At 43.0% G+C, this 288,358-nt stretch overlaps 3 protein-coding genes across 6 annotated transcripts; 2 read left to right on the forward strand and 1 right to left on the reverse strand.

Moving 5' to 3' along the window:
- Positions 1-877: 877 nt before the first annotated feature.
- Positions 878-50,564, forward strand: WNT3 (Wnt family member 3). The gene is made up of 5 exons (XM_007175850.2): positions 878-957; positions 39,780-40,021; positions 43,763-44,028; positions 44,626-45,113; positions 48,683-50,564. Exons 1-4 carry the CDS (start codon positions 878-880, stop codon positions 45,103-45,105), a joined length of 1,068 nt encoding a protein of 355 aa, XP_007175912.1. The 3' UTR covers positions 45,106-45,113; positions 48,683-50,564.
- A 3,700-nt stretch (positions 50,565-54,264) lies between these two features.
- NSF (N-ethylmaleimide sensitive factor, vesicle fusing ATPase) lies at positions 54,265-214,406 on the reverse strand. 2 transcript variants are annotated; one of them, XM_007175848.2, is made up of 21 exons: positions 214,314-214,406; positions 186,672-186,757; positions 184,681-184,780; positions 182,309-182,348; positions 167,834-168,000; positions 164,954-165,061; positions 164,082-164,157; positions 161,616-161,771; positions 126,452-126,651; positions 111,295-111,460; positions 110,147-110,221; positions 109,774-109,961; positions 102,637-102,732; positions 99,057-99,213; positions 95,847-95,980; positions 83,641-83,707; positions 81,323-81,402; positions 61,444-61,578; positions 60,230-60,343; positions 56,381-56,436; positions 54,265-55,927 (listed from the first exon to the last, which is right to left on the reverse strand). In XM_007175848.2, the coding sequence occupies exons 1-21, from the start codon at positions 214,323-214,325 to the stop codon at positions 55,882-55,884; spliced, it is 2,259 nt and encodes a 752-aa protein (XP_007175910.2). In that variant the 5' UTR covers positions 214,326-214,406; the 3' UTR covers positions 54,265-55,881. The 2 variants fall into 2 exon arrangements, with proteins under 2 accessions (XP_007175910.2, XP_007175911.2); XM_007175849.2 differs by having other exon boundaries at positions 56,377-56,436.
- Positions 214,407-223,986: 9,580 nt separating this feature from the next.
- On the forward strand, positions 223,987-238,571 carry LOC103014076 (ADP-ribosylation factor 2). 3 transcript variants are annotated; one of them, XM_007175846.2, is made up of 5 exons: positions 223,987-224,097; positions 226,515-226,681; positions 229,968-230,078; positions 234,774-234,898; positions 236,788-238,571. In XM_007175846.2, exons 2-5 carry the CDS (start codon positions 226,534-226,536, stop codon positions 236,947-236,949), a joined length of 546 nt encoding a protein of 181 aa, XP_007175908.1. In that variant the 5' UTR covers positions 223,987-224,097; positions 226,515-226,533; the 3' UTR covers positions 236,950-238,571. The 3 variants fall into 3 exon arrangements, with proteins under 3 accessions (XP_007175908.1, XP_057392435.1, XP_007175909.2); XM_057536452.1 differs by having other exon boundaries at positions 224,064-224,165; XM_007175847.3 differs by lacking the exon at positions 223,987-224,097 and adding an exon at positions 224,104-224,418.
- Positions 238,572-288,358: the final 49,787 nt, after the last annotated feature.

A 288,358-nucleotide genomic window follows, 5' to 3' on the forward strand; every position in this document is an offset into this window, starting at 1 on the left:
GACCCGGCTCCCCGCGCAGGAAATGCAACTGGCCGCTGGTGTCAGTTGCAGGAAATGCAAAGGCAGCAGGAGGTCCCGATACCGATCTGATCCCTGACAAAAGACTCAAATGACACTCGGCTCTGTCCCCCGGCGCCGCCCGCAGCCAGACCTTCGAGCCTCCGCGGACCCTTCTGCGCGCCTCTCGGATACCCGGGAAGCGACCTCCCGCGGCTGGGTCGAGTGGCCGGCCCGCTCGCGGGCTCGGGAGGCTGGGAGGGGTTGCATTTTCCAGCCCCCTCCGAGACCCTCGGATCCTGTCCTGCCCGAGCGAAGCTTCTGGAAACATCCCTGTGCTTTCTACTCTCGATTCCTCATAGGCCCAAGTCCCGAGAGGTCACGGTCTCCCGAGAGAAAAGGAGCCACCCATCAATACCCACGCCAACCTGGCACCACGTGAACGCCCCAGTCACAGCCCCGGCTCCCTAAACCTGGCTGGCGGGGGGCCGCGGCGGTCCCGCGCCAGCAGAGGGTCCGACGTGCCGTGTCGCCCCCAAGTTCCCACTGTGTCCGGGGCGCGGGCTTTGCCCAAGTTTGCTGGGCGATGCCCTTCCCGGAGCCCGACTCGTGGGCCGGGCGGGAGGGGCGCGTGATTGACAGGCTGAACTAGAGACTCATCTCTTACCTTAGGCCGCGGGCGCTGATTGGCTGCTCGCTGACATCCTCAAACCCGGCTGCTCCGCGCTGGGCTCGGGAGGGGGGCAGCTGCGGGTGGAGGTGCGCTTCTGACAAGCCCGAAAGTCATTTCCAATCTCAAGTGGACTTTGTTCCAACTATTGGGGGCGTCGCTCCCCCTCTTCATGGTCGCGGGCAAACTTCCTCCTCGGCGCCGCTTCTAATGGAGCCCCACCTGCTCGGGCTGCTCCTCGGCCTCCTGCTCTGTGGCACCAGGGTCCTCGCCGGCTACCCAATTTGGTGGTAAGACTCGCCTCTTATCTGCCCGCGGCCAGATTTCTCCTCGGAGCCCCAGGGAGGTGGGGGGCGCTAGCTGGGGGTGGGCTGCGGCAGGGCTGGGGCTCCTTTCTTCTTACCTCCCTCCAGCACCCCGACTCGCCCACCTCCCTGGATTTTCTGCTGGTGTCGCCTTCAGAATCCAACTCCTGGCTTCTCTGATAATCACCATTTTCCCTGCTACTCGCTGCAGAGGCTGGAGGACGTTCCCCGTCTCAGAAGGTCTCTTATTCTTAGATCCTAACCCTCCACCCGATCCACTCTGGGGGCCCCGAAGACCCTCCATTTGCTTGCAGTTGGCTTTCTGGAAATCCAGCGATGTCCCTGGGGCCCAGCCACTCCTCTTCTCCATTTTGGGGTCTTCATGGGCAAAATCATCCTGTTCCTTCATTGCCACCCTCACCTCCTTCGGCGCCTCCATCAGGAGATTTCCCCACAATAACCCCCCTGTGCCTTCATATTTTAGACCCCAATCGCTTCAGGGATCCCCCGGGGCAGGGTAGTGGGGGGTGGATTTCATCAGATTCTCCCCACTCTGCTCTAGATTAATCTGGAGCCTCAGAAGTGAATATGGTATTTGCTGATCCGAGATGCCATTGAATTCAGATTTAATTCATTTCTTGCTTGTCCATCCTGGCAAAAGCGGAGCTTCTTGAAAATGTAGTTGTTTGGGAGGGGGTGGGTTTGTTCTTTGACCAAAAACCCAATTCTCCATGTCAAATTCGTTCCTTTTGGAAAAACCCGAGGACCGAGGAGAAAGGGAGAGAGGGAGAGGAGGATCCCGTCCCCGAGAAATGCGGATACAAAAGACATTTTTAGTAAATAAGGCTGGGAAACCAGGCGCGGTGTTTTGGCGGGGGGCGGGTGGGGGGTTGTGCGTGTATGGGGGAACTGGCCGTGGAATAAACAGCCCTTTGGGAGCCCCAGTTCCAGGGAGTCCCCTTGTTTTCCAAGCGGCCTCATCGACACCCAGCAGGTCCCAGAGGCCAGAGGGGAAAGACACACTGAAACCAGTTCTCTAAATTACACCCCTCCTCTCCTCAGTCTCCAGCCCCCTGCATTCCGGAAAACTTTAATTAAAGAATCTTCCCCTCCTGGATGTAGGAGAGCCTCGGCCAGGGGGTGTGGGGGGTGGAAGGTGAGGAGGAAGAATTGGGGATCTGTGAGTTAGCAGAGGGACTGTGGCCCTGGAATGAAAGTCAGAGAGGAGTGCCACCTGCGTGTCCCCCTTTCCCTTAACCACCCTTTGCCCAGCTTGGGATAGGGGGAGCAGAGCAAGGAGATTTGGGGCCACACCCCGAGTCTGCCTGCAGCTGTTTGGGGGTGGCAGTATTTGTGTCTGGGTGTTTGGGGGGGTCAGGATGGGAGTAAGAGCAGGGCATGGCCAAGGGTCTCCATTTAGAGGGTACTGAGAGTTGCTCCCAGGACAGACATCCAAGGGGAAGTCTTTCTTCTGCCCACCCTTCCTTCCCGTGGCGATGGGCTAGCCTGAGGCCTCCTGTACATAAAGAAGTCCCCAGGGTGGCCGGGGCAGCCTGGGATGCCAGGTTGGGGGCTTTGGCAGTTGCGAGGAAGGCTGCTGCAGAAACCAATCCTGCCCCACTGGCCCTTCCCGACCCTCTTCCCATCCCCTGCCCAAGGCCATGCTGTTCTCTTCTTTCACAGGGACCTTGGGGGTGGGCGGGGAGGGTGGGAACAGAGGGCTTGGAGTCCCATAGGCTGCAGGAACCAAGGGGGGAAGACCAGCTTCCCCTATCCTATGAACGGGACAAGGGCACTTCCTGGGTCAATGCTGGTGGCTGGGGGGTCTGCTGTGTAATGGTGTATTGGGGAGCATCCCTATAGGGACCACCCAATAGGAAGATGCTGGAAAAACCTGGAAAGCCAGGACATTGGCCCTAACATAACGCTGGACACATGGCTTGTTTGGGGTTGGCGGGGACAGGGTTGCTGCTTTGTCTGAGCAGTGTGTGTGTGTGTGTGTGTGTGTGTGTGTGTGTGTGTGTGTTTATGTCTATGACCCTAAGGAGTGTCATCTGTACACTGGTGTGTCTCTGTGTGAAGCAGTGTCTGTGCCTGCAACTGGATGACTGTGAACATGAACTTGTGTGAGATGTGCCTGAGGGTTCCATGGCCCGTGACAGGGTGTGCTGTGTGTCTGCACACAAGTGTCAGCAAGTGGCTGATTCTATGTGAGTGTGTGTGTATGTGTGTGAGACACAGAAAGTCTAGAAGTATCTATGCCCATGTAAAGGTCAGCACCTGTGTCTACTTATGACACCGCATGACTATGTTCATGACCAGGCATGTGAGTGGTGTGTGTGTGCGTCTGCACGCACGCACGAGTGTGCATGCGTGCACGTGTCTTCATGATTGTATAAGGGGAAAGCTCCACAGATGTCTTTGTGCATGGATATCAGTGCTCATGGCCATGACCTGATTGTGAGTATGAGTGTGGTGAGGGCTATGTCTGAGTTTGCCTGTGACCCTGTCCTCAAGTGCTAGTGACCATGGCTGGGCCCATGGCTATGGATATGTTTGCAGACATGACCTGTAAGTGTGAATGACATCCCAAACTTGGGTGCTTGGTGGGCATCCATGGTCCCGGAGGGACAGTCCGGCAGACACAGACAAGGGTCTAATGAGGAAGCTGCAAGGGCCACAGTGACCTGGGATCTGGGGCTGGGCAGCATGGGGAAGGGGGGCGGCGCAGAGCCTTCTTTTTTTTTTTTTTTTTTTTTTTTAATTGAGGATCTTGAATCAGATGCGTATGTTTGATTGATTGATTGATTGATTGATTGATTTTGGCTGTGTTGGGTCTTCGTTTCTGTGCGAGGGCCTTCTCCAGTTGTGGCAAGCGGGGGCCACTCTTCATCGCGATGCGCGGGCCTCTCACCGTCGCGGCCTCTCTCGTTGCGGAGCACAGGCTCCAGACGCGCAGGCTCAGCAGTTGTGGCTCACGGGCCCAGCCGCTCTGCGGCATGTGGGATCCTCCCAGGCCAGGGCTCGAACCCGTGTCCCCTGCATTAGCAGGCAGACTCTCAACCACTGCGCCACATGGGAAGCCCCAGCAGAGCCTTCTTTGGCACAAGCTCATCCTGTCTGTCTGAGGACTATGGTCACCAGCCCTCCCCTCTTACACCGTCTGTCTTTGGTCTTGGAGCTAGGGTGGTGGGTGTCATGTTCTCAGGGCCCGGGGCAGGGGGCCAGGGCTGGGACAGGGACAGTAGAGTAGACGGGCCTCAGATTCCTATTCCTACTCTGCCCCCAGGGCAGCCAGATTCCAGTTCTTTAGCCCATCATGGCCTGCCCTCTTTGGCCCTCCCAGCTCACACATTCCCTAGGAGAGACTTTAGGGGGAAATAGTTCAGCTGGGATTTCTGCCCGTGTCACCCCTCAAGGAGGGCACCCCCATCCCAAGCGTTCTGTGCTGCTCAGGCCCCAGCCCTGAGAGAAGGTAGACCAGAAGCCTGAGCTACAAGGGGCCTCAGACAGAGGCTCACGGAAGGAAGAGACATGTTCCAGGGCCTCGCAGCCAGGTAGTGGCGGAGCTGGGAGCCGTGGCAGCAGCACTGATTTCTCTAATTCTTCTTGTCAGTCCCAGTTAGCGCCTGGTAGAGGAACTTGTCTTTCTTCTCCTTCCTGGGGGAAAAATGAACGATCTTATTAGGGCCCAGCCTAGTGCCTGCTGCATTCCAGAGGCAAAGGCCCTGATGGAAGGGGCCTGTGCTGGGGGTTGGGAGCCCACCTCCGTGGGACACATCCCTCTGGGCCTCTGTTTCCTTACTCAGGAATCACCAGCCTGCCCCTGCTTCACAGCTTGGGTGAAAGTGCTCCGCAGAAGTCAAGGGCAGTGAGCTGGGCAATAACAGCTGAGTTCTCTCTCCACCGTCCTGGGAGCCATTTCCCCACTCAAGCACTTGCCCTAAACCCTGCCTCGGTTTCCCCATCTGTCCGATGTCCCGCTGCCTCCCCCACCCACTCCCACCTCCACCCGCCTTTCAGAGGCTTGTGAACATGTTCAGTCAAACCCCGTGGGGGTCAGTGGGCTGGGCCCAGGGAGGCACCTGGAGACTGCGGGGGAGGAAGGCCCCAGGCCAGGTGTTAACACTTGTAACAGGCAGGAATTACAGCTGGCTGGGGCTGGGGCTGGCGAGGAGCTGAGCTGGCTGGAGGCTGTTGATCCCACAGACAGACAGACAGACAGATGGGCAGATACCAGATCGGATGGCCAGGCTTTAACCGGGTGGTCTCTCCCTTCCAGGGCAGGCCTTACCCTGGGGGGATGTGGTGGGGAAATTAATCCAGGTCTCTTGGAAGTGAGTTAACAGCCCTCCTGCCCACCCCACCCCTCCCATTGTGGGCGGGGCTTGCTGTCCAAAGGGAGCAAAATTGGTTGCTGATCTGTTTGTCTTCTTCTGATGGGACCACATTTTGCTTAAAAAACAAAAACAAAAACCAAACAAACAAACAGCAACAATGACAAAACACAGGTCAAATGTTATTATAATACCGGGAGCCTGGAGCTGAGTTATGTTCTTGGAAGAACCTGCTGTAATATGTGGGGGGAAGGTATGGGGGTGGGGGGGAAGGGGTAGCAGTCAGGGAAAATTCTCCCAGAATCTCAGAGCATTTTATCAACAGCTCTGTGGCCATGAGGTGAGGGATGGCTAGTATCTGGGCCCTGAGCATCTCCCTCACCCCAGGTGTCCTGAGGGCCTCTGGTCTGGGAAGGGCCTGGGACAGCTGCCTGGTGGGAAGAACTTTGGGGGGAGGTCAAAAGAGGCAGGAGCTGGGCTGCAGTGCCAAGTCCTTTAGTGGGCACGCTCCCCTCCCCTCCTTCAGCTTTCCCAGTGGCAAACCCGGCCAGGCCCTGCCAGCACCCACACTCTCTGGCATCCGGGTGCTTGCTCAATCACTGGTGCAGGTGGAGAAACTGAGGTGGACAGAGAGGGCCCTAGGTGGAAATCCCCAAAGAATAGACTCAGCCAAGCGGGTATCTCCCATCCTGCCCACTACAGAACTTAATGCTAATAAACCTGAATGGTACTCAGGCAGATGTAGGATGGAGAAGGTGTTACGGACACGAAGTGGGGGAAGAGAGCTATGAGCTTGGGGTTTTCTCTAGACTTTGAATAGGTCTCTCCTGGGTCTGGGCAGGAGACAAGGAGCTTGGGGTTGGGGCAGGAGAGGTGACTCTTCTCAGAGGAGGATGTAGCTATCGGACCCTTCCAGGGAGCGTGGGAAAAACGAAGACCTTTCTGGCTTCAGAATGTGGTCAGCCCGGGGGTTGAGGAAGACCTGGTCTTCTAGCCTTTTCTACCCACTCTGCCGTGAGCCACAGAATCCTTCTAAAGCCACCAAGGAGGGAAAGGACATTCTCTACCCCCTATCCCTAGTTGGGGGAGGAGGTTAGCCTAACCCCTTCCTCAAAGGTTAGTGCCATCCTGATGCTACATCTACACATTCATGTTACTTGTGTGCCAGGAAGTGGGTAGAGCTTGAGGGGAGAGACCTGTGTCTGGGTGTGGAGTTTACCAGTGACTGGCTGTGTGACCCAGGATGAGTCTCTTTCCTTTTCTGTGCTTTAAGCCCCGTCCTCCCTCTGGGCTTCATTTTTCTTGAGCAGCCTGAGGGATGCCTTCTGCCTCTTGGAGTCTATAGGGCTATGACAGGGAGCTGATTCACGGCTGTGAAGCAGGGAGCTCCAGGTGGCCCCAGTGCCACTACCCCGGGAGCCTATCTCCCCCAACCCTCCCTCGCTGTTCAGACAGTCAGAGTCTGCCTTAGGCAGCCCAGCCCTTTCGTTCTGCAGCCCCATCTGACCTACATCCCAAAGCTGGCTGCTCCGCTACTGCCAAGCCCGCCTGCGTGCACACCCAAACCTCATTTTCCCCAAACACTCACGTTCCTCTGGAGCCAGGCTGCCTACATTCACGTTCACACACTGGGAAACCTAGGGCAAGTTCACCTCTCCGAGCCTCAGTTTCCCCATCTGTAAAATGAGAACAGCGACTGTTTCTACCTCACAGGGTTGTTGTGAAGATTAAATGAGGGAGTACACGTAAAGCTCCCTAAATAATGCCTGGCATACCGGAAGTACTATATACATATTATTTTCACCCCCTTTGTGCAAGCTATTTTGACTCCTTTAAGTCCTGGATCTAAACTTGCCTCTTCCAAGAAGTCCTCCCAGGTTGGCCCCACCTGGCTCTGTTTTCTCCTTATCCTCAGAGCCAGCTTGCCCCGTTATACTTGGTACTGGTGACCATGAGCCTGTGGCTTTATACTTAACCTGAGGAAGTTAGGCTAGGCTAACCTAAGCTCAGCTGTTTGCCTGCCCAGGAAAGGGGGGAAGGTAGAGAGGGCACTGTAGTCTCCCCTAACCCTCCTCCCATCCTACAGTTTGCTGGACTCTTGCAGCCACTGCCATTTCCAGCTGAGCCACCTTGGGCTAGGCCAGGGAGCGGTAGGGGAGGCAGGTTCACGGCAGGGGGGTTGGGAGGGGGGAGTGGCACTGGGGCCGCCTGGAGCAGCCCGAGCAGAAGTTACTCCTCCAGGAGCTGAGAGATGATTCAGAAGGTGATTTATAGACGGAAGGCAGAAAGCTTGGCTCCTGGCAGAGGCCTGCTGCTTAATTACATTCTTTGGGGGGCGGAGGTATGAGTGGGGCAGCAGCAGGGGAGCGCCTTCTACCCCCTCCCCCTCCAGATCTTGTCCCTGTAGCTGCCCCAACTCCAAGCAGTGTCCCTTGATCTCATGTTGCTAGAGAGGGAATTCCCTGTTCTCAATGAGAGACTAGGCCGGGGAGCAGGAAGTGCTTCTGGGGGTCAAGGGGGTGGAGAAAAAGGGAAGAGGCCGGAGTCCCACCTCCTGGGACTCCTGCAGGGGAGCCTGGGATGCAGAGGGGGCTGGAAAACAGGACTGCCTCAGGAAGATCACTTGGTCTCCTCCCTGCTCCTGGGCAGGTGAATAGCTAACCCACCTGGGCAGAGGGTTTCTAGAATCTTCCTGAGGGTGCAACCCCATACTTTCCCCCCAGTGGCCTATCCTACAGCTGCTTCAGGGTTCTTCCTTCAAGTTGACTCCTTTTCTGTTGCATGGTTCTCAGTGGGCTGGGAGCTGGGCATCTGGCTCTGTGCTCAGAGATTGAAACCCAGTTCTTCGGCGTTAGGCAGCCTGTGGTACGTGGCACAGTGGCAGCCTAAGATCCAGAAGGTTCTCCAGGCAGGGTCAGCCTCACATCGGAGGGAGAGAAACTTTCCTATCCTCACATTAAACTAATGTCTCAGGGAGTCGCCACAATTCAACTGCTAAAGCTAAAATCACTTCTGTGCTGCTAAGAAGCAGTCCCCGTTCTGTCGGTTACTGACTGTGGTGATGTCTGGGTTCCCTCCGTGAACACTGACCCGTGCGGCGACCAGCCTGACATCTCTCCACTGTTTCTTAGTTCCCATGCAGCCTCCATCACAGCTTTGAAACCCCCAAACTCCGCCTCTAGTTCTTGAGGCCAGCAAGGTGTGTCGGGGGCAGGGGGTAGGGAAGCCCAGGCCGATGGAGTCTATTTAGCGTGCACAGCCGGGAGGAGTTGGCAGGGGTCAGGATGGGGACACTAGACAGCTCTCTGGTTCCCCCTGAGGCGAGCCTTCTCAAAATGGCCTCATTATGTGTGTGGAGTGAATTCCAGAAATGTCAGGCACACCCATACATCTAGGGGAAGTATGTTGGGAGACAAGAGGGGGCAGTGTGGGGTGGTGGGAGGTTTCTGGGCAGGGAGTTAGGAGACCTGAGACCCGGCTCTGCCACTGGTTGCAGTGTGACATTAGGCAAGTCCCTTCACTGTTCTTGACTCAGTAAATAGGGGAGTTGAACAAGCTGCTGGCCTTGGACTTCCAGCTATTTGGATTATCTGTGTCTGGTGCGTGGGTGGGGGGCAGTCACTGAGAGGTGACCTCAGGGCAGGGTGGGGAGTACTGAGCCCAAAACTTTATACTCAAACAGCTGTGAGATCATGAATGAGTCTCTAACCTCCCCAGGCCTCGGTTTTCTCATCTGCAAAATGGGCCATGATAAGGCTGTTAAGAGCTTCAGAAGGAATAATCTTTATGAAAGCCCTTGAGAAACATCAAGTTCTTTCCAGAGAAGCTCTCTATCATTGCTGGTCCTACCAGAAAAGAGGAGTAAGAGCCAGCTCCTAGTCAAAAGGTGCTAAGGATGGACTTGGCAGGACTCTCTGAGTCTTTGAGCTTGAGATTTGGTATTTCCAGCAGAGGAGGAAGGAATGGGAGCTGGACAGGGGAGTTCTCAGCTCCTTCCTGAGGGGGTCTTGAGGTTCAGTGGGGAACACCGAGGGGAGGGAGCAGAGGTCGGAGGTCAAGTGGCCACAGGGCATGCCCAGGTTCACCCGAACTAGTGCAGAGATCACAGACCTGACCTGGGCTTAGCCAGGTGTAGGATTTCTAAGCAGGGACACAGTGGTGGGAGATGTGAGTAGAGGTGAGGAGGAGTAAGGGTAAAGGGCCAGGAGCTGGAAGGGGCTCCTCTGAGGTCTGTGGCCATCAGGAAATCCTAATCACCTGGATGGGGACCAGCAAACGGGGAAACCATTCACTCAAGCTAGGCTGGAAAAACAGGAAGGAGAGTGTGTGTGTGTGTGTGTGTGTGTGTGTGTGTGTGTGTGTGTGTGTGTGTGTGTGTGTGTGTGTGTGTGTCTCTGGGGGGGTGGGGTGGCGAGGGGGATGGGAGCAACAGGACCAAGCGCCCTGCCCCTGGGCACAGAGTCCCACTTATCTGCCAGAGCCAGCTGGGCCAGCGAGGAAAACCGAGGAAAACCAATCTCTCCTCGCAGGGCCCATTAGGAATGCAAATAGGGGCTGTGGCAGCGGGAGTGAGCCAGCCTCCTACATGCCGTCCAGCTCCTCACCACGTATCTTCCTAACCTGGCTTTCTGAGGCTGTCTCTCCCCTGCTCTAAAACCTCCCATGGTTCCCCACTTCTTGTCTGGCACCGAGGCTCCCTAGGCTTGGCCTCTGCCCATATCAGCTGTACCTTTCATAATCCCCCATGAGCCTCCCAACATCCCTCTGTGCCTGTTCATGGAAATACTACGCCACCTCCTCTCTCCCCTCCCCACACTCAACTGCTGAAATTCCATTTTGCTTTCCAGACCCAGATCAAAGTCCTCTTCCTTTGGGAAGCCCTCCTAGATTCCCAAACCACTGCCCTGCAAGCAGGGAATATGTCATCACTCCCTTCCCTCCCCGCCTCCCCCCAGCCATGCCCTGTATTCCCGCCACCTTCTCCCACGGGCTGTGGGCATCTTCTGCTCCTCTACCAGACTACAGATACCTTTCAGCCGCCTCCCCCAATGCCGAGCATATGGTGGGGGTCAGTAAACAAAAACACAGCTCTGTGCTGCGTGTAATACACTCTGTAAAGGCAAGCGGGCAAAAGAGGTTCTGAAGAGTGCCAGTTGCACACGTGAATCTCGACAGTGTCGTGAGCAGACTGAAGGAGCAGAATGAATTAAAACCTCCTCCCTGGGTGTGGCTCGGGGTTCAGGGCTCGGAGCACAGTGCTTCCACTGACTTTGAAAGGCAGCTGAAACTGATTCCCATTGCTCAACTCAGGCCCCACGTGGCTAACAGCCCCTGGGTTCAGGGGGTACCCAGGAGGATGGCACCCCTGATCTGAGTAGGCTGCCGTCCCAGAAGCGGAGACGCACCTTGTCTCCGTGGGCTCAGTTCCCCTGGGATTATTTTTTCCATCCCAGCTCCATTTGCAAATGTGTCCTATCAGTGTCGTATTTCTCCCCCACAGCTCACACGACGCTTAGGTGTCTGAGTCTTTAGCTTAAAAATCCCACTCGGTGGGACTTGTTTCCCTATCCAGGCGTGGGTCAGTATGTTTGTTAATGGTGTGTATGTGCCGGTCCCTATACACACATCATGATTTAGAACGAAACCCTGACCATTTTACAGATGAGGACTCAGGTCACGAAGCCTGTGCTCTGAACCCAGGCTCTGTTGGGCCCAAAGCTTTTTCCTTCTACCACCATTCGGACTCAAAAGTGGACTTCTTGGGAATTCCCTGGCAGTCCAGTGGTTAGGACTCCATGCTTCCACTGCAGGGGCCCGGATTCGAGCCCTGGTTGGGGAATTAAGATCCTGCAAGCCGGCATGGCCAAAAAAAAAAAAAAAAAAGTGGACTTCTTACATGCGGCAGGAATTTACTTATTCATATTCTATGTTGGTCCTCAAAGGATGGCTTTGAGTCAAGATTACATTTGACCTTCAACTTGAAAGCTGCTGCTTTGTGTTTGTTGATACTATTTCTGAACCTCTGGGAGGTCTCTTATTTGGGGACATGTGCAAGTCACTGGCAAGCTTTCCACATCTACAAAACTGGCAGTAGTGGCCCTGTGACTGTTTTGTTGCCTGGGTGGGAGTGGAGGGAGGGTGGCCTTGGGCAAGTCACTACTTCCTGGGCCTTCGTTTTCTCACCTGTGAAATAGGAAGAAGGTAGAGTCATGACCTCTCACCCCTCACATTACTTCCAGCTGTAAGATTCCTCATTCTACTTAATCCCTTACGCTCCTTTGCATCCAGCCCCCATCACACATACCAGAAAACAATAGGACAGAATCCTCTTTCTTGCCCAAACCAATTCTTGTGTTATTATCTCTGATATAGATGATTTTTTACTTGACCTTTATACTTCAATATTCACCTTGATTTCTCCCTGAGGAGCTAGGATGATTCCTCCTTGCAGTTAAAGTATGTTTCCCTTTATGTCCTGACTGTGAGAAAACTAAGTCCAATGTGAGCTCAGTCCTTGCACCTGTATTGACCTTGACTTGGTGTATTTGTCCTCTTCTTCACCTTAATTCTGATTTTCTATTTTCATTTTGTTATTCAATCTCATGTGTTTTGTGTTATAAATTCCTTGAGGTCAGGCACTGTCTCCACACCGCTGTCTTCTCTGTGCCTGGCAAGTACATAGTAGTTGCTCAATAAACATTTGTTGCCTTTGGAATTTGTTGCCTCAGGCACTTCAAATCCTTCTGGAAAGAGGCAAGGCATACATAAATTTTTAAAAAATCTTGCTGTATCGGAGAGCTGGCCCTGACTGGATTGTTTTGGGTTGCAGGAATTCTGATCAGTTTCTTTCTTTTTCTTTATCATCAGCATGTCCCCCAAGTCTACAGAAGCTTTGTCTTTGGGGAAGTCACCATCTTTTCTTTTCTCCATGATCTTCTTCATTCTAAACTTGAAGCTGATCCATAATTTTCCTCTTGGGAAGCTTTCTTGTTTCTGGCCAATGATTGTGCTTTCCTCTTTCCCTGTCTCCCTTCACCCCTGGTTCCTCCCACCTTCCTCTGCCCTGGAAGGCAGCCAGTGCTATTGAGGCCATTCTGCAGGTGACAGGATGCCCTGGTAGCATTTACCCTGTCTCTCCAGCTGGGCTGCTCCCACCTCCCGCCCCCCAGCCATCATGAGAACTGCTGTCACTGTGGGCACAGGTGGGAAGGAAGAGGGAGGCCCGGCCGAACATCACACACCACGAGCACCAGGATCCCTCGCTGCCAGCCAGGCCCTTCCCATTAGCAAAACCCTAGCGGGGCACTGGCTTGACCTGGGAGGTGCTAAGCCCCCATCAGTGGGTGGAGCCTCAAGGAGGGACAGAGAATGGCTGGCGAAGGGGGGCCAGGCTGCCCTCACCCATCTGCCAGCAAGCAGCAAGCACTCTTAGCTTCTCACCTCCTCTCTGCTTCTGCACCTCTGAGACCACCCTCCTCAGCCCCTAGACTTCAGGAAGGAGAATGCCGAACCACAGGCCGGGTGGTCCTCCATCCTAACTGAAGCTTCTGCAGGAGAGACTCTGGAGCCTTCCTCAGCTATCAGTAAGGATGGAGTCTATGACCTTGGCACTGTCCTTGAAGCTAAAAGAGTCCCATGAGATTGGCATCTTCATCCCCATTTAATCTGTGAGAAAATGGAGACTCTCAGAGCCCAAGCAAGGAGCTGGGAAGCAAGTGGGGAGTCAGGATTTAACGTCCAGCTGATAATTCATTGTGTATGGTGTGTGCTGAGGGAACACAGCACACACTTGAACTCATCCTCCCAACAGCCTTGGGAGGCAGATACTCTTGTTATCCCCATTCTACAGATGAGGAAACTGAGGTCCTGAGGAATCCACTCCATTGTCCAAGGCTCCACAGCTGGCAAACCCCAGAGCTCCAACCACGACACAAACTGCCTGAAGCTGAGCTCGCCAGGCTTCACAGCCTATGACACCACATCTCGACAGTCAGGAAGTTCCTCCTTAGGTCTGACTGCAGTCTTTCTTGACTTAGTCCAAGCCCACATTCTCTCATTTGGTCTCCTGGGGTCATGAGCTTCATAGTAGATTTTCAGCTTGACTCAAGGACCAGGATGCATTGCTCACTGAGTCTTCCTTTTTTCCAGAACAATCCCTCCCAGATGACCCAGTCTCCTGCACACCTTTAACCATCTTGTTCTCCTTCTGATCTCTCTCCAGCTTCTCTACGTCCTTTTGCAAGTGCTGTGACTCATAGCACAGCTGTTAGAACAGGGCAAAGGGGTCCTGCCAGACCCTTCAATTTAGAGGGCTCCACTCTGGTGTCCTAAGGCTGCACCCCTCCCCACAGGGCAAGGAATCTGGGGCCCAAGGGGTCATACCCACAACACCTCACCCCCAGCCATGCTCTGGGTACTCAGAAGTATCTGCAAGGCACCCTGAAGAGCCTAGCTTCAGTGGCTGTGAGTCTACTTCTGGGCTGGGCGGACCTCTACCTGGGGTTCATCCTATCAGGTCAGGCCATGCTGCTGGTGTGTGTGCCCCTAGGGACGAGAGTGGTAAAGGAGAGGCCGTTTGCAGGGCCTGTGAACGGAGCCTGGAGGTTCAGTCGGGGTGACCAGTGTGGATGAAGCAGGGATGAGGGGGCTGCTGGCTGTGAGCTGGGGGCTGGCTTTCTCCATGTCACTTTCTAGCTCAGAACGCCGTGGAGAACCTAGCCTTCCAGGTGGTGAATAAGACGATAGAAATTTTTTTAGCTTATTATTGAAGAATACCTAAATAAAAGTACATGAATTATAAGTGTACAGCTCATCGAGTTGGATAGAATATATATAGATATTTTTATTGAAGTATAATTAACTTACAGTGTTGTGTTCTTTTCAAGTATACAGCAAAGTGATTCAGTTATACATATATATATATATTCTTTTCAGATTCTTTTCCATTATAGGTTATGAAAAGATATTGAGTATAATTCCCTGTGCTATACAGTAGGTCCCTGTTGTTTACCTATTTTATATATAGAAAAGATATTTTATTTAACAGTTTGTTAACCTGACATGAAATTTTTAAATATTGGGCGCCTGGTGGATGAGGCTTCATTTAGTACTCTCACCCCAGGCCCTGTAAGTGTTCCAGCCAGACCTGGGGACTTGGACAGGAAACAGGGTTCCCCGGGGTCTGACTACACAGAAGCTGGAAGAAGCCCTGCTTTCTCCATTTCTGTATCATCTTATCATCTTTCTCCATCTCTGCATCAACTTCCTACCTTAGTAGGCTGACTTCCTTCTACATCAACAACACTTCTAGCTCCCTTGCAGTCTGTGGTCACCTCTTAGCTTCAAGTCCCTTTTGGTAAACTGGGACCTTGTCTTACACAGTCTTGGCCTCAAAGGATTTTCCTTCATAGTTGGTCAGTTTTGTCTTCTTTCTTTCTGTATTTAATAAAGACATATAATCCAGGCTGGATTATATTCATTTTTTTCCTTTCTGATTTTTTAAAAAATATTTACTTATTTACTTTATTTATTTTCTTTCTTTCGTTTTTGTTTTTTTTTTTTTGGCCGTGTCGGGTCTTAGTTGCGGCATGTGGGATCTTTCACTGCGGAGTGGGCTTCTCTCTAGTTGTGGCACGTGTGCTCCAGAGCGTGTGGGCTCTGTAGTTTGCGGCACGTGGGCTCTCTACTTGAGACGTGCGGGCTCAGTAGTTGTGGCGCACGCAGCCTTAGTTGCCCCGTGGCATGTAGGATCTTAGTTCCCCGGCCAGGGATTGAACCTGCGTCCCCTGCATTGGAAGGCGGATTCTTTACCACTGGACCACCAGGGAAGTCCCAGTTTTGTCTTTTTTTTTTTTTTTTTAATTTATTTTGGCTGCATTGGGTCTTCGTTGCTGCGCACAGGCTTTTCTCTAGTTGTGGCGAGCAGGGGCTACTCTTCATTGAGATACGTGGGCTTCTCACTGCGGTGGCTTCCCTTGTTGCGGAGCATGGGCTCTAGGCATGTGGGCTTCAGTAGTTGTGGCACGTGGGCTCAGTAGTTGTGGCGCACGGGCTATGTTGCTCCGCAGCATGTGGGATTTTCCCAGACCAGGGCTCGAACCCGTGTCCCCTGCATTGTCAGGCAGATTCTTAACCACTGCGCCACCAGGGAAGCCCCCAGTTTTGTCATTTTTAAATGGCCCAACAGAAGAGCATTCAATCAGCAGGTCTGACTGTGATGTTCCACCCTCTTTTTTTTTTTCTTTTTTACATTAAAATTTTTTCTTTACTTCTTTTTTACAAAATTTTTATTGAAATATAGTTGATTGACAATGTTGTGTTAGTTTCAGGTGGTGTTCCACCCTCTTTAGCATGGCCTGTGAAACCCGGAATGATCTCGCCCCTTCCTGACTCTCCACCCTAACTCACCTCCCACCAGCACATCCTCACCCTATGACCTACTTTTACCTGCACAGGTGAGAGCCTGGACTTTGGGCGACAGCAGTCCTGGGCTCTAGATGGTTTTGCCTTTAATATCTTGGTGACCTGAACCTGTCTGAGCCTCAGCTTTCTCTCTGTAAAATGAGGAGTAGAGGATGAGGTAACACATGAGAGACAGTGTAGTGTCTGGTGTCCACCCTTTGCCATCAACGTTGCTTTATCATTTGGGTTGTTCTTACCCTACCTCACATCTCCAGGCCTTTGCGTTTGCCCCACCTTCTTTGGAATGACTTCTGTGAACTCCCCTTCGTTCTTCAAAGCACAGTTCAGGCACCACCTTCTCTGTGCTGCCTTCTTTCACACCCAGCCCCAGCTCAACCCCTTCCGGGTGTATCCGTTTCATTGGTTAGACTGTGAGCGCCCCGCAGGCAGGACCGGGTCTCCATCACCTTTGCGCCCACATCACAAGGATAGCGCAGGGCACACATTGCATCCTCTAAGACGGGTGGTAGGATGAAGGGACACCATTGAGAGTCACCTGCCAGTCGCAGGCTCAGCCTGCAGCCCCAGCTAGATTCCCATTGCCTCTGTGAGGCCCTCCTAGGAAGACCTGGGGCCCCTGTCACTAGTTACCTCTTCATGTGCATCTGGCTTGTCTTCCCAACTACAGGATCAGCCCCTTGAGGGCATGATTCTGCTTTGTATTTCTTCATATCCCAAGTGAGCCCCACACGTCATCCTGAATATTGCAGGAGCACAGCTGGTAATAGTATTGGTTGGTTGGCTAATGCTCCGGGCTCCTTCCCAGGCAAGCTTGAGTCCAGGCTCAGCTGGTTCCCACTCTCTGGGACAGTTTTCCCCTCACTCTGTGATTTCCCAGAGAGGCCAGCTCTGAGCTTCTAGCCTCTGTGCTGGAAGGCAGCATGGTGTTTCAGGAAGAGGAGTCAAACCGGCCTTGATGTGAATCTCAGAAGTGTTACTTAATAGCTCTGGAGCTTTGGGTTGTTAAAAAAAAAACGTGAACCTCAGTTTGTTCATCTGTAAAATGGGAGCAAAGATTCTGATCTCAGGGCAGTTGTGAGGAAGAAATGAAATAGTACTCAGGAACTAAGTTAAAGATGAAGAAATATTAAATGAATTAAGCATGTTCTGAAGTCATTCCAATGTATCAAGGGTCATAAGATATTCTATCCCAGACCAGGCTTCTTTGGAATAGGAAGATCTGAATTCCTTCCAAAACAGGAAAGGCCATACTCAGGGAAAGCTGTACACTTCGTGGCTGTTGGAGTTTTTCTTGGGGGGGGGGAGGTTGCTAGGACTGGTCTGTGTAGGTTTAATATGGCCCTAGTTAATGGCTAGACGCTGGCCATTTCAGCCCTGCTAAGCACAGTGAGGAAGTTTGATTGGGGTACCAGGCGGCCTGGGTGGGATGCAGGCAGACCCAGGGATGGCAGTCACTGTACACTTCCAACCTTTAGAGGAGAAGAGCCTGCTAGACCATAGGAAGGAAGGTGAGGAAACCGAGGCACAGAGAGGCCATGTAATGCTTTTTGTTCTTAAAAACATTTTTGATTACAGACTGATACAAAATGTTTTTTATAATGTGATGCTTGATGCACATGAGAAAGTAAACATACCATAAATACAGGATATAATAACAAGATAAAAACAACCTGGGCCTTACCACACCCCTGAAGAACCAGAATATGATCAAGGTCATTGCATCTATCTGTGGGCTCCTCCCCGTCCTATCCCCGTATCTCCCTCCAGGCATGATCACATTCTGAATTTTGTATATTTATTCCATCACTTTACTATTTAAAAATTATTTATTTATTTATGGCTGCGTTGGGTCTTCATTGCTGCATGTGGGCTTTCTTTAGTTGTGGCGAGCAGGGGCTACTCTTTGTTGTGGTGCACGGGCTTCTCACTGCGGTGGCTTCTCTTGTTGCGAAGCATGGGCTCTAGGCGCACGGGAGTCAGTAGTTGTGGAGCGCGGGCTTCAGTACTTTTGGCACGCGGGCTCAGTAGTTGTGGTTTGCGGGCTCCAGAGCACAGGCTCTGTAGTTGTGGCACACGGGCTCAGTGGCTCCGCAGCACATGGGATCTTCCCGGACCAGGGCTGGAACCGGTGTCCCCTGCATTGGCAGGCAGATTCTTAACCACTGTGCCACCAGGGAAGTCACTAGTCCATCATTTTAAAATAATAGTTTTCCCAGCTAGGAATGCCTAGACAATATATATTTTTTGTTTATTTTATTTTATTAAAAATTTTTTTATTGAAATATAGTTGATTTACAATGTTGTGTTAGTTTCAGGTGTACAGCAAAGTGATTCAGTTTTACATATATACGTATATATATTGGGTTGGCCAAAAAGTTCGTTAGGGGTTTTATCGTAAGATGTTTGTCTGTTCCATCTCCTGTCAGTGCGCGAGTGTCTTGAGGTGCACATGAGGGAGAGTAACTCTCGGGGAGGGGTACCTACCCAGGAGTGGAACTTTGGGGCTGCAGGACGTGTGAAAGTTCTACTTTGCAAGTTGATGCTAAACTGTTTTCCAAAGAAGTTGTGCCCATCTGCACTCTCATCTTTGCTCTACATTTTCACTGACACTTGAACTCGAGTGAGTTCACTCTTGTCAGTCTGGCAGCTGTAGAATGTGGTCTGTGGTCTTCATGGGCAGAGGTGGGACTGCTTTAAGGTCCCAGAGTTGGGAGAAGCAGAGGCAGGGCTGGGACCCTGGGGTTCATGTCAACACATAAAAATGTGCATTTGGGGGAATTCCTTGGTGGTCCAGTGGTTAGGACTCTAATGCTTTCACTGCCAGGGCCCGGGTTCAATCCCTGATCAGGGAACTAAGATCCCACAAGCCGCACGGTGCAGCCAAAAAAAAAAAAAAGTGCATTTGGAAGAACATATGGCCGTGTCTGGTGTGTCTGGTGGGCATCCCCCGACCTCCAGCTCCTCATGCTTTCTGCCCAAGGGCCAGAGGGTGCCCCTGGGCATTTGGTGGCAGGGGCAAAAGTAGCTAACGGAGCTCCAGCCTTCACTTCCCTGGCTCACCTCTTCACCCCACCATCTTCCCCTTCGTACCCTCACTGGGTATGAACGCCCTGCCCAATATTCAGAGATAAGGCCACTCCTCCCAGGAATCCCCATCCCATCAGCCCCACAAGAGCCAGGGCACATTTCCCTCCTGGCCCCCTCTCTGCCCTTCTGTCCCAATGGGCCACGCTGCCTGAGTTACAGCAATAATATCTCTCAGGTGCCGCTTTATGCCCTTTTTTTTTTTTTGGCTGTGCTGTGCAGCTTGCAGGATCTTAGTTCCAAGCGTGGAGTCCTAACTACTGGACTGCCAGGGAATTCCCTCAGGTGCCTCTTCAGGGAATACCAGAAGGTGACTTCTTCCCCCAAGCCTTCATCCAAGCGCTGGGACTCCCTCCTTCTGAAAGAAAAGCCATGAGCTCCTCAGTGCACATCAGAAACCAGATGCGGCTGCCATCACCTACTGGCATCTCTGTCCTCACTGCTTGGTCCTTACTCATCCTCCCTTCCTGCCCTGGAGCAAAGTGCTACTTCCTTGGGCCTCCATTATAAAGGTCTTAGGGCCTTTCCTGACCAAAAAATTCTTTTCCATCACTCCTCCACCTGGCCATGACCTTCCTGGAATTTTTCAAAATCCCGTTCAGAGCTGTCACCTTCTTGGGAATCTTCCCAGTCTAATTTCCACCCTCTCTCCCAGGTCTTCTGCACACCTTTTGGGTCAGAGCAGGAAGTTGCAAACTGTGTTTCTTGCACCAGTCCCACATAATCCTGCTGAGGAGGGCTTTTGGGGTCAAATAAGTTTGGGAGGTGCCACCTGCTACTTCCAGCCTCTTGCTGTTTACGGTGCTCATTAGCATATTAGCATCTTATATTAGCAACACAGAGAGGCCTGCAGGCATGATCCTTGTTTTCATTTGTTTAGTCTGTTTTCCAAAAATATTTACTCTCTCAAGTAACAACTTATTACCTGTTTGGAAAACGTGATCTAGGAGATTCTCCTGTCCCTTTACGTGTCAGTTTGTCCTTGTGGTCTTATTCATCTCAGCAATTGGGCTATGATTCCTCTGACTTTTAAAAATCATTCTATGTGAACTAGTTCAGTCCGGAGCACCCATCCCAGAGGGTCTTGAGTTGAATGAATGCATGAATGGATGAATGAAGCAATCAGCTAATCAACTGGTCAATTTAGCTGAATCCCCTTTCCTGTGAGGCTGGCAGAAACCAGGCCCAGCTGATCTTTGTACCCTGGGGACATGGGTCTCTCTGGCCAGTGTCAGACCCTTCCCACAGTATTTCTACAAAGCCTAACCCCATCACCCCGGTAGAATGCATCTCTTGCATTAGGTCTCCTATCGTTTTCGTTTTAGGCATCTGTCTCCCTATGAATCTGGGAGCCTCTGCAGGGCAAGGACCATGTCACACTCACCTCTCTGTATTCCCATGAGCGGGTGCTCGGTCCCCACCTTCTGAGTAATGAAGCTCTCCACCAACTTCTTCCAGAGAGCCGGTAGAGCACTGTGGTTAAGGCTGAAGGCTCTGGAGTCAGCTGGATGTGCTCCAAACTACCTGGGTAACCTCCGGCAAACTACGTAATCTCTGCAGTTCAATTTCCCTCCCTCAGTGAGGGTGATGATAACAGTACCTTCCTCACAGGGTCGTTGGGAGGATTAAATGAGTTAATACGTGTAAAGCACATGAGACAGTACCTGGCATGGAGATGGCATTGGTCTGTGTTAGCACTTATAACAATAGCAACTACCATCTATTGTGCCAGGGATTGTGATAAGGGCTTTACCTACATCCTTTCAATGACTCCTCCCTCCAGTCTCTTTGAAGCAGGTGATGTTTACATTTTTCCACCTCATGAACTGCTGGTAGCAAAGGGACCAGGACTCAGGTCAGCCAGATCGGCCCGTAGTAGGCGGTGCTGCTCACCACTCAGGGATTGGGCATCTCCTCTACCTCTTTTCACCTATAATTAACCCTAATGAGAACCTGATTTATCCTCTAGCCTTCGCAATAAGATGGAAATCCATCGCAGGGTTGGGTTTTACGTGTACGCATGCGCATAACAGAGAGCGCATGCGCATAACAGAGAGCACGTTAGGTGAGAACGAGAAAGGCTGGGGTTGTTGCCAGCACCTTCGTGGCTGACCCAGAAAGACCAAGATACTGAGGCAGGACTTTGAGAATACACAGCAGAAAATCACCCGTGAGTCAGCAATGCTGCCGAAAAGGCAGAGAGCTCCTGGAATTGCTCGGTATCACCGCCCCCAGCACCTCGCCGGGGGCCCCATGTGAGCCTGGGAAATGTTCGCAGGCAGGACGCCTGTGGTGGCGTTTACCCAGTTTGGTTATCCTGGTGAAAGATGGAAAGATTCCTGAGGGTTATAAAGGGGCACCCGGATTTGCGGGGGAGGGGGCGCGTCTCCCCGACTTCTAAAATGAGCAACCTGGAGTCCCCTTCCGCACGTGGCAGCCGGCCTTCTCAGACCCCGGAGGCGGACTCCATTCTTCCCCAGCGGTCACGGGGTTGACCGTCCTCCTCTTTCCGTACTGGCCAGGGCTTTATTCTAGCACCTTCCCCGGTCTGGCCGCACAACAGAAGTGAGAAGTGGGGGCCTTGGGAGAGGGGCTGAAGCTGGTGATGTGAACCAGGAGGTTTAAGATGCACATGCCAGAGGCTGTTTCTCTTGGAGCAGAGAGGGTTGGGGGACTTCATTCCGGGCAGGTGAGCGGCTGCTGCCTCAACACCTGAGCACAGGTCACGGGGCCCAAATGGCGGCCGGAGGGCTGGCGGTGCGGTGAGCGGGGAAGATCTCCTACCAGCTGTCGTGAGGCAAAGGCACCCCCGAATGGAAGCAGCCAGTGGATCTGGCAGAGGGAGTGAGAGAAAGGGGTGCTGAGATCTTCCTGGCCTGGAAAGAAGAGGGAATTCCCAGGACTCCCTCTACTGATTGGGTTAGCAAAAGCTTGAGTCTGGTAAGGTGTCAGCTTTTCGATTTTTATCCTCTCCACATGGTGCAGTGTGTTTGTTCTGTGAACAAAGGAGAATCTGAATTCCGTGAAGGCTTGGAAGCACCCCTTCCCCCAGTTGGCCGAGTTGCCCAGCCCCTCAGCTCCTGGGACCCCAAGTGAACTCCCCCATCGGGGCCATGTAGCCTCCTGGGGGCCTTTGTTTTGTGCCAGCTTCCCCCAGCGTTCCTTCCAGCTCTGAGGGACCCCTTTCCAGGGGGGCCGGCCCTGTGTAGGGCCTGGGCCTCTTTCAGGTCCGTAGGTGGTCCCCACTTCACTGACTATGGGATCTAAACTCATCAGCTGGGACCTCAAGCCCTGGCCTCCTCCCTCTTTGCTCCTGGGGTTTCAGTGTTTTGAGTCACATCACTGTCTCAGAAGTGCCCTTCCTCTTCCTTTTCTCTCATAAGGATCTACCCCAGAGCACAGCCCTTTGAGGTCTTGTGGATTATCCGCACCCATCCCGCTCTGTGTGTTCCTTCCGTCTCCACTAGGACGGTCTGTGAGCTGACTGGTCCTCTGTTCCGTTTTACCCTCCTCCAGGTTAAGGATGTGACACTTGCCTGTGCCCAGTTCCGTACAGAGCACACAGTGGGTGCTGAATAAATGCGTTCTGCTTGAATGAACTGGTTATCACCAGTGGGTGGAATCTCCACAGTGGAGCAAAATAGCAACAGTACAGGATTTGGGGTCAGACAGACAAGGGTCAAACCCCACCGCCACTTACTGGCTTATGGTGCCCTGTCTGAGCCTCAGTTTCCTCATTTGTAAAGAGACAGTATTTACCTCCCAGGGCTGTTGTGAGGATTCACTGAGATGCCATTGATGCATTGCAAACTGGAAGGTGCTAGAGCGTGTGTCATCTACCCTGACCTCTCTTGGAAGAGGTCCTGAATTCATGTGTCCTGTCTCACACACAAACCTCTTCAGCCCTCAGATGGAGGTCTCCTCCCCCCGGGGAAGCCTTGAGTGTGGGTCTGGCCTTATCTGAGATACAGAGAAGTAAACCTCGAGTGTGGAAGATCCATGACAACATTCAAAGGAAGAAAGATCAATAGGCAGGGGCCCCAACATTTGAGTTTATAGGGCTGTAAATCCAGAGAGCAGCCTGAGTAGCAGGACAGACCTGAGTAGTCCCCTCCCCCTCAGCCTTCCACCAACACGCTCCATACAGACCTTGTCCTAATGTCTCACCTCATTGCTCTAGTGGCCATCTCAGCACCACCATATCCTAGCTGTGTGACCATAGACAAGTTGCTTAGCCTCTCTGAACCCATGTCAGATGGGGATAATAATAACCTCATAGGGTTCTTTGGCAAATTAAAATATATGTTCTATGTTAAGTGCTTTACATGGCTCCTGGCACTAGTCAGGGCTCAATAAATGTTAGCTATTATTAGTAATAATAATAACCATTCTGAGTGCCCCAGGAAATTGGTCCCCTCACTACCTTACACAGTTCAGTAAATTATTTCCTCATGACCTTATTAACCACTCTCTACCCAAATAAATACACTCACATTATCTTATGCACCACTGGGTATGCACCTGTAAAAGCCTTCCACTTTATTTCGTTTACAGCTCTGCATGTCCCCATTACATCTCTCTGTGTTTTGTGGGCACCTTCTCCTGTCTGTGTTACTCAGGCCTTCTCTTAGCCCAGGACAGACCTGAGTAGTCCCCTCCCCCTCAGCCTTCCACCAACACGCTCCATACAGACCTTGTCCTAATGTCTCACCTCATTCATGAAGGACCCTTAACTGGAGCTAATATGCTATGATAGTTTGCCCCTCATGTTGAACACACATCCTATTAGTAGAGAAATTGGTAATTAATTTTTTTTTACTTTAAGTGTCTGCTCTGTGTGTGTGTGTGTTTGTGAAAGAGAGAGAGAGAGACTGATTTTATCCTTTCTGTCCAAAGTGTATTTCCCCTGGAAGAAATACTTTTTTAACAAATGTGACTAGGAACACAGGACTGAAAATATGGAAATTGCCTGTGGCACCGGCACTTGTGCAGGGATGCAGCTGGTCTGGTGGGACAACGGCATATGCAGTGAGCAGAGGTGAGGGAGGGGAAAGTGAGGACAGACCGAGAGGAGGCGGGTGGGCAGGAGGGCTCCACCACGGATGTGTGCAGAGAAAGCACTGCCGGTGAGAGATGAGTGGGGAACTTGAAATCCTAGACAAAAACAAAGTAGCTGTGGGCAAGAACCAAGAAAGATGGGGAAGAAAGGAGGAGAAAGGCCTTGGTACCTTGAACCCCAAGAGTGTTTGGTGGCGTCCTGCATTTCTGCAGAGAGAATTTCCACTTAACAAACATATACCCCGCCACTGCAAGGCTAAGAAAAGGACACAGGATTGAAGGCTTGGGTGGGAGGTCACTAGATTAGGCTGTAGGAGGAAATGATTCTTTTGAAATATACTTTCTATCTTGTCTTTTTCCAGTGCATGTTAGCATGTGTTTTGTAATGCACCTAAAAGGTGAGCATGGTGGCAGGCTGGCGTGTGATTTAGACCTAATGTATGTAAATGGAGGGGCATGCCCAAACACTTTTTACTGATGTGTTGCCGGCTCAAAAAAGTTTTGCTTCCGTTCCCATAAAGTTGGAGATTTGTTGGGAGGCCAGGAGAGAGCTGATGAGGGAGAGCTGCTTCATGAGAGGACGTGGACAAAACCATGGTGGTAAAGGATGGGTTAGTGCTGGAGCCGGAGGAGGTAGGACCCCTGGGGATGGATGGCAGAGGGCTGAGGAGGTCCAGCTGTGCCCCCGCCCGACCCCCGTGACCACTGGCAGGTTCTGAGCCTTGTCTATGAGCAAGGACAGTGTTTCTCCTCCGTCTTGCCTCTTCCTCTTTTTTTTTTTTTTTTGTGGTCCCCGGCCGGGGATCCAACCAGTGCCCCCTGCAGCGGAAGCGTGGAGTCTTAACCACTGGACCACCGGGGAGGTCCCTTGCCTCCTCCTCTTATAATGGAGGAAAGAAGGCTACCACAGAGAGGAGGGGGCACCCAGACCAATTAAATCTCTTTCTCTGGGGATGGGGCCCCAGCATCAGTAGTTTTAAACTCCCCCGGGTCCATGTGACGTGCAGCCAGGGTTGAGAGCCAGTGACCCACCCCTCTGAGTGCTGGAACATTTAAAGGTCCTGCATGGGTCTGCGGTGGACCCGAATACGACTCCTAATAGGTGCTGAGTAGATGCTTGCAAAACTCAGGCGCCTGTGGCGAGGGGGCCCTTGAAAAGAAAGGACAGGGGGAGTGAGTGCAACGACTCTGCAGAGGAATTGGCGGCGGGACTCCGGGACTGATGAATTTGGAGGGGCGCGGAGGAAGATGTTGAGGCTCGCTCGGCCTGCCTCGCCCGCGGATGGGGATGGGGCCGGGGGGAGGGGCAGCCACCGCTGTGAACTCGCGTGGAGCCTCCCTAAACAGAGCGGGGGGTGGGGAGGAGTCCAGGTGCCGGGCAGGGCCGTTTCCCACTTGCACGTGCTCAGCGCTGTGGGGGGACCGGGCTCAAGGAGACGCCCCTGGGAACGCGGTGGAGATACCCGCCCTGAAAGGCGGGGAGCGGACGGCGCCCTGAGCGCCCAGCGATGGCGCAGCGCCGCCCGCCCACCCGCCCCGCCGGGTGCACCTGCTGCCAAAGGGGCCACGGCGGGTGCGGAGACTCGGCCACCCTCCGTGCTCAGGGCGGGCGAGGCCAGGTGCGAGCCCCGTGCACGTCGTGTCCAGAAGTCCCCACGAGTTAGTTGGAGTTTATGTTCCTTCTAAGTTTTATAATGAAAATTGTTAATCAGGAAAGCAGAAAAAATAATTCCAGGAGCACCCACGTACACACCTCCTAGTTCAAGTGTTTTTCATTTTGCCGTAATTGCTCCCCCCTCCCCTTTCTCTCCTCTCGCCCCGCCCCCATCCCCTACACAGTGTTTGGTTTGCCGAACCATTTCAAAGTAAGTTATCGTCATCATGACTCTTCACCTCTGTATTTTAAAATGTAAGGATGACCCCTATGACCACATACCATTATCACACTTAACCCAATTATTAATAATTCCTAATGATTCACATTTCCCCAATTATCCTCAAAATGCCTTCATGGCTAGGATTTTCATACCAGTTTCCAGTTATTTGATTGTTCTGTCTCATAAGTTTATTTTAATCTAGAATATCCCTCCCCTCCTTCCCCCAACACACACACACACACACACACACACACACACACACACACTTTTTAAAAGTGACTTGGACTTCGGAGAGTTCAGGCCTGTAGCCTTGTGAATTTGTCTGGTTGCTTCCCCATAGTGTCATTTGGTTTGTTCGTCTATCCCTCGTGTTTCCTGATAGCCGGAAGTTACTTCTAAAGGCTTGCGGAGATTCAGGTTAAACGTCTTTGGCCAGAGAACTTTCTAGGGTATGCTGGATACTTCGCATTGCATCATCTTATACTGTGCTATTGTCACACTCTGGAGGAGATTTTTAACGATCCAGTTTCCTGGACTCCTCCCCAGAGAGTCTGATTCAGCGGGGCTGGCTTTGGAGCCCAGCTGTCTGTATTTTTCAAAACCACTGCAAGTGATCTGAGTGCCGTAGTGTCATGGCCTGCACCCCCGAATAGCAGCCAGCTGGTAAAATCATGTTCTTGGTCCTCCAAAAGGCGTGGTGTAAGGGAGTGGGTGGGATGGTCGAGGCAGGTGAAGTCCTCAGGGCCCCAGCCCTCACCAGGGCAGGTGGTCCTTGCTGTCTGGGTGTGAGGCAGGGTGGGTGGGCACGCCGGCCCCAGTCAGGGAGGAGCGTGGGCTACCTGGGGCAGTGCCCAGGCTCAGCTGGGAGTTCATGCAACACCAGGGGTGCCCCAGGCACCACTTTGTGCACCCGGTGCCCAGGACAGGGCCTGGCCTACCATGAATATTTGTTGAGTTGAAGACACAGGGCTTTCAGAGGAGCCCTAGGGAGCCACTGTGAGAGTGAACTCCCATCCAAGCAGCTCTGATTTCCATGTTCCCTCCTGGGCTTCTTCCTAAGATTCAGATAAAGGATTTCCAGATGGTGGAAGCAGCAGTTGTGTGATAAGGCCCAGAGAACCAGTGCAGCCATCACCTGCCCTCAGCTTGTCCTGGTGGCAGCCTGTGGGATTTGGGGGAGGTGAGGAGGTTGGGGTAATCAGGTGGAGCCGCTCAGTGTGGCAGAAGGAGGAGGTGTGCTGGGCCTGTTGGTGAACCAAGCACTCTGGCTGCCCAGCCTACAAATATGAAAGAAATGGTTCCTCCTCTCAAAAAACTGTTTTAGTGGAAAAACAGAGCGTCAATGGACAATTCAATGGAAAGTGTCTAAGTTTCCCCCTGAGGTATATATTAGAAATGGGAAATACCCAGAGGGAACAGTTTAAACTGGACACATTAAGAGGGGCTTTTTTTTTTAATTAATTAATTTATTTATGGCTGTGTTGAGTCTTTGTTTCTGCGCGAGGGCTTTCTCTAGTTGCGGCAAGCGGGGGCCACTCTTCATCGCGGTGCCCGGGCCTCTCACTATCGTGGCCTCTCTTGTTGCGGAGCACAGGCTCCAGATGCGCAGCCTCAGTAGTTGTGGCTCACAGGCCCAGTTGCTCCGCGGCATGTGGGATCTTCCCAGACCAGGGCTCGAACCCGTGTCCCCTGCATTGGCAGGCAGATTCTCAACCACTGTGCCACCAGGGAAGCCCAAGAGGGGCTTTTAAAATTGGATCTTGATGGATGAATAGGAGCCCAAAGTAAATAAGAGGGCTGGGCAGGCTATGTCTTATCTTTTCAGAACTGGGCTTGAAGGGTAAAGCAGTCTCGGAACCCAGCAAAATCCCAGCCTGGGAACCAGCAGGCTTGCCTTCTTAGGACAAGCAACCTAACCCGGTAAGGCCTTCATTTTTCCATCTGTAAAATGGAAAGCTAATCTCTGCCTTATATAACTTAGGAGCTGGAGGAGTTGGGCAGTGGAGAAGTATTATACAACTAAAATGAGCTAAAAATGCAAACATGGTTTAGGAAAAGTTTAAATTAGAATTCTCATTGGAGTGTGAGGCGAAGAAAAATGGCAGCAGTCCAGGCGTAAAGGATGTCCAAGCCAAACTCACCTTCAAGGCCCAGCTCAAAGGTCACCCCTTCAAAGGCGTATCCCCCGCTTTTTTCGGTCTCCCTCCCCTCAGCACTCCCCTTCCTCATGGTGTCCACCCCACGGAGTGAGACGGGATTTTTCACACTCTGCTGCTGACCATGCTCATCTGCGGGAATGTCTCTCTGGCATTAGGGCAGGGGCCTCTGAGGAGGGTGGAGGCTGTGTTTATGCACACGAGGCACGTGATGCACGTGTACTGAACGGAGCCCCAGCCCTCGGACCGGAGCCTTGAAGAAGGAACTGTGGGGCTTCCCTGGTGGCGCAGTGGTTAAGAATCCGCCTGCCAATGCAGGGGACACGGGTTCGAGCCCTGGTCCGGGAGGATCCCACATGCCGTGGAGAAACTAAGCCCATGCGCCACAACTACTGAGCCCACGCGCCGCATCTACTGAAGCCCACGTGCTCTAGAGCCTGTGCTCAGCAACAAGAGAAGCCCGCGCACCGCAACAAAGAGTAGTCCCCGCTCGCCGCAACTAGAGAAAGCCCGCGCGCAACAACGAGGACCCAACGCAGCCAAAAATAATAAATAAATAAAAATAAATAAATTTATCAAAAACAAAAAGAAAGAAGAAGGAACTGCGTGGTGGAAGGGAAGCGGAGTTGTGGCTGGGGGCGTCTCAGGCCTGGGCTGTGCTCCCTGCACTGTCTCCAGCCTGGAGGTACCCTGGGCAAGTCTGGGCTTCAGCCGGAACTGGACCAGATAGCGGCCAAGGTCCCACCAACCTGGACATTGTGCGGCCTGGTACTGTGATAGAGTAACTAAGGCCCGTGGCCGCTCACAGAAGGCTTTAAAGCCCCTCTAGGGCATCTCACGTCCCTCCCCCACCCCGCCTCCTCCAGCTAGCAAGAGACGGCAGGAGAGCCTTCTCAGGCTGACGCTTTCGTTCCCCAGGCTTTTATCAAGCATCTACCTTTGTACCCAGTGAGCACCCCAGAGACCTGGTCCCACCATGGTTTCTAGAATGCTCAGCGTCTCTCAAGTTGCTAAGACTGGACTTGTTTGGAGAGAAGCCATTTGGCAGAAGTATCCTGAACCCCACGCCAGTCATTTAACGTCTTCAGGCCCCAGTTGCCTCCACTGTAAAACAGCATAACCAAGCTGTGCGGGTCTGGGGGCAGAGGCTGGGCCGCAGCTTCCAGCTCTGAAGGGTCAGGACTCGACTGAACAAGTGTGACGTGGTTTTGTTTTGTTTTTTTTTGTTTTTTTAAATTATTTTATTTATTTATTTTTGGCTGTGTTGGGTCTTCGTTGCTGCGCATGGGCTTTCTCTAGTTGCGGGGAGCGGGGGCTACTCTCTGTTGCGGTGCGCTGGCTTCTCATTGCGGTGGTTTCTCTTGTTGCGGAGCACGGGCTCTAGGCACACAGGCTTCAGTAGTTGCGGTGCGCGGGCTCAGTAGTTGTGGCTCGCGGGCTCTAGAGCACAGGCTCAGTAGTTGTGGCACACGGGCTTAGTTGCTCCGCGGCATGTGGGATCTTCCCGGACCAGGGCTTGAACCCTGTGTCCCCTGCATTTGCAGGCGGATTCTTAACCACTGCGCCACAGGGAAGCCCGTGACGTGGTTTAAAGGGCTCGCCTGTGAGTTCCGTAGTGCTCGGCGAAGCCGGTGCACCTGGGAGCGCATCCCTCTGTGGTCACCTGGAAACATTGTCCGCCAGGGGTCTTGGTGCCCCTCAGGAGACCCTTTGGGGGTCTGAGGAGTGAGGCCCTGGGCCCCCTTTCACTTCTCTCTGGACACCCACCTGGGCTCAGGCCCAGTCTTCCCAGCCTAATACCTGCCTGAAGGAAGACGCCGAGAGCTCGTGTGTCCTCTCGGTGCCGAGGGAGGACACAGCCCTGAGGACCCAAGCTGGAGCCGCTGACCGGCCAGAGAGGCAGGAGCCCCTCCCCCTTCTCCAAGGCCTCTGTCCCCCTGCTTCCTCCCAGTTCTCACCCCCTTTTCCTCCTCCCCAGGTCTGACCATCCCGCTCTGTGCCACCCCCCTCCCCCTGCAATTTGGCTGAAGGGGACGATCCCTCTCTCTTACCTCCTCCCCTTCTCCACTCTGATCAACTCCACTTTCCTATGAAATTGAGAAGGAAAAAAAAACCCTAACGCTCACAACACAACAAAAAACAGGTTTCAACATTTTACAGGTTTCAACATTTTTCAGGCCGCCTTGTCACATCTTATCAGATCAGCCAGGAGCCTCAGGCCAGGCACTCTGGGAGCCGCTTTGGAGAACAGAAGCTGTAACATTCCAGCCGAGGCCCTGCCCCACCCTCTGCACCCCTCTCTTCCCTTCCCCCTCCCCACCTTCTTCTCCCCAAAGAAACGTCCCGCAGGGCCCGCCCCTCCCTCTTACTGGGAACTCCGCAAGACCTTGGCTTTGAGTGTCCCCCACTCGCTTCTCTCCCTCCCAGGGCTGTGGCCCCTCTGAGCTCTCAGTTGGTCTGAGGTGCCCACTCGGTCCTGAAAGGTGGCTTTTAGAAGTTGGGCAGCAGAGGGGAGTTGTCATAGCCACTCACAGAGTGCACAAGTGGCCACTTGGCCAGTAGGGCCCTGAGTTGTGCTGGAGAGTTTAGGGCACTGTGGCCAGTCCTCAGGGGCTGCTGCCAATGGGAGGGAACGGCTTTTTACTTTGGTTCCATTTGTTGGGGGATGTGTGGGTTTTGTCACCCATGGCGCTGTGGACTGCTGGCCTGGAATACCCCCTTTCCCTCACATTCACACCAGTACAGAGCGACAGATCCAGGAAGTGCTGACCGAAGTCCAAAGGGCCAGATTTCAGCCAAGACAACCTGAGGGAGCGACCCAGATCCTGGGTCCCAGGGCGAGGGGGACGAGCTCCCCACTGTGAGCACAGAGAGGTCCCTCCATCCCCACCCCGCAGGAGGACACGGCTGTGAACTGAAGGCTTAGGATGCATCCCAAGCGCTCACCCAGGGAGGAGGTGGGGGGGGACAAAACTGGAAGAGTGAAAGAGCAGAGGAAAGGAAGGAAGGAAGGGCATGGTGACTCGCTCTGTCCAAGTCTATTGGCTGCACGTCTCCTGATCAGGAATACCGGCAAGAAAACAGACCCGGGTGCTTGGTGCCCATGTTGGCTGAGCCCAGCCCGACCAGCCTGCCTCCTGCGGGGTTTTGGAAAAGCCCTCCCCACCTCTTGGCCTGAAATTCTAGCCCCCCTGGTGTGATGGCCCTGTCTCCACCCTCGTGCCCTCCCTCCCTCCCTCCCTTGGCACATGGCATCCACCGCCGCCACCATGAGGCTCCCTGATTGTCTCACCCTTTTTCCAGGTGCCCCCTAGGGGAGACAAGGCCTCGAGTATTATTCAACTATTAGCTCCAGGACAGATTTCCAGATCTGAACTTCTAGCCTTGGTCTTTCTCTTGGGCTCCAGCTCTGCACCTCCAGTGCTGTCTGGACCTGGGTACCTGCAGGTCTCACCAGCCCCACAAACTTCCTCTTTTTTCCCAAGACTGCTTTGCCTCTTACGTTCCCTTTCTTGGTTGACAGCATCTCCATCTTTCTGGTCATCCTGGCTCAAAATCTTGGTCATCCTTTCCTCCTTCCTGTTGGTTCCATGTGACCCATCCTTACTCACTGCTTCTGTTCTTTGTTTTTTTAAAATTTATTTAATTAATTTTTTTGGCTGTGTCGGGTCTTAGTTGGGGTGCACGGGCTCCAGGGCACATGGGCTCTGTAGTTTGTGGCCTGCGGGCTCTCTAGTTGAGGCGCGCAAGCTCAATAGGTGTGGTATGCAGTCTTAGTTGCCCTGCAGCATGTGGGATCTTAGGTCGGGATCGAACCTACGTCCCTTGCATTGGAAGGCAGATTCTTAACCGCTGGACCACCAGGGAAGTCCCTTCCTCTCTGCTTCTAAGGCCACTGTCCTGAGACCCAGAGCCCTGCTAAACTAAATGGGAGGTACTTGGGCCCCAGCCCAAAGAGGCTCACCCCAGACCCCTGAAACCTGTCCCCCTGGGGGACTGTAATACGCAGACAGGCCTGAGACTCTCCTTAGCATAAAGTGTCACCCCAGCCACCTCACCCCCACTCCTTTCCCAGCCTTGGGTCTCTTAGTGCCCATCTCCTGGCCCCATTCTGCAGTTAGACGTTGTCTAATAGATTAATATTCCAAAGCCCAGCTCAGGAACCTTCAATGGCTGCACACGTCTCCAGAGTAAAGCTTGGCACTCAGGGCCCCCTTCCCCTCCTCTGCTCCTTTGTAAGGTCCCTGGACTCCAGCTGGGGTGGACCCGCCGCTGTTCTCTCCCACCTCTTGCCTGGGGCTCTTCCCTGGCACCCCGGTTCCCCCTGAGGGAGCCCCAGCCATGCTTCGCCAGCTCAGCGCCTGGCCTTCCAGCGTGCCTTCACGGCCATCGCTGCCTGGGACTCACTCGCCCCTCTTCCAGGATGCCCCTGCTCTTACCATGTGCTTTCTGGAGTGAGGGTTACTTGGGTGCTAAGCTACAGGTGCCTGGGGACCCTTTGTCACTCATGGCACACGTGGCACCCAGACCTAGTAGGTGCTGGAGAAACGCTTGTTGGTCTGTGATTGACGGATGCCTCCTGGTCTGGGTGCCCCACGGGTGTGGCTCGGTTCATCTCCGTGTTTCCAGTGCTTGGCGCTCTACCCGATTCAGTCATCACTTAAATGTGTGTTGAGTGAATAGGTGGGGAATGAATTTGTTTACCAAGGGAAGACTTTAACCTACTCTCCTAAGGGCAGGCATCTCTATGCACTCCATATGTTTATTGCTCTTGGGGTCCCAGGCTGGATGGCTGGGGCTCAATCAAGATGGGAAACCCAGCAGGAGGCCTGGGCCTCCCAGGCTCACAGGCTCTTGCAGTTGCTTCTTCATTGACTCCTCTCTGGACCTTGGGTCCCAGCTCAGTGTGTGGATCCTTTCTACCCTCACCCTTCCCTTCCTGTGTGTAAACAAGGGTGGCCCTGTAGCTCTTCTTGGGACACATGAGAACCAGAGGACCCATCCATGCCTACTGAGTGAATGAACCAGCTGCTGACGGGAAAGGTCCAGGGAGATGTTGATGAAAGGCATCTGCTGGGGTACCTAGGCCTGCTCTGAGGACTACAGGACCACATGCACCCTTTGGACTCAGAAGCAACTCCCTCCCCTTGGCTCGCACTGAGATGGGTTCAGGGTTGGGTTGGGAGGGTGTAGAGCTGTGCTTAGCACCCATGGGGCCCACGTGTGCTCCAGGGAGGACAAGCGGATGGGTAGAAAAAGTGGTAGCTTGTGACTCTTGACCTAAGTCCCTCCTCTTGCTTTGTCACAAACTCCCTGCCAAAGCACCATGGTGAGTGGCCCTTGCCACTTGTGTTTAAGCTCTTTGGAAGTTCCAGGAGTTGGGTGCATCAGGGCCCACTAGGCCCTGCCCCTGCCCTCCCCCACCCCACTGGGTACATGTGCCCCTGAACTTGTCAGGCTCCCCTCATGATGTCCACCAGCCCTGAGTGGCCTCTTGAGCTAAGTAGAAAGGTAGTAGCCTTGAGTTCCAAGGCCAATGCTGGATCTTTACTTTATGCCCATTTTCAAGATTTTCTTTCCCCTTCTGGAAGTATCCATCTTGCCCCAGGCCAGGGTTGGGCCCCTCTGGACCCAGGAACAGGAAGGCCACCTGTCCAGTACTGTCCAGGAGGCAGCTGGTAGAGCACCAAGCGCTGGGCTATTGTTTCCAGAAACACGGTGGTCACTCTGGAGGAAAGAGACAAAGGACCACAAAGGAGGTGGTTCTGATTCCTCCCTTTTTCCATGTCCTTCCCTTCCTCCTGAGCTCATCGCAGTCAGCTTAAGAGGCACCGGTTCTTTGGGTCAGCATCTTAAGGTGGCCTGTCTGGGGCTAGCAGAGATGGTTAGTCCTCGCCATTGGAAAAGGTGAGGCCAAGGGGACCATGACTCCAAGAAAGGCATGACTTGGGGAGGCTTGGCCACAGAGCTCACCCTGAGACTGGAGAGCAGAGGCGGGGACCCTGGAGCCTTTCCCTGGGCTGCACCCTTGGATCCAACTTCCACAGCCCCACCCATATGTGACTGTGTGACCTGGGAAAATAACAAACTCTCTCTGGGTCTCAGTCTTCCCATCCAGAGGAGGAAGGGATTAGCTAAGACCAGTGGTTCTCAGGCTGCATCCTGCAGAGGGGCCATAGGTGAGAGCAGGGGCAAAGTCAAGGGATAGGTCTCTGGGCCCCTGCCCTTTTTTTTTTTTTTTTTTCCTTCAATTTAACCATTTTCAAGTGTACAAATCAGTGGCATCAAGTAGGTTTGCAGTGTTGTCCAACCATCACCACTATCTGTTTCCAGAACTTTTCATCGTCCCAAACAGAAACTCATACTCATTAAGCTGTAACTTCCCCTCCCAGCCCCCAGCTACCTCTCATCTACTCTTGGTCACTATGAATTTGCCTATTCTTGGTACCTCATGTAAGTGGAATCATACTATATCTGTGCTTCTGTGTCTGGCTTATTTCACTTGGTATAATGTTGTCAGGGTTCATCCATGTTGTAGCATGTATCAGAGCGTCATTCTTTTTCGTGGCTGAATAATATTCCACGGTATGGATTCACCACGTTTTGTTATCCATTTATCTGCGGATGGACACTCAGGTTGTTTCCACCTTTTGGCTGTTGTGAATAGTGCTGCCACGAACACTGGTGTACAAGTATCGCTTGAATCCCTGCTTTCAGTTCTCCAGGATCTATACCTAGGAGTGGAATTGCTGGGTCATATGATGATTCTATCTTTAGCTTTTTGAGGAAGAGTCCCTCTTTTTATCTGTTTTATGTACCAGGGAGGGTGGGGGGAGGATGTATATTAGGAAAAAAATGGCTAACAAATAAGAAACACCTTAAACTAGACGACTCCTGAGGCCCCTCCAATCTCTCAAATACTATAATGTTGGAAGAGTCTAAGGTCAAAAATGTAGGAAAGTTTGAGTGCAGGGGAGGGCACCTGGTGGGGTGTAGGGCTCCGTCCCGCGTGGCTCGTTAAGGGGAGCAGGGCGGGGACGGCACGGTGCGCCCGCTCCCTGCAGCACGTCGTCCCCGCCGGCAGGTCACTGCTGGGTGGACGGCGGAGTCTGTGGGTCCGCGGCGCCACCGTCACTGAACAGGCTGCGCTGCGTGGGACCCTTGTAGGCCTCTCCCTGTATGCTGTGTGCCTCGGCTGGTTCAGCACTGAGGTGGCCCTGTGCTCGCCTTGCAGGCCCACCTCCGGCTTCTGGAGGCCCAAGGCGCCGCGGCTGGCGGTGAAGGGCTTGCTGGGGCTGGGAGGCTGATGAGACCGTGTGTGGCATTTAAGCCTGGCCTGTTTGGAGAGGGGGTTTCAGCCTCAGAGGTCAACATCGAGGCCTCTGGGGCAGCCTGTCGCTGGCTGGCACCTGCCACCCGTCCCCCTGGCTGCCTGTGTCTGTCCTCAGCCCAGCTGGGTGGTGGGTGGTTGGGTGGAGAATGAGCTGTGGTGGCAGGGCCCTTGGGCCGGGCAGGGCCGGGAGCTGGGTATAAATAGGCCTGGCGGCGCCCTCCACCCTCCCCCTCACCAGCTGCCGGTGCAAGGCAGGTCCCCACCTCCCTTGGGAGCCCAGCCACTGTCTCAGGTCCTAAACGTAGGAACTTCCTCAGCGGAACTGAGGAATCTTGTCCTGTGTGTAGGTGGAACCTCCGGATGCCTGGAGGCCTGGGGAGTTTGGCTGAGGGGCTGCAAGACTGGGGGTGGATCAGACTGGCCTTTTGGGAAGGAGTCGTTCTCTCATTCCTCCCCTGGAGAATCAGCGAGTACCTGGCATGGGCCTGGCCCTTTGGTCGGCCAGGTGTGCTTGTGTGCGTGTGTGTGTGTGTGTGTGTGTGTGTGTGTGTGTGTGTCTGGCATGGTGAGAGGTGTTGGGGGGGATGGGAGGAGACGCAACACAACCTCTATCCTCAGGGAACCCACACTAGCACAGCCAGATGGAACTGGAAACAAGTCATTTCAGCCCTTTGAGATAAGGTCTGAGTGAAGTAGAGGAAAGACACAGAGGGAAGAGAGGTTACTTCTGTCTGGGGGCCCACGAAATTCTTCAGAATGGAGGCGACCCAGGAGCTGGAGGTTGAAGGATGGGTAAGATGTTTGCCGGGGGCTTGGGCCGCGGAGAGGCGCTCCGGACGTCGGGCCGCTAGTCATCCAGCAGGCCACTCACACTTTGGAACGAAGAACTGAGGAGGATGAGCTCACTGTGTGACCTCCTCCAGGGGAACACGCACCTCACTGATGGGGACAAGGAGCTGTGAGTCAAGTTAACACGTCTGTGGTGGTGGAATCTCAGACATGAGCATGTGTGGGTAGGAGGCTCAGGGGTCGGGTGGCAGGGCATGTTTGGGGGAGGGCAGCTATCCTGCAGAAATCAATCCCACGGCCACAGCCCCATTAGCCCCAGCACCAGCCCTCAGAGCTACACTCCCATCCCTAGAGGCCCTTGCTCATCACCGGCAGGATGTCCAGATCTGAGCTGAAATCCTTGAACGGAGCATCCTGGAAAGGTCCCTATGCCCTTGCCCTTTGGGTTACCTTTAACACTCGGCCAGATCACAGATGTCTTTTCAGCCACTCTGGTTAGGACTGAGCTTCCGGGAAAGGGGCCAGCTTTGCATCCTTCCCAGTGATGGATGGGGAGGGGCTCTGAAAATTCCGATGTGTTCTGTCAAGTCAGGGATGGGAGGGCTGAGAAATGAGGTTGATGACATAGCAGGGGACAAAGTGCTGTGGACAGCCCCTAAACACATGGTAACCACCATGACCACCACGACTTGAGGGCTTCCTATGTGCCAGGAGCTTTCTATCCTTTATCCCTCCCATTATGTCTATTTAATAGATGAAGAAACTGAGGCACGAAGGGTTAAGTAAACTGCTTGAGATCAGCAGCTCAGAAACAGCAGAGCTGGATTTGAATGCAGGCAGCCTGGCTCCAGGTGCACGATGGACCTGGACAGCAGGTGTTTGGTGGGAGGAGGGAAAAGAACTCATCATCTCTGAGGCTGGGAGTTATTCTTGGAGGATATCATCCCTGGAGTCAGACAAACCTATGGTTGCCCAGCTTCTCTGCCTCAGTTTCCTCATCTGTAAAACCGAGATGACAGTACCCACGTCACAGAGCTCTTGTTGAGGATTAGGTGACATGATATCTGTGAAGTGCCTGGCATATAAGTGCTAAATAAATGGTTGTCGTGATGATCGCTAGTGTTGAATGCGACTGCAGAGGAAAGGAAATCTGTTTGGTCAGAGGAGAGATTGCAGCTGTCCAGGAGGAAGGATTCACAGTCAAGGGCTTGGTGCCCTGGAGGGGAGCACAGGGGACCGTGGCATCTCCCTACTGGGGGATGTTTGGGGGACAGCTCTGGCCTTTGCAGCCAACCAAGCCCTGCCAGCCAGTGCGTAGGGCTTGGGCATTCTGCTGGGCTGGGTAGGCCCACCTGGGACCCACTGGGGTGGGGATACTGGTGAAATGAGGGAGCAGGGAGCCGCTCGGAGGGCTGGGATGAGGAGCAGCCTCACTGAGTGGAAATGAAGAGCCAGCCGGGGCTTCCCCACACCCCAGCCCCGCTTCCCTGCAGTGGCACCAGCCTCACCTGGCTCCGTGGATCTGGCTGTGTGGCCTTGGGCGAGCCGCTTCTCTCTGTGGGCCTCTGCTTTCTCATCTGTATAATGGGCTTTGTGCTCTCTAAAGGCATCTCTTCTAGGTTCTTATTCTGATCCAGCTTAGCTTGAGGGTGCCCAGGCCTGCAGAAGTGCCAACGGGTGTAGGGCAAAGGCCGGGAGAGGGCAAGGAAGGAGGAGAGGGACAGAGGATGGGGAAAAGGAAGGGGCCCTGGGGCCCTGGTGTGGTTGGTGAGCAGACCAGTAAATGGGGGACGACATGGGACAGAGCCCCCTGGTGCCAGAGGTGATCGTGACACAGGCCTGACCAGGTTAGAGTTTGCACTGGGTCCAGGAGGCCAGGTTGAAGGAGCGCGTGGGCTCCGCAAGGCCAGTCCATCCCTCTAGGGACAGGCATGGATGGAGGTGCCTGTGGTGGGGGAGACCGGGGTGGGGGGCTCTGGCCGAAGGGGAGGGACACGGAGGCTGGGCAGTGGGTGCCAGGTCTCCCCATGATGCTCTGGGACAGTCAGGGACCAGGCCGGGTATGAGGAGGTGGCAAAGAATCGCCATATTCCTTTAGAGGGGCCCTCATGGCCTACACTCAGAACCAAACCCAGGTGAGGCCATGGGGGTAGCAGCGTCCTCCATCTGGCCTCAGCTCCCCTCTCCAGCTGTCTGCATATAGGGCTTTGGGGCCTAAACGTCAGAGGAGGGAGTGGGAAAGGCCTGGCCTTCTTCCCTTCCTCCCATGATGGCCCAGTGCTGAGTCATCCGCACTGAACCCTGGCTCGGTTTCTCTATCCGGTGGTTGCAGAGCCGCTGGGGCAGCTGCAGGGCAGGGCTGGATGTGCTGGTTAAGAGCACGTGGAGAGGCAGCCTGAGCTGGGGCGGGAGGCTCAACTCTGCCGCTGCACAGTCCTGCAGACTTGGGCAGTTTACTTAGCTCCCTGGCCTCAGTTTCCTTGTCTGTGAAATGGGATGTTGACGATGATAATGAAGTTCCTACCTCACAGACTTGCTGTGAGGTTTCCATAAGGTAAGAAACATGAGCACTCAGAACTGGTCCAGTACATAATAAATGATAGGTGTTTGATTATCATTATTATCACAATAACCAGTTTATAACTGTAAACAGGGCAGGGGCAGGAGAGGGCAACCTGCAAAGCCCAGTCAGATGCTGTTGTGTCTTGGTGCCCATCAGGGGGCTCTGGGCTGACCTGCTCTATCACTCAGGTTCAGTCTTAAGGCCCAGGGTGCCCACGGGCCAGGCCTGCAGTCACTCCCACCCCTCAGGACCCAGGCAGGCACTGCCCAGAAGGCAGGGTGGTACGTGGTTAGCCCCACCTAGATTGCCAGACTACTGACTGAAAAATGAGGGACATTAGAGTGACGTGATTTGATCAAGGTCACTTGCATTGGATGGGGGGAGTACGATCTGAGGTCTTCTCCCTCCTGACCCTGAGCTAGACTTCCATGAAACAAAGCCAAGCTCCAATCTCTGGTCAGAAAAGAGATGGCGCTCCAGAAACTTCTAGGGAGCTGCAAAGATGGTCACAGAGGCCCTGGTGGACAAAGGACAGAGGACCTGGGGAGAGACACTGGGAGGCTGTGGGCTGGGCGGGCATCGTCCTAGGGAAGAGGCTGAGGAGCATTGCCACAGGTGGTACGTGTGTGTATGTGTATGTATGAGTGCAAGCTTGCACACATGTGCAAGCTCCCTGCTAGGACTGAGGCTTCTCTACTTTCTGCTTTCTCTGAGATGTGATGTGGGTCAAGCCAGCTCCTGCCATCTTCCTCTCCGTAGATTTTGTTTCCTTCCGATGGATCATTGGAAGTCTCCATGTGGCCCTAGAAACTGAAACTCCCAACCTGACCTCTCCCCATCAGGGAAACTGGCCCAGAGCCTGGGAGGGACTTGACCTGGGCCTCTAATACCATCTTTCCATCCAGGGTTCTTTTCATAGTATTGCATTGCCCCCAGGTGCCCCTGCAAACTGGAAATGCCCATGGCAGAGGGCCGACTCCCTGGATCAGAGCTCTGCCCTTCAAGGGACAGTATACACGCAAGGTCAAAGGCAGTGCGTTCAGATGCCAGGTTTCTCAGGGCCATGGCTTCAGGCTCACAGGCCCTCCATGGCTCCACCTACCCTGAGTACTCACGGAGAAGAAACGATGCCCACAGTGGGCCGCGTGCTTTGTGCCTGCAGTGCCACTGCCCTCTGTCTGCCCGCAGGTCCCTGGCCCTGGGCCAGCAGTACACATCCCTGGGCTCACAGCCCCTGCTCTGCGGCTCCATCCCAGGCCTGGTCCCCAAGCAACTGCGCTTCTGCCGCAATTACATCGAAATCATGCCCAGCGTGGCCGAGGGCGTGAAGCTGGGCATCCAGGAGTGCCAGCACCAGTTCCGGGGCCGCCGCTGGAACTGCACCACCATCGACGACAGCCTGGCCATCTTCGGGCCCGTCCTCGACAAAGGTACCGTCTCTGGGTGGGTAGGAGGTGCACGAGGAGGTGGGGGGAGGGCACCAGGACACAGTTACTCTTCCACATCAGGGCGTCTCAGCTCTGAGCCCAGGGTCCCCGGGGGAGGGCGAGAAAGCTGGTCACGACCCGCGGCCTCCACAGAAGTGGGCCAGGTCCCTCTCTGGCCTGACCCAGGCTGTCATCGTGGTTGCCACACCTTCCCAGGTGCTGCTGGGGGCTGGGCAGCCTTGAGATCCCATCCCCGAGATCCTAGGGCAGGCTAGGAGGCTGCAGCCTTCCTTTCCTCCTGGCTGGCACAGTGGGTGGCCCCAGGCTTTGATGTGGACTTCTGTGACATTTTCCCAATGCTGTGTTAAGTGCTATGTAAATCTAGCTTTGGGGTGGGGTGAGAGCATTGTCACACTTAGGTCCCTCCCATGTAGAAAATTCTGGAGTTGAGGAAGCTGCCTCGCGCTGGTGGCACTGCATTGCCCCCAGGTGCTTCCGTGAGAAGCTTCTGCTGGTCCCTATGCCCCTGCTAGCTGGATATGCCCATGGATTGTGGCGGGGCTAGAGGGTGTGCTGGCCTCTGGGTAACTTGCATCTTGCAACCTGGGAGTCTCATTGGCTGTGTCTCAAATGAATGGGATTCACATTACTTGACTCTGAACATGAAGGCACTGGGAGAGAGGGATGAGAGGCACAACTGCTCCCAAGAAGGGGATTTTGGGGCTGGTGAGTTCTGGGCTGAAGTTGGGCTACTCTTTGAGCAGTTGCAGCGTCTAGTAATGTAATGACCCAGCTGGCCTCCCGGGAGCTACCATTCCCTTTCCTCAGCAGCTTGAACCCTTTTCCGGCCACCACCAGGGCTTTGGCACCCAAACGGGTGAACCTGGCCCTCCCTCCTTTTAGAAGAGTTGCATTTACAGCTAGAAAGAAAAGGGATCTGAGAAGCAGCTGGACCTGGGGAAGGGTTGGGGGGGGAGTGGCTGGGAATGAGTGGGGCGAAGCCGACCCCCCATTTTAGAGTGGAGTCCCCCTTTACCTGTGCCTCAGGTGCACTTTGTAAGTCCGACCTACAGGCTATTGTCATGGGACAGAAGGGCAATTAGCGAATCAATGGATGATGATTCTGCTTACGCTTCTATTACCAAAGCTAATTACTCCTTGTTTACATGAAAGGTTTGGCCTCTAATTGGGGCCAAGTGGCGGTGGTTTGCATTTCAAACCTGATCTTGCCGGTGTGTCAGTCTCCTCGCCTTCCGGTGCCCCACCTCGGGCCAGGTAGCGCTTAATCAAACAGCCTGGCGTCTAGACGCGCTCCCCAAAGCAGGACTCACCTTCTGATTGCTCTTCCCCGCGCGGGACGTTAGCCTGTGAAAACCGGGTCTCTGAGCTTATTATCCCTTCACGTCTGTGTTTAACGTTTTAAATCACCATTGTAGGTTCTACGACTTGCCTACATCTCGAAATTGCAAGAGGGCAGCTTTGTGTGGGGGGAGGGAGGGAAGATGTCAGATACACTGGGAATCTGAGGGAAGCTCTGCGATCTCCGGGAGGAGGGCCCTTGCAGGCACGCGCGCCCCAGCGCCCAGAGCCCGGGGGGAACGGGTTCGAACGCAGCTCTAGGCTTCACGCTCGGGCCCCGCCTCTGGCGAGTCCCCCACCCCTGCCGTGTGGGCCGCCAGGGTAGACCTCTGCCCACGGCTTTGAGACCCAGGGTGGCAGGGAGGCGGTCTGCTCCGGGGCGCGCATCTTCCGCGGACGCCGGGGACCGACTCCCCGGGGCTGGCCCGCCCGGAGCGGAGGCCGGGGCGGGGCTGCACCCGGGCGCGGGGGGCGCAGGGGTCAGCGGCCGGAAGGCGCGAGGCTGCGACGGCGGGGTGCGGGCGGCGGGGGATCGCGGTCCCCGGGCGGGGCGGGCGACCCGGAGGGGCTTAGGCGGCTTGAAAAGGGGCCCGAGGGCCGTCCCCCACCGCGCAGCCCGGCCCCGCGCCCGCTGCGGCCGCCGAGCCATTCACACGCCCTCTGGCCATTCGGCGCGGCGCGGGGGCGGGGGGCGCCGCTTCAATGGGGATTTCGCGGGCCGGCGCCGGGGCCGGGGGCGCGGCCCGGCCGCGGGAGCCGCCCGTTGCTACGCGGTGGCGGCCGGCCCGGCGGCCCGGGCCCGGCGGCCGCATTATGCGGGTAATGCGGTGTGACACCGCGCGAACAAAGGCGGATTGAGCGGCCCAGCGGGCCCCGCCGGACGGGGACCAGCACAGCAGGGCTGTCAGCGCCGCTCCCAGGCTAATCCCCGCCCCGCCCCCGCCGCCCCCGCGTCCCCGGGGCTGGGAACCGAGCGCGGCCCTGGGCCCGGGCGCCGCCGCCGCCGCGAGAGGCCGCGGGCCGGCCGGAAGCGCGGCGCTCGCCCTCGGCGCCCCCGGGTCGCTGAGGGGTGGGCAGCCGGGGCCGGGGTCGGAGCCGGGGCGCAGCGCCTCAGGCCTCGGCCGCCCCGTGTCGCAGTCGGCGCTGGCTGCGCGGGTCCACTGCCCAGGCGGGGCCCGCTCCCACTCCTCGCTGGACTGCTCGGGAAGGGGGACGCACCCTCCTCTGCAGGTGGCCCACGAGGGCCCCGGGGCCTCTAAAAAGACGGCAGTGGCCACGAGGGTTTACGAGGTTCCCTCGTCCGCCGAGCTGCCCTCAGCGCTCAGGACCAGAGCCACAGCCCAGGAAAGGAGGCATCCAGGCCAGCAGCCCGGCGTTTTGCAACCTGCCTGGCCTTGGGCAAGTCACCTCCCTGCTCTGGGTTCCTCACCAGTAAGGAGAGAGATGGTTGGACTGCAGGTCTTTCAGGCCCTTGCCTCCGTAGTTGTCAATGTCTGTATCTGCTAAATGGGCCCATAATAAGACTTTCTGCCTCATAGAGGTGAGAGGATTAAATGGGATAAAGCACATGAAGGGCAGAGTCTGGTGCATACCCAACACTCAAAGGTAGTTATCATTATAATGATGGCGGGGTGGGGGGGTGCACCCGTGGGGGGGTGCACCCTGAGATTCTCTTCTTTCTCTTTGCTGGACCCTGGGGCAGAAGCAGGGAAGTGCCCTGTGTCCCTCCATCCTCCCGGGAGGAGCTTGGCCTTCTCAGTCCAAAACCTTGGCTTTGTCTGGGTGGAGGACAGGAGAATGGAAGGGGGAAGCTGACATGCTGACCACTGCACTCCTGGTCAGGATCTCTGGTGGCAGAGGGAAGTTGTACCCATTTTACAAAAAGGGTAAGTGAGGCTCAGAAAAGGAAAGGGTCTGCCCACGTGCATCCAGGTGGGCAATGGGTGGACTTGGGTAGGTTTAGGCTGTAGTTTCCCAGGCCTCCCTCCCCACAGACCTCAGGCTCTCTCAGGAGTGGGAGGGCCCGGGTCTGTGCTGGGATTTCCAATTTGGGAAGGTGGAGGGCAGGGGGGCCTGGCGCCAGGACAGATCAAGGCCACCTTATCTCTTCAGCAACCTGCCAGAGTTGTCTTTCCACCCCTGTTTCTAACAGGCTCCACTCTGCCCGCTGTTAAAGCCCTGGATTAATCAGTTAGCAGCTCTGGGCCTCAGTTTGTTCATCTGTAAACTGGGGATACCCACTAGGGGCTAGGCCAACCAAGGAGGAAAAGGCACTTCTTCTCCCTTGGGGCTGCCGAGCCCCTTTTCGCAGCTGGGGAAGTCAAGGCAGGGCAGCCACGTCCCAGGACCCGGCCTGAGCAGTGCCTCCCAATGCCTTCCCCACAGCCACCCGCGAATCGGCCTTCGTGCACGCCATCGCCTCAGCCGGCGTGGCCTTCGCCGTCACACGCTCCTGTGCCGAGGGCACCTCCACCATCTGTGGCTGCGACTCGCATCATAAAGGGCCGCCCGGCGAGGGCTGGAAGTGGGGCGGCTGCAGCGAGGACGCCGACTTCGGGGTGCTTGTGTCCCGGGAGTTCGCGGACGCACGTGAGAACAGGCCGGATGCGCGCTCGGCCATGAACAAGCACAACAACGAAGCTGGCCGCACGGTGAGCCCTGGCCGCCCTCACCCCAGCCCTGCCCAAGACCCCTTCCCGGACCTGTCCCTGCCCCTCCCTGTGGCCCCTGTGCATTCCCGGCTCCCTGCTCTCCTCTTTCTCCCTCCTTTCTCCTCGGACTGCTCCCGGTCCCCACCCCCACCCCCACCCCACCCTGGGGATGCGCAGCCCGCGAGCGCAGGTACCAGTCATCCCATCCGGTGCACTTCAGCTGCCTGTGTAGGGCTGTGAGACCCGTGGACCTGGCTTTGAATTCGGCCTCCATCCTTTCCTATGGTTGCTTGACCTAGGGCTAGTCACTTAAGCTCCCAGCCTCTTTCCCTATCTGTTACACGGGAATAACAATCCTTATTTCCTAGGGCTTTGAGAAGTGGATGTGATTTCTGCCAGTGCTTAGGGTGTGAAGGGGAGGGGAACAACGGTCATCATTCTTTAGGTCTGAGCCTCAGTCCCCAGTCAGTTCTCATCCTGGCCTAATGTCGGAGTAGAGAAGGCTTCAGCTATGGGGGTGGGTGGGGCAGAGTGGGAGGGCCTGTCGTGCTCCCAGGTGGGGTCAGTCTGGGGACCAGCTGCTACTCCTCTTCCCAGACCATCCTGGACCACATGCACCTCAAGTGCAAGTGCCACGGGCTGTCGGGCAGCTGCGAGGTCAAGACCTGCTGGTGGGCCCAGCCCGACTTCCGCGCCATCGGGGACTTCCTCAAGGACAAGTACGACAGCGCCTCGGAGATGGTGGTGGAGAAGCACCGGGAGTCCCGTGGCTGGGTGGAGACCCTCCGCGCCAAGTACGCGCTCTTCAAGCCGCCCACTGAGAGGGACCTGGTCTACTACGAGAACTCCCCCAACTTTTGCGAGCCCAACCCCGAGACGGGCTCCTTCGGCACCAGGGACCGGACTTGCAATGTCACCTCCCACGGCATCGATGGCTGCGACCTGCTCTGCTGCGGCCGCGGCCACAACACAAGGACGGAGAAGCGGAAGGAGAAATGCCACTGCATCTTCCACTGGTGCTGCTACGTGAGCTGCCAGGAGTGTATCCGCATCTACGATGTGCACACCTGCAAGTAGGGAGCCAGGTAGGGTGGCCCGGTGGGGAGGCTGGGGTGCCTTGCTGCAGGGCACTGGGTTTGCCTGTCTCCTCTTCTTGGCAACCCTGTTTTGTTTCTGAGCGGTCCAGGACACATGTTTCCAAAGCCAAGGTAGGAAGCCAGGATTTCCCAAGCTTCAGTGGGAATGGTCCTTGGGCAGTGTCTTGGTGGATTACACAAAGCACAGATAATAACCAAGTGTGTGCACACGAGGCTGCAATTGATTAAATTCGTGTACAAGTTAGTAAATTAGGAGCCAGGTCAATTTTTCGCACAGCCACTAGCTATCATTATTGAACATCTGTGGAGCCAGAGGAGGGACTGTGGGGTTGGAGGCTGGGATGCCTGACTTCTGGTCTTGACTGTGCTCCTAACTTCCTGTTCTTTCACTTCTTTGGGCCTCAGGTTTCTTACTGTAAAGTAAGGGGGTTAAAATACTTGAAATAGCAGGCCAAAAAGTCTCTTGTACCCCTGAGGCAGAGTCGTTCTGCATCCACCTTGAACTTAGAGGGCAGGTTTTTGTGCAAGCGTAACTCCTACCACCCTCAAGGAGGTGGGTGGGAGGAAGCGGTGTATAAGCCCATATCCCGGCAGATCTGAAGCTTGGGTGGAGCGGGGCACACTCTCACCGCGTTTATGGACGGTGATGGGGAGGAGGAAGGAGTCAAGCTCAGAGTGATGGCGGTGAGTAATCAAGGGATCAAAGGCTGGTGGATTAGGCTCCCAAGCTTCCCAGAGGTGGCCTGCGTGGGAGACACTGTTGCCCGGCCCTCGGGTCCACAGGTCCCCAGGACAGGTCAAGATTGGCGTGTGGTGGTCCTGGTCTTGGAGGGTTTCTAAGGCCCAAGGAAGGGTTTCTCCCTTTTCTCTGCCCTGAGAAGGGGCCTAATCTACAGGGGTCCGAGCCCTGGTCCAGCTTCCACCACTTGCCCACCTTGTGACCCAAACAAGACCATCTCCTCATCTGTCATCCTCCCCAGGGGTGCTGTGAGGAACAAAGTGAAGGACCCTGGAGACAGTGCTTGACTCGTTGTGAAGGACTCCCTGTCTGGGTCATCGCTGCCTGGGGCTGTGTCAGCAAGGGCACCCCACTGGGCGGTGTGGTTCCACACGGGGCGGGACTGGGGGGGGTCGGACTTCTGTGGGGCATGGAGGGACCTCACGTGCTGGGGCGGGCTCTGCTGGAGGGGTGGCTCAGCCAGTCTGGGAAGCCCCTCTGTGTAGCTCAAGTTCCGTCCTGGCAGGGACAGAGTCTGGGAAGACAGCAGGAGGCACCACTTTTCTTGGTGTCTGAATAAAAGCAGTGTGGGGAGTGGAAAGAGGACAGAGGTGGTTCTACCTCCACCACTTCCCAGCTGGAAGCCCAGTTTCCTCATCTGTACGACAGTGGTGATGATGTGGGCCTAGCAGAATTTTCCTGCGGTTCAAGCAAGCCAGCAGATGTGAATGCTCGTCTGAATAGGGTGCTAATAGAAAGTGAGGAATGCCGTGAGAGCCAGGACGTGAGGGCAGTCATCGTGCAAGGAAACGGTGTCATCACCTGGGCAGTTTCATTTACTGCTTTTCAAAACGATGGAAGAGAAGTCGGTGACTAAGAGAGAACGCCCAGGCCCCTGTGGCTTGTCAGCTGGAAGGAATGTTTGAAACCTGCAGTGCTTCCTTCCTCTGATGTCCACTCTGGCCAGGGGCAACAGAGTCCCCACTGTCAAGCAGGACACGGCTCTGGCCATTCTGAGAGGAGGCTGGGGGGAAATCGGAGTTTCAGAACACTAGCCCTGGAGGGGGCACAGAGGGCCGTTTGTCTAGCCTGCCCATTGCACAGATAAGGACACTGAGCCCAGGGCTCTGCCTCCAGAAAGGCCCCATATGTGGGTCCTGCAGAGGCCACAGCGGCAGCAGCCCAGGCCCCGGCAGTGGCTCTAGGGGGCTCCAGGGTGTCACAGCTCTGTTCCAGCACCTCCCCTCCCCTCCCCTCCGTGAGCAGCCGAGAGAAGCCGTCTGCCAAGTGGGAAGGAGGTGCTGGGTTTGCCCTCAGTGTCCATAAAACTCCCCCGCCTACGATCTGACACTGATCGTGAGAAGAGTCAACACTCAACATCAGCCTTCTGTTCCCCGTTTCTGAAACAGAATGGCACTGCCCCCAGTCTCATGGAAAGTACTACGTGGATGTGGTTTCGACATGCCACACGCAGGTAGATAGTGGCCCCCCGGGCCCTCATACATGGACACTCTGGAGTCCTTGCTCTGGGACAAGTGGAGAATTGTCCCCCATGTGGTGCCTTTCTGACACACACTCAGTTTGGTAAGTGACTTGGGGCAAGTTGTTTTGCCTCTCTGAGCCCCAGTTCCCTCACCTGTGGACTAGAGGTCATCCACACAAACAGCCCTGGCACAGGGTCCAAGGAAGCAGCAAAAGATTCCAAGGCGAGGGGAGCTGACCTCCAAGGGCGACTTTCCCCCAGGCCTGCTGCTGGTCTGGAGCCCCAGGCTGAGACCAGTTACCTTTCCTGTCCTTTCATCCACACCGACACTCTGCAGGCGAGATGAGAATGTTCGAGACAGGCTGGCAGGGACTTCAGGGAACAGAGCCTGCAGCCTTTCTGTTGGCTGCACTGTCTCCGGTGCAGGTGGGAGAGAGAAGGGCGCCCCAGAGCAGGACGTGTGCCCTCCACACGCTCGGGGAGGAGCCCCAGTCAAGATGCTTTATGCCACAGGAAGGTCAGCGTCCTGGGCCTTCCTTGTGGGGAAACCTCTTTCCATTGCTTGTAGATTTTGTCCAGCGTCTCAGGCTAACCACTGATTTCCTCCCTTACGAGTTCCAGGTTTATTCCTTGTTATTCAGATTCTGTGAGCACAGTAAGCTGGAAAGGGCTCTGCATGAGAGTCAGGTGGCCTGGCTGACCCCAAGTCCCGGGTCTGTCACTAACTTGCTGCGAGACTTTGGACGTGTCCTTTTAATCTTGCCAAGTCTGTTTCTCTCCTTGTAAAAGTCTACTGGCCGAGGAGTTGGGGGTCGATTGGGAACACCCGTCAGAGCCCTTTGGGCTTAAATCCTTTGTGACATGTAAATACAAATGAAGAAAATGTACACATCGGTGCTCCTATGAGCAGGAATTATTCATAATGCAATAGACTTTCTTCTGTTTGGACAGCTTTATACAGAAACACAGTGTACAGGAGTCTACGAAGTTGGGAATTGGGCCCTAGATCTGCAAGGTTTCTCCCAGTGTCTGTGCAAGACAGGTTCCTATAACAGGCTAGTTACCTGCTACTGGGCTTCCTGTTGCCCAAGCCCCAGCTGGAGGGTGGAGAGGTAGGATGTGGATCCCAGCGTGTAGGCGCTGAAGCTCTACTGTTCGGTAGCTCACACGCCCTTCCTCAGCAGGAGACCCCAGGTAGCAGAGGGAGCGTGGAACGGCCACTGGAGTCTCCCGTTACCTCCAAGTTCAAGAGAAATGCTGAGACACCCGGTCAGCAGCCTCTGAGCTTTGCACCCTGTGGGTGGTCTCTCTGGGAAAATAATCATGTTCCTAATTCTTCCTCTTTACTTTCCAAAGGGCACTGGGAACGGGTGAAGTGTGTGGCTGGGCAGATTCACCGAAGTCCTATGGGAAGCGGGACCCAGAGCCGGGCTCAGGCCTCAGCATCAGACAGCAAGGAATCCGGACTGTTGCCAGATGCACGTGTGGTAAATTACCTGGATCCAACCCGCCCGCTGCCTGGGAGGCCTCCCTCCCTTCTCTTTCATCTTAAGTTTCTCACCCTTACTCTGGATGGTGTGTGGTTTTTAAAGAAGGGGCTTTCTTTTTAGTTCTCTAGGGTCTGATAGGAACAGACCCGAGGCTTATCTTTGCACATGTTAAAGAAAATAAAAATGGAAAAAAACCCCCACAGAAAACCACTTCTACTCCAACAGAACAGGCTGGGCTCATGTGAGCGCTCTGCCTGGTGGTAAAGACATCAACGTGGGCAAGATTCTGTTTCCCAGCTGCTTCTCCTGGTGACATTCCAAGATGCCTGCGAGGTGAGAGTTAGGAAGTAGGACAAAGCCCTGCAGTCTCCTTTTCTCTGTCTACTCCCATTCAAATCTGATAGACTTTCACATTCTGATAAAAGCCATAGGTTTAGCTGGGATCAAGTGGTAGGGAGGCCCAAGGTAATCGTTAGAGTCAGGTTTTGAGTTTGAAGAACTGGGAGTTCCAGGCGGCCTGGTAAAGCTGTTTGAAGAGCAGCGCTATGTTCTTCTCAGTCCCATTTTCTCTGTAACCCTGTTCTGCACGAGAGGCTCTTGGGAACTGCAGTCAGATCTCAAAAATCTTTTTCTACCATTCTGCAGTTTCCACCATTAACGCAGTACTTTTTTTTTTTTTTTTTTCTGTAGTGAACGTTGTAAATAGGTTATGTGTGTGGGGCAAGCCTCCTCTAGCTCCAATGGCTTCCTGAAGAAAGTGGTATCTTTAAAGGGGCCATTCTGTCCCTCCCAGCCCTGCTCACCTGCAGATTCTCCATAAAAACAAACTCCAGGTCGAGCAGTTGGACTGTAGGTCACCTTAGTATAAATTAGACAAAGGGTCAGAGGGAGAGTAGCAATATATTCCTGAAGTTCCAATGTTGTGGCTAGTAGATGAGGACACGTCGTCCTGCATCTTTGTCTTTCGTTGGCCTGCGTGAGGAAACGGAAATGCAGAGTTCCTTCACACAGGTCTTCCGGCCTCACCGGTATGCTGACAGCATCAATCCGTGCAGACACCAAGGATCAGCATTAGGTGTTCAAAGGGGGGCAAGCCGTCACTTGCTCCCTTGGGGAAAGCGTCTCACAGCTGAGTTCTCCTTGATCCACACGGGTCCTCTGGAGTGTTCTAGAGGAAGCGAGCACAGTGGAGGCAAACGGGTCTGATGGTACGAGTCCGTGCAACAGCTCTGCCTTAAGAGTCAGAAAGAAGAGACGCAGCAGGGGCACAGTACAGAACACAGTGATTTCTTCCTCTTCCCCCTTCTCTCTTTGCCTAACACTGACCTAAGGTACCGGCTCAAGCCATCTCCCTATGTGCTCAGGCAGGTTCGCCAAGACAATTATCTAGAAGCCGTGCCTGCACTCTTGAATCTGCTGGCAGTGAGCCCTGCTAAAAAGATACACGTCCCATCCCCTCTAGAGAGTTTGAAATGCCCCTCCCCATCTCAGACTGAAGTTTTAAATCATGTCAACCAGATAATGCTTGCTTTATGTGAGAATTCTTTCAGCAGCATGGATACAAATTTTCAAAACAGTCTTTTCATATCTATGTATGCTATATTAAAAGTGATAAAGTCATGTTTCTGGGGCGTATTCAAGTAGCTGACAAGTAATTATTTAATAATAGTACATTGAGTGCATTGTAATTATTCTCGCCATAGTCAGGTAATAGTATCCAACAGAAATTTCCTACCAACCTGCTGTATCCAAAGTTTTGTAAAAAGTTATAGAAGTTGTTGATCTTTTTGATTTTATATTCAAAAAGTCTCTTTTTATAAATATTATTTATTATACAATGTATATACCTTTGAGTTAACTAAGATTATATATTATATAAATATATATATATTTGGAGAAAATATATTTCATCATGCAGTTTTTTTCTGTTAAGTCATTAAAGAGAAGGTAAGCAAACTTAAAACGGATACATTGTACAATGTGTGGAGTTTCCAGATTAATGCTTAGGAGGTCAAGAATATGAGATTCTGAATGTGGTCGCCTCCACTTTCACTCGGAAATTAGTGGCCCAAATTAAGGTCATTTCCTTTGTTTTCTAAGCAAGATCATCTGAGACGTCATGGACAGTAGGTCTGATCTACTAAAGGACTTTCTTACAGGCTTACTTTGTTCTAAATCAGCTTCTAACAAAGAATTTCCAGTTTCAGAAGTCAGCAATTTGGGCAGTAATTCATCTCATAAGACCCCAGCACTTCCAATGCACAAATTAATGTCACTAGCACTGAGATACGGCTCGAGGCCCACAGACCATGGGGTTGGCCACCGACTTAATCCCTTTCTAACCCATGTTTTCAACTCCATTTATTGGGAAAATAGGATTTGCTTTACTGAAAATGAAACTTGAGTGGAAATGGCTCTCCCCTGCTAGTTCCACTTGAGAGCTAAGCTTCGGGAAGGGTAGGTTGGCGGGTAAGAAGAAATGGTGTGCCCTGGGCTCTGGAACAGGTGTCATTTGAAGGTTTAGATCTGTTTGGGCAGAACAGACCCACTAGTGGGCATGCTCTTGGGAAGGGCATTCTCTCCTTGGACTGAGGCTCCTAAAGGACTCACCTGAAGCTAATAGGTAACGCCTTTTCATCAATGAGATGCTGTAACTCAGTTTTCTCTTTTTTTTATTTTTATTTTTTTTATTAATTAATTTATTTTTGGCTGTGTTGGGTGTTCGTTTCTGTGCGAGGGCTTTCTCTAGTTGTGGCGAGCGGGGGCCACTCTTCATCGCGGTGCGCGGACCTCTATCGCGGCCTCTCTTGTTGCGGAGCGCAGGCTCAGTAGTTGTGGCTCACGGGCCTAGTTGCTCCGCGGCATGTGGGATCTTCCCAGACCAGGGCTCGAACCCGTGTCCCCTGCATTGGCAGGCAGACTCTCAACCACTGCGCCACCAGGGAAGCCCTGTAACTCAGTTTTATGACCACAGACAATCCTTTGGTCTTCAGACCTACCCATAAAATGTCACCTTCGGTTTATTTGGCACAGCAAAAATGTCTTCTCTTCCATTTTCTTTCTCCTGATTTACCTTTAGTAGGAGTAAGTAAATTCAACTCACTTCACAGAAAAAACAACAGAAAAATAGAGGGGTCTGCCTTGTGCGGTGGAGATGGGCTGCCTGTGCCCTCACCTTAGATTAGGGATGGGTACTAGAAGTTCATGAACTTTCTTTTGCCCGTGACATGTCTTTATTTAGTACCTGAAAAGCTTAAATCACAAAAATGGTGGTTTCGGCTGTGCAATGAATCAGACGTGGAAGGGATACAGATCTCCCCGTCTCATGGAGCTGCTCACCTTTGTATTTCACTTTTACATGAAGCTAATACTCATCTACCCCAGTATTTTGGGCACTTTTTTTTTAACCTATAAAATTGCCAAATATTTAAACGGCCCCTGGTCACACTCACCAAGGCCATTGGTAATCCTTTCTATGATTAATTATATTTATGGTTTAAGAGAATACAGTTTATAGCAGTGCTTGAACATTTAGTTTCTCCATAAGCGTGAATACTATTAAACATCTAAAAACAAGAGGAAGATTCCCCCCCCCCAAAAAAAATCCAAAAGAAAGAAAAGAGATAATATAATGGGAATCATTATTATCTTTCAAAACAGTACTATTTTATGAAGAAAGAAGGGAAGGGAAGTGTGTGAGAGAGTTCAAGGATGAAGGGATGAGGTACAAATAGAGGCAGAAGGGAGAAGCAAGGCTAGGGGGATGATGATGGTGAGATTCTTCTAGGTGCGTCAGATGGTGGTGCCCAACGAGCCAACGGTGTATCCACACCGGCCCTGGGGATGTGGACGTGGGCTCATGTGCGTGGCTCACCTACACGCACACACAAGTGAAGTTATTTCAGCAAAATTATGGCTGCTATGGGTTCATCATTTCTCCTGGCTCAACAGAGGACTTTCTAGGAGGCAAAAAATGATCTTACCATTAATCTTATACTCCCAAAATGGAGTGACAGAGTCAGCTGTGTGGAGACTGTACGCTGGGAAAATTTCAAACCTGAGTGAGTCCCCCTTGCAAACTGTCTCTGCTCTTTGGGATTCTTGCCGATCGCAGGCGCCATCTCCTGCATCTTAATGTCACGGTGTCCGCACAGCACACGCCCTCTGTGGGCCCAGCTCCAGGACCCAGTCTCGGCACTGCTTGCCAGCTGAAGAGAAACTTTGGATCATTTTGCAATAACTTCTGAAATCTACATGCTTTTTTGAACTCTCGTACACACCTTTCCCAGTCACTTCTTTGAAGAGGCTTATGGATCAAGTTGCCAGGCAAGGAAAATGAAATCTTGCTTTTACCTTCTGTGTTTGGGCTGGGTCGGTTGTTTATAGCTGACTCAGTGCTTCAGCAAGTCTGTTTACCAGGATTTGATTATTATACACACTTAAATCTACTTCAAGACTTGTTGCTGAAACTTAGGGAGGCTGTTCACTGTAATTTTTAGGATATGAAAAAGCCTTAAAGTAAAACAAATTTCAGGTTTAACCACCATTATCCAGGTTTTCTGTGTTAGATTGAAAAAAAAAAAGGTGTTTCAGGGAAGTTGTAGAACTTTAGAAGGGATAAAAGAACCTCCTTTTCTGAGGTTTTAATTACATCGTCTGATAAAAAGTAGCCTGTTAACAGTTCCTCCGTAGAAGAAGAAATCTAGGGCAGCGGATGGTGGAGTCTCCTTTGCTTTATCACCAGGCCGTGCTGTAAGCTCGAACGCTCTCTGCCCAGCATCAGCTTTGAAGAGTTCCGGGATGGCTTTAAGACTACCTTCTCAAGGCTACGCAGGGGCCAGGTGACCTCAGGGCCCTCCTCCCAGGAGGGTGTGGACAGCTCCTGGGGAGCTGACCCTGCTGCTGGAGAAGCCCTGAGGTTGACCTCTCCCCACAAGCCTTGATTTTCTGGGTGGCTTTTAGTCCTAACCCGAGCCACCTCTAAGGATCAGGGTTTAGGCTAAAAGATCTGATAGCTCAGAAACATGCAAAATGGATGAAGGATACCAAAACGAACCATGTAAAGAAATCTCACTGAGAGTGTTTGAGTCCCTTGGCTTGTACGTGTCATAGGAAGGAGTAATTCTACTTGAGAAACAATTTTCCCTTCCGGTTTATTACTAACCCGCTTATGGCTTTGGTACACTTCAGTTTTTTAGTAAAGGGAAATAAGTAAAAGAGATATAAAGATTCTTGTTGTGCACTGACTTTATAAAATATGCTATCGATCTGTATTTCCTTTAAATTAACTATATTTTCTGAATGATTAAAATCAGAGATTTTAAAATAAAAATCATCCATCTCCTTACACTAGTTAAAACAAGGAGGGGCTTTTCTGATCCCCTTCTTCTTCATACACTCATATCAGTTATGTATGTTGTTTTGTACAAAATATTGGTCTACAGAATGTTTTCAAGTATATGTACTCTTTATTGCATTCCTTCATTTGCATTAAACAATATAATATTTATATTTTTTCAATATAGTTTTGGACAAAACACAAAGACATTAACCTTATTTAACAAGACACATAAGTTAATACAATGTGTGCTGCTTTCATGGGAAGAGAAAAAAGAGGCAAGATCTAAAACAGATAAGGGAATCCAGGATATTGGCCACCAGCAATCACAGAATTTCACAATACAATCCACCTAAAAAAAACAAAAACAAAAACAAAAAACAGCCACAAAATAAGCTAGAGATGAAAACCCAAAAGAAAGTAGATGTGACATACAAGTCTACCAAAAATATACAGAGAGCAAGATCTGGAGATAATTTACCTTCTACCATGGGGACAGATGACAGAGCTACACCCAAGTACCTTATGCGTGACAAGCCTTACAGGTGGTGTTAGGTACCTTCAGGTGGCTCCTGATCGCTTGTCCTAGAAGTTTAAGCAGCAACGGGGAGAGAGTGGCATGTTCCACAAGTCTCCTCACCAAACATGACGACCTGATTAAATTTCTTCAAACTTGGCTTACACCACCGTTCTCCTTCTCTTTGGAAGAAGTGCGTAGTGGGGAAAGGAAATGTCTTCAGTGTATTGGAATGGATGTTAAAGGACTGAGGGGAGAGGACTAGAAAGTGGTTTATTTTTTTCTGGAAAATAGTGTTTTATTTAGATGCTAGGTAGTACAGATAATTTAAAGGAAGGATATATTCTAAGTAAGTCATTAAGCTAAGGAAAAAAGAAAAGTGGTGATACTAAATAAGCCTTTAATATTAAACTAAGGGATTGACCCATTTAAAGTTGGACACTAATGAGTGCTGAGAGGGTTTTAAGTTACTTTAATGACGCCTTTCTGTTTAGGCGTGTGTGCTTTTTCCATACACATCTCTCACAAGCTGTTAACAACATCTACCAAGTGGTAATGATTAGCATATCTCTTGCCACAGAGCAAATTACTTATATTAAGGGGGTGTCACAGCCAACATGGTAATAATCTGACTTTCTGTTAAGAAAGATCTCCTGACTGCAACTTGGAAACATCTCTGAAAATGACTGAGAACAGCATCTTAGAAATTCAAAGCCCTGTTTCTTTAGGCAAAGATAACCAGGCTTCTGGGAGAACCTTTAACCATGTATCCAATTACCTTTAGTGTTAGCACAAGGAAGTTACAAAATAATCCCTTTGAACCCATACCTCTAGTCACTGCTCCTGGTTTACATGTAGAAAGTCTTCCTTCTACTCCGGGAACTGTTATTTTGCCACATCGTTGCGTTTATAGAGAGTTTTTAGGTGACAGGTGGTGGTAGGGAGCTTAGAATGTGTAGTGTTCACAAGTACAGTATGTTTCCCACGTTTAAAGACTGAGCAAGAAGGAATCAGCTTGCACGGAAAGGTGAGCACAGCATTCTAAAGCAAATTTATACCTTCCACAAAACTGAGTATCTCAATAAGCACAAGGAAGGGAGTTTCACTGCACTAATCATGCAGAAGGAGCACGTGTTGAAGGCAGGGAACATTTCAATTTGTCAGTATCTTGAGTAAGTCGAGTGACGATCCCAGGCCACCTTCACCTTGGTCACTTTGTGTCTGAAAATAGTTCATTTTCAAAGTCGAGGCGGCTACTAAAAAAGAAATATCCAAAACACAAAAAACAGATGATGGTCTGCAAAAAGCCGTTCATCACAAAACCACACTAAAAGCTTCTTAGTGGTTTTTCTACATTTTTCACTACGTATTTGCTATTAGATGAGCATTTCACAAAAGAAAATGGTTGCGCTCCATGCAATTTAAAAGCAGGTTCCAATAAATATGTACCATCGAGCTTTTTCCTGCCTTGTGACAAGGAAGTTTTGCAAAGCAGGACAGGGAGAGCAAACCAACGGTACAACCCATTTCTTTGCTTGGTCTCCTAGACCTACAACACAGCGAAGAATTCTAATAAATGGAAACAAAGTTGTCCAAGAGAGGTTGAGAATTCAAATTCACATGCACTGTACAGCAACTCTTCGAATAGGCACATGGGTTTAAAAGAGTGGGAAGTCTGGCTGGCGGTCTTAAGTGTCGCACGTACTTACGCTCCTTCTTCTCTCAAGAGGGCCAAGAATTTTCTCACACGGTATTCAGGATCCATCTAAACACATCAGAAGAAATAAAGACGACGGGTTAGTGGTGCCTTCTAATAATGATGCACTTACTTCATGCCAAGAAAATGATCGGGTTTATACTTCCTTAGTGCTTTGCTGAGTCACAGAAATGTGTTACCTGCTCCTTGACCAGTATTCTGATACACAGCAAAGCAGACTGTGTCACTCAGGGGAAGTGAATGGGATTTCCCAGCACAGAGAATCGCCATGCACGAGGTTGCGAATGACCCAGCTGGTCATCCACAGGCACCTCAGCTGAGCGCTTCCTTAGCTAGCACCGGGTGAGGAGGCAGCACTGAGAGCCACCAAGTGTGAGACCAGGGCTGCCCATCCATGGGGGTGCACATGGCATCCAATTCATAGGGTTCATCGAAGGCATCAAAGTGAGACCAAAACTGAAGAAACCAATTGGTGTTGATTAAGCAACTAAAAAATAGCTTATTAACTCTATATAATGGACATGAGCTTTTCTTAGCCTTGGTCTCTCTTGCATAGTTTCCTCTTTGCAATTAATGAAAAAAATTGTGCTGAAACTAAAAAAAAAAGAACAGTGGGACTGATTCCTCTGACATGCTCTCTGGATAATCCGGGTCTCTTGTGACTGAGAACCGCATTGTGAGTCAAAAAAAAAGATGGGGGAGTTAGTTCTGGCTCAGGTTGTAGGTTCAGGTTGTTATTATTAATTATCCCTACTCATTTTCATTTCATATTCATATTTCTACTAATTTGTTTAATTATATTTTATTCTCATTGGTCCACCAGAGATGTGAAGTAATCTAAAAAATGATCATTAAAAACATCTTTAATGGGGCTTCCCTGGTGGTGCAGTGGTTAAGAATCTGCCTGCCAATGCATGGGGACACGGGTTCAAGCCCTGGTCCGGGAAGATCCCACATGCTGTGGAGCAACGAAGCCCGTGCGCCACAAATACTGAGCCTGTGCTCTAGAGCCTGCAAGCCACAACTACCGAGCCCGCGTGCCACAACTACTGAAGCCTGTGCGCCTAGAGCCCATGCTCTGCAACAAGCCACCGCAATGAGAAGCCAGTGCACCGCAACGAAGAGTAGCCCCCGCTCGCCACAACTAGAGAAAGCCCGCACGCAGCAACGAAGACTCAATGCAGCCAAAAATAAATTAAATTAAACAAACAAATTTATAAAAATTTAATTCCTTAAGATGAATTTTTATTGTAAGAAACACAATAAATTTTTATTGTAAGAAACACACCTAACTTTTAAAAAATGTTCCAGGGCAAGGAGTCTGTTTCCCAAGAGGGAACTCCCTGCCCTCCAGGAATAGCTTTCAAATGCTCAGTGCAGCTGTGGGTAAATGTGCAATTGGATTCCCCCCTCCAACCACTTTTTTTTTTTTTTTTAAGATTTCTTCTCTTCTATCCCAGAAAAACATCTGAACAGAAGCTTCAAATGTATCAAAGTTAAGAGGTCAGACTACAAAGGGCTAAGAAAAAGTGTGAATATTTAACAAGAGAAACATTTTTCCTCTTTGGGAATAGAATTACATATGAGTCAATTGTCAAGTTCTCTAAAAAAAAAAAAAAGGAACTGGCTGGAGTTCCGCTGTAGTCAGTACTTGCAGGTCTTTGCCCATTAAATATATTTAATATGTGTGAGCAAGGACTTACTGACTTGCCTGTAGCTATGGAATTAAAAGTCAAGAGAAAGGGAGGAAAAAAGTAATCTAGATAAATGACTTTATTCCCTCAGGTGACATCCAGTCAGAGCAGATCCTCAGCACCGTGCAAGTTTTAACAGAATTGTGTATAGTGAACAGAGAGGTAACATGACTTATATTCTGCTAAACTACATGCCTCTTCACTTAGGCTCGGTCTCTCTAAGGCAGATCTAAAGAGAATTCACTCAGCTGCACCAAATCCATTTGATGTGAAGGGGTTCAAACTCAGAGGCCTATGAAGTGTCAGTCGCTGAAGATTAGGCCTGAGTGCCCCACTCTCACTTTCCACCCCACATACAGAGGAGGCATTAACTTGATCACTGACCGGTGGGCATCAAAGGAAGAGGAAGGGGTAGGGATTGGGGAGAAAAACCCACATAGTTTCTTCTATGCAATTATTGAAAAAAAATTGTGCTGAAACTTAAAAAATGAAGAGTAGAGCTGACTATCTGACAAATTTACCTTTTCCAAGGAGACAGCCAATGTATATGCACCTTTACCAAGAATAATCCTAAGCAAAGTGATTTGTCTGTAACTTTAATTTACTGCTCAAAATGAAAAATAAATAAATTGGCTTTAAAATAGTCCAGCTGAAAGTTCAGTAAATTAAACTTTAGGTTTCTGAAAGCTACAATTTTATTTTAAAATAAATTTACTGGACTTCCCTGGTGGCACAGTGGTTAAGAATCCGCCTGCCAATGCAGGGGACATGGGTTTGAGCCCTGGTCCAGGAAGATCCCACATGCCGTGGAGCAACTAAGCCCATGTGCCACAAATACTGAGCCTGCGCTCTAGAGCCCGCGAGCCACAACTACTGAGCCCGCATGCCACAGCTACTGAAGCCCACGTGCCTACAGCCCGTGCTCCACAACAAGAGAAGCCACCACAATGGGAAGCCCACGCGCTACAACAAAGAGTAGCCCCTGCTCGCCACAACTAGAGAAAGCCTGTGCACAGCAATGAAGACCCAATGCAGCCAAAAATAAATAAAAATAAAATAAATAAATTTATATATATATAAAAAAATTTACCAGCAAAGATTAAAAAGCATTTGCTTCGTGATTCCAATTTGTTATTGGTCCAAGAGCCTATTTCAGAAGCAAGTGAAACTTAAATGTCACCTCATCCACCCACAGCTCACACTGCTGGAGGAGCAGGACTGAGCACAACACGTGACTCTCAAGAATGCAGCCAGTCTGTCCACCTAAGACCCAGGAGAGAGTCGTTCAACAGAAGTTTACTGGGTGCCCGACTATGCGTCCAGTTCTGTTCCAGGGGCTGTGGATTTAGTAGTGAGTGACAGCCAAGGTCCCTGAACTCAACAAAGCTTGGAAGTGATACATTTATTATCTAACTAGTATGTCAGATAAGGACAAAAAGACACAGGATGTGCACACGGAGGGGTGGAGTTACAAAAAGAAGAAAGGTAAGTTGCCCCGTAGACGTGAGAAAGTCCCAAAGAGGTTTCATCTGTTTTTGCCCTGGGAGTAGCCTGGGGCTTAGTTTTCTATGTGATCCTGGACGTTTCAACCCTATAGTAGTTTGCATAAAATTTCTAGGAGCCCTGCCAGGGGAGAACATACACAGCCGAAGTCTAATCTGTACACTCAATTACCTTGTCCCTTGAAACTGTCTCCCAGGCCCCTTTTGGTGTCTGTGCGTCGCTTCCTGACCTCTGATGGACAACGCCATCCCACCCCCCGGACCCCTGTAGATAACTGGCTGTGACCCTGCATAACTCATTGACAACCGGTGGGACACTCAGGACCCTCACCTCTAAAATGAGGGGGCAGCAGAACAATTGTTCTTTTAAGTCCTTTCTAGTTCTAAGACCTAGTGACTCCCTAAATTAAAACTTAAAGTAACTCTATATTCTTTTCTTCTATTTTTGAATTTTAAGAAGTGGGAAAGAAAAGTACCAATAAGTTATTGTTTGATCTCAGAAGCAGGCTACTAACACCAACCTGATTCTGGAAATAATATAAAAGAATTATAACTTAAAACCTCAGCGAGAGGGAATGATAAAAACTCTTGGGATATATCGTGAAGCTTCTACGTCTGAACCATACGGAGAAGGAAGCATCTTACCTGTAGGGACATCTCGATCAACATTAGTAACTTCTTGATTCCTATCCAGACCTTCTTCCCTTTGACTTGCTGTGCAATTGTGGTGCGTTCTTTATCCCTGAAGTTGCCCAACAGCTACAAAAACAATAAAAAAAACGAAAGCACTTCTATATAAGTGCATCAACAACATTAGTTAATTCCCACATTTACCCTTAAAAGAACAGTGATAAGAACTACCTAACTGGTTCAAGCTGACAGAATTCTCTCATATTTTAAAATCCAACTTGACTTTCCTGAAATCCATTAGGTGCAATTATGAAAATGAAAACTGGTATCCTAAACTCTGTTTTCTTACGGACCTTGATTATAATTTAGAGATATATTTGCTGGGGGAAAAATAGCTCCAATCCATAATAAATATCAGTTAAAATTTTTAACATTCCTTTCTAGGAATAATCTGTATGTGTCAAAGCAGACTAAATTTAATTCTCTTACTCAACCCCAGCACAAAAACCGCTCAAACAGGTAAGCTGGAAACATTTATCATATAGATAGTTTCTATTTTGTTGGGAGTATGCCCCAATTATATGGGTCTTGAGGATTTTAAGAAGCCTTCCTGACTCTCACTGCTGAGCAAGTCACTAGATAATATTTTCTAACACCTCATCAAGTCATTTGTGCACATTAATATTAATCAAAAGTTTAATAAAGGATATATACTTTTTAAAATTAAAGACTATGTCATCCTCAAAAAAATGTGAGAAAACATTTCCACATTATGAACTTGTTAATAAAGGGGTTGCTTTTACTTCTATAGCTTTTTTCAAGTTTCTAAGGCTTTAACCATTGCTCCAATTTATTAAATGCAAGTAAATGGGCTGAAAGCTACTATGAATAACTGAATTTTCTATTTATTGATTACTCTACTCCCTCCCCCCATTCCAAGTTTCTGGTCCATGTAATCTATATGCATTAGTCATGCTGGGCACAAAGTAATTCATTCCTGGCAGTTTGTATGCTGCTTCCACCAAGGAATGAGGAATTACTTCACTCTCACTTGTATTTATCTCTTCTTCCTCTAATTCCTGAAAATGACTGCCGGTGTATCCCAGGTTCCGTGTTCTAGGTTAACATAGAAACTAAACACCAGGTGCGATGTCTGGGGCACCCTTAGCATTAATCCCAGCCTCAACTCCTTTCTTTGAACGGTGTACACTCCACTGGCTCATTCTCACCTCCAAAGCCTCTAGCAGCTGCTCTCCTGTGGCAATGCTGGGCACGTGGATGGTGGTGCTGAAGGCGTTAAGCATTTCCATCTCCTGAAGGACATCTTTGCGGCTCGTGGTCCCAATGATAAGAAGCTTGCGGCCCTGATCATAGGGAGAAAATGTGTTAAAACACATAGGAAAGGACTGATTAGGAAACCAGAGTAAGCCTGAACGATATCCATTTATTTAATCGCAGAAATGCAAATGATTAGGCAAAAGGGAAGGAAAAAAATTCAGCACTGTCCTCTTGAAAATCCTTTTTTTTTGGGCTGTGCTGCGCGGCATGTGGGATCTTAGTTCCTGCCTGCAGTGGAAGAGCAGAGTCTTAACCACTAGACCGCCAAGGAAGTCCCTCGAAAATCTTAAAAAAATGTATCAACAACATGATTCAGAAAGAGCAACACTTTCTTCAGCACGTGGTTCAGAAAGAGGCAGCAGCTCTTTCTCCTTATCCATATCAATGACATCATGGACCAGTAAATCAGGAAGATACACAAACCAAATAGAAAGATACCTTAGTATATGTTTGTAATTAATTTTTCACAGCCAACATAGTATCAATATATGTATGGTTGGGAAAAAAATGAAATGAATGAATGGAAACCCCATGCAACCCACTTAGCAAGGCTTTATTACGGTTTTTAGGAGAGGTAGGATAATAATAATAGCTTACATTTATGCAGCAGTTAACTGTGAAAGGCATGGTGCTAAATGCTTTACATAATTGTCTCATTTAATATCTTTAATTTCTTTTTAATTTTTAACCCCAAAATATACAAGGAATGTTTAAAAACGATAGCAGGCTTAGGCCACCATTCCTGATTCCCTCTCTCCAGAAGCAACCATTTTCTACTCTCTTAGTTTTTCTTCTTGTATTTACTTCCTTATCTTTAAATAACAGTGGTACACTATTATTTTTAATTTTTCTTTTCAGCTTTAAATATTATTTTCTGAATTCCTATTATGGAAAAGGGAGAGTTAATATTAATTTTGCACAGTCCCCCACCCCAATATGTCCTTTTTCTCATCCTTCCAATTATTTCACAGTCTTTGGTTAAATCTATATTCAGTATTTATTATGATTATATAAATATGATTCACAGCTAAGCCATGTAGTGTACTATTACATTTCCTTTCTTGGGCAACATTTTGTTTTTATTAGAGTTAATAATTGCCATTTCCCCCCCCACCCCTTTGCTTAGTTTATCAAGTACTTACCACAAGTTATCCCAAACAAATACAGCCACGGATATCATACCAATATGTTCAAACATGTTAGGGAATTTTAAAGTTTTGGGTGTTTTTTCTCAAAGACATTCCCCTCCTGGAGTCCTCTGTTCTCAAAGTTCAATCTGAACTGACTGTTCTCTAGGCCTGCTGCACAGCTGTAGCCCTAGAACTTTCCTCTCTCCTCTGTTAGATCCCCTGTCTCCTCACCTTCCTTTGTTTTTTCGTTTATTCTCTTTTCCATGGTACATATACTTCAAAAGCTTCCTGAGAAAGGGTGTATGGGAGGTAAAAATTTTAAGACCTGGAAATGTGTTTATTCCACCCTTAATACTGTACACTTTACACTTGATAGTTTGGCTAGGTATAGAGAACAAGGTTAGAAACAAGTTTCCCCGCAGAAGTTTCAAGGCATTGTTCTACTGTCTTTTAATTTTCAGTGTTGCTGACTAGAAGACTGATACCATTCTGATTTTCTGACTCATTGTTTCTAACTTTTAAAAATAAATATAATTTTAAAAGAATCTTTTCTTTATCCGTATGTTCTATAAATTGTGAACCTTGAGATAAGTCACTCTTTCTTGTTTACTGAATGTTTCTTTTTAAAAAAAATTACATCCTATTATATTTCATGGATACTACCTTATTTTAGATCTCTGTGAATACTACACATTTTTAAAAATGTTTTCTTCTTTTCTCTGCTTTGTGTCTTTGTTTCCTCTGAGTTCCTTTTTCTTTTCTTTTTTTTTTTTTTTTCGTATTTGTTCATTGGTGGTTTTCTTCAAGTGTCTGGTGATTGTTGGATTACTATTCATACTTAAGAGGTAAACTAATGACTGGAAGCTCTGAGTCTGAGAGCTTCATGATAGGATGATAAGACTTGGCTGATTACTGGGGGTCCCTCAAAGGTCAGGATGTGTACATTTTCCCCGGAGAATCTTCCAGTCTCCTTCCTGAGGGTTACAGAGCCTAGTTCCCAACATACTGCACGGGAGTCGATGGGGGAAGGAGCCTGGGCACCTCACCGCTCCATATGGAGACTTCCACTTACTCCTGTTTGCAGTATGGCGCCTCTGTAGATCAACCTCTCATTCAGTGTCCATTATAATCCTAAGAATTAAGTATCAGTATTTTCTCTATTTTACTGATGAAGCTACTGAGTCTTATAGATTTAACTAATTTGTTCAAGGTCTAATAACTAAAAAATGATGGAGCCAGGAATGGAAACCAGATCCAGAATCCAAAATTGTATACTGCCTTTTTTCACGAAGAAAAACACGTTTTAAAAATGTTTACTTGGAAAATGGAAGAGGAATGGATTTTAAACTATGTCACTAGATTTATGATACACTCATTCCACAGATAAGCCTTTAATAAAATCATTAAACCTTTCACAGATCTTAGAAACTCAGGGCATTAAAAATAAATGAGAAAATTAAAAAATTATGTGAAAGTTAAATTAAATGTAGGAAAAGAGTTTAAGAAATTGAAGATCAGATGCCAAAACAATTTCCATTGGGGTTTTGTAAATATTAAACCACTATTGCTAACAAGGCGTGCTAGCCTTTCTCAGTCTTACTGATTTTATTTTGTCCATCTGTTGTGCCAAGAATGGATGGTGCACCAACGTAAACAAAGGCCTAACCAAAGAAACAAGGGTGAGGCTTTCTGGTACAATTAGTAACTGGCATATCAAATGCCTGTGCAAAGACTGTGAGAGAGAAGTATACCGCTGAAGTATACAAATTAAAGGGTAATCATTGTTATTATTCAAGAAACCAACTAGCTAAAAATCAAACACATTGTCAACAGACCTTTACCAAGCCCCTGGATGAATACGGAATAGACCTTGTATATACAGAGACAGATACAAAACAGATCATTATAATACAATATGGAAAGGTAGGTGAGGTATTACACATAGGATGTCATGGTAGAGGGAAGAAACGTGTGGCAGAGAAACATCTTCTTTTTCTCTGGAGGAGACAATATCTGAACTGAGTCTTAAGGAGTGAGTGGGGTGATTAGGAGACGAAGGGGAAGGACATCCAAGCCAGAAGGAGCAGAAATAGATAAATCCAAAGGCAAAATAACAAAAACAAAAACTGGGGTGTTGGGGTAATTACGAACACATAAAGATATATAAACTTCTACTGTGTAACAGAAAAGTGGTGCTTTTACACTCAAACTATTTTTCAACTATTTTAAAATTCTGTTTGTAAACTCAGGAACATATCCTTGAAGGCTCATAGATGCCAAAAGCCACACAGGCTGGTATATCTTCATTACAATGAAAGATAACTGTTACTTTGCTTTTTTCCTTAGGTTTTTAATGTTCCATAGTCCATAATTCCAACCCCCTCATCTTGCCCCTCTCTTACAGAGGACAACATTGGCCCTAGAAGAATGGCTTCTTACCCATTCCAGAAGGCTGGAATTGCCATTTTCCTAGTGAAATTCTGTCTTACGTTACCAGTGACTGTGCTCTTCAGAGTGTTAAGACTGGGAAATGTAGAGCAACTCATAATGGAGATGTTAATTTATGTTCTGCTTTTCTTCTTGTTTAACAAGACTGCAAACACGGCAGAGAGGTCATGACCCAGGGAAGTTCAGGCCTTGACTTGTAAGCATCATCTTTAAGAAAACACCGAAAAACATTACCAAATAATTAAATTGTGCTGGGTCATTCTCTATATTAATTAGTGGTGATACTCATGAGGAAGCTTTACCATGAAAACCAGCTCTGAATATATTAATATCATAAATCACACTGGAGAACATTTTGGAGAAAAAGTTGCCAGTAGCATGAAATGAGAAGGCCAGCTTTAAAAATGAAAGTAGAGCTCAACCCAGAAAGAGAAATCCAACTACTAGTGGCTACTAGTCTGAGTCTATAACGCCAAAACATGCCCCTTGATGGAAAGAAAAAAAGCTGAGTGACAACTTACTTGGAAAAAATTGTTCCCAGCATACTCTTCACTGAGATTTTCTAGTCCTGATGCAATAAAGAAAAGGCCTAAATAAAACGACTATCTGCCAATCGGATTATGATAAACATTGTTCCAAGGTTAAATAAGTATTAGTTAACTAATTCTTAGTACCATAAGAAGCAACTCAGGTGAAAACATTACCATGAAAAAGGCAGGGCTCAGTCAGGTGTTGATCCTTCAGAAAAACCACTTCTTTACATGATGAAGAATGAGCCAAGTACTAAGCAGTATCTAAGCCTTTTGCCACACAAAGGACTAACCAGATAATCCACACCCTTTCATAGGTCCTGCCCATTGATTGGCCCCAATAAACTGATTTGCAACAAAAGTTCATGTGGAAGAAAGCTTTTTTTTCCCTCCCTTAAATAAAAATGCCACCAATATAATAACTGCAGTGAAATGGAAGGGCTGATTTTAACCTGCTAACAAAAGTAAAGTCAGTTATGCAGTAAAGAAAGGCCAATTATTTCCATATCATTCAATGCTGAGCAAGGGCAATACACCCTTGGTAAGAAGAATGAATTGTGAACAACTGGAAACCCTGAAATGGATTAAGAAGTGAGTGTGCCGGGGGCCTTAAACTTTATTTTCTGGTTGTTAGAATTTGAGCCTTTTGTAAACAAAAGTGAAAATTTTCAGAATTCACAATTTATAAGCCCAGTAAGTTAAAGATAAAATAGATTAGTTGATCAGACCATTAACATGAATTGACTCTGTTCGGGTATTTATGGAATTATGAGATTCAGTTTGTGCCTCTAAAGTGAGTACAATCTGGCTGGGGAGACCAAGTAAATATTCAGGGACCACTACCAAGTAACACACCAGCAAACATAAATGAATAATGCTGAGGGGACACAGCTTATGGGCACAGCTTCACTGGCATGGGGTCATCTGGGAAGATTCCTATAGTATCGTAGAGACACTGATGAAGAGGAAGGAGGCCCTGGAGGAGAAGGGACAGGTCTTCCATGCTCCTAATTCCCATGTGGGTGGTGGAGGCAGCTGAGCCAGAGCCCTCAGGGCTGAAAACGGTCTTTTTAGAGAGATGGGGAGTAGGCAGCCAATCAAAGGAAGACTCAGAATGCCAAACTAAGAAAGGAGATTTAGTATAAAAAGCAACAGGAAACTAAAGAAGGTGCTGGAGGAGGAAGAACTGTGATGACGAGAAAGATGATCCCAGCAGCTTCATGCTGGGCAGCCCGGCAGCCTGTGAGGGGGCTGCTGCAGGAGAGACAGCTCTGAGAAAGGGTCTCAGAGTGAGCGCGCCCAGGAAGGGCCGGCGCCTCGCCATCAGTGATGCACACACACGCCTTCCATTTCAACGCAAGCCCAAGGTGGGCAGAAAGCAAGGGAGGAGAGGCAAGTCCCCTGCTGGACAGGTGGCTTGGTGCCACACAAAAAGTACAGGCTCCACCATTCATAGCTGGGTGATTTGGGCTAGATCACTGAACTTCTCAGCACCTGTTTCTTCCTCAACCATAAAAACAGGATTAAAAATCCTACCTACTTGTCAAGAGTAGAGCATGAGGTGAGAATGCGTGGGGGAGGGAGGCCTTTACCATCACTGTCAGAGGAGGCAGGAATGAAAGGAAGTGAGAGCTTGAACGATGGTCTTGAGAGGAACCTGAAAAATTGTCCTCTGCCTGGGCTGTCAGGAATCTATGACATCGGGTCGGGTGGGCGAGCAGTGGGGCACCTGAGAATTCCTCTCTTCCCAACAATGCACGGCACTGGCCGCAAACGACGCCAAGAGAGTGCATCCTCCCAGAGGGCCAAGATTCACTCTGCATTAGGGGGAAACGAGCGCACCGATCTTCAGCTTAACGACGGTTACCTCAAGGCCCAGACGAGGCCTGAAGCTAAAGATCAAACAGCCCTCAGAAGCAGCCGTGACAGCAGGTTGAGAGTGAGGGGCCTCGGTGAGAGGCAGGGACTCTGAGGAAGAAATCAGCTCAGGGCAGAGGATGTGAAGCTTTTCTGGTAAGAGGTGCTTCAGTTTGTCACTTACACTAGCTTCATTCTTGAAATGGGAGTAATGTCTGAAACTTTAACTTAGTTTGTTATTATTCAGTGCAGGTTAAATAAAAAATTCTATCCACCACAGAGCTTATACAACTTTACCACTGCATTTATTTGCAAGTCTGAATCTTGTCTCTAGCCTGTCAGCTCCCTGGGGGCGGGGCCATGTTTTATTCATCTCTGTCCTTGCAGGTCTTTAGCACAGCATGCCTGGCACGCAGAAGATACTCTGATGTTCCCTCTACCTAGAATGCTCTTCCCTTATACATCCACATGGTTCTCTGCCTCAAAGTCAGGGCTCTGCTCCAGTGTCACCTTTCCCACAAGGCCTACCCCCCGCACCCCCGCTTCATCTCCCTTTATCCTGCTCTTTCCCCCACAGTAGGGATCACCTCTTAACATACTATATACTTTACTCATTTACTGTCTTTACTTATTTATTCTATTTATTGCTGGCCTTCCCTCAAAAGGACAGGACTTGTGTCTGTTTGGTTTCACTGATGGATCCAGGGCTAGCATAGTGCCTTGAACATAGTGACAAGTTGATACATTTGTGTTGAATGAATGAATGGTGATCTCAGTGTAGGTTTCAAGGGCCACAGATCACTCCTTCCTTGTTACACTTCTCTTCTGGCCCTGGAATAATGCACACTATACCAAATGTTCAACAGGAAAATAACTACCATTTCAGAGTCTATACATCTGAGCCCCAAGTGTTGAATACTATGATAACAAGTCAACAAGTTTTAAAGAAAACAATCCAGAATGATCAGCATGTATGCTTCATTTACAATATAACTAGATGCAAAGGATGTCATACCGCTTTCTCTTAGCTAATCAATCAATTGATCGTCAATAGTTAAGCTATTCATAACTATTCATAATACAGACTTCTCTAACAGAGAAAAGATAAGACTCATTAGAAGCCATTAATTTAAGCTAGCGAGGTAAGTATTATTAACCATCTCCTACAACTCTTGGTTTCCCCTAATCAAGGGAAAAATTTGACTACTATTAAAAACAACCAAGAGTCTGGACAGTGAAAGGAGAGGAATTGGGGCCTCTTTGCATATCCTGCATGCATTTGATTTCTCACGCTCCAATGTCTGTAACTTCTTTTTTTGCTAGTTAAATGTTTAAGTTGAATACCAAAGGAAGGATGTTTCAAATAAATCATGTTACAACTAGGCAGACAGCTACATTTAAACTCTCCATTAGATTTTACCCTGAAGCAAATTCTTAGCCTACTGTCTTTGTAACCATCCTCCTGGTGCTGCAGGCAGGACAGAGGACGATAAAGAGGGGGAATTCATAATGCACATGGAATATGAAATGAGAAACTTCACCCCAAATAATTTTTAAAAATTACTACAGGCAAGAGCAGACCACTTTGAGATATTAAAGAATATTTTAGTACCAGTTTGTGAAAAAGACATGGAATCATCAGATTTTATACTCAGAGCAGCTCTGAAAGCTTGCCTAGTTCTCTCCTCCTCCCTCTCCTCTCCTGGCTGTTTTGTAGGTGGGAAACGGGGGTAAGATTTTACATCCAAGGAGGGAGCTGAAACCAGAGTTCAGGCCTCACTGATATTCCCACTATGCTTTGCTGTCCATTCTTATTTGTGTAATTTTTAACTTATATCAGCAATGGCTGATCTCTTAATTATGAGTTAGATAGATATATCACCTAGAAATTACGACCTCTGAGCTCTTAGGAGAAAAGGTTAAATAAATTAAGAAAATAAAGACGTACTGATGTACAGTATTCTTAGTGCCCAGTTTTGTAGGTGCTCTCTCATTAGAAACTTAACTAAGATGATCACTGATTCATCAGCAAATCCAAACTCTTCCACCTGGCACCCACAGTAGACTTTCCCTCCCTCCCTCCGCTTTTAGCTTGAGATGCCCTAAAATGACCCCTGTGCTCTAATCGGTTCAATTTTCTTCTTCTTTCTCATTTAACTTCTACCTCTGTGATTTTTTTTTTTAATTTATTTATTTTTGGCTGTGTTGGGTCTTCGTTGCTGCGCGCAGGCTTTCTCTAGTTGCTTTGCGCAGGGGCTATTCTTTGTTGCGGTGTGCGTGCTTCTCATTGCGGTGGCTTCTCTTGTTGTGGAGCACAGGCTCTAGGTGCGTAGGCTTCAGTAGTTGTAGCACGTGGGCTCAGTAGTTGCGGCTCGCCAGCTCTAGAGCGCAGGCTCAGTAGTTGTGGCACACGGGCTGAGTTGCTCCGCGGCATGTGGGATCTTCCCAGACCAGGGCTTGAACCCGTGTCCCCTGCACTGGCAGGCGGACTCTTAACCACTGCGCCACCAGGGAAGTCCCTACCTCTGTGATTTTTATCCATAGCATTCCTCTTTATTAAAATGCTTTCCAGAGTTTTCTACCAGTTTGCAATTATCCCTTATGTTCAAGATATTTCAGAACTTGCCTTCTCTCCACATTCTGCCCTCCTTTAACCCTACACAACCCAGTTTGCTCCTTCAGGCTTCACCCTCTCCGAGCATGGATTCAATTTCAACTATCTAGAACATAGCCAAGAACCAAGATATATGCAAAATTCTCTAACTTCTAGAACTGAAAAAACACAATAAATGAGGTTCAAGTGACTACTCACAGGTAGTACCAACTTATCCACTGGGCACAGCGGGCACAGGGGCAAGGGCCCACAAAAATATTCTAATTTCTTCTACAATCAGAAGAAAAATAAAAGAACTTTCAGGTTGAGGAAAATGTTTTAAATACCAACAGTTGGAAAATAAAAGTTTAACTTTTTTTTTATGAAGAAAGGGACCCAGGGAATTCACGACATGGCCCTGCTGGCAGGAAGCTCCTCCGGCTCTCATCAGAGCCTAGTTGCTCTCACTTTACAGACAACTCAAGGGTCCTGGAGGTTGCCTTTCTTAGCTCACAGCTGACAAGAAGCAGCAAATTAGACGAGGGGGAATTGTCAGAGGCAGGCAGACTGACACAACTCACTTGAATTCCTCAAGTAAAAGCTGATAGCAAAACCATTAAAAACAAGAAAAAGTACAACAAACTCAAAAAAACAGGGCACACTGGGCCTACTTAATGACTCCCAGGGCCAAGTCCTCTACATTCCAATAGTTCTTGCATAATCGCCATGTGATTATGGTTTGTAATGAAGATCCTTATTCATTAACGTAGTGTTTATAATACTTTGCTTCAGACACCAAAGATGTATGTAGCATTTCTTTCCTTTTAAAAAAGGCTAAAGTATAACAGCAATTGATAGTTAAAGAGGTTAAGCTTCAGTCATTTCGGAAAAATGAAGCCTTTGATTTCTTACTAATTCCTATTCTTCCCTCCAGTGAAACTGAATATGCCATATGAAGCCTAAGATAAGTAACTGTACACAAAACGTATCCGTAAATTCCCAAGTGCCAGTTAGTATGTAAATAATAAAAATGCGCTGGTTCTGGCGCAGGCATACCCTTCACCATCTCTGCCCAGCGCTGCAGAGCTGGAATTCCTCAGCACAGCACAATGGTCCTCATCAATCTCCCTGTCACTCATCTTTCAAGACCAGGATCAAGAACTACTATTTGTGAAATATTTGCAGATTTTCTCAGGTAAAATGGACCATACTTTCCTCCATAGTCCACTGGAACCCACATAAGTTATAAAACTTAACTATTTACATCATCGCGTTTACACATCTTTCACCCTCACTGGATTGTGTCAGGGACACCAGTTGGCCTGCATACAAATAAGAAAAAAAATACCGCTCCGAGGCGGATGGATTAGAAAAAAGCAGTCATCTAGGTATATGCAGCCACCCTTGTCCCCACCTCCTAAAGCCCCAGCGCCTTGTATGAGTAAAAAGGCACCCCTTTTCCTCTTCCTCAGGGCTAGGGTTGCCAGATAAGGCCCTGAGTATAAGTATGTCCCAAACAATGCATGGATTATACTTACACTAAAAGATTATTTGGTGTCTTTCTGAAATTCAAATTTAACTTGGCATCCTATATCCTCATCTACTAAATGTGGCAACCCTACTCAGCTGGGCAGTTACAGCCCACGTCAGGGTACACGGCTCACAGGGCAACTGGAGTGTGGGCCGGATGTTAACGCCCACTTGCCAGTTGACCTTGTGCACAGCTTGTGCCCAAGCTGCACAACTGAATAGGTGGTCCTGGATTATGAGCTCTTTGAGGGCAGGTATCATGTCTTATTCATCTCTGTTATTTCTATAGTACAGAACAAAAGTTTATTAAATGTACATCCTAATAAAAGCATATATTCCCTAAAGAAATATTTCAAACTTGCATTTCAAAAGAAATATTTTTGGATAGAAAGAAACTTCTCATCTCCTTTCCATGAAGCTTAGTAGAACTGTCACCATCTATCCTGGTCAACCTTGGTCACATTGGCATTCAACCATCGTTAAGTTCAGCCTGGAAGCACAGCACTGAGCTGAATGTCAAGGGTGACTACACATACCTGAATGGTGGGTGTCCACGGACAACTGTGAGAGTCAGGAGGCACTTACACACACACTGTTACTCGCAGGACCACAGAGCATCTTACAGACCAGACCTTACATTAAATCAGCCTTAAAGAAAAAACAAGGCTAACAAAATATATTGCACACAGACAAGCTTAGATACAAAGGTAGATTCATTTAACTGTTATTGTTAGTCAAGCAGCAAGTTAGTTGCAAAGGACTGGAATTTTGACAGTTATACTGCTGAGTTAAAAATAAAAACAACTGTATACACATTAAGTTTTTATTGTTCCTGATTATAAAGTAACAAATGCTTATTGTAGAAAATGTATAAAATGTAAGAAATAATAAAGCAGAAAAACCCACCTATGACCTACCATCTAAGATCAGTTGTCTTTAAGATGGAGAAATAATAGAACTTCCTTTAACTTTTGTTTTTCTCTTCATTCTTTTTAAAAATTCCTTTTTTGTACATTTTAAAATGGACACCAACTAATGGAATAAATAAATGCATTAAAATATTGGGAGGATGAGCTCAAACTTTTTTTTTCAAAATTTGGAGGCAATCACAGAAAACAATTTTGGCATATTTCCTCCAGTCTTTTTTTCTTCATAACTGAAATCACACTTAGAGAATAACTGAGGATTAAGTGGAAGGTGATTTGATCCTTAGGCAGGCAGTTTCTGACATGGGCCCACTTTACATAGATAATGGATCACTAGCGGGGCGGCCACCAAGCTGTTCATCTCCCTGCTCTGGCTGGTATTTCGCCCTGTCCGCCCTTCCCGTTATTACTCCTTACTTGGGGAACTGGCACCCTTCTTCCACCTGCTCCAGGGCTGCCCCAGCAGGGTCTGCAGGAGCCCGATGGCTGGCAGCTAGAGGGAAAGGAAGCTGTCATTCCTGCTGACGTTTCTAGGGCTGGCTTCTTCCGCAGCAGCCACCTGGAGCCTAGCTCCTTTGATATGGGTTGGTTACTTTGTTGGTTTTACGTATTTTTTGTATGAGGAAAGACAGAGTCATTGTTTTCTTTAAAGTGAATAATAAACTAACAATTGAGTTGTGATTTGCAGTTTACAAAGAACCATAATCAACATTTATCTTATTTAATTCTCACGATCTAAATATTAGTTAAATATTACTACTGTTCCCGTTTTACAATGAGAAAATTGAGGCTCAGAAATCAAGTGACTGAATTCAAGTTCAAGTCTTCTAATTCTAACTCCTGAGCTCTTATTTACACTGCCAATGCCAGTTCTACATGTAGACTCACCATCTTCAAGATATCCATTCAACAAATATCATCATCTATGTAGCCTAAAGGTCTGCAAAGAGAGAGAGAGGGGAAGAGAAGAAGAGAGGAAGAGAGGAAGGAAGGAAGGGGAGGGAGGAAGGGAGGGGGGAGGGAGGGGGAGGGAGGGAGGGAGGAAGGAAGGAAGGAAGGGGAGGAAGGAAAGGAAGGAAGGAAGGAAGGAAGGGGAGGAAGGAAGGAAGGGGAGGAAGGAAGGAAGGAAGGGAACGAAGGAAGGGAAGGAAGGAAGGAAGGGGAGGAAGGAAGGAAGGGGAGGAAGGAAGGAAGGGGAGGAAGGAAGGAAGGGGAGGAAGAGAGAAAGAGAAAGAAAGAAAGGAAGGGAGGGTCTAGGCCGATTGTCTGGAGTTTTCCTTGTGAAAAGCACTCTTGACATTTGCCATTCCCCAATGTGAGTGGTAAGCAGGACTGTCAAGATGAAAGCATGGTTACAGACCAAGCTGTGATGTGAAAAGATCAAGGCCTTGTTCCATCTACATTCCAATAACTATCAGGAATATTGACAGATTGCTTTGGACCCTGTGTAAGGTTCCCCTTATTGGTTCTTCTCACACAATAGTTGTTATGCCATATAGTATAAACCCTTATGGATCTTCAAAGATCTGTGTATTTGTTTTGGGGACAGGAAGGTAGAAGAGAAGCTGTGAAATGCTATTCTGTTCCACCTTGGATTAGAAAAAGAGGTGAACTTTAGTCACAAGCAACAGGTAGCTACAGGGAAAAAGGAAGTAGGGGGGCCAGTCCCTGGAGGCTAAGGACAAGTGTAATGGGTAGTGTCCTTGGGATCCCACAATGGCCAGAAGCCCTGGCCCTCTCTCTACTCCTCACGCTGTTGAACTCTGAAATTCCTGTTTCTACTTCATTCTCCCTTTTATAATAGGGATCTCCAATCCCCAGACCAGAGTATTTGTCTTAGGACTCAGGAAGCTTCTAAATTTCAGTGAATGGGCGATGGGGAAGTAGGGTGCCTCTACTTCTTTTTCCAGTATTGCAAATGAGAGAAGTTGAACCTGGGCATTCCAACTTGAAACTCTGAACTCACTTTCCATGGAAACTTGCTATATACAGTTACATTCTTTAGTTTTCCTATCTTACATGCTAAAGAGGTTCTGTGGACTATCTAAAGGCACCTCTTTTCTTAAAACAACAACAGCTGGGAAATACATTTCTAGTTCTATACAACAGCCTTAATAAAATACTAAACCCCTAAGAACTTTGAAACATTAAGAAAACAGGAAGAAACAGAATTTTAGATGTCAACCCTTAGGCTCCAAGCAATGGGAACATTCAAATCACGCAAGAGAAACATTCATCCTTTTTTAAGGATAGGACTTTATAAACTGATTCTTTACAAATGACATTCTCTGTGGACAACAGCATACTCCTACTTCTCAGTAACTCTATGCTTTTCACAATAAGGCATTAATACCTTATATCTGTGCAGCCCGCAGGTTTACATAGAACTTACATTATGTGAGTTGGCCGTCACTGTGGTAGGTAAGGAGGAATAATCTTCATTTTACAGATGAAGAAATAGACACAAAGGTATTAAGGGACTAGTTCAAGACTAAAACACCAGATGGCTGTGCTAAGACTCAAACTCAGGTTTTCTGACTCCAAGTCCAATACGATGAGTAAGTTGTGCAGAGAGGATACTCATAACTAGATTCATGGCCCCATGGAACATTATGATGGTATAATCAACACTTTTCTAATGCTGATGTCTAGTCACAGTAATATATTTAAGGCAGTTGAGAGAATATTTTGTCTCAGCACCATTAGCATTTTTCTGATTAAAATTTAGATATTTAATTTTGAGTTACCTGAAAATGGTATGTGTGTATGTATATATCTATCTTATAATTTTTTGCATTAATTAATACGTATTTTAGATGTGCTCTACTGAAAAACAAAACAAAAAACCCTATTTTGAAAACATGGTTTTATTTAGCAGATATCTGTGGCAATGTTTTATGAAAGGACTCACCAAATTTCTTTCACTGTTTGATTAATTTGAAATTGTTCTCTCTCTCTCTCTCTCTCTCTCTATATATATATATATATATTCAATTTACATAGAACTTTCTGAGATAACCTAGTAAGCAAAATATACTTTTAGAGAATTTTTTAAACTATAGTAGCCATCTAACGTCACTGATTTAATAAATGAGAAAACTGGGCTACTAAACAGTCAATCACCACACAGATTTTTTATAAAGAAGCCCAATGCAAAAGTCACCACATCAGTGATTACAATTAATGTGTCTGGCAAAATTACTAAAGCTCTCTCTTAAAGTGGTTATATATCTTCTTGACTCATATTGTAGTCATTAGCCAGAGTTAATTTTGAACAGATAGACAGAGAGATAATCATGTTTAGGCCTGCGTGATTTGGAGTCTCTTCCATTATTTGCTTATTTTGCTAAAGCAACCCGAAGACTGAAGAGTTGCTTAATATCACCAAGACTTCCTAATAACATATCCGAAGTTAAGATTGCACTGAGATGTCATATAAGGATTACAGAAAAAGCAATCTTGTAGAGAGACTGGTGATCTTAAATTAAACCCATGGAGAAACAAATATGTCTGCCTGAGTTCCCATCAGGAGTTTACTAACAGTCTTATTGTTAGTTATACCCTTCCCAGCTCTAAGCCCTACTTCTTTCTGATCAGGTAATATTCCTAAGTGTCAGAGCAGTAAGGAAGTAATTTTTTTCAAAAACTTTAATTTTCAGCTAAAATTCTAACAACTGTCAGGTCCAAGTTCTACTTCAGTAATATTGCTATTAATTTGGAGTGATCTTCTTTTGTAAAAGTTTACAGTTTCCAAAGAGTTTTCCAGCTGGCATGCTGTGAATGAATTATAAGCGTTCTAAGATATCAATTCTCGTCAGCCCTTGGGAAGGCTGGGTGGCACTTGGCGTGGCTGCATCTCTGGCCAGCTGTGAATGGCCTCATCCACTTACCCAAGTACATCATCAGATGTTATCATTTCCTACATGCCATGATATGAAAAAGGCTGGGAAGCACTGAGGTGAAAAAGGAGTGGTTCTCCATTAGTTACAAGGTTATTCTGGTACATATGGATGAGGTCTTCCAAACTGATTTGCAAAAGTGTCAGGTAAACACTAAAGCAGTCAGGTTAATGGGCTTAACTACTCTCACACTTGTTGAGGAAACTGGAAGTCATGTCATTTTACAGCTGAGGAGTTCCTTTTCAGGCACTTTGTCTCCCAAAAAGGAAAAAAAGAAGGTGCCAGAAGAGATCTATGAGGAAAATCATAAAGCCGCTGGTGCTGCAGTTTGCAGGAAGATTTACCTGGCCTCACTGCGTTACTACTGCCTCTTCCTTGACACGAAGACTAAGGCTTTCATCCTCCTGATCCTGAAAGGCACATTCCCTTCGACTTCCATAAATCTGCAAAGCTTGAAAAGAGCCCCAGTGTCATCAAGCAAAAGAGACGGCTTTAGGAATCTCACTGGAAGGAGGGGTGTCTTCAAGCCTCTCACTGCTAAGCCGGACATTTCCTAACACTGGACAAATTGTACGTCCAGCTCAGGGAGGGTGAACTGCAGTGGTCTTTTACCCTCCAAGCCAATTGTTAGCTTTTCACAAGAATCAGCAGGGAAGCACATGTGAAACCTCTGTGGTGATGGTGAGCGCCCCCATGCCTTGTGTGACTCTGCATGTAGATGAAGCAGGCTGGGAGCTTTCTTAGCTACTGCTGCTGAGTTCTCAGAGCAGCCCTTTTCTGCGGCGTGGCTCCCTGCTGGGACAGCCCTTTTCAATTCTTCTATCCCCCCTCGATCTCTTCTCCTGCAGAACACAGGGAAACTTGATTGAAATAAAGACTTAGGGAACATGTTTTATTTTCTCCTGTTCAATCCATTTTAGAAAAGCTTTTAATTGGTTTTAAAAAGATGCTAAACAAAATGTGATGATGTTTTTCAGTCTTCATGAACTACAGATACCACTTTTTATACTTTCAAAGGGCTAATAAATCAATCATGAAATTAACTCTCCAGCTAAATTTAAAGCAAATCCACTGAATACTGGGTTCATTAAAAATCTATGCATTTACTTGGAAAAATTTAAAATTCAAAGAAAATTATCCTAGTAACTGAAATCTGACTTGAATTTTTAGTCCTACACTGAAAATCCAAGACCAAAGCAATCACAAAGGGAAAAAAGGAAGGCTTGTGAACCAGTTTTAATAAGCCAATTTACAATGAGGGAGGGGAGATGGGGGAGGGGGAGAAGTAGAAAAAAAGAATATCTTGATACATAACAACATAGTACCCCTGAAGGGATTCTTTTATTTGAGCATGTGCACACAAGCACATACAATTTTTCTATGTGAAAGCTGAATTACAACAAATGCAAAATTAAGGATTCTGTGACTGATATGATTACTGTATTGTATGCATGTACAGTTCCTCTTTTGAAAGAAAAATGCCTACAACTTTTCTGTTTTCTTGACAGTGATAAAATAATAGCTTTCTACCAGTCTATGCATCTCTACAACATTCAGATTCATATACTTTTAATATTTAATTGAAAACATCTGAAAAACCTACATGATAATGGTTTGGTAAAGTGAATGCTTCTACTTTAGAATGACAAATAGTCTTGACACTGGATCAGCCTGAAAAATTTTCCCTTATTGTCCTGAGAGAATACAAACTAATTTAAAAAAGCAAGGTGGTACAGAGAAAGCATATTTTTATTTTGTTAAATATATGCCAACTAGAAATATTTTAAACGTTACCTTCTTCTGCCACTGATTCACTTATACAGCAGGTCATCTAGCAGTCCAGGTCAGAGTCACCAAATTCTGATTAAGGACAGGCTGGTAGCCTCTTAAAAGAGAATCCCCACCATTTCCAATCACTAAGGCAACCAGATCTATCTTCTACTTCTTACATGCTCCTATATCCTTCCTTTCCAATCCTTAGAGAAATTCATTCCACAGCCCTTTTTTAAGGATTCAACTCCTGTTTCTAAGATTTCTTCCAAGCTGGGCCATGTATGTTGTATGCTCACTCCTTACCTCTAGCTCTGCATGGAATCCTCCTTTCGTCATTTAAGCTTCTGACACTATCTATCTATCTGTCTATCTATTGTAACCATTTTATTAAGATGTAACTCATATAACACACGGTTCACTGACAGTGAACCGTGTACACTTCAATGGTTTTTAGTAGACTGCACAGATATGTGCAACCATCACTGGAATCAATTTTAGAACGTATTCATCATGCCCCAAAGAAACCCCGTACCCATTATCAGTCACCTCTCATTCTCCCTATCCACCCCTCCAGTCCTAGGCAACCACTGATCTGTATTCTGTCTCTACAGATTTGCCAGTTCTGGACACTTCATGTAAATGGAATCATACAATATGTAGTCATTTGTGACTGGCTTCTTTTGTTTAGCATGTTTTCAAGGTTCATCCATGTTACAGCATGTATTAGTACTTCATTTCTTTTAAATGCCGAATAATACTCCATTGTATGTATATACCATAGTTCATTTTATTTGATGAACATTTGGGTTGTTTCCACTTTTTGGCTATTATGAATAATGCTGCTATGAATATTCATGTACAAGCTTTTGTGTGGATGTATATTTTCATTTCTGTGGGGTATATACCTAGAAATAGAATTGCTGGGTCATATGGTAACTCTAACTTTTTGAGTGCTAGACTGTTTTTCAAAAGCTGCACAATTTACCTATTCCCACCAGCAGTGTATAAGGATTCCAATTTCTCCATATGCATGTCAATACTTGTTATTATCTGACTTTTCGATTATGGTAATCCTAGTTGATATAAAGTGATATCTCACTGTGGCTTTGATTTGCATTTCCCTGATGGCTAATGATGTTGAGTATCTTTTTGTGCGCTTATTGGCCATTTGAACTTTACTTATTTTTGAATGTTTTCACTTTAGTCATATCTTGCCAAATATAAACTACAGCAATACTAAATACTCAATCCCACCAAAATGAGGGGACACTCAAAAAATATTTAAAAGTTTATATATATATGTGTGTGTGTGTGTGTATATATATATATATATGTATATATATATATATATATATAGTTGAATAAGTTATTCATGAAGCATATCTGCATAAACCTCAGTGCCAGATGCTGTAAGATTTAAAAGCATAAGATAATGTTCCTTTCCTCAAGGGTCTTAACAATTATTTTTATAAAACAAAAAGTTATTCCTAAGTCTTTATTCAAGATTTTGCAAGTCATTTGTCAATATGTTCTATTTATTTCTATTAGTATCTATTTTGGATTACAAATAATTCTCAGGGGATGTCTCTGTTTAAATCCATGTGTATAGTATTATGTAAAGGGATAAGCAGTTTAAAAAGTACCATTGAAAAATTATTCTTTCTTCTCTCAAATGGCTTGTAGCATAAATTATTTTCAGCTAAAAAGCTGAATATTATAAGAAGTAAATTTTAATGCCTGGGAAAAGTCTCCTAATTTTATAATTTTTTAAATGCTGATTTCATAAAAAGGATTTTTTGTGTGTGTGATATATATATTTTTAAAATTTATTTATTGGGGTTATTTATTTTTATTCTAGAAACTTTAGATATATCTATATACATTTAAAAAAATTTTTAACATCTTTATTGGAATATTGCTTTACAATGGTGTGTTAGTTTCTGCTTTATAACTATATACATATTTTTTGAAGGAATAAGAAAAAAATTCTCACTTCTCTAATTTCAGCTTCAATATAAGCTAAAACTCCAACTCCTGGGAATAACAGTTTACAGAAAAATGATTTAAAAAAATCCTTTCACCGTGCAAATATGTAGTAAATTTTCAAGGTTGTTGTATGTTTCTTTTCACTAGTTTAGGGAAAAAAAAAAAAAACCTAGGAAGTCAAGACAAGTCCTTTACCTTTAGGTCTAACACATACAACACATATAATTTTAACTGTTAAATTAAATATTAGATTCACCAGCTTAACACGAAATATTTTCCATACAGCTTAGTTTATATCTCTAACTTCAAATATGAGATTCCATACAGACATTAAGATGTTTTTTAAGTTAGTGCTTCACCCCTTTGTATCTGCCTTTGATTGGCATTTCTTCAAGGTTACAACATGCAGAATCAACCAAGAGAATTCATGTCTTATGTCATAGCCAAACGTGCTCTGGCAGCCTCTACATAATTAACATATTTAACCAACCCTCACAGGTTAGTTTAAATGTGTTAACCTATCAAAATCACCAGTCTCCAACAGCCACATGAGTAAAAACTACAACCACATGAACCAAGGTTCTGGCTATAGACTCACTCTTCAAAAGTGCCACATGACACAAGAAAAATAACTCAAGCTCATCTGTAAAAACTAAAAACAAAACAAAACAAAACTCCCTACAGGATGTAAATTACCCCAAATACAAATTCTTAGGAAAACTTATGAAATGAAAAACAAAACAAATGGGAACATGTGTTTAATCCCTTCTACATTAATATCATGTATTAATATCTCTCATGGGAAACGGAGGGAAGTAGGGATGTGTAATATGGTGGTTGAACTTATAAAGCAACACAGAATACTAACTGAAACTGGGATTTTGAGATCTTCAGAAAAAGAACAGAAAATTTCTCTGATTAAGAAAAGTGATTAAGAAAATCATTTACCTTAAGGCAGAAGGCCAGACCAGACGACCTTTCAAAATCTCTTCAACAAGAAAATTTTATATGTTTATGATAATCTGCTTATTTAGAGAGTGCACCGTTGTATAATTTACTGGAGAAACTCTGTGAAAATGTTCCTTATATTATTTTTACCTGAGGAGGCGCCTTTTTCAGTAACACAAGAAGAGCCTGTAATACCAGATTAGAAAATCGAGGGCCAATAGGGACATAATCTGGAAGAGAAACATTGCTATGTTTAGGGATTCGATATATATATGCACATATTCCAAACATTCTGATTTTTCTGCATAAAGAGTAAACACAGTCCTGGGGGGTGGTGGTGGTGGGATGAACTGGGAGATTGGGATTGACATATATATACCAATATGTATAAAATTGATAACTACTAAGAACCTGCTGTATAAAAATAAGATAAAATAAAATTCCAAAAAAAAAAGAGTAAACACAGTCCTAAACAACAGTCATGCAACTAACGATAACAAGACAAAATATCTACAATAACTTAAATGCTTAAAATAGTACATAAGAACTCTTATCTGTAAATTTTTTAAAAAGCATCTAAATATCCATTTTGAGTTCATGTAGACATCTCTCTCTCATATTCAGGGACTTTTTTTTTTTTTAAAAAAGGAAAAACAAATCCCCAGGAGTATTTACTAAACATTTCCAAGAAGTTACTGCAAACCATGGTAATACAGTGAGTACACAGGCAACAAAACATGATACTAGAAAATGGGTAGAGGGGGAAATGGCAAGTAATAATAATGTAACTAAGGTACTTCAATACAACTGAAATCATAGTAAAGCCACTAAGATTGGTCCACAGATGGTGAAGAACAGTGAACTTCTCAAATAACTTTCTACCTGTTAAAACTTCTACCCATCCTTCAAGATTCGACACAAATGCCACCCCCTTTGCTTTCTCTGCATGTTGCACATGCACCCCTGCCCTGTGCTTACAGCTGCCTTCAGGCCTCAGCCCTCTGAAGTCAAAAGTGATCCTCCCTTTTCTGAATATCCAGAGCACATGGCACATTCTACTTTGTATTAATTTTTGCCAATGTATGTCATAATGACAGCATCTTACTACTTATTTTTCTGAAACCCTAACAATTCTAGCACAGTGGTAAGGGCTCAGCAAATGCTTACTGAATAAATGAACAAACAAGTACGGATAATAACTATTCATACAAGTGAAAATATACTCAGAGGGCACACATTCCTGACATAGTACTGTTGCTATGACCACACATCTCAATTGTGTTTAGATAAAGGACTTTACACAGAGCTATGAGTATGTGCCTAAAAGCTTTTAAAGAAATAATCCCAGAAACTGAGCTGAAGTGTATCAAAAATAGCAGACCCAAAACCCAGGTCACTAGATAAAACTATTGATTTAAGAAGACCTCATAGATATACCTGCTTTGCTTTGTAATAAACATTGCCTTAGGAAACAGGAAAATAAAGAAGTAATAGAGGACGTAAAGCAAGTCTGAAAATCATGGGAAAAATGTAGTAAGAACAGTTAACGTGAAATCATTACTACACCATTATGGACCCCTTAATGAAGAAGGGGTTAGTTAACCAGAGGTTGGCAGTATTTTCAGATATTTATTAAGTTACCAGGTAGGTTCAATTTCAATCAAGTTTATTATAGCATCCCGAGTCATTGTTACAATGAATTTATTCCAGATTTATCTATTTTTTGCAATGAAATAAAATGTAAGAGTAATAACACTGTTCTGGCATTTATTTGTGGAATACATCTTATGAGCTGAGTACAGGGACTGTTTTATTCATCTTTGTATTCTGTAGGAGTGCACTTAAACATAGGAGATGTTTAATAGGTATTTTAAAAAATTACTGTAGAGCACTTTTAACTTTCAGAATGTTTTTAACTTTCACAATATTATCTCATTTTTGTCTTTACAATTACTCTGTGGGATAAGTAAGGAAGAGAATACAGTCTCTTTTTTATGTGAGCAGAAACTGATGTACAAAGAGCTTACAACTTCTGCCCCAAGTGTTATAGCTAACCTGTAGATTTCACTCCAACCCTAAACCCTTCTTTCCTTAGTTCTGTCAAAGTTCACAAATGGAATCCCTGAGCTACAGACAGCTCAGAAATAGTATACAGCAAATATATCCATCAACTAAAATTACTAATCATTTATTATGGGCAGGGAACTCTGTGGAAGATACAAAATAATATGAGACATGGGCCCTTATAGGAAAGCAGTTTATAATGTAGCTACGGTCATAAGGCATATTTAACATGAATACCATTGTTGACTTCAGATATAAGAGAGAGTGTTATATTTCCTTATTAGACAAAGAAAGGTATTTCTATTGCCCTATAGATTATAAACACCCGTATTTTTCTCTTGTAATTTGTGAGACATTAGCTGTAATGTGGCAAGGATAGTACGATGGCAAAAGTTATGACTCACCAAGCAGTCTCTCAATGTCATCCACAACCACACAACTGAGCTGGGATTTATATGCATCATCAAAGATCTAGAAGAAAGCAAAGCCATTTATTATCTCACTGCCCTCCATAATTATGACAATTTCCAAGAAGATAAAATTTAGCTAATTCTTGACCAATGCTCAAACAAAACACAGTAAAACATCCAATATTTCTGACTACACAAAACTAGAATTTAATAGAACTTCAGAACTTGAAGAGTTCTTATAATTTTTAAAAGTTAATTAATTTATTTATTTTTGGCTGTGTTGGGTCTTCGTTGCTGTGTGTGGGCTTTCTCTAGTTGTGGTGAGCAGGGGCTACTCTTCGTTGCGGTGCGTGGGCTTCTCACTGCGATGACTTTTGTTGCTGTGGAGCACGGGCTCTAGGTGCGCGGGCTTCAGTAGTTGTGGCTCGCGGGCTCTAGAGTGCAGGCTCAGTAGTTGTGGCACACGGGCTTAGTTGCTCCGCGGCATGTGGGATCTTCCTGGATCAGGGACAGAACCCGTGTCCCCTGCATTGGCAGGCGGATTCTCAACCACTGCCCCACCAGGGAAGCCCAAGAGTTCTTACAATTTAAAAGTGAGGAAACCGAGGCCCAAAGCAGTTAAATGACTTGCCCAAGACGTCACAGCTGAATCATGGCTGAGCAAGGGCAGGGTAATGCTGCTTTCAGCTCCAAGAGCTGGATGTGTCACACTGGGGCGTGCTGAGGAACAGCTGGAATTAATCAACTGACAAACCCATCAAGTTTATCATAATGGCCTCTCCTATCTATGTCAGGAGCATGACTTCAGTGTTCTGACTCAAGAGCTAGATGGAGTCACAGGGATGTGCAGGGTAGAACTGAATATCATTTTATTATCTGTAAGAACTGTGGTCTGTCAAACAGGAATAACACAGAAAGCAGAGAATTTTGTCAACTCAAACCAGACCACAGCAGCCAAAGTGTTTACAAAAAAATTAAAGCTGGTATAAAGGATCAGATAGATGCAGCGTTAGAAGTAGACAAAAGATAATAGAACATTATCTTAAGATAACCAAAGAAATGCAAATTAAGCAAACAGTGAAGGAAGCTGTTATATGCTGGCAAGGATGTAGCAATTTCAAGCCAGACAGAAGAATTAATTTATGTATAAATTGAATGTAAGTGCTCAAGGCCTTGAGACCAGCCTTTTTGTAAATGTTGGGCATTCCTATTCCAGTGACCATAACTGGGGCTCAGTGAATCCCACTGGTGTCATCTGTAAGAATTAATTCCTGTATCCCAGCCCAATCTGATTGATAAGTAACCTCAGTGCACCAAGATGGTAACCACGCCTCTCCCGAGTTTGTTTGTAGTAGCACAGTATTCCTTACTGGGTATCTTTTAACTATAGAAGATTAAGGATTAGGTATAGAAATAAAGTAAATTAAACCTACAATATTAATCTTTTTCATATTAAGTTTAAAGACAATCTGTGAATAGTTGGTCTTTAAACTATTTGTAACAGTTAACTTACCATGTTAGATAATAGATTAGCCTTGCTAGTTGAATTTAAAATATGCAGTTGAATAATTAATTTTGATAAACTCTTATGTTGGAAGGTAAAATATAACTTTAATAGCCCTCCAAATGGTAATGGTAATCTGAGATTCACCATAATTATATTATTAGTTTTAATTTATTACTAAGTAAATATATAGATTTACTTTGAAATTTAGAATGTTTTGTTTGTTAAACAATTGAAGTATATCAAAGAGAAAATAAAATATTTTAAATGTGTAAATATTTTTTAAAATATTTAAAGAAATTTAAGTTATAAAAGTCTCTTTTTGAACTACCTTTTACTAGACTTACAAATAGAATAAAAGAAGTGGACTTAATTTATTTTTATTTATTTATGTATTTATTTATTTTATTTATTTGTTTTTATTTTTGGTTGCGTTGGGTCTTTGTTGCTGAGCATGGGCTTTCTCTAGTTGCAGCAAGCGGGGGCTACTCTTCATTGCGGTGCGTGGGCTTCTCATTGTCATGGCTTCTCTTGTTGCAGAGCACGGGCTCTAGGCTCATGGGCTTCAGTAGTTGTGGCGCGCAGGCTCTAGAGGGCAGGCTCAGTAGTTGTGGCGCACGGGCTTAGTTGCTCCCCGGCATGTGGGATCTTCCTGGGCCAGGGATCGAACCCCTGTCCCCTACATTGACAGGCGGATTCTTAACCACTGCACAACCAGGGAAGCGCCAGAGGTGGACCTTTTTAAAGTTTAAGTTTTCTTTTGTGTTGAAAAACTACATTTTAAATTATATAATTTTAATATGTTGAATTTTAATTTTTTAGACCTCAAATTAGCTACACATGGTCTTTTCTATGCTCAAAAGTCACCCTCAGAGATGCAAAAACAACAAAAACAAAAGCAGAATAATAACTCATGTTGACAATCTAGATGGTAAGTTCCTCCCTAACATACTGTGTGTGTATATATATATATATATATATATATATATATATATTTTTTTTTGTATATTCTTTAAGGTAGGAATTGTCTTCCTCAGTATTATGTTTGCAGGGTCTGATGCCTCACTGGTGCCTAATAAATGTTTGCTGTATGCATGCATGAAAGAATGCCTCTGTTGCTTTCCTTTGCACCATCCCCCATACCCCTCAGTCACCCTCCCACATTGTGTCAAAATCTCACCTACCCTTTCGTCCTTAGCTACCTGTCTCCTCACTGGACCGTGAGGTGGAAAAAAAACTTTATTCATGTTATCCTCAGTACCCAGCATAGAAGAGTATTTAGTAATAATATTTGCTCAATGGATTCAATGGTTGAAACAACACAAGTTCTAATTCCATCTTGCCATAAGTCACTTGTTTCTCTTCTCCTTTGGTATAGCATTTTGTATATTGTGTATATATTAACGGATTCATTGTATTCTTCCCTATATTACACTAGATTTTAAGCCCTGTGAAGGCAAGTACTATTGTATTTATCTCTGTATCCACATCACTTCATATAATGCCTTATCAGAAAGTAATCGATAAATATTTACTGAAGTAATAAATTTAAATTTATGCATTAAATTCAAGTAGAAATATCAAGTAAGTAGTTGGAGTCGTATGATTGAAGTCAGGGTATGGACATCACCCTCAGGGCAGTGATGCTGAAACCATGAGAGAGGCATGTCATCTTCAAGGAGAAATGGCAGAAGCAGAAGAATAAAGAGCTAAGGGCTGAATCTTGGAGCGTTGTTCTATTCATTCATTCAACAAATATTTTTGAATTCCTATTATGTGTCAAGCACTAATGAAGGCAATGGAAAGAGTAATGAGTAAGGTCACATGTAACTATAGTAAAGCATGGCATCACGATGTTAGAGGAAATACAAGATGATGTGCTGGTATACAGCACGGGAGCTGTGGTAGTCCTTGGGGATACCCTACACATCCTGGTTCTCTTTCTGGCACATGGTAGGACTGCACTTCCTTACTCCCTCTTAAGTTAGGGATGATTATGGGGTTTGCTTTGGGTAATAAAATGTGAGTACAGAATATATCACTTTCTGAAAGGAGCTTTAAGAGCCACTGCTTGATTCATCATACTTCCTTTATCCTGCCTTGGCTATCATGGAATCACATGTGAGATGGAGTCTCTATTACCTATTAGCTTGAGTCTCTGAGAAACTATGGCAGAGCTTCGCCTCTGAGTCATGATGGACATGTAATGTGGGCAAGAAATAAACTTTGTTGTGTTAAGCCCCTGAGATTTTCAGGGTTGTTCATTATCGCAGCATAACTTAGCCTATTGTGACTGATAAGAGCTTATGGAGTCAACGATGGTCTCCTAAATTTAGGAAGTGACATTTAAGCTGAGACCTGAAGGATGAACAGTTCAGTAAAAAACAGGGAAGAAAGTGTTCTAAGCAGAGTGTACTGATTGTTAGGAGGCACAGAGATGAGAAAATTTAGGAGCACTGCAGGAACTAACATACAGTCAATAAGAATTAAAATGAAGAGGTGTCAGCATTGGTGCTGCGTGTATGGGGAGTGGTGGGTGAGACATGAAGCAGAAGAGAAATGGAAGAGACAGTGGAAAAGTTCAGAAGCAGTTCCACTGTGGTTCTTTGCTCTTTTTTGAAAACTGGACCATACAGCAGCCAACGTGGTATCCTGCAAACTCAGGTGATTTTAAGAAGTCACTGAAAAAAATGCTTGGCTCTTTAAAACATTTGTTCAGAATTCTACTAAGGGCTCTGATGCAAGCATATCATTCTGTCTGACAGGCTGTAATATCGTGGATTAAAGCCACAGGGGCCCAAGACATCATGGACTGGCTACTTGCATTAGTTTTACACTTTCCCTGAATCAGCCCTTCTCCCTTCTTAAAGCTTACAGAGCTTACAGGGCTACAGGAACCTTATTCAGGGCTCTGCTGGGGTCTAAACTGATGATAAATTCGTATGCAGTCTCACTAACTTATCTCAGATACTGTGATTCACAAAGCATTACAAATCACTTCACAGCTGACCACATGGGTTACCTATAACATTTTAGAAGAAAAATACCTACAGCAGTCTTTAATGTAGTTTTTTTTTACAGACAGCTCTTACTGTACTAATTACTACCATGGGGACAGAAGTACTCACAGCAAACTCTCTTAACAACATACTAACCATGACAAACGCTATGCAATTCCAGTTGTAATTTGACCAGTTTCAGTTAACTCTGCTTTAATTTAAATACACACACACCCCTTTCACTTCTTACACACACATTCTTTTCCTTATGTAGTCACGAGTATAATATAAGGTCATCACTCTTCCCCTGAATCCATGTTTCTGCCTAGTCTCCTCAGCCTCTTCCATTCTTGGCTTCCTGGCCCAATGCTAAATAAGGAGATACTCAGATTCCACTGGCAAGTATATGCGATTAGCTGCCAGACTAAAATCTAAGTGAGACATTTACATACTGAGCTGGGAAGTTCTACCATAACTTTAGGTAGATAAACCCAAAAAGGAGGAGAGGTACAAGAAGGAAAGATGAAAGAAAAGTAAAATTGTACAAACTGCCGCAGCTCGAATTCAACAACTAAAGTGCCAAACTTGCCGTCAGTAACAGCACACAGCAAATACACAGTGCCTGCTCCAGACCAAACGCCCAAACAACATTTAGCCAGGGGGGCTGAAGCTGGGGCTAATAGTGGTATCTTACAGACTCTTTAAAAAATTAACTTAAATTCTGATCCTTTCATTTAGTAAGATGAAAGTATGATGCTCAAGTCTTTTCTTGCTGAAGAGGTTATCAGAAGGGGATCATAGAAGTTATCATGCAAAGCAGGACACTTGAAAGGTGGGAGTTATTAATAATCATGCTGGAACAACAGGTAAAAACCATGACTGCACACAGCAAATTGGATTGTATGGTCATCCTAGTTCTATCAGGGAGTTTCCTGATTAGCAGAATAGACATATTCTTAGAGTCAGGTGAGACGTCTGAAAGAGAAGGCTAAAGAAACAGAATGGGAAGAACGGAAGAAAGAAAAAATGTGGAAAAGAGTGGCAACAGTCAACAGGGAAAAAATGAGAGGTCTATTCTAGAAGACGAAGAACGTCTCTAGAAAACAGAGTTCCACAGTCTATCTCTAGCTGTGGACATAATGAGGTTGTCATCATTAAACTCTCTGGTGCCTCCACTCTTGCGTGCAAAGGCAGGTGTAGTGGGTCATGAGAGACAACGTAGAATGTGTGGGGCCTGGGACTGCAGCAAGGGCATCCTGGAGGCCCTGTGAGAGGAGGTGTGGGGCTCCTGCTGCCAACGGCTTAGGGGCAGCTCTATTATGGTCCTCAAGGACACTGCAAGCTCTCAAGGCACAGAGCCCGCTCCTGGAATCTTCAGACAAGCTGGGAGCCACCTGTGTGCAGGGGAGGGGCAGCAGCTGCAGACGCTGGAGTCTACACGAATACAAATGGGAACACGCCAGCATTAGCTCCATGTTAATCCCAGCCTTTCAGAATCACAAACCACAGTAAAGCGTGTTCTAAGTAGATTCTGTCCTCCATTTTCTATAACCTCTTTAGCGCTCTGAGGTAAGTGAAGCCAAATTTTCAGGTTCTTTGGGGGCTGAAAGAGCTCATCTCAGTTCTGAAGTGGCTGGCATGAAGTACCTAGTTAGTAGAAATCTGATGACAGTAGGAATTTGATGACTTAGAAAATCCCTAATGTAGTAAATCTGTCAGCAATTAGTTGAAAGAATACTCAAATCATATTTGGTCGCATATAAAAACGTAAATGAGCAAATTCAAATTGGTGCTATCTGTAATAATCTCTAGTTTCTAAAAATAACTTGGGAGTAGACCAAGCAAACATTAGCTGTCTTCTAATGAAACTGCCTCAGGAAGTGGACCTAAACTTTTGGCAAAGCACTCAAGCTTCCTGGAATGACCTTAAAATCCCTTATTTGTTCTCCCTGCTTTTCAGGAAAAATTCTTAAATTTTCACATGACATGAGTGACAGAGTGGGGTACTTTTAATAATATAAAAAGTCACAAGATCTGAAAGTTAAATTCCACTAGAGAGCTGCACCATCTTCCTTTGTGGGCCGAACAGATACAAACGTCAAAAGACAGAGTGTATTCAACAAAAACAACAAGTGCTCGTCCCCCAGCAGTACAGGGACCTGTAGTCACTTCCGGGGTGTCCACTTCTCTCAGTTAATGCATGCACAATCTTCAACAAATCAGCTACATGATATATTAGGATGTTAACCAAAAACATCCAAATTCTGTTGCTTAGTAACTGCTGTCAAAAGATCCAATTTCCAGCTCTGCTCTTTGTATGGACTAAACCATGAAAAGAGGAGGATTAGGCACCATGATTCTGTCCTGTGCAGACTACAATTTGCAGTGGGATTTACAGGAGGATATTCAAAGAAGATTATTCCTTTCTTGCAAAGCTAGTGGAAAGGAAAATTTCTTCCATTAATTTTCAGTCCTTTTAAAAACAAGACTATATTATGCTATTAATGGGTATAGTTTTATAAATCACTAATTTTCTACTTAATTTTGTTCAAACAATGTAGTCACATCGGATTGTTCTATTTCACCTCTGTACTGATTGTATACTCGGAAAGCACCAACATTAGGTAATTAGTTAAAATCAAATTCTACTGCTTTGTTCTTTTGTTCATTTAATGCCATTAATAGAACTAGTAAAATAGGTGTTTTTTTTTTAAAGTACAGATGCAAAAATTGATAAAGGAATTAAAATTTTTAAACAGAATAAAGTTGGGGAAACAAAAATAAAATGGGGGAGAAGAGAAAGATCTGTGAACACTTCAAATATCTTAATGGAACACATAGTATCCCCCCCAGAATATAAGGATAATACTTCATACAGACTTTGCTAGTATTGAGGAGTTTATCTATGGAGAAAGGATTTATTAAGCAGATTAAGAGAAGTACAAGGTGAATTTTAAATTAATTGGGAATAAACTACTTTCATATATTTTAGCACCATCTGTATGTGAATAAGAATAGCTTAGTTGCAATTAAATCTTAGATACTCATTAAAGCAAGCCTAATGGCCCTCTCTACTAACAAAAACTCATCATCTCTTGGTTTAAGTAATAAAATGCTATATAAAGATATTCTATGAATTAAGTATTCAGACCACCTCTCTTTAAGAAAAGTTAATGTGTTATAATATTTCTGAGTTTCACAAACTATTGTCATTGCAAAACATTTTGAAAAATCTTTAAAACTGAGCATCTAGTCATTAAAATGTAGGTGAATAAATGATTTTAATGCCAATCTTTTACCTATCAAATTTGCAAAAAAATATATATATTTTTAACATCTTTATTGGAGTATAATTGCTTTACAATGTTATGTTAGTTTCTGCAAAAAATATTTTAACAACATCAAGTTTGGGCAAGAGCCCAAGGAAACTGACATTCTTATATGATGGGGCTGCAAGTGTAAATTAGCACAGCTTTCTTAAGAGGTGGGCTTTATAAACATTAGTATTTTTACATAAGTTTTAATAGCAATACTTATAAAAATTTGAAAACCATTAATATTTTTACCTTAGCAATCTCAATTCTGAGAATTTATCCTAAAGAAATAACCAGAAATGTATGTGCAATAATAATGATAAGTAAAAACAACCACTAGACTTTATTGAGCACATATTATATCCCAAGGCACTATGTGATACCGTACATAAATCACCATCTCATTTAATTCTCATAACAACCCAATGAGGCAGCTATTAATATTATCTTCATTTGGTAGATGAGAAAACAGAGGCTTATATGTTAAGTGACTATAAGAGCTGGTAAGAACAGTGGAGCTGGGATTCAAATTCAGGTCTATTTGAAACCTAAGTCCAAATTCTCAGCCAGTAAATCAGGATGCTACTCTCAGAAAAATGTAATAAGAAAATGGGGGCAGTGATTGGGAGTTCTACAGAATATTGTTTATAAAAGTGAAAAAACCTGGAAACAACATAAATGTTCAACAAAAAAGCAATGTTTAAATGGATATTATACAGCTATTAATTTAACATAATATTGAGATACATTTTAACGACAATGAAAAAATTTCATATTAAGTGAAAGAACCAGGTTTAAAACAGTATGTCCAATGTGATCCCCAATATATGTGTGTGTGTATGTGTATCTGAGTAGAGAAGAAAATAGAAGGACAAATATGGACTTTATTTTCTTCTGTGTCCTTTTCTGCATTTTCTAAATTATTTTTGAAGTTGGGAAAAGCTACATTTTGGGGGTGGGAGGGAAGCACTTAAAAGGAAAGAAATGTCTTCTCCCTAATGATAAAGGATTATAAATTATTTGTGCTTTGAAAAAAAAAATCTTGTTTCCATCTTCACACTAAAAAAAAAGAAGGGAAGAAAACAATGGTGGGAGGGAGACTAGAACTACTAAAGAATGGCATTAATATTTCATTTTCAAAAGCAAACTGGAAGACTTAGCACCTTTAGATGGGTTTGAGCCCTCAGGCTTTTGTCAATCTATCATTAGGCAACAATGTGAAAACTATTTGCAGGGAAAGATTTTGCAGTATTTCTAATATATTTCTAAGACACCTATGCTTCATTCTTTTCTCTGTTCTGTTCTTTAGTCACAAGGAATAATATTTTTCCCCAAGGAAAACCCAAAAAGTCTTAATATGAATTTATTATACTGCTGAAGCAGAAATAATTTTTGTAACTTTAAGGGTACACGGATGATCCAGACAGTGAATCACGAATCCAAACAACTTCAAGTAAGCTTGTACAGACACTTATTTTTATACACCTTAGCCTTCTACTCATCTGAAACCCTACCTTGAAAGGCTTCAACAATTTAAAGATTAAATCATAAGTTATTAAGCCATTAATTTAACCATATAAGCCTCTAAAATCAGCACATATTACCTGCCCCCCTCAAGTCAATTTGCAAGAGATTGAAATAATAAAAATGATAATATCTCACACTTGCAAAGCAGCTTTGATGTGCAGAAGCCTAAAATACTTCAAAAAAAACTTTATAGAAAAAACCAGGACCATCCACCCACATCTCAGAGTACATGGGAGGTAGAAGCTGGCAGCTGGTGGAAAGCAGTGGAGTAATTTACCATACGCACAGAAGACGACTACTTTTGAACAAGTATAAGGAATAGATGGAGTTAGGAAAATACAAATAGAATCAGCTGTTCAATTAAATGCTAAGTTCAATGGCCACCAATTCCAAGGGCTATTTAAATTTTCAACAAAAGTGGTTTAAGGGTTCCCTTTAAAGGGAAGAAGACCAAAAAATAAAGAAAAACAACCCCTACCTACATTAGGGAGGTTACTGGTCCTAGTGATTCTGTCCAGATTTTCCTGGGAAGGATAGATATTACGGGTCTCACCTCAGACACAGAATAAACAGACTATGATATTTAAGTTCTTGTGTCTGGCAACATTTCCCTCACTTTCACACTCAACTTCAAAGACCTTACGCAGAATATTTACCTTGACGTTTTGGTGTGCAGGCCTGGAATCCTGTTCCAAGTTCCGCCTCCTCTATCTATTTCAAGCAACCTACACAAATGATTTTTTGCTACCTGCACAAACATGAGACTAACTTCTCAAACTTATATTTTTTTGGAGTCTGCCTTTGAAAGAATGTATCTTCCTCTTCAATCTCTTCCCTAAAGAAAAACTAAGGTAATTCTATCCTACATCTTTATAAAGTGAGGGCCTAAGAACAAGGTAAAAGAACATCTGAGCTGTCTTTACTAGGCAGCAATCCCATTCTCAAGATTCTTTCCCCTCATTCTGGTTTTCTCACATCTCTTTAACTTACAGTAAGTTCTTATCTATAAAAGATCAAGCATGAAAAAAAGGATTTAAGTAAAATAAATACTTCAACTAAATATATAAAAAATAATCTTGGGCTTCCCTGGTGGCGCGGTGGTTGAGAATCTGCCTGCCAATGCAGGGGACACAGGTTCGAGCCCTGGTCTGGGAAGATCCCACATGCCACGGGGCAACTGGGCCCATGAGCCACAACTACTGAGCCTGTGCTTCTGGAGCTTGTGCTCTGCAACAGGAGAGGCTGCGACAGTGAGGCCCACACACCGCGATGAGGAGTGGCCCCCGCTTGCCGCAACTGGAGAAAGCCCATGCACAGAATCGAAGACCCAACACAGCCATAAATAAATAAATAAATAAATAAATAAATAAATAAAATTTTTTTAAAAAAATAATAATAATCTTTCTTCACTGTCTGGGAGTATGCAAAATCAGAATATCAATGAAAATCAAGTGAGGTGAAACAGCCATTAAGAGTGTTCAGCGGGCTTCCCTGGTGGCGCAGTGGTTGAGAGTCTGCCTGCCAATGCAGGGGACACGGGTTCGGGCCCTGGTCTGGGAGGATCCCACATGCCGCGGAGCAACTGGGCCCGTGGGCCACAGTTACTGAGCCTGCGCGTCTGGAGCCTGTGCTCCGCAGCAGGAGAGGCCGCGATGGTGAGAGGCCCGCGCACCGCGATGAGGAGTGGCCCCCGCTTGCCGCGGCTGGAGAGAGCCCTCGCACGGAAGCGAAGACCCAACACAGCAATCAATCAATCAATCAATCAATCAATCAATAAAATTAAAAAAAAAAAGTGTTCAGCATTGATTTTTGTTGTTTTTGTTTTCTGTTTTTAATGAGCAACCACCTACTATCCTAAATGCCTTACATGGTACTTGCTTGAATGTAAGAGCGATGAACCAGACGATCTTAGAGTTCTTTCAGTGCTAGGATTCTATTCTATGTTGTTCTAACTTTCACCAGTGGGTCAAAGCAGCCGTATTAAGAAGGTGACAAATGGCACTTGGAGAAAGGCAAAAAGACAAGGACCGCACTAAGTCTGCTAAGCAGACTGATTACTATCTAATATACCACCATCTTTCTGTAGGGGTTTTGAGAATTTCTTTCCAATGATACACCTCTGTTCTTTCCCAAACTATACAGTCAATTTAACTGACCCTAGTCTGACTTTATACACTGATGAAAGAGCTTAAAAAAATCCTAAATGAATTTGCTCCACTCTACTCAAAAACTCTGAACTGTGATCTTTCAATCAAGTCAATACAAACTTAAGAAATGAAAATTAATCATAATACACACTAAACAAAGCATAATTTGGAAGATAAGGATACTCTAATAAAAATGCATTACAGGGCTTCCCTGGTGGCGCAGTGGTTGAGAATCTGCCTGCCAAGGCAGGGGACACGGGTTCGCGACTTGGTCTGGGAAGATCCCACATGCCACGGAGCGACTGGGCCTGTGAGCCACAATTACTGAGCCTGCGCGTCTGGAGCCTGTGCTCTGCAACAAGAGAGGCCGCGATAGTGAGAGGCCCGCGCACCTCGATGAAGAATGGCCCCCACTTGCCGCAACTGGAGAAAGCCCTCGCACAGAAACGAAGACCCAACACAGCCATAAATAAATAAATTTTTTAAAAAAATGCATTACAAAGTTAAATACTATGTCTAAAACAGTTGCTGTTTCCCACCAAATTCTGCTGATAATTTAATTCCACTTGAGAAGAACATAACTGCCATGGCATATATATATACACACACAAAGATAGATTTATATGTACATGTGTATGTACACACGCACATGCGTGTGCACACACATCTAAGAGACAGGAAATTAAAATGAAAGTAAAAATCTTGATACCTTCTTCATGGCCTGACACTTGGCTGTCTCAGAAAAGCCAATCATCTTATCAGGAGAACAGATCTTGATGAAGGGGAAGTTGGATTCCTCTGCAATCTTTGCAGCCAAAGCAGTCTTCCCACTGTGAGGAGGACCTGCATAACAATACGAGCAAGTCAGGGGAAAAAAGCCAACCTAAGCAAAGATGAATAAAACAAGTTTAAACTTTTATCCACAATGTACCGAGGCCTCAACTAGTTGCTCATTAACATTTCCTGACACAATTTCATGGCAGACATGTTTTCTCTTATTTATTAGCAACTAAATTTAATGAACTGATTAGCACTTCTCAAAAGTATGTTGAAATATATTCCTTCTTTCTTTCTCACATAACCTTAATCTTTCAAACTTCTGGCTAAATATACAAAATGCAAGGGTTTTGCTTCTTTAAAAAAAAAAGAGAATGCATTCAAATGCATATCAGTACCTATGTTATTAGTTCTATCAAATCATTTGTCTGACAAAAAAATACAATCTTCTTCAGAGGTGATATTAGGGGCAGGGAAAACTGCCTTATTAGAAGCAAATGTGACTTAAAGAGCTAGGAAACTAAAGACTCAGGTCTTCTCATGAAGGCAACCAAAGCTACAAACTTACTTATATTTAGACATCTCCTCCCTCCCTTCTGTGTAATAAAAGATGTGCCCCTCTTCCAAACATAAACTGACCAATTATTCTTTCCCATCTTCTCAGGAACCTGACATTATTATTTTTTTTAATTTTATTTTTTTATACAGCAGGTTCTTATTAGTTATCCATTTTATACATATTAGTGTATACATGTCAATCCCAATCTCCCAATTTATCACCCCCCCCCCACTTTCCCCCCTTGGTGTCCCTACATTTGTTCTCTACATCTGTGAGGAACCTGACATTATTGATTGTACCCTCTCCCCCATATGTTCCACCCCTCCCTCTTCCCTGGAGCCTTACCAACCGCATTTAAACAGGCTCTAGTCTACTGACAGTTTAATAAACAAAACAAAAGAAACCTCTTTCTTGACTTCACTACTTTCAACACTTACTCTGCCTTCTCCCTTCGAAATGAAACCTCCCTAAATAATCATCTACGCCAGCTGCCTTCACTCTTCACCTTCCATCCATCCTCAAACAAACGCTATGGCTTCCATTCCCATTACATGGCACAGGCTCCCATCAGGGTCACCAATGACCTCCACATCACCAAATCCAACACTTTATCTGTTGGCCTCTCAGGAATATTTGATACAACTGATAACTCTCCTCTTTATTTATTTTTCTTTTTTTATAATTAATTTTTATTGGAGTATAGCTGCTTTACAATGTTGTGTTAGTTTCTACTGCACAGCAAAGTGAATCAGCTATACCTCTCTTCTTTCCTTAAATACTTTTCTTGGCTTCTGTGACAGCACATTCTCTTTTCTCCCCCTCTTACCTCTCTGGTTATTCTTGCTCAATCTCCTTTGTCAACTCTTCCTGGTCTACTTAGTCCTTAAATGTTGACACACCTCAGAGATCAGTCCTAGGCCCCACATTTCTTCTCAACCTACCCTTTCTGTAAGTGACTTCATCCACTCCCATGGATTCAACAACAGTCTACATACTGACAACTCATGAATGTATACTGCCAGCGAGACCTCTCTTCTAAGCACTAGACCCACATATCCAGTGGGCTACTCAACATTTCCCATTCAATTATCCTATAGGAACCATGAACTTAATGTGTCCAAAACTGAACTCGTGATCTTTCTTTCTGAAATGTACTTCTCCACTAGCGTTCCCAGTCTTAGTAAACAATAGTATTTACCAGCCGTGAATACCAGAAACCTGGGGATCATGTTTGATCTCTCCCCATTTTCAATCTAGTTACTATTTCTAAGCTTCAGCTTCCTCACCTACAAAATAGGGATAACAGCAGCATCTGCCCTCACAGGATTGAAGTGGAGTTTAAATGAGAAGGTATGTGTAAAGTGCTAGTAGACTGACTGGCAAATAGTTAAGAGTTCAAAGAATGTTAGCTTAATTATGCTTAATAATTAATTAATAATTATTATAATTATCTTAAAGTCTCTTTTATTCTCCCTCCTAAATATTTCTCAAAATGGTCTACATAACTCCATCTCTCCTACCACTACAGTACTTCAAACCATAGTCAGCTCTCATTAAAACTAATGTAACCGTTTCTCACCATTGGTCTTTCCTGTGTATTTTTGCCACTCTAATCCATTCTCTATCACAAAGCAGTCATGATGTTTTGAAAATATAAATCTGATCATGTCACTTCACTGCTTAAAATCCTACAAACAGCTCCCCACGGCCCCCTGGATAGAGTCTAAATCGTTAACATGGTCTACAAGGCTTTGCATGAACTGGCTCCTGTCTTACTTCTTCAGTCTCATGTCTTAGCCAATCTCCCTTTCTGTTTCAGTCTCCTTCCATCCCAGGGCTTTTTCACACGCTGGTCCCTCTGTTTAGAACATCTTCCGCAGTTACTCTGCTCGCCCAGCTTCTCCTCATCCTTTAGGTCTTGGCTTAATGTGTTTCTCTCAGGAAGCCCCCACCCCTAGCCCTTTGGCAGGGGCTGGATTCCCCTGTCATGTGGACTCACTGAACTTTTCTGTTGTTCTACTAATTATAACTATAAAAAATAATCTGTAGAATGTCCTTCCTTTTTTGTCTACTTGGTAAAATCCTAACTGATCCTTCAAAGGCTAAATTGAACACTTTCTTTGACCACCCCTGGGCAAAATGACTTGCATTCACATACCCTTACACACATACATGGTAGTTAGGTATTTGTTTACATGGCTTTTTTCATGACCAGACTCAACTCTGTGAATATTTTTGTGTCTCCAGCAACCAGTTCAATGCCTAAGACATAGTAAATACTCAGTGAATATTTTTTTAATTGAATTGAATATTATGTGGTATCATAGAGTCTATTAAGTAACATAGAAATTTAGATACAATCTTATAAGAAAACTAGTTGCTATCATTCATTAGTAACATTCTAACCCAAGAAGATTTAAATTCGTGCACAATATTGGAACACAGAATGGACTGCTATTTTCAGATCATGAACAGGTTTAGAACTGAAAATAATTCATTTTTCTGGAATGTGCTAAATGGTTTTGTAAAAGTGCTTCTTTTTCTTTTTTCAGCTTTTGATGCCATCGCCTAATTTTTCCTCACCTTCCAGAAGGACGCTAACCAATGGTGTGCGGTCACTGTTTTTAGTCTGTTGGACCAGCAGCTCCCCATCTTCTAGAACTCGAGTGACTGGATCACCCCATTTGATGATACCATTCATAATGTAACTTGCATAATCCTCTTGGTTTGTGCCAAATGCCTATGAAGGAAAAGGACAGTTTAAAGCATTTTCAGTGTCAGTATTAAAAATTAAATATTTAAAGGTATAAAGGATGAGTAATAATTCCTACATGCTAGGGCTATAGCAATACCCCATATTAATATAAAAAGCCTGAAAAGCAAAAAGAAAAAAAAACTTATAATTTTTCATTTAACTTTTTACCCAATTGGGGCAAAAACTGTTTCACGTGACTTAATGGAATAAAAAATATATTCTAGGCTCAGATTCTGTGAGGGCTCAAGCCCTCGCAATCCCTGAGAAAGGGTATGTTCCAACGTGCTTGTTTCTATAAGGAGTACATGGGTTGTGGCCTTCTGTCAAGAGCAAAGAGAAAGAGAGAATATGGATTTAGAAATTAGAAACAGTTGGCTCAGCACACAAAGATACTATCCGAACACTGACTGTAGGTGTCATATATTAAAATGGAAATATGAAATGGTAATGAGGAGATCTTGTCCACATACGTTTGGTGGTAGGGCATATAAGTCAAATCGCACCAAAAGGTAAGTGTGTGTGTGTAAATGTAAGATTTAGAACGAGCTAGAAATGAGCAGAGGTAATGAAGATTGAAGGGTTAGGGAAAGGAAAGAAAAGCAATTGCTATATATAATCATTTCATTTGTACTATATATTGGAGCATAAATCACATCCCTTTTCATTTTCAACTTCTAATCTCAAATTGTAACTCCCATCAAACCAGCTACCAAAAGTAGTTAAAAACTTTAGTACTTATTTACTTAATTGAATAGCATTTCCACAAGGTTAACAGGAGAAGAAACGAGTAGGAAAATATAACCCAATGTAATATAAAGCTCATACAGCTTGACAATTTCTAATTTAAAAAAATTATCACAACCCTCAAGTCAAGTTTTCATTCCTCAATGTATGGAATAACTTTAACAGTTCTTTAGAACTTGCACCCCACAGAAAGTCATCCTTTGTAATACTGTCTATAAACAGTATACAGTGGTCTCATCACTCTATTACTTTGCCACTAAATCATTTTCAGATCACTCTTTGGTCCTTGCATACACTAGTGCTTTGATTCCTGAGTACAAAGTAAAGTTCTCATTCCCTGGTCTGAATATGGTAAATGCAGTGGCTGTGTAAAAAGTTATAAAGGAAGAGCCTAATAAATACTGGTTGGAAGGCTGCTGTAGGAAATATGTAGATTGGCTGGCTTTTGTCTAACAGCGTTGAGATACGTGAACCAGAAAACAGTGACCCTCCCAAGCTATATAATATGTATGAGTCATCCTTACTTATCCTGTCATTTCACTTTTTGTTTTATCCCCCAGACCCTTGGAATAAATAAAGTTACTGCTTACTTAACTAAGTTATCTTAGTGGCCCTTTCCTTGTAGCCAAATTATCTGTCTTGAAAAAATTTTAAGATAGATCAGTTAGGCTGGGCTCTAATATTTTTGGTAACTATTACGAATAATAACAGCAAAAGATTAAACCATTTCCACTGCTGAGTAACTTTTGAAAGTAATTATTTTATATTTAAAAGTCAGAATAGTCATAAAAAAGCAGACAGGGGGCTTCCCTGGTGGCACAGTGGTTAAGAATCCGCCTCCCAATGCAGGGGACACGGGTTTGAGTCCTGGTCTGGGAAGATCCCACATGCTGCAGAGCAACTAAGCCCGTGCGCCACAACTACTGAGCCTGCGCTCTAGAGCCTGTGCGCCGCAACTACTGAAGCCAGCGAGCCACAACTACTGAGCCTGCGAGCCACAACTACTGAAGCCTGCGTGCCTAGAGCCCGTGCTCCGCAACAAGAGAAGTCACCACAATGAGAAGCCCACACACCACAACGAAGAGTAGCCCCCGCTTGCCACAACTAGAGAAAGCCCACGCGCAGCAACAAAGACCCAACATGGCCAAAAATAAATTAATTAATTAATTAATTTAAAAAAAAAAGCAGATAGGGCTAAAACAAGTTGATTTTTGTCTTTAAAGAAGATACTTGCAACAAATAATTATTGTCAAGGATATATAAAGAACTTATACAGATCAAATAAAAATAAACAATACAACAGAAAAATAGGCAAAAGACATGAATGGTATCTCACAGAAGATACTCATATGGCCAATAAACATATGGAGAAATACTTCACAGGTAATCAGTGAAATGAAAATCAAGACCAAAACGCGATCCCATTTTACATCCAACTGAATGGCAAAAAATAAGTCTGACAATACCAAGTGTTGTAGAGGATGTAAAGAACAGGATCTCTTTTACATTATTGGGGGAAGTGTTTATTGGTTCAACCACTGAAAAAAACAGCTTGAAAGTCTTAGTTTGAAGTTGTACATTCATATACCCAACAACCCAGCAATTTTACTCCTAAACATATATCTAGGAGAAACTCATTCAAGAATGCTTTAGCAGCAGTTGTTTGTAATAACAAAAAACTGGTAACATTCCAACTGTCCATTGATAGGAAAACAGACAAATTGTGTTAGTCACACAATGGAATGCTATTCAGCAATGAAAATAAATGAGGCATAGCACAATCATATAGATGACTTGATAATAAAATATGTAATAAAATAGCACGTCTCAAAAAATTAATACATACCATATTTTATTTTACACACTGTAGACTAATGACACTGTGTCATGAATTAAAGATTAAGGTTAATCCAATTCTGTGCACCCAACGTCCATTGAAGAAAGAAAAACAACATACACACCTTTTTAAGGTTCTACAATTTGTTTTTATATTAATATAGGACTCCAAATAATGGTTACTAAAACATGAGTGGTTGTTTTATAGGAAAATGGGTTAATGACCTTATAATATATTCTAAAATTCCAACTATGACTATTGAGTTTTGAGTATATTTTAAGAAAATTGACACCTTTTTAAAAAGGGCACTGAAAATGGTTAAAAGTTTAGAAACTATAGCAGTTAGAGGAACTGGAGGTGTTGAGCAAGAAAAAGGGATGCTTTGGAGGAGGGTGGGGAAAGGGAGAGAGAAAGGAGATGAGAATTAATTTTAAACATAATAACTAACATATGAAGGATGGATGAATTAGGATGAATTTAGGTTTCCGTAGCTTCAGATTATATAAGAACCAATGAGAAAACTATTTCTAGTTCAAAACAATTTAAGAACTAATAATTAGAAAGTCTCAAAATTGAATGGTCTGCCTTACAAGATCGTGAGCTCCCTATCATGAGAAATATTTCAGTAAGTCTTGGTTAATTACCCAGCCATCAGAGTTACTGAACAGATGTTTCTTATATTGGACAGTTCCAGTACTGAGATTTTGATTTTTTTAAAACTACATGTGCTATAACCTTCCAAAATACTAGGTAAAATGGCACTTATTTTTCCCTGTGAATTATTATTATATTTTTTGGCTTATACATCACTCAGTATTCATACTCACTGGTTTGATATCATTCTCCAAAGAAGCAAGGAAGTCTCCTCTTGTCACCTGCAGGCTCTCTGCTTTCTCCATGTCCACTTCCACTTTTGTACTGGCCTAATTAGAAATGAAAACAAAACGTTAAGGACTTCCAAGATTTAAGAATATTTTCAGCCTAAGAATACAACACCTGAGGATATAAAAGGCATATTTCCACAGACAAAAAAAATCTCTCTCAAATTCACAAACACACACACACACACACACACACACACACACATACACATACATACCTACATATACATATATTATGCCTTTTGCCTGAACAACTCCACTTCTAGGTGGAGTTTATCCCATAAATATACTCACAAATGTGCACAAAGTTATATGTACCAGGGTATCTACTAGAGTAATTTGTAATAGCCGAAGACTGGAAGCAAATTGAATGTCCATGAAGAGGGTACCAGTCAAGTAAATTATCACATATCTTTACCAAAGAACACTGGATACTGGTTTTTTTGTTTTGTTTTGTTTTCAAAATGAGGCACGAGGAGGAGAAACTATATAGAGAGGGTCTCTAGGAACAGTGGTTTTCATCCTCGGCTGCCTATCAGAATAACGCCTAGAGTCTTTAAAGATATACACACACACACACACCTACATACTTATATAGATGCCCAGCCCCACCCTGCAGGATTTTGATTTAACAGATCCAGCAGAGGGTCCAGGCATTTACATTTTTATAAAGTGCACAGGTGGTTCTGATGCTCAACCAGGTTTGTGAACCCTTATTCAAGGAGACCAAGGACCTACAACTTTGATTTTTACTCATACTCTGTACTTGAGAATCTATGTTCCAGCTCCAAATATTCTGCTTACTGCACCTGGAGCTACCACTTAGAACAGACATCTGGAGAAGCATCAATGCCTTTATCAGCACTTGGAGCTGCCTGGACCTGATGAGTGACTGAGATACCAACACACTTTTTAATGTGACTGGGCTCACTCTCAATAGCACAAGGCAAGTGAGTCTAATTTTTAAAATGGTACTACGGGCTTTAAAAAAACATATATTCAAAAAAATCTGACTATAAAACCAAAGTATGTTAAGCAGTATCAACCTTCCAAAGGTTATTATAAAATATGAGTCATGTTCCTTTAGGAATGGACTGCTGAGACAAATAAAATGATAAACATTTTGTAAAACTCAGCCTTATGGGACAAAAAGAACTCTGTCAGAAAACTAGATCAAGATGGCAAACAGAATACTTTTATTTGTCTCCCTTCCTGCCCCAAATCCCATGAAATGACAGAAAGTGAGAGAGAAAGGTTAAAAAGCATGGAACATGTATCTGGAAGTTTTAACACTGATCTAAGAGGAGTCTCAGAAGGACAGAAGAGAAAGAATGATAGAGAAAAAACAATAAAAGACAGAAGAAAAAAAATTCCTCCGGCTTAAGAAAGGTGTATCTTTGCAGTTTAAAGGTTTCAATGAGTGATCAGGGTAAATGAAAAGAAACCCACCTCTGTCTAGACACAGTGTTGTAAACTATCAGAACACCAAAGGTGAAGAGAAATTTCTAGAACCTTATTGAGAGACAAAAACAGGTCACCTGTAAAAGGAACCAGAATAAACACTAGAAACTAGAAGACAATGTAACCATGTCTTCAAAAATCCATCTGGCTATCTATCTATCCTAGAAAATGATTCTCGTATGTACATAGGGAGGCACAGGCAAGCCTTTTCCTAACAGTGTTATGAAATACTATTATGATTTCCTTTTAGAGTGAAACTGAATTCAAATGACAGAAACATATAGCAATATGAAGGGAAAATCTTGTCTATCTTTCAGCATTTGCTGAAAAATATGACAGATTTCAGGACTGGAGCTGGTGTGAACCTTGTATTTTTACTACTAAGGAAGGACTCACCCAATGAATTAAAGTGAATTAAGATGGTTGGGGGACAGCTATTTTAGAACAAGTTGTTTTTAGACACTCCAGGAATTTCAGAAGTCACCTAATTGTAAGTAATCAATATTACAATGATAAACCTTTCATACCTATTCATTAAAATAAGTTTTCTAAGGACTTCTCTTGGCTAACTTTTACTATTTTGTCAAAATCGCAAAATGTTATTTAAAAAAATCTACAATTCTGAATTTTTACTCATTCAGAAAACCTTTTCTTATTCGTCTGAATTAGTGTGATTTTTTCTGCATTTTATTTGTAACAGCTAATCAATATGGAAGAGGCAACATCTTTCAGCTTATACCTGCAGAAACTAATAAACTTGTATTTCAACACTAGCAAATATCCAGTGGTCACACTTAAATTTCATAACCTTTTAAATCTGACCTTTCAAAGTTCTTATCATTCCTCTTAAATTAAGGGTAGAATGACCTTAATCATTCAAAATTCTACAGAAAATAAAAAAGAATTTTATTGAAATTCTGCAAACATAAATCAGCTTTGATTCAGTTGTAAAGTGTGTGTGTGTGTGTGTGTGTCCTCAATTCATTTCCTTACAACAGATTAGAGCAGAAGAAATTTGTGTTATCTTCTCTACCTGAAGCAGAAATTCCTTGCAAGCTAAAAACAACCAAATGTCACATGAATTTTAGTTGACCACAAACATGGGTTCAAGCACAAATGACATGCACATCAGGTGTTCATGACTGGATTTTCCACTTGCTTCAAAAAAACCTGAAAGAACAGTTTAACAGGGAAGACTTGTTTAGTTTATTCCACCTGACTTTGTTTAAACCTAATTCTTTTGAAAAGGAAGCAAAATAGCACTAATAATGGCTTTTTTTTTGGCCACGCCAGTCGGCTTGTGGGATCTTAGTTCCCCAACCAGGGATTGAACCCAGGTCCTGGCAGTGAGAGCACCGAGTCCTAACCACTGGACTGCCAGGGAATTCCCAATAATGGCTTTTTATAATACAAAGAAAGAACATCATAATAAACAGATGAATGTTTCCTACACCAACTGTAAGTCGTAAGTTTCAAATTAAATACTTACTCATCAATCACTACTAATAAAGCTATAAATATGTACAGAAATGAGAATACTAAAACTGTGTGCCTTTTGTTCAACTGAGGAAGAGTCTTGTTGGGAAAACAATGTTTGAAGACCTGGACAGTGCAGATTTTTTTAAATGCAGAAAAGAAAGTAAATGTTAGTACTATTTCTTTTTTGGTAGTGAGGTTAGTGTCTTAGATATCTCTCCCTTCCCTGAAGTACCTGTGAAGTCCCTTGCATTAGATATTCCACAGATAACCAAAAAAACCAAAAGCTGTTTGGTACAAAAGGTGTTGATCACAAGCCTATATGCATCATCTGAAGTTTAAATTAAAGATAATTCAACAACATGGAAAAAGTGAGGGAAATAATGTCCACTATTTGCACTACTTCTTACTTGCAAATCTGAAAGGATAACATATTCTGTACAGTGGTGGTGAACATTTTAGCTTTAAATCAGAAATATTATAACTGCAAATAGTCAACAAAAATCAGAAACTCAGCTATTGAAAAGGATGTATACAGTATCCTCTCAAATCAGCCAATAATAACAAAAATGGAAGTAAACATTTATATAGTTTGTAAGGCACTTCCACAAACAGTATTTGATTTCATTTTCACAAAAACTTGATGAAATAGGTAGTTATTTCCCCTTGACAAATCAGAAACAAAAAAAGTGGGAAGAACTGTAACACATAACCACACCTTCTGACTACAAAACTTGTGATTTTTCCACCGTTTCTCATTGCCCCGTGTGTAGATAAATCCAATACATGCTTAAAGAAAGCATGTTTCTTGACAATGGCTTAGAAGACACTTGGGATAAGATTACTGTGATAAAAATGACAAATGACTAAATAAGATAAAAATTCAGTGGCTAATGCATATGAAAAATCTGATACCTAATAAACTAGCTATTGTGGATTATAGCATCAAGAAGCACTGGTGTGGTCTGAGGTGAAAGATTGGTATGGTGGGCAGCAATTTTCACATCATTTATACAATTTTTCTTGAAGTCACCATCACTTTTTCTAAGACATTTCTTATGGCAAGGAGAAAGAATGGATGAATGAAATGAATGGATCCATTCTATAAAGGACCCAATACTATATTTCCCACACTATTCAGTCCTTTGGCATTCTCAATTTTTTTTTTGTTTTGTTTTAATGCAGTAGTACTAGTATCCACCTCCCCACTGGGTCTCCAGTATTTAAAAGAGGTTTACCATCTTGTCTAAAGTGGCCTCTTCCATTATGGCATTCTTGAGCTAGAACAAAGTCAGTTCCATTATGTAGGGGAATTATGGCTTATAGATAGAGTTTGATTCAGAATACATATTTACTAATTTAAAAAATATTTACTGAACAGCTACCATATTCTCAGTATTAAGACCTATATGAAATACTGTGGGAGATTCAGAAATGAATAAGATATGGACTTAAAGTCTACAACAGGGGTTGACAAACTTTTTCCATAAAGGGCCAGATAGTAAATATTTTAGGCTTTGTGGGCCATGCAGTCTCTTTTGCAAATACTCAACTCTGCCATTGTAGCATGAAAGCAGCCACAGACAATACATAAATGAACAGGGGTGGCTGTGTTCCAAAAAAACTTTATTTATAAAAACTGGTGGTTGGCTGGATACGGCCCATGGGCCACAATTTACCGACCCTTGGTTTAAAACCATTGCCAGGGTATACCCGAATAAAACATACTCGACCTGACTGTTCAGGCTTTTACTATTTCCTGCGTGAATTGTTATACAAGTTCCCCTCTCTTGTCTTACATCACCAACTTCACTCCCCTAAATACTCCACTCGACACAGCTGCCAGAGTGAGCTTACGTTTTTTTTTTTTTTTTTTTAAACTTTTATTTATTTATTTATGGCTGTGTTGGGTCTTTGTTTCCGTGCGAGGGCTTTCTCCAGTTGCGGCAAGCGGGGGCCACTCTTCATTGCGGTGCGCGGGCCTCTCACTATCGCGGCCTCTCTTGTTGCGGAGCACAGGCTCCAGACGCGCAGGCTCAGTAATTGTGGCTCACGGGCCTAGTTGCTCCGCGGCATGTGGGATCCTCCCAGACCAGGGCTCGAACCCGCGTCCCCTGCATTGGCAGGCAGATTCTCAACCACTGCGCCACCAGGGAAGCCCTGAGCTTACGTTTTAACACTACGTCACTGCTATTCTTAAAACTCTTCAATGGCTTAGCACTACTCACAGAAAAGAAGTCCATACTTCTTAGCACCGTATAAAAAAAAGGCTCTTTGTGCTCCATCCCCTGCTTTAGCCTCTGACGTATCCCCCACGTCTCTCTCTACCTCCCCTTCCCTACCTTTTATGCTGCAGCAATACTGAATTGCTCTAACACAATATGCTGTTTGTATGTCTCTGTTCCTTTGCATATTTGTTCTTTCTACCTAAAATGCCTGACTCCATCAGGAAACATATCCACCCAGAAATTCCTCTGTGAAGGCTCCTCTCACCCGACAAGCTGACCACACCTGACACCTTTTCACTTCCTTACCCCGTATGTACTTTCTATTACTGCATGTGGAGGATTAGACTGTGAGCTGCTCAAGGGTAGGCAACTGGAGCATTAACCCCTAGTACAGTGTCCGGCACACACTACGCTAGATAAACCCACTGATCGAAAGTCAACAGAAGGTATTGTAAATGATGCATTACTATTTCTTTTTTTTTTTTTTGGCCGCACTGTGTGGCTTGCGGGATCTTAGTTTCCCCACCAGGGTTTGAACCTGGGCCACCGCAGTGAAACCGCCAAGTCCTAACTACTGGACTGCCAGGGAATTTCCGATACATTACTAGTTCAAGGAGGAATAGAACACACCATTCTTGAAAGGGAGAATGAGAAAAAGTTTGAAGAAAGTGGTGGTACATGAGCCAGGTATTGAAAAGATAAGTAAACATAGAGGGTAAAGGTTCTCAGTGAAGAAGAAGAAAAAAAAAAGAGGCAACAGCAGAGAAGTAGAAAAATACATTAATATCTGATGACTGGTAAATATTCAATATTTTAGTTTGGCTAAAGTGTATGGAGAATAACTGGGAACACATCAGGAAAGGCCAATTTAGGGTCAGATCTAAGAGGACCTTAAAGACCAGACTAAGACTTCTATACTTTGTTCTGTAGGTCATGGTGAGTCACTGAAAGTTTCTGAAGAATAGAATGGTGTGAAACAGGAAGGTTAATCAAACAGAAGACAGGTGGTGGCAATGAGAACTGAAAGATACTGCCAAGATAGAACTGACAAAATTTGGCAAATAACTTGATGTAGGACACAGTAGAGTGGTAGAAATCAAAGATAATCTTTGGGAAATTGGGATAAACAGGGAAGTAGGAGCAGGAAGGAAAGTAGTAAAAAAAAAAAAAATCCAAAAAAGTGAATTTGGTTTTGGAATATTAAATTTGAGACCTGATAACACATCCAGGTAGAGGTATTTGGTATAAATCTGAAAGTGGGAGAAAGATACTTTAAAGAGACGAGACATAAATCTGGGAGTCATCTAACTCTTTATCACTCTCTTTAAGTGATGGTAAAGGATCAAATGCACTTTATCACATTTTATTTACCAAAATGAAAGTATCCTTTGTATGTATTTCTACCAAAGTATCAGTAACATTATTGTATTAATTTGCAAACATATCTATTTCCCTGACTCTCTACTCCATGTGGGAAAAGGTCGTGCTTTATTATCTTTGTGTCTCCCGCTTAATACCTTGAAAATAGCAGGTATTCAATATATTTACTTAATGAAGCAGCCCCCGTAATTCTAGCATGTAGAAAATCCAACTTCCTATGTCATGTTACAAGTCAACACAGCACAAATTTTTAAAAAATTCTTCAAAATCTTCATCTTCACGTGTCTGTATCAAATGGTGGCAACCTAAGGTAAATGGGTCAGTGGTTACCATGGGGCAGATGCTACCATTATCTTTTTTCCAACTACTCGAAAGATTTAGCAGTTGACAATTAATTCCTATACCTTTTACCATGTCTATTCTCCATCAGAAGTCAGTATTACCCTAGTCCTTAGTATGCTTGAAAGGAAAGAGAGAGAATACTGGCATGGTATTTACAGGGCTGCAGACTCCTAATATGGCAGTTGATTTTACTGACCTTTATGTGTCTGTTCATAGCAGTGGACTGTGCTGCTCGCACCAGACCTTCGAGCTCAGCACCGCTGAAGTTCTTGGTCTCTACGGCCAGTTCTTTGATGTCTACATCAGCAGAGAGCAACTGATGCCCTCTCATCCTTGCTGTGTGGATGTGAAGGATCTGGAGTCGGCCTTTCTCATCTGGTAAGCCTGATAAAATTGAAAATAAAATAAAGATTATTATAATCTTAATGTTTTTCTTATAGGTACTCAAGCGTGTAAATATCTGCTTCTGATACACAACTTTTCTAACAAATATTAAGTTATATGACTTTGCTCCTGCTAATGAACTCTAATTACACTCCCCTCCCCCAATCAGTGACAGATCTATTTACCTATCTCCATTTTAACTTCCAGTCTTCCAGGTCGAAGGAGAGCCTCATCTATGAGATCTGGTCTGTTGGTCATTCCTGAGCACAGTTGTTAAAACAAAACAACACACAAATTATCAGAATTCAAAAATAAGATAAAATGTCCCTTCAGTATGTGTAAGAATAGCAATTTCCCTGACAACCTAAGAGGACATTTTATAAAAGCCAAATAGAAAAGCAGTCATTTTCAGAAATATCATTTGTTCTCGACCTAATGAAAATACCTGGGGACTTTGCTTTAGTATTTCACTACTGTACAGGCCAGTGGAATATAAATGTAATGAAAGCTTCAAATATTTAAAAAGAAAATTTTAGGTTCAGAGAGGGTAAGTAAACTGTCAAAGTGAGAGAGGGGCAATGTGAACATGATCTGTCTGACCCCAACATCCCTTCTCTTTTTTGTAGGCCAATGTTTTTCAACCTTCATAAACGGCAGAATTTTTGTTTTATTTTCAAAGTCATCTTAAGAAGAACTTCAGTACATAAAGCAGTTAAAAAGATAAGTTATAATAGGGATGCATGATCTGAAGCTCAAACCCTGGCCGCACAGACCCTGAAGTACCTCTGAGGACTCCTGGAGGCCTACAGGACCCAGTTTGAAAACCACTGCATTACATTGTGCAGCCTTTTTCACTTGTTAACTATAAGTTTAAAGCCATGAGTTGGGACTTCTCTGGTGGTCCAGTGGTTAAGAATCTGCCTTCCAATGCAGGGGACATGGGTTCGATCCCTGGTCGGGGAACTAAGAGCCCACGTGCCACAACTAGAGAGAAGCCCATGTGCCGCAATGAAGAGCCCGCGTGCCGCAATGAAATATCCCACATGCCACAACTAAGACCTGACGTAGCCAAAAATAATAAAAAATAAATTTTAAAAAAAAGTGAGGATTTTTATTAAAAAAAAAAAAAGCCATGAGTCACTAAAACCCATTTTTCATTTGTCCTATTAAGGCTAGACATTAAAATAGTAAAATTCTTCAATATCACTTGATTCTAATTTGGAAACACTGGCAAAATAGTATAATTACAAGCTACACAAATCTGAATTCAGAACCTATGTATCTAATGTTTTTGAAATCATAGTCCTTTTTTTTTTAAACCAAGCGAACATACCAATGACTAAGATGTTGTTTAGTTGCTCTACCCCATCAATTTTGGACAGCAACTGGTTGACGACAGTGTCATGAACTCCTGTGCTACCAGCCATGCTCCCTCTCTGTTTGCAGATGGCATCAATTTCATCAAAGATGATGATGTGCAAACCACTGTTAGCACCAAGCTAGTAAAAGAAATTACATTAAAGGTCATAATTTGAATATATTATTAAACAAACTAATCAAAAAAGCAAAACAAAGCTTTCTCGCCTTTTGACTAATAAATGTAGCCAGTATAATCATGATTGCTGCCCTCTCAAAGGTGTTGGAACTGCAGTCTCAGAATTCTGCAAAGTGAAAAGGCATTCCCCAGAACCTCATATTTAATACACGTAAAACGAAAACACACATTATATACTGATGAAAGTGAATAGTCCATCATAACTAACTATTCATTCACACACATTTCTTATCTCACTCTTTGAAAGAAGAACTGTCAAGCATTTCTTAAGTCAATGAATGGCATCTCCCTCCCATTTTCCCTGAGTTTTGGTGAGAGGATAGCCCCCAAAGCAGTAAGTTTAATATTTTTAATACTATATAGCTGAAGAGTAACTCCACACAGAGGTGGACTGGGAATTGGGCAAATGGGAGAAGATACTGAACTTGATTCATATTCAGTTATATCATATGAAAACAGATTGCTTCTTCTGAACAGTAAAGTGAGAACAAAGTTTATAAAAAGAACATGGTCAAGCAGATGCTGTTTCTTCTACACAGTGATTTCTGTTTTACTTTGTCAGATATAGAATTATCATTAAAAGAAATCAGTTTATATATTTTGAACTTTTAATAGATGCAAATACTTTTAAATGCCAATAATTCACTAGGTTAAGTTAACATGGACCTTCTAGCAATTTATATTTAAGTAATTAAGTCTCTTGTTAGGAACCAAAGGGGGAAGTGCATTGCAGAGATTTTTTTTTTTAACAAAAACCATTAGGGATTAGCAAAACAAAACAGGTGAAAATGAACATAACCTAAATATGACAACATACAGATGGTATAAATGATGGGCATAATGAGATTCAAGATTAGATATGGTTGGTATTCACTAAAACTCTGGCAAGGATATCATTTTTTTTTTAAATAGACTTAAAATTTTTATTATGAAAGTATTAGATGTTAACTGAGCAAAAGTTATAAAACAAATAGAAATAAGTTTAAAATAAACTATATTATATTGCTTAAAGATAAATGCTGTTAATGCAGATTTATTTCTGTTTTAATTTTATTTTAATTAAAAATTGGAAACTCACTGCATCTTGCATTCTCTTGAACATTAACTGTTTTTTAAAAACAATTTAAAATTGTTATTTTGGGTTCTAATTGCAAAATACATGATCACTACAGAAAACTTGGAAAAAATACCAAAAGATGTAAAGAAATCTCAATCATCCAAAATTGAACTAGCTAGAAATAACTGATATTATTAATTTGGTACTACATAAAAAGTTTGTATCTCTTTTTTTCAGCCCAGATATTATCTTAAGCCCTTTCCCATGTCTATAAATACAGCTATACATTATGATTTTTAATGGCTCCATAATATTTGATCATATGACTGGTTTCACAATTTAATTCCCCTACTCTACATTAATTCTTTACTGTCACATATTTAATAATTTCTAAGTTTTTAGTATCAAGAAGTTGTTGCAATGAACATTTTTATACTTAAATCTTTGACAATATGTATGATTACTTCATGAAGGCAAATTGTTATGTTAAAAGGTGTTTTGAGTATTTTAATGCTCTTGAAATAGGCTTTCAAATATTTTTCTAGAAAGGTTTTATCATTTTGTAACAATCCTACCACCATATATGACAGTGCCTATCCTGGTATATCCTCGAAAGTAATGAATACTAGAAATTTTTTAAAGTAGTTACCAACTTGATGGATGAATAATGGTATTTTTCAATCATTTTTAATTGGCATTAGTCTAATTATTGACGAGGCTAGCACTTTTTAAAATCTTTTTTTTTTTTAATGGTCATTTTTTAAATACTTTATTATTTTTTGGCTGTGTCATGTCTTAGTTGCGGCATGCGGGATCTTTCGTTGTGGTGCGCGGGCTTCTCTTTAGTTGTGGCGTGCGGGTTTTCTCTCTCTAGTTGTGGCGCGTGGGCTTAGTTGCCCTGTGGCATGTGGGAGCTTAGTTCCCCAACCAGGGATCGAACCCGCATCCCCTGCATTGGAAGGCGGATTCTTTACCACTGGACCACCAGGGAAGTCCCAAAAATCACTTTTTTTACCATTGATAATTATTATTTGTTCATGTCTCTGTATATTTTTCTGTTGGGATTTAATACTTTTTATTGATTTATAAAAATTATTTATATATTAAGGTTATTATTATATTTATTATAAATGTTTTATCCCAGTTTGCTATTTGTCTTTTAATTTTACTTATGGTATATTTTTGATAAATGGAAGGGTTTTAAAAAATGTATTTTCACTATTTAAACAGCCAACATTATCAATTTTTGTTTTTATGATGTTTTCCATTACTTTTATCCTTAAAATCCTCTCCCATTACAGACACTGGTAGTCACCTACATTTTCTTCTCTTGTAAATTTTTACTTTACATATAATTCTTTAGTCTATCTGGAATTTTATTTTTGTATATGGTACAAGTGAAGTAAGAATCCAAGTAATTCTTCAAAGAGTTAACTAACTGATCCAATATTGTTGACTAAATAACCTTTTCTTCATTGATTGAGATGCCATTTCTATCAGGCTTTATATTTTTATATATGCTAGATTATTTCCAGCCTATACTATGGACTACAGCAGTAGTTTGGGCAAGCTCTTACCCTCCACACATTCTTCTTCTTTTTTATAACTGTCTTGGCTACTTTCAATCATGTTTACTTCCTGATGATTATTAGAATCATTCTACTAGAGTAAAAACAACTTTCTCCAATGAAAAACAAACAAAAAAAGTAAAAAATAAACAAAAAAGCCAAGCTTTGATTGGAATTAAGATTCAATCTCTAAATTAGTTTAGGAAGTACTAATATCTTTATAGCATATTCAGTTCTTAAGAATATGTCTCTCCAATTATTCAAGTCTTTTACATCTCCCAGTAAAGTTTTATACTTTTTGCCATATTAATTCATTCATAACATTCCTAACTATTTATGTTTTTTTGGTTGCAGTTGTGCATGGGATTTTTACATTATATTTCAAAAACAGTATATATGAAGAAATATTAATTTTTGTATATTTATTTTATATCTGGCTACTTAACTTCTAACATCTAAGTTTTTTTAGTTGATTCTTTTGAATTTTCTAAGTAGACAATCATATTACCTACAAACACAACTTTGTGTCCTCCTAAATCACAGGTATACTTGTTTTGTGGTATGAGAAATTACTCCTGAACAAAGACATGTAGAAGGAGAAAGAGAGGGCCTAACAGATAAGAATTTAGAAGCATGCAGGGCCACTTGAGCAAATGGCTAAGAGGCAATCCAGGCCCTATAAAAGGGATAATAAAATTTACCTAACGTGAGAAACAAAAGTTATAGTACTATCACAACAGGGAGCAGGCCTTTCTATTGAAACTCTCTCTCTCTCTCTCTCTCTCTCTCTCTCTCTCTCTCACACACACACACACACACACACACACACACACACACTTGCAAAAGCAGAATCCTCTTTATGTAAGATGATTTTAATCCTGACATTAGGATGGAAACTGAGAAATATGTAGTTGGAAGGTCAGTGAGAAACAGTGGTATGTAAATGAGGTAAACAGAATCTGTAAGAGAGTTATGGTGATGGGAGTAGTGATGACTAAAAAGCAAAGTCCTAGGTTTGGTTACTGCCTGCAAGTAGAAGGGGAAGTAACAGCAAAGGTAAGAAATTATCTTGTAGTTATGATAAGAAAGCTGTAGAAGGGAAAAGATGGAAGGGAAAAAAATTTTTTTTAAGTTTCTACCATAAGAAGATTAAAGAGTTAACAGGACATCTAATTAGACATGTCCTCCAGAGAATGAGATATAAACTGAAGAAAACAGGTGAGAAAGACAGATCTGAAAGTCATCTACAAATGGTAAAGAAGAGTATAGCAGCGAACTAGATTCTGTAAGAAGATGAATCATATAATTAAGCTGGAGGCATATAAAAGCAAGACAGATTCTGGGCTACAATACCAGAAGATGACTCCAATAAAGGCAACCCAAAGGAAAAAGGATCAAGCAAACATGACAAAGATAAAAGATGAAATGTTACATCAGAAGTAGGAAGAAAAACAGTTCTAAAAATGACCTGAAGGAAATTGGATTGGATCTAAAACACATCTGAATATATATTAAAAAAATAAAAACAGATAAAACACTGTATGATCAAGCAATTCCACTCCTTGGTTTATAGCAGCTCTACTCATAACTGCCCCAAACTAGAACCAACGCAAATGCACTCTAGTCAATGAGTGAATAAACAAACTATGGTACATCCATAAGATGGAATACTACTCAACAGTAAAAAGGGATGTTTGATACACGCGACAACTCGGATGAATCTCAAAGGCAATATGATGAGTGAAAGAAGCCAGTCTCAAAAAGAAGAAGCCAGTCATAGTTACATACTATGATCCCATTTATATGACACTCTAAAAGACAAAAGTATAGGAATGGAAAACAGATCAGTAGTTACCAGGAGTTATTAGCAAAGGAACAGCATGAGGGAATTTTGGGGGGTGATGTAAATGTTCCGCATGTAGATTTTGGTGGTGGTTACATGAAACTATACACATGTTAAAATCTATAAAATGGTACACCAGAAAAGTTAGTTCTACTTCATAATAATAAACAAAAAATAGATACAGTATCTTATAACACTAACATTCTATTATTCATTATTTGGAGTATTGTTCATTCTTTAATGTATTCTTATGCAATATGATACTCATGTGTTCATCAAGGTTTCCAAAATTTAACTAAGTTTCATTATATTTTTTTCTGAACATAACTTACAAATTGTTCTCTTTCCACAACTGTTTTAAAACTAAATTAAAATCTGAAAAAATTAACTTTATTTCTCAATTATTGTCATATTTATTGAACAGATGTCTGATGATAAGTGATAGCTTGTTGCTTAAAAAAATTTCAACACCAAAACCTATTCCCCTTTCCATCTGTAGAGAAGACAGAGAATGAAGAATTGGAACTACAACCTTAGCTTTGCCAAACACTTCTATATAGTAGAGCATTAATGCTTGCTGTCTTCAAAGAAAAACTAGGACACTCCTGTTTGTGACTAAAAAGCTGTGAGATTCTACATTATTTTTAGAAAACATTTTTATTCAAAGTTGTCTGTCAATACAGCATAAAACAGAAAGCTGGTATAATGTATGAATTTTGCTATCAATGTGCCTTATGTTACCACTGGAATCATGACTTCCTTCTCAGTCCAACCTCAAAAATCATCTATGTGGAAGGGAAGCCAGAGACAATAAGGACACTGTGCTTGATTTAATGATCACAGGAGCAATCTTCCCCAAACATAATTCAGTACAATTCTGACCTTTTCAGAACCTTGCTAATCTTATGACTTGTCATCAGGTCCCTTCTGCCAACCTACTGAGTATGATAACATCAATTTCTACAGGTGTGTTACTTAAATAAAGGCAAGTTCTTACTGCAATAAATTAGGAATCAGGTAAGGAAGATGTCAAGATTAATGTTCACAGATTAATATAGCTGAATTATCAATAAACCCTTTACCAAAGAGTTTAAAGTTCCACAATGCAATTCTCTTCAACTCACTGACTTCTAGCTCTGTTCTTACCATTTGCAAAGTCTTCCCCCGTAGAAACAGAGCTGATGCTGTGGAGCCCCTGGCAACAGTCTTGGAAAATGGCTGTTCTATATTTAGCTAGTTTGACCTATATGCAAGTGTTCATCTTTGTCAGCCTGGACTGTCCAGAATCACAGAGGTGATGCTTTTCTTTATTATGTAACACATATATACTCTCCATGGGGTCATTAACCGAATATACCAAGCCTTTCTGGATGTAAGGATTGAGAAAAGTATATCAGAAAAACCTGGCTATGATTAATATCTACCTAGAAATTCTTTGGCAACTCAGTTTTATTATTAATAGTGTCATACTTAAACTGTCTGCAAGTTTAAAAACAGCACCAAAGATACCTATGCAGCCATGTGGAAACTATCACAACAGATTTTATAAAATGCTTCTCACCTGCAACTAATGTTTAATCCTCAGTATACCATTAGGGTCCACTTGAAAAACAATTTCAGTTTTTAATTTTCATTGTTAAGCAGTTTTAACTATTTATAAAGATTGATATCTCATGACTACGTTTTTTCTACAAGTATTCCACAGGAACAAAACGGAAAATATATTTTTTTAAAAACAGAAAAAAACCTCATTCCATCTTGCAATTACTGCATGGGTCCACTGGATCTATTTGTAAATCTAAGATATATTATGCTATTTCAAAATTCTAGAAATTATGTCATCATTACTCATCAATTATTCCTAACTGTACTGAAAAAGATTAAAATAATAAGAAAATAAACAGATGGAATTGCTCTGAAGAATGATGCAATAGTGAAATAAATATCACGATGACATCAACTTTCAGCTTTTTCATTGTGTTGCCCAAAGTATTGCATCTTCTCTCAAGAAGGTATAAAAGAAGTCTAGACACCATCCACCATCTTTGTTGCCTGATTTTAGCTTTAACTGAACACAGTTGAGAATTCAGATTTTTGTTTGTTTGTTTTTGTTCCTTGGCCTTCCTTGGCAAAGAAAAGAAAATCAACAGAGGAAAATATTTCATAATTATTAGATGAATCCAAAGATGAACACAAAGAGTGAAATAGCAGCACCTGAGACACAAACGAAGATGGTGAAATGGATCATTATAAGTAAAATCTCAGACTCTGTGCCTTCAGATAATGGTATCCTACATAGATTTTCTCAAACTCAAGGATGACTGAATATTTCTTTTTTAAAAATAGATTTATTTATTTATTTTTGGCTGCTTTGGGTCTTCACTGTCGCGCTTTCTCTAGTTGTGGCGAGCGGGGGCTACTCTTCGTTGTGGTGCGCAGGCTTCTCATTACAGTGGCTTCTCTTGTTGCGGAGCATGGGCTCTAGGCACGCAGGCTTCAGTAGTTGTGGCTCGCGGGCTCTAGAGTGTAGGCTCAGTAGTTGTGGCACACAGGCTTCAGTAGCTGTGGCTTGTGGGTTCCAGAGTGTAGGCTCAGTAGTTGGGGTGCATGGGCTTAGTTGCTCCGTGGCATGTGGGATCTTCCCGGACCATGGCTCGAACCTGTGTCCCCTGCATTGGCAGGCGGATTCTTAACCACTGCGCCACCAGGGAAGCCCTGAATAATATATTTCTAAGGACAAAAAGAAAATACAGCATTTTCACCCAGTTACTTATTCAACAAAAAGTTTTCATTGTGCAATATTTTTTTGATCAGCTAGGCCATCTCGTTTTTTTCTAAAGGGACACGTGACAGTATTCTTTCATCTCTTCTTTCATCTGTGTATCAGAATTTTCTTGACATGGTTTCTAGTAGACATATACTGTAGGCAGGTATTAGAGAGATTAACAAGAAGAAAGAGATGATGTAGACATTTAAAAATTGGATTGGGGAACTTTCTTGGTGGCACAGTGGTTAAGAATCTGCCTGACAACGCAGGGGACATGGGTTCCAGCCCTGGTCCAGGAAGATCCCACATGCTGCGGAGCAACTAAGCCCATGCGCCACAACTATTCGGCCTGCACTCTAGAGCCCGTGAGCCACAACCACTGAAGCCCACGAGCCTATAGCCCGGGCTTCGCAACAAGAGAAGCCAGTGCAATGAGAAGCCCGCGCACTGCAAGGAAAAGTAGCCCATGCTCGCCACAACTAGAGAAAGCCCGCGTGCAGCAATGAAGACCCAATGCAGCCATAAATAAATAAAGTTAAAATGATACTTTAAAAAAATTAGATTGGCCATTCTAAAAGGTGTATACAAATCTAAAAATAAAAATATTTTGCAATTATGGAGTGCCTGGTGTCCTTCCCCTCTTCAACAAAATTATAAGCCAAAGATTTTAACAAAAACTCTTCAAGTATTGTCTTGACGATGCAAGTAGAAGAACAAGAAGTAATGATAAGCTATAATCTATTAGAGATGTATTTGAAATTTAGAATCAGTGTACAAGTTCACGCATAACAACTGATGAACAGTTAGTTACATACAGAGGCTCCTGCGCATTTTGGGTATATATCTATCTATCGATCAATCAGTAGATATCTTCAAACCCAGGAAAATATGGAATAAAAATTTGGTTCGCTATATTTAAGCTCTATTAAATATTTTAATAGTCTCTACTTCCCTTTATTTTTGTTTGCAAGTGATCTGTAATCAACTTAAAAACAATTTTTAAAAAGAAGTTCTTTCAACCCAGATAGTAAATGGTAATGACTATTTTTCTTGGTATTCTGAGAGGTAAAAAGATACCTGAAACAAAAAATATTGTAGTATTAGGAATGAATTGTAAAACCGAATTGGTTCTGGGACTGTCTGAAGAGTTGAGATCAGTTATTAGACTTGCAATAATATACCAGGACGCAATGGAGCTGAGACGGCTAGAGATCTGAATATGAACAAGAACATAATGGGATATAGGGAAGCAGGGGAGAAAACCACCTTGTGTAAAACTGAAATGATTAAGCACCCGACAAGTAGATTTGAAGCAGTAGAAGTGTTGTTATAAAGGCAATGTTTAAAATTTATTTTTACCATCAACAAAAATAAGAAAAAGTAGGAAATGACAGGATAAATTAGATTTAATAAAGCTTACTAGATTAAAAAAATAAATATTATGTTTCTGGGTGTTATGCATATTGATCCATGTAAATCTGTTATTTATTTTAATGTCTAAGATAATATTCCATTTCCTACTGAGAAGAATCAAGATATTTCTAGTTTTCCCCCCATTGCATATAGTGCGGCAATCAACATTCTGGTACATGTCATTTGGTGCACAAGTGCAAGAGTGTTTCTCTAGGATAGCTGTCTTGAAGTAGAACTCATGGGTCATGAGGTTTGTGCATCTTCATTTTTGTAAGGTGTCAAATTAATCTGCACGATATTACTCACTATTTTTCTAATTTATACTATGACTAGTAATGTATATGAAGCCCTGTTTCTCCATAACCTCATCAACTTCTGGCATTATTAGCCTTTGTAAATTTTATCAGGTTGTTTATAAGGTGATTTCTCTTTTATTATGCATTTTCCTGAGCATTGTTTCATCTGCTTATCGTCAGTTGGGTTCCTCCTCTGAGAAACTGCCTATTCATATCCTTTGCCAGTTTTTTTTTAAAATTGTGGTGTTTGTCTTTTTCTTACTTATTATACAGGAGTTATTACAGAGAATTTATTATAGAAGATACCAATTTTTTGTGGATTATATGGGTTGCAAACATCTTCTCTAGTTTGAGACATTTGTATTCAGTGTAATTTGTCAGAGAGAATTTTCTTTATATTAATGTAGCCAAATAAACATTTTTTTCTTTTATGGATTTAATTTCTGTATCTTATTAAGAAATTCTTCCTTAGCCTCAATTCTTAATGTCTTTCCCTAGTTTTCTTCTAAAAATTTTCTCTTGTAAGTTTTAGTTTCGTTTTTTGCAAATCCATTTTGTAATTCTGTATGAAGTGAGATAGGGACTGCATTTTATCTTTTTCCAAACAGAGAGCCAATGATCTCAGTCCCATCATGGAACAGTATATCATTTCCCCTCTGATTTGTACTGCCACTTTTCACGTAACAAGTTCTTCCTGTGTTCCTCTATTTCCATGGTCTGTTTTTGCATGAATATATAAAATTGTTTCAATTACTATAGCTTTCCAGTAAGTCTTGATATCTGAATAAGTAACTTTTCATTATTCTCCAAAATTTTCATGACTCTTCAAGCATCCAAAAAAAAAAGCGTCAAATTCCAAAAAAGTCCTGTTAGACTTAGCATTGAACTTACAGATTAATATGGGCAGAACTGTCATTTTTAAGATAATGTCAGGATTCCCATGTGAACATGTTCTATCTTACCATTTATTAGCTCTTGAAAAAAGATTTTCAAAAATGTTTATAATTTTCTCCTTTAACGTTCCTGTTAGATTTAATCCTAGTTACCTTATCATTCTGACTGCTTTTGTAAGTGAAATCTTTTTAAAAGTTACATTTTCAGTATCTTCACATTTTCTTTGAGTCTTGTTATTCCTTTCGTGCCTTCTAAAGTGTTTGAGTTTTCTTTATTCCTTCCCCCACTCCTCCCTCATGCCTTGGAAAAGCTTGAGAACTATAAACAATTTTCACATAAACATTTACTTAAGTTTTATGTTAATTAACATGTCTAACTTCTTCCCAAATAATACAAGGATCTTACATGGATTCAACCCACTTCCCACATGTTTTGTTCCGTATTTTAGTTCTATCCTTAAAAAGAGATATTGATCATCATTATTATTTGGTACAGTGAATGCTTCTTAAATTTAACCTCTTTTAAACGTTTTTATTGTGGAATATGACATACATAGAGGGCAAGTTCCACAAGTGTGAATGTATGTCTGAAGGAACTGTCACAAAATGAACATCCATGTAACCATAACAAGACACAGAAGAGAGTGCCAGCATCCTGGCAGTGCCTCCTCACCACCCTTCCCCAACACCCCTCCCCCCCGTGCCCCAAAGGCAACCACAATCTGATTTTTAAGGTAATTATTCCTCACTTTCCTTTACAGTTTTACCAACTTAGAAGAAAGCATCATTAAACACTATACTTTAGTTGAGCTGTATATAAATGGAATCATACAGTATATATGATCCTTTCTTGTGTTTTCTTTTGCTCAACATTTATTTGTTAGATTCACAACTGTGTACAGTCTGTCTATTTTTATTACAATACAGTACTTTATTGTATATTTACATGACAATGTAGATTCTAAGTTGACAGCTATTCTCTTAAAAAATGACATTCAACTGATTTCGTCATTTCTGTTGAGAAGACAGCTGCCAGCTAATTGTTGTTTATTGGAAGGTAATCCTTTTTTTCTCTAGCTGCTTTTAAGATTTCTCTCTCTCTCTCTCTCCTTTTTTTATTTTCAGCCATTTAACAATGATTATAAGTGTAGAATTCTTCAGTATTTCTTTTGCTTGAGGTTTATATCACTGCTGGAATCCATGGACTGATGTTCTTTCACCCATTTTAGAAAGTTCTAAACCCTTTTCTCTTCAAATACAGCTTTTGCCTCATCCTCTTTCTCCTGACTTTCTGGAAATTTAAATTGTGCACTAGACTTTCTTGTGGTATTTATCTCTCTTCATTCCTTTCATCCTTTGTCTGTAGTTATTTTTGTCTAACATCTTTCAGTTCACTAATTCTCTCTTTAGATGTGTCTAATCTGTTGTTTAAACTTGAGTTAATTTACTGAATTTCTCATTCCCAGAATTTCCATTTGATTTTTTTTAACAGTTTCCAGTGCTCTGCCAAAATTTTCAATCTTGTTTCTCTTTGAATGTAATAAGTATACTTATTTTAAAAGTCTGTATCTGAGAATTCCAGTATCTTGAGGCCCAGTTTCTATCATCTTTTGCTTCTCTTTCTTCATGTTGTTTATGTCTTTGTGTATCTGATTGCTTTTGATTATAAGCCAGGCATTGCATTTACAAATATAGAAATAGTTTATGGCCTTGCATGATACTACCTTCCACCAGGAAGGATCTACAATTCTGCCAAATGTCTGGGGGCACTAGTGGTTTAGGAACCCTCAGCCTAATTTTAGAGAATGACACGACTCAAAGCTGATCTGTAGCCTCTGTAACAGCATGTCTGCTTCTGGTTAACACTTGCTCCTATGGTGTAGCCCTTCAGAGTCCCAGCTCAAAATGAGGCATGTTCATCAGATGTCCCCTCTTTGTGGGCCATAGGCTCTAATCTCTGTCCCCCTTATACCCACTAGCCAGTCAAGAGGGCTGCATAGCTGTTTAGCAGCTCCCTCCAGAAATGGCTAATTTCTCCAGAGGAACAGTGACCCCCATACACTGGGACCTTTTTTTCTGGGCCTCCATTCTCCCCCTAGATCTTGTAAGCTCTCTGATACCTCCAAACACATTAAAAAAAAAAAATTAAACATTTTATTGAGCTTTTCCGGTAGTCTTCAGTGGCAGGCATGATTCAAATTACCTAATCTGCCACTACCAGAAGTAGAAGCTTCAGATTTTATCTACATTTTTACCAATTTCATTGCTCACCATTGTTTCTTGCATCCACTGTTTCCTTCTGGGTTCAATTTTCTTCAGTCTCAAATATATCCTGCTTCACATTCTTCCAACAAGCTTCTGTGACTAGTTAACCCTATTAGACTTTGCCTGAAAAAAATACCTTCATTTCATCTTATTCCTGAATGAGAATTAAGCTGGGTATAAAATTTTAAGTTGACAGTTATTTTTACTTAGCTCTGTGAAGGTATTCTTCCACTGTTTTCTGGTCTCTCTTGCTGTTGTTAAAAAGTTTACTGTCAACATAATGGATATCCCTTTGGATGTCATCATCATTTCTTTTTTGTTGATACTAAGACATTTCTCTTTTTTCCTTTGGTATTCTCCAGTTTCACTACAATGCATCTAGATATAAATTTCTACTTATCCCATTTGGGCTCATGGTGCTACATGAATCTAAGTATTTATGTTTATCAATTCTAAAACATTCTCAGCCATTCTATCTTTGAATATTGCCTCTACACTATTCTTTTTATTTGGACTTCTCATTTTAACTCTGTTATCTCAATTTCTCTTTCATATTTTCCATCTCTGTATCTCTCTGTGCTACATTCTGGGTGATTTCTTTAGATCTATTCTACTGTTTATCATATCTCTCCTCAGCTGAAACTACTGCTTATGTTTAACCTAGTTGCTAAGTTTAAAATTTTGATGGGGGCTTCCCTGGTGGCGCAGTGGTTGAGAATCTGCCTGCCAAGGCAGGGGACGCGGGTTCGAGCCCTGGTCTGGGAAGATCCCACATGCCATGGAGCGGCTAGGCCCGTGAGCCACAATTACTGAGCCTGCACGTCTGGAGCCTGTGCTCCGCAACAAGAGAGGCCACGATAATGAGAGGCCCGCGCACCGCGATGAAGAGTGGCCCCCGCTTGCCACAACTAGAGAAAGCCCTCGCACAGAAACGAAGACCCAACACAGCCATAAATAAATAAACAAACAAACAAACAAAAAAGTAAAAAAACACGTTGCTAGGCTCTACCTACCCCCAGAGTTGCTGATTCAGTAGGAATCAATAATTTAAAAAAAAAAATTTTTTGATGATGACATTTTCCATTTACTGGAGCTATTTTAGCTTCCCCTGTGAGAATCTCTTGTGGCCTGGCTTTGTTGGAGTATCCCTTGGGGTGTGCTTATATCTAACAACCCTATGTGGTAACATTGGCCCAGGATTCAATTTAAAATTAATTTCTCAATTTGGGGGCCCCAGACTACATAGTGGGGTGTTTATGTGTGTGTGTGTTTTTTTCAAATCCTAAGCATGAGTTAAAGATCCATGGTTTAGAATTCCCATGGCAGATTCCTCATCTCCCACTCTAGAACCCAAGCAAATAGTTAAAAGGTTTTGTTATTTCTCTGTGCTGGTAGGGAAATATTTTCTAGTCATGCTTTTCATTGATGATAGAGCTGCTTTGAAGGTTCCAGTTCCTAGGCCACACCTTAAGTAAGTTCAAGGACTCATTTTATGCCCCCTAGTGGATGCTAAAACCCAAATGCACACATTACCAGAACCAAAAGCTGCAGCTCATCTTTACTACTCTAGATTTCAGTTTTCTTTTGATTTCTGAAGACTTCCTTTTCTTTCCTGAGAGCTCAATTGTGCATTTGAAATTATTTTAGTTATATTTTACCCAGCATTTGAAGATTTTTGTAGAAGGAAGGTTTTCAGGTTACCTAGTCTACTGTATTGCCAGAACCAGAAATCCCATGACACTGTTTTTAAACTTTCCTTTAATGAAACAAATATGTTAATACTAGTATATTAGTCAAAGTTTTCCAGAGAAACAGGATCAATAGATCTATAGATCTAGTCTATCTATTCTATTGATACCTGAAAAAAAAAAAGAATATATATATATATAAAATCTATCTATCCATCTATCTATCTAGAGATTAAATGTAAGGAGTTGGCTAACATAATTATGGAGGCTGACAAGTCCCAAGCTCTGCAGCTGGCAAACTGGAGACACGAGAGAGCTGATGGTGTAGTTCCAGTCCAAAGGCCTGCAAGCTTGAGAGCCAGGAAGAGGTGTTTCAGTTTGAGTCTGAAGGCAGCAAAAAACTGATATCCCAGCTCAGGCAGTAGGAAATTCCCTCTTACTCAAGGGAGGGTAAGCCTTTTTGTTCTATTCAGGCCTTCAACTGATTGGATGGCATATTAGGGAGGACAACTGCTTTACTCAGTCCACAGATTCAAATGGTAAACACAACCCACCCAGAATAATGTTTAACCATGTCTGGGCACCCTGAGGCCCAGGCAAATTAGCACAAAATTAACCATCACAATTAGTAAACTCTGGCTTGATTTTTAGTTAATTTTATTTTTTTCTAAGACCCCAATCAAGTTTTCCTTTGAGACCTAACAACTTATACCTGTCACTACAGCTGAGTTAAGTCAGTGGTAAGTAAACTAGCTTTCTGCACATGAACCTTACACATACTTAATTCTACAAGTCCCTTTATGGATTTAATGGCTCTCTTTTAGGATAAATGAGTTCAAGTCTCTGGAAGTAATGTGGAATAAAAGTGTCATTTAAAAACATATTCATGATCTGTTTTTGCAAAACCTTTGGCTCATATAATCATCTATCTTTGTATTATGAACATGTGGATACTGACATCTGCTCACAATATGTAAATCTCCCACAATCCCAGTTCAGTGACATAACTCGGTTCTAAGTAAATTTTATCTGCAATTTCTTCAAACTATAAATCACAGCAACAAGTCTTCCACCATAACTCTGGGTTTCAGTCATCATATAAGTGATAACAAACTTTTACTAAATTGCACTTATGTTAACATTACCCTCCTTTGCTCCTCTTCAGCATCAGCAAAGAGTTTACGAATGTTAGCCTCTGATTCTCCCACATACTTGTTGAGGATTTCCGGCCCATTGACCACTTTAGGCTCTCTTGCATTCAACATCTTGCCAATCTGTCGAGCCAAGAGAGTCTTACCACAACCTGGAGGCCCATATAACAGGATGCCTTTAACATGTTTGCAACCTAAAAAGGAAAAGAAAACAGTCTTACATCAACTAACTAAAATCCAAGTAAGACATCAAAGTTTTCTTTCTTCTTCACATGCGTGTTAGGAAAAATACAGCAATAGCATTAACATATATTAATATCTAGGTGCCATGAACAGAACAAGAATGAACTGAAGATCTTTTTAAAACAGAAAATCCACAAACAATTCCTACACCAGTACCAATAGTTGAGGGGGAAAGCTGCCAATTAAAGGTCTTTGGAAAAGTATATTTGAACTATCATTGAGAACAAATACTTTCAACTCTGAAAATGTCTCTTTGACCTAAATACCTAATTAGGAAATATTACTTCTTTTTCATTATCCTTTACTTTAAAGCCAGGGGGGAAAAGATCTGTTTTTAGGCAAGTTTAACCCAACACAGATCTATTATGATACGACAGGCTATGGAAACTATATCTTAGTCAAAGAAATTACAGGTCTACCTGTCAATACAAGCACTTGAAGAAAGGGCAGACATGTCTGAGTTGGGTGGGTATAGAGCAATCCACAGGGTCCAGATGGATGTTACAGACTTTGTGGATGAAGTTGAATGCCCTATTTCACGTGACTATGCCAAGTGAGAGACGTGTTTTCTCAGAGCCACCAGGATGAAAATGAAACTGAAGCTTCACAAGAATAGTGTTCAATTCTTTTCTAGGCAACCATTGCTAAATGCCTTAAAGGTATCATTAACAATAGCGAAATAGCAAGACTAATGATTTAGACTCCCTGGGATTTCTTTAGCCCACTCTACACAAGCATTTACTCCATTTCTTAAGATTAAGATGAAATTTGGTTTCTGTTTACTCACTCTAGGAATTCTCACCTATTTAAGTTTCACACTTAAGATGCATGACTCTACTTATGCGTTTTTTCTTTATACTACACCAAAAAAGCACTCTGTGAAATAATGAATTCTTAGATTTCAAGCGTTACACTCAAAACTACAGGTGAACAAGAAAATTTCTGGAAATGGGATACAGTGTATTTTTATGGAAAATGTCCTCATTTGGAACGAAAGCCTTAAAAAATTATATCTTTAAGAAAAATTACGACAATACATCGAATGACTCAATAAAGGAAAACACAAGATTCAACCAACTTTACTAGAAATTTTAGATTCTGAGGAGGAAGATACTTTGGGTTGCCAGTACGGCCATTGCTTCTGTCTTCGTTTCAAAAAAAGACTCCTTTTTAAATCCTTGAAAGTGATGAGATCTGTGCTTCTGGTTAGACTTGTAGAGACAAGGGGATCTTAGTGGAAACACTTAAAGGCTTAGATTCTTAACCCTTCTCATCACAGAGTAAATTCCTGTCCTAAGAACTGTGGCCCAGGGACTTCCTTGGTGGCTCAGTGGTTAAGAATCCGCCTGCCAATGCAGGGGACACGGGTTCGATCCCTGGGCCAGGAAGATCCCACATGCTGTGGAGCAACTACACCCGTGTGCCACAACTACTGAGCTTGAGCTCTAGAGCCCGCGAGCCACAACTCCTGAGCCTGTGTGCCACAGCTATTGAAGTCCACGTGCCTAGAGCCCGTGCTCGGCAACAAGAGAAGCCACCGCAATGAGAAGCCCGTGCACCACAATGAAGAGTAGCCCCTGCTCACCGCAACTAGAGAAAGCCCGCGCGCAGCAACAAAGACCCAATGCAGCCAAAAATAAATAAATTAAAAAAATAAAAAAAAAAAAGAACTGTGGCCCATAAAATGTCTTTGCCCTTGTCCCACCCTTGGGGCATGAGGGGTAAGGAGATAAGGGGATAAGCCTTGAGCTTCTCCTAGAGGCCAACACCACCAGGCACTGTCAGCATCCAAGCCACTGGGACACATCTGACGAGGACTTTGGAACCTGGCTCCTAACCTTCCTCTCCAAACCAACTGCTACTATCATGATTTGAGACTATTTGTATAAACCATTGCAGAGGCAGGTGGTGGTGGAGGGAGTGACACAGGCACAAGGAGGGGAGAGCCAGAAAGGATAAAATGAAGACTTGCTAAGTACCTACAAAGTACCAGCCCTTAGGCCCATCTCTTCAGTCTCAACCTTCTCCAAGTTTATCAACTTCCTTCTAACCACACTTCCTTCCATATTAAGCCATGCTGTCTTTCAAGGACTCTCACCTCCTCAGCATTCTTATACTTCTGTTATACCTACCCTATGAGCCCTGAACACAATATGGCTTTATTGCATCTAAACATTGGCCACAGAGCATGACCAGAGAAAATTACACCACTGTGCTGACTGATATCCTAACAGTCTCATGCTATCTGATTTCAGTTCTACTCTCACTGCTTTCTCAATATTGCATGCCACCCCTTACCTGTTTCTGTTCATCTCCTATTTTCCTTAGTTATTATCCAGACTTCACTGTTCTCTTCTCAAGCACTACCCATGCCATTAATTCTTAGAGTTGATCTAGTTTCCTACTTTTCATATTAAAAAAAAAAAAAAAAAAGACTATCAGGTATGGACTCCCTTCAGCTCCCTGCTTCTTTTTTTCTTTTTTTGGCCACCTTCTTTTTTTTAAACACTGCAAATTTATTATTTCACAGTTCTTTAAGTCAGAAGTTTGGGTGGGTTTGGGTAGCTCTGCTCCATTTTTCATAAGACTGAAATCAAGGTGTGGGCCAATGGGGCTCTGGGAAGAATCCACTTCCAAGTTTATGTGGGTTGTTGATAGAATCTATTTCCTTGTGACTGTGACTGTAAGACTGAGATCCCTGTTTCTTTGCTGGCTGTCAGCTAGGGGTCAGGTTGATCTTTTCTCCTAGAGGCTGCCTACTTTCCTTTTGACGCTTTCCATGTGGTCCCCCTCCAGCAAGTGACTGAGTTTCTTTTATGCTTCAGTTCTCTTCAGCTTCTCTTTCTGACACATCTCTCTGTCTCTTCTGCCTTAAACTACCTTATGTGATTATGTTGGGCCCACCCAGATATTTCAGGTTAATCTCCCTATCTTCTGATGAGGTTATTAGTAACCTTAATTACATCTCCAAACCCCCTTCACATCCCTGCTTCTTTATCTACAAATTTATCTGCAGACATCTCTTTTCTCAACCTCAGCATCAGTTCTCAAAGGAGGAGCTTCCTTCCTCTTCTCCAAAGTTTAAATTGCAATTATTTGTTTATATACTTTCTTTTCTATTAGACTGTAAACTATTCAAGGGGAGGTACTGTCTCATCAATCCTGAATTGCAGACACCCAGCCTAATGCCTAGCACATAATATGTACTCAATAAATGGCTGAATAAGTAAATTATTGATTCTTTTCCTACAAAACTCAGAGAAAATGGGGGGATAGAAAATGGTTTTTAAAAATTATTTGAAGATCTTAAATTATGAACAGTATGTACTTTCATGGCTGAACTAATTTAAATACCTAAAAAACACCTTTGCAATGACTGGGACTTACAAATTTAGCAAGACAAACTACATAATACATAAATAGTAGATTTTTAACTCTGTAACTCTGTTTTTGTACGTGGGAAATGCTCAATTTAATGTGTTTTGAATTAAATTGACTCAGATGTCATAAAATAAATAACCCACAAAATATTACCATGAAGTTTGAGAGAAAGACAAAATGCACATCTGTGGAACTTATATATAATACAGATCTGTGAAATTACAGAATCTATTCAATATAACATCAATAAGAATGTCATAGAAACTCTAGTCTGCATGAGAACCATAATTCTTTTAGGAGGTCAAGAATGCACATCAAAAATATAAAATGACATGTGAAGATATTCAAAATCCACTTCCACAAAGGAAGCAGTTACTTAAATAAGCAGTGGAAATGGGACTTTGTTATTACTATTATTATCATAGCCTTTCTGACTTATTAAATAAGCACTGGTCTCTAATTTAAATGAGTCATAAAAACTCTTCATAAGTAATTCCATTCTACAAAAGTGTATTAAACTCCTGTTTGGACTAGGCATGAAACTAGGTGTTTGGGATACAAACATGAAAAAGGCAGTCCCTACCTACAGGGCATTTCTGATTTAGTAGGAAAGACAAATAAAAATAGGTTATCTACAATATAATATGACATTATCAGAGATGTGCATGAAATGTTTTTTGGAACCTAGCCAAGAGAGACTGATTCTGCTAGAGTGATGGCAGAAAATTAGGGATGGACACAGGGGAAGAGGTAACATACAGTCTGGGTCTTGAAGGCCAGTTTGAGGTTCATGGTTGGGCAAGCGAAGGGAAAAGGCACCCTAAAGAGAGAGATTAGCATGAGATTAGGCATGGCAGTATGGACCTAGAAGCTGTCCTCTCAGAACAGCCAGTTATCACCTTCTGTGGCTGGGAGCCTTGGAGGTGGGTGCCTGAGTAAGGGGATGACAGGTTCCCAACTAAGGAAGGCCTTGACACCATGCCCGGGAGTTTTTAATTTGTTTTGTAAAAACCCAGGGGTTTTTAATCAGGGAGGATACATAACGGAGATGTGTATTTAAAAACTAACTGGCGGTGGAGTAGACAAAGGACTAGAGAACAAAGATCAGAGGGTGGGAGTCTAGTTGGAGGAATGTTCTTAACCTTTTTCTGGGGACACTGCCTCACTGGCTGGCTCTGGATTTTTGCCAATTAAGCTCTCCTATCCCTCCAAGTCCTTTGGAAGCACATGAACAACTGGGTCCAGAGGCCTCAGAAGGCTGCCTCCCTACTGATACCCCAGCTTTCCCCTGAGCTTCTCCAGGACATTAAGGCCTAGCTCTGATGCTGGGGAGCCTCTGACCTCTGGCTGCTGGACTGTCTGACTGCCAGCTATACTGTTCCTTTTTTTTTTCCTTTATGTCTTAACATGCCCCCTCACTACTCAGAGATCAGTTCCCTGGGTTAGGGAACTACATAGCAAAGGGCAGGCATAGAAGAATGAGAAATCAGTGGAACTGACTTGTTTAAAATGTCATATTCTCTCATTCTATCTCTCACTTTCTTTCCCATGGAATAGTCTAATGGACCTGCCCAGAAAAATGCCCATGTACAAAAATTTGCATGCAATTTTGAGAAGATTTTTAGATCCTCTGAGGTCCAATCATGGAATTCAAATTAAAATCCCTGAATGTACTACTGAAATAATCCAGACAAGAGACCAGGAATGGAAAGAGGTAATAATCTTAAGAAATAGTAGTAGGAAAAGAATGGAAGAGAGGGGAGATATTCATCAGAGCTTAGAGACCAAACGAAAATAATAAAAAGAGGAAGGGTCAAGGATGACCTTAAGGCATCTAGCCTTGGGGCACATGGGAAAAATGATAGTAATCTCAGAAAACAACCAAGAAGTTAGCAAGAGGAAATCATGACTTTGTTTTTGGCTATAAGGCATTTGAGATTCAGGCAGTAATGTCCATTAAAAGAGACTTGTTGAAAGCTCAGAGAAGATATCAAAACTATTGGTTCAATATTTTTGAATGCCCGCTCTGGGCACATGAAAAGCCTCAAAAAGCTTTAAGCAGAGGAATGTGACAATAGGGACAAATGCTCCAGAGACAAAGGATGAGGCCTGGAAAGAGAACATTAGATTTAAAAATCAGAAAGTTCATGCTGATCTGGGTCACATCATTCTGGGTTGCGGTAGGAGAAGGAAGCTAAGTAGCATAAGCAAGAACAGACAGAGATCACACTTGCAGGAACTCTGGCAACGAAGAGTAGGGATTTAAGGAGACAGCTTCAAGGAAACCTCTTCTTCTGAGACTAGTTAAGTAAAGAGAAGAGGAAGTAAGCTGAGGTTACGCATGTTGGGTTCTGTTTACTATGTGAAGTAGGGGGCTTAGGTCATCTACAAAATGCAGGATGAGGAGATGATATTGGGAAACATGGTAAAGGTTTGGAAAGAACGTGGGGAATTGGGAAAACGTGTGGGGAAATGTGCTTGAGCAGACAGATGCCATTGCATAAGTGAGCTCAGCATACGAAATTCAGGTTACTGAGGGACTCTCCTCTTTGTTGTAATTATATAAGCAACTTATAGTGTTAGGTAAGGTAGGTTCTTACTCAATTACATAAATATAAATTTTATCAAAGCTGGCATAAGGATCTTGACTTTTTTGGTTTTAACCATCTCTTTTTTTCAAAACTGAATCTTAAAGTTTAGCAACACAAGGTAAAGTATTAATTTAATTTGAAGTCTATTATCTAATTTTAGCTAGAGTCTATTACCTAATTTTTGCTCAAGTCTATTATCTAATTTTCCATCCAAAAAAATCCAAAACTATCACATGGCCTGTTTTCAACATTCTCCATCCATTCACCACCAAGTTTGAGGCTTTAGTCTTCATTTCTAAGTCATTCACATCTTTTCTCCTTCCTCCATAACTTATATAAGTAATAACTAATGTGGGCTAATAGTATAATCAAATATAGTGCCAAAGCATTTCTTCTCTTCATTTCCTGAGTTCAGTTATTTAACTGCTTATTTTATTAACTGCTCCTGTTAATCATCTTCCTAAAAATACCTAATATTTATCTGGATGAGGCAAAACATAACAACTCTTGGTTACAGTAACATAAAGGAAGGTGGCAGTGAAAAGCATAATTCAAAATGGCCAAAAATGGCTTTATATATTTGGTTTTGGAATTTTAAGTTGCTAATTATATTTGAATATAGGAGTAAATGAAGTTCTGGGATATCATGTTCTTTGATTCATTCAACAAATGCTACATTTGGAGGTAGGAAGATGAAGCAGTTCTCTTCTGATTATTTCTATTTTCTCAGTGAAACAAAGATTCCAGATCATCAGCTGCTGGTGAGGATGGAAGGACGGAAGAGGTGGTGTTGGATGTTTGAGAAGAATGGAGAGGAACTAGTCATCTCAGAGAGCAGGTGAGGGAACTGACGAGACTAAGGAAATACATCCCTCTCGGCCTTTTGGCTAAGATCAAGTGTAGACTAAGGAAATACAGAAGGAAGGCAAGGAAATACTGATTCCAAGAAATACTGAGGGCTCGCTTGAGATTTGGTTCTTAAATTTAAAGTGAGATCAAACACCATGGTTTTGTGTTTTTCTTAAGCCATGTTTAAGGCTGGGTACTGATACAGAGTAAGCAAGTAGCTGAGAAACACCTGACATATACAAGATGAGGAGCAAGGCTGTTAAGGGTGTACGTGAGGAGGGTGAAGGTGATAGACCATGGAATCTAAGCTGGGTAAAGATGACAAAAAGGCTGGGAAGTGACAGAGTAAATTAACTGGAAGGTCCCCATGTCAAACTTTCTGGAGTTGGGGTAAGGGCTATGCTAGAAGAAAGCAAGGAAAAAATGGGAGGTGGCTAGAGAGCAAGATGCTTAAAACTGAGATCCCCGAAGTAGTGGTTATTAGTGATGGTGCAGTCTTGGGTATGACCAAAGAGTGGGCGACTGAGATGGAGTGAAAGAAAAGTTAAATGGAGATGAGGACTCCAAAGAACTGTGAAGACAGACTGCTGAACAAATCACCAACAAGGATACTGAAGTCACAAATGACACACAGACAAATAAAGCAAACAAGGAAGATTACAGTTAGAGCAACAAGTAAGCCAGACAACTTCTTTGTTTGGCTCCCCTGTTCATTCTTCTCTAGCAGGGCTACTCTTGTTCTCTTCCATTTTGTTCTCCATATGTTAGGGACAATGAAAAGTATTAATATCTATTAATATATCAATATGTAATAGCTATTAATAACAGTACAAATAATGTAAAACACCAAAGAAATAAACATAGCAAATGGTAATGCCATTGTTTACTAAGGATTTAAGTGAACATGACACTGGAACCTCACTATAAGACTATATTCTGTAAATAATTTAGTATAAGGCTTGTTTGTATCTCATTCTAGAGCCCCTGTCATAAAGTATTTTTAATGATTTCCTAAAATATGAACCGCAAAGCTGCATTTCAATTATATTTCACAACAGATATTTGTCAAATGGATGAAAGTATGACTTGTGGTCAGGTGCCAGATAGGTGAGGACTGATTGGATTAAGTGCATTAGGAAATAAATCAAGTGAAAAAATCTCTAGAGAACATTAAAAATTACTAACTAAGAGTCCCATTTTTCTGACCAGTGATACTCAGACTTAGATTTCCAAAACTAGCTAAACAACTTCTTTTTTAAAAAATACCTGGAGATTAGTGTTGTCATTGGGTTGCTTAGTTTTTATTTTGCAAGGTGAAGATTTCTTAAACAAACAAACAAAAATATCAAATCTGGCATCTTCTATCAGCACCACTTCATATAATAAAATATATTGTAATATCAAAAGGTAGGATGGACATAATCTCAGAATAAAGGACAGTTTTTTGTATTAAATAAATTCAAAAGTGGGGGCTCTGGAGTCAGCTTGCCTGGATTTAAGTCCTGGTTCTTCCACTTACTAACTGGAAATAATAGCAACTACCTCAGAAGATTATTATGAAGGTTAAGTATAATGCACATAAGGCACTTAGAATACTTCCTGGCAGTGTTATAGGAAGATCTCATAAATATTGGCTTAATAAATATTAGCTTATTTTTTATCACCTTGCTATAGAGGAGTGATGAAATGGAACCAGACTCCTAACTGCTAATGTGAGAATTAGATCATTGTTAGGTGACTGTAAAGCTTGAAAATAAGTGACAATCTTGCTTGTGAAATTCCTTCTGAGACTACTGTGACCATCTGGCCCCTTAGACACTTTATCTAAAACACGAGTGTCACTTGGACATTGCAAACTATAGTGCCCATTCCATTGATGAATCTCAAACTCCAAATTAACACTGTAGTAAATGAGTTGTAACACAGTAGTTTCACAAAGATTTTACTAGTGTTCAGTAGGGCAGGATTCTCTGTAGCTTTAGTCTCTCTCTTCCAGGTGGATTACTATCAGAGTCAATCCTGCCTGCTTCTCTTATGCCTTAGGCAGAATTCAATTCACACCTATTTCTCAAGCCTTCCAACCTCATTTAGGGTCAAGATGTAGCTCCATCCATAAAAACCAAGCTACCACAACTATCAGTTCCATGTATACACATCCTTCTATCATCTTTCTCCCCAGCCTGTTCTATTATAATGAATATGTTTCCTTTCAAAAGTTCCCCTTATCTTCCCAATTGCACACACTCTCATAGCCCTTAACTACCAGATATTAGAAAGCTGCCCCTCCTCTTTCTTACGGGGGCACACACCTCACTCTGCTAGCACCCACCTGGGATGATGTGGTTCTATTGAGAGGAACTGGGGCTATTTCTGGGTTCTTCACCCAAAAGGGCATTTGCAGTGCTAGATTACCACTGCCCATCCTTTGCCTCTTAGTTTGAGGTAGATTAGTATGATATGCACTTCTCACCTTAATTCTAACTACCACTCTCTTCCAGTTGAATTAGCAATTCTCCAACAATGTAAAAATTTGCAACACCGTTTGAGCCCCAGGTATTGATATTCAGTGATTATAATCATACAAATTTTGGTGGAGAGAACTTTAGGAGGCTTTAAGTGTGTGCTATGAATAGCTTGAAATGATTTTTGACCTAAAAGTCTAAATATAATAAGACCTTATCCATTATAATAAGGCTTATGTAGCCCCTCTGATGAAAATAATACAAAAATATGTATGAGACCTAATATACTAATTGTAATCTCTTTTCTTAAAATAGCTCAGTGAAAAATACACAGCCTATTTCTGCAGTAAAATGAATAAATAGTAATGTTTACTGTTTATAATCTTTCAAATATTATCCATAAAAGTGACAAATTTGTATTTGCTAATCTCTTCAATTTTAAAAAGCAGTGAATTTTCTTTGTTTTCCTGAGATTATATCAGAGGCAAGCTGCACTGAGGAAAAATTGTCAGTCAACTTTTAGGTATCCAAAAGAGGAAAGAATAACAGCAAACACTAATTTTACACAAGAGTAAGCAGAATAATAATAAATTAGGAGGAATGTCTGTCAAATTAGCATCAGGATAAAGAGTGTTTAATTTATTTTGTGGGAAACATGATCTATAAAGAGAGAGAAGTGTGAAGTGGGTTTTGTGATGTTTAAAGGGGAATCCCAAGTAGCTTCCAGTTCAAATGCAGACAGATCTGCCAAGTTTGCCAAAATAGAGAGGCTATCAACAGACTAGCGGCAAGTCAGGACATATTCACAAGTCTTGCAAGCCTCTCTCTGCAGTTGTGCAAACCAGATTTGAATGCTTATTTTTAAATCATGCATGCACTTGCAGAAAATACAATCACAAATTAACATCAATATTTAATCTTTTATTTTAAAGTTTGCATAATTCTAACTTCTCCTAGAATTATGAGTATTTTCTTAGTTCTATTCAACTTATCATTTTAGTAGTACAATATGATTATTTACACTAAGAAACAGTTTTCCAACCATGCAATGAGGACCTGGAGAATAGCTTCCATCAACTCATAATATAGGAGGGCTTTTTGTTTGTTTGTTTCAAAGATCATCAATCAGCCTCTAAAACGAGTTATCTACATTTGCTTAACTGGGCACTTAGCAAATCTTTAAGAAAAGGAAATACTTAAGACTAAAAACACAACTTCTGACCCCATTTGAGCAGTCAGGTCTTTGATCGTCTAATCTCTGGGTATCATTTTGTCCAGTAGAGACCTGCTGTTGCCCCATCAACTTTAAAATGCCAAGAGCACCTTGAGTTCCGTTATGAAAAAGTGGAAAAGGCCTGTGCCCTAAGCACCAAGCATCTATGCAGGATGCCTACCACCCTACTAGTCTATATCCAAATTAGTCACCTGAGATTCACTATAGATCTTCTCATTAGATAGCCTAGAACTAAAGATGGGGTATGTGTAGTAACTCTCCAAACTAATCTTTGCTGACACCCCCATCCGTTTTTTACTCCCTCAGAGGGTGTGGCTGGGTATTTCACAAATTCTTGATGACAAAGATCATGCTTCTACTATAGCAGGTCCTGCCTTGCTGCCATCTGGCAGCATGTATCTTTATTAGTTTCAGAATTTTACAGCTTTTCCTTTCTTCTGTTTTTTCCTCTGTCCCTTAGCTTTAAACTCATTTTACCTGCAGTCCCCAGTGGAGCCCCTTAAAATGCAGATTTCCAAGCACTACTCCTAGAAATTTGAATTCATTAAGTCTGGAGTGGAGCTGGGGAAGCTATTTAACAAGCACCCTCCAGGTGACTGTAATGCAGGCCAAAGGACACTTTGAGAAACATCATTCATAGTTATAACTGACACTACATTAAGCTGCCTTCTAAGAGTTCTTAGGTTTTTATTTTATTTAGTGTACATGTTCTATAGCCTCAATTAAATCATAAGCTAATAAGGATATTTTTTTATTCCTTAACAAGTTGTAGCTGTTGAAGAGCAAAGAACTATTCTAACAAGATAAAAGTTACCAAGAACAAATGTAAGGGACTTCCTTGGCAGTCCAGTGGTTAAGACTGTGCTTCCACTGCAGGGGGCGCAGGTTCAAACCCTGGTCTGGGAACTAAGATCCCACATGTCACGAGGCGTGGCCAAAAAATTAAAAATTAAAAAAAATAAATAAATGCGGGACTTCCCTGGTGGCGCAGTGGTTAAGAATCTTCCTGCTAATGCAGGGGACACGGGTTCGAGCCCTGGTCTGGGAAGATCCCACATGCTGCGGAGCAACTGGGCCCGTGAGCCACAACTGCTAAGCCTGCGTGTCTGGAGCCTGTGCCCCGCAACGGGAGGGGCCGCGATAGTGAGAGGCCTGCACACCGCGATGAAGAGTGGCCCCCGCTTGCCGCAACTAGAGAAAGCCCTCGCACGAAACGAAGACCTGACACAGCTAAAAATAAATAAATAAATAAATAGAGTAGCTATTAATTTAAAAAAAAAAAAAAAGAATCTGCCTGCAAATGCAGGGGACATGGGTTCGATCCCTGGTCTGAGAAGATCCCACATGCTGCGGAGCAACTAAGCCCATGCACCACAACTACTGAGCCTGTGCTCTAGAGCCCGTGAGCCACAACTACTGAGACCACGTGCCACAACTACTGAAGCCTGTGTACCTAGAGCCCGTGCTCTGCAACAAGAGAAGCCACCGCAATGAGAAGCCCACGCACTGCAACGAAGAGTAGCCCCCACTCGCCACAACTAGAGAAAGCCCGCGCGCAGCAATGAAGACCCAACGCAGCCAAAAATAAATAAATAAATAATTTTTTAAAAGAATAGATGTAAGATTTCTACACTTGAGTACAACTGGGGGAGATATGGTTTTGTGAGAGATGACTTGGGGGTTTTACTCAACAATAACGTCGGTATGAGTCAATATAGAATGTGGATGTCAAAAATGTTAACGCAATTTCAGCCTGCATTAAAAGAAGACTGATGTTTTGAACAAAGGACGGATAGTTCTGGTCTACGGCATAACACGGACTACACTTGCAGTACTCAAAGTACTCCACTGATTTCTGAGTTTCACAACTTAAAGCAAACATAAACAGATGTTAAAGTTCAGAGAAATGAGAATAGAATGGTAGAGGGCTAAAAATTAAGTTATAAAAGGGTTTACTAGAAGAACCAATCAAGCTGGGAGTTTTAGCTTAGGGAAAACATGAATCTGAGAAGAGTTTAGTTCTGGACAGAATAGCTTTCTTCACATACCTAAAGGGCTTTCACAGGGAATCAGGATTATCCTTGTTCTGTATAGTCTTAGGGGGAGAACTAGAGTTTGCAGAGAAGCTACAAGGACGTATATCTCATCTTAAGTTAAGGAAGACTCAAATCAACAGTTGTCCAAAAAATGGAATGCAGTGTTCAGAAAGAATGAGTTTCCTGTCATTGAAGGAATTCAAGCTTAGCCTCAAGAACTTGGCAGAAGTTATTCAGCAAAAATGGAGAGAAAATGTAAACAAAAGACAAGTATGTGAATTAAATGACTTTTAAGATCCCTTTCAATGCTGAGATTCTATAATTCCTTTGATATTCTGATAGAACCAGCTAGTTTTGCAAAGACAGTAAGATTTAAAATAAATATCCCAGGATGGGAACAAAGGATACCAAAGGCTAGTAAGACAATAAAGAAGCTATTGCTATAATTCAAGTGTAATTTACTGAAGCTTTGAAAAAGATAAGAGGAATGATCCAAAAAACAAAGCAGAAACAAAATTAGGAGCAGTCAATAATGGATTTGAAAAAAATGCATGCACACATGAATAGAGCCAACTGATCTTTGACAAAGAATCAAAGGCAATACAATGGAGCAAAAATAGTCTTTTCAAAAAAGTGGTGCTAGAACAACTGGACATCAACATGCAAAAAAAAAAAAATTGATCTAGACACAGACTTTACACCCTTCACAAAAATTAATGCAAAATCGATCACAGACCTAAATGTAAAATGCAAAACTACAAAACTTCTAGAAGATAAAGCAGGAAAAAACCTAGATGACCTTGGGTATGGCAGTTCCTTTTTAGATACAACACCAAAGGCACGATCCATGAAAGAAAGAATTGATAAGCTGGACTTCATTAAAATAAAAAACTTCTGCTCTATTAAGAACAATGTCAAGGGAATGAGAACACAAGCCACAGAATGGGAGAAAATATTTGCAAAAGACACATCTGATAAAGCATTATTATCCAAAATACACAAAGAACGGGACTTCCCTGGTGGCACAGTGGTTAAGAATCCAGCTGCCAATGCAGGGGACATGGGTTCGATCCCTAGTCTGGGAAGATCCCACATGCTGCAAAGCAACTAAGCCCATACGCCACAACTACTAAGCCTGCGCCCTAGAGCCTGTGAGTCACAACTACTGAAGCCCGCGTGTCTACAGCCCGTGCTCCTCAACAAGAGAAGCCACCGCAATGAGAAGCCCATGCACAGCAACGAAGAGTAGCCCCCGCTCGCAGCAACTAGAGAAAGCCCGTGCGCAGCAACAAAGACCCAACGCAGCCAAAAATAAAATTAATTAATTTTAAAAAAACAAACAAAAGAACCCAAAATACACAAAGAACTCTTAAAACTCAACAATAAGAAAACGACCCAATTAAAAAATGGGCCAAAGACCTTACAGACACTTTATCAAATAAGATAAACAGATGGAAAATAAGCATATGAAAAGATGCTCTACATAATATGTCATCAGAGAAATGCAAATTAACACAACAGTGAGATATCACTATATACCTATTTGAGTGGCCAAAACCCAGAAGACTGACAACACCAAATGCTGGTAAGGCTATGGAGCACTGGGATTCTCATTCATTGTTGGTGGGAATGCAAAATAGTACAAGCACTTTGGAAGACAGTTTGGCAGCTTCTTACGAACCTAAACATATTCTTTCCATTTGATCCAGCAATCGCTCTCCTTGGTATTTACCCAAAGGCATTGAAAACATGTCTAAACTAAAACCTGCACACGGATGTTTACAGGAGCTTTATTCATAACTGCAAAACTTGGAAGCAACCACAATGTCCTTCAGTAGGTGAACAAATAAATAAACTGTGGAACATCCAGACAATGGAATATTATTCAGGACTAAAAAGAAATGAGGTATCAAGCGACAGAAAGACATGGAGAAACCTTAAATGCATATTACTAATCCAAAAGGGCTACTATATGACATTCTGGAAAACACAAAACTATGGACACAGTAAAAAGATCAGTGGTTGCCAGGGATGGGTGGGCGTGGCACAGAGTATGTTTAGGGCAGTGAAAATACTCTGTATGATACCATAATGATGGATACACATCATTATACATTTGTTCAGACTCAGAGAATGTACAACACCAAGAGTAAACTGGAAGGTAAACTGTGGGCCTGTGTGATTATGACGTGTCAAAGTAGGTTCATCAGTTGTATCAAAGGTACCACTTCGGTGGAGGATGGTGATAATGGGGGAGGCTGTGCCTGTGTGGGAACAGGAAATCTCTGCCCTTTCCCCTCTATTTTCCTGTGAGCCTAAAACTGCTCTAAAAAAAAAAGTCAATTAAAAAATGCATACAAAGCACAAATGATATGACTGATAAGGGATTAATATCCAACATAAACAAACAGCTCATACAACTCAACATCAAAAAAAAAAAAAAGACAAGCCGACTGAAAAATGGGCAGAGGAACTGAATAGACATTTTTCCAAAGAGGAAATGCAGATGGCCAACAGGTACATGAAAAGATGCTCAACGTAGCTAATCATCAGGGAAATGCAAATCAGAACCACAAAGAGATATCACCTCACCCCTGTCAGAATGGCTATCATCAAAAAGAACACAAATAACATGTTGGTGAGGATGTGAAGAAAAGGGAACCCTTGTACACTGTTGGTGGGAATGTAAATTGGTGCAGCTATTGTGGAAAACAGTATGGTGGTTTCTCAAAAAACTAAAAATAGAACTACCATATGACCCAGCAACTCCACTCCTGGGTATATATCCAAAAAAAATGAAAACACTAATTTGAAAAGATAAATGCACCCCAACATTCCTAGCAGCGTTATTTACAACTGCCAAGATATGGAAGCAACCTAAGTGTCCATCAACAGATGAATGGATAAAGAAGATGTTGTGTGTGTATGCACACACATACATACACAATGGAATACTACTCAGACATAAAAAACAACGAAATTTTGCCATTTGCAGCAACATGGATGGATTTGCAGGGCATCATGCTAAGTGAAATCAGTCAGACTGAGAAAGGCAAATACTGTATGATATCACTTATATGTGGAATCTAAAAAATACAACTAGTGAATATAACAAAAAAGAAGCAGACTCACAGATACAGAGAACAAACTAGTGGTTACCGGTGGAGAGGGAGGGGAGGGGTAATACAGAGGTGGAGGAGTGGGAGGTACAAACTACTGAGTATAAGATAGGCTCAAGGATGTATTATACAACATGGGGAATATAGCCAATATTTTGTAATAACTGTAAACAGAAAGTAACCTTTAAAATTGTAGTAAAAATGTGTAGAAAAAATAAAAATAATAAAAAGTTTAAAAGAAAGTATGCAAAGCAAAGGAAAAAGGGAAGAAAACATGACTCCAAGGACCTAGAAAATAAAGGTAACTGGGAAGACAGAACTATTTGTGGGATGGGGAAAAAAATGTTTAATAAATGTAACAAAGTTTTGAACATTTCAAAAATTCACTTCAGTAAGAATTCTAATGGGAGATGGTGAAAGCATCTGAAGATACAGTCATACATTACATACAGTAAAGGTGATCTAAAAATCACCACTAAATGCTTGGATAAAAGGAAATAAGCCTCCAGAAAATAGTGAAGCTTATTCTAGAGAATGGGCAGTGTGGCTTCACATCCAAGTTGTGAAATCTAGAATAAGAAACCCAATAGTAAATCAACTCATTTAAAATGCTGAACCAAGAAGCCTAAAGAGCACCAGACTGGGAGTAAGGCAACCTGCATCCTAGCCCCTACTGTGACTCTAGCTTAAATAAACTGTTTACCCTCCTGGGGTCCCAAAATCCTCATCTATGAAATAAGAATGACATAAGCTTTTAAATAAGCTTTTCTCAAACTGGTGTTCCTTGAAACATTAATAGTTATATCTTTATGTCCGTATGTTTGTTAAGTAAGTTTAAGTAAATTTGGAAAATGTCAGACTAGATAATTTCTATGGTCTGCTGCTCTAACATGGTGTAATTCTGATCCAAATATATAGTTACCTTAATGAATTTAAATCTAATGTATATACAGATATACTATTTGCTTTTGATTATCTCATAGAGAGGAGTATTAAAGAATGTAAAATGGGTGACAATCCTTTTGAGAAAATTTCATACCTCGACAGTGGCGATTGAGAGCAGAAAGCAAAGGGTCTAATAACAAGAGGGACAAAAACTGAGAAAGGACTGGATAATTAAGGTAATAAATGCAAATAATGTCTTTCATTCTGTTTGTCTATCCTTCTAAATGATCTTTTCCTTCAAATTCTTAGACAAGGTACTAAGAACAGAATTACCCAACTACAGGTTCAACCCATTTGATTTTTTAAAAATTCATTTTTAGGCAAAATGGAGAAAAGGATTCAATCTTTTGACTGTGGCAATAAACTATCATCTTTATGTTACACACAGTATCTCACCTGGAGCCATTACTACATATAAGACAAATATGAATTTTGAATGGCTGAGTTCTATATCATTTAGTATGACATATGGTCAGCCTTCTGTAGCCAGATAAAGAAAGGTCAGACTACAGAGAATTTGTAACACAGTAAAGTGGGTCTTCCTATCTCCCTTTTTCTAAGCTTTCACAGCTACAGTTGGTTGCCTAAATGAAGAGCTATGTTCTGGGCAGTTTTTTGCTAACATTATAGTTAATTCTTTCTTCCACTTCCCTTCCTACAACATCCTATTCTCTATAGTGTCTATCAAGATGGTTGTTGTTTTTCCAAGTCAGTATACCACATATAAGAAGAAACTGATGTGATTTATAGAAGGAAGTGATAGAGCATTTATCAGCTCTCCTCTGATGGAATGTGATAAAAAGTAAATATAAATCAGCCAAAGTATGAGTTCACAAACAAAGAAAACATATTTCTAGGTGTTCCCTTGACTACCTTACCAACAAACACTGTTCAAAATGGGTAATTACAAAATAGCATATGAGGATAATCTAAGGCGTAAACTATTTTGAACAGCAACAAAAGTTTAAGATAAGGATTTGATTAAATGAAATAGATTAAATATTTTTGTCTTTCATAAAATTACTTTTTGGCAATATAATCATACCAACCATCATCTACATAGTACCTTGCTCACTGTGAACACTATGTTAGAAAATTTATACACATTAATGCTATACTGACAATAAACCTACAAAGTAAATAATTTTGCAGGTGAGGGTACCAAGACTCAGAGAGTTTAGGGCCCAGGGCCCTTATGTATTAAGAGGGCCAGGGCCAGGACCATACAAGTGACAAGTGGTAATGGCAGACTCAAAGTGAGCCTTGTTTTGGCATACCCAAGAGCCTTCTTACTGCTGAGGAAGAGATGCTAATTTACCAGTACAGGGCTTATCTGGATACAATTTTGCTAATATTATTTATCTTTAAAAAAAAAAAGTTATCTACCTGTTTTTTCTTGGAAAAAAGCTCATGACACACTATTAAGTAAAGAAAAAAGTCACAGAACAATGACTAGTATGATCCTATTTAAACAGAAAAATAACCTATACATGAGTACAGACAATCAAAAATGCATAAGCAAAATACTTTCCCCCTTCTTATTTCTGTAGTCTAGTTCCATTTGGGGCCAATACAAGAGGTCTTTCCTAGATTAAGAAGGAATCTCAGAGGATCAATGTAGATTTAGTAACTTTTTAAAGACATGGCTCAAGTCTTTACTCCTTCAGTGCAACTGCTGCTTCCTCATATTGCCTACTTTGCTAATTTGGTTCACAATGTACCTTATACGTTACACAACACTGCTCTGGGGGACTTCCCTGGTGGTCCAGTGGTAAAGAATCCACCTTACAATGCAGGGGATGCGGGTTCGATCCCTGGTCAGGTAACTAAGATCCCACGTGCCGCAGGGCAACTAAGCCCACGCAACACAATTACTGAGCTCGCAGGCCTCAACTAGGGAGCCCGCGTGTGGCAAATTACAGAGCCCATGCACTCTGGGGCCTGCACATCACAACTAGAGAGAGAAAACCCACATGCCACAACTAGAGAGAAGCCCGCGCGCCACAATGAACGATCCCGTATGCCTCAACGAAGATCCCATGTGCCGCAACTAAGACCCACCGCAGCCAAAAATAAACAAATAAATAATAAATAAATCTTAAAAAAAAATACTGCTCTGGGATGTGCAAATATAGTGTTAGTCCCAAATACACTGTAAGCATCTTGAGGGCAGGACTCGGGTCTAACCATCTAAAGTGTTCCACAACTAAGATTAATCAAGTTCTCGGCGTTTATTCTTTTCCTGAAAACTTATACTATGAACCAGGCACCAGCACAGGAACAGAACATACACTAGTAACCAAATAAACAAGGTCTCTTCCTTACTGAATTTATATTATGCTTGTGGGAGGTAAGGGCATGCAGGGGGCTGGAATATTTGTAATAAGCAATTATGCTACAAGGTAATAATGCATAAAAGAACACATGGAATTACTGGAACACCTAGGAGGACACTAAAGTCAAAGCATTCTGAAAAAAGTGAGATCAAAGCTGAGGCCTAAAGGATAAACAGGAGTTGGATAAAAAGATGGTGAAAAAGTACCCTCGGATATAGAGGTAAGAAACAGTAGCATGGCAAATTAGACGAACTGAAAATAGCACAGGTTGGCTGGAACCCAGAGCATGGGAGAGGGGGCAGAGGCTGAAAGAAAGGGTGGGAAAGTCTGGCAGGGGGCAGACCGCATAGGGCTTGTAAGCCATGGACGGAGTTAAGGAGAGCTACTAAAGAGTTTTAACCAGTGGAGTGACAGGATCAGACTTGCCTTTTTATAAAAATCGCTCCAGTTACAGTGTGGAGAATGGATTAGGGAAGGGCAAGGCTGAAGGCTTAAGGAGCAATTCAGGCAAGAGATAATGGTGGCCTGAAGGAAGGCAGTGGTGGGGGAGATGGAGAGAACTGGACAGACTTGAGATTCTGAGAAGACTGCAGCACTGACAGGAAATGGGAGGTGAGGGAAAGAGACGAGTTAAAGAGGGTGCCCAGATTCTCAGCTAGAGCATTGCCTGAGCTAGAAAACAGAAGTATGTTTAGGGAGGATGCAGGGGGCAGTTGAATGAGTTTGACTGTGAATTTACTGTATGATCATGAGATAGCCAAGAGGTTATGCTGCTAAGCGCTCTAAGTTAAGACTGTGATGGAATATGCATATTTGAGAGTTAATGGCATAAAGACACTAATTTAACCTGCGGAAATGGATGTGATCAATTTGGGGGAGAACAATTACAGAGTGAGGAAAAGAGTAGCTCTAAGACAGACTCCTGAGGAACTCCACTGTAAAGGACACAAAAGAGACTGAGAAGGGACAGCCAGAGAGGTAAAAGGAAGATCAGAAATCCTTGGAGGGAGAACAATCAAGCAATGAGGTTATTTCAAGAAAGAGTGTTCCACAGTGTGTTTCTTAAATGTGTGTAGACTGACTGAAGCTCTCCTTCAGTAAAAGTAAATATCAGCAATTCTTCCTTCTGTCCTCAATTCAGCTTCCAGTTTCTTTTTGTGGTGATGAAAATATGTGCAATGATTATTCTCCACTCCCCCCAGATGAGGTCCTCCTGATTTTCTTATTTCTAACATTGTCTCACTGAGACATGAGTCTCACCTCCAATTCTGTCACCACAGTAAATAATGACCAAACTCTGCCAATTTCATCTTTGTAATTGTTTTCACATCTTTTCTTCCCTTTCCATTCCCACTGTCACCACCCTAATCCAGGTTCTAAGTACCATACAACTGGACAATTATGGTCTACTGGTCTCCCACTATTCCATCTTTCACCTCCTCTCTAGAGCAATGCTTTTCATAGAATAGCCATATTAATTATTTAAAATGTTAACTTTAATTGCTTTATTCCACTGCTGAAAATTCCCCAGTGATTTCCCATTATAATTGTTTGTTCAAAATTTCATTCATTTAGCAAATATTTATGTAGGGCAGTACTTCTCAAACTACCTATGCTAAGGTCCTGTTTTTTTTCTTTTTCTTTTAAGTTTTCAATCCATTGCAGACCAATATTGTAAAATGCAATAAAAAACATTGTGGTAATGTTAAATTACTAAAAAAAAGTTTCTAAATTCTTGTTTTCAATCTTGATATTTATCTTATCGTGGACTGGTAACAACAGTTCATGGTCCAGCAGTGATCTGTAGACCATATTCCAAACAGCCCCAGTGTGGATAATACATGGATAAAAAGACATTACAGTTCTGCCTTCAATGCATGTGCTCAATGCAGGGCAATTCTGCCATTCAGGGGAGACATTTTTGATTGTCACACAGGAGGAAGGAGGGAACTACTGGCTTTGAGTGGATAGAGCCCAGAGATGCTGCTAAACATCCTATAATGAACAGGATATACCCCCTCCAACAAAGAATTATCCAGCCTAAAATGTCAAAAATGTCAAGGTTGAGAAACTCTGCTTTACAAGTGTAATGAAAATGAATAATTAGAAGACATTAAGAACAGAGCTATACACCCGAGAACTTGCAGTGTGTTTCACTGGCATAGTTTCACCCATTGTTGGAGCCCATCGGGCTGGCCAGCCCCCCGCCTCTCCACCAGTGTGTCACGCATTCCTTCCGCATCTACCTACTTGAAAGCATCCCTCTGTGATGAGGACGGGGTGGTGGTCCAAAGAGACCAGTGCCAAGAGGGAAAACCGTGTGGCTGACAGGGTCTTGGTGCTCTGGCTGGGTGTCAGGCCTGAGCCTCTGAGGTGGGAGAGCCGAGTTCAGGACACTGGACCACTAGAGACCTCCTGGCCCCACGTAATATCAATCAGCGAGAGCTCTCCCAGAGATCTCCATTTCAACTCTAAGACCCAGCTCCACTCAACGACCAGCAAGCTCCAGTGCTGGACACCCCATGCCAAACCATTAGCAGGACAGGAACACAACCCCACCCATTAGCAGAGAGGCTGCCTAAAATCATAATAAGTTCACAGACACCCCAAAATACACCACCGGACGCAGTCCTGCCCACCAAAGACAAGATCCAGCCTCACCCACCAGAACGCAGGCATCAGTCCCCTCCACCAGGAAGCCTACACAACCCACTGAACCAACCTTACCCGCCGGGGGCAGACACCAAAAACAACGGGAACTACGAACCTGCAGCCTGTGAAAAGGAGACCCCAAACACAGTAAGTTAAGCAAAATGAGAAGACAGAGAAATACACAGCAGGTGAAGGAGCCAGGTAAAAACCCACCAGACCAAACAAATAAAGAGGAAACAGGCAGTCTACCTGAAAAAGAATTCAGAGTAATGATAGTAAAGATGATCCAAAATCTTGGAAATAGAATGGAGAAAATACAAGAAACGTTTAACAAGGACCTAGAAGAACTAAAGAGCAAACAAACAATGATGAACAACACAATAAATGAAATTAAAAATTCTCTAGAAGGAATCAATAGCAGAATAACTGAGGCAGAAGAACGGGTAAGTGACCAGGAAGATAAAATAGTGGAAATAACTACCACAGAGCAGAATAAAGATAAAAGAATGAAAAGAATTGAGGACAGTCTCAGAGACCTCTGGGACAACATTAAATGCACCAACATTCGAATTATAGAGGTCCCAAGAAGAAGAAGAGAAAAAGAAAGGGACTGAGAAAATATTTGAAGAGATTATAGTTGAAAACTTCCCTAATATGGGAAAGGAAATAGTCAATCAAGTCCAGGAAGCACAGAGAGTTCCATACAGGATAAATCCAAGGAGAAACATGCCAAGACACATATTACTCAAACCATCAAAAATTAAATACAAAGAAAAAATATTAAAAGCAGCAAGGGAAAAGCAACAATAACATACAAGGGAATCCCCACAAGGTTAACAGCTAATCTTTCAGCAGAAACTCTGCAAGCCAGAAGGGAGTGGCAGGACATATTTAAAGTGATGAAAGGGAAAAACCTACAACCAAGATTACTCTACCCAGCAAGGATCTCATTCAGATTCCATGGAGAAACTAAAACCTTTACAGACAAGCAAAAGCTAAGAGAATCCAGCACCACCAAACCAGCTTTACAACAAATGCTAAAGGAACTTCTCTAGACAGGAAACACAAGAGAAGGAAAAGACCTACAATAACAAATGCAAAACAATTAAGAAAATGGTAATAAGAACATACATATCAATAATCACCTTAAATGTAAATGGATTAAATGCTCCAACCGAAAGACAGAGACTGGCTGAATGGATACAAAAACAAGACCCATATATATGCTGTCTACGAAAGACCCACTTCAGACCTATGGACACACACAGACTGAAAGTGAGGGGACGGAAAAAGATATTCCATGCAAATGGAAATCAAAAGAAAGTTGGAGTAGCAATATTCATATAAGATAAAATAGACTTTAAAATAAAGAATGTTACAAGAGACAAGGAAGGACACTACATAATGATCAAGGGATCAATCCAAGAAGAAGATATAACAATTGTAAATATTTATGCACCCAAAATAGGAGCACCTCAATACATAAGGCAACTGCTAACAGCTATAAAAGAGGAGATCGACAGTAACACAATAACAGTGGGGGACTTTAACATCTCACTTATACCAATGGACAGATCATCCAGACAGAAAATGAATAAGGACACACAAGCTTTAAATGACACAACAGAGCAGATAGATTTAATTGATATTTATAGGACATTCCACCCAAAAGTGGCAGAATACACTTTCTTCTCAAGTGCACATGGAACATTCTCCAGGACAGCTCACATCTTGGGTCACAAATCAAGCCTCGGTCAATTTAAGAAAACTGAAATCATATCAGGCATCTCAACGCTATGAGATTAGAAATCAATTACAGGGTAAAAGAACGAAAAAAACACAAACACATGGAGGCTAAACAATACGTTACTAAATAACCAAGAGATCACTGAAGAAATCAAAGAGGAAATCAAAAAATACCTAGAGACAAATTACAATGAAAACACAATGATCCAAAACCTATGGGATGCAGCAAAAGCAATTCTAAGAGGGAAGTTTATAGCATACAAGCCTACCTCAAGAAACAAGAAAAATCTCAAATAAACAACCTAACCTTACACCTAAAGGAATTACAGAAAGAACAAACAAAACCCAAAGTTAGCAGAAGGAAAGAAATCATAAAGATCAGAGCAGAAATAAATGAAATAGAAACAAAGAAAACAATAGCAAAGATCAATAAAACTAAAAGCTGGTTCTTTGAAAGAGAAACAAAACTGATAAACAATTTGCCAGACTCATCAAGAAAAAGAGGGAGAGGACCCAAATCAATAAAATTAGAAATGAAAACGGAGAAGTTACAACAGACACCACAGAAATACAAAGCATCCTAAGAGATTACTACAAGCACCTCTATGCCAATAAAATGGACAACCTGGAAGAAATGGACAAATTCTTAGAAAGGTACAACCTTCCAAGACTGAACCAGGAAGAAATAGAAAATATGAACAGACCAATCACAAGTAATGAAATTGAAACTGTGATTAAAAATCTTCCAACAAACAAAAGTCCAAGACCACATGGCTTCACAGGTGAATTCTAGCAAACATTTAGAGAAGAGCTAACACCCATCCTTCTCAAACTCTTCCAAAACACTGCAGAGGAAGGAACACTCCCAAACTCATTCTATGAGGCCACCATCACCCTGATACCAAAACCAGACAAAGATACTACAAAAAAAGAAAATTACAGACCAATATCACTGATGAATATAGATGCAAAAATCCTCAACAAAATACTAGCAAACAGAATCCAACAACACATTAAAAGGATCATACACCATGATCAAGTGGGATTTATCCCAGGGATGCAAGGATTCTTCAATATACGCAAATCAATCAATGTGATACACATTATTAACAAATTCAAGAATAAAAACCATATGATCATCCCAATCGGTGCAGAAAAAGCTTCCGACAAAATTCAACGCCCATTTATGATAAAAACTCTTCAGAAAGTGGGCATAGAGGGAACCTACCTCAACATAATAGAGGCCATATATGACAAACCCACAGCAAACATCAGTCTCAATGGTGAAAAACTGAAAGCATTTCCTCTAAGATCAGGAACAAGACAAGGATGCCCACTCTCGCCACTATTATTCAACATAGTTTTGGAAGTCCTAGCCATGGCAATCAGAGAAGAAAAAGAAATAAAAGGAATACAAATTGGAAAAGAAGAAGTAAAACTGTCACTGTATGTAGATGACATGATACTATACACAGAATCCTAAAGATGCCACCAGAAAACTACTAGAGCTAATCAATGAATTTGGTAAAGTTGCAGGATACATATTAATGCACAGAAATCTCTTGCATTCCTATACACTAACAACAAAAGGTCAGAAAGAGAAATTAAGGAAACAATCCCAGTCACCACTGCAACAAAAAGAATAAAATACCCTGGAATAAACCTACCTAAGGAGGTAAGACCTGTACTCAGAAAACTACAAGACACTGATGAAAGAAATCAAAGATGACACAAACAGATGGAGAGATATACCATGTTCTTGGATTGGAAGAATCAATATTGTGAAAATGACTATACTACCCAAAGCAATCTACAGATTCAGTGCAATCGCTATCAAGTTACCAGTGGCATCTTTTACAGAACTAGAACAAAAAATCTTAAAATTTGTATGGAGACACAAAAGATCATGAATAGCCAAAGCAGTCTTGAGGGAAAAAAACGGAGCTGGAGGAATCAGACTCCCTGACTTCAGACTATACTACAAAGCTACAGTAATCAAGACAATATGGTACTGGCACAAAAACAGAAATACAGATCAATGGAACAGGACAGAAAGCCCAGAGATAAACCCACACACCTATGGTCAACTAATCTATGACAAAGGAGGCAAGGATATACAATGGAGAAAAGACAGTCTTTTCAATAAGTGGTGCTGGGAAAACTGGACAGCTACATGTAAAAGAATGAAATTAGAACACTCCCTAACACCATACACAAAAATAAACTCAAAATGGATTAGACACCTAAATGTAAGACTGGACACTATAAAACTCTTAGAGGAAAACATAGGAAGAACACTCTTTGACATAAATCACAGCAAGATCTTTTTTGATCCACCTCCTAGAGTAATGGAAATAAAAACAAAAATAAACAAATGGGACCTAATGAAACTTAAAAGCTTTTGCACAGCAAAGGAAACTACAAACAACACGAAAAGACAACACTCAGAATGGGAGAAAATATTTGCAAACGAATCAACGGACAAAGGATTAATCTCCAAAATATATCAACAGCTCATGCAGCTCAACATTAAAAAAACAAACAACCCAATCCAAAAATGGGCAGAAGACCTAAATAGACATTTCTCCAAAGAAGACATACAGATGGCCAAGAAGCACATGAAAAGCTGCTCAACATCACTAATTATTAGAGAAATGCAAATCAAAACTACAATGAGGTATCACCTCACACCAGTTAGAATGGGCATCATCAGAAAATGTACAAACAACAAATGCTGGAGAGGGTGTGGAGAAAAGGGAACCCTCTTGCACTGTTGGTGGGAATGTAAATTGATACAGCCACTATGGAGAACAGTATGGAGGTTCCTTAAAAAACTAAAAATAGAATTACCATATGACCCAGCAATCCCACTATTGGGCATATACCCAGAGAAAACCATAATTCAAAAAGACACATGCACCCAAATGTTCATTGCAGCACTACTTACAATAGCCAGGTCATGGAAGCAACCTAAATGCCCATCGACAGACAAATGGATAAAGAAGAAGTGGTACATATATACAGTGGAATATTACTCAGCCATAAAAAGGAACGAAATTGGGTCATGTGTAGAGACGTGGATGGATCTAGAGACTGTCCTACAGAGTGAAGTAAGTCAGAAAGAGAAAAACAAATATTGTATATTAACGCATATATTTGGAACCTAGAAAAATGGTCCAGGTGAACTGGTTTGCAGGGCAGAAATAGAGACACAGATGTTGAGAAGAAACATATGGACACCAAGGGGGGAAAGTGGGGGGTGGGGGGGCGTGGTGGTGGGATGAATTGGGAGATTGGGATTGACATGTATACAGTGACGTGTATAAAATAGGTAACTAATAAGAAACTGCTGTATAAAAAATAAATAAAATTAAAAAAAAAAAAGGAATCCCAATTGAGACAGTTTGTCCATTCAAATTTTAAAACCCAAACAGATAAAGAGATCTTTATGCTTTCAGTCAATACCCTCACTGCCTTGACAGAAATCGGAGATTTTACAAAATACCTCCACTCTTAAAAAGAAAAAAGGGAAGAAGGAGGGGTGGGGGGAAGGGGGAGGAGCAGGAGGGGGAAAAAGAAGAGGAGGAGAAGGAGATGAAAAGAAGGATGACAAAGAGGAAGGAGGAGGAGGTAGTTTAACTCTTTAGCAGAGGAAGAGAGGCCAGAGAAGTTTAAACAGTTGTCTGATATCTAAATGCAAAGGTCAGATTTCTGTAGTTATTAACTATCTCTATATATACTCAATATGTAGAATTCTACCAAATCACTAAAGTACTGGATAATTTCTGAATTTGAAGGCTGTCATTTATAAGTGCATATAGGAAATGGTAGGGGGTGAGGCCAGACCTATAGATCTTCAGTGTTTTAATAATTCCTCCCTTCCTTTTCACCCCCAAACCTATTTTGTCTAAGTTCTCACAACCTTTACATATATGGAAAGCTTTGTAAATTTCCTTGAGAATTAATTCAGGAAGAAAGGCAAACGTGGAACATATGTACTCATCATAGGATATTCTCTGACACAAAATTCAAGGCTTTATTGACTACTTGATTCTTAGATCTCTTCAATATCCGGAGAGGCAGTTCAGAAGACAGACCCTGGAACCAGACATCCTGATTTCCAAACCCAGTTCTGCCAATTACTAGTTGTACAAACTTAGTGAGTCATTTCCTTTTCCTCTTTTTCTCCTGGTTCCTGGACCAGGAGAACCAAGTTCTAGTCCTAGTTCTGCCTGTGACTTGCTTAGTGACCTTGGGCCACAGTTTCTGCATCTGTAAAGAGAAGGAGCCAGGGGACTGCACTAGATCGTGGTTCTCAACCAAGGGTGATTTTGCCCCCAGGGGATGTTTGACAATGTCTGGAGATACTTCTGGTTGTCACCACTAGAGATGAGATGGGGAGTGTTACTTGGCATCTAGTGGGTAGAGGCCAGTGATACTGCTAAACATCCTACAGTGCAAAGGACAGCCAGCACCCCATGACAATTATCCGGCTCAAAATGTCAGTGGTGTCATAGTTGCAAAGCTCTTGGCTCCAGCTCCCTCAAAGACCACTTCAGAGGTCCCCAAGAAGTGGGGCTGAGAAAGCCCATTTGAACGGTTTTATGTTATGGGCTTTCATGAGAAAGGAACAATGTAAGCGTTAACAGCATGGGACTTCCCTGGCGGTCCAGTGGCTAAGACTCTGCGCTCCCAATGCAGGGGGCCCAGGTTTGACCCCTGGTCAAGGAACTAGATCCCACATGCCGCACCTAAAGATCCCTCCTGCCGAAAAGAAGATCCCACATGCCGCAACTAAGACCCGGCGCAGCCAAATAAATAAATAGAAAAAAAAAAAAGAGTTAACGGCATGGACTCGGAGGCCAGACTGCCTGAGTTCAAATGTGACTCCACCACTTACTAGCTATATGTCTTGGACCAATTACTCAACCTTTCTGACACTCAGTTTCCTCTCCATAAAATGGGGACAATATAGTATCTGCCTCATAAGGTTGTTGTGAGGATTAAATAAGTTAATATATGTAAAGCATTTAGAAGGGTGCTGGCCCTATATAGGTATTAGCTAACATCATCATCACCACCTAAATATGGGAATAAAATGGAAAAAACACCAACCATTTCACTTTAGGAGTCACATGAGTTAGGTTCCTCAGTGGAAAGGTTTTGAAGACTGAACAAATTCAAGCAGAGTTCCTCACACGTCAGAAACTCTGCTCTCCCTCCTTCCCTTCTCCCACCCTTTCCTCTCTAATGCTTCCACAGCTGCTTAAGCACTCAGATGCAAATGTTCTCACGGTTTGGAGGGAATACAAACTACTTGTACCCATTCTATAATGCAAAAAGTAATTGGAGGAGGTAGTTTGTTACACATCAAGAAATTGTTTTTATCTTTTAGTAGAAAAGGACAGGCATGTCTGCCTATGCTTGGTAAGGGGCTGCAATTAAAGCCCTGGGGATCCAGGTCTCACCCTCTTCTCCTCCATTGAAACTTCATGAAAGGAGTGGGTCATATCTGTCCCCCTGCTCCTTTGCTGTGCTGTCAGGGGAGACGCCACAAGACAGAAATAGCCTGTGATAGTACCTTTTTGTTTGTTTTTTAATTACACAAGTAGAAATATAATATCCCAGTTAAATATTCAGAGAAGAGGTACACAGAGTGAAAGAACAAAAATCTCCCTCTATTTCCATCTTAAATTCCCTTTCACAGAAGTAAACAATTTTTTTCAATTTAATGTGAGTCCATATGGACTTCTGTAATGCATTTACTTCAGTTTTTTTAAATTACTAAAACATATCTGTACATTTAGAGCTATACCATTTTAAGATTCGCTTCACTCTATTCCACAATGAGGATGGGAGGATGCAGCATAGTTTATTTAATCATTTCCTTACTGGTGGACATTTAGGTAAAAACTTAGACTTCAACTTCATAGTGACCCGATTATTGATTTATAAGTAACTCAACTGTAGTTGCCAGCAAATCTAATCCATTGGTGATTCTATAGACAGCTCTGCCTCCCCAAAAGAAAGAAATCACTCTAAAAGTCTGTTTATAAATAAAAAATGCCAACTGAATTTACATATAATTTGACTCTGAGATATAAGCACAACTACATTATTTCTATTCAAATGTAAGTAAATTTAACCTGAAAAATTAAAACCAATGGAAAAATTAATTCAAGGTTAAATTTTTCAGTTTATTAAAAGGCACCCATAGTATTTTTAGGGTGTCTGCTTTATCTCTATACCCTGCTCTAGAGATTCTGGAAATCACATGATCATAAGGCCATTTTCTTCTTCTAATTAAAAAAACAAAAACAAAAACATAAATTCCCCAACCTGAGTTAGAATTAGTAAATTATTAAATTATTACATTCTTCATATTCAAGTATCATCTATAAGTACTCTGTGGAAAAGCAGAAAGGGTAAGTTTTGCATCTCTAACTAGTGAGCAATTGCTTTCTTTTCCTTTCTTAATAAATTACAGGCAGACTTGAACAGATGTCAGGTTGGCATTCAAAACCTAAAATATAGCTGAAAAGCAAGTTATGACTAATACAAGGAAAAAAGATGAATGTCAGAAAGCTTCTTTTTTTTTTTTTTTCAAATTTCAGATAAGCTCTTTAGCCTTAGGGTTCCTTTTACAGAGCCCTGGAGTTTGGTAAGATGTCTTAACCACCATGTAAATTGCAATCTCTCCTCATGAGTTGGGGGTGTGAAAATGCATTTTAAGAGTGTCAGTGTTTATGTTAATCTTAGCAAGAACTCCCTCTCTCCCAAATATGGCATGTACAAAACCTTAGTGCCCTTTCTTCCACTGTATTTTATTTGCACTGTTCTTAGCATGTGAAAGATGTCTGCATGGGACTGAAAGGCTCCTTATCTTCTCCGAAGCTCTACTTTGCAGAGTAACTGCAGTTTCACTTGTGATATCAGAAATGAGTTGCTTTCCTCTAGAATTTCAAAAGAAACCTTAAAAATACAGATTGAAAATGGACTTAGAGAGGGAGGCACAAAAAGGGGGACCAAAAAGAACAGTGTCAGTTTCAAAGAAAGGGCATACAAAACTCTAACCAGTGGCTTTCCTCCCCACTGGGCAGCCTGCATATCTACAAGGTACAAGTCCACGCAAAGACAGGACAAGGCTTGAGGCCTTTAAGTCTCTACACTCTTTTCCTTTCAGCTCTAATACAGATAACTTCTGCAAAAGCCCCTTTCCTTGGATACATGTGAACCTAGTCCTAAAATTATATTACAATTCTTTAATTCTTTAACAATTATTTCACTGTTCTTTGAAAAAAAATTGTTATTGTTGTTTTTGCTCTGACATTTACAGTTTAGAGGTAACTGCCAGGGATGCCAAAAAATGAAGTTTCTTTGTGGAAACTATCTTTTCCAACAAAAGAGCTACAATGAGAACTGAGGTAATCAATTATTTATCCAGAGCACTCTGCACAAAACTGTACACAAGGGAATAAGCGTGGTGAATGTCTGAACAGGAGTGCATGCATATGCCATAGACACCTGGGTGCACTCAAGGACTGCTGAGTTTATTCACCCATACTTCCAGATGCTGGTTTTTGATGCCCACATTTCTATCCTGGGACCCAAAAGGTACTTCTATATTATCCCACAAATGATTTAAGGTCTTTCCTAACTTAACGGCTATCATTGTAGGCGTTGGAGGATATTCTAACTAAATTACTGAGGGCATCCGCTAAGTGCAAGGTTTAGGTCTAGTTTTCCTTGCTAATGCTTTCATGTGCTTTCAAGGAAGAGCTGCCCCATGTGGGTTTGGGTGAGTCCAACTGCTCCAGACAAAGAAAAAGTTAGTTACACTGATTAAATAGTTGCACTGATTAAAACAAGAACAACAAAAGTCTAAACTGATATCCCCCCAAAGTAATCCCTTTTCATACTTCTACATATGACCTTTCTTCCATTCTCTATAGGGCTGGCTGTATGTGACTTCTTCTTTTCCCTTTTAAGGCCTTCCTTGACTTTAATTTTATAAAAATGTTACAACAAAAACAGGAAATACTTGAATGTATTTCAAGAGAGAAACTAACATTTTGGAAACTCTAGGACACTTATTTCATGTGTATTATCTCATCTGATCCCTATTTTTTCTGCATAAATGTGTGCCTCTGGTTAGTCCTTTGGTCTCTGTATCTCACTGGCAAAACTCTGTATTACTTAAGGTATATTTGCAGTTTTCAAAAGCAACATGAAGTTTTTCAAGCAAAAGGAAAGAACTATATTACTTACAATTATCAGTCTCATAAACACAATGACAGAAGATAATTCTAAATTTATCACTTTGTGAACTTGAAACTTTGATATACAGGCAAAAAGATTCATTTAGTTAAGATTCCTGTTTACAAAGCAGACATAACTCTAGACTCCATGGTAAAAACAATGATTTGGTCTCAAGCCAAAAGTAAAAATGTTCTCTGCTTAAACAAAATAAAATAGTCCCATAAGCTACGTTAATTATTCTTTTCTAATCCCTATTTTTTTTTCCATTTGAATTGATTTAACCAATCATATCCAGTGTCCAGTGAGATCCCACAACCATATAGGTTGACTATTTAGTTAACAGAGAATGAGGAAAAAAATTAGCTAATTTTGTTCCCACCCGGCAGGGTAAAAGAACACAGGATATATATAAAAAAGGACACATGTAATGTCATTTTATTTATTTATTTTTAATTAATTAATTTATTTTTGGCTGCGTTGGGTCTTCGTTGCTGCGCACGGGCTTTCTCTATTTGCGGCGAGTGGGGGCTACTCTTTGTTGTGGTGCGCGGGCTTCTCATTGCGGTGGCTTCTCTTGATGCGGAGCACAGGCTCTAGGTGTGCGTGCTTCAGTAGTTGTGGCGCACGGGCTTAGCTGCTCCGTGGCATGTGGGATCTTCCCAGACCAGGGATCGAACCCGTGTCCCCTGCATTGGCAGGCGGATTCTTAACCACTGCGCCACCAGGGAAGTCCCTGTAATGTCATTTTAAATTAAATGTAGCAATCTGTACTTTTATATACCTTTATCAAAGCCCAATGAGAACTTTAAAATCACACTGTACTTAGAAGGCAATGAAATAGTCTATTATGTAATTCCCCCGAAATTCAAATGAAAAAAGAAGCCTCTGTTGGAAAATAAGGAATGACACGTGCACAGCAAGAGAATTATTTTTCAGCCATTTTACCATAAAAAAAGTAGCATAAGGACACTGAGAATCTTCATTCAGAATGAAGAAAAAAATGTCTTTCAGTTCAGCTCAAAAGCCAAGGTACCTTTAGACTTAATGTCTTTTAAATCAAATTGATAACACAAGCTTCTGGAGAGCAAAAGGCCATAAAGAGAAAAAAATTTACTACATAAAAAAAAAAAAAAGAACTCATTTATGCCTAACTAAATCAGTATAAAAGTATTAGAAAAGTAAATCCATAAAAAAAGGTTCTGGGGATTTCCCTGGTGGTGCAGTGGTTGGGAGTCTGCCTGCCAGTGCAGGGGACACGGGTTCGAGCCCTGGTCCGGGAAGATCCCACATGCCGCAGAGCAGCTGAGCCCACGTGCCACAACTACTGAAGCCCGTGCACCTGGAGCCCGTGCTCCACAATAAGAGAAGCCAACGCAATAAGAAGCCCACGCACTGCAACTAGAGAAAGCTCAAGCGCAGCAACAAAGACCCAATGCAGCCATAAATAAATAAATAAAATATAGTAATTCTTTGTTTGCCTAAAACAAGTTAATGGTTAATGTTGCAATTAAATAAAAGATTTATTAAAAAAAAAAAAGGTTCTGGGTAGTAGTACTCACCAACAAAACTGAAATTTAAGGTCCCTGGTCAAAAAGCACATTAACAACAAAAAGCATACTATATAATTCAACTAATTTCAATATGGATTGCAAAAACAGATTAAAGTCACTCAGAAATTCCAAATCTATTTTGATTTAATTTCAAACTCTTCAACAGCTGGCAGAGTCACAAATTGACTGAAATGAGTTTACTCCTTTACGTGTTATCTCCTCAACCTCAGACAGAGGCCCTAATGAGCAGGGTTTGGATAATGCACAAACAGGAAACTAGTATCTGAATAACTGAATCATCAAAAGTTTCTAAACCGTGAGAAAATACTTATACTATAATTAAAAGATATAACTTATGGAAGCAGTATTTTTTCTACTGTTGGCTGAAGAGTATACATGCTCAAAGAAACAATCATTAGACTATTTCTATATGGGGCTCAGGCTTGAAAACTAGTAAAAATATTCCACAAGAATAACTTAGAACATTTGGAATCACCCTTTAATCTCTGCTTATACCCCAAGTATACTTAAACAATATTTCCATGTCTTTATTTAAAAGTTTTATGGATTTATTGTGCCTCAAAATACACATTACCAAGATAGTGAACTACCATATTTTTAACTATTTTCCAAATTAAAATTCTGTTTTTTATGGACTTGGCCTTTGTATCTTTCAGATAGAAAAGTATGCTATTGCCATTTCAAGGTGTATAAAACTCAGGTGATGAGGGTCTCTGTCATTTTCTCTTAATCCAAATCCAAACTCGACCTTTAGCCAGTGAACAGGTGTGTGCTGTGCCTGTAATTTATCAGAGTGAGCGACCAGGCAGAAAAGCTACCAACAATAGGAGGTTGATAGAACCAAGCACTTAGTGCCTGGAAAGCAGTTCTTATCCCCACCAGGATGAATATACTTTTATCTCCCAGTAGCAATTTAAAGATAAAGAATGATGGAGGTGAAGGGAGTAATATATTTGTATTCCTTCAGTTTTTTTGGATACTGTTTTTAATACTAATAGTCTGCCAGAAGCTGTTATGTTATAAATTCCTTTCTCAGATATTCTGTTGCTCACATTCCAATCCAACCTATGATATGGATATGAAAACAGTCATGACAGCATTTCCACCAGGGCAAATAAAGCCATTTCACACACACAGATAAATTAAATAAACCTTCAAGAAAAAAGTGATAAATGACTAGTGCATTTCTTTGTACGCAACATGGAAATTCCAATGTCTATCCTGCATCTGTCCTTTTGCACAAATTTAAAACATGTCAAGTATCCATTTACTAGGTATGAAGATGCACCAACTGGGTAATACAACAGTACAATAAAAAGAAACAAGAGCTAATATTAGAACAACACCCCTAGTCTAATCGGTAATGACTATTCAGCAGGGTAAATCTGACCTCTAGTGAATCTTTAAAGTCAGATGAAATCTCTAAATATGCCCTATTAAAAAATTCATAAATATATAAATAAAATGAAATTTCTAAATATGTCCTATAGAAAAATATACTTGAATACATAAAATCAAGCAACCACAAATATTTCTATGATTTCCCCATGAAATTAAAATGTAATTTTAAAAATCCTAATACTTCAAAGATTTTTTTAACTTTTTTTTTAAAGTTAAAAATACTTTGTCAGGTCTCAAAAATAATTTCAAAACATTACTGAAAAGAGACTTTATCACATCCATTTCTTTAAAAAACAATACAAGATTTTATCAAATTTTCCTTTTTAAACTCACCCATCTGTTCCACAATCTCTGGAGGAAATACCCGGGAAGCAAACGCTCGTCGAAAAATATCTGAGAATTCCTTGTCCAGACCTCCTATTCCCATTTTTTCAAAGTTCCAGTCAGGATTGATGATAGACTGGCGGTTTTCCTTGGTTTTAGCTTTGCCTGTGTCAAGCAAAGACAATCAAACGTGAGACAAGAACCTCATCACTAAATGTAAAAAGACAGAACTCCCTGGGTATCCTCAGTGAATAAAGAAAAGCTACCCTTATACAAAGATGAACAACATGCTCTTAGCTGACTTCTAAGAAGGATGAGTTTTGCTATATTCACTACTTTGTCTGGTCCCCATTTAGGGTCAGTAAAACACTTTCAAAATGACTAGCTAAACTCATGCTGCAGTCAATCCGTGGAGTCTGGTCTTATTAACCTCTAATCCTAACCAAGTTAACTAACTTGGTTGATTAGAAGAAACACCATGTGCGTGTCTGATGAAGAAAACACTAGTTGCCAGAAATGCAACTGAAATCTAGCAGTCCCTCAAGGCTCCTAGAGCAAGATTTAAAAATACATATATTTATCTAGATTAAGTATATAATTGGGAATATAACCCCTCAGTCTGAAAAGATGCACTAAGTTTGATGCCTTATTTTTGGTTTTTCTTCATCTGCACACAAAAGTCTAAAATCATCCTAAAGTCTTTCATGATTTCAAAATTCATGTTTTCAAATTCTTTCGCAAATGAAAATTATCTAACTTAAATGTCATAGTGCCCCCTAAAGTAACTCAAGAGAACCACATTAACTATCTCAAACACAAAGAATAAAGTGCCTTAGTACATTCCACTATAAACAAAAAAAAGAAAGTAATATTATAGTTTTTTTTTAAATTAGGGAATAAAAGGTCACATTAGAAAAAGTTTACCCTAGAAAAAGAAAAGATGCTATTTGTATAGTTAGAGTTTTGTGGACTTAAACATTTCCTTTATGAAGCTATCAAAAATATTTTTCTTACACTCTACTGCCCTCTTGTGGTCAAATTTACTGCATGTTAAATCACTACACAATTTTACTTTCCCACGGAAAAAAAACTATCACACCTTTGCATGAATTACTTAGAAATATCCACATAGTACGAAAGTCATGCGACTCTCTTGGGATAATATACCTTAACAAAATGTGTACAGAATATGATATACAAAGAAATCACTCCAGAAATGTATTGGATCAATAATAGGAGATTATGATATATCCTACATCCATGAAACAATATGTATAGTCATTAAAAATTATATTGTAGAAGTGTATTTATTAAGATGCTTGAAATATGTTAAGCAAAAAAGAACAAATTATAAAACAGTATGAAAATATAATCAAATTTAAAAATTTTAGAGTGTGTTATTTTTGAGTATCCATATTTCATGAGCTAAATATTTTATTTTATAATTAAGAAAAAACAATAAGGGAGGAATGATAATTTATGGATCAAGAGAAAGGCCACATATTCGAAGTTAAATGACTTTGGATATAATGGTGTGCAACCATCGAAAATCCTCTACCTTGTACTGGGTTAGACATAACATAGTTAAGTCAACCAAAAATAAGAATTACTATACAATTAACAGCATCATTATTCTGGTGAGTTACTATTTGTAGAGATCAATCTGCATTATTTTAATATAATAAAAGTAGGGCTAACGTAGAAGAGTAGGACTGAACTATGAATCTGTTGGAAAGACGCTCTTTACCTGCACATTCATCATTTAACTCAATCAGTAATGGATGTGATATTAGTATCACATTTAACACACAACCAGCTGAGGGACATCCTACAAAATAAGTGACCAGCTCTCAAGGTCGTGAAAGACAATGAAAATATGAGGAACTGTCAGAGACTGGAGAAGACTATGGAAACTAGCCCACTAAATGCAATATGGAATCCCGAGTTAGATCCTGGAACAGAAAAAGGACATGATGAAAAAACTGGTGAAATCCAAATAAAGTCTGTAGTTTAGTTAGTAGCAATGGAACCATGTTAATTTAGTTTTGGTGGCTGTACTATGGTTATTTAAGATCTAACATCAGAGGAAGCTGGTGAAGGGTATACAGGAACTTTCTGAACTATTTTTTATGGAACCTCTGTAAGCCTGAACTTATCTCAATATTAAAAGTTTAAAAATTAATTTTATCTGTATCTTTTCCCTTATTTTTAATGTAGTTACTAGGAAATTAAAAATGACATACATGGCTCACATTATATTTCTATTGGACAACAATGACATAGTGAAGGTTTTAAATTCTTTTCTACATCATCACATTTGACAGATATGAAACACTCCATGATTCTGTGATAAGCCTCCTCAAGGGAGGTGTCCCTATTCTCCTTCCCCGCTTAAAACTCACTGAAGTTGAGTCACATGTTATAACAGAGATAGTCCCACTTTACTCAGAATCTTCTAAAAACTGTAAATCTTACCAGTAAGATTGAGTGATGAATTTTCTGCTTTTTCAAATGCAACTTGACTGTTTCCAACAACCAGTCCTACTTCAATCTGCATAGAAAGACAGTAATTAGTAGTTAGTCTAATAGCAGACTTCTGGACTTCTCAAAGCAAGGCAGAAAACAAAGGGGAAATGAGGTCTCTCTGAGCAAAGTAAATCTTCCAAACTATCAGCTAAGTTACATTTACTTCAGTCATAATTACCTTCTATTATTCCTATTTTATTTCAACACATATATTTTTGATAACACCTGTCTTATTATTTATTTACAATAAATATCACTTGCATTCAACCAGAATTACAAGTACGTATACAAATTTCAAATTACTATTAGATCTGCAAATAAGTATATTTTACACTATATTTTAATAAATATGCTGGCTAGAAAAGCAATTTTTTCCCCTACTATCTTAAAAAAAAGAGCACATAGGGGCTTCCCTGGTGGCGCAGTGGTTAGGAATCTGCCTGCCAATGCAGGGGACACAGGTTCGTGCCCCGGTCTGGGAAGATCCCACATGCTGCGGAGCGGCTAGGCCCGTGAGCCACAACTACCGAGCCTGCGCGTCTGGAGCCTGTGCTCCGCAACGGGAGAGGCCGCGACAGTGAAAGGCCCGCGCACCGCGATGAAGAGTGGCCCCTGCTCGCCACAACTGGAGAAAGCCCTTGCACAGAAACGAAGACCCAACACAGCCATAAATAAATACATACGTACATATATACATAAATAAATAAATAAAAAATAAAGAGCACATAATATAAAAGAAATCACTGAGGGAGAGAATGGCTAGGAAAATTATATTAATTTGCATAATGCACATCATAAAGATTATTAAAAATAAAACATACCTTTTGTCTTTTACCCGCCGCAGGCTCTCCCTTCAGGATGCTAGGATCCATGGCTTCAATGTCTTTTACCAGTAAGCCAAAAAGCTTTTCATTGAAGCTAAACACAAGCTATGTAGAAAAGAAGTAAGGGGAGAAAAATCACTTCATGATTCAATGGCTTGATTCTCACATCATCATCAATGTTTTCCAAATGCAGGCAAGCAGCTTTCTCTTGTGTATCACCATGAGCAAACTACCCACATAACCAATGAGAGGTAACCATTGGTTACCATAACCAACTAACATTTATTGAGTATCTGCTGTGTGCCAAACAAACATTACAGGAGGTTCTGTAATTAATACTCACAAACTCTCTTGCAAACAGAAAGTATTCCTCAGTTTTACTAGGAAGGAAGCTGAGATCCAGAGAGGGGCTAAACAATGGGACCTAGAGTCACAGTAGACGACAGTGCCAGGATGCAAACCTGGGTGTGTGACTCTAAAATAATGCTTTTCTACAACCAATACAAAGTGCCTGTCATTCAAGTGCAGAGACAGCTTCTGAATGGTCATTCATTCACCAAATATTTATTGAGTACCTTCTACAAGCAAGGCCCTCTTCTAGGTACTGGGGTATAACAAAAATATAATAAACAAAACTGACTGTCAATCCTGCCACTACTAATTACTACGAATGAGAATAAATACTAAGAAAAATGATTTGAAGTAAGATATTTATTTCTTCTCTGTATTATGGAGGATTTTGTTTCATGGGTTTATAGACATCTGCATGTTACTGGGTTTTAAATTATTACAAATACCAAAGCATTTTCTATTAAAATACAAAAGCTAATGGAGAAGGTAAAAACAATGAAGTTTAGTCAGGCAATCTGAGCACAACTATCAGTCAGAAAGTGTAGGCATCCAGGAGGACTATGGTAAAGCAAAGCAATGCACAGGTAAGTCAACAAATTATCAGCTAATCTCTGCCATCCTGGGGAGCCTCCTCAATCCATCTAATCCAAAGTAGCAGTCCAGTGGCTCTCTAGTGCATCATCCCATTTTACTGACATCAAAGTACTAAACAGTACGTGGCATTTCTTATTTTCTGTCTTTCCCAACTAGAAAGTAAGCTCTATGAGGGTAGGAATTCTGTTTATTTTGTTCACTGCAGATCCACAGGGATACTAAAATAGTATTTATTGAACACATACTAGGTGTTCAATAAGCATTTAATTAATTAATTGATCAACTGACTAATAGGTTCTTGTCTCAGCTACACCCCTGGCTGAGAAGGTCATGGACCTTCTTCGCTGGACCTAAATAAGATTCCTCATTTGCAAAATGAGGTTAGACAAGATAACCTCTGAGGTTCATTCCAATTCTAGTACTTTTAAAAACAATAATAAATGTTCTATATCCTTTTCCTATCTACCAGTAATTGAGTTTCCACTCGTGAACGTTTGATATTATGATGTATGGGTTATCCAAATCCTTAGAGTCTCATTTCTCCAGATAATGACACTCCATTCACTCCCACAGGTCTTTCCTTCTACCACTTCTCCCATTCCCCATCTTACAGACCTTCCCACGTGAGAGACGCAAAGACAGTCTATGTAACTCATTACAGATCAGAATTCTATAAGGTGGGATTCTCAAACTTTCTGGTCTCAGGATCCCTTTATATATAAGCCTAAACATTTTTGAGGACCCCCCAAATTTTGTTTATATGTATTATATCTCTTGATAGTCACTGTATCAGAAATTAGAACAAGAAACTTATTTTTCAAAAACAATTAAGTACATTATGTGTTAATAACATATTTTTAATTTGTTAAAAAAATCCCTCCATTTTCCAAAATAAAAAAATATAAATGGGAAGAGTGGCACTGTGACATTTTCACAAACCTCTTTAATTTCTTGCTTAATGGAAGACTGCTGGACGCTCGTGTCTGCTTCAGCAGTCAGTGTGCTATGCTATACCCGTCACACAGTCTACAAGACTCCCCTGTAGACTTGTGAGACAATAAGAGGAAAAGGGAACCTAATGTCTTGATATTATTATGAAAATAGTTTTGACTTCACAAACCCCTTGAAAGGGCCTCAGGGACCCCCACAGGTCTCTGGACCACAGTTTGAGAACAGCTGCTATGGAGCTATGGTAGGAGGAAGGAATTAGGAATGATTAAGAAAAGTCATAGAGAACGAGACAAATGTAATGGTGAGGTCAAAAGAGCAATGATTATTTATGTGTACAAACAGCAATTTATGAACTCATACATTTTTTAACTAAAATTTTAAAAGAACAGATTTTTTTCCTAGGAGGTTAAACAATATGATATTCACTGAAGTCAAAAAAAAGGGAGCAATGTAAATATCATTTTCAAGAAAAGAAAATCTGGGTTTCAAAAGCTCCATGAAAAAAACTAAATATATATATATATATATATATATATATATATATATATACACACACACATACATATACATACACACACACACACAATTTTCTTAAGATTCTCAAAGAAGTTCATAACCAAAAAAGAATTACTTTTCTACAGAAATATATCAGTAAAAGAGAAAGACATCCAGAGACAAATGTCCCACAATAAGAAAAGAAGAAATCTGAGACATGTATGTCTATAGTATTTCCAAATTTACAGAAAGAAAAGCTGCTGTAATTATATATGACGCTGTAACCTAAAAGCTACTTTAGAATTTTTCTGAACAGACTGCTAGAGGTTCAGCAAACATATTTCCCTCACTTTTTATCACTCATCTTAGATATAGCTGTTCACATGCAAAGCTCCTCTCAGTTTTTAAAAAACAGAATTAATTTTCCACAACTGCAGAGATTAGAATGTCTATAAATGAAAGAAATGAAAGAAAATTTAAAACTACCTGTTGTCCCACTGAGAATGCCTGGTTGTTGAACTGTTGAATGAATTCTGCGGCCATCTTGTCAGTATCATAAGGGTTAGAGTCGATACTTTTTTTCTGCAGGAAATCAATCTCGATGGTCATTGTGCCAATACATTGTTTGGCTTTGTCAAATGTATATAAGGACACTAGAGAAAAAAAGAAGCATTTTTAAAATCACAGAGACACCAAATACTTGCTGTGCTTCAAGTAACTAAAAGTTTCATATAAATGAATTATAACAGAACTTGACCAAAAGGGGATTTTACATGGCCTTCATTGGAGGGACACATAGGCACAGATTTTTAAAAATAATAATAACCACTAGAGATGTTCTTCCCTCTGACTTAATTAGAACATACTGAACAGCACTCTCCTGTACTTTCACCTCTCACCCGACTTTTCTAGGGAAATCACAGCCCTCCCTACACAGCCTCTGCATCTTCCTCCTTCTCATTAAACAGAGGACAAAATGACAATGGGAAGTCCCAGTGGAGTTGGCATAACATACTGTTTCCAAACAAGATTTTTGTTTGACACAAGAAAGAGCTAAGGTGAGAGGTGTGTGGGCTCTTTTGCCCTAACAAATTAGAATGTAGGACACACACACACACACAAAAAAACCTTGAGAAAAAAAAAAAATGTTTACTAGAGGGATTTCCTCCAGAGCAACACAGAGTGTGACATCTTTTTTTTTAATACTACAGAAATACTTACTGAGCACCTATGATATGCAGGGAACTACAGTAAGTTCTACATGTATAACAGGACAAAGGCCAGGTTTTTAGCTCTTCTTTGTATTAACAGCACCCAACAGTGTCTGTAGGATGCTTAATATATTCACGAACTGTTTAAATGAAACAACAGCAGCAAAATACCTATCGTCTCCATGCTAATAACAAAGGAGGCAAGACAAAGGGACTTTGGAGTCTGTGTGTTTCAACAGAGTCTGTTAGTAACTAGAAGACTCTCTGTGCCTTGATTTGTCGGTAAAATAAGACTGCCTAGATAAATCTTTATGGTCCTTTCATACTCAATTTCTGTTCTAAACTTATCTCTTATAGTCTAGCCACTTGAAGAATGTACAAGGATTTTCTGTAAATCCTCTGAATGAAATTGCTTGAGTAATCATATTTTTATACTTTGGTTTGCCATAATAAAGGGGACACACATATTTTAAAGATAAACATTTTCAAAAGCAAAATAACAAAGAAAGCCAGGGTGAGGGTTGGGAAATTCACTGAAGATTGAAGAATAAGTTCAGATCTCAGCTGAAAGTTTCAGAATACTCTCTGACCTCCACTTCTGGGTGTTTTGTTCTTTAACATTTCCTAGAAAGTACAGGTTACATTTCGAGTAACTTTCATAAGCAAGAGAGCTTAGTTGTTTCCCAAATAATGAAGATATTTATGGGATGAAATATTAATGTAAAAAGGAATAAGTTGATTCAGCAATTCCATTTCCGGGTGTCTGTCCCAGAAAGACTCTTGAACGTTTGCCTAAAAAGAGATTTATAGGGAGGTTCATTGCAGCATTATTTCTAATAGTCAAACACTTAAAAAATGCTGATCAGTAGGGAAATGATTAATAAAATGTGGCATATTCATAATGTAGAATAATGTATAGCAATTAAAATTAAAACTTGATGTATATTTAATAAAGATAGATGGTCCATTAAAATATAATAGCAAGTGAAAAAGTACACTTCAGAAAGATGTCCACAATATAATACCATTTTGTGCATTAAAGACTCCAAAACAATTCCATAATGTCATAATGCATATATATGTATGCATATATATACACATATGCATTTACACATGTGTATATATACATGTGTGCATCATCCTTATATCAAGGACTTTGAATAAGTGTATTAAAATATCATCATTACTGACTATAGTTTTCAAATGCATTTTAATTTAAGGTCAATGTTCCTCAACAGAAAAGACCAAGCTGTTATAATCTCAAATGCTAGAACAGTACCATGGACAGTTTCATAGGCAGCACCATGGCCAGCACCATCATCAGCCCCAAAGGGACAGATGCCCTGAAGGTTTCAACCAGAAGCAAAGGGCCAGAAGGTTGAGAATGTTTTCTTATTTTATGATTAATAGCATTTTAATGTCAAAGACTAATAAAAAATATTTTTATAAACAAAAAAAATTATAGCCAATGCTTTGAATAAACAGGCATTACAAAGACAAGTAATGGTCAGAAACATGTGTTAACTGAACATCAGTCTGCAGTACTTAAAATATGGCATTTCCAGATGGAAAGAAGACTAAATGATTCTTCTAAGAAGATTTAGTCTGAGGACTAAAATCATTGACTTGAGTGAAAAAATGTCTCCTTGCAGACAGAACTCCTGTTCAGAATCTTTGAATTAGCACTCCCCTTCATACCAAACTTCTTACCCTTTCTTTGCCTACATCTCTACTTACACTGAAGCAGCTTTCTATCTTTATGCTACATCATGACATCACTCAGGGCCCGAAACCCTTCCTTGCCTCATGCTTATTCCACCTTAGTCCCACCTGAACACTTAGTTTTATAATTTTGCCCATTAGGTCTGTTTGAGTTGCCTTTTAAAGAACTGACTTTACATTCAAGATAAGCATTTCTGGTAGCAGGAGAATGCTTTAAACACAATTCAGGCTACAAAACATTATTTCTCATTTCATCTTGAATTTTCACTTCTTCACAACAGAATTTATTTGCATTAAAAGTTAAATTTACACACATTCTACCCTATATTTAGAAAAGTAAGTTTAAGGAAATTAGAAACCTAAGCTACATACACACCCATTTTCTCATTAGATTTAACAAGTGTTCATGTTTATTTCTGCCACTGTCCACAAATAGGGAACCCTGGCTTCATGCACTGACCTACTTCCCTTTGGCGCCAAACTCCTTCACTGTCTCAGCTTCACACTATGCTTCAGGTGAGGAGGTGATAGTTACGGGAATCACTTATGTCAGTGTTTCCAAAAATGTAGCTGATAAGAGCTACTTAAGGGTGATTGTTAAAAACACAGATTCATGAATCAGACTTCCCAAGGGAGGGGCCTGGGAATCTTTTTTAAAAAACAAACTCCTCAGGTGTTTCTTTGAGGTAAGTTTAGAAAGCACTAATTATGCAACTACCAGCTACCTATATCTAAAGTAATTTCCTTTATTTTCACCCCAAGTCAAAAAATTTTCTCTCATCCTACTTCCACAAAGAAAAGGCCAAATAAAGATAATCCCAATATTTAAGTTCCCTCTAACTCAGAAAAAAAAAAAAAAGTATAAGTTGCCATGTTCCTAAATGAGGAACAGGATATTCTCTCCTTCCACTTTACCAACTTCTCTTTTCAGGCATCTAGACTACAGACTAACCTCGTTAATGTGTTCCCAGCAACTGCCTTAAGTATTTGTTTTCTTTCAACCAGTTTAAAGTAAATGTATCTTTGAATATCTTCAAAAGCATTGGATCTAGAAGTTCTGAATGTGAATCTGAACATTCCCACACATCCTCCTAAAACCCCGTGGAAACAAAAAGGAGAACAAATAATGCTACATACGTCCACACCTTCAGCATTACTTGGAGACAGAGAATACCATGAAACTCAAATTACTTGAAAGTAGAGAAATATGTAACAAAATTAGACAGAGCTCGCATTGCGGAAAAAAAGGAGAAGGGAGAGCACTACATAGAGAAAATATAGACAAAATCACCCCTCGAAAGAGAAAGTCCAACACCAAAAGCCAAAACACTACACACAGGTTTGGGACTTGGTAGTCCATGACTCCAGGTACAGGGAAAGGACCTGAAAGTAGGTAGGACTGGAAGTGGCAGCATCAAAGAATCACTGGAAAGAATCAGATAAATAGAGAAGGGATGGTGCCCTTTGAGATGTGGCAATGAAGGGAAGAAGGCAGTAAGAGAGGAAAATTAAGGATCATGCAGAAACCAAACAGAAAAAAGCTATGCCAACCAATCTCTCTACCTCCCCCTCTACCTCACCATTATTACTTATTAAAGAAACTGCCCTTCTCTACACTAACAGAAAAGAATGCTCTTGCACTAATAATTGTGTCTACAAATCATGAGAAACAGAAAAAAATCACTCCACAAAGCTACTGTAAAGAAAATATAACAAATAACAAAATATTGCAGCATTTCAGCTGATGAAGCATCTTCCCTAAAAAGATCAACTATGAAATAGAAAATACATATAACATTTTAAACTAAATTAAGTATCCTCAAACAAGTATTCAGACATATAACAAAACACCTAAAATCAGAAGATTAAAAACTAAGACCAGAAATAGACAAATAAAAGAAATGCAATGACAGTTTATCAAACACAGGAAAGAAATTGAGGAAAAAGACAAACTACTCAGAAGTGAATAATAAATTACAAAGTGCCCATGGGAGAATAGATTCAAATTAATATTTAATAAGAGGCAGTGAATAAAGACAGGAAAACAACCAAGGTAGTAAAAATAAGGCAAAGAAAGAATTTGCAAAGAACAGAGAGAAAGTAGTTGAAATGGAAGACAGGCAGATAAGGCCTAAAATACATTTATAATTGGAGCTCCTGAGAAGAAAATCAAAACAATTGGGCCAGAACTAATACTTAAAACCATAATCTAAGAAAACTTTCTGGAAATAGAGAAAATTTAAATCTACATATTGAAACAAAGCATTGTATACCTGGGTTGTTGACCCAAAATGACCAATTCCAAGAAATATCCTAATAAGGATATTAGAATTTAAAGACAGAAAAATCCTCAGCGTTCCCAGGCAGAAAAATCAAATTCCTTAAAAAGATAAGAAACTTAGACTGGCATCAGCCTTCTCAAGAGTTTCATACAAAGCAAAGCAATGCAATGCACTATTTTCAAGAAATTCAAGGGAAGAAAACAAGCCAAGAATTTTATATCCAGCCAAGCTGTCCTTAAGATATCAAAGGTATAAAAAAATTAGTTTGAATATTCAAGAACTTAGGAAACACTGTACACATTTATACTTCCTGGAGGAATCTACTCAATTTATCCAACTAAGTAGAAACTGGCAAAAGGACTGATCATGATCATTTGAGAGATTTAATTGTAGAGTTAAGGCTAAAACAAGTGTGGGGTTGTACGTGGAAGAATAGAGTGTAAATACCATGCTCTTATAACGTAGACAGAAATCAACTAGCATGGTGACTATAATTAGTGATACTGTATTGCATATTTGAATGTTGCTAAAAGAGTAGACCTTACAAGTTCTCATCACAAGAAAAAAAAAGCTGTAACTATGTAAGGTAACAGATGTTAACTACACTTATTGTGGTGAGCATTTCGCAATGTATACAAAATATCGAATCATTATGTTGTATACCTGAACTAATATAATGTTATATGTCAATTATATTTCAATTTTTAAAAATTTGCTTCTTCCACTAAAAAAAAAAGACTTAAAACTTGAAAAAAAGAAAACAATTAACAAAATGGGAGGAGAAAGGGGAAGGCAGACTATTATGGTTAAATGTTGTATAGGTAATAGATGAGAGTCAAAGGATATCATTTAGAACGGACAGAACAGTTTTTTGAAAAGGTTAAGTAAGGAAAAAAAAGAGGAAGTACTAAGGGCACTATGAGAGGTATAAATGCAGAAGTAATCACTAAAACAAAAATGTAAATGTTCCTAAATACCAAAATAAATTTTAAAAAATAGCAAAGAGGTTGGTTCAAGATGGCAGAGTAGAAGAATATTCTCTCACTCCCTCTTCCGAGAACACCGGAATCACAACTAACTGCTGAACAATCATCGACAGGAAGACACTGGAACTCACCAAAAAAGATACTCTACATGTAAAGACAAAGGAGAAGCCGCAATGAGACGGTAGGAGGGGCCCTATCACAATAAAATCAAATCCCATAACTGCTGGGTGGGTGACTCACAAACTGGAGAACACTTACACCACAGAAGTCCACCCACTGGACTGAAGATTCTGAGCCACACAACAGGTTTCCCAACCTGGGCATCTGGCAACAGGAGGAGGAATTCCTAGAGAATCACACTTTGAAGGCTAGTGGGATTTGATTGCAGGACTTCGGCAGGACTAGGGGAAACAGACTCCACTCTTGGAGGGCACACACAAATGAGTGTGCACATCGGGACACAGGGGAAGGAGCAGTGACCCCATAGGAGACTGAACCAGACCTACCTGCTAGTGTTGGAGGGTCTCCTGCAGAGGCGGGAGCAGCTGTGGCTCACCAAGGGACAAGGACACTGGCAGCAGAAGTTCTGGGAAGTACTCCTTAACGTGAGCCCTCCCAGAGTCTGCTATTAGCCCCACCAAAGAGCCCAGGTAGGCTCCAGTCTTGGGTCACCTCAGGCCAAACAACCAACAGGGAGGGAACCCAGCTCCACCCATCAGCAGACAAGTGGATTAAAGTTTTACTGAGCTCTGCCCACCAGAGCAACACCCAGCTCTACCCACCACCAGTCCCTCCCATCAGGAAACTTCCACAAGCCTCTTAGATAGCCTCATCCACCAGAGGGCAGACAGCAGAAGCAAGAAAAACTACAATCCTGCAGGCTGTGGAACAAAAACCACATTCACAGAAAGACAGACAAGATGAAAAGGCAGAGGGCTATGTACCTGATGAAGGAACAAGATAAAACCCCAGAAAAACAACTAAATGAAATGGAGATAGGCAATCTTCCAGAAAAAGAATTCAGAATAATGATAGTGAAGATGATCCAGGACCTCAGAAGAAGAATGGAGGCAAAGATAGAGAAGATGCAAGAAATGTTTAGCAAAGATATAGAAGAATTAAAGAACAAACAAACAGAGATGAACAATACAATAACTGAAATGAAAACTACACTAGAAGGAATCAATAGCAGAATAACGGAGGCAGAAGAACGGATAAGTGACCTGGAAGACAGAATGGTGGAATTCACTGCTGCGGAACAGAATAAAGAAAAAAGAATGAAAAGAAATAAAGACAGCCTAAGAGACCTCTGGGAAAACATTAAATGCAAAAACATTCGCATTATAGGGGTCCCAGAAGGAGAAGAGAGAGAGAAAGGACCAGAGAAAATATTTGAAGAGATTATAGTCGAAAACTTCCCTAACGTGGGAAAGGAAATATCCACCCAAGTCCAGGAAGTGCAGAGAGTCCCATACAGGATAAACCCAAGGAGAAACATGCTGAGACACATAGTAATCAAACTGGCAAAAATTAAAGACAAAGAAAAATTACTGAAAGCAACAAGGGAAAAATGACAAATAACATATAAGGGAACTCCCATAAGGTTAACAGCTGATTTCTCAGCAGAAACTCTACAAGCCAGAAGGGAGTGGCATGATATACTTAAAGTGATGAAAGGGAAGAACCTACAACCAAGATTACTCTACCCAGCAAGGATCTCATTCAGATTCAATGGAGAAATCAAAAGCTTTACAGACAAGCAAAAGCTAAGAGAATTCAGCACCACCAAACCAGCTCTACAACAAATGCTAAAGGAACTTCTCTAAGTGGGAAACACAAGAGAAGAAAATGACCTACAAAAACAAACCCAAAACAATTAAGAAAATGATCATAGGAACATACATATCGATAATTACCTTAAACGTGAATGGATTAAATGCTCCAACCAAAAGACAAAGGCTTGCTGAATGGATACAAAAACAAGACCCATATATATGCTGTCTACAAGAGACCCACTTCAAACCTAGGGACATACACAGACTGAAAGTGAGGGGATGGCAAAAGATATTCCATGCAAATGGAAATCAAAAGAAAGCTGGAGTAGCAATACTCATATCAGATAAAATAGACTTTAAGGGGCTTCCCTGGTGGCGCAGTGGTTGAGAATCTGCCTGCCGATGCAGGGGACACGGGTTCGAGCCCTGGTCTGGGAAGATCCCACATGCCACGGAGCAGCTAGGACCGTGAGCCACAGCTACTGAGCCTGCGCGTCTGGAGCCTGTGCTCCGCAACAAGAGAGGCCGCGATAATGAGAGGCCCGTGCACCACAATGAAGAGTGGCCCCCACTTGCCGCAACTAGAGAAAGCCCTCGCACAGAAACGAAGACCCAACACAGCCAAAAATAAATAAATAAATATATAATAAAAATAAGTAAATTAAAATAGACTTTAAAATAAAGAATGTTACAAGAGACAAGGAAGGACACTACATATGATCAGGGGATCAATCCAAGAAGAAGATATAACAATTATAAATATATATGCACCCAACATAGGAGAACCTCAATACATAAGGCAACTGCTAACAGATCTAAAAGAGGAAATCGACAGTAGCACAGTAATAGTGGGGGACTTTAACACCTCACTTACACCAATGGACAGATCATCCAAACAGAAAATTAATAAGGAAACACAAGCTTTAAATGACACAATAGACCAGATACATTTACTTAATATTTATAGGACATTCCATCCAAAACAGCAGATTACACTTTCTTCTCAAGTGCACATGGAACATTCTCCAAGATAGATCACAACTTGTGTCACAAATCAAGTCTCAGTAAACTTAAGAAAACTGAAATCATATCAAGCATCCTTTCTGACCACAATGCTATGAGATTAGAAATCAATTACAGGGAAAAAAAACATAAAAAACACAAACACAAGGTGGCTAAACAATACGTTACTAAATAACCAAGAGATCACTGAAGAAATCAAAGAGAAATCAAAAAATACCTAGAGACAAATTACAATGAAAACACAACAATCCAAAACCTATAGGATGCAGCAAAAGCAGTTCTAAGAGGGAAGTTTATAGCACACAAGCCTACCTCAAGAAACAAGAAAAATCTCAAATAAACAGTCTAACCTTACACCAAAAGGAACTAGAGAAAGAACAAACAAAACCCAAAGTTAGCAAAAGGAAAGAAATCATAAAGATCAGAGGAGAAATAAATGAAATAGAAACAAAGAAAACAACAGCAAAGATCAATAAAACTAAAAGCTGGTTCTTTGAAAGAGAAACAAAACTGATAAACAATTTGCCAGACTCACCAAGAAAAAGAGGGAGAGGACTCAAATCAATAAAATTAGAAATGAAAACGGAGAAGTCATAACAGACACCGCAGAAATACAAAGCATCCTAAGAGACTACTACAAGCAACTCTATGCCAATAAAATGGACAACCTGGAAGAAATGGACAAATTCTTAGAAAGGTACAACCTTCCAAGACTGAACAGGAAGAAACAGAAAATATGAACAGACCAATCACAAGTAATGAAATTGAAACTGTGATTAAAAATCTTCCAACAAACAAAAGTCCAGGACCAGATGGCTTCACAGGTGAATTCTAACAAATATTTAGAGAAGAGCTAACACCCATCCTTCTCAAACTCTTCCAAAAAATTGCAGAGGAAGGAACACTCCCAAACTCATTCTATGAGGCCACCATCACCCTGTTACCAAAACCAGATAAAGATACTACTAAAAAAGAAAATTACAGACCAGTATCACTGATGAATATAGATGCAAAAATCCTCAACAAAATACTAGCAAACAGAATCCAACAACACATTAAAAGGATCATACACCATGATCAAGTGGGATTTATCCCAGGGATGCAAGGATTCTTCAATATACGCAAATCAATCAATGTGATACACATTATTAACAAATTCAAGAATAAAAACCATATGATCATCCCAATCGGTGCAGAAAAAGCTTCTGACAAAATTCAACGCCCATTTATGATAAAAACTCTTCAGAAAGTGGGCATAGAGGGAACCTACCTCAACATAATAGAGGCCATATATGACAAACCCACAGCAAACATCAGTCTCAATGGTGAAAAACTGAAAGCATTTCCTCTAAGATCAGGAACAAGACAAGGATGCCCACTCTCGCCACTATTATTCAACATAGTTTTGGAAGTCTTAGCCACAGCAATCAGAGAAGAAAAAGAAATAAAAGGAATACAAATTGGAAAAGAAGAAGTAAAACTGTCACTGTGTGCAGATGACATGATACTATACATAGAGAATCCTAAAGATGCCACCAGAAAACTACTAGAGCTAATCAATGAATTTGGTAAAGTTGCAGGATACAAAATTAATGCACAGAAATCTCTTGCATTCCTATACACTAATGATGAAAAATCTGAAAGAGAAATTAAGCAAACAGTTCCATTTACCACTGCAACAAAAAGAATAAAATACCTAGGAATAAACCTACCTAGGGACACAGAAGACCTGTAATGCAGAAAACTATAAGACACTGATGAAAGAAATTAAAGATGATACCAACAGATGGAGAGATATACCATGTTCTTGGATTGGAAGAATCAATATTGTGAAAATGACTATACTACCCAAAGCAATCTACAGATTCAATGCAATCCCTATCAAATTACAAGTGGCATCTTTTACAGAACTAGAACAAAAAATCTTAAAATTTGTACGGAGACACAAAAGATCCTGAATAGCCAAAGCAGTTTTGAGGGAAAAAAACGGAGCTGGAGGAATCAGACTCCCTGACTTCAGACTATACTACAAAGCTACAGTAATCAAGACAATATGGTACTGGCACAAAAACAGAAATACAGATCAATGGAACAGGATAGAAAGCCCAGAGATAAACCCACACACCTATGGTCAACTAATCTATGACAAAGGAGGCAAGGATATACAATGGAGAAAAGACAGTCTTTTCAATAAGTGGTGCTGGGAAAACTGGACAGCTACATGTAAAAGAATGAAATTAGAACACTCCCTAACACCATACACAAAAATAAACTCAAAATGGATTAAAGACCTAAATGTAAGACTGGACAGTATAAAACTCTTAGAGGAAAACATAGGAAGAACACTCTTTGACATAAATCACAGCAAGATCTTTTTTGATCCACCTCCTAGAGTAATGGAAATAAAAACAAAAATAAACAAATGGGACCTAATGAAACTTAAAAGCTTTTGCACAGCAAAGGAAACCATATACAAGACAAGAAGACAACCCTCAGAATGGGAGAAAATATTTGCAAATGAATCATCGGACAGAGGATTAATCTCCAAAATATATAAACACCTCATGCAGCTCACTATTAAAAAAACTAACAACCCAATCCAAAAATGGGCAGAAGACCTAAATAGACATTTCTCCAAAGAAGACATACAGATGGCCAAGAAGCACATCACTAATTATTACAGAAATGCAAATCAAAACTACAATGAGGTATCACCTCTCACCAGTTAGAATGGGCATCATCAGAAAATGTACAAACAACAAATGCTGGAGAGGGTGTGGAGAAAAGGGAACCCTCTTGCACTATTGGTGGGAATGTAAATTGATACAGCCACTATGGAGAACAGTATGGAGGTTCCTTAAAGAACTAAAAATAGAATTACCATATGACCCAGCAATCCCACTACTGGGCATATACCCAGAGAAAACCATAATTCAAAAACACACATGCACCCCAATGTTCATTGCAGCACTATCTACAATAGCCAGGTCATGGAAGCAACCTAAATGCCCATTGACAGATGAATGGATAAAGATGTGGTACATATATACAATGGAATATTACTCAGCCATAAAAAGGAACGAAATTGGGTCATTTGTAGAGACGTGGATGCATCTGGAGACTGTCATACAGAGTGAAGTAAGTCAGAAAGAGCAAAACAAATATCGTATATTAACGCATATATGTGGAACCTAGAAAATGGTACAGATGAACCAGTTTGCAGAGCAGAAATTGAGACACAGATGTAGAGGACAAACGTATGGACACCAAGGGGGGAAAGCGGCGGGGGGTGAGGGTTGTGGTGTGATGAATTGGGAGATTGGGATTGACATGTATACACTGATGTATATAAAATGGATGACTAATAAGAAAAAATAAACAATAAACATAAAAAAAAATAGCAAAGAGGACACACCACATAAATACAACTAAAGCATAAAATGAAGGAATTGAGATCAAACATAGCAGTCACATCAATAACTGTGAACGGGCTTAAGAAACCTATTAAAAGAAAAAGATATTCAAATTAGTTCATAAAGCAAAATCCAACTCTACGTTGTATACAACAGACACATCTAAAACAGTGACTCAAAAAGGCTAAAAGTCAAGAGATAGGGAAAGATATTTTGAGCAAATTAAAAACAATAAAAAAGCAGGGATTATGATCCTAATATCAAAATATAATTCAAAACACATTAAACAAGATTAAACAGGATACTTTATAATGCAAAAAGGCATAATTCACAATAAAAATGTAACAGTTACGAATATCTACATACCAAATAACACAGAAAGTACTGTGTAAAGTAGAAACTACAGGAGATGCAAGGAAAAGTAGAAAAACACTAATAACAGTAGATTTTAACACACCATTCTCAGTACAAGACAGATCAAGTGACCAAAAATAAGAATACAGAAGATCTAAACAGCATGATCAATAAAGTAGAGCTTATGGATACACGGCAAACACCACACCCTGATAACAGAGAATACATCTCCTTCTCAGTGCACATGAACCATCTTCTTTCCATGTGCGTGCGTGCGTGTGTGTGTGTGTGATGAGAACACTTAAAATCTACCCTCTTAGCAAATTTTAAGTATCCAACACAGTATTGTTAACTATTGTCATCATGCTGTAACTAGATCTCCAGAACTAATTTATCTTGCAAAACTGAAACGTTGTACCCTGTGACCAACAACTCCCCATTATATAAATGTATTCTTCAAAATTGTCACCATCGTGAAAGGAAAGAAAACCCTGAAGATTAGAGAAATGACGACTAAATGCAATACACGATCCTGAACTGGATCCCACACTGAAGGGGAAAAATACTATAAAGGAGATAATTGGGACAATTAACAAAATTGGAATATGAACTGTAGATTAAAGTTTCAATGTTTAATTTCCCGAATTTGATCACTATTACGAGTACATCTTTGTTCTTAAGAAACACACACTAAAGTATTAGAGGTAAAGAGGAATGATTTCTGCAACGTAATCTCAAATGTTCAGGAAAAAAATGGGTGTGTGCAGGTGCGTGTGTGTGTGTGTGTGTGTGTGTGTGTGTGTGTAGAGAGAGAGAGAGTAAGGAGAGAGAGAAAAAATGATTTTAAAAAATGACAATTAGTGAATCTGGGTAAAAGTAGTACATAGGAATTCTCTGTATTATTTTTGTAACATTTCCATAAATATGATTTTTTTTTAGGTCTTAGAAGCTAGCAGAAAAAAAAGCTGACTTAATTACACTTGCATTTTCTTTTCTCCCCCTACTGAACCCATTAAGTTGACATGAAATTACCTGACAAAAAGACTCATACTCCATTTTCCCAACTTTGCCACAATGGCTAAGAAACAATTCCAGGTTTTACTTATTACTCCTTAGTTTATAAACCACAAGTGGTTTAGTCTTTTTTTCCCCCTGAAGTCATAAATTGCCTTCCATGCCCTTCCCTAATGAACTATGATGACTTTATAACACATTTCATTTTAAAAAGTACATTGTTTTCTTAAGTACTGTCACCCTTTCTTCTCCTTACCCTAAATCAGATTTATCTTTCCAAACAAAGACATTAGGAAACATCTCAGTATACAGTAAAATGGAATCACCATGTAATACCAATTATACCTCTTCAACATAACTTCGACTTTTAAAAAAATTTTCCATAGCCATAATTTCACAAAGTCCTATCCAGCTTAATTCTAGGTAAGTCAAATAACCTCCCAGCTATTTTCCTTCACTCCTGAATTCTCCTCACTCCTCACTAGACTCCACAATGATATTAGAATTCTTTTCTAAAGGTAGGATTTTGTTGGGCTCGTTCAGAAATTCTCAGGAGCTCTAAGTGTCTTTGTGTAAAATCCAAAGATCTCAGTATGTACTTCTAGGCCCTCCACTAACTTCATACTCTACTCTCATCACTTAATACAATCCATTCAGGCAAATCCTTTCAGCCAAACATACTTATGAGCACTGCCTATGATTTGCTTGTTTCCAACTCAATGCCTTTTATTTATATTATGTCTCATCTTAAGAGTCTTTCTTCCTTGTCTCTATCATGTCATGCTTTTCCCCTACTTCATAATCATGCTCAAAATTCCAGTGCCTAGAAAGATTTCTCTGGCTAATTTTCCAATCAATTCATCCACTCCTGTTCCGTCTTAGCACTTCTACACAGAGCTCCTAAAGGTAATATTTGTGCACAAATTTACCTTGTACATCTTCTGTGAGCTATGAACATGTGGATATTCCTTTCCCTACTAGATTGTAATTTCCAGATAGACTAACAAGTAGATAAAGAGGTAGGTTTCATAACTATTTACTTTCCATTCTCATAGACCTAACTGTAATATGGATGAAAGTGTAATGGCCTGACAACAAGTAACAGAAAATTGTACAGATCTCCATAACTATGAGAAAATCATAAAGAAAATCTACCTCAGGTAGCTAAAAAATATACTTACCTTCTATTTCTTGCCCAATAGAAAGTCCAGCCCATTTTCGCTGTAAAATAAAAAAGAGAGAAAAAAAGACACTTAACACCAAATCAATCAAAATTAGAGAAATGAGGAAAAGAGGATTTCTTTGAATTTCATTAACACATTCCAAGACCAAAACATGGTAGTTAAGTGTTGAATTGTGTCCCACAAAAAGATATGTTGACGTCTTAGCCCCCAACACCTGTGAATGTGACCATATTTGGAAATAGGGTCTTTGCAGATGATATCAAGGTAAGATGAGGTCATATCGAATTAAGGTAGACCCTAAGCCAATATGGCTTCCTTATAAGAAAAGGACACACAGCACACAGGGAGAAAGTCATGTGACAATGAAGGCAGAGACTGAAGTGATATATCTACCAGTCAATGAACATCAAGGATTGTCCGCAACACCAGAAGCTAAGCACGGAACAGATTTTTCCCTAGTGCCTTCAGAGAGAGCCTGGCCCTGCTGACACCTTGACTTCAGACTTCCAGCCTTCAGAACTGTGAGAGAATACATTTCTGCTGTTTTAAGCCGCCCAGTTTTTGGTACTTTGTTACAGCTGCCCTAGGAAACATATGCTATAGTTTATTTATGCCTGAACATCTATCCTCAAAACATATAAAGCTTGCCTTTTTACAGTAAAGCTGGCACCACTGAATAGGATGCTCCTTTGCATAATATAATGCTCCTGAAAGACTTCGTAGTATCAGATATTCCAGTGTTCTAAATGTACTGTGGATAGTTATAGTGTTTGATACAGTAGCACAAAAAGAAAGACGTTCAATTCATGAAAACTAAATTAAAACTTATCAGATAATCTATACTGAAACCCAAGCAGGGATTCAAATCAGTAGATGGTCATGACTATTCTTTGTGTACTAGCCAAAAGAGTGTCAGGCATTTGGCTTTAGCTTCTCCCCAGTACCAACTGGCAAGAATGTACGGAGGCAGGACAGATTGTGTTCAGGCAGGAATTCAAGACTGGCTTGGTATAGATTCAAAATTAGCAGTTACTGACAAAACTCCAAAGAACAGTGAGAAAAGTAATTTTTGACTGGAAATCAAAAGTTTGTCTACTCATCTGAACTTTGTGGATTTTGTGGTGGGTAGTTAAGAAGATGCTGTGTTTTGAATATGTGGAACAAGTGCTCTACCTTCCAGCTTTCTCACCACCTCTCCACCCTTCACCTCTCTTTTCTGTAGTACCCCATCCCACTTCTGGCCAACTGGAAATTTAGTAGCATACTGGTTAAGCCCAGACTTTGGGTTACAAAGCAGCCACATTTAGGTTCTATACCCAGAGACAGCCTCAAGGACGATAATAACGGCATCTATCATTTGGGGTTGTTAAGAGAATTAAATGAGTGAACACAGGCAAAAGCACTTAGAATAGCACTTGGCCTATAGTAAATGTTGGGAAAATTTTTTTAAAGCAGAGACAAGGAAAAATAGTTAGAAACCCCATTTCTGGCCAGGAGAATCTCAAATGCAGCTCTGTAAAAGCTGGTTAACCCTAGAATACTCCAAACCTTTGATCTATAAGAAGCAAATGCGAAAGGTAGTCCTGATATTGGAGAGGCATCTGAACGGAGAAAAAGGGAACAGTGAGTGAACATTTCCCATAATTTTTGAGGGATTCAAGAGATCTTTAATAGTTCCCTAACAAGTGTTTGATCTCCTTCCTTAAACCTCCAGGTGTGGGAGGGCAGAAATCAATGCTTATTAGCATACTACAAGGAGGTAAAGGTTGCATTTGCATTGTTTAGGACTGGGGACCAGCAGCATGAGTCAGGTGACAAGGGAGGAAAGGATACAGACTCCTACTGGCGATGCTCCTACATTATGTACTATGTGCCTGCAATAGTGCTAGGCAATTTCCCCTCCACAGAATCCACCAACAGTTATAAATGTAATCATAATCCTTTCACTTATTACAGAAGCCCAGCAAGTTAGGTTGTAATTTGAGATAACAGCTACTCATATCATATTCTTTAGTCTAACATCATTGCATTTTAAAATCACTATTAGATGTCAATTTTAGAAGTAAATGCCATTTTTATATATTTTATACATTTTCCGTTACCCTGTGAGCTAACATTAAAATAACTTGACACTTTGATAGCTGATATCACTGCAGAATTCTTTTAAATTAGGGGGAAAAAGTCAAGGCAATAAAAGGCAGACATAGTAAAAACTGGCAATTAAGAATATATCTTTAAATTCCTTACATAATACCTAGATGGTTTTCCTCAATATGAATCAATACAGTTACAGCGTGACACAGCTTGCTTTAAATGAATCGATTCTTTTACGACTTTCAAGAATAGAAGAGAATAAATTCCTGAGTTACCTGAGGTAAGCTGAATGCAATGCTCCCTGGAACAACAGATGGGTGGGTCCTCAGTGTAAATGTGTACCTGTGGTTGGGGGAGGTCCTCACCATCACGTGCCTAAAAGACAGAAACACAGTCAATACTCCACGTCAAAGGAAATAAAGAACATCAATTCCAAATGTGCTCATTTTCAACAAACAATGCTTGATGAGTACTGGGTGGAAACATGGCATTATATGAGTCCTGAAGAAACAGGACCACAAATTTCATTTCCAAAAACTGTCTGCAATTCAAAATGTTTTCCAGGAATAAGGACCACCTCAGGCCAAACAGACATCAAGCAGAATCAGGACCAATTTCAAGAGAGTACATACCATCCAAAACATCAATGTCATTACATTTCCAGTTTACATAAAACTGAAGACAGTGATTTACTTGATAGTAAGTAAAAATTAGATGAATTTCCTCTCCTGAGACTTATTTCACATCCTAACTAGACTAAAGGAAGGAGAACCAAAGATAGAATAAAGCCATGATATAGCAGTCAAAAAAAAAGTTAGTTTTTAGGACTATTCATTACATCTCTTTGCAGATTCCCACAACAGGTTGAAATAGTAACAGCCTGTAAAATTAAAAAGGTGGTAAAAATGAAAAAATTTTCCCAAAATATATCAGCTTCCATATAGATATCAATATTTACTATTTCAAAGCATTTTGTGCTAATTCACCCTGCTCAGAAGTTACCTGTAAACGGATGAACTATAGTTATCTCATGATCATCTCCTATACCAAGAAACTACCAAGGACTGTGTGTGAGATAGAAGCTTCAAACTCTGCTACAATAGCACTATCTTTTTAAAAATTATCTTTTAGAGTGCTATAATTTTTAAAATATTAATGGTTAATGTTTCTATACATATCATTTTGTCAGTAGGACAGAAGTTCCTTATATCTACTATACTTTAAGTAACCCCCTCATGTGTACAGTGAACATCTAACACGTAAAAGAATTCCATAAGCAAATTCTCACACTGATTGTCTGTAGTCCAGTTTATATGTAGAAAGTTCTATGTTCAACTTAGAATCACGGAATTTTTAGGACTGGAAACAATGTTAATACAATTATGTAGTATAGCCCTTTACTCTGAAGCGGAAAACCACAGATGATTAGCAATTCTAACCCTGTGAAACTCATGTATTTCTCAGATAGCTTTAGAAACAGAAAAAGGCTCAGTTAAAATCCTACTTCCTTCCTCATTTCCCTAGTCTGCCTTCTGGAACAGCCCCTTCATGTCCTTATCTCCACCAACCTTAGAAGCACATGGATGGCAATGAACTTGGTAGCAGGGTATCTAGAAGTTTTGCCAATGGATGATGTGAATCAGTTAAAATAAATGACAGTGAAAAATGCTTGTAAAGATTCTACAATTGTGCATCTTCCAATTTTCATGTCTCTTGGATTATCATAGTAATAATGATCAAAACAGCTAATATTTATTGAGGACTTATTAATGTGGTAGACTCTGTTCTAAGTGCTTTATTTGTGTAACTCAATATTCACAAACACCCTGAGGAAGATAGTACCATCATCCCCATTTTACAGATTAGGACACTGAGGCACAGTCAGGGTAAATAACTTACCCATGGTCACCCAGTTTATAATTGGCAGAACCAGGATCCAAACTCAGACAATCTGACCCAAAGCCAAAAACCTAATGACTATGCTATATATGATTCATATATCCAGTATGTTTAGTTCTGCTAAGAAAACCAGTGGAAAAATAAAGTTATATATAAAAAACTATGTATCATTTAGAAAACATTATATTTATCAAAATTTGATACAGTAAATACATGACTCTCATCTCCCATTTTCCAATTCAGCAAGAGGAATTAAAAATTATACTCAAACGTTTCCAAAAATTAATTAATTAATTAAATAAGGACTCTCCAGAAGTTTCTAAAATACCATTTAGCAGGTTAGAAGAAAACAAAGTCAGATACTCACTGGCCAGACTGGAAATCCTTTTCATTCACAACTGCACAGTTAGTTAAAGATAATTCATCTGTAGGACATCTTGCAGCTTGCATACTCTGTAAGAATCAATGATTAGGAAAATAAAATTAAGTCACCTTTTATTTTCTTAAAGAATATTTTATGCTTCCCTGTCCTCTATTCCCCATCACCTGTAGTAAACGCTTACTGTTTTTGACCCCCAGCACCCCTTACTCTGTGGTAACAGTAAACCCTGCCTTTCGGAAACTGCTCCCTCCCCATTCCATGTGCTTTTGTGGGCCTGCCAATCACAGCACACGTGCAATCACACAGAGTACTATCCCATCCACGGGACTTTATATAGACAGGCGCTAGAAGAAAGGCACTCTCCCTCGCATTACCACCACACGAAGGAAGCCTTTCTGCTCTAAAAGAAGAAAACTATCGCAGAGAAAGCAAAGGTGACAGAGACACAGACAAACAGACACCTTGAGACTCAGACCCGACAACGAAGTTAAAACCCTTGAGACCAGTTCTGAAAGTTGGCTGAGTCAATAAACTCTTTTTTGCTCAAGCTTAATTGAGTTAGTTTTCCATTTCTTCCAAAAAAAAAAAAAAAGATTTTGACATAAAAATGCAATGATGTAAATTCAATACATTTGATAAAGTATATCGTGAAAAAGTATCTCCTCATAAGAGATCTCAAGTGGCTACGAACCATTTCTCCTACAGACTAAGAAAAGCTATCTTCCAAATACCTCCCAACAAAAATAATTACAGGTATATTTAAAATAAAATAGCAATTAACAGTCCTTTTGATCAACATTGATCAACAGCTACTAGTAAAACATTCCTTCATATAATGTATGTAACCAATAATCCTTCCACCATCCTCTAGGGTTTCCTAGTTATTGAAATATGACACTCATAGTCTGTTTACGACTAACATACTCACTCTTCAAACCTAAAGCCAAAGCTTATTCTTCTTAAATTTGTCTCCCAAATACAAATTTATAGAGGAAAATAAATTACTCTTTGCCTTGCTTTTGTTTTTAATAAAAGGCTAGTTTCAATACAGCTACCCCAGCTGTTCAGAGCAGTGGTCTCTAAAGTGGGATATGTGCACCTGAAGGGTTTGCAGGATAATCCTTTGGGGTATAAGAAGAAAATATCAGTTCTTCTATTTATATTTATTTATACCCATTTTTATTAAAGATGACCCCCATGCTAAGTGTATATTCTGCCTTAAGATGTAACCTAATGACACTAATAAAGACTTCATAATCTGCCAGGCCTTTAAAAATTCAGTATTCACAGCAAGAGATAAACTTCTCTAATTTTTCCACCTATGTTTAAAGTCACATCCTATTGAATCTAGCAATTCACAACATTGTATTAAAGTTAAATAACTGTTGAAACTGCTAAGGTTTCCTGAGAGAAAAGACAAGAAGCTATGACCCACAGTAAAAATGACTAAAATGATACACGGAAAATAAAATGGTGAAAACTAGTATTCTTTTATTGGTAAATATAGCCAAAATCTCTTAGAAAACTCTAAAGAGCTGAAGATATCAGGACATATTATAGAGTGTAGGAGGTCTGCTATATAGTTGAATCAAAATATAGTTATTTCTTTCATCTTAGAAGATTTGCTAGGTAATTGCAAAACACACCAAGAACTACAATTTTGCGAGTCACTAAAGAAAAGATGTACTGAAAAAGATACAGCCTAAACTATAAATGAAACAATACGCTTTATGGGAAAACTGTAACCACTGATGGAATGGCTGTTTTGACTGGAATAAAAAGAATAATTCCAGAATAAAGTTACAAAGACAGCACATTAAGTGAAAGTTGTTCACTGTTTCATTCACAGGTAAACTGTTGCTGCATATAAGTCAGAGCCAAAGGTGTGCACATGTCCTTCAGGATGTCAGAGGTCAACTTTATCAAAACAAGATCCTTACAATATAGAATCTTTCCTACACTCTGTAAAAAGCCAGGAAGCAGTGTCAAATCTTTTTTTTTTTTTTTTGTAAACCATATAGGGATTCACTGGTTACCAAAAGGTAAAGTGCTACCAAGAAGATATTAAAAAAAGGAAAAAAAGAAGAAAAAGAAAAGAAAAATTCACTTTGCTCCTACAAGATAAAAATGAACAAAAACAAAAAGTAAAAAATACCTTGTGCTAATGAATAGAGCATTTCAAAAATGGTTACTTAGAAACATTTCCATTGCTAAGCGATTCTGCTATTGAAAACAATGTATATTACCTAAAAACAAGCAAAAAATAAAAACTCTCATATCTGCATGCTTTAAAAAGTTCGAAACAAAATTTTCTAATCTTTAAAAAAATCATCCAAATGATTTTTCAATGATTTTTGAACCCGTTTATTAGTACTATAAAAGTACAATACATTCTGATTAGTCTGCAAGAAAAACTAATAGATGGAAATTTACCAACCACATTTCACACATTTCAATAAAATATTTCCATAAATGGTAGATAATCTGGGGGAATTTCAAAAGTACAGCTAAATTCCCCCCATTCTTATCTATGCTTTGATGGCCATTAAAATCAAGTAACAAAAAAACCCTAAATTTAGGGCTTCCCTGGTGGCACAGTGGTTAGGAATACGCCTGCCAATGCAGGGGGCATGGGTTCGAGCCCTGCTCTGAGAAGATCCCACATGCCACAGAGCAACTAAGCCCATGAGCCACCATTACTGAGCCTGTGCTCTAGAGTCCACGAGCCACAACTACTGAGCCCACGTGGCACAACTACTGAAGCCCATGCGCCTAGAGCCCGTGCTCTGCAACAAGAGAAGACACCGCAATGAGAAGCCTGCACACTGCGATGAAGAGTATCCCCGCTCGACGCAACTAGAGAAAGCCTGCGCGCAGCAACGAAGACCCAACACAGCCAAAAATAAATAAATAAAAATTTTTTCTAAAAAAACCCTGAATTTAGGGTTTCCCTGGTGGCGCAGTGGTTGAGAATCTGCCTGCTGATGCAGGGGACACGGGTTCGAGCCCTGGTCTGGGAAGATCCCACATGCCACGGAGCAACTAGGCCCGTGAGCCACAACTACTGAGCCTGCACATCTGGAGTCTGTTCTCCGCAACAAGAGAGGCCACGATAGTGAGAGGCCCACGCACCGCGATGAAGAGTGGCCCCCGCTTGCCGCAACTGGAAAAAGCCCTCGCACAGAAACGAAAACCCAACACAGCCAAAAAAAAATAAAATAAATAAATAATAATTAAAAATGAATATCTGCTTATAAAAAAAAAAACAAAAACCTGAATTTAGAAATAGACCTCTGAACAGTTGTATCACAAAATATTAAACCAAGATTTTAAAGAACAGTAAAGCATCACTTTGCTTTCTGTATTATTAATAAATAAAATTAAGAGAACTTTCTACAGTTCATCTTTAGCTCATCCTTTTTCTTTTTTGTGTATGTTTTACTATGTATATAAACTATTAGTGTATCACTTAAAAATAAATAGGTATATATACTGGGGATATAGGATCAAAACATTTTTTGTGTATGAGATCTATGAAATCACTAATTTAGAACATGACACAAATAAGGTCTAGGTCATAAGTTTGCTTTCCGAATGGGACAGTATTTTTGCCCATGGTCACTGTTTGACCAGCCACCTGACCAAAATGTGCAGAACTTTGTTTCCCTCTTAACCTGGGGTCTCTCTCACCTACAAGCTTCTTTCTCTTTTTTTTTTTTTTTTTCAATATTTTAACCCTGAGGCCCTGCAAAATCCAGAACTGCTTTCTACGACATTCAAGTTCTTTTTTTTTTAATCCTATAAATTTATTTATTTTGGGCTGCATTGGGTCTTCGTTGCTGTGCTCGGGCTTTCTCTAATTGTGGCGAGCGGGGGCTACTCTTCGTTGCGGTGCGCGGGCTTCTCATTGCGGTGGCTTCTCTTGTTGCAGAGCACAGCCTCTAGGTGTGTGGGCTTCAGTAGTTGCAGCTCGCAGGCTCTAGAGCACAGGCTCAGTAGTTGTGGCACACGGGCTTAGTTGCTCCACGGCATGTGGGATCTTCCTGGACCAGGGCTCGAACCCGTGTGCCCTGCATTGGCAGGCGAATTCTTAACCACTGAGCCACCAGGTAAGTCCCACTTCTTTCTCTTATATTCCTCTCTTCCCTAACTCTGAGCCCCTTGTCCAGCCAACTCCTACTTATTCTACAATTTCTCAGCTCAGACATTACATTTTCTAGAAGACCTTCCTAGATATCTTCTCCTCCTGTAAGGTAAAGGTCAAATGGAAGAACTTAACTGTATTTTTATTGTCTGTTTACACTGCGTAAAAGACATAAGGTTCTCAAGGACTGAGACTACATCTTGCTCGGATCTGTGGTTCCCAGGGCTAAGACAGGGCATGGCACACGGCCAGTGCTCATTAAACATTTGTTGAATAAATGAACTTACAGGTCAATACAATCTATCCCAACTGCAGAATAAACAATTCAAAGAACATGGACACAAAGGACATTTCAAGGTTATTTAGGAAGTGATATAATTTAAATAAAATTATCTAATAGTTCAAAATTACACAGAATTGATATAGCCAAAGTTATTTAAAAATTTACAAAATGCTAAGTTAACCTTTTCATTAGTAAACTTGTTTACTTGTCAAAGAGTTGGTGTCCTTTAAAAAAACAGTGAAAAAATCTGTAAAAGTCATCTGGCTGGCCAACTAAAACAGATGCTGTGAGCAAAAGGCCTCCCTACTGGAATCTAGAAGCATCTGTGTTTTTATGGTAAGCCAAGCAGGGTATCTCATTTTCTCATCAAAATATAAGACCCTATAAATAGTAGCTGTTTACTTATCACAATAATGCCAAGGGAAAATTCCACAATTTTTCTAACACTGACCTTGCCTCTAGGAAACAATGATAAAAGCCTAGCCACAACGGCCACATAGCTATTATGAAATGAAAATACAAAACTGACAGGCAAATTTATATAAGTTTAGTTATCTGAGGTACTAGAATATTTAACTGTCTGAAGGCTATAAAATGTTTTCATTAACAACTTGAAATGTAAAAAATTATTAACTCATTGCTACACAAAAGAATGAAAATCTCAACAAATCTTTAATGGAAACTTCAGCAGAAGTAATTATATCATTACTTTGAACCCTCTTGCACTGTTGGTGGGAATGTAAGTTGATACAGCCACTATGCAGGTTCCTTAAAACACTAAAAATAGAACTACCATATGACCCAGCAATCCCACTACTGGGCATATACCCAGAGAAAACCATAATTCAAAAGACACATGCACCCCAATGTTCATTACAGCACTATTTACGATAGCCAGGACATGGAAGCAACCTAAATGTCCATCAACAGAGGAATGGATAAAGAAGATGTGGTACATATATACAATGGAATATTACTCAACCATAAAAAGGAATGAAATTGGATCATCTGTAGAGACATGGATGGACCTAAAGAGTGTCATACAGAGTGAAGTAAGTCATAAAGAGAAAAACAAATATCGTATTAACACATATATGTGGAATCTAGAAAAATGGTATAGATGATCTTTTTTTTTTTTTTTAAGTAAATTTATTTATTTATTTTTGGCTGCTTTGGTTCTTCGTTGCTGTGTGTGGCTGTCTCTAGCTGCAGGGAGCAAGGGTTACTCTCCATTGCGGTGCGCAGGCTGCTCATTGCAGTGGCTTCTCTTGTTGCGGAGCACAGGCTTTAGGTGCACAGGCTTCAGTAGTTGTGGCACGTGGGCTCCGTAGTTGTGGCTCACAGGCTCTAGAGCGCAGGCTCAGTAGTTGTGGCGCACGGGCTGACTTACTCCACGGCATACGGGATCTTCCCAGACCAGGGCTTGAACCCATGTCCCCTGTACTGGCAGGCGGACTCTTAACTACTGCACCACCAGGGAAGCCCGATATAGACGATCTTATTTGCAAAGCAGAAACAGAGACATAGACATAGAGAACAAACATATGGATACCAAGGGGGAAGGGGGGTTGGGTGGGATGAATTGGGAGATTAGGATTGACATATATACACTATTGATACTATATATAAAATAGATAACTAATGAGAAACTACTGTTTAGCACAGGGAACTCTACTCAATGCTCTTTGGTGACCTAAATGGGAAGGAAATCCAAAAAAGAGGGGATATATGTGTACGTATAGCTAATTCATTTTGCTGTACAGCAGAAACTAAAACATTGTAAAGCAACTATACTCCAGTGAAAATTTTAAAAATACTCCTTTCTTTTCCAACTACATATCTGCATGAGACAACAGATTGAATGCAGAAGCAGATGTGTGAGAATACAGCTGTCTTCTAAGTCAGAGATTTGCAAAAATGTAAAACAGTGCCACTCACTATTTTTTTTTTTTTTGCCTTGGAAACTATAGTTATCTTTTCATAAAGATAGGTTCTTTTTTTTTTTTTTAACATCTTTATTGGAGTATAATTGCTTTACAATGGTGTGTCAGCCTCTGCTTAAAGATACGTTCTTTATGATAACCTGTAATGGGCTTTAATGTTATTTTTAAATGACTCAATCAATAAATATTAAAAATTTTTTAAATATATAATCCTTATGCCAAAGGAAAATAAAAAGTTATATCATTACTTATGTGAGAGCCTTTAAAGTGCAGAAAGAGAACTGGCTTCTTCCCATCAAAAAAAAAAAAAAATTGGGCAGTGGGGGGGGGCAGGTAACCAGGACTCCTCTGGGCATCACTGCATAGTTTTCAAATTTAAATAACATACTTTCATCCAAAGGTCCACTTTAAAAATTGGATTTTTAAAATATATGGTTTATTGTTTACCAAAGAACTCAGTAGGGCAAAATAAATAGAAAAAACCAAAGTGTGTAGTACCTGATTATAAGACCTCATTACAGATAACTGCAACACTCATGAATCCATTGGTCTTCTCTGTGGTGCTTCAGGCCTAGGTTACATCTCTCTAGAGACACAAATTCCCCCACAGGAAAGGGAAGTAGGACAGAATATACGAACTTGCCCCAGAGCCAGCTCAGCTAACAAGTCTCACTCAATTTTGTGCTTCCTGAAAAATAACATTTTAGAACTGCACTATTCAATAAAGTAACCACTAGACACATATGGTTATTAAAATTAAAACTAATTAAAATTTTAAAATTCAGTTCTTCAGGTGCACTAGTCACATTTCGAGTGCCACATGTGGCTATCAGCTGTCACTGAAGAAAGTTTCATTAGATGGTGCTAGTCTAGAGCAGTGTGAGAAAGGCCGGCAGTAATCCATGTCTGCAGGCCTATGGAACCACTCTGCTATAAACTCCTGAAATAATCATTTCTATTAAAATTGTGAAGTCCTGTGGGACTAGAAGTGATGGATAGAAATAAGCTAAATTTGTATGTCCTATAGTAATCTTGCAAAGAGCATGTAGGGATACCCTTCACATTATCCATCTCAAATCAGTAACTATTCACATAGGTGACATCCCTTAGGGCCTTAAAATTCCTTTACAAACATATTGAAAAAGAAAAAAAAAACTGAGCTTCCATTTTGGTTTTTTGAGGGGAAAAAAAAAACACAAAGGAAAATATAAAAGGCTGACAGCACTAAATGGTGGCAAAGAAGTGATGCAGTTTCTTATAAGGTTAACGTGACCCAGCAGATCTACCCCTAGGTTTTAAGTAAAGAGAAATGAAAACATACAGCCACATGACGACTGGTACACAAACGGTCATAGCAACTTTATTCATAATAGTCAAAAACTGAAATAACACGAAGATCTACCAACAGTTGAATGGATAAACAAATTGTGGTACAGCCATACAATGGAACACTACCCAGCAATTAAAAAGAAACTACCTACTGATATATGCAACAACGTGAGTAAACCTCAAAAACATAATGCCAAGTAAAGCCAGATGCTTATATAATATAGGATGAACTCTTTTTTGCATCACCTTGTAATTAGATGAAGTCCTAGAAAAGGCAAAATTAATCTAGAGTAACAACCACACACACACACACAAAATCAGTGATTGCCTGGGGCCGGGGTGAAATGAACAGCAGAAAAACATGAAGTAATTTTTTGAGATAACAGAAATGTTCTATATCTGGATTGTATTTTATTGTATATAGGTTATACCTCAATAAAGTGGAGAAGTGATGGTCTGATTTTTTAATGGCTGGGCAATCACCAACAATTCCCATGTAAAGACAGTATAAATGTTCAAACTAGAAAACATAGTTTAGGTACAGGGTACATACACTCATGCAACAAGGACCTAGACCTTAGTACATCTGTACTCAGGTAGGCCTACTGGAAAAGAGAGCTAACTAGGTCTGCAGAACAGATTCGGTTCTCTCCGCAACCAGTCCTCATCCCAGCTGTAGGAATAAACAGAACTAGGAGAATGGCCAGGTCTACCTCTAAAGGCCAGTCTAAGGTTGCTGACCATATTGGCCTGCTAGTCCTGGGCACAGGATGTGAAAAGAGGAAGTATAAAACCTACAACTCCTGGCATGAATGTCCCATACTAACCATCAGATTGGCAATTCTTCCTCCTGAGAAAAGTAAGATTGTTTGTTTTGCCTGTAATAAATTTTCCACTAAGACGCAAGGGAATTTGATCTAAAGTTCTACTCTCCCTATGGGCAGGAATGGAAACAGGAGGACATAGGAATAAATGCACAACCACCCAAACATACACAAGAGAATTAAATGAAGTATTCTCATTTACTTGATATAGAGTAAATAATAAATGTCAGCTATTATTAAGACCATCATAGAGATATTCAGTAAAGAATTATTTGTAATAGAAAAAAAAATCACAATCTAAAGCTAAATAAATGCCGTGAATAGGAGCATGGTTAAAAGTATCACAACTATGCAGCCATTTGAAAGGTCAAGGTACCTCTGTTTGTACTGACAAGGGAAATGTCCACAATATAGAACTAAGTTTTAAAAAAGAAATAAAATAGCATGTAGAGTAAGTTTTTAATAAAAAAGATACACACTAAATTAATAGTAGTTACCACTGAGGTGAAACAAGAAGGTATACGTGAAACACCTTCGCTTTTCACAATTCTGAATGGTTGGAACTGTTTTTTACAATAAATAACCCTTATCTTAGGAAAATAATTTTAAATATAGAGAACTTTTACGTACAAAGTTGTCCTCTACAGGATTACTTTACCGGTGATGAATTAGAAGCAAACTAAAAGTCCTATTTCAAAGTGATGGTTACGAAAACTAAAACATATCCACTTAATTGAATATCATATCCTCATAATATTCAAATCACAGGATAGTATATGTATACATGTATATATATACATATATAAATATAAATTTTACTTTATAGTTTTATTTTTTTAAGTATAGCAAAGCAATTAAACAAAAACACACCCAAATGTAAAAAACAATTGTGATTGGACAATGGGACTATGAGTGATTTATTTTCTTCCTTTCTGCACTTTCCAAGTTAAAAAATGTAGATAGCTGCTATTTTACTACCCAAATTAAAATTTTTGTATTAAAGTTAATTGATGGTATACTTCATTTCGGACCTCTGTTTCTGCATAGACAGTGATGACCTCACACATTAGGAAAATAACTGGAAGGACATGCTTAATAAAAGGACACTGTCATTATTCATGAAATATAAGACATGGTCTAATAATTTGCTTATGTGTGTTTTTTCTTCATAATTAAACCATGTAGGTTAAATCTAATTCTCTTTGACTACAGTGTGGCAAAGATTGTTGTATATAAATTAAGAAAACATACTTTTTAATAAACTGTAAGAAATTACAAAATATGGTCTGAAACACAGAAATCTTTTGATAGATATACAAAGAGTTAAAATTTTATTTATACTGGGCAGATTAACCAATGACTGAGCATCAAAATGAACGCCAAATCATAAGCCAGTTAACTAAATCCTTGGCTCTGTGAATAAATAATTTCCTCTCCAAGACTGCATTAACTTGGGAAAGTTCATTAATGCCTCAAAATACATTACTTTAAAATTTGGAGAAGTACCTGGTACAATATTTAGCACATAATAGGCACTCAATAAATATTTGTGGAATTAAAAAATTGGGGAAGAAATATATCTAGAGAGTGATACGACCCATATGAAGAAAACTAACAGAAGCACATAAAAGAATATCCAAGTAAATGTAGAGATATATGATGTCATTCTATGCAATGACTCAATACTGTAAGGATATCATCAACTCCAAATTAACCTATAAATTTAATGTAATTATAAGAAAATCCCAATGGGACTTTAGCAAATTCAATCTAAATTGTAACTGGCAAAGTATTATAAATGTAGTAGGCAAAATGAGAAGGGAACAAAATTTTTTTTAATTTGTGAAAGTAGCCAAGAAAAATTTCAGAAAGAATGAGACTGGCCCTACTAGACATCAAAACATGCCGTACACAGTAATTAAAACAGTTTAGTGGAATTCCCTGGTAGTCCAGTGGTTAGGACTCCACGCTTTCACTGCCGAGGGCCGGGGTTCAATCCCTGGTTGGGGAACTAAGCTCCCATGGCCAAAAAAAACTAAAATAAAAATAAATAAAATAAACCAATGTATTGTAGTATTAGTACAGAAACAGACAGTTCAATGGAGTAGAACAAACAATCCAGAAACAGAACCAGGTGAGAACTTGATATGTGAGATTTAGAATCAGTAGAGGAAAGCTTAACTATTCAATAATGGCACTGAGACGAATGATTATCCACTTGGTGGCTGGACTGGAGGAGTGTCAATAATAACAGCTAATATGTTTGAGAGCTTATTACACGCCAGGCGCTGTTTTAAAAGCTTTACACACCTGCAAACACCCCAGCCCTCACTCCAGCTAACATTTTTGTTTTCTTATAAGAAAATTACTTCTCTCTAAATGATTTTATTTTTAATTATTTATTTATTTATTTATTTATGGCTGTGTTGGGTCTTCGTTTCTGTGCGAGGGCTTTCTCTAGTTGCGGCAAGTGGGAGCCACTCTTCATCGCGGTGCGCGGGCCTCTCACTACCGAGGCCTCTCTTGTTGCAGAGCACAGGCTCCAGATGCGCAGGCTCAGTAATTGTGGCTCACGGGCCTAGTCGCTCCGCGGCACGTGGGATCTTCCCAGACCAGGGCTCGAACCCGTGTCCCCTGCATTGGCAGGCAGATTCTCAACCACTGCGCCACCAGGGAAGCCCTCTAAATGATTTTTAAAATATGACTCATTCTGAATTTTATATACTTAGAAGATAAAAAAATCTAATTTTAAAGTGAATTAACTAAAGATTGTGTGTTTTAATCCTATAGCTACCTCTAATTTGATTCAAGCACATACTGTAGCTCCATTTGGTCACATCCAAGGATCACAGCATTCTATTCTTAACCTTACAGAAGCATCTTAAGGCACATATCTCAAATGTATAATAAGGAGGTAGAATCCCTCATCTGTAGGTTTGATGGCAACCTGCCTATGCAGCCTTTGGTCTTTCGCCTTTTGGGTCACTGCCAGTAAACCTCTCTCGTTCCAGAGGCAGGTCCACACCCCTCATAGTGACTTAAAAAGCAAAAGTCCCTTAATTCTCTTACCTCAAATTATCAACCTTTCTCTCTTCACTTTACAACCAAATTTCTCAAGTCTCCCTTCCTTGCCTCCCATCTTCTCATCCTCTGGCAATCTTCTTTGAAATCCTCTACAGCAACTACTTTCCTGCAATGGCTCTTCCAAGTCACCAATGCCTTTCTAACTGCGAAATTCAGTGGTATCTCCCTCTCTTCAGTATTCATTTTAATTTGTTTCTCTGGCTGTCCTAACGTCATCATTATCCTTTCAATTCACTCAAATTCACAATTTCAAGGTCATTCTTCCCTTCACCATCCAATACACACACGCACGTGCACACACACACACAAATTGGGGCCAAGACCTATTAATTCTACTTCTGCACTGTAACTTGCATTTGATTCCTCCCTTCCATCCTCACAACTTTTGATCTAATTCAGCCAACATCATCTCTCTACTAAAAAAACTGCGATAACCTAATTGGTTTCCCTGACTCTAATTTCTCTTCTCCAATTCAATCTTCTGTCTGCCACCAGACATGACCTAAAACTAAAAATGTGATTCCTAAATAATAAAGCCCATGTATTGATACTTCATACTCCTAACGCCACACCTTTGTTTTACACTACCCCTTTTGCCTGAATTCCCTATTCCAAACCCCTTCCACCTATGGAAATCCTACCCATCTTACAAAGCCAAGTTTATAAAACTCTTTGTTTGGTTCCTAGTAAGACTGGGTATCTCCCATATCTCTATTTTTTGTGCTTCTCCAACAGTCTTATCACTACTTATCACCAGCTGCCTTAAACTACTTAGTTGAGTACCACTATTCTAAGTTCTGGCATGCCTGTGCCACCCAGTATATGCAACGTTAGTTGAAGTGTTTATTAGCGTTTTTTGAGATACACTTCTGCTATGGTTTGATGTTTGTCTTCCCAAAATCCATATGTTGAAAACCTAATGCCCAAGGCTATGGTATTAGAAGGTGAGGCCTTTGGGAGGTGAGTAGGTCAAGAGGGCAGAACCCTCATGAATGGAATTAGTACCTTTATAAAAGAGGGCCCAGAGAGCTAGCTTGTCCCATCCAGCAGGTGAGGATACCATGAGAAGTCTGTGACCCAGAAGAGGGCCCTCACTCAACCACGCTGGCACCCTGATCTTGGACTTCCAGTCTCTAAAACTGTGAGAAATAAATTTCTGTTGTTTATAAGCTACCCAGTCTCTGGTATTTTGTTACAGCAGCCCAAATAGACTAAGACAAGTTCATATCACATAAAATTCATCACTTTAAAGTGTACACTTCAGTGGTTTTTAGTATATTCACTACATTGTGCAATTATCACCACTATCTAATTCCAGAACATTTCTAGCACTCCAGAAAGAAACCCTGTACCTATTAGCTATTTAATCCCAATTCTCCCCTCCCTCATCCCTTGGCAACCACTAATCTACATTCTCTATGGATTTGCCTATTCTGAACACTTCATATAAACAGAATCATACAATCTGTCATCTTTGTGACTGCTTCTTTCAATTAGCATAATATTTTCAAGATCATCTATGTTGTAGCAAGTGACAGCACGCCATTCCTTTTTTGTGATCATATTCCACTGTATGGATAACCCACATTTGTTTTATCTATTCATTAGCTGATGGACATGGGTTGTTTCCATGTTTTGGCTATTATGAATAATGCTGCTATGAACATTCATGTACAAGTTTATGTATGAACATATACTTTCAACTCACTTGGTTATATAGCTAGGAGAATTGTTGGATCATTCTATGCTTAACTTTTTGAAGAACTGCCAAACTGTTTCCCACAATGGCTGCTCCATTTTACATTCCTACCAGCAGTGTATGAGGGTCCCAAATTCTCTACACTGTCCTCAACAAACTTTTTTTGTTTAAACTATAGCCATCCCAGTGGGTGTGAAGTAGTATCCCATTGTGGGATTTGATTTATATTTCTCTAATGATTATGATGCTGAACATCTTTTCATGTGCTTATTGGTCATTTTCACATCTTTTTTGGAGAAATATCTATTCAAATCCTCTGCCCATTTTAAAATAGAGTTTCTTTTTATTGTTGAGTTGTAAGGGTTCTTCATACATTCTGGATACTAGACCATTATCAGACATATGATTTATAAATATTTTCTCCCATTCTGTGGGTTGTCTCTTCACTTTCTTGATGCATGAAAATTTTTAATTTTGATGAAGTCTAATTTATCTATTTTTCCCTTTGGTGCTTGTGCTTTTTGTGTCATATCTTTAAAAAGATTGTTTAATCCAAGGTCATGCAGATTTTCACCTTTGTTTCCTTCTAAGAATTTTATAGATTTAGATCTTTGACCCATTCTGAGTTCATGTTTGTATGTGGTGTGAGGTAAGGGTCCAGGTTCATTCTTTTGCATGCAGATATCCGGTTGTCTCAGCATCATTTGTTAAAAAGACTATTCTTTCCCCACTGAATGGTCTTGGCCCTCTGTTGAAAATCAATTAACCATAAATGTATGGTTTTCTTCTGGACTCTCAATTCTATTCCACTGGTTTACATGACTATGTGACTATCCTTAGGCCACTGCCATATCATCTTGATTACTGTACTTTATAATAAGTTTTGAAATCAGGAAGTGTGTCCTCCAACTTTACTCTTCTTTTTCTTTTTCAAATTGTTGTGGCTAAAATGGCTTTGCAACTCCATATGAATTTTAGGATCAGCTTGTCCACTTCTGGGAACAAAGCAGTTGGAATTTTGAAAGGGGCTGCACTGAATTTATAGATCAATTTGGGGAGTACTGACATATTAACAATATTAAGTCTTCCGATCCATGAACAGATTTTCATCTACGTTTCCTTCTAAAAAGATGTCTTTCCATGTATTTAGATCTTTAATTTCTTTCAATGTGTTTTATAGTTTTCAGTGTACAAATCTTACAATTCTTTGGTTAAACTTAGTCATAGGTATTTTGTTCTTTTTGATGCTATTGTAAATGGAACTGTTTTCTTAATTTTATTTTCAAATTGTTCATTGCTAGTGTATAGAAGTGCAAATGATTTTTGTATATTGATCTTGTATCCTGCAACTTTATGGGGATTCATTTTTTAGCTCTATGTTTTTTTCTTGTAAATTCTTTCATCTGTACATAGATATAATTTTCTTTCTTTCTAATTTGAATGCCTTTTTTACTCTTTTACTTGCTTAACTGCCCTACCTAGAACCTCCAAAATAGTGTTGAATAGAAGTGGTAAGACAGCAGACATCCTTATCTTGTTCCCGATCTTAAAGGGGAAAGCTTTCAGTGTTCACCAGTAAGTATGATGTTAGCAGAGGGTTTTTGTGTTAGTTGAAAGATATTTGTTGAACTGAATTTTCAGAGTGCCACCTCATAAGGTTGCTCTGAGAGTTTAACAAGAAAAGATCTGTGAAGGTGTTTTCAAAACTGTAAAATACCATTCATTCAATTTAAGATATTCTTATTTAGTAACTGAGTGTTCTTACTCTGAAAAGTTTACTCCAAATGTTCTTAAAGAAATCAAAACAATGTTTGTGAAGCTTTTTTTTTTTTAATTCCAACATCCTGATGAAAGTTTGGCACCTACGTTCTTTTGAAGAGTGAAGAAGGAGAGAAGAATTTTTGGAGAAGGAATCAGAACAAGGATCCCAGGCCTTACAGCCTCTCCCCAGTCCCAACCCCTAAGTCCCATAGCTCTGGGCTCTTCCCTTAGCGAGACAGAGGGCATTCAGGAAAGCAGAAAGTTAGAGATGCAAGACAGGCAAGAAGCAAGAGGCAGCATGGTACAGAAGGTGGAACACAAGTTTCAGTACAAAAAGTTAGCTGTGATTTCAGTTGTTCAGAAAAAAAAAGAAAAAAAGAAAAAAAAGTGAGACACCTGAAAATATTAGAAAGTCTAATAAATTTCACATCTTCAAAGCTGCAAAATCTATTGATTTACATCCATATTAATCTAAATTGCTGATGTTAATCTGAGTCACTATAATTAAACATGCTAATAATTCATGATGCAAGTGCCTATAATACTGAGAGGTTTCTCTGTTTAATAAACTCAGCTTGATAGTATAAGAATAATATAATGGTATTATTTATATTTTTTGGTTATTTAGAAATAATTATTTATAAATAATTGAGTAAAAGATTGGCTGTCGGAAGGCAAAAAGGAATTACTACCTTACTTTTGTTCAATGGAACAAATATTTAATGAACACCTATAATGTTCCAGGCACTGTGCTCTGTGCAGGAGATGCTCAATTAACAATGAAGTAGTGACTACTTTTTATATTTTTTGAATACTGAATAAAAATAAAATACTTATTAAAAACATAAGATATAAAATACCGAGAAACAATCACCATGTTCCTACCACCTAGTTTAAGAAAAAGAACATTACCACTTCTTTAAATCAACTTTTTATTAAAGAAAACATACATACAGAAAAGTACACACATTGTGTTTGGCTCAAAGAATTTCTGCAAAGTGAACACACCCAGGGTAACCAACACCCAGTTAAAGAAAGAGAACATTACCAACATCCCATACTGCCCCCTCCTAATCACTAGCCCTTCACCCCCAACCACAGATAACTGCTATCTTGTTTCTACCACCAGAGATAGAAATCAGAGTTTAGCCTCTTGAAAACTTTATATAAATGGAAACATATAGCTTGTATTATTTTGTGTGTGACTTCTACCCATCAATATTATGATTGTTAACACTTATCCATGTTGTTGCATGTAGCAGTAGTTCATTTTCCTTGCTTTTTATAGTATAAAATTATATGAATATACCACCATTATTTATCCATGAGCTGTTTCCAGTTTTTAATTATGAATACTGTTGCTAATAACATTACATGCCTTTTGAATAATAATGTATGCATTTCAATTGGATAGCTATACTCCCACCCCCCCTACCCCTACATACACCCCCTCCAGAAGAACTGCTGGATCGCAAGCATACATGCACACGTTCAGCCTTAGGGAATTTTGTCTAAGGTATACAAAGTGATGTTTTGATATAAGTATACCTTGTGTAATGATTACAACAAGCTAATAAACATATCCATCACCTCACAAAGTTACTTCTGTGTGTGTGTGTGTGTGTACGTGTGTGTGTGTGGTAAGAACACTTAAGATCTACTGTCTTAGCACACTTCTTTGGCGGTCCAGTGGTTAAGACTGCGCTTCCAACGCAGGCGGCACAGGTTCGATCCCTTGTCAGGAACTAAGACCCCACAAGCCACCCAGCACGGCCAAAAAAAAAAAAGAAAGAAAAAGAAAGATCTGCTGTCTTAGCAAATTTCAAGAATACAACATTTTTTAATTAACTATAATTACCATGCTATCTAGCATTGCAAGTATTTTCCATGGAAAGGTCAGTCAAGGTACCTAATTCTCCATACTGCAGGAAATAACTTATGCTTTCTTAAATGTCTGAAAATTGGATATAGGTGAAGGTATTAAAGGAAAGGTAAGACAATAACGCTGAAATCTAGAAATAACAAGGTTGAGTATACATTTGGAAGGAAATCTGGAGAAAAAAATCTTGAACAATTTGTTAAAGTAAATTGGAGAGCTCAAAATCCTAAGTCAATGGTCCTCAACTTTAGCATACACCAGAATCACCTTCAGAACTGTTAAGGGATTGCAGGGGCCCCACCTCCAGAATTTCTAATTTAATCAACCTCTGTGGGGTGAGAGAATCTGCACGTCTAACAAGTTCTCAGGTGATGCTGATTAGCTGGTCTGCAGATTCCACTTTGAGAATCATTGCACTGAGAGAAATAAACTTCATAAAAACAGAAATAATGGCAGGTTCATTTCCTTCTACAATAGAAGAGAAGAAAATATGGAAAAGAGACTTCAAAAATGCTCTTGGTCCATTTCATCCTTTACCTTGGTAAAACTTTATAGTTAAGTTTATTTTGATGCTTTATAAGTAGTAAATTGATTGGAAGTCTATATAAACAAAAAAGTTATCAGACTCAATATCTGCAGATCGAGAAAAGGACTGTATCAGAGGCCAGCAGCTATTTAAAGTTAGATCTGGGCTTCCCTGGTGGCGCAGTGGTTGAGAATCTGCCTGCCAATGCAGGGGACACGGGTTCAAGCCCTGGTCTGGGAAGATCCCACATGCCACGGAGCAACTGGGCCCGTGAGCCACAATTACTGAGCCTGCGCGTCTGGAGCCTGTGCTCCGCAACAAGAGAGGCCGCGATAATGAGAGGCCCGCGCACCGCGATGAAGAGTGGTCCCCACTTGCCGCAACTAGAGAAAGCCCTCGCACAGAAACGAAGACTCAACACAGTCATAAATAAATAAATAAATAAATAAAAGAACGTGAATTTCTTTAAAAAATAAAAAAATTAAAAAAAAAATAAAGTTAGATCTATGCTATATTAATGACTTGGATAACAGAATAAACAACAGTAGAGTATTCAATAGTTGGCAGAGAACATAACATTAAAATCCAACTACAGACACTGTCCAAAATGATAATTTACTAAGGTATACAGAAATAAACAGTCATTCACCCATTCAACAATCATTTACTAAATAACACTTTCATGCCAGGCTTTGTTCTAAACAGTGGGATCTAAGTCTGCTATCATCTCAAAAAATTTTGTCAATATTATTCTCTAGGAGAAAAGTAACTAGGATAACTAAATCGTTTTAATCTCCCCACTCAGATGTTTTTTTGGAAGACTCAGAATTAGTGATTAGTTTTATTTTCATTGCTTGTCAAACCAAGTAAGAAAATGTTTGTTCATATGCACATAACACTAAAAACACTTTACACTTTTAAAAAATCCACCAGCGATGGGAATTCCCTGGCACTCCAGTGGTTAGGACTGCGCTTTCACTGCCAAGGACCCGGGTTCAATCCCTGATGGGGGAACTAAGATCCCATAAGCCACTCGGCCAAAAATAAATAAATTAATAACAAATTAAAAAAAAAAATCCATCAGTGAAATCCTAAAATTCTCTTTAATATTTAGTGATTTTATAAAGAAGTGAATGCTGGATTTCAAAAATGACAACTTATTTCTTACTTTAATAATTTTCCTATTTTCTCCATTACCAAAGATCTACATAGCTAGTGCAAAATACATCAGAATTTTAGCACTTCATTCCGAATTTAGCAAAGGACCAAAACACCCTGCATTACTCATAAACAGCTAATGCTAATTCATTTGATTGCAAATCTATAGGGCACAAAGTTGCGATAAATTATTAGCACTTTTTGGCTTAATGGCAAAAAAACAGGAAAGAAATGAGGGAGGGAAGGATGGGGAGGGAGGGAGGGAAGAAAATCAGCTTATCAGCTTCCTAGAGTAATTCAGACAAATTTTATTGAAATGATCTTTGTATCTGCCCTTATAAAATACTATAAGGAAAAAATGTAAATCAACGGCAAAAGATAAATTTAAATATAAAAAAATTTTTTAAAGGAGGGATTAAGTTGCTCGTAAACTTCATATGGAAAAGGGCCAAGAAATGCCAAATGAAGAAAAATGAGGGGGGCTAACACTACCAGATAGCAAGAATAATTTTAAAGCTATGGTAATTAAAACAGTGGTATTGGTGCACATATAGACAAACAGAATAATGAAACAGAATAGAGTCCAGACTTACAGTGGATAAAAAACAGAGGTAGCATTACAAATCAGTGGAAAAAAGGATGGAATCAATACATGATATTGGGACAACTGGTTATACATATGGAAAAGATAGAATTAGCTTCCTAATTCACACCAAACGCAAAAATAAATTCCAGATGAATCAAACACCAAAACCTTTTAAAAGAAAATCTTTCTAACTTCAAAGTGGGAAACAATCTCTTTTAAAACATACAAGTACACTAATTATAGAGGTTTAAAAAAAATGGGTAGTTATAACTACAATAAAATTTAAATCTAAAACTCTGCAAACATGAAAAGATCACCACTGAACAGCCCAAAAGAAAAAAAATGGGCAAAGGATATGCAAACGTAATTCACAGAAGAGGAAACTCCGAAGACCAATATGAAGAATGCTCAATCTCACTAGTAATCAGGAAAAAAATGCAAATTTAAACAATAATATTATTTTACCCCTATCATATTGTAAAAATTAAAATGTCTGCAATATTATGTGCTGGAGAGGACATGAGTATCAGGTATTCATATACTGCTGGTAAGACTGCAAACTGTTATAACCAGGTAAAGATAAAGGTCACTGATCACCCAGCAATTCTATGTAGCTATTCTACATAGGGTATATGTCCACGTCTCTAGACATATATCTTAAAGAAACTGTTACACACATATGTAAGGAGACATATACAAGAATGTGTGCACTGGGAGAAATAAAATTGAAAACCACCTAAATTGTCCTCTGATAAGAAAACAGATAATTGTGGTATATTTACAAAATAGAATACTACACAATAAACAGAATTAACTAGCTCTATGTAATTTCAACATGATTAAATCTCAATCACAATTTTAAATGAAAAAATGCACGCTGTAGAAGGAAATACACAGTATGACACCACTATATACATTTTTAAAACACACAAAACAATATATTAGTTATGGGCACAAACATACGTAGATGTGAACAGAAAGGATTTATACCAACTTTAAGGTAGTGGTTATTTCTGGAAAAGGTCAGTGGAATCAAGAAGGGATACAAAGGGGATTCAATTGGATCTATAAGGTTTTATTTCTAAAAGTTAAAAGATATAGAGCATATATCACAGTATGTAAACTTCCCTGGTGGTGCAGTGGTTAAGAATCCGCCTGCCAATGCAGCGAACGTGGGTTCAATCCCTGGTCCGGGAAGATCCCACATGCCATGGAGCAACTAAGCCCAGGCGCCACAACTACTGAGCCTGTGCTCTAGAGCCCGCGAGCCACAACTACTGAGCCCTCGTGCCACAACTACGGAAGCCCATGCGCCTAAAGCCTGTGCTGTGCAACAAGAGAAGCCACCGCAATGAGAAGCACGTGCACCGCAACGAAGAGTAGCCCCTGCTGGCCGCAACTAGAGAAAGCCCGCGCACAGCAACGAAGACCCAACGTAGCCAAAAATAAATAAATAAAATAAATAAATTTTTTTATTAAAAGAAGGGATACAAAGGGGATTCAACTGGATCTATAAGGTTTTATTTCTAAAAGTTAAAAGATACAAAGAAGGGCTTCCCTGGTGGCGCAGTGGTTGAGAATCTGCCTGCTAATGCAGGGCACACGGGTTCGAGCCCTGGTCTGGGAAGATCCCGCATGCCGCGGAGAGGCTGGGCCCGTGAGCCACAATTGCTGAGCCTGCGCGTCTGGAGCCTGTGCTGCGCAACAAGAGAGGCCGCGATAGTGAGAGGCCCGCGCACCGTGATGAGGAGTCGCCCCCGCTTGCCACAACTAGAGAAAGCCCTAGCACAGAAACGAAGACCCAATATAGCAATCAATCAATCAATCAATCAATCAATAAAAAAATAAATCTTTAAAAAAAAAAAAAGATACAAAGAAAATATCACAATATGTAAACACAATCTGGATCATGGGCACATGGATATATGTATATGTTATACTATTTTCTGTACTTTTCAGCATGCTTGAAATCTCTTAAGGAGCATATGAATTATTCTTGTTTAAAGTGCATAGAGCTAGAAATAGTTATAGGCACACAATGAATATTTAGTTTGCATCATAAAAAAATAAGTTGAAAATTATGAGTTTAAATTTATTTCTTTATTTCTTTTTGGGTGTGTTGGGTCTTCGTTTCTGTGCAAGGGCTTTCTCCAGTTGTGGCAAGCGGGGGCCACTCTTCATCGCGGTGCGCGGGCCTCTCACTATCGCGGCCTCTCCTGTTGCGGAGCACAGGCTCCAGACGCGCAGGCTCAGTAATTGTGGCTCACGGGCCCAGTTGCTCCACGGCATGTGGGATCCTCCCAGACCAGGGCTCGAACCCGTGTCCCCTGCATTGGCAGGCGGACTCCCAACCACTGCGCCACCAGGGAAGCCCGAAAATTATGAGTTTAAATCACTAGGAAATTGAAGGCAGTGTAAGGTAGGTCTCAGAGCCCATTCAAGGGCATTAATACTGAAGTAGGATAAAGGACCTCATTAAGAGATTTTTACCTAATACACTATACCCAGAGTATGGACCCTTAAGAACAGCCTTATAGCAAGTGACTAGTGTATTGCTAATGCAGCTGTTTCCAAGGATTCACTGCTCTAACAATTCAAGAATTTTCCATAGTAAAATAATATACTTTCACCTTACACCTTTGCACTCTGACTTAAATACCTGAAAAAAGAATATATCCATCTTAAGCATAAATTCCTCTGGGTTTCAGAAAGAAGAAGCTAGTTGATAGTGCTTAAAGAGTTCAATTTTATTTTCTAAAATGTATTGCATTTGAACATACTTTATAAAATCTCCACTAGAGTGATACACAAAAGCAATAACTACTGCATACAAGATTGCAGAGAGCTGATATGTTCCAGACAGTAAAACTCTGATTTAGGAAATGGGACTACAAAACATTTTATATTATTTGTTTTGTCTTGTGGTACTGCCCATGAGCTGTCCCCAATCTAGGACTTGTGTTCCAATCTGAAGGTTGGTTATTTGGTAAAGATGTCATTCACCCGTAAAAATGTTATAAACGGTTAGGTTTCTGGACTAGGTTACAAAAGCTTTTTCAATATACTGATACTAAATATACTAGCCTGACCTAGACAAACAGCCAGATTAGGTAAAACTTACCTCTAACATCCTTCTAAACCCCTTTCAACACCTAAGAGAGTTCTCTCTCTTAGATTCCTATTTAAGATCATCTTACTCCTATTTCTTAAAACAAATTACCTCCACTAGATGTAAGAATTTATGAAGAAAACAATCCCTTGGTTTTATTTTCATTAATGTATGTGTATTTTCAGAAAGGGACTGCTAAATCTCCAGTAAGAGAGATTTCTGGCAATTTTAAAAGAGAGAGTACAAAAAAGTTCAGGCATTGTGGAAAGCCTATCTTCTTCTCTTTCCTTTTTCTTCAGGAGTGGGGTGACAGTGGTAGTCTAAGGGGTCTGGAAAGCAACACCAAACAGAGAAGCTTTACTAAGGAGCTTCTCCCTGCCTAGAGTCAGCTCTCCTCAGCTATTAAGGCTACATTTCAGATTCTTTCCTCTGCTTCTGATTCCCTGATTCCAGAGCAGCTGCAGCACGAGAGAGTTCTGAAAGACGGTGTGGAGGCCTGGGGCAGTGGCAGCCATCTGTACGTGGAGGTCATTTATAAATAAGAGTCTATATTCAATGTAAGTAATAAGAATTACAACTTTAGAATCTGATTTATTACTAGCAAAAATTTAAAAGAGCTGAGAAAAACCTATTACCTAATTGAATCTTTTGAAAGGCCAAAAGGAACCAGATATGTTTAAATTAATTGATCGTGTTATAAAATGTATCCAACTTGTCATTCCACATTTTTCTCATATAATAAATACACTAAAACAATAATGACAAAAATTATTTTCCTTTAGGTTCTTTAGTTTTAAGATTAGGGGCTTCAAAGTATTTTAGGGATTAACCAAGTTCTGATGACCTAGATGCTATATTGAATAACATCACACAGTTTATTCTTCAGTTTCCCAGATGGACTAAATATGATGCTTTCTTTTACGGTCAGGAAAAGCAAAGGCCAAGATACACAGGTTACTAATGCTATCATCAGCAACACTGATACAAATCTTCAATTACAGAGTGAACATAAATACCGTTTACAAGATGATGTCAGAATGCCAAAATTAACTAAACCAATCAAAAGCAGTAAAAACTCAAAATAGCTTTTCTCCCATAAAAAGAGAATTACGACAAGGCTGACTGTATTTGTTAAACCTGGATAGGTAGTTGTTAGACAATTATGGCTATAGGAAGAAAAGATAAGACCACTCGAGATGGGCCAAAGGTGCTTAAATTTTCCGAAAGATAGAAGGTAGTTTTTGAAAATTAAACTTTGACAGCAGGCTCTAATAAGTTCTAGGTAAGGTAAATCTACTCTTCTTTATACCCTTGCAACTAAGTTGATGAACTGACCTGAATTCAAATGCTAGCCCTGCTTCTTGCTGGCTGTGAACCTGGCAAGTTACTAAGTCCCTCTCTCTGAGTAAAACAAAGTTAATACTACCTACCTTGCAGGGTGGTTTTGTCAGGATTAAATGAGATACATTTGTAGTTAAGCAATGGTACCCAAAGCATACTGATGTGTGCCAGCGTAGAGGAGAGTCACTAGCAGCATGCTCAAGGGCTATTTCTGACCCTGTCTTATCCTACCTTTTCTCAATGACTAGAATGGAGACACAGAAGTCATGATTATTAAACCTACAGATGAAACAAAACTGGACGAGAGCACTACTATGTTGTGTAACATGAAAGAATCAAGGAAACCTTCAACAGGTAGCAGAAATGGACCGAAAAAAGGTGAATTGTAAAGGGGATAAATATAAGGTCTTACACTTAGGTTCAATAAAACAACTGCACAATGCCTAGCATGCAGAGGAGGGGGGCTGATTTTAAAAGAACATGAGAGTGTGATTTACTGCAGAAAAAAGCAAATACAATTTTAGCCTCTATTAATAATGGTAGTGTCCAGCTTAAGACAATAGTTAAGATAATAGTTCAAGGATATTCTTCACTGATCACTGTGTTAGTCTCTTGAGCACATTTTAGAAGAAACGCTGACAAAACAGAACATTTCCAAAGGAAGATAACCTAAATGATGAATGGTTTGGGATATAGGATATTTGAGGAATTGGGGATGTTTAACTTGCAAAAGAGAAAATCCGAGGGAATATGTAACCTGTTTTCAGACAGCTAAGGAGCTATCATATGGAAAAGGAATTTTGTTTAGTTCTACGCAGTTCTAAACAGCGGAAATAATATGTATAAAAATTACATGGGGGCTTCCCTGGTGGCGCAGTGGTTGAGAATCTGCCTGCCAATGCAGGGGACACGGGTTCGAGCCCTGGTCTGGGAAGATCCCACGTGCCGCGGAGCAACTGGGCCCGTGAGCCACAATTACTGAGCCTGCGCGTCTGGAGCCTGTGCTCCGCAACAAGAGAGGCCGCGATAGTGAGGGGCCCGCGCATCGCGATGAAGAGTGGCCCCCGCTTGCCGCAACTGGAGAAAGCCCTCGCACAGAAACGAAGACCCAACACAGCCATAAATAAATAAATAAATAAATTTAAAATAAATGTGATTTGAATAAAATATAAAATCTGGTTTAAAAAAAAAAAAAGGATTCCTTCTTAAAAAAAAAAAAATTACATGGAACCCCATATAAAAAAGACCTTTCTAAAATGACACTAAAATGGGCTAGCCTTATAGCGATGCACCCTCTATCACTAGAGTATTAAAACAGAGATTAGATTCATTTTCGACAAAAATGTATTGAGCACCTAGGCTCCAGGCAGGTGCAAAGCACTGATGATAGTAAGTAAAAAACTAACATGGTCTCTGCTTTCATGGAAAGCAAAGTCTAGTGGTAGAGGCAATCACACTAATAAATTTTAAATGACAGACAGATAAATATCTAGGGAAAGGAATACAGTTCAAGAGCATATTAACAAAGGATCCTGACTTAGTGGGGGATCAGAACAGGCCTCCCTTAAGTAGCTGAGTGATCTATGAGTAGGAGGTAAATGGTTGGGAGCAGAACATCACAAAGAAAGGAAATGCACATGCAAAGACCCTGTGGTAAGAGATTCAAGGAATTGAAAGGCTTATATAACCTGAGCATAGAGAGTAAGGCGTGAGTAGAGATGCAGGAGCAGAACCACAAAGGGCCTTAAAGGCCCAGTTAAGGATTCAGTCTTCTCCCAAAAGTAATGAGCTGTTACTGAGGGAGGGGTTTAAGTAGCAATGGGCATGGGAGGGAATAATCAATGTGGTGAATGGCATAAGGAGGCCACTCGGGAGCTTCCCGCAGTAGTCCAGGCCAGAAATGATAGTAGTTTAGGAAAAGGGGGTGGAAATGAAGATGTAGAGAGGTTGACAGATTGGAGAGATTTTTAGGATGTTAAAATGACAGAACCCATGTGACTAGTCCAGCGGGTGTTTTGGATATAGTTTAAAGCAGTAATGCCCAACCCAGATTCTTTGGCCCTAATAATTAATAATACCCTTTTCTGAGGGGGGAAACAGAACTCAGTGATGAATTTTCCTTGAGGGCAGAGGATATGGTAAGAGACAGAAGTATAAAGAATGACCCACTCCCCCCCCTCAGGTTTCCAGCTTATATAAGTGGAATGCATTGTGATGCCATTCACTGAAATAAGAAACCCTGTAAAAATACTAATTAGGTGGGCTAAGACCATGGGTTTGAATTTGAACAAGTTGAGTTTGAGGTGCCTTGGTTTTAAATAGTCAGTTTGACATACTGATCTGAAACTTAAATGACAGGTCTGCACTGGGAGTAAGATACTGAGAATCGTTGGCATCTAGATAGTAGTTGAAGCTGGGCTTAGAAGAGATTGCCTGGGGAGAAAACAGAGAGTGAGGAGACAGCCTTGAGGAATATCTGCATTGAATAACAGAGTAGAGGAGGGTGAGTCTGCAAAAGAGCAGCCTGACTAAAAACAGGAGGGAGGCTGAAGCCAAGGGAAGAGCATTTTCCATGAAGGAGGCAACGGTCAACAATGTCAAACGCTGCTGAGACATCAATAAGACAAGGAATGAAAAATGTCAGTTAAGTTTAGGGGTGCGTTTCAGTGGGATGATAGGGCCAGAAATCAGGCTGCAGTGGGTTGAGGCGTGAAGTAGGTGGCAAGCAAATGGGAGACAAATAAATGGAGACAAGATTTCTGGCTGTAAAGTGGGAAGAGACAAGGTGACAGCTGTGGGAGTGGAGGGAGGGTTTACGATGGGAGAAGCCTGAGTTTGTTAAGAGGGAGCAGGTGAATATGGAGGAATGGGTCTCCTTAGAAGCGGGGGAGAGAATCTGAAGCACAGCTGGATGGAGTAGCTGTAGATAAAAGGAGAGGCTGCGGGGAAAAGATGAGAAAGACGCCTAATTATATGACCTTTAAGGTCTCTTCTCACTCTAGAATCTCCTGACTTAACAATTTCCTTTAGGGAGAACATTCGCGTGTATGCATAATCTATGCAAATTTATTCAAATATTCCAGTAGAAATAAATCAGTCAAGCACATCCTTATCCCCTAATGACGCAGTTAACGTCCCCAGGTTTATGACCAGTGTAATCTCTGGGCAGGATCCATCCCTCAGGTTTTTGCTCAACGCACACTGCAGTACACCCCAGAACCAGCCTTATCTCCCCTCGCCAAACCCATACTACCCCGCGATCTCAGAGGCTAAAGGAGGAAGTAAAATTTAAAACCCTGAAACTACAACATATCCTGCTGCATTCGAAACGGCTGTCATTCATAGAAGGAAAACGCGACACTCCAAATCCATCCCCACTCCAAGCTCAAGGCATTTCTGCCTGAGCCGGCAGTGACACGTCCCCCAGATGGCCGGGGTTCTACATTAAAAGTCATTTGCACCCCCTCCTCCTTTCTCAAGACCTTTTATTGTGAAGAACCAGAAATGGGTTCCTTCTGGTCCCTGTCACAGCCCTCGCCCCAATGCAGCGGACAGATCCCCCGCAGTTATTCCAGAGGCGGCACCTAATAAGCCCTCGCAAGAGGGTGCGGAGAAACCCCTAGAGCCCTCAGACCGGCCTGGGACGGCCACGAGCCTGCCGCTAGCTTGAGAAGAGAGCGGGACAAGCCCCAAGGGATGGAAAGGGAGGATTAAGGGAGACCTAGGAGACCCGGGTAGCGAGGGGGTCTCCTCCCTCGAGCTTCTAAGGGGGATGGAGTTTCTGAGGAGGGCTAATCCCCTGCCACCGCTCCCTCTTCCCAGCTTCTCTGGCCTGCCACCCCCTCCACCGCCCCGTTTGCTCAGGCTCATTCCCCTTCCCTGGGGCCGTCTGGACCTCCAGTTGTCCGTGAGCCCGGCATCCCCGCCTCGGCACCCCCGCGGCTCCGCGAACTGCACTCACCCGGCCCGCCATCTTCGCGGACACGTCCGGCTCCGCCACTGCAGCTCGGCGCTCTGCGCTCGGAAGAGCCCGCCCCCGCCGCGCGCGCGCCCGCTGCCCGCCCTCGCGCAGGCGCGCAGCCGTCTACACGCCGCGCACGCGCTTCGCCGCGTCTCCGATACCCCCGCCCTGCAGTGCACGCGCGGGCTCGACGGCAGCCCGGGGTGGGCGGGGCGGTGGCGCCATTTTGAACGCGAGCTGCCGGGGGCGGTGGGGCTTGTGGGTCTTTCATGTAAGTGTCTGCTGGCGACTTTCTTCAGGGCTCCTTTTGCGAATCTCATCACAACTGGCCGTTTGCGCCGGACTTTATAGGAAGTATAGGAAGGACGCTGATGCTTTTAATCACTGAGCCCTTGCTTATCTCTGCCTTTTAATGGCCTTTTAACTTTATGCTTCCAGACCCACTTAAGTGTGAAAATGTACGTAAAAGCACCCAGCGCGGTTACTGGCCTTCCCCCCTGGGAAGGTCAGTAATGTGTAGTTGGTTCTGAATTCAAATTCTGCATGAATTCAGGCTTTTGTTTGTAGGCGGACGTGTTTCCTAGCTCCTGGAAGTAATCAGCCTTGGCATTTACATTTAGCTTATGTGTAGCCTGGAAAACTCAGGTTAAGATTTTCTTCAAATGTGTAAGTGAATTGTGACTGTTTGTATATCTTTATATATTAGTTTATTATTAAATATATTTATTAATAAAGGTAATTTGTATCTCTAACAACTTTTGTCAATTCCCAGTGTTCATTTTAGACAATATATACACGGTGGAATTTGAATAAACTATGCCCTAAATTCGGCCTTTTTTTTTTTTTTTTTGACCTTGATGTTTCCTTTCTACCATACCATTTCCTCAGAATAGATAATAATAACAGCTCTCTACAAGAAGAGAGGTTCTCCCAAACAGGGTCTCTGATGATCTTATTGCCTCTACTATCTTATATTTCTCTTTATATTTACACAAGACAATAAAAAATGATAAGACGTGTTACCTTTTCAACAGTTAATTAGAAAAAAATAGTTCTTTCCAATATGAGGAAAGGAAAGAAAGACTTAGAAGAGCTGGGCAGGCTTTAGCGATTTAAAATGGAAAACTAATAACAATAAGTGACCTGAAGATGGGCAGGGGACAGAAGAAAAAAAGTCAGGTAAGTTTTGTAAACTCTCACACTGTACCTGAGAACCAGAGTGTGCTGTTGGACAAATCAGATGTTAACTAAATCATCGATGGATCAGAGTTTATCAGGAAGGACAGGGAACTAGTTGAACTCTGATCTATTAACTTCGAAAAGCTATAAAAATAATTAAAATAGATTGGGGAGTTGCAAGGCTTAGATTCTCGTCCTTTTCCTTGCTCTGCCACTCACTCCCCACCTCCCTTCACCTCTCTGAGCCCCAGTTTTCTTACTTGGAAAGTGAGAGGTGTAATTCGATGAGCTTAACAGGTTGTCTTACATTTTTTGATACTTTGAATCTATAAACCAAAGAGATTTTGCCCAAATAATTACCAGATCCAGAAGATGACATTGGCTCTCGGTACAATGATCTGACATTATTTCCAAGGCCAGAAAATAAGCAAATGTATTTATCTATACCACTGCTGTGTTGTCTTGCTTTGCTAGGTAAACTAGATTGCAGGTGAAAATGTCTTCAATCTCTCCACCAAGGAGGAGTGTTTATCATGTAGGAAAGACAGGTTTGCTGGATGCTGGAGAGGTTCCACTGTGTCAGCTTACAAGCATATCTCTGCAGGATAAGGGACTCTGTATCCTCTCACAAGTGGTATAAGTTCATTAGAATCATGTGCACAGCCCTCTGCAGGGTCTACCAAAGAAATCATAAGCAGACATGAGCTCCTGCCCTTGAGGTGCTTCCAGCTGGAGGGGAGACATTACTCCAGGTTGTCACATGTCTGTGCATCCCGTCTGTGCCTTGCTCTAATATTCAAGGTTGTCTTAGAAAGAGAGTGGAACTGATTCTGCATCACCTTCTGAGCAATCCTTGCAGTTATGGTTGATAGACAACAAATATTTTTGCTGCCCCAAATTCATTCCCCTTTTTTTCTGGTCACAGCTACCCTGGTTCATGCAGCCTTGAAAGCATTGTCAGACAATGCCCCCTGCCCTCCCCTGGCCTAGGAGGGAGCACAGAACCCAGGCTCAGTCAATCAGATGCTCTCTCTCCCAAGCAACTACAATCTGGACCATCCTGAGGAAGAAAGACAGAAAATAGCAAGAGCTGATTTACCCCAATGGTGATATTCTGAAAAGACCAGCCACTAATTATCTAGACCTGGAATTTACCTGATTTCTGTCTTTGGCAAAATCTGGTTGTCTCTCTTTGTCTTGATTTCTGTGACTTAATCAGTCTTTCCTTTCCTCAAAAAACAAAAAGCAAAACTAAACAAAACTCCCTCAGTTTGTCATTGATCCCTGAAATCCTTAATATACTTTCCTCTCACGGTGAGAAAATAGGTAAGACAGCTTACGATGATTTAAATTTAACCTAAAGTGCAAATGTCTAAGGTCATTTTCTAAGGTCTGGAGGGATTTTTCAGGGTAGAGGAGGTTGGTGAGGTGGGACTAGGGATAGGCTAAAAGAGGAAAAGGGAACTAGGTACCTGAAAGGTGAGGAGAGAAGATGGCGACATGATGAAATGGAGGTAACAGTGCCCAGGATAAAGAACAGTGAGGCACGTGGGGAGAGGGGTAAGGGTTTGACCAAGGTCAGCTCTTGCTGATTACAGCTACTCTGTGACCCATTGTGATGGTTAATTTTATGTTTTAACTTGGCTGGGCCACGGTGCCCAGATACTTGGTCAAATGTTATTCTGGATGTTTCCATGAGGGTATTTTGGGATGAGATTTACATTTAAATCAGTGGACTTTGAGTAAAGCAGATTGTTCTCCATAATGTGGGTGGGCCTCATCTAATCCACTGAAGGCCTGAATTGAACAAAAGGCTCATCTCCCCAGAGCAAGAGAGAATTCTCCAGCAGACTGCCTTTGGTCTTGAACTGCAGCTCTTTCCTGAATCTCCAGCTTGCCAGTGTCCCCCATCAGATTTTTGGACTTGCCAAGCCTCCACGATCACATGAGTCAATTTCTTAAAATAAATCTCTCTATATATACACATCCTGTTGGTTCTGTTTCTCTGGAGAACCCTGACTAATACACCATGTTTCCTGTCAGTGACAAGGAAGTGATTCCAGGCTTTTATGTGGTGAAACTTGGTATCACCTGTTGGTCCCTGTTAGGTAACGAGCATCTATAGGTGGAGGCCCAATTCAAAGTCTTGGAAACCCCATGGATATAATTCTATTGATATGTTCAAATTACGTCCAGTTAAACATCACTTGACAAGTGCTCCATTAGAATGGAGCTGAGTAACTTTGGGACATTCTGGTTGTGACAGTGATGCTTAACTAGGGGGAAATAGATTTCTTCTGTGTTTTGAGGAGTTAGAGCAATAGTAAGCTACATAAAACTGAACTGATTCACTGTTATCCAGTTTATTTAACAAAGCAATGTGATGTTTTGCTGATTTCCACAGTAGTCAAAGGAAAACTAACTTTAGTCTGTGGAAGCCTAGGGTTAAACAAATGGCACTGGGGACAGAAAGGAGTTTTAATCACTTCAAGGTGTAAGTTTCAAAGATCTTCCAACAGGACTGCATGCAGGAGTTTCGGGGAACAGCGCTGTGCATTGAATTCACCACTGCATTGTGACTGTCAGAGGGTACCCTACAGGGGGTGTGTGTGTGCGCATGTGCAAGTGCGTGTGTGACAAGGACCTGCACTGACCCCTCACAGAAGATATCCTTGTGAAGCAGACAAAGGTGGTCTTAATAAATCCTTTGATACCCTTCCCTCTGCACCTCCTCCTCTTTCCCAAGTTCTTTCAGCATTAATAACCTAATATATTACTCTTTCCAGGAGTGTATGCAATTTAAGAGAATATTGCTGGGGAGCAATAAAAAAACAAATCTCTAAGGGTAAAATTGCAGCGACGGGGACGTCTCTATGTGGACAGCGATCCCTATTCTTGCCCTTCCAATCATAACCCACAGGTTGGCCACCCGTGTCCTCAGCCCAGGCTTTCAGAGAGCCCTGTTGAAAACTTGATATTATGGTCCCATCATAGCCAGTTTTAGGAAGATGAAGCTGCCATCTGTTTGCTTTCTGTCAGAGAAAACTATTTCCCAGAAGGATGGATAAGGCTAGAGAACAGAGCAAAATGGAGAAAGAATATAGAGTTTTTTTTAAAAGAAGGAAGACCAGCTGATGCAATGCAGCCTTTTAGCTGCAGTCAGGTATTTTATTGTTGGGTTATTTATTTATTTATTTATTTGATGAGTATGCCTTTTCTCTTTGGAGGATCAAGGACAAACACCTATAGTCACAAAAATCAATTCATTCTGGAAAGTCTGAGTGGGCAGGAGAGATGATAGAATCCTCCGTGGAAAGGAATGCATGTTGCTATGGAAAGCAGCTGATCCTTTAGTGCAAGCCCCAATGCACTTGCCAGGCTGCATAACCCTGCATAATAAACATCGTGGGTCCAGAGAGCTGCCTGCATCTCTTTGAAAAAGAATCATTCAGATACTGGTCTGATGAGCTTTTATGCATCTCGAGAGAAGGAAGTCACAGTCTCCTGGGAGGGGCTGAGTTGCCTAGAACTTCAAGACACCAGAGGCCCACAAACCACATTGGGGGTGACTGTATTTTCTCCAGAGGACTCCTGAGAAAAAGTGAAGGGTGTCTTAAGGTTTCTCCCAAGGGCAAATTTACTGGAGACGTTTGTTTCTAGGGCAAGGAATATGTACAGCAGGACTTTCCAAGGGAGGGAAAATACATCTCTCCAGCAGGAGCATGACCAGAATAGAAGGATAAGTTTAGTGATACTTGAGGGGAGGTGGTCCCAGTATACTGTGTTACATTTAAACTCTCTAAACTTAAATGTATTCATGTGAGAATTGGATGAGGTAATTATCATACAGTACCTAATACATTAAGCACCTGACCCAGCAATTATAAGGCAGATACTAATTACCACTACCAAGAGTGCTAAAACTAATACTAATAACACTATTAACCAATTTTAAAGTCGAACTCAGAGGCGGGGAGCTATCTCCAAATAAGATGCTTCTCAGGATGAAATTATCTCTCTGCTTCTCCCAAGAGCACTTTGTACTTTCCGTGCTGTACAAATAACATTATATTGATGAGAAGTGTTTTCTATTAAGAAAAAAAACCCCCACTCAATCAACATCACCATAAGCAATTTGTATTTATAGAGTTGCCAGAGTTTGAGCTTGTTAAATTTCCCCTGAGCACCAATCATGATTTCTATTATTCTATTACACTTCCTTCCTAATTATCAACATCTTTTATTTTTAAAAAAATAAGTTGTTTTGCCTTATAAAGTTAGTACAACGTTTTCTCACAATCACTTAAAAAAAAAAAATCACAACCTCAACTCCTGAATACAATCACTAGTAAGTTAGGTCTCTTTTTCTTCTAGCATCCTCCCATGCATTCCCCATGGATATTCTTTTTTTTTTTTTTTTTTTGGCCAAACCAGCAGCTTGCGAGATCTCAGTTCCCTAACCAGGGATTGAACCCGGGCCCCTGGCAATGAAAGTGCTGAATCCTAACCACTAGACCACCATGGAACTCCCCCCATGCATATTATAAAAAAAGACAGCTCTTCCTCGGCTAACAATGTGGTTATGTCCCTAAAAACCATCATAAGTTGAAAATATCGTTATGTCGAAAATGCATTTAACACACCTTCCCTACCAAACATCATAGCTGAGCCTAGCCTATTTTAAACATGCTCAGAACACTTACATTAGCCTACATTTGGGCAAAATCATCTGACACGAAGCCTATTTTGAAATAAGGTGTTAAATATCTCATGTAATTTATTGGATACTGTTCTGGAAGTGAAAAACAGAATGGTTGTAAGGGTACAGAATGGTTTTAAGTATATCAGTTGTTTACCCTTGTGAATGTGTGCCTGACCCACAGACCTTGTGGAAGCTGTGTGGCTTCATGTTAGATGATTTTGCCCAAATGTAGGGCATATCGCTGGCCCAGAAAAAGATCAAAATCCAAAATTTGAACTATGGTTTCTGCTGAATGTGTACTGCTTCCCCACCATTGTAAAGTCGAAAAATCGTTAAGTCAAAACTGTAAGTTGGGGGTTTCCCTGGTGGCGCAGTGGTTAAGAATTCGCCTGCCAATGCAGGGGACACAGGTTTGATCCCTGGTCCGGGAAGATCCCACATGCCGTGGAGCAACTAAGCCCGTGCGCCACAACTTCTGAGCCTGCACTCTAGAGCCCGCGAGCCACAACTACTGAAGCCCACGCGCCTACAGCCCGTGCTCCAGAACAAGAGAAGCCACCGCAATAAGAAGCTCGCGCACCACAACGAAGAGTAGCCCCTACTCGCAGCAACAAAGACCCGACGCAGCCATAAATAAATAAATAAATAAATAAATAAATTAAATAAACCCTATATATTTTTTAAAAAATTGTAAGTTGGGGACCATCTGTTTATATATATGAAACATATATATATGTATGAAACATATATATGTGTATGTATGTACCTATAGAGTTGTAATCCTTTAGCCATTGAGTGCCATAATGGACTGGGACTGTTTTATTCACAGGCTTGATGCTGCTCATGTGCAAATAATGCATATTCTCAGGTTGTGAGGGTTGGAGGCAAAAACCTCTATTGTTATCAGCCTAAACGTTGCTTCTGTAGGCACAAACAATGGTAGGTAAAAAAAAAATCTTATCTTTGCTGTTTCACCTTTTATTCAGGTTATGATGACTCCATTCGAACAACCAAACTTCATAGTTGCTGGCAAAACTACTTTACATCTTTCCTTGCAAGTCATCAGGACACAAATAGATCATTCATAGTACAGGAAATAAAAATACTAGTAAACATTTGGGGAAAAATAAACCAAGTAATCAAAGAATTGAAAATTAAACCAACATAAGATACTTTTTTTTTTTTTTTTGGTTATCAAGTTAGTAAAACAAAAACACTAAAAACCCTCTTTTTAAAAAGAGCTTACCTAATGATGAAGTAAGTAAGTTTGGCTTTCACTTGGTTGATGGGAATGGAAATTTTTATAATATACTCAGAAAATAGTTTGGCACGTAATATGTATCAAGAGCCTTAACAATTTTAATGTTTTGACTCAGTGATTGAACTTTTGGAATTCTTTTTTTTTAGTTAGCAAGGAATGCAGGAAGGGAAAAAAATGTTAGCTGCAGTATAATTCATAAGAGAAAAAATTTTTTTAAATCTAAATATTGAACTATGATGAAATACAAATTCATACTCTAAGGCAAGTCAAGGAAAATTTAAACTTAAAGTATTTTCTCAGGAATTCCCTGGCGGTCCAGCGGTTAGGACTACGAGCTTTCACTGCCGAGGTCCCAGATTTGATTCCTGGTTGGGGAACTGCGATCCCACAACCTGCGTGGCGCGGCCAAAAAAAAATTTCTTTTTCTCTGCCCTTGGGCCTCCTCTCTCCCCTCTACTAGGGATTGTGTATCTGCGTTACACATTCACCAAACCTCCTTATCAGCAGAAATACCTGCTCAACCATAAATAGCAACATTCTCCTAGCATCACCAAGACAACTCCCCTCTCTGCTTAACTTCACAAGGGGCCACCCACCGTGACCCATGACCCACTACTCGCTTTGTCCATGTAGATCTGGATTGTGTAAACTGTCAATAATATGTCATTTAGGGACTTCCCTGGTGGCGCAGTGGTTAAGAATCCACCTGCCAATGCAGGGGACACGGGTTCGATCCCTGGTCCGGGAAGATCCCACATGCCTCGGAGCAACTGGGTCCTGGCGCCACAGCTACTGAGCTTGCGCTCTAGAGGCCGCAAGCCACAACTATTGAGCCCTCGTGCTGCAACTACTGAAGCCCACGTGCCTAGAGCCTGCATTCAGCAGCAAGAGAAGCCACCGCAATGAGAAGCCCCGGCACCGCAACGAAGAGTAGCCCCCAATCCCTGCAACTAGAGAAAGGCTGCACGCAGCAACAAAGACCTAACGCAACCAAAAATAAATAAATTAAATAAATAAATTAATTTTAAAAACCTGTAAAAAATAATACGTCATTTAATGTACAGCCCCCTCTGTCTCAAAAAATTTATATAACTGTGCTTTGACCTTTAACGGGCAGAACAGTTCTTGGAGCTTTCTGAGGGGCTGTTCCTGGATTATGATCCTCAATTTGGCTTGAATAAAATTGTCCATGTCTTTCTTAGATCAACTGATTAATTTTTTTCGTTGACAACTACATGAAAATGATTAAATAAATCGGTATATCCATATGATGGGATATCACACAGCTATCAAAAATGTTTGTTAAGAAAAATGTTAACCAATCTGGAAAATGCTCAAATTAAAATATTAAGTGAAAAAGACAAAATTGTACATATTCATAATCTGAACTATGTAAAAATTTCATGGAAAAATGACTGGAAAGGAATAAACCAAAATGGTAGCAGTGATTGCCTCTGGATGATAGGATGATGGGTGATTTTTTTTCTCCTCCTCCTCTTTTTCCTCTCTCTCTCTGGTGGGAAGTGTCTTTTTTTTCCCCATTATACTTTAAAAAATGACTTTTTTATAGTTAGGAAAAAATATTATAATTTTAAAGGAGTCATGTAGAAAAACCTCTCATATGTACTTATATTTACCCTCATATATACAGTCATTGTGATCAGGAAAGCGTTTGATTAAAAAGATTGTGTCAGACAGACCTAGGCTTAAAACTCTGCCCGGCTACTTAATTTTCCCCTTTGTGAAATGGGAATAATAGTAGATTCCAACTAATGGGGCTTTATGGTCATGCAGGTTAAGTCCTTAACATATTTTCTGGTACATACCACGTTCAATGGATGTTAGTTTCTCTGTTTATGTACCATTAGGAACAGTTATGTACCATTTACGGGCGTTTGTAAACTTTTTAGTGAACCAAGTTGGCATTAGGGGGCTGAGTTATTGAGAGTATTTCTCAGAAAGTGAGGACTGTGGTTCTGTGCGCCTGAACGCAGGTGCAGGTGGCTAGTATTTTCCCCAACTGTTGAAAATCTGTTCAAAAGCAGGGCGGCTGTCTACCTTCAGACTGAACAGGAAACCTTCCTTATGCCTAATTTCGGTGTCTGTGTCTGGATGTTTCCCACACAAAACAACGCCCCAAACTAGTTTCTACTTTTAGCTCAACCTCAGCAAATTTCCTTAAATATCACTATGAGCTTGGCCCCGCCCACATGCCCCTACCCAGTTGGTCCGAATGGGGTTAGTTCAATCCTTTGAATTTTTCCGAGTTGATTGGCGGAGCAAACCGGAAATCTTTTTACTTTTTTGATTGGTCGCGCACAGCCTAGGGGCGGGGCACATGGGCGTGTCTCGCCAGGACCCGGTGAGCTGTCATTGGAAGATGAAGCCGGCATTTCCAGAGCTTCGTGCCGTCGCCTAGGTCGCGAGGGGCGGGTCTCCTCTCTCCCCGGCTCCTATTGCCCTTTGCATTGGCCAGATTTGTTGTCACTCACGGAACCTCGCGCTCACTGGTACAAAAGCTCCAAGAGGCGACGGGTGATTGGTTGGTTACTGTTCCCGCCCCAAGCCTGTCGCCATTTCGCAGAGACGGTCAGAAATCCTAAAGGCAGTGGTATTCGTACCCGTGGTCAGTTTGGGGACCGGTGAGTCGCGGACTGGGGAGAGAGGGTTGCGGCACTCAAGGCCTGGCTGGATTTCCGCACCTTCAGAGGTCGGGAAGCTAGAGAGCAGCGGGTGGCTTGCAGAAAGGGGTCTTGTCCCTTCTCCGCCCTCGTGTAGGCCATGGGCTACGGGGATCGAGAGAGGCTTGGCTCGTCCGTCGCTGGGCCCTCCGCTCTCCCGGGGGCCCGGAGGTCGAGAGGAAGCGGCCTGGCGGCTGGGCAGAAAGGACACTCGGACGCCTTCCCCGGGGACCCAGCGCGCGTGCCTGCCCGCTGCGCACGCCCACTTGGCCACCCGTTCTGGTTCGTGTCCTGGAGATCTCCACGCAGTTCTCCCTGATGGACAGTTGGTGCTTGTGGTAGGGGAGGGTGAGCGTGCTAAAGAGGCGCCAGGGTCGCCGGCGTCTTCCAGAGGGTCTCTAGCAGCGCAGCGGGCTCCGGGCGCATCTGGCAGATGAGTAGGAAAAAGAGGAAAAGAGAAGCAGGAGGGAGAACCTTGGAGGTGTACTGTAGTTGGGAGGAGGAATCGAGTATTTGCTTCATAGGACATCTAAGTGGGAAGTACCTTCCCTCCCCCAGAATGTTTCTCACTGTTTTTTTCTCATCTGTGAGATTTATCTTTTCTTCGGAAACGAAGATAAGGAATCTTTAGTTTTGTCGCCCAACAAGATTTTGAGTGCCATAGTGCACTGGACTTATATATACTTTCTATATGGCCCTTCTGTGAATGATTAAAGCATTCATCATTATTCTTTGGTTGTAGCAGTTCCCCTGTACCTAATTTATGTACAGAATAAATGCTCTGCTCCTTTTCTCAGGTCGTAGAATAAAATGGTGTGTGCTTGGACCTCATCCATGAAGTTAAGCTACTGTAGGACACAGTTGAGTTTCAGAGGTGGGCCTCTGGAACTTGGTGACCTCCCCTCTGAGGTCCCTAGGGTCCCGATGAATGGGAGATGGGCTGTCCTTGTTCTGTCTTAACCCTGCTCTGCTCAGGAATAAAGTTTTCCTATGGTTAGCAGTTTAAAGGGAAACAAGGATTTTTTATTTCTCTTTGAAGAATTTTTGTAGACTTCCAGGAACAAGGTTAGGGTTGTAGACAGTACTACTTTTAAGTCTTTAATTAGAATGTCAAGCTCACACTTCAAATAGGCTGATCTGTTAAAATTAAAGACATAGAATAAATTTCTGCAGAGCTAATATGTCTTTTTTTAAAATTTTTATTTATTTTTGGCTGTGTTGGGTCTTCATTGCTGTGTGCAGGCTTTTCGCTAGCTGCAGCGAGCGGGGGCTACTCTTCGTTGTGGTGCTCAGGCTTCTCATTGTGGTGGTTTCTCTTGTTGCAGAGCACGGGCTCTAGGTGTGCGGGTTTCAGTAGTTGTGGCACGTGGGCTCAGTGGTTGTGGCTCGTGGGCTCTAGAGCGCAAGCTCAGTAGTTGTGGTGCACGGGCTTAGTTGCTCGTCGGCATGTGGGATCTTCCCACACCAGGGCTCGAACCCGTGTCCCCTGCATTGGCAAGTGCATTCTTAACCAGTGCGCCACCAGGGAAGTCCCTAATCTGTCTTTACTATTGCCTTCCTTTATAGAATCTATCATGCACTCTACTGAAAAATATTGAATATTTATGCAGTTAGACGTCAATATAGTGATTACCTTTTGAGGAGTAATGATTGGGAAGGGGCACAAGGAGATCTGGGTCGCTGGTAATCATCTTTTTTTGATTTGGTTCATGACATTTCACTGAACTGTACATTATCATTTATGTTTTTATGTGTGTGAATTGTTTCCAAAAAAGCTAAAAATAATTAAGAGTAAGGTGATGGTCGACACTGGATGCCATGGTGTCTCCTCTACTCTTTGCCTAGTTAATTTCTCTGTTAGCAGTGCAGTTTCCCAGTGCTGTATTTCCTCACCTCTGAATTTTTTTTAGGTTCTTTTCTGGGTCTTGATACTGTCTGCTAGCCAAAGGCAACTACTGAATTTCTAAAAGGTGCTGATATTTAACCTGCCTTAAAGACTTTGCTTCACATCGTGTAAAATAAACTGGTTCTCCGCTTCCTGAGTTCTCATTTCAGAAGTGTGAGTTGTGTCTGTTGTGACATTGCTTTCATGCTTAAGATGACTAAAGCCTGCCACCATTGAGACTGTGCTTCACATATCCCACTTGGATGCTGCAGTGGAAAAGAGAATTTTTTGGCAAGGCATCAAAAGGCTTAGTTGAGTTTCCCTTTGAAAACAAGATACTCTACTCCTTACTGGCCAAACTATGCTTAAAATTGTTCAGTATTTACCAGGAGCCACCTCTAATGGAGACTTGTATTTCATGTATATCTCTTATATTTATGTTTCTATATCTCTGCAAAGAACAATTACTTGACTTGCCTTTCTTTTCCTTCAGGTCACAGAAATCAGTTACAATGGGGAACGTTTTTGAAAAACTGTTTAAAAGTCTATTTGGGAAAAAAGAGATGCGGATTCTTATGGTGGGTTTGGATGCCGCTGGAAAAACCACCATCTTGTATAAATTGAAGCTGGGAGAGATTGTGACTACCATCCCTACGATAGGTATGTTAACGACCTATGACAAGACCAGTTTACACGTTAGTATGTTATACTTTTACATACTTCTTGCATTATTGAATTTTTTTTGGAGAATCTTGTCCGCCCCGAGAGCGGTTTTGAGGCCAGAACCAGGTAATACACAATTTCCTAATTGCTCCCTGGCCTCTCTGGCACATTGCTATGTTTACAGGGGAGGCATACGAACACATTTAGGTGCAACAAGTTTAACCGTATCTGCTTGGCAAAAAAAAGAAAAAGGTAATGATTATTAAAATCCATCTTTCTTCCAGCTGGCCTTTCTAAGTGGAAGCATCTCTCCATACCAAGTATGTTCCTAGCGTTTAAAGATGTAGTATGATTTTTTTTTTTGAGCTGGTGGTCAAGTGAAGAATCTGATTTGTTCAAATGCTGGAGGACTATCTGGCGGTGTAGTTATTCCTGTGAACCCGCACTGTGTTTTGTCAGCTATTTAAGACTTTTGCAAAGGCAGGGGGTTTTTTTGTTTTTTGTTTTTTACAAATTTATTTATTTTATTTATTTATTTTTGGCTGCATTGGGTCTTCGTTGCTGTGTACGGGCTTTCTCTAGTTACAGTGAGCGGGGGCTACACTTCATTGTGGGGCACAGCCTTATCATTGCGGTGGCTTCTTTTGTTGCAGAGCACAGGCTCTAGGCGCTCAGGCTTCAGTAGTTGTGGCTTGTGGGCTCTAGAGCGCAGGCTCAGTAGTTGTGGCGCATGGGCTTACTTGCTCTGCAGAATGTGGGATCTTCCCGGAGCAGGGCTCAAACCCATGTCCCCTGAATTGGCAGGCGGACTCTTAACCGCTGCGCCACCAGGGAAGCCCCTCAAAGGCAGTTTTGACAGAACTTAGTCTGTGCCTCATCAGCTGCCTCCAGATCCAAACTCCTGAGCAAGAATAGCCTCCCCAGGATGTCATGTGAATGTCAGTAGTGTTCTGAATGTTGGATTAGGCACAGGAACCAACCGATCAACTTCCAACTTGGGCAGTAGCTTCAGAGATTGCAGCACTTAAAGGAAGAGGAAACCAGATGGAGAAAGTGTTCATACCCATAATTTTAAAAATGTTATTAGTCCAAAATGAAAATAGCATAATTACTTGGTTTTCTCCAATTATAAAAATAATTCATGCTTCCATAATGTCATACATACAAAAAAAAATCTAAACAAGTGTTAAAAAACACTGTGACTTTGGTGAATATCTTTGTGAAGTCATATGCATGCTGTCTTCCAACTTACTCTGTGTTAAACAATGTGTTTCCTGCCTTCTTTTTTACCCCCCTCCCCCCTTTATGTAGCTAATGCCAGCTCATTCTTTCCGTCTCAGTTTAAGCATCATTTCTCAGGGTCGCCTTTCCTGATCCCTTGGATGGGTTTTCCCCTGTTGTAAGTTTCCACAGCAACCTGAACTTCTTAGTAACTCTGAGCCCATTTGTCATTGCTTGCTCACTGTCTCTCTTCCAGAAGTGTGAATAAGAGCAAGAATCATGTCTGCCTTGTTCACCACCGTCCCCGGGCGCCTAGCAAAATGCGTGGCACATAGTAGATGTCCAGGAAATATTTGGTGAATGAATTGAATACTGATTTTGTGGTAGATTGTTAGACTAATGGCCCCAGTGAATCATGCCCCTCAGTAGCCATACGCCTGTGCAGTCCCCTTCCACAGTGGTGCTGAGCTTGGCCATGTGACTTGCTTTGGCCAAGGGCACATCAGCAAATGTGATTCACACGAAGATTTGATAAGTGCTGTGTCTTGGGGTTTGTTCTTTCGGAACACTACCACCAGCACGTGAGGTTGCTCAGTGCTCCTTGGGAATAAAAAGGCCACCTGGAGAGAGGGAAGTCCAGCCTAGCCCCCAAAGGACTCAATAGTTGAATGCATCTACAAGAGAAAGAAGCCCAGGCAACCCACAGAATTGGGTAGGGGGGAAAATCATTGTTCTAAGCCACTATGTTTGGGAGCTTAAGTAATAATCCGTACAGATCAACATCAAATTTTAGTAACTAGATAGTATTCCATCATGTGGCTATATGTTTAACAAATTTCCAGTGATGGATGGTTAGGTTATGTGCAACAGTTCTGTGTAAATGATTTTGAACTCAGCATCATTTAAAGATCAATCAGATGTGGCTGAGCTCACTAAAGAGACTGAGAAGGTACAGCCATAGAGACAGAAGGAAAATGGGAAGCCAGGGAGGAGTTTCAAGGAGGGGGTGAGCAGTAGTGTCAGATATAAAATCAAATCACATAAGAACTGGAAAGCATTTGTCAGATTTATTGACATGGTGACCTTGCTGACCTTGGCGAAACCAGCAAAACATGGTAAAGTAGAACTAAGGTGTATTGGGTGAGAGGTGACAAAGTTGGCACAGTGAAGGTAGCTAAACGTCTTAGAGAAGTTTGACTTTAAAAGGGAAAATAGAGGGTGGTAGCGCGTGAAGGTGTGGAGTCATCTTTTTTTTTTTTAATTTTTTTTTTAAGATTTATTGATTGATTGATTGATTGATTGCTATGTTGGGTCTTCATTTCTGTGCAAGGGCTTTCTCTAGTTGTGGCAAGCGGGGGCCACTCTTCATCGCGGTGCGCGGGGCCTCTCACTATCGCGGCCTCTCTTGTTGCGGAGTACAGGCTCCAGACGCGCAGGCTCAGTAGTTGTGGCTCACGGGCCTAGTTGCTCCGCGGCATGTGGGATCTTCCCAGACCAGGGCGCGAACCCATGTCCCCTGCATTAGCTGGCAGATTCTCAACCACTGCGCCACCAGGGAAGCCCGGAGTTATCTTTTTTGAAAGATGCAAAAGACTTAAACAGGTTGGAGATTTTGAAGGTTCCAGACAGCGTGGGTGAATTGGATCCAGCACATGGGGGGATGGGATTGGCATTAGCTAGTTGCCCCCTTCCATTGCTCCAAGAGGGAGGGAGAAAAGTGTGGGTGAAGATGTAGATGAGTTTCTACAGTGTGTGGTGGTGGGAAGCGGAAGCAGTCCCATTGATGGCTTCTGTTTGCTCTGAAGTATGCAGGAAGAGCTGCTGGGAGAGGGAGGGGAGGCGTGAGGAGGGAGACCGGAGGGAGTGGAGAAGTTTGGAGACACCTGTCACAATGCACGGGGGAGAAAGCTGACTAACACATTCTGTTTTGTAAGCTATGGATCTTTGACTGGCAAGCTGCTTCGTAAATGAAAAGTACTGTCCAAATGTTAGCTGAAATTATTTTGAATTGTTGAACCAGCAAAAGTCTTCATTAAACACTTTCTCCATCTTCCCAATTTAGGTTTCAACGTGGAGACGGTAGAATATAAAAACATCAGCTTCACAGTCTGGGATGTTGGTGGCCAGGACAAAATCAGACCTTTGTGGCGACATTATTTCCAGAACACACAAGGTAAAGATTATCCAGTTCTAGCCTTGCAACCATTTCTGTTAAACGCACCTAAAGGTCGATGCTTGAAGCAAAACCTTGTGATGCGCTGCTTTATTTGGACTGTCAGTCATTCCTTCTTTTCTGCTGACCCACTTACACTTACTGGGGAGGTTTCTTTTTGAGAAACCTTCCTTGAAAAAGTACTTGGGCTTTAATGCCTTATATAGGAATATCCTCTTAACCCAGAACAGTTAGAAAATGGTTGTTCTAATGAATTTCATCTTTTGGTTAATTGAAAGTTGTATGTGCCTTAGATGAAGTACCAATTTTTGAAGAACTTGAATTCAGTACACTCTTTTAAACCTGTGGAGAATATTTGAAAATCATGCCCATGGAGAGAAAGAAATGAACAGGGATGGCTGGAATCCCAAATCCCAGCATCCTGTGTGGCCACAGTGCCTCCCTACTGCGCTGTTATTCTACAAGTGCTTGAATAAGCATGAATATCCCAGATCATTACCTTATTTCCTTATCACTGGTTTCTTAAAATTTGGGGTTTTAACGTGTCCCAGTCCCCCATCAAACTATTTGAGTTTTTTTCATTGATTGTATTTTGGATAAATGATACCTTACAGAGTATCGCCTGTCAAGATATCCGTAAGCTGTTCGTATAGTTTTTACACCCTGATTCTCATGTAGAATCATAACCACCTGGCATCTACATACTCATTTTAGAATTTATTTGGACTCTTTTAATTTTGAAGATTCTACTACCTATGGTGTTTTCATTGCATGTGTTTCACAGTAAAGACCCATATTTGTTGATCTTTTCAGACCAAATACCCGAGTCGACTGTCCCTTTATATTTTGTATCATTATTTTAGCTATTACCTTTAACACTTAACTCTATTTGTAGTTACTTCCTTAGCCTATAGATTTAGAATGTGTTTCCTCAAAATAGTGCATTTATCTTTTCTTTTTTCAGTTTTGTTAGTGGAAAATTTAAAGCAAAAAAGGAAAAGGATACATAACAAATCCCCACGAACTCATCACCCAGCTTCAACAGTTATCAGCGTTTTGCCCAGAGTGTGTTACAGCAAATGCCAGACATGATGCCTTTTACTCATACATCCTTCAGTGTTTATTTCAAACTGATAAAGACTTTCTTAAAACATAATCTCCATGCATTATCACACTTCCAAAATTAACATTCTTTCTTTAATATCTGGTACCCAGTCCTTATTCAGATTTTTCCAGTTGTATCAAATACGTCCTTTTCACGTTTGATTTGTTTGCAAAGGAATCAAAGTTTACACGTTGCCTTTCATTGTTATGTCTCTTTAGTCGTCTGCTACTCTCCAACAGTTTATCCCTCCATTTTTTTTCTGTCATTCCATCTGAGTCTGTTAAGCTGAAATCCTTCTAAACAAAGAATCCCTTCATCAAATATTTGGTTTCTCTGAAATATAGTTTATATAAGAAAGGCAGGAAAAATATTTAATTCTTTCCCTTTATTGATTTTTAGAGAAACAACTCGATACCCTAGCAACCTTCCATGATGACTCTTAGATTTTTTAAAATAAATTTATTTATTTATTTATTTATTTTTGGCTGTGTTGGGTTTTCGTTTCTGTGCGCGGGCTTCCTCTAGTTGTGGTGAGCGGGGGCTACTCTTCATCGCGGTGCGCGGGCCTCTCACTGTCGGGCCTCTCTTGTTGCAGAGCACAGGCTCCAGACGCGCAGGCTCAGTAGTTGTGCCTCACGGGATTAGTTGCTCCGCGGCATGTGGGATCTTCCCAGAGCAGGGCTCGAACCCGTGTCCCCTGCATTGGCAGGCAGATTCTTAACACTGTGCCACCAGGGAAGCCCTGACTCTTAGATTTTTATGTCTTTGTGTTTCAATCCGTTGCAGACAATACGCTTTTTGATACTCAGAGTGTCCATTTAACCTGGATTGGCACTTGCCATATTGGTCAAACTGTTGTAATTCCTCACCAGTGATAAAAGTAGAAAATGTGGGTTTGAACCACAGCTCTGCTCTGAAACCTTGGGAAAGTTAGGTAATCTTTCCTGTCTCAGTTTCCTCATCTATAAAATGGAGGTGAATACCTACTGCGCCGGATCATTTGGCTTGAATGAGATTAATTTTATAAAATGCTTAGTTGTGTGGTTGGAAGGTAGTGGGCCCTCAGGAGCCTGTGTTAGTCTGGGTTCTCCAGAAAAACAGAACCAGTATGATGGATGGCCCTCCGTACATGTATGCACGTATGTTTTTGTGTGTATATATGTGTGTGTATATGTGATTTATTATAAGGAATTGGCTTACATGGTTGTGGAGGCTGAGGAGTCCCGGGACCTGCAGTTGGCAGGCTGGGGACCCGGGAGAGCTGATGATTAAGTTCCAGTCCAAAGGCAGAAGACACATATCCCAGCTCCAAGACGAGTGAATTCTTTCTCGTCCTCTCTTTTGTTCTAATCCGGGCCTTCATTGGATTGGACTAGAGCACACTGAGGAGCTCAATCTGCCGTACTCAGTGTCCTGATTCAAATGTTAATCTCATCCGGAAACACCCTCACAGACACACCCAGAGTACTGTTTGACCAAATGTCTGGGCACCCTGTGGCCCAGTCAAGTTGACGCATAAAATTAACTGTCACAGAGTCCAAATTACTAGAGGTTTTTTGTCCTCATTCTCAGGCAGGGTTCCCTTTACCCACCGATCTAAATAAAAACAGTATAAAATGGGCCCTAAATTTATAAACCTTTCTTTCTATTAGGAACGGCAAAGGGGTAATACGTCAGCTTCCACCCTGTCAGTTTCGCATTGGAGACTAAGGATCTCCTCACATTTCAGGACAACCTCGTTTGCTTAGTTATGATAAGAGTCCAGAACTTACTGGCCGCCTATCAAATCTTTGGGGGGGGGTTTGAATGTTCTTCATTTTTTTCGTCTGATGTGATGTAACAGACATGACTTTGAGTCTCATGTAAGCCCCAGACATTCAGAAGCTGTGGACACTCCCGTCTGCCAGAGTGGGCTGCTCCAGACAGCTGGTCAGGCAGCTGTTGGGTGGGCCTGGGAAGCACAGAGGGAAAGGGCCGAGGGCCAGCACAGATTTTCCCTCCTAGACATGGTGGTGCGATCTCAGTGTCAGAAGGAACCCAGAGGTCATCTCATTCCACTGCCCTTCCCGTCAGCAGAATCCCTTCTGCAGTGTCCCCAGAAGTTGCCGCTTAAGCTGGGCACAAGCATCTTCAGTGACAGGCACGCCTCCTGAGGCAGCCCATTGCCCCTGCATTTCTCTTGACTCTTTTTATCATCTTGACCTCCTGTAGTTTTACCCACTGATCTTCCATCTACGTACAACAAGTTGAACCTCTCTTTATGTCACAGCTTCTAGTTATTTGAAGACAGCTGTCAGTCCCCTCAATGAATCTTTTCTCTAGGCAAAATATTTCCAGTTACATAAATTTGTTTTTCATATGACATGGTATCTAATTCCTTTGCCGTCCCAGTCATTCTTTGTCCCTCCAGTTCGCCTGTGTCTTAGAGTGTGGGGTCCAGCACCAACCACGTAACATTCCCAGGATGTTCTGACTGACGCACTGTAGCATCAGCTTTTTGTTGCCTGTGTTTTAGAAACTGAGCTGCTGTCACTACTGTTGATACAGCCTAGGATCAAGTTAGTTCTTTTGGCAGCCATTTCCCATTTTTGTCTCACAGAAGGCTTATTGTCAGCTAACCATCCAGTTGTTATTACCATTAATGTCACGTGGACTACTGCTAAGAGAGTCTTTTGCATCCTGTGTCTGGAATGTGTGCCGGATCCCTCCTGGGCACCTCCTCTGAGATCCTGTCAGCCCCGCCTCTGCCTCCAGCCAATGTGGCAGTGACCAGATCTGTGCAGGCTTCAGCCACCTTTGCTCACGTACAGTGTGGTGGTCCCTTTCTCTGACCTGTCTTTTGCTTCCTGGGATTTCTCTGCCGCTGTATAGTGTGGGATGCTGCAAAGACTTCTGACACCAACTACCTGGGGTTGGGCCGCACGTCACAGGTTAAGGGCACAAGACTCCCTCACTTCAGACACCAGCTGCAAATTTGGGGCTCCCCAGACCACCCTCACTTTTTTCCAGCTGTCTGCAAATTTGGCAGTTCCAAATATCCCCTCAGGTTCAGTATTCATTAAAACAACTCACAGGACTCAGGGGAGCGCTATACTTACACTTCTGTTACAGCAAAAGGATACAAATGAACCAGCCAAGGGAAGAGATGCGAAGGGCGAGATCTGGGAGGTACCACACACAAAGCTTGCCTCGTCCTCTTCCCACGGGGTCAGGATGCGTTACCCTTCTGGCACATCGCCGTGTGACGTACGCGGAGCATTGCCAACCAGGGAAGCTTATCTGAGCTTGGATGTCCACAGGTTTTTAGTGGGTCTTCATCATGTAGGCATGATGTAGAAATGAAGTGATGAAAAATAAGCCTAACCTTTTCTCTCTCTATTCTTGTTATTGTTAATCTGGTGAAGGGCTAGATGCCTCTGAAAAAGGCTAGCTGGGTGTACAGGAGGCTTCCCAACTCTAAAGACTATCTATCCTTCCGTATTGATTGCTTTCCGTGAAACCACACGTGTAAGCAGGGAGAAGCTGTAAGCACGTATAAACAGCTGCCTTCCCAGGTTCAGACTACTAACACACTTGTGCTTTCTTTCTAGGTCTGATTTTTGTGGTCGACAGTAATGACAGAGAGCGGGTCAATGAAGCCCGAGAAGAACTAACCAGAATGTTAGCCGAAGATGAGCTCAGAGATGCAGTTTTATTGGTGTTTGTAAATAAACAGGTATGTCGCTGGCTTTCTGGATCCTGGGACTGAAAAGTACTGCCCGCTGCTCGCTTAAAAATAGCGATATCTAATTAGCTGCCTGCCTTCCTCTCTCCTGTCCCTAGCCTTTCTCTCCACCGCTTTGTTAGCATATGTCTTATATTCATTCACTCGCTCAACAAATATCAACTGAGCATTTACTAAGATCTAGGCATTGTTTTAGGTATTGGTGATATAGATATAGCCGTAAAGCAGACAGACAAAAATCCCTGTGTTCATGGAGTTTATGTTCTAGTGGGAGGAGAGTCCGTCAATAAACCACATGTAATATGTCTGGGGGGAGTGTCGTGGAGGAGGGGGCAGATGTGGGGAAGGACTAGAATGCCTCTCTGATAAGATGACACCTGAAGGCCAGCAGGAAGGCAACCAGTGCGGCTGGGACGGGATTGGGGGTCGGGGGAAGCAAAGGAGGAGATGAGATTGGATCATATGGGGCCTATCCTTGGGGAAACTCGGCTTCTGCGTAAATATAACCAAGAGCAGTAAAAGAGGAGTAGGAGGAGGATGTAGAACCATCCAGCCTCAGGAAGCTGAACTAAGCATGGAAAAGAAGGCAGAATCCTCTGGAATGTACCAGCCTGAGATAAACCAGGGTCACGTTTTGATGTGTGTCCCCGCACTTTCTCCTCCATGAGTACATTCGTTATGTAATCGAGATCGTACTGTTTTGACAGTGTTGCATCCTGTTTTGTCACTTTATTGAAGGCATTTTCTGTTGCCATCTAGCCCTTTGTAAACATGATTTTAAATGGTGGCTGGGTCATCATTCACTCAGCCATTACCCTGCCATTAGATTCGATGTCAGTTTGAAGTTCACTAGTGAGCACAATGGACTTTCATAAAAGAAAATGACATTTGTTCTTTTTAATTGTAAAAACAGAACATGCTTATGGTATAAATATGCAGACAGTTCACAATATCAAGTGAAACATTCTAGCCCCACTCTTCAGGGTAAAGCATTGTTAAATGTCTTATATTTCTTTGCAGAGATAAAACTTTCTGTGCCTATATGAGCAGTTATATGATTGTATTCATATCTAAATTCTGGAGACCATATTCAGCTTTCTGTTTTGGAACCTGCTTCTTCACTTAGCATATCTTTGATGTCCTTGCAAATCATTGCGTCTAGATCTACCTTGTTCTTTAATGCTAATTTATTCAAATTTGGTTTGAGCTTACTAGTGCTAGGCACTTGGAATACATCAGAGAACAAGATAGAGATTCCTGCCCTGGTAAAGTTTGCATTCTAGTTACGAGAGGCAGATAATAAACACACTAAGTAAGTCAATGTTATAATATAGTAACTTGTGGTGAGGGCTGTAAGGCAGAGCAGGACAGTTAGGAGGAGTCACGGGGGACTCAGGTCACGAAGGCCTTGCAGAGCATCCTGAGGACTCGGGCTGTTACCCCGAGAGAGGCGGAGAGGTCACAGGGCTTTGATAGAAGAATGACTTGATCTGACTTTCACTGACTGCCGGGTTGTGTTTAGACTCCTTGGGAGCAAGAGCAGAAGCTTGGAGACCAGTTTGGAAGTAATTTCAGTACCTGAGTGAGAAGTGATGGTGGTGGGATCAGGGTATAGCTGTGCAGGTGGTGAGAAGTGGTCAGATTCTGGATATATTTTGAGGGTAGAGCTGGTGGGATTTCCTCGTGTGGAGTTTGTGAGAGGAGAGAGAGAGAGAGAGAGAGAAAAAAAAAATTAAGGATGATTTCAAGGTTTGGAGCCTGAGCCACTGGGAGGCTAGAGAGAAGACTGTGGGTTAAGGGCAGACATTGGGGGAAGAGTATAATGTTCCGTTATGAGGATATAACATTTATGGACTGACTCTTGAATATTCTCTCTCAAGGATCTTCCCAATGCTATGAACGCAGCAGAGATAACAGACAAGCTTGGCTTACATTCCCTCCGCCAGAGAAACTGGTACATTCAGGCTACTTGTGCCACCAGTGGAGATGGGCTTTACGAAGGCCTGGACTGGCTCTCCAACCAGCTCAAAAACCAGAAGTGATGGGAAGCGCTGCGTTCCCTGTGCGTCGTGGCAAAGCCAGCTGGCCTCTTCAGTGTGCGTGTGTGCGTGTGAGGAGCCGAGTGTGGGTGCGTGGCCGGACGTGGGAGCAGCTTTCTCACATGGTGCCTTATACGCCCTCTAAGGGAACCAGTCTTACATGTTACAAACAACCAGTGTTACATTTTATATGCTACCTTCCATTTCAATAGCTTTGGTGACCAGTTTTGCAGTCGACGGAGGAGTCCCGAGGGTTCCCTGGTGCCCGATAGCCAGAGTGGTCTTCGTGGTGGGAGGAAGGGGGAGGGCGGGCCGTGGACTGACTTCCTTTGTGTGGTTCTAGCCCAGGCCTGGGGGGGGGGGGTCTCTGCACACCTGGGGGTCCTGTTAGACGTGGCATCCTTTCGTAAAGATGAAGGAACTGTCATTCTTTCCCATCACTGCCAGAGCTAGCAGCTCACTTTTCAGTGCTTTAAAGCAAATGATCCTCAAAGACAAAAAGGCCCTTGCTTACCGCAGATGTTAAGTTGTTAAGATGTTAAGATCTGAGCTTAAGTTATTTTCTAGCCCAGACATCCTGGTTGAATGGACTTCATTGGGAGGAATCAGTGATCCTTTTTCATTAGAAAAAAACCCCGTAACGCTAGACCCCGTAACAGTAGAAATCATCTAGTCCTTCGCTTCCTTGCCTCGTATTTGCCACATGGAGACCCTTTGGGGTAGGAACCCAGCGCACGGCCGAGGCTCTTTACTGAAGCCACGCCGCCGCTCACAGGGCCGGGTTAAGGAGGGGAGGCGCCGCCGTGTTTGTGTCCCTACGTCACTGTCTCCTGAGGCTGCCACTCCGACCCCTCGGCGCTGAATGTTCTCCGTTCGAAGCAGGAGCTTCGCTCCCGGGATGGAATCGTCACCGTGTACAGTGTCTTAGCCCAACTTGCAGTTTAGCTTAGCTGTGTTCCCAGAACCACACACCTGTGAGTTCTGAGCGTTTGTGAGAGAAGCAAGAGTTTCATTCGGGGAACGAGACTCCCAGCAGCCGAGTTGGTTGGTGCTAAATTTTGCTGTGAAGAATGTCTTGTCCAGACCACTCTCCGTGACACCGACTCCCTCTTCTGGTTGACAATACTGTCTTCCGTGGAAACGTGCTTTATGTTGTCCTCAAAATAGTAGTAACAGTGGCCTGGAAATGAGCTGGATTCACTCAATAGTCTAGAGCTCTTTTGCCCAGACAGCTGTTGGCCACATTTGTACCTAAGCTGTTCCACTACTACCTTTCAAAAAAAAATCTTCATTTCAGATTACAGAGGAGGAGAATGTAAGATGAATTTTAACAAAAGTAAACCTTGTTTGCTGATAACAATGAAGTTGCTCTTACTAGGAAGAAATTTCATGCCATGATAAATGTGGAGTTTTTTTCTTTAAAACATTGACTTTGAAGAATGTTCCTTGCAATACTGGCAGTGAAGTCCAGATTTGATTTTTAACCATGGAGTTAAGTCCTGAGAAAGATTTAGATTGTACGCCTCAGATTGGCAGGGACTGTGTCTTAGGCTTTTGTGTTTATGCTTAGTGCCGTGTACGTGGTACAGTGCTGTGTCCCATTAAACACTTGTTGATTGGTTGGACGGTAAAGAACTTGCTCTGGAGGAGGAGAGGACAGCCATGTGCTTCTGGATGTCTCGAGCTACTACTTTAAAATCCCTTTCCCTCTGCATCTTAGAAGACTTGCTGTTGAAAACTCCCAGGGCACTTGCACAAAAGGCAGAACCCGCGGAGGTGCCGTCCCGGCCCCTCTGCTTTCAGCAGTGCTCCTCATTCTCACCTTAACATGACACTTTCAACTGCTGTCTTTCTTTCTCTCTCTGTGAATTTGGAGCTGGTCATTTGGGGTTTATGGGGGGGGGCACTTCAGTGTAGTGGCTTTGAGCAAAGACTTGGGTCCCTGAAAGCCAATTTCACATCCCAGCTGTGTCCTCACTAGCTGCTTGGCCTCAGGCCTGTTACTCTTTGACCCCATATCTCTGAGCCTCAGTTTGCTTAACTGTTAAATGAGGATAATACCTACCTCATAGGGTTGTGAGACCTTTGTATTCCTTGCCTGGTGTTTTCCCTGGGGATATCTTGATGTCCAAGGTGTGACTAGCAGTGCTGGCCACAAACTGATCCATATTATTTACAGGAGCAGTGAAGTGGGATGGGATGGGGGGCTATGTTTAATCTTTCCCACTCTATTCACCTAATCCTGCTGAATCCTCTGTCCTTTTCTAACCATGGGAAGTGCTAATAAGACCATTTGGGATGCTTGTTTAAAAAACCAGATTGCTGTGTCCCACACTCACTGTTTTTCTTTTTTTTTTTTTTTTAAAGTGTGATTTTTATTATATTCACAGAGTTGTGCAACCACCCTACTAATTTTAGACTATGTTCATCACCCCCAAAAGAAACCCCGGGTCCATGAGCATCCAATCCCTATTCCTCCCTTCCCCATGGCCCCCCTGGCCACCACTAATTTACTTCCTATTTCTATGGATTCACCTATTCTGGGCAGGTGAGGGGCCTGGGGAGCTGGTGGGTGCTTGGGAAGTGCTGAGGTGCTGTTGGCCTGAACACAGCTTCAGTCCGGAGGCATCAGCCTGATGACAGAGGAGGCAGAGCCCCAGGGAAAAGACTGCCCCAGAGCTAGGTGACTGGAATTTATTACCTTGAGAGGGGAAGAGGTGCCTCTAATAATTATGCAGGGACATGGGGCATAAAAGGGGATGTATGGTTGCCCTATCAGTCAGAATGTCGGGAGCTCTGAATCTGGAATCAAAGGCCAAGGCTGAAATTCGAGCTCTGCTTGTTCACTAGCTGGATTCAACTGGACTCAACCTCTGACTCCCAATTTCCTTGCCTGGAAAGGAAGTTCCCAGGCTTACCTGGGGTACAGCTCTGTGTGAATACCAAGAATATGGGGGTAATGGCGGGGAGGTCCATGGGTCAATTCTATATATTGTGGGTCATGTAATTTGATCTATTTAAAATACCTTAACAGGGCTGAGAATATTTGCATGTGAGTTTCTGAAGACAGGTAGCTTTATACTCCTGTGGAGGTAGGTTTCAAGTGAAAGGAAGCATGACACCTTGAAGTGACCTGAGTCCTTTGTCCACAGGTATCTGGAGGTTGTCAAACAGTACACCGAAAATCTGACAATATGCTCTGAAGACCCTTTTTTCTTTCGCAATTTTTGATATTCTTTTCACCCTTTCTGGCAGCAACCTTACTGAGATACATTTCCATAAAGTTCCCCCATTACACTTTGCTGGTTTTATTCGATAGTATCCTCCCAGATTTGTACAACCACACTGCAATCAATTTTAGAACATTTTCATCACCCTGAAACGAAACCCTGCAGCCTGTAGCAGTCACTCCCCATTTCTTTCATACCTCCCGGCCCTAGGCCATTACTAACCACTGGTCTCCGTTCTATCTAGATTTGGTGGGGACACTTTTTAAACTTTGGTTTTTACCACCAGGTGGGCTTTGAGGAGTACCACACTAAGAACTTTTCTCCTATTTTGATTTTCATTCTTTTACTCTAATGCACGGCATGGGAAGGCTTCTAGGAGGGTGCTGTGACCAACACGCAAGCCTTGGAGGGACCACTGAACTAGGTGACTTCCAAGGTGTGTCCAAATCCTTCGACCAGCTACTAATTTGGTCAGTAAATAGCTTGCTGCTGCTCACTGCCACTAGGTGGTGCTGCTGCCCCACCATACTGACACGCGGCCCTTGCTGGGGTGGGTCGCCGGCGTTCCCAAGTGTGGGAGAATCCATCCTCTTGCCTGGACACCAAGAGTGACCCAGAAAACTACAGCCAGGGATATGCCTGGAAGAGAAAGACAAAGTAGGCACCCAGAGCACCCAGGAATTGACTGCCAATAATTACAAAGGTGGCCCCGACAATTGTAATCGTGCAGCAGTAATCTCTGCTATTCACTGAGCATACTGGGTACTCTTCTAGGCACTTTGCACACATCATGTCTAATCGTCACACCCAGCAAGGCACTTGTATTATATCTGCTTTGCAAAGGGGAAAACCAAGGTTCAAGGATACAAAGTGATTTGCTGGTGGCCACGTGATCATGATTCAAATGCAGGTCTGGGGCACCAGGGCCCATGTCCTTCCAGTACATACTACTGCCGTGGGCTCTGGCCTCCAGAGGTTGCCAGAGGTGGAGGGAAGGCAGCAAAAGTGCCCAGTGGAGACATCTGGGGAGGGACACAGAGCAGTACGTGCAGAACTGTGTCCGCTGACATGCCAGGGGAATGAGCAGTGGATGAAGGGGAAGAGCCAGGGCACAGAGATGCGCTGAGGCCAGTGGAGACCTGGACCTACCCTGGCTGCTGATAATGTTCTTGGGAAGCAAAAGTGATAATCACAGTGTTCTAAAACTGGGTTGTGGCGATGGTTGTATAACTATAAATTTACTAAGAACCATCAAATTGTTTGCTTACCGTGGGTGAATTGTATGATACATGAATATTCAGTAAAGCTGTATGAAGTTTATAATCATGAAACCAATAGCGATGAGGGTGCCAACTCGGTAGGTCTCAGCAGTGCTGTAGGCACTTTGAGAAGAGAGGGAGAGTAGCATCTCGGAGTAGAAAGCCTGCCCAATGGCTGTCCAGCATCTGCTTGAACGCTTTCAGTGTCAGGGAGCTCAGTACCTCATAAAGCGGCCCATTCTAGTTTGAGATAACTCTCTCTAATCCTTAGAAAGTTGAAATCTATCTCTTAGCCTGTTGTGCAGAATAAACCTCTTTGCTTTGCCATATACCATCTCTTTCAGCGCTTGAGGACAGTCGTTGCATTCCCCCCACAGTCGTTTTTATCCTGTATAGAAATCCCCAAGGTTTTTCACAGGACGAGATTTCCAGCCTCTCCTGTTCTCCTGGTGGCTCTGTCTGCCATACTTGCTTTGATCTGTCAGCATCCTTCCTAAAATGTGGGGCCAGTGGTGGGCCCGATATTCTGCAGATGCCAGCCCGGTACTATGGTTAACAGATTGGATCCTAGCGTTAAGGCTCTCTGGATTCAAATCCTCTCTCCACTACAGGCCAGCTGTATGACCATGGTTAAAAGTACAGACTTCTCTGAGCCTCAGTGTCTCCGTCTGAGTTATTGTTAGGGTGGTGCTGACTCTCATTTTCTGAGGGGTTCTGCAGTCCAACCCCTTTAGGTGGGCTTGGCCTGGCTTGGTGATGGCTAGAGTAAAGGACAGCAATCCAAAATAGCAAGCTGTCACAGCTGCTAATCAGCCCAGTGGATACACACAAACCAATAGGGGAAGGGGATCTGCCATCTCTGCCTACAGGGCTTTCCTCCCAAGGAGCTTTGGTCCCTGGTAGAGGGGGTGTGGTGATGGGGAGGAAGTGGCAACCAACATCAGCCGATGGGCCTGACTCAGATGCTCAAGGAGTTACTTCCTTACATATTTGTAACTCCCTTCTTTTTCTTTCCTCAACATTTTTATTTGAAAATTTTCAAACATACAGTGGAAAGCAGGATTTAGAAAATCTTCACCTGGATGCAACAATTGTTCACTTTGTTCCATTGGTTCTTTAGATCTCTGTTTATATACACTTCTTTTGCTGATTCATTTGAAAATAACATGCAAACACCACGACTCTTTACCCCTAAAAATTTCAGCCCGGATCTCCTAAGTGTGAAGATATTCTGAACATAAACACAAGACAATTATCACACCTGAGAAAAGGTGTACTCATTTCCTAATATCTCATTTCCAGTTCATATTTAATTTTCCTCACTTGTCTACCAGTTGTCATTTATAGCAGGTTTTTTTTTTTCCAAACCAGAATCCAATCAAGTTTTATCCATTACATTTGTTTTTGTTTTTTTTTTTAATTTTTATTTATTTATTTATTTTTGGCTGCACTGGGTCTTCGTTGCTGCGTGCGGGCTTTCTCTAGTTGTCGCGAGCGGGGGCTACTCTTCGTTGTGGTGCGTGGGCTTCTCATTGCGGTGGCTTCTCGTTGCAGAGCACAGGCTATAGGCACATGAGCTTCAGTAGTTGTGGCGCACGGGCTTAGTTGCTTCGCAGCAAGTGGGATCTTCCCGGACCAGGGCTCGAACCCATGTCCCCTGCATTGGCAGGCGGATTCTTAACCACTGAGCCACTAGGGAAGTCCCTGTTTATGTTTCTTTAATCTCTTTTAAGCTGGAGCAGTCTGTCAACCTTTTTTTTTTTTCCTTGGGTTTTTTTTTTTGGCTATGCCGTGCGGCCTGCAGGATCTTAGTTCCCCAACTAGGGATCGAACCTATGCCCCCTGCAGTGGAAGCATGGAGTTCTAACCACTGGACCGCCAGGGAAGTCCCTGTGGCATTTTTTTCAAGAGAGTGTCTTCTTAATCTCACCCTTTATCCACTGCACAAACCCCTCTCCCAAACAACCCCCAGGGTGGGGCTCACTGGACAATGTGTTGCTCCACAATTTATTGTTATTCCAGCCCTTTCTCTTTGCAATGCATTCACTTGAGGAAGAGGACACCACACTGAGACCCCCCCTAGGCTGGGTCTGCATAATTCAGCCTTAGTCAGGTCAATGGCTCCGTTTGGTTGAAATCTAACTCGATTCACTGCTCACCTCCCCCTGAGGGTCCCAAGAATGTAAACACCCTGCAGATTCTCCCACCAACACTGTTTGTCTCTTGTGATGTTGCCCTCAATTCACTGACTCCACACGTTATATTTCTGCTCAGTCTTACATACAAACAGACTTTTCCCTCTGCCAGTATGATAGCCATCCTTTTTGATCAAAACGGCACAAGAAGTATCAAGAAATCACTCATGTAAGCACAGCACAGTACTGGCATACAGCAAGCACTCAATAAATACGAGCTGTTGTCGCTGGAGCAGTGTGCACTGGGACCGTTCTTCCTCTAATCTCCTGTATAGCCGAAGGTTGCCACTGTGCTTTGGCAGCTACTTCATGCTAAAGTTCACACATTAGCTTCTGCTCATTTCCAATCTCTTTGTCAGCTCTCTTCCATGAACTGCAGTGAAGCCACATCCCTCTTCTACGTTTGTTCAGCTGCTTTTGGGAACCTCATTAATGACATTTGTCTCTTTTCATTTCTTCTAGGCCCTGGCCCATCATCCCAATCTGTCGGCTTCATTTTTTTTTTTTTTGGAATTTTTGAATATTATTTTATTTATTTTTTTATACAGCAGGTTCTTATTAGTTATCCATTTTATACATATTAGTATAGTATATGTCAATCCCAATCTCCCAATTCATCACACCACCACCACCCCACCACTTTTCCCCCTTGGTGTCCATACGTTTGTTCTCTACATCAGTGTCTCTTGTTTCTGCCCTGCAAACCGGTTCATCTGTACCATTTTTCTAGGTTCCACATATATGCGTTAATATACGATATTTGTTTTTCTCTTTCTGACTTACTTCACTCTGTAGGACAGTCTCTAGATCCATCCACATCTCTACACATGACCCAATTTCGTTCCTTTTTATGGCTGAGTAAATTCCATTGTATATATGTACCACTTCTTCTTTATCCATTCATCTGTCGATGGGCATTTAGGTTGCTTCCATGACCTGGCTATTGTAAATAGTGCTGCAATGAACATTGGGGTGCATGTGTCTTTTTGAATTATGGTTTTCTCTGGGTATATGCCAGTAGTGGGATTGCTGGGTCATATGGTAATTCTATTTTTAGTTTTTTAAGGAACCTCCATACTGTTCTCCATAGTGGCTGTATCAATTTAAATTCCCACCAACAGTGCAAGAGGGTTCCCTTTTCTCCACACCCTCTCCAGCATTTGTTGTTTGTACATTTTCTGATGATGCCCATTCTAACTGGTGTGAGGTGATACCTCATTGTAGTTTTGATTTGCATTTCTCTAATAATTAGTGATGTTGAGCAGCTTTTCATGTGTTTCTTGGCCATCTGTATGTCTTCTTTGGAGAAATGTCTATTTAGGTCTTCTGCCCATTTTTGGATTGGGTTGTTCGTTTTTTTAATCTTGAGCTGCATGAGCTGTTTATATATTTTGGAGATTAATCCTTTGTCCGTTGATTCATTTGCAAATATTTTCTCCCATTCTGAGCGTTGTCTTTTCGTCTTGTTTATGGTTTCCTTTGCTGTGCAAAAGATTATAAGTTTCATTAGGTCCCATTTGTTTATTTTTGTTTTTATTTCCATTACTCTAGGAGGTGGATCAAAAAAAGATCTTGCTGTGATTTATGTCAAAGAGTGTTCTTCCTATGTTTTCCTCTAAGAGTTTTATAGTGTCCAGTCTTACATTTAGGTGTCTAATCCATTTTGAGTTTATTTTTGTGTATGGTGTTAGGGAGTGTTCTAATTTCATTTTTTACATGTAGCTGTCCAGTTTTCCCAGCACCACTTATTGAAAAGACTGTCTTTTCTCCATTGTATATCCTTGCCTCCTTTGTCATAGATTAGTTGACCATAGGTGCAGGGGTTTATCTCTGGGCTTTCTATCCTGTTCCATTGATCTGTATTTCTGTTTTTGTGCCAGTACCATATTGTCTTGATTACTGTAGCTTTGTAGTATCGTCTGAAGTCAGGGAGTCTGATTCCTCCAGCTTCGTTTTTTCCCCTCAAGACTGCTTTGGCTATTCAAGGTCTTTTGTGTCCCCATACAAATTTTAAGATTTTTTGTTCTAGTTCTGTAAAAGATGCCACTGGTAATTTGATAGGGATTACATTGAATCTGTAGATTGCTTTGGGTAGTATAGTCATTTTCACAATATTGATTCTTCCAATCCAAGAACTTGGTATATCTCTTCATCTGTTGGTATGATCTTTAATTTCTTTCATCAGTGTCTTATAGTTTTCTGCATACAGGTCTTTTGTCTCCCTAGGTAGGTTTATTCCTAGGTATTTTATTCTTTTTGCTGCAGTGGTAAATGGGAGGGTTTCCTTAATTTCTCTTTAAGATTTTTCATCATTAGTGTATAGGAATGCAAGAGATTTCTGTGCATTAATTTTGTATCCTGCAACTTTACCAAATTCATTGATTAGCTCTACTAGTTTTCTGGTGGCATCTTTAGGATTCTCTATGTATAGTATCATGTCATCTGCACACAGTGACAGTTTCACTTCTTTTCCAATTTGTATTCCTTTTATTTCTTTTTCTTCTCTGATTGCTGTGGCTAAGACTTCCAAAACTATGTTGAATAATAGTGGCGAGAGTGGGCATCCTTGTCTTGTTCCTGATCTTAGAGGAAATGCTTTCAGTTTTTCATGCCATTCCCTTCTGGCTTGTAGAGTTTCTGCTGGGAAATCTGCTGTTAACCTTATGGGGAGTCCCTTGTATGTTATTTGTCGTTTTTCCCTTGTTGCTTTCAATAATTTTTCTTTGCCTTTAATTTTTGTCAATTTGATTACTATGTGTCTCGGCGTGTTTCTCCTTGGGTTTATCCTGCCTGGGACTCTCTGTGCTTCCTGGACTTGGGTGGCTATTTCCTTTCCCATGTTAGGGAAGTTTTCGACTATAATCTCTTCAAATATTTTCTCTGGTCCTTTCTCTCTCTCTTCTCCTTCTGGGACCTCTATAATGCGAATGTTGTTGCATTTAATGTTGTCCCAGAGGTCTCTTAGGCTGTCTTCGTTTCTTTTCATTCTTTTTTCTTTATTCTGTTCCGCAGCACTGAATTCCACCATTCTGTCTTCCAGGTCACTTATCCGTTCTTCTGCCTCAGTTATTCTGCTATTGATTCCTTCTAGCGTAGTTTTCATTTCAGTTATTGTATTGTTCATCTCTGTTTGTTTGTTCTTTACTTCTTCTAGGTCTTTGTTAAACATTTCTTGCATCTTCTCTACCTTTGCCTCCATTCTTTTTCCGAGGTCCTGGATCATCTTCACTATCATTATTCTGAATTCTTTTTCTGAAAGGTTGCCTATCTCCACTTCATTTAGTTGTTTGTCTGGGGTTTTATCTTGTTCCTTCATCAGGTACATAGCCCTCTGCCTTTTCATCTTGTCTGTCTTTCTGTGAATGTGGTTTTTGTTCCACAGCCTGCAGGATTGTAGTTCTTGCTTCTGCTGTCTGCCCTCTGGTGGATGAGGCTATCTAAGAGGCTTGTGGAAGTTTCCTGATGGGAGGGACTGGTGGTGGGCAGAGCTGGGTGTTGCTCTGGTGGGCAGAGCTCAGTAAAACTTTAATCCGCTTGTCTGCTGATGGATGGGGCTGGGTTCCCTCCTTTTGGTTGTTTGGCTGAGGCAACCCAACACTGGAGCCTACCTGGCTCTTTGGTGGGGCTAATGGTGGACTCTGGGAGGGCTCACGCCAAGGAGTACTTCCCAGAACTTCTGCTGCCAGTGTCCTTGTCCTCACGGTGAGCCACAGCCACCCCTGCCTCTGCAGGAGACCCTCCAACACTAGCAGGTAGGTCTGGTTCTGTCTCCTATGGGGTCACTGCTCCTTCCCCTGGGTCCTGATGTGCACACTACTTTGTGTGTGTCCTCCAAGAGTGGAGTCTATGTTTCCCCCAGTCCTGTCGAAGTCCTGCAATTAAATCCCACTAGCCTTCAAAGTCTGATTCTCTAGGAATTCCTCCTCTCGTTGCCAGACCCCCAGGTTGGGAAGCCTGACGTGGGGCTCAGAACCTTCAGTCCAGTGGGTGGACTTCTGTGGTATAAGTGTTCTCTGGTCTGTGAGTCACCCACCCAGCGGTTATGGGATTTGATTTTATTGTGATTGCGCCCCTCCTACCGTCTCATCGTGCCTTCTCCTTTGTCTTTGGATGTGGGGTATCTTTCTTGGTGAGTTCCAGTGTCTTCCTTTCGATGATTGTTCAGCAGCTAGTTGTGATTCCGGTGCTCTCACAAGAGGGAGTATGTTGGCTTCATTTTGAATCTTGGATTTTGTCATTGAGTGTATCAGTTCTCCCTCCAAGTTTGGCTTTCTGCAAATTTGATATCATGACTCATAAGTCATCATCTCAATCACTGATAAGACATATTGAACGAGACTAGGGCATGCCATCAGAAACCTCCCTCCAGCTTGATTAATTCGTGTATTTGTATAAATAAATAAATAAACAAATATTTACTGAGCACCTAGAATGTGCTCTGGAGTGGGCACTGTGTGATTATTATTATTATTTTTTTTTAATTTATTTTTTGGCTGTGTTTGGTCTTCGTTGCTGCGCATGGGCTTTCTCTAGTTGCGGTGAGCTGGAGCTACTCTTCGTTGCAGTGTGCAGGCTTCTCACTGCGGTGGCTTCTCGTTGCGGAGCATGGGCTCTAGGTGCGGGGGCTTTAGTAGTTGTGGTGCGTGGGCTCAGTAGTTGCGGCACATGGTCTCTAGAGTGCAGGATCAGTAGTTGTGGCACACAGGCTTAGTTACTCCGCGGCATGTGGGATCTTTCCGAACCAGGGCTCGAACCTGTGTCCCCTGCATTGACAGGCGGATTCTTAACCACTGCGTCACCAGGGAAGTCCCTGTTTAATTCTTTAGATGTGGATATTCAGCCACCTACAATTTGGTAGTCATACTTTAAACCTAGCCCTTATTCTTCATCTTGCCCATGAGAAATCCTGAAAAATTCTGTCAGGTGCTTTGCTAAAATTAAGTATAAAATTTGTATAGCGATGCCTCCATGTACCAATCTATTAATAATGGAAATAAGGTCAGTTTGACTAATTACCCTTAATAAGCCACATTGGCCACCAGTAACACCTGCCATCTTTGATCAGGGCTCAAAACCTAGCTGACTACAGATCAACAGCAGACATACCAATCTGTAATTTCTGGAATCCACTTTCTCTGTCAAATCTGAGCATCTCCAGTTTTTCCCCACCTCTCTCAGCCTCCTGATTTCTCAAGATTTACCAGTAGGGGTTCTACATCATACTGGAAAATTTTCAGATGTATTTAGTTGGAATCAAGAGCTCATGCAAAGCAGCAGGGCTCTCCTTGAGTGCTGCATCGTCTATCTTGGGTCCCCATTATTCCATAATCATGTTTGTTAACCTTTCCAGGTTGAATATTATTTTCTTTAACAAAGGAAATGGAAGAAAATTAGGAGAAATAAGGCTTTAACTTTTTCCAGTGTTTTATTAACATCACATCATCTTCCTTGGACTATTATTCTTGCTCTGAAAAAAAATTTAGCTTTTAAAGGCTGCTTTTGTTACATATACATTTTATTATAAGCTCTCATCATTCTGAGATTCAATACTACTACTACTAATATGAATACCACTTAATATTTATTGAATACTTACTGCGTTCTAGGCACTGTGCTAAATGACTTACGCATATTCATCTCATTAGTAAACATTTCTGAAACTATCCATTCTTATAATTTGTCCTTTAGTTTTTCTCATTCGCAGCCTCTTAAAATCTGAGTTTAGCCATGAGCTCCTGGTGCAACCACTTGTGTTTCTTTTCTTTTTCTTTTTTTTTTTCACTTATTTATTTAGGCCACACTGCACAGGTTGTGGGATTTTAGTGCCTCAACCAGGGATCGAACCCAGGCCCTTGGCAGTGAGAGTGCAGAGTCCTAACCACTAGACCACCAAGGAATTCCCCACTTGCATTTCTTAAAAAGCTGCGTCTCATTACTGTCTCGTGGATGGGTGGGTCCTGCCTCTGAAGCCAGGATGATCCGGGTTTGGGAGGAGTCCTGCCTTCCAAGACCTGCAGGAGGGGTGGTTCCCTGGGGCTGAAGGGATGATGCAAGGTCATGACTCAGGCTAAATGTTGGCTTTGTAAGGGAAGGGAGAAGCTAAAAATTAACCAAGGAAGGATGCAGAAGATGGAGAGGTAGGTTGAGCACCGGGACCTAGGCCCTAGGGTTCAGGGAAAAGGAGTCCAAAGGTTAAAGTTTGGGAAGCTGGGCGTGGTCAGGAAGTGGAGGGACATCATTCCAGATGGGGACTGTACCACTGTGAGCCCATCTGTGAAAGTTCATTTTACTAGTCAGCTTGACTGGGCTAGGGGATGACCAGCTGGTTGGTAAAACGGTATTTCTGGGTATGTCTGTTGAGGGTACTTCCAGAAGGGATTAGCATTTGACTCAGTAGACTGAATGAAAAAGATTCATCCTCACCGGTGTGGGCTGGCATCATCCATTCCATTGAGGGCTAGAAGAGAACAAAAAAGTGGAGGAAAGGCGAATTCTTTCTCTTCTTGAGCTGAGACATCCATCTCTCCTGCCCTCAGACATCGGAATTGGAGGTCCTGGTTCTTGGCCTTGGATTCCAGGACTTACACCAGGCTGACCCTCCTTTGGCCTTCTTTATGCCACCAGCTTTCTTGGTCCTCCAGCTTGCAGACAGCAGATCACAGCACATCTCAGCCTCCATAATTGTGTAAGCCAATTCCCATAATAAATTTCCTCTCATATATCACTCTATATGGGTCGTGTAGAGAAAAGTCCCAGGGCAATATCATTTCTAGTCTTTCTTCTTTAACGACCTTAGAAATTCTCCACAACGCATCCATTCTCAGATGTGAGGATTTCCAGGCAAGTGATTTGCACACAGAGACTGCTCAATATATGTTACTTGTTCGTCTAACTAAAGACCCCAGAAGAGGCTAACACCCCAAAGGAGCAAATATTTCTCTTTTAGGGCTTCCCATTCCAAAGCAAAGATCATAGGGATGAGCAGGCAGAAGGCAACCAATAAATACTTGGTGACTAATTAGGGAGTATAAATATGCAACAGTGGAAATTAGAAAGAAAAAGAGCTGCATTATAGATAATCAAATAACAAAGTTATCCAGAACACTAGAATCTACCTCTGTGAGCTCTGGGTGTAGGAGAGGAAGCGTTGGCTGGCGAGGCCGATCTTCCTTGTAATTGGCTTCCATTAGGATAATATTGCAATTAGCCTAGGATATTATAGCAGCTACCTTCTAGTCTTGGGACAAACTCCTGGGGGATTTAAGTTGGGTGGTAAAAGCAGGTTGTCCCAGGAATAAATAAATTCACTGTGAACCACTTCTGAGTCAACCCTCCCCATGTGGCTAATGGATGCTCAAGCATCATTGTAAACTTGACTGCGTTGCTTTGTTTTGTATCAATGACACTTAAACACAAGCTCGAGACTCCGGATGGCCAATTAAGAGAACATGGCTCAGGAAATTAGAAGTTTCAAATTTCAGAAAAATCAGTGAGTTTAGACAACTTGAGTATTTTCTCCTCATTAGGGCAGACAGCCTCAGCCTCCAAGTTCTGGCTGACGAGGACTTGCTGTGAAGACGGGCACCAAAGAGAGTAAAAAAGAGTGTTCTCAATTATCTTGTCAGTTATAGAGATATTTTAAAAAATCCACCTCACCCCCCTCAACAATCCCACTTAAACAGCTCAATTTCATGTGTTTTAATCTGCTGACAGACCCAGGAGAATGGGCTGTCTGGGGATGTCTGGTCTCCCTGGCTGGGGTGGGTATGGTTTGGCAGGTTCAGGGTCCTCTCTGCCTGTGACAGAACCAAGCCACCAATTCTTGCTCTCTGACCCCTCCAACCAGCAGATTTTCACTTCATTCATCCCATCTCATCCACCACACTTCTTCTCTTTCTTCTGTGACAAGAGAGACAGCTGTAGCGTACAGAGATTTTTGTCAAAGGGTCTGAGCTGGAATCCCTGCCTGGCTCCACTGCCAACTAGTTAGGTTCTAGCTTTCTGAGGCTCAGTTTCTCCATCCATAAAATGGGTACAATAATATCCTCCCGAATCACTCAGAAGGTTGCTGGAAAGGGGTGGTGACTATGTGACTGCCCTAAGCTTTAGAGAGCTGCCTGGGTGCTGGTTTGTAGCCCACAGTCATTACCAGACACTGACTGATGATCAGCAGCCCTTAAGATCAGCCCCAGTAGCCTCCGTGTTGATGCGGGGTTCCCTGTAGATGGCGCTCTGGCCCGGAGAGTGGTGCTAGCGATAAACCAGGGCAGGTGGGATCACACCCGGGAGTTTGGCAATCCATGAGTCCAGCCTGGGTTCCCACTTCCTGTACGTCCTGAATCTGTGCCCGCACAAAATGTCTCCCACTGCCACCTTTGGTTTCTTGTAGGGCCAGTTATCTGCTGAAATCAGCAGTCCTCTATTTCTCATTTTCTGCCCTCTCCAGTGGATGGAGCAGTGGGTGTCCCCGGCCTCCTCTGCCCAGGCCTCTCCTACCTGGCCATGCCCTTTGACCCCTGTGAACCCCTGCAGCAGGTGATGTGTCTGCAGCTCCTTCGATCCCTTTGGGGCATCTTAGCTCTTAGATGACTCCCGTGGGCTTCCTTCCCCTGTGACAGAGGCTGCCATCTCTGCTCTTGGAAACACCCTTGTTCGGACTTCATTTCTCATCTGAGATGAAGCTTTGTAGTCTGAGAGAGTACCTAAGCCAGTGCTAAAGGAGAGGGGCCCCCGGACCCCTGGCGTCACTAAGAAGACAAAGGCTAAAGGGCATGGCTGGGCTCCAACAGGCAGTTTAGGGTGGAATCCCAGCCCACCAGGGGATGCCCTACACCTCCCTTCCCTCCTGCATGGAGAAGAGAATGATCCCTGCCCTCTAGGATGCAGTAACAAAGACTCAACGAGGTGAGTCACGCAGTGGGCTTGACAGAGTGCCAGGCACAAGGTGATATTCAAATGAGGGTGATTACTATTCGATGAGGAGTAGAGGTGATGGCTTGGGACATCAGACCAGGGAGAATACAAGGCCAGGTAGTGAGCGAGGACCGTGGGAGGGAAGTGATAGTGGGTTCTGGAGAGGAGGGTTTCTTGGTGGCCTTTGAAAGCCACTGTGGGAACCCGCCCTCACTCAGCTGACCCCCTGGGGACAGCCCGGCTGGCTGGGATCTGGGCACCGGGCAAAGTGAGCTGACCGTCTGGCCAGCTGTTTTCGTAAAGAGATGGTGTCAGAGGCTTTGAGAGCCGAGCTCCTTTGACCCACAACTGGCAGTGGAGGCCAAGGCCCCCTGGAGACCACCACACTCCTGATCAGGAACTCTCAGGCCAGCAAACTGCAGGTGCCAGTGGGCGCAGGATCGGGTCTGCAGGAAGCCTGTGCAGAGGCCTGAGGGCCAGAGCCTGCGCTGAGCAGATCATGAGGGCACTGTCTCACCCTCCTGGTCAGTGATCCCCGTCCCCCAGGGGCGCCATCTCCTCTGTGTCCCACGAAGATCCTTCCCTTCCCCGGCTGCGGCATTTCTCACACTGCACGGTTAGAAGAGCGGGTTCCGAGGCCAGGCAGCCAGGGTTCACTGCCGGCTCCCCTGTGCATTAGCAAGTTGACCTTGAGCAAGTTACTCAGCCCCTTTTGGCCTCAATTTCCTCAACTGCAAAATGGAACTGTTGTGAGGGTCTATGGAGTTAATTCATGTAAGGTGTTGCAATAGGGCCTGGAGTTTAACACGTGCCCCGTATGTGTGATCCGGAACCACTGTGTGCCCGGGGTCCTCGGTGCTCCAACACCTCATCTCGTTCTCTCCCATTTGAAAATCAGTCTTTCTGTCTCTCTCTCTCTCTTACTTTCCTCTTCCCTTTCCTAGCACAGTTTTCATTCAACAAACACGTATGAAGGGCCTGCCACATGCCAGGCACTGGGGAGGGGAGGGTTTTGGGCCACAGAGGTGGAATATACAGTGAGCCCTGGACAGGACTCTCCAAAGCTGTGATCTGTCCGCCCTGCTGCTGTTTTTACCATTGCTACCATGGAGCCGGTCGCCCGGGCCCTGAAGACTGGTCCAGCCCAGCCCCCACAGAGACAGGGCTGCCCCGGCCCTTAGCCTCCCGGGAGAGCTGGCGATTCTGCGGAGGGGGAGGGGGCAGCAGAGGCAAGCGTCTGGCTGGGAATGAATGGGGCTGGTGGCTGACAGCACGGCCGTCAGATCCGGAGCTCCTCGTCCAGGGACAGCGTGCCTCTGCCCTGCTAATGACAGAGCTGTCACTCACAGGACACCATGGAATCATGCAGGACCAGACACAGCTGTCTCTCCCCTGACAGGGTGACACATGTCACAGGGGCCTGGGGAGCTCCGAGGGGAGAGTTGGGATACCCTTCCCCCAGTCGGGTCACAAAGAAATGTTCTTACACACCTCAGTGCCTTTGCACAGGCCGTACGCTCTGCCAAGCCTGCCCTCCCCTACCTCGGGCCTTCTCCATCTGATGGTGACTCATGTGTCCTTCAAGACTCGGTTCCCGGGTCACCTCCTCCGGGAAGCCTTCTTCAGTGCACCAGGATGGAAGGAATCCCTACCTTCTCCGTGCTGCTCTGGCATCCACAGTGGTCACGGTGAGTGATGGTTATTTGTTTAGGTGTTTGCTCCCTCGCTACACACAGTGAGTTCCTGAGAATAAAGGCCAAGTCTCGGGTTTCTCTGTATCCCAGGGCCGAGCACACAGTTGGCGCTCCACAAATGTGTGCTGAGGAGGGGATTGTTACTGCTGCCACCGTCCACCCTGCACAGTCTCGACACTAAGCAGGATCCAATCCCTGCCTGATGCCTGGCCGAGAGCCACAGAACCGCTTTAGTGAGGGGTTGGGGTTTGGAAGGCCAGCTGGATAGAAGGATTTAGAACAAGGGGATCTTTTCCTATTGAGGACCAAATTTAAGCTCTTTTTTCCTAATGAACTAGGAGAGACCCGTTTGGAATTGTCTCCAAATGTACTCGATGGGTTTGAGCTCAGAGCTAGCTAAGCCTCTTATTCCCATCTGAGGTGACGCACAAAACGTGAACTGCACTCACCAAAGGTGGAAGTGAGACAAGATTTCCCAGGCAGAAACCCAGGGAGAGTCCTCCCACAGACCACAGAGGGAAAAAACAAAAAGCAGTTTTATTTCAATTTTGTAATCAGAAACAAAGTGTTCTGTATGTTTGATCTTAAGATGGAGAAGAGAGAACAGAAAATGACAACAAATGCAGGAAGCAATTAGGAAAAAAATTCCTCCCATTCTTTGTGATGGTCAGTTAAGGAAGAAAGACAAGGAGGAAGAGAGAACAGGAAAGGGAAAGGAAGGAGGGCAGTGTGCAGAAGAAATGACGTGAAAGAAGAGAGAGACCCTGAGAGAGAGGATCTTTGAGAAAGCCAGAAGAGATGAACCTAGAAACACGCATCCCCACAGACACACAGACACAGACTTATACACACAGACACACACAACACACACAGACACAGTCACACATGCACACAAATAGACACACAGACACACACATAGACACACAGACACATACACACAAACACACACGTTTGATCTCATCCAAGACTGACTTTCTAAAATTAGTTTTGTTTGTTGTTTTTACCATTGAAGGGGGCAATTTTGGACATATTCCTCTGTTGTTTTCTGACCTCTAGAATGAAAAGTTGCCGATGAGAAGTCTGATGCCATTCTTAGTATTGATCTCTTTTTTTTACAATCTGATATTATCCCCCCCTCTGGAAACTTAGTATCTTCTTTTATCTTCATAAGCATCACCATGAAAGAAGTCTGGGCCTCCATTCATTCATGTGTTGGATGCTCAATGGACTTTCAAAATCTGGAAATGCAGGTCCTTCAGTCCTGGGAAATTTTTTAGTGTTATTTCTTTGATAATACATTCCCTTCCATTTTCTCCATTCTCTTTCTTTTGTTGGGCCTCCCAGGTAGATCTTCTACTTTCTCTATTTTTTCTCTCTCTTATTTTCCATACTTTTATTTTTAAAGAGGCATTTAATTTTTTAAGATTAATTAATTAATTAACTTATTTTTGGCTGTGTTGGGTGTTCGTTGCTGCGTGCAGGCTTTCTCTAGCTGCAGCGAGCAGGGGCTACTCTTCATTGAGGTGCGCGGGCTTCCCACTGCGGTGGCTTCTCTTGTTGCAGAGCACGGGCTCTAGGCATGTGGGCTTCAGTAGTTGCGGCAGGCAGGCTCAGTAGTTGTGGCTCACGGGCTCTAGAACTCAGGCTCAGTAGTTGTGGCGCACAGGCTTAGTTGCTCCGTGGCATGTGGGAATCTTCCCGGACCAGGGATCAAACCCGTGTCCCCTGCATTGGCAGGTGGATTCTTAACCACTGTGCCACCAGGGAAGTCCCGATTTGGGCTTTAGACTCTCAATTTCTCCACTGAATAAACCCCCTGCTGGGGTAGGGAAAGGTGATCACCTAGCAGCACCAAATGGGTGTGGGGACCTTGGGCATCTTTCTACTGATCCCCCAGTTTCCAGTTGGGCTGAACTTGTCCAGTTTCCATTTCTACAGCTCATCCTTGTCTTTTGCGGTCCCTGGTCGGTACCTGCAATCCCTGTGTCTTGCCAAGATTCCACAGCTTGAACTGGCTCCATTCTCATTAGCATCCCCCCTGTGTAGGCACATGGTATTCAGATTTCTCAGCTCTGATAATTCCTCCACCTGCTTTCCATCTTCCAAAAATCTGTTGACATCTTTTGTCTTCTGCTAGTGTTTTTTTCTCTTATTCTTTTCATTCTTGTGGGCTTATACCTTTTTTATACCTTGACGCACATATTAGTGGAGTTTCAGAAAGAAACAATGATAAATCCATGTGCTTGATTTGCCAGGTTTAATCTGTGGGATTAAAGATTTTTCATGCTATATTGTATTTTTGCAGCTATAGACATAAGGAAAAACAAGAGGAGGTCTCCTGTATTCTATACCAAATATGTTACGGAGTCTCTTCTTATCAGAGCGATCTTTCTAATCTGGGTCACTGGTTCTTAAAAAAGATGTGGGAAACTGAGGGAAATCCTGAGAAAGGAGCCTGAGATGATCAAAGGGATGGACTTTGGATCCAGGGGAAAGTTTGAAGGTGTTAGTGATGTTTAAGTGGGAGAGGAGGCTCCGGGATGGTTTAGTGATTCATTTGAATTCATTTTCCTTCAAGTGATTTCTGCCCTGATGCACCCCCCGCTCTCCTACTTTGTGTTCATGTGAACTTCTAAGTTGCCGTGGAAGAGGCAACCTAAACTTGAGAGAGTGGGGGCTCGGGGGAGAGACCAATACTGTATTAATCAGGATAGGTTAGGCTACGCTGCGGTAATAATTCAATGCTGGAATTTCAGTGCCTTAACACAGGAAAGGTTCATTCCTCTCTCATTTCGCCATCTTGTCCCTGCTTGGTAGCTCCCTCCAAGAGGTGGCTCAGGGACCCAGGCTACATCCATCTCACAGCTGTATCATCTGGAATACACATTTTCCCCAAGGTTCTGCAGAAGGGGAGAAAGAACTGGAAGATCATGCAAGATGTTTTTAAGGGCTGAGACTGGAAGGGGATTATATCACTTTTACCCATAACCATTGGCCAGAACTCTGTCATATGGTCCCATGTTACCTGTAAGGGAGGATGGGAAAGGAGGTCTTCCTGTGTGCTCTGGAGGAGAATGCAGTGTGGTAAGGAAGTTGCATTGTCTTTGCCATCTGTCTACTAGGTTTTCTGAGGGAGATGCCAGTATTCTTAGGGGAAAGGGAAATATGGTCTCTGTATCCACAAAGCCTGAAATGAGGAAATGATGTTCAGTTAAAGTAGGAGGCAGCAGTCAGACTTAAAGAGAACTTTCTTGATTTTAAGGGAATCAAACATTAGAAAGGGCAATTGAGAGGTGACATCTACCCTTGCAGATTCCTGAGAAAAGAGGTCCTGGGAGTTGATGGATCTACCTGCTTGAGGGATGAACCAGATAATCTTCTGGAATTCCACCTAATGCTAGGATTCTACTTTCAAATATGCAGGCCTCAGAGTTTGTAAAGCTGGAGAACAAGGACCAGGGGTGGATCCAGGTTTTGTGAAGCCTGAAGTTTATACCACTTTGGGTGCAAGTAGAGGGCCTCAAGCATAAACTTATTAGCTTTCTGATAAGTCCTCCTCTGGCCAGGAGAGGCCCATTGTTCACTGGAACCAATAGATTCCAACACACCTTCCCCCAACAGACTTGCTCTTCCAGATTCTAGATCACCCTCATGATTTTTTCCCAGCTCTTTAACTCAGCAAAAAGTTGTTGAATGGATACCGTGTACAAGGCACTGGGCTGGGCCCTTCAATATCTGCCTCTGTCACAGGGCTGAGTTGGGCATCAGCCCAGGGGTTGTCGGTCCTGATTTGAGAGGCTCCTGGGTCTGTGCAGGCAGCATCAGGGCAAAGGAGGAGGAGGAGGACGGGCACAGAAAGCCAGAAGGGAGAGCAGGGCCACATGTGACCTGAGGACATGGGCATTCATCTGTGGACGTCAAGCCCCTGTGCTTGGAGGAGAAATCCATGCTGCTCTCTGTCTTGCTTCTAAAAGGAAATGTTCCTGCAGAAGCCTGCTGTGGATTGGGAGGCTTGGCTGTTTCCTGCAGCCCCCCTGTCAGACACATCACTCCTCTCTAGGGGCTGGAGTAGAGTGTCACCGCAAAGAGTCAGCAGTCTGCGCTCAGACACTTGGTCTGGAGCCCAGCTGTCAGCCCTGTCCCCACTGTTGTCCCCGGCACTGTCTGAGCCTTTTTGAGCTGATCAAACTGCGGTGTCTGGGAAACTCCAGAGCAATGCTAAGTCCTATATACAACCTCCAAGTGTTTTCTTTTCTCTTAGAATTTTTAACCAGCAGAGTCACAAACCAGCAGTGGTTTCTGAGGCCCCCTCTCTAGTCAGAAGACCAGGCCACTGATTTGCTGGACAACTTGATGGACACTTTCATCTCCCTGGGCCTCTTTTTCCTCATCTGTAAAATTGAGAAAATAACCCCTGTGAAGGGCGATTTTGGTCATGGTGGCCAATGTCACTATGGGTCTGGGGGACTGGAGGGGACATTGGCATCTCATAGTTTATCCTCTGGTCCAGCTGCACAGGTGCTAGCCAGGGGTCCCATTGGGCAGGTAGGGTTCTTGGAAGCCCCAAATTTGCTTTATGGTTTGTGACGTTCTCACATGGTTTGCACTGGGCCGTGGCCTGGCAAGGCTGGACGGAAGGAATGAAAACAATCAATTTCCTTAAGGTGACTTGCTTGGAAATTTTTACATGGAGACACACTGTACTGAACAGGCCTGAAAATGCATTTTAAAAGCCTTTCTAATGAAGCAAATGCAAAACAACTCACGTTAGATATACCTCGATGGAAGAGGACTATTAGGGGAAGAAGAGAGGTTTTCTCAGCCGGAGAAGGTGGGCCGAGGAAGAGGCGGGGGAGACGTCAGGGTGGCCAGAGAAGGCGTGGGGAGGCTGGTTTAGGGTCCCCTCCAGGGTTCACTATGACACCAATTTCTACCCAGAAGCCCCAGATCCCTGCCCTCTGCTGTTTACACTAGTTGCTTCCCAAACTTCTTGGGTGGATGTCTAATTTGGGGTCTAAATGACTTTGGGGCTTCATTGATGGACTTTGGGAGATGCCAAACCATTGATATATGCAAATTTCCTGTACGTGAAAAAGTTTCACGTAGCTGGGCTTCGAATTTTTTCTGCAAAGAGGGGCCTGACTTTTCTCCCGATTCTCCCACGGGTCAGGACCCAGGACAGAAACCCTCACTCTAGACCAGTGGCCCCCAACCTTTTTGGCACCAGGGACCGGTTTCGTGGAAGATAATTTTTACACGGACTGGGGAGGGGTGGGGGAATGGTCCAGGCAGTAATACGAGCCGTGGGGAGGGGCAGATGAAGCTTCGCTTGCCCTCCGCTCACCTGCTGCTGCGTTGCCCGGTTCCTAACAGGCTGCGGTACCAGTACTGGGGGTTGGGGACCCTTGCTCTAGACCATGCTGGGGGCCAGAGAAGGCAGGCAGCTGGGTCACTGGGAGGGTGGGAAATATAGGCCACTCCCAATTTTAGAGGGAGCTGGGGTACCCAAAGGAAGATGGAAACTTGAACCTCAGAACGCATTTTCCTCTAAGAGGCCCACCCCTGTGGCAGGCATGCTCCCTGGCAAGTAGCAAGAGCCTCCAATGGATGGACCCATTCAGAGCCCCTGACTGGCACCCAAGGTGAGCCTGGGACTGTGTTGGGTGCGGGGCACAGGAGGAAGATTAGACATGGTTCTTGTCTGCCCGTGTGGGACTCCCAAGTCTAGGGGCCTAGATGCCCAGAGAAATGACAATATGATGTGGTAAGTGCTATAAAGGAAGGTAAAGAAAGGTCAGGCCACACCGAAGGAGGAAAGGTTAGCTCAGTCTGGAAGCTGGAAGGCCACCCAGAAGTGGGAGCGCCATGGGCCTCAGGGCCAAAAAGACTGGGGTGTGAGACCAGGGTGTGTGACCTCTGAGAACCTCAGTTTCATTTTCAGTGGAATGTAATGAGAACTATTTAGAATTGTTGGGAGAGTCAGATGGAGTCATGGTCACACAGCACCTCCCTGGATTGGACCTTAGAGTGGGCTTTGGCTTTTGGAAAGACCTAGGAGCAGCAAGGGCAGCATGGGTAGAGGCATGGCTCAGGAGGGTGCATTGCACTGACTCAGCAATGCTTCCCGCTATGACTTGGAGAGACTGCTCCCTTTTGATGGCCCTGCCCCCTGTGGATTCAATGACTCAGCAATTCTTGATTCGATGATGCAGCAATTCAAACATTTGTGCATACTGGTGATTAAGCAAGAGGACTGTTTATAAGATAGGGCTACCGATAATCATCATAATTGTCGGTAACAATGATGGAGAGCTTCCTACGTGCCAGGCCCCGCATGGTGTCTGTGGATTAACTCACGATCATTTGATCATGAGAAGGGAAGAGACTGGGACAACTCCCTCACCGGGGGCCTCCTGTCACCTTCGGTTCCAGTTCATTCCTGCCCCGCCCCCATTCTCACCCAAGCCTCCGCACCCCTGCCCCCCATAAGCCATGATCCTCTCCTGAAAGTCCTAGGTCAGAGCCAGGAGGGACTCTGGAGATGTGCCTCATTTTATAGAGCAGGAAACTAAAGCCCTTGAAAGGAAGGGATGTGTTTTCTAGACCAGAGAAAAAAGCCTCAGAGCCTAGCAGGTGCTGGATGGATCTAGGCAGGGGGCGGGGATTAGCTTGAATTTAATGCCCACATGATCTGGGGTGGAGGTCTTCCGGGTAAGGTCAGACCGGTGATACACTGGGTGTCCACATGCTCCCCAGATTCACATCCGGGCCCCTCTCTTTCCGAGCAGTCATTGTCTTCAGTGACCCGGGCCACCTGGTTTCCCCTCAGGTCAAGCAGCTGAGGTGGGAGGCCCAGGCCTGTCCAGGGCTCCACCTCAGGCCTTGTGGATGCAGGAGACATGGTCTGGGTGCCATGGACACGGCGATGTGTGAGGTGATGGGAACTGCTCACTGCAACACTGTGTGAGGGACCAAACTCTCACCCACCTTGCGTCCAGCCTCAGTTCTTTTGGGGATATACCTAGGAGTGGAATTGCTAGATCAAATGGTAGCTCTGGGTTTACCTTTTGAGAAACTACTAAGCTGTTTTCCACAGAGGGTGCACCATCTTAACATTCTCACCAGCAAAGTACAAGGGCTCCAGTTTCTTCACATCCTGGCCAACTTTTGTTATTTTTAAAACAAGATCCTTTTTCCTCTCTAACAGCGGCCCCTGCAGGGTCACCCCCAGCACGTTTTGTTCTCTTTAGGATCTGATCTCAAATGGCCCCATTCTCACTCCTGAGTCTCCTCAGCCCAAGTGTCGCTGCAGTAACTCAGGAACAAGGTGCTAAGGCAGCAGTTCTCAAATTTTGCACAGCAAGATCCCCCGGAGGGCTGTTAAAACACAGGCCGCTGGGCCCCACCCCTACAGTTTCTGATTCAGTAGGTCTGGGCTGCGGCCCTGGAAAATGCATTTCTAACAAATTCCCAACTGGTGCTGATGCTACTGTCAGGGGACCGATCTGAGAACTAGATCTTGTGAGGCTGTGGGTAGGGAGGGGAGGGGATAGGAGGGCAGTGATTCTTCCTCTTCTTCAGTTCTCAGACCCTCAGCCCATCCGCGCTGCTCCGTCTAGAAAGCGAGTGTCCCCTGGCTGACAGCATCACAAACATTGAGGTCCCAGTGTAGCCTTGGATCAGCTTCAATTGACTTTCCACTTTGGATCTATTCTTGGTGAGAGACTGATATCTTATTTAGTGTGTTAAATGGCTGTTGGGAGTTGAGTGTGATGAAGATTGCCCTGGGAATACTCCCCCGAGGCCTGGTGTGAGGGAAAAAGAACAAAAGCCTGGCGTCTCTTCTGGGGTGGAGGGCCTCTCATCTGGGCTCTAGAACCTTCCACCGAAGCTCTGTCCGAGGTAGCCAGCTGCCAAACCCAGCTGCACTTCCCCTCCGCTTCCCTCCTCCCCTCCCCCCGACTCTAGCATGGAGACCTTGACCAACTCTTGGCTCCTGGATTTGGCAAACAGATTCCGGCATCTCAGCTCCAGCCTGGCTGCCCACTTTGCAGGACAAATCACTTCCTTTATTTGGGCCTCTGTTTCCCCATTGGTAAAATGAAAGACTCGACTACAGCAATGGTTTTCAAAGTGTGTCCCACAGAACCCAGGGTTCTGCTGAGGGTCAAGGTATGTGTCACATCCATCACCTCTGCTTAATTAGAGTGGCCTCACTTGCCTTTATGTCTTTGGGTTCTATATAAACATCTTGATCTCCGGTGGCCTTGGCCTGCAGCATCTTGAAGCAGGATTTTGGTTCCCTGGCCAGAGATTGAAGTCAGGCTGCAGCAGCGAGGGTGGTGAATCCCAGCCACCAGATCACCAGGGACCAGTGGCCAGTGATGATACCCTGACCTGTCGGCTTTGTAGAAACGAATCCCCACAAAGAGACAGAAAGTAGTGAAACAAGTAAAGTGTTTATTAGAAGGAAAATGGGTACGTGTGAGTAGACACACAGGGGCGACTCAGAGAGAGAGTTGCACCCCCGTGGTAGTTTGAATCACTTACATGGGGCATTTCTTCTGGGTTTCCTTTGGCCAATCATCTTGCTTTGCCTGGTTCTGAGTCCATATTTGGTTTATCTCAGAATCCTCCCCTGTGTACGTGCGCATCTCTCAGCCAAGACGGATTCTAACGAAGAGGCCTATGGGTAGGTTGACCTCACTTACTATGGGGGAGGTTGATGTCCCCTCCCTTTTTGACCTCCAAGGAGCCTTTCTGCGCATGTGTAGTCGGGGAGGTCTCCTTGACTTTGAGAATGAGAAATATGTGGTCTCTTATCTGGGCAGGGCTCAGCTCCTCTCTCACTCTTGCTATTATCTTCATCTTGGAGTATCTATCCACAGGGGACACTCCAGCTGCTCAGCCTGGGGCCCATCTATCTCCTGCCTCAATCTCATTTGGAAGACCAAATTTCTGCTGCCGAAAAGTAGTTTGAAAATCACCGGCTTAGATGATCTTGAAGATTCTCCCCATTCTGGTTTTATCTTCTATATTCTGTAGCTCTTTGGCCTCTGTATCTTTTTTCAAGTCCAACCTGTGTGTGACTCAACCTTGAGATTTTCCTTGAGCTTCTGAAATTCAGTGCTCAGGAAATGTGTTTCTTCCAGGACAGAGGTGGGGGGCAGGCCTGGCAGGTTGGCCGCTGTTCCAGCCGACTGATCTGTTTAGGGGGGCTGGGGTGGGGAAGGAGGTGTGAGTGGACACCAAGAGCCTGTCAGGGTGTGTGTGTGTGTTTTCTACTAAGAAGAAGCCATTTGCAAAGGAGTAGGAACCCATTTCACAGCCCCTGTGACAGGCCCGTGTGAAACCAGCGAACTCCCAGGCCCAGGGATGGTGAGAGGGTGAGAGTGAAGGTCGAGAGGGAGCCATCCATGAGGGTGTTTTCTGGATATCAAATTGACCTCCCGCGAGTGAAGCTGGTACAGGGCAGCCAGTAAGCATGATAAATGAGCTGTCATCAGGACAGAAAAAGGCATCCATGGAATACTTCTCTGAGAGCCAGGAAGGTGGTAGGAAGATGGTAAAATTCACTGAATTGAAGGAGCTGAGGCCATTGCTCCTGGAGAAGAGTAGGCAGGGGGTCAGGGCAGTCAGGGGGAGCTATCTATTACCAGGCTCAGGTACATAAGGTTGAGTATCCTTACTCCTGGGAACGTAATGCACAGTCTTCTGGATTTACCGTGAGAGAGAGGTAGGGCTAAATCATTTTACAGACCCTGAAGCCGCGACTGGAGGCTTCTCAGGCTGGAATATATTATGCGTGGGAGCACCTCCTGTGATTCGCCATAAGTTGTGGCACCACGGCCACTCTGGAGACACTGAAAGTGTTCAAAGGAAGGAAGGAGGAAGGGAGTTGGATGACGGGAATGTGTGTATGAAGGGAGTGCCCAGGCAAGGGAGAAACAGGCAGCTGTGGTGAGAATAATGCTGCCAGCCAGGACCCAGGTTCTAGCCCTGCCCTGGCATTCCTTAACTGCGGAAATTTGGTCAAAGGCCCTTACCATGTAGGAGAAAGGGCTTTGCAGCCAGACAGAGCTGGATTTGAATCTTAGCTCTACCAATTCTCAGCTGGATGACCTCGGGCAACTTATTTGAACTCCCAAGTCTCAGTTTCATTATCTGTAAAGTGGGAAATAATAATACCTGTGGATGTCACCGTGTTTGCTGCCCATCCAAAACCTAATCTCTCCTTTGTCCTTAGATTTTGTTTAGATGGAACGTGCTCTGGGAAGGAGGGTCCCTCCTGAAATTTCAGTGGATAAAGTACAATTGGTCTATTCCAAGCATGGTCATGTCATTTTCTTTTTGTTATTGATTAGTTTCAGGGTGGGCATGTGACCCAGTTTTAGGCAATGAGATACAAAGGGAAGGCTATTGGGGGACTTCTGGGAAGGATTTTTCTTCTTCACATGCCAAGAAGTCCTGCTCCCATTTTCCTGTCATGAATGAGATTGAGTGCTGATGTGATGCTTGGAGCTGTGACAGCCATCCTGCAACCATAAAGAAATAAGCCTGAGAAAGAAAAGCTAACACAGCAAGGATGGTGGGGCAGAAAGATAGGAGGCTGGGTTGTTTTTTGTTGTTTTTTTTAAACTTTTTATTTTATATTGAAGTATAGCCACTTAACAATGTTGTGATAGTTCCAGGTGCACAGCAAAGGGACTCAGCCATACATATACAGGTATCCATTCTCCCCCAAACTCCCCTCCCATCCAGGCTGCCACATAACATTGAGCAGAGTTCCCTGTGCTATACAGTAGGTCCTTGTTGGTTATCCATGGAGACTTGGTTTTTGATGACTTTGTTGAGATGTTGCATCAACCCTGGGATCCCTCCAGACTTCTTTTCTGATCTGGTGAAGAAGCTTTATTCCATAAGACATTAGCAGACACACTGTAATCTACAGCCACAGCATTCCTTCCAGTAACACAGCGATCTCGGGTTCGTTGTGAGAATCAAATAAGATAATAATATATGGGAAAATTCCAAGCCCAGGACTTGGCTCAGAGTAGGTGTTCAATGCGTGCTGGTTTCCTCCCTCTTCTGTATTTTCATGTCTTAATTTTAGATTTTTTTTTCTACTCTACCAGCCTCACAGGATTGTGGTAAGAAACAAATGAGATAATTGTTTTTTATTGCCACAATAATGCTGTAGTAAAAGATAACCACAAAACCTCAGTGGCACACAACAATAAACATTTCTTTTTTTTTTTTTTTTTTTAAATAAATTTATTTATTTATTTATTTTTATTTTTGGCTGTGTCGGGTCTCCGCTGCTGCACGGGCCCTCTCCAGTTGCGGCGAGCAGGGGCCACCCCCCACCAAGGTGCGCGGGCCCCTCACCGCGGCGGCGGCCCCCCCCCGCCGCAGAGCACGGGTCCCAGGCGCGCAGGCCCCAGCAGCTGTGGCACGCGGGTTTAGTAGTTGTGTCTCACGGGCTCCAGAGTACAGGCCCAGCAGTGGGGCTCACAGGCCCAGCCGCTCCGCGGCACGCGGGATCCTCCCGGACCAGGGCCCGAACCCGCGTCCCCTGCACCGGCAGGCGGACCCCCAACCACTGCGCCACCAGGGAAGTCCAATAAACATTTCTTTAGCTCACAAGTTTGTGCCTTCGTGATGTAGGCTGGCTTCCTCACAGGGCTGGTGGTTGGCTGGCTGTTGCTGAGGTGATGGGGCAGCTGGACCACGTACCTCTCTTTCTCCACAGGGCAGCCCAGGTATGTTTACAGGGAGATAGCAGAGGAGCAGGAGAGGAAGTGGAAACATGCAGCACTTTCTCAAGCCTCTGCTTCGTTCCTGTTGGCTAATATCCCACTGGCCAAACCAAGCAGGAGCCTATTGAATAACAAAGGGAGGGAGGAAAAATTGGGCCAGCTTTTTGTTTTCGTGTTTTGTAATTAGTCTACAACAATAATATATATGAAAGGACATTGCAAGTTGTAAGGGGCTCTACAAAAGACAGTGATGATGAGGATGATGATTTAGACAATGGCCAGAAAAAGAGGAATGTTATATGAAATGTCCAGAATAGGGAAATCAATAGAGACAAAAAATAGGTTAGTGGTTACCTAGGGCTGGGGGAGGGGGTGGGGAGTTTTGGGGGTTGACAGCTAAAGGGTGCAGGGTTTCTTCTGGGGGGTCATGAAAATGTTCTTAAAAAAAAATTTTGTTTTTGGCCGCGTGGCTTGTGGGATTTCAGTTCGCTGACCAGGGACTGAACCCAGGCCACAGCAGTGAAAGCACCGAATCCACCAGGGAACTCCCCGAAAATGTTCTAAAATTGATTGTGTTGATGGGCACACAACTTTCTAAATACACTAAAAGCCATTGAATTATACAGTTTAAATGGGTGCATTGTATGGTATGTGAATTATAGGTCAATAAAGCTGTTTCAAAAAAGGAAAAAAAAAAAGGAGGGATGATCCTGGAGAGGAGAGGTGCTGTGACTCACTAGGTGGTGACAATATCTCCCATTTCTTATAAAGCTGCCAGGGCACCACGATGGGAGACCATTGAAAAACCAACTTGTTAAGGTTTTCTCCACCATCCTTGGAAATATCTCTGACTTTATAATGGATTCTGTGAAGAAAATAAGATTCTGTTTACAGCAATTCACTGCATGGCCAGCTTTAGGACAGCAAGCCCCCTAAGCCTGGAGAGGGACCAGGGGTCTCAGGCGTGTGGGATGTGGAGGCTTTTTACAGGCACCACGTGAGGTGTGGGAACATTAGCCCCAGGCCTGTGGAGGGAGGAAAAAGTCTTCTACACTCTTAGGGTCCCTGGCTGGTTCTGAAAACAAACCTGACAAAGACAGAACAACAGGAGAAAAGCATACAAATTTATTTAACCTAAGTTTTACATGATTCCAGCACCTTCATAAGGAAATGAAGACCCAAAGAAACGTTAAGCCTGGGTGTTTTCATGCTAGGTTTGCTGGAGAGTGGGCAGTCATGTTGAAATATAATAGGTCAAAGAGTATGAACCAGTGTAGTAAACTGGGGGAAACTTAGCAAGGCCCATTCGTCCAGATTCTTCTCGGTGTCCCTCTGTCTTGGACATAAGGATGCTCCTTTCCTCTGGGCATAGGGAGGGCACCTCTCATGGGAGGATCTTAAGACCTGATTCAGGGGAGAAAGATGGGGGAAGGTCAGAGATACTTTCCCGCTTCTGATGTTTTCTCAAACTCTTTCAGCTTAAAATATCTGATATGCCAAGGTGCCGTATTTTGGAGCAGAGTGTCCAGAGCCCGTCACCTGCCACCCCAGCTGGAAGGAGCATTAAGGGCTTCTGTTCTGTTGCCTGTTTGCAGAGGTAGGGTGTGTGGAAAGGGGACAGGCTAGAGCATGAGGACCTACAGGGAAAGATGAAAGCCATTGGGTTATGAGTTGAAGAAGGCAAGCTCAAAGGGCGACTTAACACCATCTTCAGGAAACAAGTGGGCCATGTCCAAAGGCGACTCTGCTGACTCTTTGAACTTGAGTCCTGACCCTGCGACAGGCCCTGTGCTTTGTCTGGAGATCCACAGCTGGCTGCCCTGGGCGGGAGGGGAGGCTCCGAGACTGACAGCATCCCAGCAAGTGCATGGGTACCTGGTTCGGGCTGACGTGAGCGCCCCCTTTTCTCTGGAACATCTCCCTCCACCCTCTTTGGCTGCCCAGCTCCTACCTGCCCTTCAGGACTTAAGGAAGACATCTCCTTCTCCAGAAAGCCTCCCCTGATGCTCTGGGTGCCCCTTTGAGCACCCATGGCACCCTCTTAGCTGAACGCTTATCAGGCTGAATTGAATTGTTTTCATGTTAGACTGTAAGCTCCCTGTCCTAATAATCCCAGAGCCCTTGCATCTGCCATAATGCCTGGTCAGAGAGGGAGGAAAGGGAGGAAGGAAGGAGGGAATAAGGGGGAAAGGAGAGGGAGGGAGGGAGGAAGGAAGGGAGAAGGAGGGAGAGAGGGAAGGAAGGGTTCCACTGAACTCCGGTGAGGGGCTGATTAATCTGGCACGTGGTGCCCATTTCTGAGGCAGGCAATGACCATCGGATCAACCACTGGCATTGCCTTGGTCCCCACGGCCCCAACACTATGGTTTGCAGACATCTTGGACCTGCTGGGATAACCCAGGGAAACTGGGAGCTGTGGCCAAGTCTGGACCCAGGGCCTATTGCACTGGTTATATTAGCACAGAATAATGAAATATGTCATGGGTTGGGTTCTCCAGAAGCAGAGGCTGCGACAGAGTTTACTGAGGATCAACCGTAGAGGGAAGGGGAAGCAGCAGGGCCAGGCAGAGGGAGAATTGGGACTGTGAGGCCCGACAAAGTTTCAGCCAACCCGGGGTGGGGTGGGGCTCTGAAGCAAGCAGTCAGCGTGCCCCGCACCCCAAAAAATGATGGAGCCTTTATTCCCCCTTCTTGCTCAGCTACCCGATGAGGGCTGCCCTGGGAGGGGCTTGACCTGGGGCAAAGCCGCTCTCTGTAGCTGAAGCTGTGTGCTTACCCGGCACACCCCGCCTCCCAGCCCCCTGAATCTGGGCAGCCATCCCTTCCTTGAAGGGGTTTCTGGGTAGCAAGTCTCCGTGTCTCCCACAGTAAGAGAGTCACCGAAGCTACCATTCATCGAGCCCTTCTGCCAAGCTGTACAATTATCATCCTTTACAGGTGAGGAAAGTGAGGCTCAGAGAGGTAAAGTAACTTGCCTGAGGTCACACAGCTAGGCCAGAAAGTGGGGGAGCTGGCCAACCAGACAGGCTGATTTCAGAAAGTCCACTTTTAACCACTGATCTTAATTGCTGAGATGAAGGGGCATAGTTATACAGGGACAAAATGGATAATTTTTCACAGTGAGTTCTTAAAATAGAAAAACTCTTAAGGGTATATACGGGATGGGTGTTGTTCACAAGAGAGCCCTTCACCTGTTTACCTCACTGCATGCTTCTCACTGTCCCCAGCGGGAGTGGAAAAAACTCTGTTGGTGCCCTTCCCCCATCGCTATCATCACCTGATCCCACCGAGGGAAGGGACAGCCTTCCGGTACAGCCTCCTTTCAAAACCCCATTCTGCCCACTGAGCTGGGGGGCTCGGGAAGCACATTCAGTGAAGAAAAACCCTGCAGTGCAGTTCCAAAGATGTGGAGGGGGCCCGAGGGAGATTGCCTTGCTGAGAGAATTGCTCACATTTTCATGCTTTTGCAGAAAGGGCGGCTCAAGGTGAGGGGTGCAGGGGGCTGGAGGGAGGCGGGCCGGGGGCTGGAGGGAGGCGGGCCTGGGGGCCAAAGCACCTTTCTTTGTCCTGGGTCTCACTGCGGGGTTGAGGCAGTCTTGCCTGAGAACCACTGCCGCAATCCAACGGCATCATTTTATATTGCAGGAAACCAGAGCCCAGGGAGAATAAACACGTTGTCCAAGTTGACACCATCAGTGTGAGTTGGAGAACTCATCCAAGGTGGCAAAGCAGCAGTAGGATCTGGTTTTTTGACTCTAGCCAGCCCTCTGTCCATGACCCGAGGTGACTCAGGGCTGGAAAGAGGGCACCTGCTGTCTGTCTGTAACTGCTATGATTTAGATGGCCTGTCTATGAACTGGGTTGAAGATGTGATGTAGGGGACACCCTGAGGTCTCTCTGGAGAAGCGGAGTTTCAAGCTTACCCAGTTTGGGAGGCAGCACAGGCGGCAGTTGTAAATGCGGGCTTTAGAGGGAAACAGAACTCCGCTGACTAGCTGTGTGACTTGGAGCAAGTTACTTTACCTCTCTGAGACACACTTTCTCCATTTATAGGATGGGGACAAAAATACCTTCCTTGTGAGACTGTTGTAGGACTAGAAGAGATTATGCATGTAAATGTTTAGCGTTATTCCTGGCACAGAACTAGTGCTAAACAACAGGCGCTATGACAGTATTTTTATCTCCTCTTGGTATTAGATGCACTTCTGAGCCGTTCATAGCGTCGTGTGGGGTATTCTTAGCAAAGTGAGAGGCAGGAACCCAGTCGGAAGTTAGAGGGCATTCCAGGCACGGGGAATGGTTGAGGAAAGGCCCCAAGGTGGGAGTGACTGAGCTGTGATGAGATCTGGCTCTGAGGAGCTATTCAGATATCACCAGCCCTGCCCACCTCCAGACTTTGCCCCCCAGAACCTCTCCCCCGTCCCAGTTCCTGAGCTCTGTTTCGCTGCGGGTGGAGTTCTCGCTGCCTTCTGTTGTTTTGGGGAAATGGCCTCTGTGTGAGGGCAGGCGTGCCGTTTGCATTGGTAGCACCCTAGGTGCCTAGTCCCCTGCGTGGCACACAGTAGGTACAGCCAGTCTGGCTGAAAAGAAAGTGACTTCTGATAAACATCAAAGAGAGACAGGGCAGGGGTGGCCCTGGCGAGAAGGCTAAAGACCTTGCATCCGATGCTGTGGGAAACAGGAAGCCGTGGTTGGCCAAGCTGGGACTTGTAAACAGGAGCCCCCCAGGGGTTCCTGGGGACCCTGTACTACTCTGCCCCCAAGGCCGGCTGCTCCAGGCGGAAATGTGCCTTGGCCCCAGGCTGGGCTGGGAGTGCTCCCTGCCCATCATGGTCACACCCTCCCGCGTGTGTTTGATGCAGCAGCTCCTTCCCCAGAGCTTGCAGTCCGTCCCCTCGCTCACTGCCAAGGCTGGGCCCAGGGTGTCTGAGCCCACGGTGTCTGAGCCCACAGCGGCCACCCTGCCTGACAGTGCTGGGCAGCCTGCCCACGGCCCAGGGAGGCGGGGAGGAGGAGGAGGGGACGGGCTAGGGAGAGGCAAGGGCTCCTCTGTGTCCTCACAGGCAGGTCTCAGCAGTGGGAGAGTTAGTGGGTCTGGAAGGGGAGCAGCTACAGGTGATTTGGGGTCCACCCAAGCCAAAGTGGTCATAGCTGCATTCAGAATCCCGATGTCACCCTTTGCATCTGTAATGACAGCATAATAGTGTTGACAAAATGCTTTCCCATGACTTTCTCATTTAGGCTTCTCAAGCCATGTCTTAGCCGCTCTACTTACTTTCTTGGGGCTCGGAGATGTTTTTCCAGGTGGGCCACCGGGGGAAAAGTGTTGGCTTTTCACCCGATGCTGATGATCCCTAACCTACCCGTGCCTGACCTACCCCGTCCAAATAAAGGGGCACAAGGACCCTTGCCGCGGCTCTCCCATGCTCCCCCTGGGATCAGGGTGTCATGGGGGTGGTACAGGGAGCACACTGTGATTTTCCTCCAAGGCCAGAGACCCAGTCTGGGGGTGCCGCTCATCCTCTGAGCTCCCAGGTTTGTCCTCCCCCAGGGACCCCTCCCCAGGCTAGTGTCTGCCCCGCCTCCAGCCCCCTCAGGGCAGAGAGGCTTCGGAATCCATCTGGAGACAGAGAGCATGGGCTAGATGTGCTGTTTTTAGTTCCATGGGAGAAGTCACAGCTGGGGTGGTAATTTCTCTGCAGTTTCTCCCCTCCACGAGACATCTGTTGGCATGCTTTGAGGAGACTCTCATCAGAGCCGACAGGGCCTGTATTTGGAGCCAGCCTCACAGGTGTGACTAAGCCTCACAGCCCCTTCCGCCTCTCAGAGGCACTTGGCTTTGCTCTGAATCAGGGGAGCCGTTTAGGGGCCTGTGGTCTTTCCCTCCCTCTCCGGCTGATTCCCAGGCAGCCTTCAGGCCTCTCTGCCCTGAATGGCACCTGCCTATGTCTTGGTCACAATCTTGTTTCCTGCTCTGAGCCAGGTGGTCTCCTCGATACCACCCCTGACCCCCGCTCAGTTACCGCTCTGACCCTGTGCCAGGCCCTGTGCTTTGTCTGGAGATCCACAGCTGGCTGCCCTGGACGGGAGGTGGGGCTCCGAGACTGACACGGGATGCTTGGGCTCACAGCGGGCCTCAGAGCTCATAGAGGGAAGCCCTCACCTCTCGTGGGGAGTGATTGCCAGGGCTGGAATCCCAGACTCGTCAAATATAGAGAATGTGATATTTGGGGAAAAAATGATTTTAGATTTTGTAATGAAAGATGTTACTGCATTTACCTGACATGCCTCCTACACAGCGAGACACCTGGTAGGAAGAATGGTAATTTGAAATAGGAAGCTTCCAGGTGCATACTTAATAATATCCTGCTCCCCACCCCCGAGCCGTATCCGGCGCTGCCAAGCTGATCTTTGTCCTTGCCCTGGGCGTCAAGGTCACCAGTTAACGGTTCCGGTGGTTGAGGGTGCACCAGAGAGCAGGTGCTGCTTGAGCTGAGTCCTGAAGGGGGGCCAGACCTGGCCAGGGAGGTGCGGGATTGGGGGCGGGGGATTCCAGGTGGGGGATGGAGGTGCGAAGGCTCACACCGTATGCAGAAGATAAACATGGTTTGGCTGGGCAAAGGCTTAAAGGAGAGAGGGCAAGAGATGGTCCTCAAACGGTAGATGGGGCCAAATCCCGAGGGCCTTGAATGCCGCGCTAAGGAGGTCGCAGCGTCCCACCTTCAGACCTTTGTTCATCCTAGACTATGAGTCCCCCAGGAGGAGGGCCAGGAATGGGGTGAGATGAGCAAGGCGCCCAGGGAGCAAAATTTCAGGAGGCACTCATTCTCAGAGTCGTAAGAAGGCAGGGCTGGCCCCTGAGAGTGATTAACACCTTATTTTGTCCTCTCGCTGCCTACTTGCCTCACCCTAAACCTGGCCTGCTCAGGAGACAGGTCACATTCTGTAAACCTTTATATCCCAAGGACCTAAAACAGTGCCCGACCACAGTAGGTCAACAAGTGCTCACTGAATGGATGAATGAACAATTTTTTTTTTTCTCTGTCTGAATTGTGTTTGCCTTCCTCATGGCCAAAGTGTCATTTCTTTTATGTCTTACTTCTTCCCTGCAGCCCCTCCAGAGAGCCCTTCCCTGAGTCCTCAGCTCTTTTTTTTTTTTTTAATTAATTAATTAATTAATTTATGACTGTGTTGGGTCTTCGTTTCTGTGCGAGGGCTTTCTCTAGTTGTGGCAAGCGGGGGCCACTCTTCATCGCGGTGCGCGGGCCTCTCATTATCGCGGCCTCTCTTGTTGCGGAGCACAGGCTCCAGACGCGCAGCCTCAGTAGTTGTGGCTCACGGGCCTAGCCGCTCCGCGGCATGTGGGATCTTCCCAGACCAGGGCTCGAACCCGTGTCCCCTGCTGCATTGGCAGGCAGACTCTCAACCACTGCGCCACCAGGGAAGCCCGAGTCCTCAGCTCTTATGTTGAATACACGTCTCGTCTCCCAGCCAGATGGTGTTGTTTTGCCTTGGACAAAGACGTAGACACAGTAGGTGCTCACGCTAGGGGCATAATCAACCTCTAAACCCTTCCTGGGCAGGCTCAGTAGTTCTAGAATATCCTGGCTCCTTGGATGGGAAGGACCAGCTGCAGCTGCTGCTGAGATCTGAGGTCTCCCTTCTTCCCCTCTCCTTCTCTACTCTTCATAGGGCCAGACTCAGAGAAGGTTCTGGAGGCAGTGGCTCCAAACTGCCCCTCCACAGTATTACCCTCTTATCCAGCCTGCTTCCTTTGCTCAGCCCCCTTGGACCACTCCCAGCTGGCTGCTACTCATGCAATTAAGAAGGTGCCAGAGGTCTTCTGATATACCCACCCCTCCCTGCCTTTCTGACTGATGGCACTCCTCGCCAGGCTAAGAAAGGACGTTCTTGGGCTGTTGAACATTCCTGGACTATTGAATCTGGGGGATGATTAATGATGCTACTTGGGAAAGGTTGAGACAGTCTCATTTCTGTCCAGTGGAGGATCTATTTCAATCAGGGAGTTACTCTTGCTGCCCAAAGAAGCCGATCATCAGTCCCCTCCCACGATTACTTACTGCTGAAGGGAGAACAGGCATATGGCATCGAGTGGGCACCAAGAAGGGGGCCACCGCTTTGGCATCCATCAGGAGCTGGCATCCTGTAGATTTTATCTCAGAAGGCACCAACCTCTCAGGAACGTTGTTACTAGAGAATCTGTTGCACAGGTGAACTTTGAGCAGCTGCAGACAGAGGATGAGACCATCTGCAAATAGCAACAAAGGGCTGGAGACAATGCCAAACCCCAAATTTCTTGTATGGTGAAAACAACTTGGGGGTCCCAGAGGAGTTCCAAGGTCTGCAAAATAAAGAACAAATTCTACTTCAATCAAGGAAAGAACTGGAGTATCCTCTGCCAATCCTGACCATAATAGGTACCTTACAAGCTGCTCTGGTTGTTAATTATGCTTGAGCTGGGAGGCAGTGTAGAGTCCTGGTGACGAGCTCTGCCAGTTTTCTAGCTGTGCACCCTCAGGCAAGTTGCTTAACCTTGCTGGAACACAGTTCCCTCATTTGTAAAATGGAGACAATAATTGTACCTATCACAGAAAGTTGTGGTGATTAAATAAGCCCTTCGAAGAGGGCCTGGCCCATAGCAGATGCTGTGTGCAGATATCAGTCTGTGGTTTGTCTCTTCATTTTCATAATAGTATCTATTATGAAAATAATAATAGATAGAAATAATAATAATAATAATAATAATAATAATTGAATGGTAGAAGTTTTAAACAAAATTTATATAGCTCAACTCATCATTTTTTCTATTATGCTTGGTCTTTTTTTTGTGCCTTGGACCCAGAATTTGAACCCAGATCTGTGGGCATCAACGTCCTCCCTCCTATTACATTTAGTGTAGTGTTTCCTCAAAATCTAGCCTCAGACCAGTGCTATGCTGGTACCACCAGAATCACCCAGGGAGTGTGTTAAAAGTAAAGAGTCCTGGGTCCTCACCCCAAGGAATCTGCCTCGTTGGGCCGGGGTAGACCTGGGAATCTGTATATTTAACAGCTCCCCAAGTGACTAGGTGAGCAGCCAGGTGTGGGATGGACTTTAATCAGGGCCCCAGGCATCCCTGAGTCTTCCCATCTGGCTACTTCTTGGCTTCTAGCTGGCTCCTGCAAAGCGCTGCTGACGGTGGTGCTTCTTGGTCTGTTTCTTACTGTATCCCCGCCTCTTTCTTCCTCCTCAGTTCCCTGGCACAGTATCCAGCAATCAGCAGATGATCAAAGCATGCTTTTGAACTAACCAACCTACTCTCCACCAGTAGTGGGGAAAGGCAACCCCACTCCATGACTGGCACTAAGTGGAAGCAGGTAGAAATTGTGTAATTACTGACCTTGGTATGAAGTGTTACCATGCAGCCCCCTCCGGAGTGGGCGCCACTTAAGCCAGTTTCCTCAACCTCTAGCCCAGTCAGAGGGTTTCCCACCTGGAGAGACTGTTCTGTTAAAGTAGCTCCAAGATCGGCTCATTGGAGTTGAGCAGGACACTTCTGCAGGTGAACAGCTGTGCCAGCCTCCAAATAAAAGAAAACTGTATTCATTTGCAGCAGGGAGTGGGGAAATGGAGCGTGTTTTGGTTTAAGAGCAAAACAAGCACGTAGAGGTTTTAGCAATTTTTCTCTGATGTGTCAGATTGTGACCTGCTTTCCCCAAGCACATTGGGTAGTGGATACGGGAACCAGGATCTGTTGAGCCCCTTCTATGAGCCAGGGATTCATATTTTTAATTCTTCCAATAACCCATAAGGTTGATATTATTATTCATATTTTACAGATGGGGAAACTGAGGCTCAGAGAGGTTATAGAACAGCCAGGAAGTGCTGGAACCAGGAGTTAGAGTATAGCTGACAAGACTTCCCTGGTGGCGCAGTGGTTAAGAATCCACCTGCCAATGCAGCAGACACGGGTTCGAGCCCTGGTCCGGGAAGATCCCACATGCCGCGGAGCAACTAAGCCCGTGCACCACAACTACTGAGCCTGCGCTCTAGAGCCCGCGAGCCACAACTACTGAGCCCATGTGCTGCAACTACGGAAGCCCACGCTCCTAGAGCCCATGCTCCACAACAAGAGAAGCCACCGCAATAAGAAGCCCGCACACCGCAATGGAGAGTAGCCCTCGCTCGCCGCAACTAGAGAAAGCCCACGCGCAGCAACAGAGACCCAACACAGACAAAAATAAATAAATAAAATAAATAAATTTATTAAAAAAAAGAATGTAGCTGAAACAGAGCTACTGTAAAAAGAGACCTCAACATACAGTGGCTTAAACAATGTTGGTTGATATTCTTTCCTCCTCATATAACAGCCCAAGTTTAGTAAGGAAGCTCTTCTCCAGGCAGTCACTCAGGGACCCAGGATCCCACCACCTGTGGCTTCTACAACTGGAGTGACAAATGTTTTCTCCGTAAAGAGATAGATAATGAACATTTGGGGCTATGCAAGGCATATGGAGTCTGTCCTTACTACTCAACTCTGTTATATCATGAAAGCAGCCACAGACAATATGTGAATGAGTGGGTGTGGCTGTGTTTCAATAAAACTTTATTTATAACAAACAGGCCACAGGGTGGATTTGGCCCAAGGGGCTTAGTTTGCTGACCCCTGCCCTAGAATAGCGGTTCTCAAAATGTAGTCCCAGGGACCCAGCAGCATCAGCAGCACCTGGAAACTTGTTAGAAATGCACCTTCTTAAGCCACTCCTGAGACCTACAGAATTAGAAACTCTAGGCGTGGGGCCCAGCAGTCTGTATTTTAAAAAGCCCTCTGGATGATTTTTATACATGTTGAAGTTTAAGAACCACTGTTCCAGAGCCCTGGCTGCACGAGAGCATCACCTGGGGAGCTTTCAAAGTTCTCAATGCCCAGGCACATCCCAGGGTAATTACATTAGACCCTGTGGGGTGGGGCCCAGGCCTCAGCATTTTTAAAGCTCCCCAGCTGAGGCTAAGGTGCAGCCAGCATGGAGAAGCACTGCCCTAGAGCACTGTCACCATCTGCACGGTCCCTGGCTTGCCACCTGGCCTACTACCACACCTGCCTCTCCAAGGGGGATGTCCTTTGCTCCCTGAGATCTGGGCTTTGATCTCTTCCTTCGTCTTACCTCCCAAGCCCTCAGCACCCTGGCCCCTTCCTGGGGACTCTGTATGGGGCTTCATGAGATGAGAGGACCTTGGTTCCAGTTTGTCAAAGTAACCCATCTCTGGCAGGAGGCGGGCAGGAGGAGGGGACGACTTCATGGGGGGTGAGGAGTGGAATGGAAAGCAACCAGAAGAGGAGGGAGGTGACAGCAGGAGGAAGACTTGGATGTGGAAACACCTAGCACAGTGGCCTGCCACTGGGGCTCAGTCAAGTCCAGTTCTCTTCCCCATCCATGCTCTAGGGTGACCGAGAGCAGTTTCCATGTATCCCGGAGCCTTCCTTTATACAGAGAGCACGTACGTGGCACTTACTGTGTGCCTGTACTCTGAGTGCTTCACATAACTTAATTCATATCCTCACAGCAACCATCTGGGGTAGGAACTATCATTACCCCCATTTTATAGTTGGTGAGACTGAGGCTTTAAGAGGTTAGGTACAATAAAGATGTTTAAAAAAAAAAAAAAAGAGGTTAGGTGACCTGCACAAGATTACACAGGTAGTAAGTAGTACAGCTGGGATTCAACCCGGGAAGTCTGGCTTCAGAGCTGAGCCATTGGCCACTATGCCCTGTTACCTCTCTTCGTAACAGCCACAATGATATTATTATTCCCATTTCACAGGTGAAGAAACTGAGACCATGAAACTGGCTCAAGGTCACAGAGCCAGGAGGTGGTAGAGGTAGGATTTGAACCCAGGTCTCTCTGCCACCAGAGTCCTTGGATTTGCCAGTTTGCCCCACAGGCTGGTTTGGGTTCCCTCCCATCTTCCCTCCATCTGTCCACCCAGAATATTCTGGGTTTGCATGTGTATGGCTGACTCATGGGGGAGAGGAGAGTGCATCCTCTGGAGTGAGAAGGCAGATTTCATCTCTGTTCAGAGCCTTCTTGGGTTGGTGCTGGGAGAGCTGCCAAACCCAGCTGACAGATTTCCCCTGCCAGAGCTGCGGACTGGGTGGGCAGCCCCTGGGGGCCCCAGGAGGCCCTGTGACACCAACTCCTCAGATGAGTCTCAGCACCCAAGAGAAAGACGGGCATGCCTGCTTCATCTGCCTTAGCTACAGTCTCTTTCCCTGAAGGAGTTTACTGGTTCCAGTTGCCAAAATCTCTCTCACACTTCCTCTCTGCTCTGGTCCAGAGCTGAAAGGAACCCCAAGAAACCATTTGTTCCAGGCTTGCCTTTAGGCAATTGACATAATCCTGGTTATTCCCATTTTACAGATTCAGTCATTGAAGTTAGCTGTGGCTTCTCATTGGATTGTCCTCTTTCCATCAGCCCTATAATTTCCCAAATGTCCCTGATGGTAAGAGTCACCTGGGGTACTTGTCAACTCTCTAGATCACTGGTCTTCTGCTCTGAAAATTCTGATGCAGTAGGTTAGAGCTGGGGCACACGTGATTCTCAGCATCAGGGATGATGGGAAATGCTGACAAGAAGGACCCCTACTGGGTGCCAGGATTCTCCCGCATTTCAGGTGCAGCCCTGACTGGCTGCCGCAGCTATGCCCAAAATAGTAGTAATTGCCCCTTGAAACTTGGATGAGCAACGTTTCACCCCCAGTCTGACTTAGGAAATCAGGAAGGGGCTGGAAGGATGGTGTGGGTGGGGCCTTCACCCACTCTGGCCAGTTCTGCTGTGTCCTCCAGGGGATGTTTGCTGAGGGCCATTAGAGACCTTCCAAATGTCCTCAGATATTTGGATATCTTATCCCCACTTCAACCAAGTCCTCCAGATGCTGAGGGGCTCCTACTGGCTGGAGGGTCCCTAGCTCATTTGTTTGTGGTCTGTGTAGGGAAAGCCAAGATGTGGTGGTTTTAAGATACGTATGTAAATTCTTTGACACTCCATCCTGTAGAGGTAGAATTTGATTCCCTTCCCCCTGAGTGTGGGTGGACTTAGTGACTTCTCTCTAATGTGTAGAAGAAAGTGGAAACAGCAGTATGTGACTTCTGGGACTAGTCATCAAAGGCGCCATGGTTGCCTTCTTTTTCTTGGGGAGAAAGCTGACTGCCATATGGTGAGAACACTCAAGCCACCCAATGGAGAGATGGTCAGAAACTCTCACATGGTGAGAAATAGAGGCCTCCTGCCATAGTCAGAAATAGAGGCCTCCTGCCATAGACCAGCCACCAGCCCTGGTCAAACCTTCAGATGACGGCAGCCCAGACCAATGTTTTGTCTGCAGCCTCATCAGAGACCCTGAGCCAGAATCCCCCAGCCAAGCTGCTTCTGAACTCTGATTCAAAGAAGCTATGAGATAATAAATGTTTGTTGTGAAATAATAGGAAAAAATATATCTTGGTCTTTGCTCCCAGTTCCTGGCACAGAGCTCCTAAAACCCTTGTAATTTCCTAAGTAATAAGAGCATTAGGAACATCTTTTGTTCTAATCTTTGGTCTTTGTCCCTGGTTCCTGACACAGAGCTTCTAAATCCCTTGGACATTCCTGGATGATAGGAGTGTCTTTTGTTCTAATGAGGCAACTCTTGGTGGGCTCCTGGAAACCCTCAGGATGGTGGCTGGTCACCAGAAAAACCAAGCCACGATTAGATGTTTGGAACTTTCAGCCCCATCCCCCCATCCTTCAGGAAGGGGAGAGGGGCTGGAGATTGACCTAGTGATTGATTGTGTCTATGTGAAGAAGACTCCATTAAAATCCCCAAAATCTGGGGTTCGGAGAGCTTTCCAGTTGGTGAACAAATCCACACGCTGGGAGAGTGATACACCCGAACTCCATGGGGACAGAAACTCCTGCAGTGTGAACCCTTCCAGACCTTGCCCTATATATCTCTTCATCTGGCTGTGTATCTATATCCTTTATTATGTAACAAACCAGTGAATGCAAGTAATTGTTTCCCTGAGTTCTGTGAGCCATTCTAGCAAATTATTGAAGATGGGGACCAAGAAGGAGATCCTAGGAGCCCTGATTTATAACCAGTTAGTCGGAAGTACAGGAGACAACGTGGGATTTGCAATCGGCCTCTGGAGGTGTGTGTGTGGGAGGGGTCAGTCTTGTGGGACTGAGCCCTTTATCTGTGGGGTCTGATGGTCTTTCCAGGTAGATCCTGTCAGAATTGAGTGAAATTGTAGGACACCAGCTGGTGTCAGACACTTGCTTGATGTGTGTTTTTCCTGTACAGTGTTTCAAGTTTGGGGTAATTTTTTTTTTCTGCCGTGGGGCGTGGCTTGCAAGGTCCTAGTTCCCTGACCAGGGATCGAACCCATGCCCCCTGCAGTGGAAGCTTGGAGTCCTAACCACTGGACCGCCAGGGAATTCCCTTGGGTAATTTTTTTTCATGCAACAATAGATAACTAATACACAAAGCAAGAGCAGAAAGACCCTCTACAAGCTGAGAGGGTAGTGAGAGAACTGAGGCAGGTGTGATACCGAAAGACCTGCCACCGCTTGGTGGACAGGGAGCCAGCATTTGCAGGGCTGAAGAGCAGCGCTTTTAAGTGTGCCCTTTCCTTTGCTGTTAGGGCTCTTATCCCGCCTGCTGTGCATGTGAGGCTCAGAGAGGTCAAATCACTTAACCAAGGCTGCTCAGCTGGTCGGTGGAGGCGCCAGGACTTGAGAGCAGTCTGTCTGCCCTTGGCCATGCTTTCTCATCCTCCACGCTGCTTCCATGATCTTGGTGACCTTGGGCAAGTGCCTCCCTTTCTGAGAGCTTTGCACAGAATTTGAGCAGGCGGCTTGCACATCCACGAGAAGATTGAAGCTCGTGCTCCCTGGCCCTCAATGCTCTGATACAAGGTGTGTGCACAAGGCCCGCACAGCCTTCGCTCTGTAGGGTGTCCCGGAGTAGGGTGGCCCTGTGTGCTAGAGATCTAGTGACCTGAGGATGAGTTTCGGCAGCTTGGCTTTGGGGGCCCCCCGTGCAAACTCGCAGCAGTCCTCAACAGCACCCTCTACCCCACCCTTGCCTCCCCGCGCTGGACACACAGACACGCACCCAGGTATCATCCCCTGCCCTTGGCCTAGCTCCTCTGGTCACCTTTGTCCACACAGAGGCCAACAGCGGGCACTTGTTCAAGAAACATGTGCTTGGGGTGATGAACCTTGAGGCCATCCTGTCACCTGGACCCTCAGGTGTGAGGCTCTCACCACTTACTCAGGGACACGACGCGGGAAGCCTTGGCCGCGGGGCAAACCCAGCCTTCAGAGGTGGGTTCTCTCCTGGAGAGTCAGGTCAGGGGCACAGGAATCTGGAGCAGTCTCGGGAAGTTGGTTGCTTAGCAGTTGCCGGAAGTTTCCGTCCATCTCCTGGGGCCTTGGCCATCACCCTTGGCATCTGACTTCTTTCTTCCACACCTCTTCCTGCAGGCCAGGACAGATGCCACTCCAGGACCCCTCCCCACAGCTCCATGCAGGCCTTCGATGGGACACTCCTCAGCCATGTCTCTCTGACCCACAGCTTCCATCCTGGCCACGACCCCAGATCCCACCTCGGCGCCCCCCTGCCCGCCCCAGTGCACATTCTCACTGCCTCGGCCGACAGCCCCCATTAGCTCCACGCTCACAAGTACTGGAGCTCCCCCAGGGGGCTTCCGGGAGCCCCACCTCACCCTGCCCCTCCCCCCTTCCTGAAGAACCCCCACGGGCCCCTCCTCCTGCTCTTCCAGGCCCTCCACTCTTCCGCAGTCCACGTACTGCATCGTCCCCTTCACCAGCCTCTCTCCAAGTGGGTTGAGTCCGGGGTCCCTCCTAGGGCTGAAACCCCTTCTGTGGACAACCTCACTCCCCTGCACCCACTCCCACACTAGGAGTAGAAGAAAGGCAGATGGATAGGGGTGTCTGCACAGCTTGGGGGCTGAGGTGTGGAGACAGGCAGGGAGGGCAGGCCCCCAGGATGGACAGATGGACAAGGCATCCAGCTTTCGCCTCTCCCTGAATGGCCACAGGAGGAATGAGGTCGCCGCCCCATGCCTCTCGCAAGATGCTGAGAGTGTGAATGAGAACAGCTTGTGAGGGGCTCTGACGGGCAGGGCCTGGTGAGGAGACCTTTTGTAACCTTCCGGACCTGGCGTGGAACCAGCGGACAGGTCACATGACCCAAGTTGCTCTGTCCCTTTAGCCTTCCTGGCTCACGTCCCAAATGCCCCTTCGCTCTGCAAGGACTCTTCAATCTGGGGAGGGGACGTGGATTTGTCTGGGGAGGGAGTGGTGGTTCTGGGATGCATGGTGTATGTGAAACCTTATGCGTATGTGCGCACGTACATTTTTATCCCCCAGAGTGTCTGCAGCTTCTCGAAGGGGGTCTGTGACCCATGAAAGGGCCCACCTTGGTACCAGGCTATCCAGACTGGGCTCCCATGTATGTTTAGTCCCAGCAAATCTGATTTCCAAGTTTAAGGGCTGTCAGCATTCACCCTGAAGAAGCTCTCACCTCTTCACGTTGAAACCCTAACACGTAACCTGCTTTGGGAGATTTGAGATCAGACCTGCCGGGCGGGTGCATCCTCTATCCTTCTCACCCTCCCAGGCAGACAGGTTTCCCTGCGTTTCAAAGTGGACCAGCCTCGTGTTCCAGCCACACCCCAGGCTACAGGAAACGTTCCCAGCAACAGGGAAGTCATCTGCCCCCTGCAGACATCCTGCATCTCAGCAGCCCCTTCTCAAAGGCTTTTTTAGAAATCTAATTTAAATGCATGGGTTCTGCGTTGTGTAGGAGTTTTTGTATGTTTCCTGGACCTGAACTCAGCTCCCTAACATGAAGTACAAACAGGATTGTTCTTTGGCTAATGGCCTTGATCACGGCAGAAATGACTTTTGTCTTGATCTTTTCTAAATTCTTCCTCAATTCTGCTTTAATATGAGGTCTGAAAGTTGACCACAGCGTGCTCATGAAAGCCAAGTGCAGCAAAAGAGGGAGCTTTCCTCAAGGATTGCCCTGTCCCAGTAGAACTTTACCTTATTTTTTTTACATGTAACAAATTCCTGAAAGCGTCTATGAATATCAAATGTATCAAAGTTGGATGATGCCCTTTATTCTATACAAGAGGCAGTGTGGTCTAGTGGTTCAGAACATGGAGAGCCACCCTGGTTGAATGGGCATAAATCAGCCACTCCTTGGTGTTTGGCTGAGAGCTCTCTGCACCTCCGTTTTCTGAAAATGAGAATGATTATAGTAACTACCTTGAAGGATTCTTGTGCAAACTAAGTGACTGAATACATTTAAAGCCCTTGAACAGAATCTTATTGCACTCTGTGTGTTAATGATTATCGTTGTATGTTTTAAGGTGGATTCTTTACTCAGAGAGCTGAAAAGAATGATCGACTCCCTAATTGTATCTTGCCTCTAAGACACAATAAATGACAATTTATTTATTTCTTTTCTTTTCTTTTTTAAAGGTAAACCAGCCAGAGATCCCTGGTTTCTTTTTTTTTTTTTTTTTAATTATTAGCACCTTTAATTATTATTTATTTATTTATTTATTTTTGGGGCTGTGTTGGGTCTTCGTTTCTGTGCGAGGGCTTCCTCTAGCTGCGGCAAGCGGGGGCCACTCTTCATCGCGGTGCGCGGGCCTCTCACTATCGTGGCCTCTCTTGTTGTGGAGCACAGGCTTCAGACGCGCAGGCTCAGCAGTTGTGGCTCACGGGCCTAGTTGATCCGCGGCATGTGGGATCTTCCCAGACCAGGGCTCGAACCCGTGTCCCCTGCATTAGCAGGCAGATTCTCAACCACTGCGCCACCAGGGAAGCCCGACAATTTATTTCTAAGACTTTTTTTTGGGGCTGCTGCCACGCGGCTTATAGGATCTTAGTTCCCCAACCAGGGAAGGAACCCGGGCCCTGGCAGTGAAAGTGCTGAGACCTAACCCCTGGACCAAAGTCAGGGAATTCCCAAGACTTTGTTTTCTTTCCCTCATGTGTGAATCCAATCAATAGGCTCAGGACCAGTGAACACTCATTGAACCTAAAGATTTGATGCTTTCAGCATCCTGATGATTTTCATCTTAGTTTCAAAATTATATGAAGTTTGTGAAAACTTTTGTTTTTTATTACTAATACTTGCACTTTTAATTTCCTGGTTTTGCTCATTGTTTACATCAATAAACACAACAACATATTCAAACAATTGCACCAACACATCATATGGCACAGGTCAAATGGAATGGGGAGGCTTTAAGGATGGGATTGTTGGCTGGTGGTTTGTGTCACCTTAGGACAGCTCAACATATTTGCCAATATATGTGCAAAATCCAAATCTGGTGAAGGAAAATCAAGTTAGGAATGTTAAAGTCCAATGTAATATGATGATGGCAATGGTTCGAGAGCCAAAGACCACGGAGGTTGGCACATATTTCTGGGTTCAGGTCATGGTCTGTTTGTTGAAAGGACAATTTGTTACCGTGATCTTGGAGACAGGTAGCTTTCACTTTAATGGCAGACCCATTCCAAGAGAGCTGGCTATAAAGCAACCATTTATAAAATGTCATAGTTTTTAAACAATTCACTTTAAAATTAAGATGGTCTTCAAAGGAAAATGGACTACTTTGAAAGGTTTTGGTGATGGGCCAGGTCTATGTCATGCTGGATTGCAGGGAGAGAGATTTGAGAGTGCTTTTAATAATTGCTGTTCCTTCCTGTAGCAGAAGCTTCAAAGGAGGTGATTCTTAAGTGCAATTGTGGTGAGTTCTGCTGTGTACTCTGCTTAGGAAGTTACAGGGAGCACCAGATACTCAAGGCTGCTTTCTCACTGTGGCCTGCATCCCTCCCTTCCTTTGTTCCCCTGGAGAGTGTCTTGCATTATAGCTGATAACTCTCACTAACATCTCTAATCCTTTTATCCCTCATTTCTTTGACTTCTCCTGTGATTGTGGTTAGTTAGGTCGAGTTGTAGTTCTTCACTCTCCTCACAATTAGGGTTTATGTAATCTTGGTATTCTCCTCACTTTGTTGGCTAGATTCTAGAAGTTGGAGAGGACACGTGTGACATTGCGCAGCATGAGTGGCAATGAAACATCAAGAGAGTCCCGATGCTAATGGAGACTTCCACATAATAATGGGACGGCTTTGTATATAGAAGCAACCACTGGGCCCAGAGAGGGTGTACCATCACCAGATAGCTCTTCATAAGGACAAAACACAGAATTCCTTCCTTCCCCTCTTGTGGGAATGCCCCCTACTTTGAAATTCTGGGATGTGAGTTGTTTTAGTGACGGGGGCTTGCTAAATTGACAAGGGATGGCAACTGTCGTAACGTCAAGTGGTGTTTGGATCATGTGAACATTTGTGAATTGTTTTTCTATTTCCATCCCCTATGCCTGTCATGCCAGTAGGCATGTGAGGTCAATCATACCTTCTCAGCTTCTACAGGTCAGCCGGGCTACCACCGTCCCTACATAATTCTGGGGACTCCAAGGAGGTTCCAGAGACCAAGGAGAGTCCAGTATTATGGTCCTGGCCAGACTGGGATTTCACCCTTGACCTTCTTCTCATCCTTATGCTTCTCCAGACCATAAAGATTTCTCCTACTCGGAACAACTCAGCTGTATCCTTGCCAATCTCATTAGTCCCAAGGGCTCATCAAGTCCTTAGATTAGGTGGTTCTAGGAACTCCTGCCTACCTCCTCTCTCCCGGACCCCTGGGCATTTGTCATAGCTGACAGAGCCAGTTGCCGTGTCACATTCCTTCCACCAGTGGGAATGGGCAATTAACATGTGCAGTGCTGCCCGTTGAAAGCACCTGCCCTCGAGAGTTCTAGAAAATAAACTCTTGCCCAGCTTTATCGATCCTGGAACCTCACATTTTAGTAAAGTTCATTTACTTCAAAGGAGGTGTGAAAAATTGTTCAGGCCCACTCGGAAATCCATTATAAGTGGTTCTGGCATTTACAAAATTTTATTATTTTCCAGACTGTGAGAGTAATACATGCTCATTGCAAAGAATTAAGAAAATACAGAAAGGTGTTCATGGAAAGAAGTAAAAGCTCCCAGAATCTTCTCTCTCAAAAATAATCATTATTAGCATTTAACGTGCCACCTTTTTTTTCCCCCTGTGCACACCTATTTATAAGATTAGGTGGTACGTTATATACAATTTTGCATCTTGCTTTTTTCATTTTATACAACCAGAGCTTTTCCCTATGTCATTATCTAGTTTTCAAAAACGCCATTTTAATGACTACATGATATTTCATTGTCTCGTTGTATCAGAATTTACGTAGCCAGTTCTCTATTTGCAGGCATCTAGGCGGTTTCCTATTTTTCATGATTATAAATGGTGCTGCGGCGAATAGTCTTGTCCAGGAAATCTTTATCTGGGTTTCTGATAATGTCCTTAGAAGAAATTCTCCGAAAGGAAATTATGGCGTCTCAGCTCTGCTGTTTGGTACCTCTCTCTTTACAGATGCCCTGGGGAAGTGAGTGACTCCTGTCACCCCCTGAATTGGTGGCCTTTGCTGTTGCCTCTGAGGCCTGGACGGGAGGATCTTTTATTCATGTCGGAGAGAGATGCAAAGGGGGCCCCTGCAGCCTCCCCAGGCTACTTACCTGAACCCACTCCATGCAAAGCAGAGTTCCCCCTGCAGGAATCATTTCATAATTAACTTAGAGACTAAAGCATATTTAATTAGCCATGAAAACCCTCCCAGCCATCTGCCTCTGTTTTTATTTTGAGGAAAATGGCAGGTCTTTTTTCCTTTAGCCCTCTCTTTTTGGGGATGGAGCTCATTTCCAGCATCTTGGTTCTTTTTTTTTAACATCTTTATTGGAGTATAATTGCTTTACAATGGTGTGTTAGTTTCTGTTTTATAACAAAGTGAATCAGCTATACATATACATATATCCCCATATCTCCTCCCTCTTGCGTCTCCCTCCCACCCTCCCTATCCCACCCCTCTAGGTGGACACAAAGCACCGAGCTGATCTCCCTGTGCTATGCGGCTGCTTCCCGCTAGCTATCTATTTTACATCTGGTAGTGTATATATGTCCATGCCACTCTCTTACTTCATCCCAGCTTATCCTTCCCCCTCCCCGTGTCCTCAAGCCCATTCTCTATGTCTATGTCTTTATTCCTGTCCTGCCCCTAGGTTCTTCAGAACCTTTTTTTTTTTTAGATTCCATATATATGTGTTAGCATACAGTATTTGTTTTTCTCTTTCTGACTTACTACACCCTGTATGACAGACTCTAGGTCCATCTACCTCACTACAAATAACTCAATTTCATTTCTTTTTGTGGCTGAGCAATATTCTATTGTCTATATGTAGCATCTTGGTTCTTGTATGGAGCAGAGCCCCTGCTCTGCTGTGGTGCACCAGAGTGGCAGAGCTAGGGGCTTAGCCTGAGGTGGCAGTCAGGGTCAGAGGTCACACAGGCCTCTGCGTGCAGGAAGGCACCTTAAAGGAAAAGACCAACACCCTCATTTCTCAGGTGAGGAAACGGAGGCCAGGAGAGGCTCAGGGTGAGTCCGAGGACACTGAGTCTGAGGCCCTACTTCTTTGCTCCTTTGTTGTGCCCTCCAGGGAAGGGGTATGGCATTGCTTTCAGCTGCACTCCAAGGCCAGAGGATTTAAATGGAATCCTAAAGGCTATAATGGCCCACGGTGTCGGAGCACTTTAAAATGTGCAAGTTGCATTCCCAGATCACATCTTGCTGGACACTCACCCCAGCCCCAGAGCACTCAAGGGAGACTCAGGAGGTCACGTGACTTGCCTGTAGCCACACAGCTGGTGAGTGAGTCTGGAGACTGAGATGGAAACACTAAGTGCTTTGATCTGAATTGCTAATATGTCAAAATGCCTTTCATTTCCATGGTATTCCTTAGAAGGCCCTGACCAGGAGCTCACGGAGGAAGGGTCCAATGGAACGTTAGTCCAGTTACTTCTCGTGACATCACCTCCTCCAGGAAGCCTTCCTGGAGTCACCCCCCTACCCAGCCGAGTTGGGAGAGAGGACTGATTCTCTGCCCCTTTGTCACCTCACATGTCCCTCAGTATTACAGCCTAAAGCTCTCAACTTCCTATTGTCCCCAGTTCTAGCAAAGAGCCTGGCTTACACTAATAGATCAATAAATGAAACTGAATTCAGTGAGACTGAAAGTGGACATAGGAGTGATTGCTTCAGTAGTTTCCCCTCCTCCTTCCCCTTCACTTTGGCAGGGGGTCATCTGTGATCCTTCTGGGGGGTGAGCATCATGTATGCCTTGGGATGGTC

The sequence above is a fragment of the Balaenoptera acutorostrata genome, chromosome 20, assembly GCF_949987535.1.
Source record: "Balaenoptera acutorostrata chromosome 20, mBalAcu1.1, whole genome shotgun sequence".
In the NCBI taxonomy this organism is placed as follows: Eukaryota; Metazoa; Chordata; class Mammalia; order Artiodactyla; family Balaenopteridae; genus Balaenoptera; species Balaenoptera acutorostrata.

Excerpts from the sequence above, each read along its gene's own strand:
- WNT3 (XM_007175850.2), top strand. The coding sequence starts at position 878 with ATGGAGCCCCACCTGCTCGGGCTGCTCCTCGGCCTCCTGCTCTGTGGC. Across the intron at positions 958-39,779 it reads GCCGGCTACCCAATTTGGTG|GTCCCTGGCCCTGGGCCAGC; the intron begins GTAAGACTCGCC and ends GTCTGCCCGCAG. Across the intron at positions 40,022-43,762 it reads CGGGCCCGTCCTCGACAAAG|CCACCCGCGAATCGGCCTTC; the intron begins GTACCGTCTCTG and ends CCTTCCCCACAG.
- NSF (XM_007175848.2), bottom strand. Across the intron at positions 164,158-164,953 it reads CGGCGGGTAAAAGACAAAAG|ATTGAAGTAGGACTGGTTGT; the intron begins GTATGTTTTATT and ends CTTTCTATGCAG. Across the intron at positions 56,437-60,229 it reads TGATCGAGATGTCCCTACAG|ATGGATCCTGAATACCGTGT; the intron begins GTAAGATGCTTC and ends TGATGTGTTTAG.
- LOC103014076 (XM_007175847.3), top strand. The coding sequence starts at position 224,237 with ATGGGCTACGGGGATCGAGAGAGGCTTGGCTCGTCCGTCGCTGGGCCC. Across the intron at positions 224,419-226,514 it reads CCACTTGGCCACCCGTTCTG|GTCACAGAAATCAGTTACAA; the intron begins GTTCGTGTCCTG and ends CTTTTCCTTCAG. Across the intron at positions 226,682-229,967 it reads GACTACCATCCCTACGATAG|GTTTCAACGTGGAGACGGTA; the intron begins GTATGTTAACGA and ends TTCCCAATTTAG.